This window comes from Pleurodeles waltl, chromosome 11, assembly GCF_031143425.1.
Source record: "Pleurodeles waltl isolate 20211129_DDA chromosome 11, aPleWal1.hap1.20221129, whole genome shotgun sequence".
NCBI classification, from domain to species: Eukaryota; Metazoa; Chordata; class Amphibia; order Caudata; family Salamandridae; genus Pleurodeles; species Pleurodeles waltl.
In genome coordinates this window covers 511,994,224-512,282,581 of record NC_090450.1, presented here as the reverse complement: position 1 = coordinate 512,282,581, position 288,358 = coordinate 511,994,224, and positions in this window count along the sequence as shown.

The following is a 288,358-nucleotide window of genomic DNA, read 5'->3' as shown; positions in this document are numbered from 1 at the left end:
GGTGCAGCAGACATCCATTGCAAGGAAGATGGAGCTATGGCGGAGAATTGTCGACAGGGTCAATGCAGTGGGACAGCATCCAAGAACACGGGATGACATCAGGAACAGGTGGAACGACCTACGGGGGAAGGTGTGTTCAGTGGTATCCAGACACCAGGTAGCAGTACAGAGGACTGGCGGTGGACCCCCACCTCCTCTCCCACAACTAACAACATGGGAGGAGCAAGTCTTGGCGATCATGCATCCTGAGGGCCTCGCAGGAGTAGCAGGAGGACTGGACTCTGGTAAGTCATATCTTTACTACTATATCCCCCAACCCTACTTGCATGCCATCACAAACTCCTACCCCTACCCTCACACCCATCACCCCAACACCCTACAGATACCCCACTATCACAACCCACACATCCCAATCCCAAGGCCTGCATGTCACACCAATGCATGGACAACCATCACCCAAGCATGTCCAGTACAGATACTCACCCAGGCCCCAAAATTAACAATCACTCAAGGCCAAATACCATAAGCCAACCACAGGAGTAGAGGGTAACTCACACATTGGACAAGTGGGCACACACAGATACAATAGCTATGCATTTACCCCCCAACAGGACCCCTACCCAACGTCACCGGACAGGAGGTGCCAGACATATCCAGTCCCCCCACAGAAGAGGCCCTCAGTGACGACAGCAGCTCTGCATGCCTTGATCAAGATGACCAGCCTGGCCCATCAGGGACCTCAACACATTCGATTACCCTGCCACTGTCACAAACAACCACAGAAACTCCTCCCTCAGGAAACACCACAGCACCCAGCGGGCCCATACCTCTGTCCCCAGGACACGTCAACATCAGTGTTTCCACCACTACAGGGGCCCCAGGCAAACCCACTAACCCAAGACAATCAGGGACCTGGGGTCAGTGGCAGTGGGCACACGGTTCAGGGGATAGAGGCACAGGATAACAGGGAAGCTGGGAGGATTGCTGTGCGACAGGGGGAGGACAGGCCAAGATAAACCACTCTCCACGAGGCACTCTCAAACATCATGGGAGCATACCATAATTCCCAGAAGACCACGGGCACAGTACTGCCCAAGTTTCAGGAGACCCAGCGGCTGCAGGAGGAACACTACCTGGGGATCAGGGAGGACTTGAAGTCCATTAACAACACCCTGGTCACCATTGCAGGGGTGCTGGCAGACATAGCCAACACCAAGAAGGACACAGTGGCACACCAATGGGCCCCTGACACTAGCCTGAACGATGAACAGCCCTCCACGTCCACCGGCGCTAGTGGACAGGAGGTCCCGCCACAGGACCAACAGGCCACCAGCACCCCACCCCCTGCAGAAGGAGAACCATTCCGCAAACGGTCCCTGCGATCCAGGCACAAGACAGAGAACATTGCCAAGACCCCCACCAGGAAATAAGACTCTCCTGATTGTCACCCTTCTGTCCTACTCTGTTACCCTGTCCACCTTCAACTGCCATTACTCCACTTCCTATGAAATAAGACTCTCCTGATTGTCACCCTTCTGTCCTACTCTGTTACCCTGTCCACCTTCAACTGCCATTACTCCACTTCCTATGCCCCCTTGGACAAAACACCTGTGATGCCATTAGACTGGACTCCACCATGGACATTCCTCCACCATCACCCCAGCCCATTGCACAGCCCCATCCACTTATTAGCACAGAAATAAACACCAAATCAATCTGGAGTCAGTCTGTACTTTCACAAATGTGTTATTGCAGCCTTTCAGAAAAATAGTAATGTCAATGTTCATTTTCACATACCAATGTTAGACAGTTGTTGGGCAGCAGTAAACATAGCAGAAGGCAGAAAGTGCTACGCAGATCTGTAAAATGGAAAGGTAAAGTGAACTGTCAGGGTCCATACACAGATGCAAAAAGGCAGAATCATGCAATGTCCTACAGTAGTCTGATATGAGAGGAGCAGTGCCAGTCTCTTACCTGTGTCTCACTGGAAGTATTGCATGATGATGTTGTTTCGGCTGTCTATATCTTCTTCTTCTGCCTCCTCTTCTTCACTGTCCACAGGCTCCACAGCTGCCACAAGACCAACATCAGGCCCATCTTCCTGCAGCAAAGGCACCTGGCATCACAAAGCCAGGTTGTGCAACATACAGCATGCCACGATGATCTGGCACACCTTCTTCAGTGAATAGCATAGGGAGCCACCTGTCAGATGGAGGCACTGGAACCTGGCCTTCAGGACGCCAAAAGTATGCTCAATTATCCTCCTACTCCGCCCATGTGCCTCATTGTAGCGTTCCTCTGCCCTTGTCCTGGGATTCCTCACTGGGGTCAGTAGCCATGACGGGTTGGGGTAACCAGAGTCACCTGCAAATATAGAGGGACAACTGTGAGACATACACCAACCTTTAGGGACTCTACCATAGCCAGACACTAATGTAATCTGTGTTGGGACCTTGGCCTCACCTATTAGCCACACACGGTGACTCTGGAGTTGCCCCATCACATACGGGATGCTGCTATTCCTCAAAATGTAAGCGTCATGCACTGAGCCAGGAAACTTGTCATTCACATGGGAGATGTACTAGTCGGCCTAACACACCATCTGCACATTCATAGAATGTTAGCTTTTGCGGTTTCTGTACACCTGTTCATTTCTGCAGGGGGACAAATGCCAGATGTGTATTATCAATGGCACCAATGATGTTGGGGATATGTCTCAGGGCATAGAAGTCACCTTTCACTGTGGGCAAATCCTCCACCTGGGGGAATACGATGTAGCTGCACATGTGTTTCAGCAGGGCTGACAACACTCTGGACAACACGTTAGAGAACATTGGCTGTGGCATCCCTGATGCCATGGCCACTGTTGTTTGAAAGGATCCACTGGCCAGGAAATGGAGTACTGACAGGACCTGCACTAGAGGGGGGATTCCTGTGGGATGGCAGATAGCTGACATCAGCTCTTGTTCCAACTGGGCCCACAATTCATGGATTGTGGCACAATCAAGTCTGTAGGTGATAATGATGTGTCTGTCTTCCATTGTCGACAGGTCCACCAGGGGTCTGTATATCGGAGGATGATGCCATCTCATCATCTGCCCCAGCGGATGTGGTCTGTGGAGGAGAAGGGTGAGCAGAGGGTCATACACCACATAGGTTGCACAAGGGTGTTTAGAACAAATGTGATGTAATCTGTGTTTAGCTCTGTATGTCCGTATTCCTGCACAAAACTGCTGTGACGCAGTTAGTTGGCCTGCCAAGTGGCCACCTGAAATGGCAGCTGCCTGACCTGTAAGGAGGGACAAGGGGAAATGAGGTAACTGGGCTGGCATTGTACACCGTCGCAGTAGGTGGACGAAGACCGAGGCGCAATTCAGCATTGGTTAGCATTGGGCTCCATGGGTTCCAGGTGCCAATGACGATGTACGCCGTGGTGATGGTACGTACCGCCGTGGACGTGACCGCCATTTTCTATCTGTTTACTCACTTGATACCTGACCTTCAACAGGAGAGGACCTAGACTGCAAGTGCTGCTGTAACCTGAGTCTGGAAGCGACAATGGCTACAGTGTCTAGGGAAAGGGCCACTGCCTTCACTACGGAGGAGTTGGACAAACTGGTGGATGGGGTCCTCCTCCAGTACACGCAACTCTACAGTCCACCAGACAAACAGGTGTGTACACTGTGAGCATGATGGATGGGACATGAATGTATGGAGTGGCGTCGATGGAACATACAGATGGGGGGTGGTCAGAGGCCAGCATGTGAGGATGGTCAGTGTATGTGTTTGTGGGCGAGGGTGGGTGGTTTACATTTCCTCTAAGTCAGCGCCCACCAGAAGAAGGGTATTTGGCATGCCCTCACCAAGGAAGTGCGGACCCTGGGGGACTACCATAGATGGAGCACCCACTGTTGCAAAATATGGGCGGACCTGCACCGATGGACCAAGAAGACGGCGGAGGCCCAGCTGGGGAAGTGGTGCCCATCACACCATGACCCCCCTGATGTACCGGATCCTGTCGGTGGCATATCCGGAGTTGGATGGACGCTTGAGGGTATCACAGCAGCCACAAGGGGGTGAGTACAGTCACATGCAGCTGACTCTGCACGCTTTATGAGGTTTCTTGGTGTGGGAAGAGGGCTGTGGGTTCCCCTAGGGCAGGGCAAGCGTGCGAGGGTAGATCCATTGTTAAGCAGGATCAGTGCCAGTCCAACCCCAAAAGTGGTAGTGGTCCTCTACACCTAGTCAGGCTCCTGTGGGTTCCAGGTGTGCATCAAATGGGTATAGGCACAGTCCACCATGGGTATGTGATTTTCCCCTGAACTGTTAGTGCATGGCCTAGTGCATAGGGCTGCTTCCTGTGTTGTGTCCGCCAACGGTGGTGTTGTTGCAAGCATTGACCATGTCTCTCCTCTGTCTTTACCCCCTTTTTGTTTTGTCACCCTGTCCTTGTGTGCATTAGCATCGTCTGGTGGAGGACCAGTGGCACCAGAGCAGGAGGGAGCTGCAACCCACATGGCCCTGAAGGGTGAATGTACGGAGCCTGAAAGCACCACTGGGACGGAGGGCGAGGGGAGCTCCACGACGGGGACAGGAGGAGACACCAGCGACTCCTCCTCTGATGGGAGCTCCCTTGCGGTGGCGGGCACCTTTGTGCCCACCGCAACAACAGGTGCAGCCACCACCCCCCCTACCAGCACCGCCCTCCCAGCAGCCCCTCATCGAGTTTCCCGTGCCCGCTCACCCAGGAGGGTGGGCATCTCGTTTGCCCCAGGCACCTCAGGCCCTGCCCCAGTCAGCCCTGCTGCCCTCAGTGAGGAGGCTATTGACCTCCTGAGATCCCTCACTGTTGGGCAATCAACCATTTTGAATACCATCCAGGGTGTCGAGAGGCATTTGCACCAAACAAATGCATACCTGGAGGGCATTCATTCTGGCGTGGCAGCCCAACAGAGAGCATTTCAAGCTCTGGCCTCAGCACTGATGGCAGCCATTGTCCCTGTGTCCAGCCTCCCCTCTCCAACTTCCACTACCCAGACCCAATTCCCTGTACCTCAGCCTATCCCAAGCACACCATCAGACCAGCATGCACACTCATCAACACACAAGAGTGGACATGGCAAACATGAGCACCACACAAGCAGCACACATCCCACAGGCACTCACACAAGCACCATACCCATGCAGACACACCAACATCCACTGCCTCCACTGTGTCCCCCTCCTCCACGTCCTCCTCCTCCCTCCCACTCTCGTCTCCACTCACACCTGCATGCACTAAATTCTCAGCTACTACCTCCATCACCAGCACGCCCATCACCACACACCGCTCACGTGCAATCACCACCCCCACTATCATTCGCATGTCCCCTGTGTCCTCTCCCAGTGTGTCTGTGAGCCCTCCTCCAAACTACACAAATGCTGGCACACACCCACTCAACAGCCATCCACCTCACAACAGCCTCCTGCCCATGCACCCTCACCCAAATTCAGCAGACGTACACCTCCTACAACCACTACCTCTTCCTCCACTCCAAAACACCCTCCATTTTCCCATCCCAGTGTGTCTAAAAACTTTACCTCGCTAACTTTGACCTCTTCCCTACACCTCCCCCCGTCCTTCCCCTAAAGCCAGGATGTCCAGATCCCAGCCCAGCACCTCAGCCATGAAATCCTCCAGCACTGTGGTCCCTGCAAGTCCTGTAACATCGCGGGCCACATCCATCAGGGCTGCCAGTGCGCCACCTAATGAGGCCAAGGATCACCCTATTCTGCCACCTGCCAAGGTGAAGAAGGGGACAACATGCTGTAATGACAAGCCGCACCAACCAAGCAGCAAGGCCTCCTCCAAGACAAAAGAAGACAGTGCCAAGGTCCCAGCAGCGACTTCCAAGGTGGGGAAGGGACACAAGGCTAAAGGGAAGTCAGCTCAGGGCACGGAGTCTCAGGGTGAGGGACTGGTAACACCCCTTCTGCAGGTCAGAACAGCAACCTGTACTACGGTGGACACCGCCGCAACCACTGCCACCTGCATGCCCACTTGCACTTGTCACTCTCTTTTTCCTCCTCCCTCCCCTGTGTGCTGAGTTCAGTACTCACTGTGGTCGTTGCCACCGTCTTTGCTGCTCCTGGTAGAACAGGAGGTAAACCAACATTGGTAGTACCTGTATCTCGGGCTCCTTGGCGTCCTGGTTCTTCCTTGAGTGTCGAGAGGTGAGTGGTTTCCATTCCAAGTACTGTTTCTTCCATGCTTTTGATGGCGTTGGTACCGCCCGGAAAAGGTGGCGTATTGGTGCCTTGTAATACAGTGGGTGGTACATTGTCTTCCGCTTGTCTGTTGGCAGTTACCACCGCAGTGTTTGTTTCTACTGCCGTGGCGGTCGGAGTGTTAAAGTGGCTCTCTGTGTTGCCGGTTTCCACCATGGTCGTGATTCCCTTTTTTTTACCCCCGGCCTGTTGACGGCATTACCGCCGCTTTAACACCAACCGCCAGGGTTGTAATGAGGGCATTAGTCTCAATTAGCTTCAGCCAGGCCTGACCTGGTTTAGCCCCCAGTCTTTTGACAAAGTCAAGAACTGCTGCCACACCTCTTGACATGGAGTTCTTTTTGCTTTTCTTAATGGGACACATGAACCCCTCTCATCGAACATAACTCCCAGGTAAGAAAAAGTTGAAACCCTAGTTATTTCAGTGCCATCACCATATTGCCTTCTCTGGGTTCTGTTCCTCTGACCCATTACTATTGTATGGGACTTGGAAAAATTGGTACTCAGGTCCAGGGAATTCATAATCTCTACAAAGGAGTTCAGCAGTCGTTGGAGCCCAACTGCTGTCCTAGCAAACAGAACTTTGTCATCTGCTTAGAGAAGCACAGGTATGAGCTGGGTGCCTGCCCGAGGGATATCATTAAAAGCGGAACATAAGGTTGGGCCCAAGATGTTAATATATAAGGTGAATAACAAAGGGGCAAATATACAATCCTGTCTCATGCCCCTATAGATATTAAACGAGAAGAGAGGCTCCCTGTATGATTATATCTTATATTGGCAGAAAGATCCTTGTGAAGTTCATGAAGAAAATTTACAATATTGCAATTCACTCCCATACTGATCAACAGTGGCTACAATTTTGATCTATTCACTCAATCAAGTGTGAATGTTAAGTCCATAAAGACCAGGTGTAGTATGTCTCTCTTAGCCACAGTGTATTTCCCTATTATCATTTGTAGGTTGAGGCATTCATCTATAGTACTTTTCCCAGGCCTAAACCCAAATTGTAAGATAGAGATAATGTTATGTTGCTCTAACCTATCAGTCAATATGGAGAGACTCTTGAATACCGAATCGATAAGGGACATGGGTCTGTAGCATCTTGGATCTGCATGCGCACCATTCCTGAACACTGGTACAATAACAGACCGAGACCAGGAGGATTGAAACCCTGTTTTACAGGTATCATCAAAAACAGGAGGAAGAATTGTTGCCCACAAAGATTAATTTGACTTCAGAAATCAGGTGGAACTCTATTCATGCCTGGCACTCTGGCCCTCATTATGAACTTGGCAGCAATCCCCGCCGACCACCGTGCTGACGGTGAACAAAAGAATACCAGTGGCGGTGAACTGTATACAGCCGTATAATGATGCCAAAAAGACAAACCTCCAAAAATCCTGTAACCTCTGCCTACCGCCAGGGCCAACAGCGCGGGAGAGGCAGTACACCTCACCCCACTACCTCCATGCAGACAAATCCCCCACCCACCAAATAATGATGCACAAATCAGCTCAGCGGACAGTGAATGTCGAACGACCATTGGCGGTAAGGACCACCATGGCCAGCAATGGGACCCACCAACAACAAATGCACACACCTGACACACATCTACAACACTTTAAAACACACACATACACACCCCACAATCCTTTGCAATGCCATTATTATGAGAGATATTGACACCACAACACTAATACATTAAACTACCCATCACACAAGTCACACGCACAAAAACACCACCAAAACTCATACATTGCATACCCACCATCACAAGCCACACACCTAACCACCCAACAGCACCCTCACCAACACACCTACAACACACCACCCACAACACACACCATGGCACCCCCTAAGCACCCCCGCTTCATTGACAGAGAGCTAAGGACTATGGTGGACAAAATACTCAGGGCCAAGCCACACCTACTCGGGGAACAAGTGCAGCAGACACCCTTGTCCAGGAAGATGAAGCTATGGCAGAGGATAGTCAACAAGGTCAATGCCGTGGGAAACCATCCACGCACAAAGGATGACATCAGGAAGAGATGGAACGACCTGCGCAGGAATGTGCGTTCCATGGCATCCAGGCACAAAAGCGCCGTACAGAAGACTGGTTGTGGCCCCCAGCTTCCTCCCCCTGGATACACCGACTGGGAGGAGAAGGTCCTGGCTATCTTGCACCCGGAGGGTGTCACAGGACTCACTGGAGGGCTGGACTCAGGTAAGTCAACTACAATACCTTAACAGTCACCACACTTGTAATGCATGTATCACTCCATCCCTCTCGCTACCACCATGCCCCCATCCCCTACCCAGCCCACAACACCCACACACTCTTATCCATGTCACCTGCATGCCCACAGCCCCCAATACAAATCACCTTCCAGCCCACTGTGCACAGTCACCAACCCATGCATGTAATCTCAGGAGCACTACAACACCCACAATGTACCACCACCCCCCTCAATAAATGCATCACAATGAACACAAAGGGACCCTGCATGCCACTACATGGGAATTCAACCACCAATTATTGCTGACCAGTGCTGCAATTTACAAGAAAGTGCAGGACACCCACATCTCTATTCTCTCACACAGCGCCACCAACACCCATGCCACCCAGGCGGAGATGTCAAGGAGTGCCAGTCCTCCACCTGAAGACAAAGGCCCCATTCAGGAGAGTGCAGAAGGATGTCTGGACACAGAGGAAATCCCTGGCCTATCCCACACCCCAAACAGTCACCCTCCAGAAGCCCCACCCAGGACACCATTGACACCCCTACCACTCAGCCACCACCATCAGCTCCGGCCCAACAACCCCACACCAGTGGCTCCAGGCCACGGACTGGCTGCCCACATGTATAGAGGCCCAAGTCTCCACCCACCACCAGGCAGGATGATGAAGGGCCCACTGCAAGTGGAATTGCCAGACCTGTGCAGGGGACACAGGAACAGGGGGCTAGGGCCAGTGGGAGGGTATCAGTGGCCGGGGGGGCAAGGAGGGATGCTGCTGCCCAGGAGGTCATTGCTGAGGTCCTGGGTGCATACCACTATTCCCAGGACAGGATGGGCCAGATCCTGGCCATGTTGAAGCAGAAGCAGAGGCTGCAGGTAGCACACCACCAGGAGGCCATGTAGCAATGGAAACAGCTCAGTGCTACCATTGCCTCCATTGCAGGGGTGCTACAGCACCAGACAAACATCCAGCCTGAGTCCTCCACCCACCTGCAGGCCCCTTACACTAGCCAGGACACTGCTCTACCACCTACATCTGCAGCAGCTACTGAACTGGTGGCACTGCCAGATGACTCACAGGACACCAGCACCCCTCATTCTGCAGCCCAGCTTCATCCTCTCAAACGTGCCCTCAGACCCAGACATCCCACTGAAACACCAGCCAGGACCAAGCCCACTGCCAGGAAGTGACTCTGCCCTGAACTGTTTCCCTTGTGTGTCACTGAGCTACCTTGTTGACATGCCACTGCCGTCTCACCATCTTCCAATGGCCCCATGGACTATACCCCTGTGCTACTAACAGCTGAGCAAATGTACCTGAGTATGTTGTTCACCATGTGCCCACTCCTCCCTTCCACTGTCCCATCACTCATGGATGTTTTGACTTTGAATAAATACACTTGAGCACTCAAAATATCTGTCCTTCATCAATATGATTTATCAATTGTGAATGTGAATGCATTAGCCAGTTACCATCATAATGCCGCTTTTATTGCAGGAGGGCTTCTAACAGACTGTAGTGTCTGAAATATGTCACACTGTACAATCCATAGCATTAATTCGCATCTGCCACTTCAGTCATGATTTTGCTGTATCACTGCTAAAGGACACCACAGCACTTACTACATGAGTCACCCTGAAACAATGCAGTGAAGCCATCAGCATCATAGGAAATGTACCAGATAGTCACAGGAAGTGTAGCTGGATTAGCTGGGTCCTGGAGTTGATGTCTTCCCCCTCTTCTTCACCATCATTCTTATCCCTCCTCTGAGGTGGCAGGGCTGGTTGGACAGCATCCTCCTTTTCCACAAGTTGGATAGCTTTCCTAACAGCCAAGTTGTGCAACACGCAGCAGGCCACCACTATCTTACACACCTTGTCAGGGACATAGCACAGGGATTCTCCAAAGAGAAGCAGGCAACAAAATCTTGCCTTCAGGAGTCCTATGGTCCACTCAATCACCTTCCTAGTTTGACCATGTGCCTCATTATAATGCCTTTCTGCATCTGTCCTGAGATTCCTCACAGGTGTCAAGAGCCATTGCATGTTCGGGTAGCCAGAATCCCCTGCAAAAGTGGGTGAAAGAGGGTTGAAACATACACAATCTACTTGCATACAGCCTGTCTGTCAGCTATGTAACTGATCCAGTGTCATACACACTCACCTATGAGCAAGCTCTGTCCCCCTGTAGTTGTCCCATCATGTGTGGCACACTGCTGTTTCTCGGGACAAAGGTATCATGGACTGATCCAGGGAACCTTGCATTGACATGTGAAATGTATGGATCAGAAGTACACACCAATGGCGGCGTGGCTTGGCACCATTTCAAGACTGCCGAACCTCCGTGAGCTCCGGTGCGGTCACGGGTGAAAATCTGCCTTTTTTCCTGTCAGATGGGACAAAAACTCCGAGGAGAATATTGCAGCCCCCATTTTTGTTTTCAAACAATTCTTTATTTTCTTCATAAACAAGCCTGCTTTTGCTTTAATATCCTTCGGCCCATATTTATACTTTTTGACGCAAAACTGCGCCAACGCAGTTTTGCGTCAAAAAAATGTGTGCCGGCTAACGCCATTCTGAAGCGCCATGCGGGCGCCGTATTTATTGAATGACGTTAGCCGGCGTTAGCCGCCGGCGCCGTCTGGTGTGCGTTAAAAAAAACGACGTACACCAGGCAGCGCTGGCGTAGGGGGATATGGGGCTTGGGCGTCAAGAAATGGGGCAAGTCAGGTTGAGGCAATTTTTTCACCTTAACCCGATTTGCGCCATTTTTTTTCACTCCCAACCCCCATAGAAATTACTCCTGTCTTAGCAAAGACAGGAGTCATGCCCCCTTGCCCAATGGCCATGCCCAGGGGACTTCTGTCCCCTGGGCATGGTCATTGGGCATAGTGGCATGTAGGGGGGCACAAATCAGGCCCCCCTATGCCACAAAAAAATAAAAATAAAAATACTTACCTGAACTTACCTTAATGTCCCTGGGATGGGTCCCTCCAGCCTTGGGTGTCCTCCTGGGGTGGGCAAGGGTGACAGGGGGTGTCCCTGGGGGCATGGGAGGGCACCTCTGGGCTCCTTCAGAGCCCACAGGTCCCTTAACGCCTGCCTTTTGCAGGCGCAAAAAAACGGCGCAAAATCGGCCGTACGTCATTTTTTTTGACCCGCCCACTCCCGGGCGTGATTTTTGGCCGGGAGTATAAATCCGACGCACATGCCTCGGAGTCGATTTTTTAGACGGGAAATCCTACCTTGCATATAATTAACGCAAAGTAGGTGTACACGCTAAAAAATGACGCTAACTCCATGGACTTTGGCGCTAGACGCGTCTAACACCAAAGTATAAATATGGAGTTAGTTTTGCGTCTAAATTGCGTCAAAAAAAACGACGCAATTCCGGCGCAAACGGAGTATAAATATGCCCCTTCATGTTTTCAACGAAAGTGTTTTTACTATCTGTTCCAGAATTTCTGGCTCCATGACTTTCATATTTTAATGCATCTACTTTTGCGCTGTTGGATTCAGCCTGAACTGCAATATCTACTATATGCGAAAAATATTATTTTCTCAACCTTCCCAACAAAAACATTTAATTATACACAGACATATTTTATTGAAGAACTAAGAGCCAGGCGCGGTCTTCTGTTCCCGCTACAACTGCCAAGGATTTTTCAGATAATTCTTTCTCAATTCTTGCAACAAATAGCAATATTTTGGAAAATGTGGCATCCTCTTCTCCCAAAGGGTCTCTAATGCACAATAATAAGTCAACCTCCAAACAAACTGTGGGCATGACTTCAGTGACTAAACGTGTTCAAAGGGATCCTCCACCACCCATCAAATCTCCTAGTGCTATTTCAATGGAGCTACTGTTAGATGAAATCCGTGCCTTAAGACCCTTTATGGAAGAAACTATTAACAAATTGCAGACTTTAACAGATCATTGTCTCTTATGGAAAATAGAGTTACTAAAGTGGGACAACAAGTCAGTGATGTTGAAGATACAGTTCAAAATTAGCAGTTGCTTAAATCTGAAGTACTTCATCCCAGGAAGCATGCTGAAGGCTTAAAAAATCAGAGTAGAAGAAATAATCTGCGTATCTACGGCCTACCAGAAGGTACGGAAGGTTCAGATGCTATGCTATAAAAAATTTCCAATCTTTCCTTCATAAACTTTTAGACCTTCCTTCAACATATTCACTGAATATACAATGGGCCCACAGATTAGGTCATCCATCTCACCAAGCATCTTCATCACGAAAGCCGAGAGGTGTTATTATATACTTTCTAGAATATGTCGAACTCCTTCAAATACTTAAAGCCGCTAAATCGAAAGGAAAGATTTTATGGTCGGGTTCACAGTTGTTCTTTTCACAAGACTATGCTAGACCTACAGCTGACAGACGAAAACTATTTTTGGACATGAGACCATTCCTTCGTACTTTAAATGCAAGATTTTGACTCTTTCGTCCATGCTCTTTTAAAGTAACATATGAAAATAAAACAACGGTATATGACGACCCCAAGGTTTTGCAGTGCTTCATCGACTCATGTGGAGGAGAAGACATGGACATTTCAAACCAACCTGCAACTTGAATTTCATTCAATCCTTTTTCACTTCTAGATAATGTCCTTCGTTTTCATGTTTTGTTATTCGTTATTATTAATATAAGTAATGTTTTATGTTCTTTTCTTCATGTATCTAATATTTCTTACTGATCTTTTGTCTCTTTTATCAGGTATTGGCTGTTGATATTATTGTGATTACGTCATTATCTCTGTAATTGGTCTGATTTTTCTCCTATTGACTTCGTCGAAGTTCCATTCATGCCATCTTCCCTCTATGGTGTCACCACCCTCAATTCCTTTTGTGGTATATTGGCATGTTTATTTTGTTCATTTATATCGTATGTTTTCTATTTTCTTGACATTACAACTTTTCTTGTTCTTTTTTCCTCCTTTCTTTTCTCTTTTCATTATTCCCTTATTTAAATTCCTTCTTTATAGCTCTTTGTATATATTGTGTCATCTTTTTCTATTTGTTTTTAATGATATCGCTTTCCCTAATTTTTCAATATTTTTTCAATTGTTGTATATTACAAATTTTTTTCATTTTATATTTAACTATTACTTTATTGCTACCTTGTTTCAATTTTCAATGTATTTGCCTTTATGTTTACAAGTTCTTTCTTTTTATTCCAAGGGGTCTATCAATCATAGATATACTGTTACTTTTGTAGAATTTCTTAACTTTAATAGAAATAATTTCTTATGTTTCTTCGAATAACTACATGGAACGTTAAAGGGTTAGGTTCACCGATTAAGAGACAAAGAGTTCTTACACATCTAGCCAAATTGAACACAGACATAGCATTGTTAAAAAAAATACAAGGTATTGAAACAGAAGTTAGTAAACTTAAACATAATTGGGTAGGTTATGCTTTTGCATCTCCTTGTACGGGTGAAAGTCATGGTGTTGTTGTTTTATGAAAAAAAAATGCATGTTAAATTAGTATCACAAGAAAACGACACAGAAGGTCTTTGGCTATTTTTAAAACTTTTTATCCATAACACACCAGTAACAAATTTGAATGTATATGCACCCACTCATTTAGATAAAACGTTTTGGCCAAATATTGCTAATAAGTTGATGTCCATTACAGATGATTACTTATTTTTTGGAGGTGACTGTAACCTTGTTTTTGATCCTTTTTGAAACCGTTCTTCTAAAACAAATTTTATTCCCACATCCATGCACAAACAATTTACTTCAGCCATTGTACAGAGAGCTCTACTTAGTAATCCCAAGTTATGAGAATACACTTTTTTTTCTCCGGTACACTTTTCCCAGAATTGATTATCTATTTACATCTAAATCATTATCCCAACATATCCTAGGTTCAGAGATTGGTACTATTCTAATTTCAGATCATGCCCCAGTTACATTAGACCTAGAATTGCCTTCTGTTACTCCTAAAACTAATTGTTGGTGATTTAATATCTCTCTGTTAACAGACACTACTTTTATTAAAAACTTCCAAGACTTTAGACATGAATATTTTTTATTGAGTGATACACCTGAATTCTCTTTTCAGACAATATGGGATGTTTTGAAAGCCACCTCACGGGAATTTATTTTGAAATATGTCTCTAACAAAAAGAAATCTAATGATAAAAAATCACTCAACATTATTAAATATATTAAATCCCTTGAACATATTTATTATACATCTAAAACAAAAGAATGTCTCAATGAATTAGTCAAAGCTAAATTACAATTAAATAAAGTCTCTACAGATAATGTGGCCTCATTTCTTCTGAAATCAAGTGCCAAATATTGTGGAGGACAGAACAAAGGGGGCAAGCTGCTAACTAACTACTAAAAATTAAAACCGATAGAACAAAAATGTAAATGATTCTATGTGATGATCAGACCCCAGCCACTAATGATAGAGATATCCTGCATACATTTTCTGCTCACTATAACAAACTTCATATAATAGAACATTCTCTGTTTAATATGGACATCATTACATACTTAAATTCTATTCAACAAGAGTTTACCTCAAATATTGATTTTTCTCCTTCAGATGCAGATATTTCTTTGAAGGACATTCAGGGAGCAATTAATTCTATTAAGAAAATAAAGCCCACGGACCAGATGGCTTTCCTGTGGAGTTCTACTTATCTTTCTCAAAATTGTTAATTCCCAAATTACCCAAACTCGTCACCTTTTTGCAACATCTAACAAAGTGTCTGGTATGTTTCAAGATGCTTTGATTTGCCTTATTCCAAAAGAAGGTAAAGATGTTAGATTGTGTAAAAAGTATCGACCAACATCCCTAGTTAACACTGATTACAAAATAGTTGCTAAAATTCTTGCAATTAGACTAGACTCTATCCTTCCCACATTAATCAGCAAGGAACAATCGGGTTTTATTAAAGGCAGATATCTTTAAGATAATACTAGACTTTTATTTGATATTTTAAATAAATCTAAAACTTATTCAAAATCATTAGCTGCTATATACGTAGATGCCGAAAAAGCGTTTGATCACAATCATTTGGATTATCTTTTTGCTACCCTTTCTTGGTTTGGTTTTGGCCAGAAATGTATCAAACTAGTGTCAATTTTACATAGTTCCACTAAACCGTCAGTTTTTGTGAATGGTTTAACGTCTTCATCCTTTTCTCTTCACAAAGGAGTCAGACAAGGATGTCCCTTGGCTCCTTTGCTTTTTATCATGGCACTTGAACCCTTTTTATCTTCTATTCACCAGAATAATAATGTACAAGGATTTAAATATAGAGACATGCATATCCAATGTTCAGTGTATGCTGATGATATCCTATTATATTTATCTCCCCCTGAATTATCCTTAAAACCCTTTTTAGATACAGTTTCAAATTTTGCAACAAATTCAGGTTATAAGCTTAACACTGATAAATGTGAGATAGATTATTTCACTTAATAAATGGTGCTTTAAACATGAATTTGCACTTTCAAACTTTCTTTGTAACCCCGTAAAAATAAAATACCTAGGCATCTGGTTTACAGATTCTTCGAAAGATACTGTTTCTATTAATTTTGACACTCTGATGTCTACTCTTAAAAATCTAACAAGATTAAGGCGGTCATTCCGACCCTGGCGGTCATGGACCGCCAGGGCCGGGGACCGCGGGAGCACCGCCAACAGGCTGGCGGTGCTCCCAAGGGCATTCTGACCGCGGCGGTACAGCCGCGGTCAGAAACGGAAAACCGGCGGTGTACCGCCGGTTTTCCGCTGCCCTGGGGAATCCTCCATGGCGGCGCAGCTTGCTGCGCCGCCATGGGGATTCCGACCCCCATACCGCCATCCTGTTCCTGGCGGCCAAGGCGGTATGGGGTGTCGTGGGGCCCCTGGGGGCCCCTGCAGTGCCCATGCCAATGGCATGGGCACTTCAGGGGCCCCTGTAACAGGGCCCCACTGAGAATTTCAGTGTCTGCATAGCAGACACTGAAATTCGCGACGGGTGCAACTGCACCCGTCGCACCCTTTCCACTCCGCCGGCTCCATTCGGAGCCGGCATCATCGTGGAAAGGGGTTTCCCGCTGGGCGGGCGGGCGGCCTTCTGGCGGTCGCCCGCCAGCCCAGCGGGAAACACAGAATAACCGCGGCGGTCTTCTGACCGCGCAGCGGTATTCTGGCTAGACCCGCCGGCACCGCGGTTACTGCGGCCGGCGGGAGTTAGAATGACCCCCTAAATCCTTTGTTTCTATTGTGGCGGGGTAGACTAGATTCTATTAAAATGATGCTTATTCCTGTAATCATTTTCTATCCCTCCAATATTCCCATTAATATTTCCTCTTCCATCTTTAAGAAAATCATTTCCATTCTAATCTCTTTTCTAGGGAATAATAGGAAACCTCAAATGTCTCTTAACAAGCTGCAACAATCTAAGCATGTTGGGGGAGTTAAGTTTCCAAATTTTCAGCTTTATCATACTGCTTTTTTTCTAAAACATGCAATCCATTTGTATCATGAAGATACCTTACACAAAAAACCTTTATGGGCTGAGTTGGAATTATCCTTTATTCATCCGTTTTCATTTACAGAATACATTTCTCTCACCCCGCGTCCAGTCAATATGTCATTACCTGTTCTTAAAACCGATTGTAAAATATTACATCCCATCTTTACTTCTAAATTTTCCAGTTTAGATCATTTTTTTAATTCTTCAATTTGGTACAATAATCTTAATAACATTAACAATAAATGTGTTTTTGAAAGTCATAGCATAAAAAGGGCTTAGTGTGGGTATCTCAATTATTAGATAATCACACATTACTTTCCTTTACGCAGGCCAAACAGTTATTTAATTTTCCTAATTCTTTTCAAAACAAATATCACCTCTTAACAACGGCTATTTTACATATAATTCTTTATTGTTTGTAACCTCCTAAGCTCCTATACCTTCCACTGTATTACAAATTTTACCAACATTTCCCTCAGCCTCAAGAATCTACTCTCATCTCAGCTATGTAGCTCAACCGAGGCAGAAAACATTAGTGGAATTACAATGGGAAAATGACTTGCAATGACTTACAAACCTCATTTCCTATTCCTTTATGGAATAAGATATGGACTAAAATTTGCAAAACATCTTGTGTGGCTAACATAATCAAACATTATTTTTTCTATATGATAGATTACTACTTACACCACATATTTTAAATAAAACACATCGTTCTATTATGTCAACATGTTGGACTTGCCAAATCTCTAATTCAACTCTAAAACATGTGTTATTTGAATGTCGACATACATATCAATTTTGGCTACAGGTATGGACTCAAATTAATCATATTTTTCATTCCTCCATACTCTTTTCTTTTACAAATGTTTTTTTTTTTTTTAGTAGCCTCTCTGATATTTGAATAAATTGTGAACTGAATGTGGATTTATTAGTTGCTATAGCTTTCCAGCAAATAACAAAAAAAAGTGGAAATATGCCCTTAACATTTCTTTTTAGGCATGGTGGTATGGTGCTTGCTATAATCATAGATTAGATACCAATTGTGTTACTCCATTGTCTTTAGCTATTAAAAGACATAATTGTTGGTTACCTATAACTAATATGCTAAACTGGTCTACATTAAGAACTAATTTGCATCAACCCATTTCTGAAGAAGTGTTAAAACCCCCTTGAATCTCTCTTATTACCCATCTCAATGCTAATTGTTGAAGTGGTTATGATTCTTAAGTTACTGTTTAAGGCTAATATAGTTTTATTTTACATGAGAAAAAAAGAAGTACACACCAATTGGACATTCATGGAGTGATAGTTTTTACGATTCTGGAACACCTGTTCATTTACTCTTAGGGGTATGAGAGCTATGTGGGTACCATCAATGGCACCTATCACATGGGGGATATTTGCAAAGGCATAGAATCCTGATTTGATCTGCCCTTTGGGGAAACTGGACATAACTTTGCCGGTGTTGAATGAATGTATTCAGGAAATTGGACAGGATGTGGCTGAACATTGGCTGAGATACCCCTGCAGCCATGCTCTTTGTTACTTGGAATGAGCCTGTGGCCATAAAATGGGACACAGATAGTACCTACACAGTTGAAGGTATGGCATGGTGATTCCTATTAGCTGGCTTCAGAACATGCTCCATTTCTGCGCAGAGTTCAAGGATTGTAGCTCAATTCAGGTGTTAAGTTATGATCATGTGACGTTCCTCCATGGTGGCCAGATCTACCTGGGGTCTGTAAACAGATGGGGCTCTCCCTCGCTGCATGGGTCTGTACCTATGGGGGAGGAAGGCACATTGAGTTGGGACATACGCTTGCATCTCATGGTGACAGAATTTATGTATTACATGTGACACAAATGTACCGCACACAGACACAAAGAAGGTGGTAATCCTGTCAGGCTAATGTGTGATGAGGTGTCTCAGTCATTATGGAGTCACAGTGTAGACACACTTCCCACCATGATTCAATACAATACATTACAATACAATATATTTTATTTTCATGTTTTGGAACTCCTAAGAGATCCACATGAATAGTGATACAAGACCATAATAGTTCAACATAGAATAATACACATTTCTAACAAGGGGCAAAACATATAAATACATCATACAATAGTGCATTATTTAAAACACAAAGGGGGTCATTCCTACCCTGGCGGTCCGAGACCGCCAGGGTAGGGGACCGCGGATGCACCGCCAACAGGCTGGCGGTGCATCCAGGCCCATTCTGACCGCGGCGGTAAAGCCGCGGTCAGAAAAGGGCAACCGGCGGTTTCCCGCCAGTTTTCCCCTGGCCTGCAGAATCCTCCATGGCGGCGCTGCAGGCAGCGCCGCCATGGGGATTCTGACCCCCTTCCCGCCAGCCTGGTTCTGGCGGTTTTGACCGCCAGAACCAGGCTGGCGGGAACGGGTGTCGTGGGGCCCCTGGGGGCCCCTGCAGTGCCCATGCCAATGGCATGGGCACTGCAGGGACCCCCTAACAGGGCCCCACTTAGAATTTCAGTGTCTGCTTAGCAGACACTGAAATTCGCGACGGGTGCTACTGCACCCGTCGCACCCCTTCCACTCCGCCGGCTCCATTCGGAGCCGGCTTCCTCGTGGAAGGGTGTTTCCCGCTGGGCTGGCGGGCGGCCTTTTGGCGGTCGCCCGCCAGCCCAGTGAGAAACCCAGAATGACCGCTGCAGTCTTTTGACCGCGGTACGGTCTTCTGGCGGTTCCCGCTTGGCGGGCGGCTCCCGCCGCCCACCAAGCTTAGAATCACCCCCAAAGATTCCAAATATCTGTAAAAATGACTGAAAACATTTAAAAATCCTGTAACAAAATCTTTCATGGGGGGGGTATAACATAAATCTAACACCTCTCTATGAGATCTAATATTAAGCCGCAAAAAGAGGGGTTTCAACCATAATTTCCTTAAAGCCGGACAGACAAACAGAACATGTGAAAGAGTTTGTACCCCACTTGACACAGATCACAAGGGTTATTAGAGTCGTCCCACCTAGAGGTAAGAACTCTCAGGGGCAATCTTGTAGTCTAAGCAGGATACTCAATCGCCTCACCCCATGCTTTAGATTCCAGGTCAGATAGGGTTGCACCATTTTCATAGTTACAGAGTTATTTAACTTCTCTAGACCTCTGCTTTGGCGGCACGCCTCCAGGTCCAACAAAAAACCTATGGACCATGTTGCTTCCTTCAGAGTTTTTCTTTGCAATATATAGGGAATTGAAGGACAGAGGTCCAAGTCTAGCTCTCAGAGCCGAATAGCTTTATTGTAATTTCTAAAAAAATCCAGTTTTTTCTCTCAGATTGTTAAAGATCTCCCTATAGGCCAGGTTTCTCAGTGTGAATTTCTCGCTATGCATGAGGTTATATGCCCTTCTTATCACTGCCACAAGGCCTTGCACAAAGATATTCTTAATGCCATATTCATGACATAATGCTGCCCCTGAGACTGCATGATTGCAGGAAACATGCGTCTCAGAATGCGGCCTTCTGTCTTGTCAAGAAAATCCCATTTGGTTATGTCAATACATTATATTGCGTATAAGAGAGTTGCTGGGATCTTGACCTGGTAGGCAGATAGTAAGTGTAAGAAGTGATGTTTACCACTTGCCTTATAAAAAGCCGACAAGCCTTGTGCAAGTGAAAGAACCTTATTGACATTATGGAAAATGTGGTCTTGATCTTTTGTTGAAGCCGAAAAGATCTTACCCAAAAACTGGTATGAAACTTGCTGTTCCAGCTTGTGTTGACCCAGAACCCAAGGATAAAATAATTTCCTTCTGTTTATCTTCTCGGGGAAGCGCACCACCTAAGACTTTGCTGTATTAATTCTCAGGTGGTGTTTCTCCGAATAGGTTTTTAAGGTGGCCAAGCAACGATTTAGGCCTTTTGGGGTAAGGTCATACACTACTATATCATGTGCGTACATTATTCACACGATTGGCCTGCCCCCCACCACAGGGGCATCGCCGAAGAGTTCCTAAGACTTGTGGCTAGGTCATGGATATAAATGGAAAAAAGCGATGGGGCCAGTAAACAGCCTTGTTTCAGGCCATCTTTGGTTAATACCTTTGCAGACAATCCGTGTTCTCCACCCATTAAGATTTTGCACCAGGTTGATGAGTGTAGGGCAATCACCAATAGCCGGAGCCCAGATGGGACCCCTAGATCTTGGAGTTTCTTCCACAGTGTTCCCCTATCAACTCTGTCAAATGCTGTGGAGTAATCGATAAATGCCGCATACAATACACCTCCCCTAGTCTGGACATGCTTATCAATTATAATTTGCATAAGCAAGATATTGTCTAAGGTATTATGGGCCTTTCTGAAACCTGCCTGTTCCACTGGTAGAATATCATTTTCCTCCACCCAATCAGTCAATTGCAGTAAAATGCTTTTTGCGAATATCTTTCCAGTTGCGTCTAATAGGGCGATTTGTCTGTAATTTGACGGGATTGATCTGTCTCCCTTTTTATGAAGAGGAAGAATTATACTGCCCTTCCATGATTCCAGGATGTTGCCTTGGGCATAACAGGAGCCAAAAACTGGTTGGAGTAGTTTTGCCCAGAGCAAGGGCTCCCTTTTAATTAGGGTCATTGGAACCTCATCGGGCCATAGCACCTGAAGAGCGCATTGATGTTATGATCCCTTCTGATTCTGCCACTGTTGGAGCCCCTGAATTTCCCATTTCTCCACCTCTGTTTGATGCTAACTCCTTTCTCCCCGGGCCAACGCCCTCGTTTTCAGTGTAAAGGTCTTGAATATATAACTTCCAATCTTCCTCTGCTATCGAGGGGGCGGCTAAGGATTTACAGTTTCCGCAACTCTATGAGATAATAGCCCAGAATTTTCTGGGGTTTCTCTTTATGCCAGCTTCCCTTAGTGCAATCCATTTATGGTCCTCTTCTTTTTTTCGGATTGCCAATTTCAGCCGCAATCTTCTCCTCTTAAGTTTTGTTATTTCCTATTTATTTCCTTAGACTTGTGTTCCAATTGTCACTGTACTAGCTTATTTATTACTCTGTTCAGGTTCAGAATAGGAAGCTGAATTTGGTTCGCTCTCGTTATATTACGCTCGGGCTGCTTACGCAAAGTAGTGTGCTTCATTAAGTTCGAAAAGTGTATTAAAGCGTCTTTCCCCACACCTCCAGATTTCCCACAATGCTCTCCAGTAATGGCTTAATCAATATCATTTTAACTGTCGTCCAAGACATTCTCCTGTTTTATCCATTGACTCTAAGGTTTGCACCTTTTATAGACCATGAGTCTGTGGACCCTAGCTTCAAGCTAAAAAAAAGCCTTAAGATTTTGTGGTCACTGTATAGGGTGTCTAGTACAGCCATGTCCTCAACTTTTTGAGCTAAGTTATACGAAGCGCAGATGTAGTCTATAATGGAGTTATTCTTTACCGACTTATGGGTGGGGGTTGCGGGTGAAACCATGCTGAAGCGCCCATTCAGAATAATACAACTGCAGGACCTTAGACATTTCAAAAAGGTTATTCCTCTTTTATCTGTCCTAATTCTGTGAGGGAACATGATAGAAGGGATATTCCGCGCTTTTCCTCTATCTGGATTACTAAAGGAATGTAGCGTAGCATTAGAAACTTTGCAGTTCAAGTCCCCCATTAAAATTAGATTAATGGGATTTCTTATAGCACGAATTTGTAGGAAGAGATGTTGTAAATTCGTATCCCATTCCTTTCCGGGAGGGATATATGCATTTACAATCGTTAGGGGTAGTTTCCCACCCTTCTCCCCCTGAACTTGTACTCGTACTATTTGGAAAAAATTTGTAGAGTTGAGGAGGCTGTCATATTCCCAATTACATCTGTCACTTAAGAGCATGGCAATGCCCCCTTTGTCACGCCCTTTTTTGGAAGGGAGTGCTTTTTTACTTAAAACCATTCAACCCGGACGTGTGAACTCATCTGAACACCAGGTCTCTTGGATACAAATCAAATCAATCATCATTGAGCACAAAACTTGTAATTTACACTGATCTTTCCCTAGACCTGCAGCATTCCAAGAGACCAAGGAAAGGCCAGTGCTAGTAACATGGCTGATTCAGCTTATCCCTAGGCTTAAGGCTATTCAACGCCCCCGCTAACCAATTCCAGTTTTCTTGATTGGTACTGTAGCCCTGAGGTTTAGGTCCTTCCAAGACATTCACTACCCTTCTACCTTGAAATAAAGAAACTTGCACACTTTCTCCTGAGGTAAGAGAAAATCCCCCCCCCATTCATGACTGGGTTTGTAGCATCTAATCCATAAATCGTAGACTGCCTACCACAGTACATTGTCTTCTCCCAGTCTGAGATGACATCTATACCCCTATGTTGAAGTTGGGCACAATTAACCAAGATTAATTTCACAATCGTTTTAGAAGAGAACCAAACCTTTGCCTTGCTCCTGCCCATACTGTGGTCAAGAAAGACCCTCACGATATCCGTACCCTCAAAAAAATTGAGCTCGTCTATTTCCAGAAAGCATGACAGTGGAATGACCGATTTAAGCATACATTTGAGTCAAATATAGTTAAGAACACCAGATAGTCCAGTAAATCCATCAGCCCATCAGGGGCATTATCCCCTCTGAGTTTTTCTTCCACAATCTGAGTGCTTAATCGGGGGGGGAGTCTCCTTGACCACAGGGTGGACAGGATCAGGCGGAAACATGATGATGGAGTCAGGTTTAGCACAAGGAGTCACTGGTTGGTCTATCTAAAAATGGACTTATGATGGTACACATACAGACGCCCCCTCAGACCTGTTCTGAGAGTTCTTAAATGGGGAGACCAGTTCCGCAGAGACTGTAAATTCCACCTGCTCTCCCTCCTCAAACTTAACCTTCCTTTCTTTTTTTAATACTTCTCCAGTTCCTTTTCTTTCCAGACTTTTTCCCTCTTATTTTAGAGATTTTAGATATTTTGCTTGCCTGATCCATATCGTTTTCATTTTGTTCCACCTGCTTTATAGATGGATGATCTTTGGGAAGAAAGATTGGAAATGGTACTGCTGTGGAAATTGGGGCATCTTCCTTTATCAGGACAACATGAGCCGGTGGGGTAGTATTGAGCAGTGAGTTTGTATTAGAGAACAGGTTGTCCAGAGACTATATTTCATTCTCTTCAAAGGCCTGAATTACTGTAGTGGTAGCTCCTATGGCCATGTGTGGTTTTCCTGCTTGAGTTCCTATATCAAAGCGAGAGAGCTTATCCCCTACGATCTTCAAGTCCTCAACACTTGGGGACTGCAGGCTAGTACCATTGGTATTTAGGGCTAAACTCTTGCACACTTCTTTTTTAGTTGTCATAGTCAACTCTGCAGGGGAATGGCTCATGTTTTGATTTGCTAGTAAGACTTTTAGAATGGAAACGAGGACGTCTTGAGTATGGTCTGCATTTTTTATAGTTGTCTTTAAGAGTTCCAGAATGGATGATAAAATTCTTTCAAGGCACTTGAGAGATTCAGAAAGAACTACGCGTTGCGCTGGTGGACACGCTAAGTTCGGGGTATCTGATGGAGATAAGTCAGAGAGAAAGTGATCCGAGTGGGTGCAACTGAATAACTTTAGCATGTGGGAATCAATATTAGAATGTGCTGCTAGGGGCGTCGTTGGTGTAGACGAAGGAGCTAGTCTGCTGCCGAGCACCTCATCCAGCTCTATATCGGGGAGGGTAAATTCTGTAACTTTGACTTGATTGGAGGCGGCAGCAAAACCAGCAGACCCTTCCGAAGCTGTAGTACCCTCACTCATTAAAGCATTCAAATCATTACTCTGAGCTATTCCTTGAAGAGATTTATTGTTAACACCAGATGTATTTCCTGCCTTAACTATTATTTTCTTGCAAGAATCCTTTGAAAGGAATGGGAGCATAAAGTTCTTTCTTTTTATACTTAATTGTTGAGCCCCCTTGTTTCTCAGGGGGTTTGATTTTTTTTTTTTGCAGGCTCGGCAAAGGAAACTCCTACTCCTTCTTGTACGTTTAAAAGTCATTTTATTTGTTCCTGTTCTTTTAATCACACTCTCGCTGTAGCTGGCCCCAAGCACAACACAGTCTCTTCTGTGGAAAGTATGGAAGGTAGTAGAAAGAATGCCTCCAAAACACGGCAGGATCACACCAGGGGCAGAAGCAAGAAGCAGCAGGGAGGAAAGGGGAAACGGCAGTGGGCGGGCGGAAGTGTAAGGACCAACACAACTTCCAGCCCTCCCAGCTTTTGATGCTACTGATCTGCTCTCCCCTGCCGCAATTTCAAGCTCAGGGCTTCAAGGCTGTCCATATGTATGTCTCCAAGGGCCATTTCAGTTTGAACGGGCATGGCATTTGTGTATGGGGCACCCACACTGATGTCTGTTTCTTTACTCTGTGTGTCCCATGCAGGTTAGCACCCATCAGAAGAGGGGACTGTTGCAAGCCATCACCAAGGAAGTGAGGACCCTGGGGGTCTACAACCGGTGGAGCACCCACTGCAGGAAGCGGTGGGAGGACCTGAGGCGCTGGGCCAGGAAGACCAGAGAGGCACAGCTGGGGAAGGCCTCCCAAAGATGGAGGGGTGCCCGTCAGACCCTGACCCCGCTAATGCCCCACATTATTGGTCTATCTGGATTTGGATGGGCGCTTGAACGCAGCACAGCAGCCACAAAGGGGTGAGTACCAACACTGTTGAGATGCCACTATGATGAGTATAGTTAGATGCTAAGGGGTGCATGCATAGTAGTGCCAGGCACATAGACAGGTGTGTCCCTGCAGTCCTACCCCCCTCCACATCTGTGTATAGTGTCCTAGGTAGTTTGAGCTGGGTCTGTAGGCCTGTGAGGGGTCCCCTGTTTGGGCCATTGTATTCAATGTAGCCTCGTGGACTTGCAGATGTGTTGGCTTGGCATCGTCTCTCATTGGTTCACTTTACAGAGTGTATCAGAGTAGTGGGTCAGGATGGGAATGTTGTGTACTGTGGGGTCATGCCTACCAGTCAGGGCACATTCATAACATGTGTTGTGTCTGCTGAGGGTTAGCTGGGTGGGAGTGTACGTGTCCCAACATGTTCATATTTCCTGGAATTTATATACTTCTTTCTTGTTTTATTCCCTGCAGTGCTCTTGTGTCCCTGTGTACATTAGCATCATAAGGCGAGGGAGCTGAGGCACCGGTGACTGGGGATGCTACAGCCCATGGACCCATGTGGCAGATTCCCAGACGTCAAGGAGACCAGTGGGTTGGAGGTGGAGGGGAGTACCACCGGGGAGGCAACTACCACTGGAGGTAGTGACTCCGATACCTCCTCCGATGGCAGCTCCCTGGTGGTGGTGGACCCTACTGGGCCCACCCATTCTTTGCCATCTTCCGCCACCCCTATACCATCACTGCCCTCTCAGTTGCTCCCCACCGAGTTGCCCGTGCCCGCTCACCCAGGAGGTTGTGCGTCTCCTTCGCCCCAGGCACCTCATCCCCTTCCCCAGTCAGCCCTGCTGCCCTCACCAAGGAGGCTATTGACCTCCTGAGCACCATCTCTGTAGGGCGGAAACCATTGTGAATGCCATCCAGGGGCTAGCATCCCAGATGCAGCAATGCATTGCATGCCTGGAAGGGATTCACGGTGCCATGTCTGGCCTACAAAGATCTTTTCAGGCTCTGGCCTCCTCTTTGACAGCAGCCAATGTCCCTGGTCTTTCTGTCCCCCTTTCCCCCGCCCACCACTCTACCCCTTCCAGCACCCACTCCCTTCACTCATCCCAAACACACATACTGACAGCCATGCACACAGATCAACACACAAGAAGCAGTCAGAGAAACACAAGCACTGCACTTCCCACCACAGGCAGGCACACACCCAACATACCAAAGCACACAGAACAACATCCACCTCCCCCCACTGTGTCAACCTCCCCTGCCTCCCTTTCTGTCACCTCACCATGCACTCCCACATGCACTGCACCCCCAGTCACTACTGCTGTCCCCATTCTGGCAGTCACCACAATAGCTAACATCCAGACACCACACCTGCACTCACCACGACTACATTCACAGACACTTGCAGCACACTCACCAGAACTGCAGACACCCACACAACATCCATATACATTGGCAGCATGTCTTCTCCCACTGTGTCCACCCCCAATCCCAAAACACTCAAACACTCACACTCATCCACACCACAAACATCCACCATACATAAGCAGACTAAACAGGCACCTGCATCCACGTCCAGGCACACCTACACCTCGTACCACCACTCCCTCAACCTCCACTCCCAGACCTGGCTCCAAATCCCCTCGAACTGCACCTAAGAAGCTTTTCCTCTCCTGTGTTGACCTGTTTAAACACACTGGCCCACCCTGTCTTGTCCCTAAACGTTCCCATGCCATAGCCCAGTCCACTCCTTCCTCTTCAAAGTCCTCAACAGTCCGCCCGTCCCATTTCTGTGAGGAAGAGGCCTCGTTTGCCCCAGGTCCCTCTGCCACCCCCTGGTCCAGGCCCACTCTCCCTCCTTCCAAAGGCAAGCCCAAACCCTCTCCACCTCCTAAACCTCACCCCAAGACCTCCCCCTCCAAAACTTGACTCACCACCCCCGCCACCCCCTGCACCTGATCCCTCAGGTACCTGGCTGCCCCATAGATGCTCCTTCTCAGTGGAGTTTCCTTTGCCATCATAGGAGTCAAGTGTAGCCTAGATTTACCCTTAAGACTTGTACATATGGACTGACCAATGGCCTTGTTTGTACATTTGTTTTTGATGCCGCCTTTGAAGTCAATTTTAGTGCCCAGCTGTCCTCTTGGAACAATATTGAGCCGTTGTGCAGCGATTCACTGTGAGGGTGTGGTGTGCACAGGAGTGTGCATTGGTGCAGGTATTTGTTGTCTTGTGTCTGTTAAGTACATCTTGTTATGGTATGTATGGCTTGGGATGGTGGGAGGGGTTGGGAGTGCGTTGTGGTAAGGGTGGGGTGGGTGGGTGTGTAACTGTGCCCTTTCCTCCCATATGTACTAGACTGCGGTACTTACCGTTGTCGTCTTCGTCATCAGTCACAGTCCTGGAGAATATGGCAAGGAGAAGCACTGGGATTATTTCCAACTCTCGCTCTGTGTTGGCATGTTCTTTGTGCCTCCGGTGAGTGTTTCCCTTTATATGGGTTGTTTCTGCCGCGCGGTTCGCACCCCGCAAGTGATGGCGGTGTGGTGTTTCATTATTTGGTGGGCGGGTAGGGCCTTTCCGCCGGGTTGAGGGTGGCCTCCCTCGTTCTCATCGGGACTACCAAAATGGCAGTGCGTGGATGGCCCACTGCCTGTTTCTCATGTGCTTCATTATTTGGCGGTCCGGACTGCCAGCCTGTTGGTGGTAGTTACTGCCACCGCCAACGGTGCGGTGTTTCCCCCCATGTTCATAATGACCACCGCTGTCCTTTGACATGACCATAATAGTCGCGGTCACTACCTCCTCAGAAACCAACAGGTCATGATTACCCTTCAAGAGTGCCTGTGTTGATGCATGAGGGGCCTCTGAGGGGTTCCCATAAATGCCCTGAACATGAGATACCCGTATATCCGCAGATATGGTACAGTTGATAGGGGAATTAACTATTGTGGAAGCGTAATCAGCCCAGCTCAATCAGATAAAATCAAATCACCAGCCTGCTCCTTTGTTAAGCAAAGTAGTTTAATACATGTACACAGAGACTGGACAGCATAAGATATGAAGCTCGAACAGTCTAAAAAAAGAAGTAATACACAAACTTTTATATCATTAAACCACAATCAAATTCCTTGGTTCTTGCCAACGACGTATAATAATTTTTACATAATTGCAAAAGTTGTTTATCCTTAATCCTTCATAACGCACCATATATGGATAGATAAATCATGGACAGGAACTTGCATAACATGGCCTATGTGTCTAATATCGTGTGATACATCTATTAACAGAAATAGGAACAATAAGTCCACATGACAGTACTTTCGATCAGGAAAATTGCTTCAGCTAGCATGCAATATCTCGTGATGGCTGTAGAAATAGCAAGCCTTGCAACATAATATGTTCTCAGCAGTTTCAAAGTATATCAAAACCATAGTCAATGATAGTTACAGAAGTTGTTCATCAAACAGGCCTAGTTGTCATTGGGTATCATAATGCCCACGAGGCCTAAAATGGAACCAGAAGAAATGTGATTCCACATTCCACCCTCTGATACTCAATGACAACCTGTGTTTCATGATGAATTGGTATCATTTCAATAGGGTTGTTTCCCCTGTCGCTATCCTCACATCTTCGCTGGCTAAAATTCTTGTTATTCCTGTGGCAGATATTTTTCATCAATATTGTCAGAAAGGAAGGACAGACCCTTATTAGCACACACAATGTTATTAATGCTACTAACACTACCACCAACGCTTCAATCAGCCATGATCCCCACCCACAGAACCATGCAGCAATGTCAGCCAGTATTCCTCCTACATCTGTTAAATCTGATACTTTCTTTGTCTCTTCTTCTACCTCCTTTATTTCTCCCACTGCCTTCCTTTAGTTGCCACTGTTGTCTGGAATGTATACGCAGGATTCTTGGTGGATCACGTAACATACACCACCATCTTTTGCCAGAATAATGTCTAGCGCAAGCCTGTTTTGCATTACAACAGCTTTCATATCTGTTAGTTCTTCGGTAATATTCCCTAGGGCTGCAGCTGTGGAACTCGCTAAGTTATCCACTAATCCAGCTAATTTGTGTATTTGATATTCTGAATACGCAACCCCTAATGGTGGCATCAATACTCCTTCTACAGCTATAGTCTATCCAAGATGCAGTTCTTTTTCTGTGCTTCTTCAGTGGGGCCTTTATTATTTGGGATGGATCAGCCACATGTAGATTGCGCGGTAACACAAATGCCAGGTAGAAGCTGCCTCGCCACCATGCCAGTAAAATTAAAGTAGGCCGATGTTCCACAGATAAAGAATATGCCCCCTGGTGCTGAGAGGCCTACTGACAAGTCTTTGGGGCCAACTAGAAGTCTGTCCAAATTGGAGTATTTGGAGCATATGCTAACCCCCACATTGATGCTAAAGCCGTAAGATGAATCTGTGCTCGGACATGTCACTGAAGTGAAAGTCGTGCATATTTCACTAAACAGATTTTTTGCTTTGGCACTGCCAGCACGGTATCAAATGCTTCAAGGTGCCTTTTTCTTCTCATGTATCTTAAGAGATGGTATTTTAACCTCTGCGGAATTTTCGCCTTGTACATATCCTTTGTCCCTCAATTCATTAAATACGGCCCGAAGTTCCTTTTTTCCTGGTCGAGGGACCAATCTATCTCACACTCTTCCATTTCCCTGTTCTTGTTTTTTACTTTCTCTCTTCCCATGCTTCTTTGCTACCTTCCTTCCCCTTTTAGTCCTGCTTTACACTTTCAAATTTGTCTCTTTCTCCAATATATTGCTCACCTTACTGCATGAAACATATTGGGGAAGCGGATGTGTGTATATTTTGCACTTCCCTGGGTCATAGTGGGTAGGTGAGTGCATGTATAACAATCTGAGACATTTGTAAGTTCTTTATATAATGTAACCATTTGTACAAATGCATTATCAGCACGAGCTACTTCTTTTTTTATCTCATTGTGTTTGTCCTCCACTTTCTACCTTTTCCAACAGCCCCATTTCTTGTTCTTTTGACCTGTTCACCAACCCCTGTTGACTTTCATTCATATAGTTTTTCTGATCTAGGAATGGTACATATATTTCTTTTGCATATATTATCAATATCATTATCACAGTCTGTCCTAATGGTCCTGTTTTTGGTCTTTTCTGTTCCCTCTGTGGTACCTCACAGAGTAGTGTCAGAGGTTACTAGGACTTGACACCAATCAAGGTACTTTATGGATGTATGTAGACAGGATCTACTTGCACCCTTTTCTCTTCCGAGGCATGCAGAACGAGCAGTCCAATGAAGAATCACTGCAGGACTCGCTTGCACCCCTCTCATCCTGTATGGGGTGCAGCAAGAGCAGTCCTGTCAGTGTTGTCTGTTGTTGCTGTTTGACCGAAGATTATACCTCTGCGGTGTTGGTGAAACCTTCATGGGTACCGCAGGTGGTTGTTGGCCTGGCAGCCTTCTTGGTGTGCGAGCTGTGGGCCCAGGAAGTCAGCCCCTCACACTTGACTGCTGTGGCTCTTGTTAGGAGGACTTGGTAGGGTTCCTTCCACCTTGGCTGCAGGCAGCAGGCATCTGGTGTGGGCCTTCACCCACACCCAATTTCCTGGCTGTAGTCCGTGATCTGGTGGTATTTCTTCCTCTGGCAGGGCCTGCAGCACCTGGCAGTGGAGATAACATAATGTTTCTGTTATTTTCTGGCAATATTGAAGCAACAGATCATCAGTAACTGCCAGTGGTGAGACTGACATGTGGCCTGGTGTGTGCATGTGGCACCCAAATACGACCTCATGGGGGCTCAACTTTGTGACCCTGTCAGGCGTGCTTCTCATAGCATGTAATGCCAGTGGCAACGCATCAATCCAAGATAGTTCAGGAGTGGCGCATATTTTCCCTATTTTGCTCTTGAGTATCCCATTTTTTTCTCAACAGCACCCAGTGCAGGTGGGTGGTATGACAATGCAACTTCTGAGTTATCCCTAAACCTTTGCAAAGGCCCTGAATGACATGAATCCTGGTCCATTGTCAGAACTTAAAAGAGTTGGCACCCCAAAGTGTGGTATCAGCTCTTTCAAGAGGCATTTAGCTACTGTCTGTGCATCACAATTCTTAGTGGGCTATGCCTCTGTCCACTTGCTGAACATGCAGACTATTACCAGGACATATCTGAATTTGCACGCGGGGCATTTCAATGAAGTCCATCTGAAGGCTTTCAAAGGGTCTGTGTGGAGGTGGGAAGTGGCCTGGAGCAGTTGGTGCACCCTTTCCAGTGTTGTACTGTGCACAGATGGTGCATTTCTTACATAAATGTTCTGCGTGTTGTCGAAATTTGGTGTTGAACCAACATTGGGAAAACAGTTGTATCATTCCATCACTCCCCACATGTTAGGGGCCATGAAAAGGCACGCCATGGAGGGAAGTAACATGGATGGCAAACATATCTTTCGACTTGGGGCAACCCAAACTTCTTCTTTATCTTCCCTAAAACCACCCTTCTGCCATTCTTCTAATCCTGACTCCCAAGCCTCTTGTTGAACGCTCTTTGGATCACAATATGTGCTTTCTCCCTTCACCAATGGAGTGCATGGGACCTGTACCATTTCGTAGTCACACCCACTTAGAGCTATCCTTTGTGCTTCCTTGTCAACCAACTCCTTCCCCCAGTTATGTGATCTTTGGCAGAGGTGTGAGCTGTACATTTCACAATTGCAATCCTTTTGGGCAGGAGTAGGGCTTGTAACAGTTCAGCAATCAAAGATGCATGTTGTATGTGTTGGCCAGCCGAGGTGAGGAATCCCCTCATTGCCCACAACTGGCCAAAGTCGCGTGTGACTCCAAAAGTTATTGGCTGTCTGTATAAATATTTGCTGACTTTCCTTCTGCCAACTTACATGCTCACGTGAGTGCACTTAGTTCTGCAGCCTGAGTACTTTTTACCATGGGTAATCTACCCCCTCCACTAATCTTCTGCCCGTCCCCACAGCATACGCGGCATGTAGCATCCCAGTGTGATCCCTGATGCATGATGCATCAACAAACAAATCACTTTCGGCATCTGAGGTCAGGTCGCACCTTTGTGTGTCTGTCAACCGCTATAACGCAGTCGTGGAAGGAACTATCTAAGACGGGGTTGTCATGATTCTTCTCTGTGGGCAGAAAGCACAGAAAGCAGGAGGGGGTTCAATGTGGTGCATCTTTTAATAATTTTGTGTGGTGCCAGTAGTGTCAGCTCATATCGGGAGAGGCGAGCATTTGTTAGGTGTTGGGTCTTGGTTGTTGTCAGTAATGTATCCACTGTGTGAGGGACACGCAGCACTAGTGTATGTGCCAGAACAATGTTCTCTGACTGTTCTACTGCTAGAGTGCCTGCCGCTACTGTCCTCAGACATGGTGGAAGACCCACAGCTACTGGGTATAAGGTGGCTGAATAATGTGCCACTGGGCAGTAGAAGGTGCCATGTTTTTGTGCCAGTACAGGTGGAAGTCTTTGGTGTATTCTGGGAGACCAAGCGCTGGAGCAGAGCATAGCTACCTCTTCAACTTTTCAAAAGCCTGTTCGCAATCCTCGGGCCATGGCACTTTGTCTGGTACATCCATGTGTGTAAGGTTCTGCAGTGGGCACGCAATGAGAGAGAAATTAGGGCCCATATTTATACTTTTTGACGCAAAACTGCGCCGACGCAGTATTGCTTCAAAAATATTACCGCCGGCTAACGCCATTTCTTTGCGCCGTGCAGGTGTCAAATTTATACTTTGATGCACGGTGGCGCAAACCACAGGTGTGAGTCATTTTATTTGACGCACACCACAGCGTCACGTTGTAAAGGAAAACTACGTTAACGCGGCGGAAATGACTGTGAGACGATTTACGACACCGCAAACCGGATATGCTGCGTTTTTTTACACAATAGCGTCAAAACTCACCGCAAACAGCCATTTGTGCAGAGGAGAGCCAACATGGATCCCAGATGCCTGTACAGACCCCAGGAAGATGACAACAGACCAGGAACCAGCCAGGAGGACCCACACAAGACCCACAACAGGGAGAAGAAGAAAAGAAAGTGTCGCTTCAGTGCAGAGGAGCAGGAAATTCTGGTGAAAGAGGTGACGGAACACCAGCACCAACTGTTTGTCACCTCAAAGTTGCCAATCAGTAGGAGAGAGGCAATATGGCAACAAATTGTTGACAAGATTAACAGTGTGGCAGAAGTACGCAGAACAGTCATCGAGTGCAAGAAAAGCTGACATGACTGCAAGCGCAGGACCAAGGAAAAGATGGCCAGGAACAGGAAACCAGCACTGCAGACTGGCGGTGGGAGTCCAGCACCACAGAAGGCCCTGCACCACATGGAGGAGATGGTGGCAGCCGTCATCCCTGAGGAGAATGTCACAGGGATTCAAGGACAAGACAGGGCAGACTACCAAGAGACAACGCACATGCAGGGTAAGTTGCATGGGGAATTAAAATACACTAATGTTAACTGCAACCGGGGGGGGGGATACCTACTACACAATGCATGTAAGTCATCATCTACATGGAGTGGCATGGGTAAAGGGGCACGGCATGGTGGCATGGAACGTTCTGAGAAAACCTGGGGCACACCATTACACAACACCAACAACCTTTCCATGGGGGTATGCTCCCATGCCATCGATGTTGCGAAGGTAAAGCCACGCCAGGAGGGAAGGGCACAACATAAAACTGACATCCCGTCACACGTCAGCCACTGTACTCCCTACATTAACTAGGGCCCAATTAACAACCTCTAGCCACACTGACAACTGGAATGTAACATTGACAACAGTTGCCACTACCACCTCTGCTGTGTGTGCTGATCAAGTTGCCAATGGCAGTAACGTCCCCATGGATCATACACACGCAAATTAGAGGGTTTAGTATGACAACGTTAACAATGCCCTGAAACAAGACAAATGTTCTAGTCCTGTCAAATGTGAATTCCCATAGTTGCCGCAAACATCGGCCAATGTCATCAACATTAGGAGGTACATAGCACTAATGTCACACCAATGCTGCATATGTCTGGGTCCATCCTGTGCCTGGGTCACAATGCAACATCCCAAATGTCATACTGCTCAGACAACAGCATTGAGGGGGAGGACACATGTAACTGGTCACTGAAATACACCTGCACAGTCAGAGGAGGAAATAGGACACTGCCACGACTATCAGGGCAATCCAATGTACCACACATTCCCCAACATCAGCAGTACACATTAGCAATGCTGACATATCGTGCCATAACAATGCTATACATAGTATACGCTACATTTCAACTACATATAGGTGGATGTGAAAGATCAGAGACTGGGGCAGGTCCAGATTGTTAAGTGTGCTGCTAGTGCCATCAGAGCACCCACAGCCAGTGAAAGGCCTCACCATGAGAATGGAAGTATGGGGAGGGTTGAGTAGGACAAGAAGGTGGCAATTCACAATTTGGCCAGAACCAACACTTAGAGGAGATGATGCTGACAAGTCCACAAACTGACCACAATACATGTGACATGCAGGTGGGGCATAGGCCTGGGAGAATGCTAATATGAAAGACTGGAGCAATGAACAGGAACCAAGATCACAATGTGAAAAGCATCACAAGGCAGGCATGTCACATCACAAATGCCACAACACAGACACACTAATTGTACCATATTTCACTGCAGAGGATGATGAATCTCCTGCGGATATGCCTGTCCAGGACTACCCTGATGACATGGATGACGAGCTGACAAACATCAGCCACCAGACCCTCCAAGATGTCCCTGGAACTCTCCAGACCCCACCTTCAGTCACAAGGAGGAGCACAGATACAGCAGCCATCGCAGAGGATCCACCCACCACCCCAATTGTACGACATGCCAGCTCTAATACAGCTGAGGACTCTGACGACACTGGCACCAGCTTTGAGAGAACTGTAGTCGGAGTACAGTGGGAGCAGGCCAAGGCGGTGCGGGTGGGGATGCAAAATACGGCAGCCAGCCTAGAGGGGGTGCGTTTGTGCATGATTTCAACTGAAGAACAGGCAGCAGCTATGCAAGGGCGAACAACTATCTTGCAGGAACTTGAAAAAAGGCTGAAGGAAATCAGCACAGCTGTAATACAGTTGACCCAACACCTACAACAGCAATCCTGTCAATGCGTGCACAAATGCAACATTGAACCCCTCAGGGCTGACCTGGCTGCCTACCATTGTGATGTGGCTGCTACTCTTAAGAACCAGCAGATCCTCCTTACAGCAGTACTGCCCTTAAGACCCCCACAGGTAGAAGCTACTGGGATGTCTGACACCATGTCTACACACACTGAGGAGTGTGTTGCCTCTTCACAACCACCACCACGAAGGGCAGATGAGGCAACACACACATCAGAAGATAAAGACCAGGAACAGATCACCTTCACACATAAAAGTACCTGGAAGCACTAGTCCCTGCCACATGGCCACCTATTACCAAGGTCCTGCGCTTTGTAACATGCCAGTCTTGCAACAACTGTACTCAAGCACTGTTCTGCAAACCACTGTCTATCTTGTCAGCCTGCCCAGTGATTGTCTCTCACTAACTCATTGGCATGTCCTGTCCCTCTGCACTGTCTGACACTTCACCCCAGCATGTCCAATGACATGTCCTTTTGCACTTGTGTAGGATCACAATGGAAGATGTCACAATAATGGACTCACAATCATGGACAATGTACATATAGCACTACAGCACTTTTCAATAAATAGCACTTACACAACCACTTTGTCTCTGTGTAATGTGACACATCAACCGTGCAGTAGATCACTGAATGTTGCCTCCCATCAAATATCATAGATTGTCAATACAACTGTCCTGAAATAATGTGGGCTGATAACTATGCACAGTGGCTTGGATTCGACCATACTCTGCCCTTCCTGGGGGTAATTTATGAGGAAAAGAGAAACTACACACCATAATGCTGTGTTGGACAGATTAATGCTTCCTCAAGGGATGTCAAAACCAGAAAATAGTGCCTTCAAAATGTTGTTTTAATGCAAAACTAACATATGTAACATTGTCCATAAATATAAGCGAACACTCACCAAACTGCATGAATGGAGGTGTATGAGTTTACATCCAAATAATTAATCATGCTGAACAGTGTAACAAAGGATCTATGTGAGTTATGTTCACTATACTACAAGAGAGCTTACTACCACTCACGTTATAAGGGTTTCCTTGGACATGAGACTGCAGTCAGACATAACACAGTGTCCCCAATCCTAAATCTGAAAGCACAGTATGTGACATTGAAAACATACATTACGAAAAAAAAACACTTTGGGATCCATAGTAACTTTGATTGGTGGTTGTAATGAATGGCCGAATCTTAGCTAAGTAGCTTTGGGGTAGCTGCCAATGTTACAGCTCAGTTGTGATTTGTTTGCAGCATAGGACACAAAATGTAATACAAAAGAAACACTGTACATGCATGCCAAGGCCCTGATCTACAAGCATGTGACACATACTGTAAAGGGTTACCTACATATTTATTAAACAGTAAAAACAGAAGTGAAAACCCGGGGAAAAGCCACAACTGTCCCTAACTAACCTAAGCTAAACTTACTTATCACATTTAACAAAATGTTCTAAACATCAACCCCCCCACCCCCCTTATGAGACGGGACACATGTAGGACAACATATACTAACCTAAACATATATTCCATACTAAACAAATATATATATATATATATATATATATATTTTTTTTTTTTTTTTTTTGTAAAAACACAAGAACCCCAGCATTGGCCCCCACCCACCCACACTTAAAAATAAACAGTAGAAATAATCAGGACCCCCACCTACTAACACTAACTAAACTAACAGCCTATACTAACCTAACACTAAGCCCCCTAAACCCACAAAGTATAAGAACCAGGAAAGATGAGGGAGGGGAGGGAATCATGTCTGTCTCATTATCTACAGGTTGGCCCTCCGGAGGGTCCTCTTGATCGAACGCATCCGCCGGTTGACCTGTCGCACCTCCTGCAGCAGTTGGCTCATCTTCCTAAGGACACAGTCCAATTTTCGCTGCATTTGTCCAAAAGCAGCAGGGTCAATGGCTGCAGCAGGGGTGGTCTGGGTGCCAGCAGAGGAAGTATGGGGCCGTGTAGTGTCCATGCCTGTGGGCTGCCCTGCAGGTGGTGCTGTGCTTGGGCCAGGAGCAGTTGCTGTGGATGGTCTTGCAACAGTCCCAGCTGCTGGTGGTGCCACCTGGGTGATAGTGTTGGTGGTGCTGGTGGTGATTTTGGTAAGCAAAGAAGGTCCGCCTTGTGGAAATGCCCTCCAGGCTCCGGAGGCTCATTCATGGTGATATCTGCGGGCCATTCTTTGGTACCCAGACTCGACTTGAAGTATGTGTTGGTACCTCATTGCCCGCCGTTGAAACTCCCTGACCTGGATGGTGCATATTTGCAGCTGTTAAGACAAATAGAAAATCTAACATTAGGTACTGCATTGTGTGAAATGGCACAAGAAGTAAATCAGACAATACATCTATTGTACTTGCAACAGCTTATATTATCATACAGATCATTGATTGTCCCTGAGGGAGTACATGGCAAGCCAGCCTACAAAGGTCCTATCACACGTAGCACATCCAAACCCTACAAGATGGGTAACAACAGCCATGATTTTGGCATCATTGTTCTGCCAGTTGTCAGCTAAAAATCATGCTGTACATCCACCACCACTGCCAGGGCTACAAATGTCATTGTACGGGATGGAAATCTAGGGCCACATGATCTGCGAGTTGTAAATGGACTTGCCAGTATAGTAAGCATGTGCTAAACATGAGTGTGTATACTAGGTTCAGACAAGTGAGTCACTGATTTACATGTCTGTGTACCAAAGTTGTATCATCAGTCCTAGGTACACTAGTCACAAACCTATGCCTGTGTCTGGGGGGGGGGGGGGGTGTGGACTAACAACTAATAATTTCTAACAACAAGGACACCCAAGAAGCTTAGGAAAGCTGGACATGAGTTTAGCTCAGCACACACACTACAGGGAAGGAGGATCTCCAAATAGGAGACAGCTAACCCTTGACCAATCCCATCGCCACTCATGTTTGGAAATGCAGACCTTTGTCCACATCATTTACTACCAGTAAGCCATGACTTACAACAAACACAGAGATGCAAGAACACCCCTGGCCATGAGTTGCATGCACATCTAGGCCATTGCACTCAAGTGCCACATACTCATAGCACTACATGTGGAGCTACATGCTGCTAGGAAGTTTAACCTACAGTTTAATAAGTACATTAGTGAATTGGGAAGCAGAAGTCTGTGGGTAAGCATTTGGCAGCCCCATTCTGGGAGATTTTGGGTCTGACTGGCTGACTAATTCACTAATTAGGTCCAGTGCGACTCTTTCTGATTCAAGTTTTATCCACATGACTCATCCCTATTCACATTGCTGTGCCTACAGGACTGACCTAGAATATATACCTAAATAAGACAATAGGATAAGGATTGGCCAACTCAAAGATGGCGATAAAATGATATTCCACTCATGGAACAAAACAAATGATTGGCCAGCAAATCACACCTTGCTATGTGTCCAACACACAGGAGTCCATCACACATCACCAGCAAACACAACACATAACAGACACATCAACACTTACTGGAGTTGTCTGGGTCCTCGAATCGAGCCACCTCGCCAACAGTGTAGGGTGCAGGTCCACCTGTAAGGCATGGAAGGGAGAAATGTGCTCAATGTCTGTGCACTGTACAACAATTCCAAAGACAAATACTATGTGTAAGATTACATCAGAAAGTAAAACCTCTCAGACATGATGATACTGCATCCTACATAGCACGGCTAACATGTACATACCATGGGCCTCTAGTGAGTGATACACACATATCTGCACACATGCAGTGGCCCTAACTATCATGTGTTGGCAAACATGCTCCTTCATTAGTGAGCAGACATAATAATGGAGTGTATTCGTCTCATCATGTGTATCCATGAGAGACATCCAAAGCCACTTTCCATGAGGACTGCATTACCAGTCAACCAGCCATTGTGACCATGACAAATTTATGACACACAGGTACAATGTAGAGAGGGGCAGGGACAGTTGTTAGCCCTCATGTTACAGTTTCTTTATTTGATGTGTCCCATCTATGATGAGTTGCACCAACCACAGAGATATGAATACATGTGCATACCTTTGGCCAGCCATCCCTAATCGAAATGTGGCACTACAAACTCCAAATACCGGTCTAAGATGTTAGCTGAGCGCAGCTAGAACTTGTTCCCTATGTGTCCAAATCCAGATCAGACATGTATCCGAAATGAAGGAGGGACACAATAATCCCTAAGATTTTGGGAATTTCCATGATCGGTTTCCTTACACACTCACCAGACACACATGAGACATATGTTTGGGACACATTGCTTTCATCAATTGACGTGAAGCCTGCACTCATTTTCAGCCTGATGTTGTGTTTAGAAAGTCAGTCTAGCTGTTGCGTCAACAAATGATGGTAATGATTTGGAAATTTCTATACCTCACAGGCAACTGTAGCCCATATCTATACCTAATTGGCTCCTGATTTGTGCTTCTGTTTGACACAAAAGAGGCACTGACTTACATAATGCAAATGTATTCAGTAAGTTTGCGGAGCTCTTGCTTCCTAACAGCTAGCAATTGTGGTCCTTAACAAAGTAGATATGTGACCCTGTATATTTCAGTAGCATTCCACACACTCAACAACATTGCCGGCAGATATTGTAAAAATCAGCTGATGTCACTACAGAGCATTTAAACGTGCACATTAACATGATTTGTACTCACCAACAGGGCCACCAATCACAATCCCCAGGTGGTCCAGCAGATCTTGCTCCCTGGAGACAAGGTCAGCCCAGCGGTGCTTCATCTGGTGGTCGTTTCTGGGTGTGTTGTAAATCTGTTGCAGATGATGCAACACCTTTGCCCACCGGAGCCTCCATGCCTCAGTGTGATACCCCTGTATCACACGCCCACCTGCCTCAATCATTAGGGGTAGGAAATGGCACACCAGCCATATGAATCATCCCAGCTCCTCCTCTCCCATCCTTCCAAGACAAGGCCTACCCAACATATTTGTAGCAAAAGAGAAATAAGGGAAAAAGGGGAAGAAAGGAGAATAGGGGGAAAGTAGAACAGGAAAAATAAAAAAATAAAACTAACACAGCCCAACTATACCCAAACTAACACTACCCACAACAGACCCCCAACAAAACAAAGACAATACTTTACAACACAAATGAGCACAATAAACACTCAGACAGGATACTACAACAAGATTTTAATCACAAAAAGACAATAAAAAGACCACACAGGAGACAAATTCACTAAAGATACAGAGACAAATTGAGACACAGCCACACAGTCAGGAAATATCACAGACTGCAAAGTGAAAGTGAAAGTACACCCACTGTACATATTCTGTAAACAGGATATCCTATTACATCACTTCCTGCCTAAAATGGTGGGTGTTTTTATCATCATGCGTCAAAATATTTGGATGCATACAGTCTGCGCGTCATTTTTTTTGACGCACGGAAGTAGATTTGAGCCCGCATCCATATGTTTGGAAATAGTTTTACACTTAACCAATTTTCTGAGGTACAGTGTGGAAGATACAGCTCTGGGGCAATGGTTATTTCAGGGCATTATGCGTCGTTTTTCGTCCATAAGCGCAAAATTTCAGGCATTAACTGGGTTTGGGTCATTTTACCATTTTAATGTAATATTACAGTTGTGACAATACTGAGATAGGCTGATTGCAACCACTTTGGTCATGAGGGTGTATGGGCACATGTGACACATCAGACAACTGCGGACCATGATCCGCTACCTCATGTACAGGATTTTCACTCTTGACTGACGCAATAGCTGGCCAAATGTGTGGCCTACATATATGTATTGCACAAAATGGGCATGTTTGGCATCAGGAGAGGATAGCAAGGTGACGCACATCAGTATAATACCTCAATGTCTATGGCTTATTGTGTGTGCATTGGCTACTAATATTGTTGTTGACCCACTGTGTGAGAATCACAAGATGCATTATAAAAAATATGCTTGTATGAATGTGGAGTCAATGTGTCCAACCCTCACATGCAAGTCAGTGTGGAAATGAGAGAGGACATGTGTTAGTCAGACATGTAGCAACATCTGCTGTGTGCACTTTCTAGTTTTTGGGTAACGTAAACACCACAAATGACAAAGCATGCACAGAATAGATAGCAGACGCTTGTTCATGTCAATGGTCCAAAAGTTGGCCATCACCTGTCCTGGGATTTTGGATACTGCTTCCTAGGCACTTGTTGGTGAACCCACCATGAGTCAGGCACATGTACAGACTAAGTGGGTACCGTGTTATTGACACGGAGAGCCAAAGGTGAACCACAAATGTAATATCACGCCACAGTTGTGGTCATATGACAGAGCCACAACTCTCCTGTGGCAGTGGCAGACCAGTAGACCAAGCAGCACGTGACCACATATTTCCAGTGATCAATTGCACAGAGGTGTCTGGTTCATATGTGTGGGCTAATGTCAATCCTGTATATTTTTAGGGGTCTATGTTGTCACAGTTACGTCCAGGTCTAGTCATGAGTCAGTGGCGGCTATTCCTGTATCTACTGAGTATCCTTCTGAGATCAATGGAAGTAAAGCCAATGAGGATTTGAGAACCCACATGGTGATGGTCCCACCCTGTCACTGCAGACGTGTTATAAGACTGTCAACAGGGCAACCTTGGTGTGCTGAGTGAGATCATATCTCAGGAGTTTTGTATCGGCACTTTTCATGTACATTATCTGACGTTGCTGGTTTTGCATTGAGACACCATACCCAATCCATGCATACAGCCATGGTACACTGTCACACTTTGTCGCTCATGCATACATGAGACCCAGACAAGGGATAGGCCATGATTTGGGTATTTGGAGACAAGTTCCCAATTATGGTACAATAAATAAGCAGATTATGCCAAATAACTTATTTGAGTATGTATTGAAGAACCACCTGACAAAATACCCCAGGAGGAATGTGAGGGTTGGGAAAGCAAGTATGATACATATGTAGCCACAAGGAACCTTTAGGGTAACGCACAGACAGGTGCCAGTCAGGCTGACAGGATGCAGGGTCAATCAGTATCCAGCAATTTCACAAGGTACATACTCAGTGGTCTGACTAAGACTGGTCGGAGGAAGAACAAGACAGTTGACATGGAAAACTGTGTTTGTCCTGTGTTTTGGAAAGTGACACATAAACCCAAGGGCTGTGTTACACAACTTATTTTTCCAGCAATGCATAACAGTCTAATCGACAAAATGGCAACTTCTAAGCTGTTCCAAGCATCTGCAAGGGCAGTGCATGTTCAAATGGCTGGTGTGCATGGAGGTGCTCACAGGTGTGTGCTGCGTCAGTTTCTCACAAGTCATGTAGGTGAGAGTTGAGTTCAAATGGCCAACAGTACCTTTCACATGGGAAGCAAACTACAGGTGAGAACAGGGCTTAGAGACTACAAGCCGGTGCATTATTTAACCTGATGTCCATGCAGACAGACGTACAATGACTATGGCATACCATACTAAAGGGTGAAGCACACTGGATTAATATTGTTAGTCTGTGTGTGTGTAGAGGAGGGAATATCTGGGTACACATATTACCATTCCAGGGACCTCTTAAGACGGGTGGGGTGAGACCGGGAACATGGGTGCATCAGGACTTAGGACATGGGCTGACATGTGCATGGAATGTCAAGCGCAATGCTTGTCCTAGGTGTGGCACTTGTGCTCTCTATATTCTGCTTATATGGAATTCTAGTCACACATGGTCTTTGCAAAGATAGGTGATGTAACAGTTACTGCTGTCAAGGGTGTGGCCATACATTAATGTTACTGTTGCAATTGCACATCCCCTGCCTCATCTATGATGCATTTTGTTCCATCATTGACTGATGGTGTCTTAGTTGTGTGTCATATGCTGCAAAGAATCATGTTGCCAACATGTATGTGTGAAATAGGTGTGGTCCTCTGCTATTGCCCTTCAAAGGTGAAATGTACAGGATATATGTCATTTACAGTGTGTGTGAATGTGACTGTTGAATAATACGCATCACAATTGCGTTGGAAATTTCTGTGTCCTGATCGGTATATGAGCAATGCTCCATGAGGCTACACTCTTATTCTGATAGTTAGAGATAAAGGTGAGCAAAAATGATTACCCAGAGCATGATATGGTGATTATTATAGGTGTTTATTTACATATGTTAATACAGTGGTAATGGTGAGTTGATTCAAAAGAAATTGTTGACAATATGTTGACGCCTACGCAATCCTGCAGCTGTGTTTGGTTGGTCCCCCTCATGCTGATGGCCAGCATCCTCCTCTTCCTCCTCTTCAGGCATTTATGTCTCTGGTTCTAATAGGGGAATGTTCCTTCGTACACAAATGTTGTGCAGGATGGCACATGTTAAAATGATCTTGCAGACCATTTCTGGTGAGTATAGGAGGCTGCCACCAATGATGTCGAGGCACCTGAATCTCGACTTCAGGATGCCAAAGGTCCTCTCGACTATGGTGCGTGTCCTCCTATGTGCGTCATTGTAGGCACGCTCTGCTGCAGTGCTTGGGTTGCCAAATGGTGTCATAATCCATGGCTGGATCCCATACCCCAGATCAGCTGAAAGAGAAAATGATTGAGATCATGTTGGTGCAGCTTGCCCCATTAATATCACCTTGCATGGCAGTAGTTGTCTTGTGTTGTCTGTGACTCTTTTGTGGTATTGTGTTGATTCCTAGGCTTCTAGGATGTACCATCAGCATTGGGTTGTTTCCTTGGCTGAACGAGTGTTTGGCTGCTGACCGGTTGTCAGCAGTATATTTTGGGAGTTGCAGTACAGTGTGTACTCCCTAGCATTGTGACTTGTGATACAGGGGTCCCTGTGTCTTAACTGGGGGTGAGATGATAGTTCCATACACAGATTCAATTTGACAGTGGTGGTAACACGTTTGCATCTATGTACCCTGGACATCCCATACCTTTAGACATATGCGAAGGATTAATTTTAACATCAGTGAGACGCTTATATTTTGCAAGGTGACAATTAGCCAAACTTCTCCATACGTTGTGATCATTGACGTCTTACATTTGACTTACACTAAATTCACATGTGTGACAAGTTCACTGCAGACCTATTTCTCTGCCCTTGGCAAGTTGACTCAGGTTGTAACGTCTACCTAGACTACTGCACATGGTCTAATTCAGCTGGCTAACTTGGTTGTGAGGATGTCGGTTTGAGTTTCAGAAGGTTCGTATGGCAGTACATCTGTTGTGTGTGTGTTAATTTGTCACAATGCGTATGTGTAGGAATGTGCACCTTCCATATAGTAGCATCAAAATGTGTTCTTTGCACAGTCCACTTGCCTCTTGGTAGTGGGCAATGTGAGAGCAGGAGTGATGTGAGATATTGGAATGGCCTCAATGATTATATGTGACCTTTATTGTAGTCATCATAATGTTATGTGGGTCACAGTGTTTGACCTGCAGAAAATTACATTCCACACCCCTTACACAGTACGTATTGGCTGGAAAGGTGTTTGTTTTGGTATTATTGATGTGTTATTGGAGTTTTATCTTCATAGATGTCATGCCAGTTGGCACCATGGAGGTCATTGCAAGATTGGCAGTATATGGCACTTTCCGCCGTGCAGAAGACCGCCAAAACACCGCCGCGGCTGTGGAATTCCGCTACAGCTATTACGACCCACAGCTCGGAATCTGCCAAAATCTAGACACCCACACAAGTCCGCCACACCAAAGGTCAGTGATAAACTGGCGATAACAAAACTGACACCATCACGCCAACAGGAATTCGCCCACACTATCACGACTCATGAATCCACGCGGCGGTCTTTCAACCGCTGTATTCCATTGGCGGTACACACCGCCGCGCTCAAAATACACACAAATTTACAAAACACAACCACATTGGACAAATCGAAATACACACACATGATACACATACACACAAAACTCCCACAAACCCAATACAATATAAAACACACACCCACATTACCCACAAACCTTTATGACCACAATTGCGACTGAAGGCCAGAGAGAGACACCACCATCTACAAACTAGCATCCACAGGCACTCAACACCATCACTCACACAACATCCATGCACAAAACATCGCACACCCCTAAACATCACCCCACACATCACAACACACACCACCCCACACATCACCCACACCACCCCATGGCACCGCAAAGACACCCTAGGTTTTCTGAGGAGGAGCTCAGGGTCATGTTCGAGGAAATCATCCGGGTAGAGCCACAGCTATTTGGAGCACAGGTGCAGCACACCACCATAGCTAGGAAGATGGAGCTATGGCACAGAATGGTGGACAGGGTCAATGCAGTGGGACAGCACCCAAGAACACGGGATGACATCAGGAAGAGGTGGAGCGACCTACGGGGGAAGGTATGTTCCGTGGTCTCAAGATACCAGATTGCAGTTCAGAGGACTGGCAGCAGATCCCCACCTCCTCCCCCAGAACTAACAACATGGGAGGAGCAGGTCTTGGCTATACTGCATCCTGAGGGCCTCGCAGGAGTAGCTGGAGGAATGGACTCTGGTAAGGCCAAGCTATCACTACTTCATCCCCCACCCTACCTGCATGCTATCACATACCCCCACCCTCGCCCTCACCCGATCACTCCAACTCCTCACATATGTCCCACTATCACAAACCACACATCCCAACACCAAGCCCTGCATGCAACAACAGAGCATGGACACCCATCACCAATGCATGGCCACAGCACATACCCACACACACCCCTAAACATTTGGCAAACAAGGTCCTACACAAGAATGCAAGCACTGGGGTACAGGGTCACCCACCCATTGCACACAATGGCACACACAGATGCAATAATCATGCCTTTACAACCCTGCAGGACCCCTACCCAACATCACCGGACAGGAGGTTCCAGACATGTCCACTCCACCCACTTGAAGAGGCCCACAGTGATGACAGGAGGGAAGGGCACAACATAAAACTGACATCCCGTCACACGTCAGCCACTGTACTCCCTACATTAACTAGGGCCCAATTAACAACCTCTAGCCACACTGACAACTGGAATGTAACATTGACAACAGTTGCCACTACCACCTCTGCTGTGTGTGCTGATCAAGTAGCCAATGGCAGTAACGTCCCCATGGATCATACACACGCAAATTAGAGGGTTTAGTATGACAACGTTAACAATGCCCTGAAACAAGACAAATGTTCTAGTCCTGTCAAATGTGAATTCCCATAGTTGCCGCAAACATCGGCCAATGTCATCAACATTAGGAGGTACATAGCACTAATGTCACACCAATGCTGCATATGTCTGGGTCCATCCTGTGCCTGGGTCACAATGCAACATCCCAAATGTCATACTGCTCAGACAACAGCATTGAGGGGGAGGACACATGTAACTGGTCACTGAAATACACCTGCACAGTCAGAGGAGGAAATAGGACACTGCCACGACTATCAGGGCAATCCAATGTACCACACATTCCCCAACATCAGCAGTACACATTAGCAATGCTGACATATCGTGCCATAACAATGCTATACATAGTATACGCTACATTTCAACTACATATAGGTGGATGTGAAAGATCAGAGACTGGGGCAGGTCCAGATTGTTAAGTGTGCTGCTAGTGCCATCAGAGCACCCACAGCCAGTGAAAGGCCTCACCATGAGAATGGAAGTATGGGGAGGGTTGAGTAGGACAAGAAGGTGGCAATTCACTATTTGGCCAGAACCAACACTTAGAGGAGATGATGCTGACAAGTCCACAAACTGACCACAATACATGTGACATGCAGGTGGGGCATAGGCCTGGGAGAATGCTAATATGAAAGACTGGAGCAATGAACAGGAACCAAGATCACAATGTGAAAAGCATCACAAGGCAGGCATGTCACATCACAAATGCCACAACACAGACACACTAATTGTACCATATTTCACTGCAGAGGATGATGGATCTCCTGCGGATATGCCTGTCCAGGACTACCCTGATGACATGGATGACGAGCTGACAAACATCAGCCACCAGACCCTCCAAGATGTCCCTGGAACTCTCCAGACCCCACCTTCAGTCACAAGGAGGAGCACAGATACAGCAGCCATCGCAGAGGATCCACCCACCACCCCAATTGTACGACATTCCAGCTCTAATACAGCTGAGGACTCTGACGACACTGGCACCAGCTTTGAGAGAACTGTAGTCGGAGTACAGTGGGAGCAGGCCAAGGCGGTGCGGGTGGGGATGCAAAATACGGCAGCCAGCCTAGAGGAGGTGCGTTCGTGCATGATGTCAACTGAAGAACAGGCAGCAGCTATGCAAGGGCGAACAACTATCTTGCAGGAACTTGAAAAAAGGCTGAAGGAAATCAGCACAGCTGTAATACAGTTGACCCAACACCTACAACAGCAATCCTGTCAATGCGTGCACAAATGCAACATTGAACCCCTCAGGGCTGACCTGGCTGCCTACCATTGTGATGTGGCTGCTACTCTTAAGAACCAGCAGATCCTCCTTACAGCAGTACTGCCCTTAAGACCCCCACAGGTAGAAGCTACTGGGATGTCTGACACCACGTCTACACACACTGAGGAGTGTGTTGCCTCTTCACAACCACCACCACGAAGGGCAGAGGAGGCAACACACACATCAGAAGATAAAGACCAGGAACAGATCACCTTCACACATAAAAGTACCTGGAAGCACTAGTCCCTTCCACATGGCCACCTATTACCAAGGTCCTGCGCTTTGTAACATGCCAGTCTTGCAACAACTGTACTCAAGCACTGTTCTGCAAACCACTGTCTATCTTGTCAGCCTGCCCAGTGATTGTCTCTCACTAACTCATTGGCATGTCCTGTCCCTCTGCACTGTCTGACACTTCACCCCAGCATGTCCAATGACATGTCCTTTTGCACTTGTGTAGGATCACAATGGAAGATGTCACAATAATGGACTCACAATCATGGACAATGTACATATAGCACTACAGCACTTTTCAATAAATAGCACTTATACAACCACTTTGTCTCTGTGTAATGTGACACATCAACCGTGCAGTAGATCACTGAATGTTGCCTCCCATCAAATATCATAGATTGTCAATACAACTGTCCTGAAATAATGTGGGCTGATAACTATGCACAGTGGCTTGGATTCGACCATACTCTGCCCTTCCTGGGGGTAATTTCTGAGGAAAAGAGAAACTACACACCATAATGCTGTGTTGGACAGATTAATGCTTCATCAAGGGATGTCAAAACCAGAAAATAGTGCCTTCAAAATGTTGTTTTAATGCAAAACTAACATATGTAACATTGCCCATAAATATAAGCGAACACTCACCAAACTGCATGAATGGAGGTGTATGAGTTTACATCCAAATAATTAATCATGCTGAACAGTGTAACAAAGGATCTATGTGAGTTATGTTCACTATACTACAAGAGAGCTTACTACCACTCACGTTATAAGGGTTTCCTTGGACATGAGACTGCAGTCAGACATAACACAGTGTCCCCAATCCTAAATCTGAAAGCACAGTATGTGACATTGAAAACATACATTACGAAAAAAAAACACTTTGGGATCCATAGTAACTTTGATTGGTGGTTGTAATGAATGGCCGAATCTTAGCTAAGTAGCTTTGGGGTAGCTGCCAATGTTACAGCTCAGTTGTGATTTGTTTGCAGCATAGGACACAAAATGTAATACAAAAGAAACACTGTACATGCATGCCAAGGCCCTGATCTACAAGCATGTGACACATACTGTAAAGGGTTACCTACATATTTATTAAACAGTAAAAACAGAAGTGAAAACCCGGGGAAAAGCCACAACTGTCCCTAACTAACCTAAGCTAAACTTACTTATCACATTTAACAAAATGTTCTAAACATCAACCCCCCCACCCCCCTTATGAGACGGGACACATGGAGGACAACATATACTAACCTAAACATATATTCCATACTAAACAAATATATATATATATATATTTTTTTTTTTGTAAAAACACAAGAACCCCAGCATTGCCCCCCACCCACCCACACTTAAAAATAAACAGTAGAAATAATCAGGACCCCCACCTACTAACACTAACTAAACTAACAGCCTATACTAACCTAACACTAAGCCCCCTAAACCCACAAAGTATAAGAACCAGGAAAGATGAGGGAGGGGAGGGAATCATGTCTGTCTCATTATCTACAGGTTGGCCCTCCGGAGGGTCCTCTTGATCGAACGCATCCGCCGGTTGACCTGTCGCACCTCCTGCAGCAGTTGGCTCATCTTCCTAAGGACACAGTCCAATTTTCGCTGCATTTGTCCAAAAGCAGCAGGGTCAATGGCTGCAGCAGGGGTGGTCTGGGTGCCAGCAGAGGAAGTATGGGGCTGTGTAGTGTGGGCTGCCCTGCAGGTGGTGCTGTGCTTGGGCCAGGAGCAGTTGCTGTGGATGGTCTTGCAACGGTCCCAGCTGCTGGTGGTGCCACCTGTGTGATAGTGTTGGTGGTGCTGGTGGTGATTTTGGTAAGCAAAGAAGGTCCGCCTTGTGGAAATGCCCTCCAGGCTCCGGAGGCTCATTCATGGTGATATCTGCGGGCCATTCTTTGGTACCCAGACTCGACTTGAAGTATGTGTTGGTACCTCATTGCCCGCCGTTGAAACTCCCTGACCTGGATGGTGCATATTTGCAGCTGTTAAGACAAATAGAAAATCTAACATTAGGTACTGCATTGTGTGAAATGGCACAAGAAGTAAATCAGACAATACATCTATTGTACTTGCAACAGCTTATATCATCATACAGATCATTGATTGTCCCTGAGGGAGTACATGGCAAGCCAGCCTACAAAGGTCCTATCACACGTAGCACATCCAAACCCTACAAGATGGGTAACAACAGCCATGATTTTGGCATCATTGTTCTGCCAGTTGTCAGCTAAAAATCATGCTGTACATCCACCACCACTGCCAGGGCTACAAATGTCATTGTACGGGATGGAAATATAGGGCCACATGATCTGCGAGTTGTGAATAGGCCTTGCCAGTATAGTAAGCATGTGCTAAACATGAGTGTGTATACTAGGTTCAGACAAGTGAGTCACTGATTGACATGTCTGTGTACCAAAGTTGTATCATCAGTCCTAGGTACACTAGTCACAAACCTATGCCTGTGTCTGGGGGGGGGGTGTGGACTAACAACTAATAATTTCTAACAACAAGGACACCCAAGAAGCTTAGGAAAGCTGGACATGAGTTTGGCTCAGCACACACACCACAGGGAAGGAGGATCTCCAAATAGGAGACAGCTAACCCTTGACCAATCCCATCGCCACTCATGTTTGGAAATGCAGACCTTTGTCCACATCATTTACTACCAGTAAGCCATGACTTACAACAAACACAGAGATGCAAGAACACCCCTGGCCATGAGTTGCATGCACATCTAGGCCATTGCACTCAAGTGCCACATACTCATAGCACTACATGTGGAGCTACATGCTGCTAGGAAGTTTAACCTACAGTTTAATAAGTACATTAGTGAATTGGGAAGCAGAAGTCTGTGGGTAAGCATTTGGCAGCCCCATTCTGGGAGATTTTGGGTCTGACTGGCTGACTAATTCACTAATTAGGTCCAGTGCGACTTTTTCTGATTCAAGTTTTATCCACATGACTCATCCCTATTCACATTGCTGTGCCTACAGGACTGACCTAGAATATATACCTAAATAAGACAATAGGATAAGGATTGGCCAACTCAAAGATGGCGATAAAATGATATTCCACTCATGGAACAAAACAAATGATTGGCCAGCAAATCACACCTTGCTATGTGTCCAACACACAGGAGTCCATCACACATCACCAGCAAACACAACACATAACAGACACATCAACACTTACTGGAGTTGTCTGGGTCCTCGAATCGAGCCACCTCGCCAACAGTGTAGGGTGCAGGTCCACCTGTAAGGCATGGAAGGGAGAAATGTGCTCAATGTCTGTGCACTGTACAACAATTCCAAAGACAAATACTATGTGTAAGATTACATCAGAAAGTAAAACCTCTCAGACATGATGATACTGCATCCTATATAGCACGGCTAACATGTACATACCATGGGTCTCCAGTGAGTGATACACACATATCTGCACACATGCAGTGGCCCTAACTATCATGTGTTGGCAAACATGCTCCTTCATTAGTGAGCAGACATAATAATGGAGTGTATTCGTCTCATCATGTGTATCCATGAGAGACATCCAAAGCCACTTTCCATGAGGACTGCATTACCAGTCAACCAGCCATTGTGACCATGACAAATTTATGACACACAGGTACAATGTAGAGAGGGGCAGGGACAGTTGTTAGCCCTCATGTTAAAGTTTCTTTATTTGATGTGTCCCATCTATGATGAGTTGCACCAACCACAGAGATATGAATACATGTGCATACCTTTGGCCAGCCATCCCTAATCGAAATGTGGCACTACAAACTCCAAATACCGGTCTAAGATGTTAGCTGAGCGCAGCTAGAACTTGTTCCCTATGTGTCCAAATCCAGATCAGACATGTATCCGAAATGAAGGAGGGACACAATAATCCCTAAGATTTTTGGAATTTCCATGATCGGTTTCCTTACACACTCACCAGACACACATGAGACATATGTTTGGGACACATTGCTATCATCAATTGACGTGAAGCCTGCACTCATTTTCAGCCTCATGTTGTGTTTAGAAAGTCAGTCTAGCTGTTGCGTCAACAAATGATGGTAATGATTTGGAAATTTCTATACCTCACAGGCAACTGTAGCCCATATCTATACCTAATTGGCTCCTGATTTGTGCTTCTGTTTGACACAAAAGAGGCACTGACTTACATAATGCAAATGTATTCAGTAAGTTTGCGGAGCTCTTGCTTCCTAACAGCTAGCAATTGTGGTCCTTAACAAAGTAGATATGTGACCCTGTATATTTCAGTAGCATTCCACACACTCAACAACATTGCCGGCAGATATTGTAAAAATCAGCTGATGTCACTACAGAGCATTTAAACGTGCACATTAACATGATTTGTACTCACCAACAGGGCCACCAATCACAATCCCCAGGTGGTCCAGCAGATCTTGCTCCCTGGAGACAAGGTCAGCCCAGCGGTGCTTCATCTGGTGGTCGTTTCTGGGTGTGTTGTAAATCTGTTGCAGATGATGCAACACCTTTGCCCACCGGAGCCTCCATGCCTCAGTGTGATACCCCTGTATCACACGCCCACCTGCCTCAATCATTAGGGGTAGGAAATGGCACACCAGCCATATGAATCATCCCAGCTCCTCCTCTCCCATCCTTCCAAGACAAGGCCTACCCAACATATTTGTAGCAAAAGAGAAATAAGGGAAAAAGGGGAAGAAAGGAGAATAGGGGGAAAGTAGAACAGGAAAAATAAAAAAAAACAACTAACACAGCCCAACTATACCCAAACTAACACTACCAACAACAGACCCCCAACAAAACAAAGACAATACTTTACAACACAAATGAGCACAAAAAACACTCAGACAGGATACTACAACAAGATTTTAATCACAAAAAGACAATAAAAAGACCACACAGGAGACAAATTCACTAAAGATACAGAGACAAATTGAGACACAGCCACACAGTCAGGAAATATCACAGACTGCAAAGTGAAAGTGAAAGTACACCCACTGTACATATTCTGTAAACAGGATATCCTATTACATCACTTACTGCCTAAAATGGTGGGCGTTTTTATCATCATGCGTCAAAATATTTGGATGCATACAGTCTGCGCGTCATTTTTTTCGACGCACAGGAGTAGATTTGAGCCCGCATCCATATGTTTGGAAATAGTTTTACACTTAACCAATTTTCTGAGGTACAGTGTGGAAGATACAGCTCTGGGGCAATGGTTATTTCAGGGCATTATGCGTCGTTTTTCGTCCATAAGCGCAAAATTTCAGGCATTAACTGGGTTTGGGTCATTTTACCATTTTAATGTAATATTACAGTTGTGACAATACTGAGATAGGCTGATTGCAACCACTTTGGTCATGAGGGTGTATGGGCACATGTGACACATCAGACAACTGCGGACCATGATCCGCTACCTCATGTACAGGATTTTCACTCTTGACTGACGCAATAGCTGGCCAAATGTGTGGCCTACATATATGTATTGCACAAAATGGGCATGTTTGGCATCAGGAGAGGATAGCAAGGTGACGCACATCAGTACAATACCTCAATGTCTATGGCTCAATGTGTGTGCATTGGCTACTAATATTGTTGTTGACCCACTGTGTGAGAATCACAAGATGCATTATAAAAAATATGCTTGTATGAATGTGGAGTCAATGTGTCCAACCCTCACATGCAAGTCAGTGTGGAAATGAGAGAGGACATGTGTTAGTCAGACATGTAGCAACATCTGCTGTGTGCACTTTCTAGTTTTTGGGTAACGTAAACACCACAAATGACAAAGCATGCACAGGATAGATAGCAGACGCTTGTTCATGTCAATGGTCCAAAAGTTGGCCATCACCTGTCCTGGGATTTTGGATACTGCTTCCTAGGCACTTGTTGGTGAACCCACCATGAGTCAGGCACATGTACAGACTAAGTGGGTACCGTGTTATTGACACGGAGAGCCAAAGGTGAACCACAAATGTAATATCACGCCACAGTTGTGGTCATATGACAGAGCCACAACTCTCCTGTGGCAGTGGCAGACCAGTAGACCAAGCAGCACGTGACCACATATTTCCAGTGATCAATTGCACAGAGGTGTCTGGTTCATATGTGTGGGCTAATGTCAATCCTGTATATTTTTAGGGGTCTATGTTGTCACAGTTACGTCCAGGTCTAGTCATGAGTCAGTGGCGGCTATTCCTGTATCTACTGAGTATCCTTCTGAGATCAATGGAAGTAAAGCCAATGAGGATTTGAGAACCCACATGGTGATGGTCCCACCCTGTCACTGCAGACGTGTTATAAGACTGTCAACAGGGCAACCTTGGTGTGCTGAGTGAGATCATATCTCAGGAGTTTTGTATCGGCACTTTTCATGTACATTATCTGACGTTGCTGGTTTTGCTGGAGGCACCATACCCAATCCATGCATACAGCCATGGTACACTGTCACACTTTGTCGCTCATGCATACATGAGACCCAGACAAGGGATAGGCCATGATTTGGGTATTTGGAGACAAGTTCCCAATTATGGTACAATAAATAAGCAGATTATGCCAAATAACTTATTTGAGTATGTATTGAAGAACCATCTGACAAAATACCCCAGGAGGAATGTGAGGGTTGGGAAAGCAAGTATGATACATATGTAGCCACAAGGAACCTTTAGGGTAACGCACAGACAGGTGCCAGTCAGGCTGACAGGATGCAGGGTCAATCAGGATCCAGCAATTTCACAAGGTACATACTCAGTGGTCTGACTAAGACTGGTCGGAGGAAGAACAAGACAGTTGACATGGAAAACTGTGTTTGTCCTGTGTTTTGGAAAGTGACACATAAACCCACGGGCTGTGTTACACAACTTATTTTTCCAGCAATGCATAACAGTCTAATCGAAAAAATGGCAACTTCTAAGCTGTTCCAAGCATCTGCAAGGGCAGTGCATGTTCAAATGGCTGGTGTGCATGGAGGTGCTCACAGGTGTGTGCTGCGTCAGTTTCTCACAAGTCATGTAGGTGAGAGTTGAGTTCAAATGGCCAACAGTACCTTTCACATGGGAAGCAAACTACAGGTGAGAAGAGGGCTTAGAGACTACAAGCCGGTGCATTATTTAACCTGATGTCCATGCAGAAAGACGTACAATGACTATGGCATACCATACTAAAGGGTGAAGCACACTGGATTAATATTGTTAGTCTGTGTGTGTGTAGAGGAGGGAATATCTGGGTACACATATTACCATTCCAGGGACCTCTTAAGACGGGTGGGGTGAGACCGGGAACATGGGTGCATCAGGACTTAGGACATGGGCTGACATGTGCATGGAATGTCATGTGCGCAATGCTTGTCCTAGGAGTGGCACTTGTGCTCTCTATATTCTGCTTATATGGAATTCTAGTCACACATGGTCTTTGCAAAGATAGGTGATGTAACAGTTACTGCTGTCAAGGGTGTGGCCATACATTAATGTTACTGTTGCAATTGCACATCCCCTGCCTCATCTATGATGCATTTTGTTCCATCATTGACTGATGGTGTCTTAGTTGTGTGTCATATGCTGCAAAGAATCATGTTGCCAACATGTATGTGTGAAATAGGTGTGGTCCTCTGCTATTGCCCTTCAAAGGTGAAATGTACAGGATATATGTCATTTACAGTGTGTGTGAATGTGACTGTTGAATAATACGCATCACAATTGCGTTGGAAATTTCTGTGTCCTGATCGGTATATGAGCAATGCTCCATGAGGCTACACTCTTATTCTGATAGTTAGAGATAAAGGTGAGCAAAAATGATTACCCAGAGCATGATATGGTGATTATTATAGGTGTTTATTTACATATGTTAATACAGTGGTAATGGTGAGTTGATTCAAAAGAAATTGTTGACAATATGTTGACGCCTACGCAATCCTGCAGCTGTGTTTGGTTGGTCCCCCTCATGCTGATGGCCAGCATCCTCCTCTTCCTCCTCTTCAGGCTTTTATGTCTCTGGTTCTAATAGGGGAATGTTCCTTCGTACACAAATGTTGTGCAGGATGGCACATGTTAAAATGATCTTGCAGACCATTTCTGGTGAGTATAGGAGGCTGCCACCAATGATGTCGAGGCACCTGAATCTCGACTTCAGGATGCTAAAGGTCCTCTCGACTATGGTGCGTGTCCTCCTATGTGCGTCATTGTAGGCACGCTCTGCTGCAGTGCTTGGGTTGCCAAATGGTGTCATAATCCATGGCTGGATCCCATACCCCAGATCAGCTGAAAGAGAAAATGATTGAGATCATGTTGGTGCAGCTTGCCCCATTAATATCACCTTGCATGGCAGTAGTTGTCTTGTGTTGTCTGTGACTCTTTTGTGGTATTGTGTTGATTCCTAGGCTTCTAGGATGTACCATCAGCATTGGGTTGTTTCCTTGGCTGAAGGAGTGTTTGGCTGCTGACCGGTTGTCAGCAGTATATTTTGGGAGTTGCAGTACAGTGTGTACTCCCTAGCATTGTGACTTGTGATACAGGGGTCCCTGTGTCTTTACTGGGGGTGAGATGATAGTTCCATACACAGATTAAATTTGACAGTGGTGGTAACATGTTTGCATCTATGTACCCTGGACATCCCATACCTTTAGACATATGCGAAGGATTAATTTTAACATCAGTGAGACGCTTATATTTTGCAAGGTGACAATTAGCCAAACTTCTCCATACGTTGTGATCATTGACGTCTTACATTTGACTTACACTAAATTCACATGTGTGACAAGTTCACTGCAGACCTATTTCTCTGCCCTTGGCAAGTTGACTCAGGTTGTAACGTCTACCTAGACTACTGCACATGGTCTAATTCAGCTGGCTAACTTGGTTGTGAGGATGTCGGTTTGAGTTTCAGAAGGTTCGTATTGCAGTACATCTGTTGTGTGTGTGTTAATTTGTCACAATGCGTATGTGTAGGAATGCGCACCTTCCATATAGTAGCATCAAAATGTGTTCTTTGCACAGTCCACTTGCCTCTTGGTAGTGGGCAATGTGAGAGCAGGAGTGATGTGAGATATTGGAATGGCCTCAATGATTGTATGTGACCTTTATTGTAGTCATCATAATGTTATGTGGGTCACAGTGTTTGACCTGCAGAAAATTACATTCCACACCCCTTACACAGTACGTATTGGCTGGAAAGGTGTTTGTTTTGGTATTATTGATGTGTTATTGGAGTTTTATCTTCATAGATGTCATGCCAGTTGGCACCATGGAGGTCATTGCAAGATTGGCAGTATATGGCACTTTCCGCCGTGCAGAAGACCGCCAAAACACCGCAGCGGCAGTGGAATTCCGCTACAGCTATTACGACCCACAGCTCGGAATCTGCCAAAATCTAGACACCCACACAAGTCCGCCACACCAAAGGTCAGTGATAAACTGGCGATAACAAAACTGACACCGTCACGCCAACAGGAATACGCCCACACTATCACGACTCATGAATCCACGCGGCGGTCTTTCAACCGCTGTATTCCATTGGCGGTACACACCGCCGCGCTCAAAATACACACAAATTTACAAAACACAACCACATTGGACAAATCGAAATACACACACATGATACACATACACACACCACTCCCACAAACCCAATACAATATAAAACACACACCCACATTACCCACAAACCTTTATGACCACAATTGCGACTGAAGGCCAGAGAGAGACACCATGTAAAGAAATGGCTCCCTGTTGCAGTTACCCCCCACTTTTTGCCTGATACTGATGCTGACTTGACTGAGAAGTGTGCTGGGACCCTGCTAACCAGGCCCCAGCACCAGTGTTCTTTCACCTAAAATGTACCATTGTTTCCACAATTGGCACAACCCTGGCACCTAGGTAAGTCCCTTGTAACTGGTATCCCTGGTACCAAGGGCCCTGATGCCAGGGAAGGTCTCTAAGGGCTGCAGCATGTCTTATGCCACCCTAGGGACCCCTCACTCAGCACAGACACACTGCTTGCCAGCTTGTGTGTGCTGATGGGGAGAAAATGACTAAGTCGACATGGCACTCCCCTCAGGGTGCCATGCCAACCTCCCACTGCCTGTGGCATAGGTAAGTCACCCCTCTAGTAGGCCTTACAGCCCTAAGGCAGGGTGCACTATACCACAGGTGAGGGCATATGTGCATGAGCACTATGCCCCTACAGTGTCTAAGCAAAACCTTAGACATTGTAAGTGCAGGGTAGCCCTAAAAGTATATGGGCTGGGAGTCTGTCAAAAACGGACTCCACAGCTCCATAATGGCTACACTGAATACTGGGAAGTTTAGTATCAAACTTCTCAGAATAATAAACCCACACTGATGCCAGTGTTGGATTTATTAAAAAATGCACACAGAGGGCATCTTAGAAATACCCCCTGTATTTTACCCAATTGTTCAGTGCAGGACTGACTGGTCTGTGCCAGCCTGCTGCTGAGAGACGAGTGTCTGACCTCATGCGGTGAGAGCCTTTGTGCTCTCTGAGGCAGAAACAAAGCCTGCTCTGGGTGGAGGTGCTTCACACCTCCCCCCTGCAGGAACTGTAACACCTAGCAGTGACCTTCAAAGGCTCAAGCTTCGTGTTACAATGCCCCAGGGCACTCCAGCTAGTGGAGATGCCCGCCTCCTGGACCCAGCCCCCACTTTTGGCGGCAAGTCCAGGAGAGATAATGAGAAAAACAAGGAGGAGTCACTGGCCAGTCAGGACAGCCCCTAAGGTGTCCTGAGCTGAGGTGACTCTGACTTTTAGAAATCCTCCATCTTGTAGAAGGAGGATTCCCCCAATAGGGATAGGAATGTGACCCCCTCCCCTTGGGAGGAGGCGCAAAGAGGGTGTACCCACCCTCAGGGCTAGTAGCCATTGGCTACTAACCCCCCAGACCTAAACACGCCCTTAAATTTAGTATTTAAGGGCTCTCCCTGAACCTAGAAATTAGATTCCTGCAACAACAAGAAGAAGGACTGCCTAGCTGAAAACCCCTGCAGAGGAAGACCAGAAGACAACAACTGCCTTGGCTCCAGAAACTCACCGGCCTGTCTCCTGCCTTCCAAAGAACTCTGCTCCAGCGACGCCTTCCAAAGGGACCAGCGACCTCTGACTCCTCTGAGGACTGCCCTGCTTCGACGACGACAAGAAACTCCCGAGGACAGCGGACCTGCTCCAAAAAGACTGCAACTTTGTCTCAAGAAGCAGCTTTAAAGAACCCTGCAACTCCCCGCAAGAAGCGTGAGACTTGCAACACTGCACCCGGCGACCCCGACTCGGCTGGTGGAGAACCAACACCTCAGGGAGGACCCCCGGACTACTCTCCGACTGTGAGTACCAAAACCTGTCCCCCCTGAGCCCCCACAGCGCCGCCTGCAGAGGGAATCCCGAGGCTTCCCCTGACCGCGACTCTCTGAAACCTAAGTCCCGACGCCTGGAAAAGACCCTGCACCCGCAGCCCCCAGGACCTGAAGGACCGGACTTTCACTGGAGAAGTGACCCCCAGGAGTCCCTCTCCCTTGCCCAAGTGGAGGTTTCCCCGAGGAAGCCCCCCCCTTGCCTGCCTGCAGCGCTGAAGAGATCCGTTGATCTCTCATAGACTAACATTGCAAACCCGACGCTTGTTTCTACACTGCACCCGGCCGCCCCCGCGCTGCTGAGGGTGAAATTTCTGTGTGGGCTTGTGTCCCCCCCGGTGCCCTACAAAACCCCCCTGGTCTGCCCTCCGAAGACGCGGGTACTTACCTGCAAGCAGACCGGAACCGGGGCACCCCCTTCTCTCCATTCTAGCCTATGCGTTTTGGGCACCACTTTGAACTCTGCACCTGACCGGCCCTGAGCTGCTGGTGTGGTGACTTTGGGGTTGCTCTGAACCCCCAACGGTGGGCTACCTTGGACCAAGAACTGAACCCTGTAAGTGTCTTACTTACCTGGTAAAACTAACAAAAACTTACCTCCCCCAGGAACTGTGAAAATTGCACTGTGTCCACTTTTAAAGTAACTATTTGTCAATAACTTGAAAAGTATACATGCAATTGAAATGATTCAAAGTTCCTAATGTACTTACCTGCAATACCTTTCAAACAAGATATTACATGTTAAATTTGAACCTGTGGTTCTTAAAATAAACTAAGAAAATATATTTTTCTATAACAAAACCTATTGGCTGGATTTGTCTCTGAGTGTGTGTACCTCATTTATTGTCTATGTGTATGTACAACAAATGCTTAACACTACTCCTTGGATAAGCCTACTGCTCGACCACACTACCACAAAATAGAGCATTAGTATTATCTATTTTTACCACTATTTTACCTCTAAGGGGAACCCTTGGACTCTGTGCATGCTATTCCTTACTTTGAAATAGCACATACAGAGCCAACTTCCTACACACCACCATCTACAAACTAGCATCCACAGGCACTCAACACCATTACTCACACAACATCCACGCACAAAACATCGCACACCCCTAAACATCACCCCACACATCACAACACACACCACCCCACACATCACCCACACCACCCCATGGCACCGCAAAGACACCCTAGGTTTTCTGAGGAGGAGCTCAGGGTCATGTTGGAGGAAATCATCCGGGTAGAGCCACAGCTATTTGGAGCACAGGTGCAGCACACTACCATAGCTAGGAAGATGGAGCTATGGCACAGAATGGTGGACAGGGTCAATGCAGTGGGACAGCACCCAAGAACACGGGATGACATCAGGAAGAGGTGGAGCGACCTACGGGGAAGGTATGTTCCGTGGTCTCAAGATACCAGATTGCAGTTCAGAGGACTGGCAGCAGATCCCCACCTCCTCCCCCAGAACTAACAACATGGGAGGAGCAGGTCTTGGCTATACTGCATCCTGAGGGCCTCGCAGGAGTAGCTGGAGGAATGGACTCTGGTAAGGCCAAGCTATCACTACTTCATCCCCCACCCTACCTGCATGCTATCACATACCCCCACCCTCGCCCTCACCCGATCACTCCAACTCCTCACATATGTCCCACTATCACAAACCACACATCCCAACACCAAGCCCTGCATGCAACAACAGAGCATGGACACCCATCACCAATGCATGGCCACAGCACATACCCACACACACCCCTAAACATTTGGCACACAAGGTCCTACACAAGAATGCAAGCACTGGGGTACAGGGTCACCCACCCATTGCACACAATGGCACACACAGATGCAATAATCATGCCTTTACAACCCTGCAGGACCCCTACCCAACATCACCGGACAGGAGGTTCCAGACATGTCCACTCCACCCACTTGAAGAGGCCCACAGTGATGACAGTAGCTCTGTCCAACTGGATGTAGATGACCAGCCCGGCCCATCTGAGACCTCGGGACAGTCGGTTCCCCTCACACTGGCACAAGCCACAACAGAGCCTACCCCCTCTGGAAACAACAGCACAGCACCCACCCAGCAGGCCCATACCTCTGTCCCCAGGACACGTCAAGCAGCAGTGTGTCCACCACTATAGGGAACCCAGGCTAACCCACCACCCCAACAACACTAGGGACCTGGGGGCAGTGGCAGTGGGCACACGGTTCAGGGGACAGAGGCCCAGGAACACAGGGGAACTGGGAGAGCTGCTGTGCGACAGGGGGAGGACATGCCCAGGGAACCCACTCTCCACAAGGCCCTCTCCAACATCATGGGAGCCTACCATCATTCCCAGGAGACGATGGCAACGGTACTGGCCAAGTTTCAGGAGACCCAGCGGCTGCAGGAGGAACAGTATTTGGGGTTCATTGAGGAACTCAAATCCATCAATACCACCCTGGGCACCATTGTAGGGGTGATGAAGGAACTCATCAACACCAGGAGGGACACCGTGGCACAATAAGGGGCCCATGACACTAGCCTGGACGATGAACTGCCCACCACCTCCGCCGGCGCTAGTGGACAGGAGGCACCGCCACAGGACCACAACACCAGCACCCCACCCCGTGCAGATGGAGAACCACCCTGCAAACGGTCCCTGAGATCCAGGACAAAGACAGAGAACAATGCCAAGACCCCCGTCAAGTAATGAGACCACCCTGATTGTCATCCTTCTGTCTCACTTTGTCACCCAGTCCATCCTTAAACTGCCCCAGCTCCACTTCCTATGCCCCTTTGGACAATGCACCTGTGAGACTAATAGACTGGACTCTGCCATGGACATTCCTCCACCATCACCCCTGACCATTTTACAACCCCCTCCACTATTTAGCACTTAAATAAACACCCTTAAATCACAAAACTATCTGGAGTCAGTCTGTGCTTTTGGAAATGTGTATTTGCAATAACTGTGGAAAACTGCTATATCCATTGTATTGTCAACATATCTATGTCACACAGCTCTAGTCCATGAGGAAACAAAGTGGGACCCACATCTGTGAAATTGAAAGGGAGAGTGACAACTCAGGGTCCATACACTGGGTGAAAGTGACAGACAGACGAGAGGTAGAGCAAGGGTATCAGATGTAGCAGGCAGTGAGGTCTTCTTACCTGTGTCTCACTGGAAGTATTGATGAATCAATGTGTTTCTGTTGTCGATATCCTCTTCTTCTGCTTCCTCGTCTTCACTGTCCACAGGCTCCACAGCTGCCACAATGACTCCATCTGGACCATCCTCCTGCAGAAAAGGCACCTGTCGTCGCAAGTTGTGAAGCATACAGCAGGTCACGATGATCTGGCACACCTTCTTTGGTGAGTAGAATAGGGAACCACCTGTCATATGGAGGCACCGGAACCTGGCCTTCAGGAGGCCGAAAGTCCTCTCTATAACCCTCCGAGTTCGCCCATGGGCCTCATTGTAGGGTTCCTCTGCCCTTGTCCTGGGATTCCTCACTGGGGTCAGTAGCCATGACAGGTTGGGGTAACCAGAGCCACCTGCAAATGTCAAGGGACAACTGTTAGACACACACTAAGTCTTAGGGATATCCCCATACACCTAGTCACACTGTATAGGGTCCATGTCCTCACCTAATAGCCACACACGGTGCCTCTGGAGTTACCCCATCACATAAGGGATGCTAGTATTCCTCAGAATGTAAGCGTCATGCACAGAGCCAAGAAACTTGGCATTCACATGGGAGATGTACTGGTCGGCCAAAAACACCATCTGCACATTCATCGAATGGTAACTCTTCCGGTTTCTGTACACCTGTTCACTCCTGCGGAGGGGGGACCAAGGCCACAATGGCACCAATGATGTTGGGGATATGTCCCAGGGCATCGAAGCCAACTTTCACTGAAGGCAAACCCTCCACCTGAGGGAAAACGATGTAGCTGCGCATGTGTTTCAGCAGGGCAGACAACACTCTGGAAAACACGTTTGAGAACATAGGCTGGGACATCCCTGATGCTATGGCCACTGTAGTTGAAAACACCCACTTTCCAGGAAATTGAGTACTGACAGGACCTGCACTAGAGGGGGGATTCCTGTGTGATGGCGGATAGCTGACATCAGGTCTGCCTCCAACTGGGCAACCAGTTCATGGATTGTGGCACGGTCCAGTCTGTATGTGACAATTACATGTCACTCCTCCATTGTCGACAGGCCCACCAGCGGTCTGTACACCGGAGGATGCCGCGATCTCCTCACCTGCCCCAGCGGACGTGCTCTATGGAGGAGAACAGTGAGCAGATATGTGTGACGCATTTAAAATTAATGCCATGTGGCCCCCTGAAATGGTGGCTGCCTGACCTGTAATGTGGGAAAAGGGGATATGAGGTAACTGCGCTGGCGTTGTACACAGTCGCGGTGGGCGTTCGAAGACCGCGGTAAAATCCTGCATTGGTTAACATTGGACCCTATTGGTCCCAGGAGCCAATGACGATGGATGCCAGTGGAGATAGTACGCACCGCCGCGGACGTGACTGCCATTTTCTCTCTGTTCACTCACTCACTAGGAGAGGACCTACACTGCAAGTGCTGCTGTGACCTCAGTCTGGAAGAGAGAATGGCTCATATGTCTGGGGAAAGGGCCCCTGCCTTCAGCACAGAGGAGTTGGAGAAACTAGTGGAAGGGGTCCTACCCCAGCACACGCTACTCTACGGTCCTCCAGACAAATAGGTAAGTACACTGTGAGCATGCACCATGGGCAATGCCTGTGTGGAGTGGTGTGGATGGAAGATAGGGGGGTGGAATGAGGCGTGCATCAAATGATGGTGAGTGCATGTGCGTCATGGCAAGGGTAGGGATGCGGGCCAATGACTGTGACGGTGCGGACGGTTATATCTTCTCCTTTTCCCCTTTACTATTCCTGTAGGTCAGCGCCCACCAGAAGAAGGACATTTGGCGTGCCATCGCCAAGGTAGTCCGGACCCTGGGGGTCCACCACAGACGGACAACCCACCCCCGCAAAAGATGGGAAGACAGTCGCCGCTGGAGCAAGAAACCACAGAGGCCCAGCTGGGGATGGCCTCCCAACATGGGAGGGGTGCCCGTCGCACCATGACCCCCCTGATGTTCCGGATCCTGGCGGTGGTGTATCCGGAGTTGGATGGGCGCTTGAGGGCATCACAGCAGCCACAAGGGGGTGAGTACACTCTCATTCAGCCGATTCTGCGTGCATTGGAGGTGTCTGGGTGGGGCAGGTGGGCTGTAGGTTCCTCTAGGCCAGGGCGAGTTTAGTAGGCAAGGTCCCTTCGTAAGGCAGGCCATGTGGCACCCCACCCCACTTGTGTTCAGAGTCAACTACACCTAGTCAGGCTCCTGTGACTTCCATGTGTGCAGCAATCAGGCATAGGCCTTGTACCCCATGTCCCTGAGATTAATTAGGGAACTCAAAGTGCACGGCGTAGTGCAGGGGGCTTCTGTGTCTGTAGTGTCCACCAACGGTAGCGGTATTGCATGCACTCAACATGTCTTTCTTCTGTCTTTCCCCCTTTTTGTGGTCTCCCTGTTCTTGTGTGCATTAGCATCATCAGGCGGAGGAGCAGCGGCACCGGAGCAGGAGGAAGCTGCATCCCACATGGCCCTGGAGGGCGACACAACGGAGTCTGAAGCCACCAGTGGGACGGAGGGCGAGGGGTGCAGGGGACAGGAGCTGAGACCAGCGATACGGACTCCTCCACTGATGGGAGCTCCCTTGCGGTGGCGGGCCCCTCTGTGCCCCCGCATATACAGGTACAGCCGCCACCACCCCTACCAGCACCGCCCTCCCAGCAGCCCCTCAGCGTGTGCCCCGTGGCCGCTCACCCAGGAGGGTGGGCATCTCCTTCGCCCCAGGCACCTCAGCCCCTGCCAGCCCTGCTGCCCTCAGTGAGGAGGCCATTGACCTCCTCAGATCCCTCACTGTTGGGCAGTCTACCATTTCAAATGCCATCCATGGTGTAGAGAGGCAGTTGCAACAGACCAATGCATACCTGGAGGGCATTCATTCTGGTCAGGCAGCCCAACAGAGAGCTTTTCAGACTCTGGCCTCAGCACTGATGGCAGCCATTGTCCCTGTGTCCAGCGTCCCCCCTCCAACTTCCTCCACCCAGACCCAAACACCTGTACCTCAGACTATCCCAAGCACACCCTCAGACCAGCATGCACACAATTCAACACACAAGGGAGGCTCTGGCAAACATAAGCACCACAGATCCCACAGGCACTCACACAAGCATCATACCCATGCAGACATACCAACATCCACTGCCTCCACTGTGTCCCCCTCCTCCTCGTCTCCCTCCTCCCTCCCTGTCTCGTCTCCACTCGCACCTGCATGCACTACATCTTTAGCCACTACGTCCATCACCAGCACACCCATCACCACACCCCGCTCACAAGCACTCACCACCCCCACTACCATTCACACATCCCCTGTGTCCTCTCCCAGTGTGTCTGTGAGCCCACCTCCTAAGGTACACAAACGCAGCCACACACCCACCCAACAGCCATCCACCTCACGACAGCCTCCAGCCCATGCACCTTCACCCAAAGGCAGCAAAGGTACACCTCCTAGAACCAATACCTCTTCCTCCACTCCCAAACCCCCTCCATCTACCCATCCCAGTGTGTGTTAGGGTTTGTACATAGCAAAGAGCATGTCCCCTCTCACTGCACTAGTGGGTTCTGTAATAGCTCCCTTTTAAACTTACTATTGAAAGCCTTTCTTGTTATCTCACCTTCCCCCCCCCTAGGCTTCTGTGTATGTTGTTTAATGTGCAGTTTTGTTTACACATTGGGCCTTGCTTTTACCAAGGCTTCTTTAAAACACTCCTCCCTAGGCCATGTGTTAATCCAACTCATTTGCATAATAACTGAAACTCTGCACACCTTTCAAGAACATGTGCAGCATGTGAGGACCACACCCAGCTCTTCAAACCACACCCAGCCCTGTCTATAAAAGGTATCCCCGAGCCTCACCCAGTGCTTGTGCTCGTCTACCTCCCGCTTACTTGAGAACAGATCCCTCGGCGCTGGCACTCCTGCTCTTTACAGACTTTCATTGACTTCAATGGGCGCAGCTTCTGGCTCTTCCTTCTTCTGGTTTCCGGTTCCTCCTTGCTTCAGCCTCTCTCCTATGAGTAACCTGCAAAAGAGAAAGAAGACAAGGTTAGACTGATCAGTATCTCTTGCCAACAACAAGTAAGTGCAAAACCTTTTATTACCTGAAAGAACTTTGACAACAATTTCTGGATTCGTGTATAGACAATTTGAAACGAAATACCTTCCACGAACATTGTGATTCAAACTCTTTGTTACAAGAATATTTTGCAGAACTTTGTGAAGCAAACATTGTTTTTTCTCATGGAACTTTTAAGAATCGAACAGTGGAAACCATTAACAGCAAGGCAAACAGTAAATCAAGGACTTGCACAAATTACATGCTGTATTTTGATGTAAAAGTACAGTATTTGTTTTATAAAAGATTCTGGAAATATGGGAAAAGTGAGTCTGCTATTGGGAATTTAGGCTTTAGTTATATTATGATGAATGTTTGATATTGGTAATTCTGATAACGGTATTTGTTTAATGTTTTAGAAGCTTTACAGTAATAGAAAACACATCCCAGAGCAGTAACACATTCCAAACCTGGAAACTAGAGACCAGGATCCAAGAGGTACTTTAGAAGAGAATTTCTAATAAATAAAGGGATAGTCAGGAACCCATTTAGGAATAGGTTGCACTTATCTGTTCTTTGTTTATGTTTCGTTAGGCATCAGTTTCTACAGAAGTCAGAAAGGGTCGCAGATTTGTGCAGCACTTCAACAGTGGAAACGCAAGAACGGTGTTGTCTCTTTTTTTATTTTATCCACTTCCCCCCTTCCCTTGAGCTTCTGTTCTTAGTGCACTGTTTTAAAAACTAGTGTGCTGGAACAAGCAGTTTCAGGGTGGGGTCGGATTGTCTTCAACCTCCATCAGAACTGAACAAGAACTCAGGTGAGCTGGGCTTTGACAGTGTGTCCCAAAAACTTTTCCTGTCCAACCTTGACCTCTTCCCCTCACCTCCCCCACCCCTTCAGTCCCCTAGGGCCTGCCTTTCCAGGTCCCAACCCAGCACCTCAGCCACCACATCAGCGGGAACAGTCGTGCCAACAGTAACCGTTTCCTGGAGTGCGCCAAGCAGCAGGGCAGCAAGTGTGCCAAGGAGCCAGAACACGGACAGTCCCTCCCCTCAGAAGCATAAAAAGTTGGCCACTGCCCGGCGGGAGAAAGGCAAAACATCTGCCACCAAATGCTCTCCCAGAAGTACAGTTGGGAGTGGGAAGACAGCTGCGCCACCATCCAAGGTGGGGAAGGGGCACAGAAAGAAAGGCAAGTCGTCGCAAACCTGCACGGCGGACAAGACCGCCACCAGCACCGCTGCCAAGGACACCGCCGCCACCAGCACCGCTGCCAAGGACACCGCCGCCACAAGCACCGCTTCACAGGACACCGCCGCCACCAGCACCGTTGCCAAGGACACCGACGCCACCAGCTCCGCTGCCAAGGACACCGCCGCCACAAGCACCGCTTCACAGGTCACCGCTGCCACCAGCACCGCTGCCAAGGGCACTGCCACCACCAGCACCGCTGTCAAGGAGACCGCCGCCGCAAGCACCGCTGCCATGGACACCGCCGCCACAAGCACCACAGGCTAATGAGCGGCAAAAGCTCCGACACTACTGAGGCCACCACGAGCAGGATGGAGCACTCTGGGCACAAAGCCCCCTCCAGAACCAGTGGAGGAATACATCCACTACCTCAGTCCTTGGCAGGATGAAGCACTCTGGGCACAAAGCCCCCTCCAGAACCAGTGGAGAAAGGTATCCACTACCTCAGTCCTTGGCAGGATGAAGCACTCTGGGCACAAAGCCCCCTCCAGAACCAGTGGAGACTGTTATCCACTTGAGAGACTGTGGCTTTGCACTCCCCAGGATACAGCAGTGGGCAACCCACCCACTTGAGAGACTTGTGAGACTGTGGCTTAGTACTCCCCAGGATACAGCAGTGGGCAAACCACCCACTGAAAAGACTTGTGAGACTGTGGCTTTGCACTGCCCAGTATAAAGCAGTGGGCAAACCACCCACTGGAGAGACTTGTGAGACTGTGGCTTTGCACTCCCCAGAATACAGCAGTGGGCAAACCACCCACTGGAGAGACTTGTGAGACTGTGGCTTTGCAATCCCCAGGATAAAGCAGTGGGCAAACCACCCACTGAAAAAACTTGTTAGACTGTGGCTTTGCACTCCACAGGATAAAGCAGTGGGCAACCCACGCACTTGAGAGACTTGTGAGATTGTGGCTTTGCACTCCCCAGGATAAAGCAGTGGGCAACCCACCCATTGGAGAGACTTGTGAGACTGTGGCTTTGCACTCCCCAGGATAGAGCAGTGGGCAAACCACCGACTGAAAAGACTTGTGAGACTGTGGCTTTGCACTCCCCAGGATAAAGCAGTGGGCAACCCACGCACTTCAGAGACTTGTGAGACTGTGGCTTTGCACTCCCCAGGATAAAGCAGTGGGCAACCCACCCATTGGAGAGACTTGTGAGACTGTGGCTTTGCACTCCCCAGGATAAAGTAGTGGGCAACCCACCCATTGGAGAGACTTGTTAGACTGTGGCTTTGCACACCCCAGGATAGAGCAGTGGGCAAATGACCCACTGAAAAGACTTGTGAGACTGTGGCTTTGCACTCCCCAGGATAGAGCAGTGGACAAACCACCCACTGAAAAGACTTGTGAGACTGTGGCTTTGCACACCCCTGGATACAGCAGTGGGCATGGAGCCCCCTCGTGGATCTGGTGTCGTGCACTCATCCGGCTGAGGTGCCCCCCCTTCCCTTCCCCCTGAGGTGCCTGTTGTATTTCTATCTGATGCCCCTGCAGTGTTCTCTCCATTTTGATCGGGTATTGAGTGTGGGCCTCGCCCATGCATTTTGGGCCCAGTGGTCCACGGTCTTTAATGGTGCAATACCTGGACTTGTATTCTTGGTGTATATATTTGTTTATATTGTATATATATTTTTGAATACGGGATTTTAATAGATGACAAACGTTCAAATCATTTCCTTTTGTCTTTGCATTCTTCCAGTGGGGTTGGGGGGTGCAACTGTAATGTATCATGATGTATTAGTGTGTGTGTTGTAGTGGGTGAGGGTGGGGATGGGGGTTTTGCGTGTGTGTGTCACTCTCTTTTTCCTCCCCCCTCCCCTGTATCGTAGGTGCAGTACTCACCGTGGTCTTTGCCGCGGCGTTCCTGCTCCTGGTAGAGGAGCAGGAAGACAAAGGCAGGGAGTATCTGGAGTTCCGGTTCCATGGCGTTCTGGTTCCTCGTGGGGTGTATAGAGGTGAGCTTTTTCCCTTCCAAGTCCTGTTTCTGCCGTGTTTTTCTTCGCGGTGAATCCGCCCGGAAAAGGTGGCGGATTGGCCTCTCATGATACTGTGGGCAGTACATTGTCTTCCACCTGTCTGTTGGCGGTTACCGCCGCGGTGTTTGTTTGTACCGCCGTGTCGGTCGGAGTGTTAAAGTGGCTGTCTATGTTGGTGGTTTCCGCCACGGTCGTGATTCAATTTTTTTTACCACTGGCCTGTTGGTGGTTTTACAGCCGCTTTAACACCAACCGCCAGGGTTGTAATGACCACCCATGTGTTTGTCATTGTGTTGTTTACATTTTTCCCTTGTGTCTGTGGAGTGGCATCAGTTTTTATTTGGAACTGTCATTTGTCCCTAGGTGTGTCTCCCATTGGGTGAGGATATCAAACATGCCTAGAGGTGTCACAACCTCAGTGTGTTCCTGTTCACATGTCGCTGTCGTGGTGTATGTGTTGTTTGTCCTAGAGGGTTGCTGTGCAGTGTGTATATAAGTAGGTTTCTGTACTTACCAACAAGTAGTCCATTGCCATATCGTCCATTCTGGAAGTGTTGATTGATGGTACAGTGACGGAAGATGAATGAATCATGTACACTCCCAGGATACTTTGCCACGATGTTGGTGATCAATCCCTGGTGATCCACAATGGCCTGCACATTGATAGAGTGTGTGTGCTTCCTGTTGCGGTATAGATGTTTAGTTGCAGCAGGTGGCACAAGGCGTACATGTGTGCAGTCAATGGCACCAAAGACTTGTGGAAATCCATTAATGAGGTAAAACCCCTATTTGGTCTCCTGCTGCTTCTGCTGTGTGTTTGGGAAGCAGATGTGGCAGTGTGTGAGTCAGATGATGGCATCCAGTACCTTGGGCAGGAAGACGGAGAATGATGGCTGTGAGATCCCAGCAACCAGGGTGCCAGTGGTTTGAAAGGAGCCACTTGCCAACATGTGTAGTACAGCTAGCAGCTTGGTTTCTGGTGGAATGGTGCAGGGTGTCTGCAAGGTGGGTGCCAACTGTGGCTCAATGTTGCGCAGCAGCTGCTGAATGGCTTGTCAGTTCAACCTGTACCTCTGGATGATGTCATGTTCCCTGAGGCCATGAAGGGTTGTCCTGGTGCGGAATATCCTCTCATGCCTTCTGAGTTGCCTTTGGGGTCCCTGCTGGTGTTGTGGTAGCTGCTGTTGTTGTTCCTGTACTCTGCGTCTGCGTGCACGCTGGATGAGAAGCACCTCCATGTCTTCCTTTTGCTGCTCTGCTGTTGCTTCTGTGTGGTTTCAATAGATTCAGGTGTGTTTGCCCCATTTTAATGCCTGCCCTGACCCAAGGTTTAATTTTTACGCAAATCGGGCTGTGCGTCATTTTCCGCCTCCGCCTCCTGGCTGTGCGTAATTTTTGCGCAGTTGCATAAATACGGCGTACAGGTGTGTGTGTCATTTTTTGGACGGGAACGCCAACCTTGCATATCATTAACGCAAGGCAGTTTCCCGCATTCAGAAAATGACGCACACAGCGGGATTTTGATGTCCGCGGGCTCGGGCGTCAAAGTTTAAATATGGGGCAAGGTTTGTGCCAAATGTGCGTCAGACTTTTTGACGCACATTCGGCGCAGACGGAGTATAAATATGCCCCTTGGTATCCAGTTTCTGCAGTAGCCAGCTACCCCAAGGAAAGCCCTTACATCCTTCTGTGTTTGTAGCCTAGGGTGTTGGGTTATGGTCGCTATCCTGTCTGGCACCAATTGCCTTGATCCCTGGGACAACTCGTGTCCAAGGTATCACACCTTGGGTTGACAGAACTGAAATTTCTTTGGGAAACATTGTGGCCCTTCCTTTCCAAATGACATAGTAAGGCTTCTGTATCTTGAACACAAGCTGTCCTTGAAGGTGAGGCTAATAATAAATCATCAATGTAATGTATCATGGTAGACCCTCCTAGCAAATGCAATGATGCCAAGTCTGATCGCAGGGGATTGGAGAATATTGAGGGGCTGTCACAGTACCCTTGAGTTAATCTTTCCCACATTAGTCTTCTTGATCCGAAACTGAACACAAAAAGATACTAGGAGTTTCAATGGAGAGGCACAGAAAAGAAGGCATTACTGAGGTCTAGGACAGTGAAATGGGTGGCTGTGCTTGGAATGTTGGATAGGATGGTGGCTGGGTTAGGGACCACTGGGAACAATGGTACAACCACTTTATTAAGTTCTCACAGATCCTGAGTAAATCTGTATACCGAGGTCCCATCAGGTCTTGGGGTGGCCTTCTTTACCTGGAGAATCAGAGTATTGCAGGGACTGTTTCGTCTTTCCCGCAATATTCCTTTCTGTAGGAGATCCTCTATTACTGGTGTAATGCCCTTCTAGTCTTTTTTTGCTATTTTATATTGGGCTACTTGTGGCAATGGCGCTCCAGGGCGCAGTGCTAAGTGCACTGAGGGGCAATCCAGTATTTTCCCCACATCGTTCGGTCCTTGTGCCCAAACCTCACTAGGAACTGAGGGCCACTGGTACGAAGCAAATGAATTGCGAGTAGGAAATAGCGACTCCTTGCGAATTGCTATTTCCGACTCGCTAAACAGGATGCAGGCAAAAATCACAATACCAATTTGCGATTCGGTGCAGAGTCGCACCACAATTTGCGATATTGCAATTTGCGAAATCGTTATTTGCAAAATCGCAATTTGCGAGGTCACAAATTGCAAAAAGGTGTGGTCCGGAGTCACAAATTGCGACTGGCTCGCAAATTGCACGCAGGTGATAATAAAATAGGTGAAAACCCACTTCCTGGTTGTGAGTGATGACATCAGAACCAGGAAGTACCCCCATGGAACATGGAGGAGCCTCCCCAGCACAGGCAGCAGAGGCACACCCACCTGAGAGGAGCAACTACAGCCCTGTCAGCTCAGGACAAGGAGACACCCACTGCTGGGAGGAAGAGGAAACTCAAGTTTTCTGAAAAGGAGCTGGAGGTCCTGACTGAGGAGTGCTGCCTGCACCATGATGTCCTGTTTGGCAACGCATCAATGAGTGTACCTGACACACAAAAGAAGAAGATCTGGCATAACATCCTGAGTAAGATCAATGCGATCGGAGTCAGCCATCGCACCATCGATGAGGTCCGCAAAAGGTGGTACGACATCAGGTCCAGGGCCAAGGAAAGGGTGGAAGAATGGATGAGGGAGATGCACGGAACTGGAGGAGGACCATCAACAGTACCACCTCCTACAGCCATTGAGAGCATGGTGGATACCACTCTGGAGCCAGAGGCTGTGGTAGGAATCGGAGACCTGGATAGTTCTGCACCGGGAACATCCAAAAGTAAGTACCAAAAACCACTTATTTACACCACTCAATGCGCCATGCACACAACCACAGTACACAAAAGCATGCATCCTCCAGATATGCTCCATTCCCATATTGCTACCTACAGAACAATGCATTATAGGCAATTTAGTACAGTAGTCCAACTTTTGAGAAATATTTATTGTGATACACCAAGCATATGTGAGGCACTGACAGTGTATCCCCTGTGTCCCACAGGTCTCCCACAAGTACCCACCAACAACCCTACTGTGCAGGGAGAAGACGCTGCCACCAACACAGCAGACGAGGCAGCCATTGTAACAGCAGGGGAGTGCATGACTACACCACTCGTCCACCATGCATGAGAGACCACCGATGACACAGATATTGATCTTGAGGCAGGCAACCGGACACCGGGGCCACAGATGAGTGGTAGTCGGCCACATAGGTCAGCTGGGTCTGGGCGGAGACGGCAACGTCCAACACAGTCAGCCAGTGAGGAGGATTTCACCAGTGAACAATTCCTAGGACTGGAGGCATCCTTACTGAGCAGTCACTGGCTGCAAAATAAACACATGCGGGTTATGAACAGGAACCTGCACAGACTGCAACAGACCCTCTCCCAGGGTTTTGCCAATGTGGGCAACCAATTCATTGCCATGAACAACAACATAGCTAACCTCACCAGCTCCATCAATGACTTGGTCAGGGAAATGGTGGTAGATAGGGCCCATGCAAGGCGCAGAGAGCACAACACTGCTGCACGTTTGGACGACTGAGTCAGTCAATTGGGCGCCTTGCAACCACTACTACCTACCTGTCAAGGTGCACCGTAAAGCTGCAGGTAGAACTTGGCCATTTTGCTGGCGATGTAGCAAGGGGACTAGGGCGGATCAGCCATGCAGTGGACCTAATAGAGACCTCCCAGGCAGCAAGGGGCATTGGCGATACCCCTCAGGATAGTGAGGACATCTCCAGCGTTAGCAGTGTTTCTGCCTCAGATGCATGCATCCTGAGGAGTAGCAGTGCCCGCCAAGGATCAGGGGACCAACCAGGATTGCGCCATGGTGATGGAGTCGCAGGAGTGTGTGAGCTACCTATTCTGTGTTGTGCCTGAGGCACATGATGTTAATGTATCAGATATTACATTTTGCTTTTTTCTTGCTGTTGAGATGTCAAAAGTTCATCATTACATTCCTGACATTAAAGGGATTATTTTTTGTACTACACAACATGGCTATGTGTGTCTTATATTTGTGAGTGTTGTCACGGTTGTCACGTACCTGCCAAAGTAGTGAGTTGCAATGTGGTCCCGTCTCTGTCTGCCCTCCAATGCAATGCTGCCATCCCCAGGCTGTCGGTGTGGTAGCTCTTGCTCCTCAACCTCCGAATCTGTGTCATCAAGGGTGAGATGTAGCCCACGTCTGTGGCAATGTTGTGGAGGATGGCACATGTTGCAACGATCTTGCATGCAGTTTTGGGGGCATACTGGAGTGCCCTTCCACTTTTGTGCAGGCATCGGAAACGTGACTTCAACAAGCCGAAGGTCCTCTGAATGACAGCTCTGGTCCGCCGATGTCCTATATTGTATTGCCTCTCATTCTGATTGCAAGGTGTTAGTTATGGGGTGAGTATCCATGGTCTCAGAGCATATCCACTGTCACCTGTGTGACAAAAGAGCCAAAATTGGCATGGCATCACATGGTTATGCAGTGACATGTATTTAAGACATCAGAGTATACTACACAGTACCTAATAAATATCCTTCACCTAACTCCCCACGTTCTAGGCGTCGGTATATCCCACTGTGCCTGAATATGTATGCATCATGTGTACTCCCAGGAAATTTAGCCACTATGTCAGTAATGACATTATGGGCATCACATACCACCTGGATGTTTAGTGAGTGGGTACATTTCCTATTGCGGAACAAATATTCCAGATTTGCTGGTGGGCAAATTGGTATATGGGTCCCGTCCACACACCCTATTACATGGGGGAAGTTGGCAATTATGTAGAAGTCCAACTTGGTGCTGTTAATTTCCGCCCCATTCCTGGGATGGTACATATATCTGGACATGTGTGCGAGTATGGCATCTAGGAACCGTCTGAAGAATCGTGAAAGGGCACTTTGGGACACCCCACCAGCAACAGCATTAACCCTCTGATAGCTACCCGAGGCCAAGAGGTGCAGTGAGCAGAGCACTTGCACATGTGTGGGGATGGAGCAGCTGCACATTGTCTGGCGTTCTAGCTGAGGTTTCAGCAGTTCAATGATCTCTAGGATAACTGCGCTGCTCAGTCTGTATTTATCATAAATCTCGTCCTCAGTTTGTTGAAATAGGGTCTGGCTGGTTCGGTATATCCTCTCCTGTCTCTGCGTCCTCTGGGCAGCCTGGACTCTCCTCCTGTATGCAATCACGTATAGTGCAGCCATTTTGGGAAACCCTGATGCCTTCTGGGTCTCCTTTTATACTTTGGTTCTGGTTACCACCTGTTTGCAATCAGTGCTAATCTGGGTGTGCAAAACAGGCTTTTTGAGACTAGTCGCAATTTGCGAATGCCTTGTGCATTCGGTTTGCGAGTCGAAATTTGCGACTTCTTAATAGCGAGTCGCAATTTCAAGTCACAATTTTTGTGAGTCGGTAATGGGTTGCATTGCTATTTGGAGGTCGTAAATAGCGCTGCGACCGATTTGCGAATCGCAAAACTTTCGTACATCTGCCCCTGAGCCTTGTAATTCTAGAGGTATGCCCTGAACCTGCATTTTTTCTTGATGGTCACATGTCATGAATGCTTGTAGCATTTTTCATTCTCCTTGCTTTCTAAAAATATCCCTGCAGGTGAGCAACTGATGGTACATTGTAATTTGCATAGGAGGTCTCTTCCCAGCAAATTGACTGGGCAATGTGTACCGAAGATAAACTGATGCTTGACAACAATAGCACCTACTTGTAATCTCAATGGTTGTGTTAAATATTCATTTACAGGTTGTCCTGTCATTGCTACAGCTGTTATCTGTGTTGCTGATAAAGGTGCGTCTGGTACATCAGATGCCTTCAGCATCGACCTTGTTGATCCTGTGTCCACTAAAAATGGACACAGGAGCAACAAGGTCGATGCTAAAGGCATCTGACGTACTGGACGCACCTTTACTCAACACTGTTCCATCCACGTATGGGCCCTCTTGATCCACGGATATTACCGGACCCATAAACTGTGTCTCTGGGGGGTGGATATTGGAACCCATTGTTCTCCCCATTCCATTGTCCACCTCCCGTCCGAGATGGTGAAAAGAGTTGGGGTGTTTGTGGCCTGTCTTGGCGTGGATTGGCGGTGGAGGTATTGAATACATTATCTGTGTAAGGTGGGGTAGTGCTCCGTGCTGTTGCCTCTGCTGACTCCTACCTCTATGTCCCCTTGCTAAGAGGGGGCATTCCGCTTTCCAGTGTCCCTGTTGATTACATTGGAAACATGCGGAGCCTGGACGAGGTTGGAAGGATGCTCGTTCACTTTGCCCCTGACCTTGCCCTCTACCCCCTCCCCCTCCCCTGGTTATTGCTACAAAACTGTTCTTGTGCCACCATTAACATGACCTTGGCTCTTTTAGTTTTTTCCTCATTTGCCTTTTGTAGGTGTGTTTGATAGTCCGCACAGTAACTGGCTGCAGCTAGTACTTTGTCGATTGGTTCCTGTTGCTAGCATACAAAGGATGTTTGTAAGTGTGTTTAGACAGGCTGTTGTAAGCCATATACAAAGGTAGTGACAAATGCTAGCATCGTCTCCCCTAGCGGGTTTTTCATCCTACTGCTTTGTTGGTATACCTGGAGGAGGCGGTCGTGATAACTGTTCACACTCTCATTCGTTTCTTGCTTTGTTTGAATTATTTTTGACCAATCTATCTTCTCCTCTGGCACTTTTCCCCTTACGTATTCCATCACTTTCTTTCTCGCTATTTCTACTTCATCTCCTGGTACACCTCCTGGTCCCCTTTTCGGTTCCTCTGTTGGCCACCCTACCAATTTTTTACAATCCTCCCACAGATCTCTGGGTATTATTATATTGAACAGTGTGTCTAAGTCTTTCCAAAGTAGCCATCCCCTGGCCACTATCCTGCTCAGTTCTGTGTACCACTGATAAGGCTTGCCCCGTAACTTGGGGAAATCTTTAGTGAATGAGAACAAGTCACTCCTATGCCAAGGTACGTGTACATAAGATGGTGTGGGGTCGTCTTCCTCTGTGGATAGCGTTGGTACTTCTCTTAAGGGTAACATTTTTACTGGGTCTGTGTCCTGTCCTTTTTGTAGGTCCTTAAGCGCCTGCGCTGTATCAATTCCTTTTATTAAGTCCTCACACTTTTTCAGTATCCATACTACATAGGACAACTTTTCAGTCAATTTAGCATTGTCCAAGGATGGTAACTCAATATCTGTAAAACTCAGCTGGGAGGAATCCCAGCAGTACTCCTGTGGTAAGGGGCCTGTGCTATTGGTATGCTCATTATACTTCTCATTTACTTTGGTAGCCTGGGCCAATAATTCTGCACATGCTAGGGTCAATATTTTTTCCCTTTACTCCCTAGTTTGGTCATTTTGTATGTCTGCAATTGTTGTCCTTTTATCAATAAGATCAGTTAATATTGCTCGACAATTTACAGTGTCTGCCTTTAGAAACCTTTTCTTCTGTGATGCAGGTGAACTGCGTGGTATATTTGTGGTGGAATTTTGTGGCGCCTTTGATATGCTGTCCCTTCTAGTCACTGGTGTTGTAGAAGCTTCTTGTAGGAAGTCTAACAGGAGGTTGATGTTGTATTGTGTATGGTGCGCATAAGTGCATATGTCCCATATGACCTGCTGGACATCCTCTGTCCCTGTGCTGATATCCCCAGAGGTATCTTGGAATCTTTGGTTCCACATCATTTTTAGCAGAGACGGCAGACTGCCTTTCTTTTGTTTGCATTCTTTGGATGAGTCTGTGCTAATCTTACTCAGTTTTTGTGCAGCATGAGCTGATTTCTGTTTTATTTCCTGCAGTTTCAAGTAGCCTGTCACAGATTCGAGCTTGGGCTTTTACACTTCCTCATTTACCAAGCATTGTGCAAAAACCCGGGCTGCCGGGCTGAGGAGGTTGTGTGCCTGGCGCTGAGTACACTATCTGTTCCTTTTTTATTGCTATGCCCTATTCTTCCCATCAGTATGTCTTCCATGAGTGTATCTTCCCTATCCTCTTCTTCCACCCCCTGTGCCTCACCATCCTGTGGTTGTGCACTTACCACAGGAAGGGATGGGAATGTCCCCACTACTTCAAGAGTTTTTTCTCTCCATTCCCCCTCTGCTGTCTCTCACAATAAAACCCTTTTCTCAATTCATCCAGTTCTTTATGCACTTTATCTTTCACATCGTTGGTTGCACGCATTTCTCTTGAAACAAAGTCCCAACTCCATAAGGCATCCCATTCTAAAGTGCATGTCTTTCGCCCTTTTAGAATCAGCAGCTGTCGTAAGTATGATAACTTATTAATGTCATATGTATCGGTCCTAGGAAACTGTAAGTCTGGTCTCTTGGCACTCAGTTTGTGCCATTTGCCAAGGAACAATAATGTGTGGAGGCCTTGTTTGATAGCTACGTGATTGGCAGGAGAGTCTTTAGGGTGAGTGGGTCTCTGTGTATCCAAATGGTCCTTACTGAAGGGGTTCCCCATGACTTATCTACAGCTGTCCCTAATAGCAGTACACAAACAATTCAGTTATATTTGACACAGGAGACGAAGGGACATCAGTAAGCTATCCTCGCCGCTCATTCCCAATGAAACATGGGAGTAAGAGAAGGGGTATCACTTACAATCAGATAATCAGCTGCTGCAGCATTTGTAATTAGTAAAGCTGCAAGCACATACCACTCATACCACAGTGCACTTTTCCGTGTTCACCATAAGCATACACAGGTTGAGAAATAGATAGGGCCACAGGTGCTATTTTTCCTACGTCCTGATGGCGAGCAGAAGAATGCCAGAGAGTTCAGAAGAGAAAGTCAAGAATCCCACACCCTTGCTTTCCTGCCCAAAGGCAGGGGGTAGCTGCATGAAATTGAAACCCACCTGAATCCAGGGGGGGGCAACACTCAAGTGAGGCATAGGTGGTGAACTCCACACGCTATTGCAATCATACCAACATAACACAAAAAGTGGGAGCTGGCCCTTGACTGTGATGGTGCCTCCTACCCCTTTGCTCACAGCAGAATATCCTAACCAGTAGTCAAATTGTTCATTTTGTTCTTTCCTACCTTGTGACCTCTACAGGAGTCGTAGTGATGATCCTAGATGCAACCTATCGGTCCTGGTATTATAGCAGCATCAATAAGTCAGTTGGTATTGTGTCAATATACCCCATTTTGAAATAATGTCAGTTTCGTCTATCAGGGACCAACCCACTTACAACGCAACATGTCCCAGTGCAACTCATTCACATCTGTCATACCATGTAAACACATACAATATGCCCAATAGGGCACACCACACTCTCCACGTATAACACAAAAAACCCACCTATCCATACAATACTCACAAATAACCTATGATCCATGTAGCGCACACAAATGAACACAGACCTGTATGAAATCAGAAATTATCACAATATAACATTGAATAAAAAGGAAACATGAAAGGAGCCAGGCACCTGCTTCCTGCTCCTCCAGAGTGGATAACCACTACTCAACCGAACCTGGGCTCTATCTGCCCCCTTTGGTGGGGTGGAGAACTACCACCCCCTCTGGCCAGAATAACCCTTCCCAGCCCCACCGGAAATGCCAATGCCTTGGGCCCCAACCGCTCCTGGTAAGAGGCACTGGCTTTACAGCTCTTCCCGCTGTGACCCTAGACAGCTCCTCCAGCTGTCTACAGCCCGTAGGCCCATCGACCAACATAAACCACAAAGGATATCCGTAGCAGGCACCAAATAATAATAAGAAAAGGACCTATGCACTAAGAACAAAAGGAGGAAGGGAATACCGTACTAAGACAGAAACTATAACATTAAGGGAGAATTCATAAATCCGGCGTATGGCGAAAGGCCAACAACGGAAAGTCTGGATTCGCCACTGTAAGGGAACCAGGAATCTGAGGGCTAGGGGCATCGGCATGCCAGAGTGAACAAAGGTGATGCATGCCAAAAAAGAAGAGCAGGCTAAGAGGAATAGCAATTAATAAACGCAGCAAAAGAATCCCCAATTCCATTGAAAATAATAACTTTACGGTGGTGCTCCACCACTTCCCCGTCTTTCGCAAGATAGAAAACCGAAACACAAGGGGCGATCAAGGAGGTGACAGACACTCACAACAGCCTCAGCTCCCAGTCTGGGAGGGGCTAACGCGCAGAGGTGCCTGTGCCTCCCGCCCCCCTACAGAGGCTGGAGCGGGGCTGGGGAAATTGTCAGTCCAAGCACTGCATTCTTCACCAAGAAGTGGAAGCAAAATCAGGCCAGCTCAATCAGATAAAATCAAATCACCAGCAAAGTAGTTTAGTATGTGTACACAGAGACTGAAAAGCATACGAGATGCAGCTCAAACAGTCTACAAAAGCAAGCAACACACAAACTTTTATATCATTAAATCACAATCAAATTCGTACATTTCATTGGTTCTTGCCATTGACATATAATCATTTTTACATAATTGCAAAAGTTGTTTATCCTTAATCCTTCATAACGCACCATATATGGATAGATAAATCATGGACAGGAACATGCATAATATGGCCTATGTGTTAATATCGCATGATACATCTATTAACAGAAATAGGAACAATAAGTGCAAATGATAGTACTTTCGATCAGGAAAATTGTTTCAGCTAGCATGCAATATCTCATGATGGCTGTAGAAATAGCAAGCCTTGCAACGTAATGCATTCTCAGCAGTTTCAAAGTATATCAAAACCATAGTCAGTGATAGTTACAGAAGTTGTTCAACAAACAGGCCTGGTTGTCATTGGGTATCATAAGGCCCACCAGGCCTAAAATGAAACCAGAAGAAATGCGATTCCACTTTCCGCCCTCTGATACTCAATGACAACCTATGTTTCATGATGAATTGGTGTCATTTCAATAGGGTTGTTTCCCCTGTCGCTATCCTCACATCTTTGCTGGCTATAATTCTTGTTATTCATGTGGCAGATATTTTTCATCAATATTGTCAGAAAGGAAGGACAGCCCCTTATTAGCACACACAACCAAAACCATAGTCAATGATAGTTACAGAAGTTGTTCAACAAACAGGCCTGGTTGTCATTGGGTATCATAAGGCCCACCAGGCCTAAAATGGAACCAGAAGAAATGCGATTCCACACTAATATTAATTTTAGTTTGATTGTTTGGTTGGATAGTAGTTTGAATTATTTTATGGTAAATGCTGATTCCTATTTCCGTTATTTATTTTATGGATATGTATATTATTTTTGTTTTTACATATTTTTATATGTGCATGTAAATTTAATGTAATAGTGTGTGTTTTATTTAGAATTTTAATGATTTTTCAGTGTTCTATATTTTGGTTTTTGTGATTTTTGTTGTTTCCTTCAGATTTTTAGAGCTTTAATGCTTTTTCTATTCAGGAACATATTACAGAAAAAAGTGCATATCCTTGGGTAAAGTTAAAACCAAACAGCTTAAGTTTAATGTCTTGCTCTAAGCTAGGACAGAGTTAATAGGATCTCTAGAAAATGAACAGTAAGAGAGGAACTGTCAGGGATCAGATTATTTCTACTGGGAGCATGTGTATGGGACGTTCATGATAAAAATCCTTGCTCAATTCCTTTCTAGAAGATTGAGATTTGTGACAGCACCAGAAAATATGTCTTACCTTGCTACACAGGAATACCCACAATGTCAGCATACATAGAGCAGAGTAGGCTTTCCTGTTGTAAACAGTCTGCTATAATTTCTAGAGAACTAGTTCCTGGAACCAGAGTGCTTGGAGAAAGTAATGTGCATCCAGAGGGAGTTTCTGGCCTGTGCAGCATTATCCAATTAAGTGAGACCACTGGAAACACTGAATGGTGCCATAACAGTGTGTGTTTGACCTGATGTGAGTCTCTTGGATGTACAGTGCACTTATTCCCTCAAACTTAAACATTTCTAATAAGTGAAATGTCACTGGAACAGAGGAAACATTTTGACCACTGATGGTCAATGCAAAGTCTTTCCAGTTGACTTGCGGGCTGGTGGAGTTTTTGCTCAGTTGATTCCAATATAATGAACCACCCTACAACCTTCCCAGGAGGGATAAACCACTCAAAAACATAGGAGAGCAGTCTGTATTAACCTGCAACTACTGTTGCTGCACTACCAACCACATATCTGAAATCCAAATATGTAAAAGCTTGTATTACCCAGGTATGTGAATTATCCACATCCGTATAAGCACATGTGAACACTGATGGGTTGAGCTTTTCTACTGAATGTTCCTGGTACACTGCTCCCTTATAGTGGCTATTTTTGATAGTCTATTTTCTTGGTGCTTGGTGATGAATTTTCTATCAGCTTCTTTCATTTGATTAAGGAATGGTTATTAATTTGTAATACCAAAATACACTTTCTATCAGTGTTTTTAACATTTCTGTTTCATATTTAACACATTTCTATAAGAAGATACGTATTCTTGTAGTAATTATGATTTACAAGGTTTTCTCCCTTCCACTATTTTTGCCTAATTATTCTTGTTGGAATGTTATCTTTAACATTGGTGGACATTGTGAGCTCTTTAATTGTTATTGTATTGATGTTTGGTTGCCTTGTTAAAAGTAAAATGCACACTCAGTACTGCCATTCTTTTCTGACCAATCTATCAAAGGACATCTATTGCCACACTATATGGATCCTGTTTTTTTTTTTTTAGAGCACTCCTGTTTGTGTGAAATTAGAGTCCAACCAAAGATCATATCAAAACAGTGGGTAAACCTCCCAGTAGCCTGGCAATATATCCCTTACATTTCAGTAGTGTTAATTTGGACTTATTATTACCACCTCACATACAGTATTGGTAGCAAGTTTATACAATACTTGCCAAGCGCTTAAACAAGCCAGTTTGAGAAGGATGTTAAAGAAAAAAAAACTATGTTATGCGATTCAATACAAATATATGAGACAATTATACGTAAATGTGAGCAGCCCGGGAACCATCACTATTTACTCATGAATCAAATCAGTAAAATAAATATAGTAAATCTGACTATTCCCCCCCACCATTCCCAGGTGGTAGATTAGACATGTATGTGGATAAAATGGGAACTTTTAGGTTTCCTTTTGAACACCTTTCTTTGGGAAAATACAACAGAAAGGTTAGCTGGGAAAATATTTGAATCCCACACTCAACAAGAAAGTAAGACTTAATCTGATTAAAATCCTGGCTGAACATTATTAGATGTCTGTAAATACCACACATTTAGTATGCACTTGTTAAGTAACACAATCAATTCACTTGAGATGTTAAGGGCACACCGATATACCCTATGAGATAAATGAGGAAAGAAGTGGGATTAGATTTGTTTGAAGGTGATGATTGTAAACCCTGGTACTCCCTACCAACAAAGACTGACTTCGACATCAGCATGTTTAAAATGAACAACAGGACATTTAGTTCCAGAACAGACATATTTAGAGGCTTACCTGCAAAATGATTTGTGTAGTACATTTGGTAGTACTACAATAGTTCTACTTACATAGTATAAGGTGCTGTTTACTAACCTATATGTCTCCACCTCTCCTATCTTTTTTGTGCAGAGATCTCCAAGCATGTATGCCTGCATTTTAGTAGTAAATGTGGAAGAGACAGGGAAAGTTGTTGGGCAACGGGGAATACTTACCATTAAATGAGAGGGGTTAACGGAGGGTTGAGGGGGGGTTTAGAGAGGAACAAATCCCTACCCATTAAAGAGTAAGCGAAAGGTAAATGTACTGCGGCTCAGACCTGGAGTACTTCTAGCAATGCACATGGCCTACCACTGACAACCATTACAACTATTTACAGTAAATTGTGAACTTTAAAAAACTGAAGTGAAACCGGAGTACTGGCTTGGATTTGGAGAAGTATTTTTACCATGTTGGTTGTAATTAACTCACGTGTAAAGAATAGAAATCAAGCACAGCATTTTTCAGTTGACAATGGCTGTGTATATCTTAATTTGGAAATCACAATTACTATTCTTGCTACCTATGACCCCAAATTTACTACTCAGAATATCAGACTTTATGATCACATAGCTGAACAAGACAGTGTGAACTTGTAGACAATGTGCTCACATTTTAGCTTTCAGAGCACTTTCCTTAATCTCTATGACAAAATTGTGAAGGAAAGGTTTCCTCACAAACATGGTCAATCAAATCCCAGCAAAGTTCTAGGATTTTTAATATAGTGAAAATCACCTGCGAACTCAACATAAATCTTAAAATGAGTATAGCATGGACAAAATTGATTTATATGGTGACTAAGATATGTTATCACCCTCTATTTGTTTGAATTCTTATGGCCCTAAATCATGGCATTTCAATGGGGACCATGACCCTGAGTCTTGTAATGACTGCCACTATATGTTGTCCATGTTTTTGACAGCCAATCAATGGGAGGGGTGCCCTTGGTACTCCCCACCCCCCACACGCTTGAGAGTCAGGGTGAGCGCACCTTGAACCCCTTATATTTTTATTTAGTTAATTTTCAGGATGCAGAAATAGCATCCCTGAGTCCTATAGTGGCTGACACAACATACATTAATGTGAATAGCCAGTCAGGATTTAGTAGTCTTTAATTGGGCCAATCACAGCACATCTGGACACCAACGATACAGACATACATATCTTTTTAACCCCTTCATGCCCAACCTGAGTCCCTCTTTAAATGCAAATTTATTGAAAATGGTTAAACGTATTTACAGCTAATCACAAAAAGCATGTTTTCATAGTAAAGTTCTAACTTTTTACCACATGTCTCTAAATCCATTCACCTATCATTTCTGTATTAGATAGTAACGTTTCCTGTGTGAAGTAGCATGGGGAACTGTATGTTTGGTATCCCCTCTTTCTTGGTCCCTGCTGGAAGAATCAGATCAAAACCTTTCATGAAGAGGCTGATGTGGATGAACTTTTGTTTTGGAAAGTTTATTGCAGATTTGTCCAATGGGTCCCAAAGTTCTTCTCTTCCTATGGAAACTCTCACCTACCCATAACTACACAGTGGCAACACATAATTTTTTTATAGAAAGAGAAATAGATGAGTAATCACCTGAATATGATCTGTAGTGCAGAACCTTCTTGTAAGTACTCAATTACTCTTTGCTATGAGGGTAAAAATCAGCTGTAAGTGAGGTAACAATTAAAAAGTGTTACAGAAACAAAAAAAAACAAAAGAAAAGTCATGGAAAAGCAAGATTAATCCCAGATAAAGCAGCATTGCGAAGAGGAACTTTATGAGGGAAGAGGAAAAGAACATCATAGTTGTCACAATTGTGACGGAGATAAGAAGGAAACATAAGGTTAAGAAAAAGAGTGGAGGATGATGAAAAGGCAAGGCCAGGAAAGGAGTTACAAAAAACGAGGTGCAAGAGTTCCATGATATGAAAGACTGATCAAAAACCTCTAAGAAGTTGGTAGTGATCAAAAGGCAATTAGAAGGATCCCGATTGCAAGTATCCTTTGAAAAAAAGCATTTTATGCCTTGAGTCTGCACTTGACCTGGAAGCCAAAGTTGAAGGATGCGGTTACCTCTTCGGGACTCACTATGATATAACAAAGATTGGATTACAGAAATTGCCACAAATCTTGATTTGTTCTATCGTGACCTTCTTTTGATCTGGTGATTTTGATTTTGGTTTTGAAATGGTGGTCTTATTCAACTCTGAAAGTCACTATATAGAGCAACTACAAGTCATGATATGAAGCCTAATCTCTGTGTAATAGAATGTCCTGTATTATGCATGTGATTTGGATTTAAAGATTTTTCACTGTTTAAGGAGCCCTTATCATGTAAAGGGCTACTATATTGATATAGGTGGAAAGACCCACATATGTTCACAAGTCAGAGATTAGCTAACCAATGAAAAACACATTGAATCAAATGTAGGCATTTAAAGTCACATTCAATTTAAGTTGGAAGTCTGGTCTTGCTTAATATCTTCCTGGAGCCATATACATGGAGAGTGGCACAGGTGATTTGGGTCAGTACATATCACAGATTTAAGTTCTTAAATAAGATGTCACTAAAATAGGTACTTTGAATAACTGTACGAAAACTCAATGGTGAGACTAACTTGTACTTGGGTTGTGAACTATAATGTTTTTAAATGTTTGTCGGGTACCTGTGAGTTATTCAATTGTCAAAGAGAACACAAGGGAGAAAGTTTTGAATTACTTTGGGTTACAATCCAAAGCAAATCATAGTTTGCATTGGATTGTAAATCCCACAACACTTTGTGTTGGGTTTGCATTAAAAAAGTAACACAAACCCTTATTTGCAAACACTTAATTCCTCTCGCCGTCTTTTTCCCCCTTCCCTCTCATCTTTATCTCTTTGTTTTCTCTAGCTGTTCACTCCTATCCACCTTCTTTTCTTCTTCTATGCCCCTTCTGTCTTGGAAACGGTACATTAATGCTTCCCTACCAAAAGGAAAAATATAATTATATATATACCTTATCACAGTAGTATACTGATTGCTATTACTAACTTGAAGAACCATATGCATTGTTACCAACTTTTTAAATTTATATGAAGCATGAATTAAAAAGTAAAGTAACCTAAGCCCAACGCAAAGTGTTTGTAAATCAGGGCCCCTAAGTCTGCATGAAGAGCCACTGGAAGTCACCATACGATGACTATAATTAGTAAGATAGAATATACTCTATTATGAAAGTGGTTTCGGTTTAAGGGTTTCACACTAGTATGTATGTAAGCCTTTATCAGGTAAAGGTCCACAATCTCAATATTGGTAGTAATCCACATATGTTCACAAGTAAGAGCCCAGGAAAACATGACAAATGCATGGATTAAATTGTATTCTTTTTAAGTTATATTTCGTTTAAGTGAGAACTGAGGCCTTACTTAGTATGCTCTTGTAGGTCTTTTCGCCAAGACACTTAGGGCCAAATGTATTAAACATTTTGTTTCACCCTATGCCACACAAGCGGGCACAGGGCAATGCAAAACCTAAAATGAGATTTACCAAGCCACACAAGGTCACCTTGCATGGCCCTGTACTGCTTGGTAAATCTAGAGTAACATGAGGCATTGCAGATCACTGCCTTGCATTACTATGCAGCAAGGAGGAATGACATGGGAGGAGTGTGGGTATTCCCAGGTATCCACCTATAGATTGTGACACATTCCCAGACTTACCAAAACTGGTAGACCTGGGAATGCATTGCATCTCAACCAGAAGCGCAACAAGAAGAAATATTTTTAGTTTCCTTGTTATTTCCTCTTTTTATGTATACTGTGTTCTGCAGCACACTTAGAAAAAGGAAAATGCCTCTGAGCATTGTTTTTGTGCTAGATGGTGTGTTTTCCTGCACAAGAGCAATCCTGTCTACAAACCTGGTACCCATGGTTTAATGGTGCCTTCTTTGGTGCTAGGCGGGACATTGTGTGCAGGCAGAGAGCAGGAATAAGCTGAATAATGGTAAATATGGCACATTCCTGCCCTCTGTCTCACTCAGCGCAGTACAGCACAGCACAGCAAGGCAGCTTTCTGCATTGTGCTGCAGGAAAGTTAGATAAATCTGCCCCTTAGTTTTGAGACTAACCTGTGCTTGGGCTATCTACTCCAGTATTATAGCACTGCAGCAGATGGTCGTTTCCCAACACATATTTACTGACAGAAACCTGTGTTTCCAGTGTTTGTCACATACCTTTCAATTACGTATCAATGAAAATCAATTGAGAAATATAACTCATATGATCAAATGTACTATTCGGAGTTATGTAGAACGGTGCAGTCACCAAGTACTCTGTGTTTTGAATTCAATTTCATGGCCCTATTGATGAAAATGGGCCCGAACTTTAATTCTATTTACTGCACGATTTGCCTCGATGGGTTTAGAATCAGGAGAAGGATTCTGAACCATTCGATAAGGCATGTCAAAATGAACTCCCTATCACAAATGTACTATCCAGCAAGTTTGACTTGACATAATAATCGGCAATATTTATTTGTTTTTAATTGCGTGCAACTATCACAAATATTCCCAGACTGCACTTTCATATGAAAACAAACAAAAATACAATTAAACTATTTGAACATTTCTGAAGAAGCAGTCACAAGGACCCTTTTGGAGTATTTTAGTTTTATGCTGGCACTTGCAAAATACTAGAGCAAAGGGACGTTGTCGAACAAATGTTCCAGAGTAAATCACAAAAATGTGTTCTATGTTTATCCTGATCCTTACAAGAGACCTGGTCAAAGGGAAGCCACGCAGCACAAGTAAAGAGGCAGACCTATCATTAGTGTTTCACCAAAATTGACTATTGCCTTCAATAAAGGCCTCCGAAAATGTAAGTGGTTCATGCTTGCCCTGTTCTGGAGCTCTTGTTGCTGGGTCAAATACCGTATCTGGGCACTGGGACGGGATCAAATTAATAAATGATGTGTAAGGTTTACCCAATTACTACTCTGTATGAGAGATCAAAGCTTACCCTCAGACCAGAGAAATACTCGCTACCAGTAGGTGTTTAGTGAATCGGGTGTAAACTCAGTGGCTGGGACTGACACGTGACTAACTGCGTCATTGTTGCTGCACCTCCCACTCAATGGACCACAAGGTAATTGATTACCCAGCTGTTCTCATTCAGCAACAGTTACAATGGACCCGAGATTTCTCAGACAGAATACAACCAACAGAAGCATACAGTTGATCATCAGTGTTCTTCAGTGTTTCCAATAGCCAATCTCATGAAACATGGATCTAATAAAAGTAAACAATAAAATCCTCTCCCACCCTTTTGACCTAAAGAGTGCTTTAGTGAAAGTATGAATGCTTCCAGTTCCTCTGTGGCCCATATCCTATACCAGAAAACAATAGGTCTTAAAATCAAACTAAAATTTATTTTAAAATTACCCACATCTAGGAGCTGTGGGAGACGGGAGCACTCAACAGGAGGTTTAATAAATTCCTAATAAACTTGTTTTGTGCCTTAATAAGTGAGTCTTCTCTCTCATGTCCCCACGGCTCCAACTCATACATGGCTGCACTATTGATTTTAGCATTGTAGATTTCCATTGCAGCTTCTAGTGGGCTAGTCTGAGTTTTCTTCCTCATCTCAATCACTGGAGCAGCCTCCTGCTGTAGTTTCAAAGTACTCTTGCTAATTTGTGATGACCATTTGAGTTTGTTTGCCAAACATACCCCCAGACAAACTCTTGAACTTGCGCCCATGGGATCCCCGTACCTTAATGTTCGACCTCCCCATTTTATAAGGGTTAAAAGTCATACATTTAGTTTCATTGCTATTTATTTCCCAACCCCTCTCATTACAGAACTTTAAAAAATGAACAACAATAGCTTTGCCGGCAAGGCAGAGTTTTTGACAACAAAAGTGTGTCATCTGCAAATAGGGTAGAAAAATTGCAAGAACCCAATTGAGGGGGTTCATTGCCAGGGAAATCGAGTACTTTTATTATGTCATTGATGTATAGGGAGAACAAAGTTGGCACCAAAACGCATCCCTGCTGCACACCTGTCTCAATCATAAAAGGGGCAGTTAATTAATCTGTAACACCAAATCTGATTTGGGCATAATTTGTAATATTCCAAGAATACTTGAAAGATTGACGGGAACCCACATCTGCTTCAGCACCTCCCATAATTTGTCCCTGGGGTTGGAGGAGAAAGAAGATTTCAGGTCGACAAAGACCACCGACAAGTTGCCCAGATCTAACATTACGGTTTTCTGCTAGATATAGCATAATCGCAGTGTGTAGTCTATTGTTGCCCAGGCAGGCAATCCTAAATCCTGCCTGGGAATCTGAGATTACGCTATTTACATGTGCACACTCTGCCATATCCCCCAGAATAAGGCAACAGAATTTTTTTCTGTGAGACATCAATTAGACTAATAGGTCGATAATTACTAGGATCAGTTATGCAGCCCTTATTAAAGATTGGGATAATCTAAGCTTCTTGCCAAGTTTTAGGTAGAGGACCACCTTCCAAAATTTATTGAAATAATGAGTTGAAGTAGATCCTTCATACAAGAGGTTCAAAGATCCTCCAGAACGCAATCAGGTTCCAGGGCTTTATGTGGATGACTTGCTGTAATTGCCTCAAGAATATCTAAGGGCAAATATCAATGGTTTGTCATGAATGGGCAAAAGTATTGACCCTGCTTGTGTAAACTGGGGTGCCTGGCTGCATATACTTTCTCAAAATGATCCAGCCATACCATTAGTTGGAGATGGAAATATATATGACATGAAGCATGATGGCTACCATTTGCCAATATACCCCAAAATGCTTTATTGTCTCATGCCCTGGCTGCTCCCACATCCCAAGGTCCCAGGAGGTTTTAGCCTGGGATATGGTATATGTATAATTCTTCATGGCACAGGAGATCTCAACTGTATTACCAGTTTTGATTGCCCTGCTAAGATTAGCCCTAGCCAATCTACAGTGACTATTAAACCATGCAGCATATAGGTGTGGTTTGCCTGCCTTGCAATATAGCAAACAGTACCTGAAGCTCTTGGAACAGCTGTTCATCGAAGCTAAATACTGATCCCGAAGCTAAGTCTAGAGGACCACTAAGGTAGAGCTAATCCAGAGTATCAGCCACCAACCCAAAGATATTTTCCATGACATGTCTCCTTGGACACTGATGCCCACTTTAAAGTTTTCCTGTTGTTTGAAAAGACCCAATTCACCTGGTATCCTAGAGGTAAGATGTGCATGTTCTGCATCCTCTAGTCTACTAATAGTTAGATTATGTGCATCTCTGTCACTATCCTGTTGCACTAAAACCATCATATCCACCACAGAGGACCACATGTTTAGATGAAAAAATATGCAGTCAATGCTGGGCTGGGTGGAGCGAGTAACTGGCAGACAAGATTCAGAGTATAACATGATTTCACCTTCTTCAAATAAGGTATCGATCAATCTTTTTAAAAGTGTTGTCACTTGCTACTACACAGGACTTTATTTTGGAGATGGATGCTCACCGGGACGACTTTGGCAACTTCCTTTTTCCCATAATAACTGGAGCCTACACAGCAATGCACTGTAACCAGAGGAGCGGTTATTTTGCACCGGTTCTCACCAACCCATCAACGTCCAATAATGAGTATGGCTCCTACCTTAATTTTAGGGATGTCAATGAGGAGGCCCAGCCTCCTCTGGGTGATGATGGTGCAAGATGGGCCTACCCTGAGCTTGTGCTTTGACCAGGCATGACCCTCAGGCATCCCACACAGCGGGGTTAGAAAATGCACAATATAGCGCCCAACTATGTCACTGGGCTTTTTCCTCCCACCCCTCCTCATGGTTGCAAGCAGGGACTATGTGGCTTGATATCCTCTGGCTGCCTCTGATGTCTACAGTCTGCCAAGCAGCAGGGTAAGAAACTGTGCTAAATAGCGCCCAACAATGTCACTGGGTTTTTTCTTCCCTCTCCTCTTCACAGCTGCAAACAGGGATTCTGGGACTTGATATCCCCTGGCCGCCTTTGATGTCTCCAGTGTCTCGCACAGCCAGTTTAGAAGCTGCACAAGCCTTTAGAATTTCGCAAACTAGAAGTCACTACATCCTGGGTCAGAGAGAAGGGGTGGCAGAAAAAGGTCAAGTAAGGGCATATGTCAATTAAGACTGTCATTAGATGTGTCTTTAATTTCCTAATACATGCAAATTGCATTTACATGCCTGTGTTTGCATGCTTTAGCACATCAAAGGAAGACCTATTGGTTTGCCAGTATTTGGTTACCACAACGGTATTAAAAATGTCACATACTTATCGAGGCCAGAAAAAGGAGGGAAAGCAGTTGTACTCATACATCAACTGTAAGGATTGTACTGGAGCAGAGGGTAATATACTTCTGATGGACATCAGATGCCTTTCAAAACTTTATACATACAGAGATGCAATACGTGGCAGATCTATCACTGACGAAGAAGTTTACAGTCTTGAAAATTACTGCAGATTATGAGCCAGGAAAATACCTCTTTGCAAGGTCCCATTGTGTCCGTCTTTACGTGTTACTTGTATCAGACAGCAGTGTGTAAATGTGTTTGTGTGTGTTCATGTGTGTTTGCTCGTGCCTTGATGTAAAACAGCATTAAGCATGCAAAACAAAGACACAAAATAAATAAAAAACTGGGTGCTTCAGTCAAAGCCTGTCTTGCCAAGACACCTGCACCGGTTTCAATAGTTTCTAAAGTTACTGTGGATGGGGATACAATCGCCGCCAAGCATAATACACAGAGCTCTAAGGCAATTCTGTACCTTCCCCTTGTCTGCTAAAGTTATTCTACAGAAAAATCTTATAGTGAATCTGCAATAAGCATTTCCGAAAGACAATAAAAAAAGGAATGGAAGTGTTAGCTCCACTTCCTCCTTCTATTTTACTCATTATACCCTGCCCTAGAGCCATCATAAAAAAAACACAATCAGACTGAAGACTGAGAAGTGTAAAAAATAATTAAAAAGGTAGCAGATGTTTTCCATCCATGCACTCAGGATTTGAAGCAACATCCCCATGTCCATCAGGACTGCCCGAGCACTGCTCCAGTTTAGGAAAGTATTGATGCCTCACTTCAGTGAACAGTACATGACAATGAAGCAAAAATCCAATAACCAGCTACTCATGGACGTCGTGCTTGTGCACGTGTAGAGGATAACACATGAGTGTGACATGAAATCTACAAATGAATTGAATAAATATTCCTGATTGTCAAATCATGGGTAATTTCCACGGGAAAATGAAATTCTTTTCAACTTGTGAGAATATGGGATAGGAGTAAATTCTCAAGTATTTTTTAGGAATCTGCGCTACGGTTTCATTTCTACCACAATTAAAATGGTGCAATAAAAATGCCAAAAATGCAAAAGAATGTGAACGTCTTAACACACAATTGATATATTTTTTTAAATGCTAGTTAGTCGATTAGTGAATAAAGGAAATATGCATGTCCTGAAGTTTTGCAATGTTTCCTATCAATATTGTTTGCACAACGGATACGGGGGCTGATTCAAAAAAGCCAACTGAGTAAATTTGACTTAGACATACAAATTCATGTGTTTTGAATTGCAAAAAAGGTGGCCATGCAATAGGATTCATCTTAATTCACTTATTTACGTTATTATGTGGAGTAAAACCTTTGAAACAAATTAGAGAATGGTTGTTGTAAAATGGTGTTTGTCTTCAAAGGCAGCGAATGCAGGGTCAGACTGGGACAGAAAATATGCCAGGGCAACACAGTAAAAGTGACCCCTATTAGTGAATTAAATAGGTAAAATGTGTGCGACGTTTGAAAACTGGGGCACTTACAAACTTGAAAAGGCATGCAATATGTGTTTTGTGAGGCATGGAGACTGCAATGATTTGAACTTGCTACATCCAATTTTCAGTGTTAATATAATAGAAATTAACAGTAAAAATCAGTCCAGATGACCATAAAACAGATCCTTAAACAGCGAAAAAAGGCCCACACACTGTCCTGTCAGATCAGCCCATCGGACACTGCCTGATTGTCCTTTAGGCCACTCCGACAAAGTTTGTGGGCAACCACAAAATCCCCTCTGTGTCCTTTCTGAACCTTGAAATGGTTGGAGATTTACTTCTGTCAAGGGCAAAAGCAAATCTTTTCATAATATGGTGTATCTACAAGATACAATGCATTTCTTTCCTCTCCCCTTGCACTGGCACACAAATTGCTGTCTAGCGCCATTGCAGGTACCCTTGCCCATAGTGCAAGGATGCCTGCATGTGGGGATGATTGTTTTTGTGCAGGAAGGGACACCTTCCTCTACAAAAGCAATCACAAGAGGTGTTTTCCTCTTTCTATGTGTCCACGGAATGCCCCTTTCAAGCACTCTTATGCGTGACAGGGGTCCATATTTACAAGGCCATGAAAAGTCACGCAAGGTGGCTTTGCCTGGCCTTGTAAAAATTGTAGGAGGCTAGTTCTCTACATAGTGTACAAAAATTATGTGCACTGTGCAGAAAGTCCAAGCAACCCCGCCTTGGCATCCAAAGGTATTAAGTAGACCACCTACTGCTCTTTTTTTTGTGGTAGCTTGTTCAAGCAGTTAGGCTAACCTTGAAGATGTGCTAAGCATTTGTTGAACCCCCTGCATCAATAAATGTGGACACACACTCAAAGGAATAACTCAAGGCAAATTTACAACCAGACTTCAGATTCTTATATCATTTTTAAGACCAAGATCATCAAAACCGGGTTAATACTTTTTAATTAATGATTTTTCAAAGTTTAGAAAAAATAGTCTTTTTGTGTGTAATTACGCACCATAGGGATCAAGAGGACAAACTTTAAAAATGCATATAAAATTAGGCAATGCTCTCACAAGTGTCATCTTCCGTTTTAGGTGGCGATCGTTGAGATGTCCTGTGGGCCAGCTGGAGAAATTTGAACGGTTCCTGGATCAAGCAGGAGCAGCTGCTGAAAGTCTTTGCGCCGGTGCAGAATGGAGAAGGGGACCACTGGTAAACACACTGCACCAATGGACTTCAAGATAATTTTGGTGGGTCCCCTTGGAGTGTAGAGGTCACAAGGGGTTAAGAACCCCTAGAGCACAGCTGGTTTTTCAATGCAGGGGCCAGGGAGGCTGGGTGTAGTGCAGATATTACAGCCAAGGATCGTGCATCCTAGGATCCTTGGAGCCAGGTGCAGGTCACTTTAAGGGTGGATTGCAGGTCAGCAGGGCCACCCTGAGGAGTGTTTCTTGGGTGTTCAGAAGTTAGTTGACAGGAGCTTGCTTCTGGTCCTGAGAGAGTTCAGAGTGGACGTTTCTTCTGGGTGTCTGACATTGGGGGTCCAGTACCCCAAGCTACGGCACTCCTCAGCCAGTGGAGGCCACAGTGCTTCCAAACTTGGCACAATGGCAGGGTTTGACCCCTGGATCTTTCAGGTGAAATTTGGTCAGGCTGCTATGACCAGTTCATTGGTCAATGGCTGGTCAGTGAACTAGACTTCACTGGTTTCTTGCCTGCAGGATGCAGGAAGTGATACCTTCACTCACAGTGGAGTGGTTCTTTGGTGATTTTCAGAAGGTTGGAGGTCTTCTGGGGTTTCCTAGAGTCCTTCCAATGTCCAGTCGACCCCTCAGGGGTAATTGTAGAGTCCTGGGTGCAACAGGCAGCGTTAGGGACCTTTTTCTTCTTACAGCAGGACTTCTGCTCTTGAGCCTTGGGTCTTCTTTGTCACTGGTCTTCTTGTGCCCATCAGGTCTGATCTGCAGGTCTAGGGATGTCCACCAAATACTGCATTTAGTAGGCATTAAGGGGAGTACCTGGGAGTGACCAATGGGACACTTACCTTAAGGATACCTACTATATGACCACTTCCTGTGGAAAGAGGTCACATCCTTAACGCTGATAATCCATTTTCCTGCAATCCAAGATGGAGGAAAATGAAATGGAGTGGTCATCTTGTCTGCCACAGCTGGGGTCGTGGTGCAGGCTGAGGGGGGGCACTCCTCTGACTATGTTTTCCCATTGATGTTCCCACTAAACGTGGGAAAAGAAACCTTGGGTGGACATCTGCTTCTAGCAGTAGATTCAGAGGTTAGATTTCAAAGGTGGTTGAGTCTTTGAAACTGACCGCTGGGCCTGGGGGTCTGCCTGGTGGAGGAGGTGTAACACCTCACCCCCACCCAGGAAAGGCTTTGTGTTCTGGCTCCTGAGAGCAGAGGCTCATGCAGCAGGAATCCATATTTGTGTCTGATGGTGGCAGACTGGTAAAAACCAGTCAGCAACCATGCCAGGGCCGGTAGGGTTTTGAAGGGGGCACCTATAAGGTGCCCTCTAGGTACATGATATAATAAATCCAATACTGGCATCAGTGTGGGTGTATTATTCTGAGTTGTTTGATACCAAACAACCCAGTATTCAGAGGCCATCATGTAGTTGGGGAACTCGTAATGGCCAGTTCCCAGCACATGTATTTTGCTATGGCTTCCCTATACCTTTACTATGACTTACGGTTTTGTAAAGACACTGTAGGGGCATATTTTCTCATGCTAAAATATGCCCTCACATGCATTGCAGTGCACCCTGCCTTGGGGCTGTAAGGCCTGCCAAGGGGTGACTTACCTATAGTGCATGCAGTGTTAGTGGACAGGGCAAATGCACCTGGTAAAGCAGTTGCAATGACAGTGTTCATGAGGATGGTGTGGGGCTTCTCAGAGTGGCACAATGGATGCTGCAGCTCTCAGGGGCCCTCTTCAGTACTCATGCCCTAGGTACCAGGGGTACCACTTACTAGGGACTTACAACGGGGATGAAGTGCCAATACATAGTACACTTTTGGGGAAAGAGATCCGGTCCTGGGAATCTGTTTAGCAGGGGCCAGGGAACTTACGGTTTGATAGTTTCCATGCAAAAAGTAGGGGAATAAGCATGTAAAAAGAGGCCCTTCCTCACACATATCAGCTGGCATACTGCGCCTCCAAGGTGTCCAAAAAAATGGCGCTCTGGTGGTGAAGTGTGCCTGAGTAACTGCTAAGTCAAAACTTTACGAACTTCCTTGTAAATCTAGCACAAAATGTCAAAGCTTAAAAGTGACAATACAGTAGTAAAAGAAGGTAGGTTCAGTAAAAGCGGAAGGGTGCAGTAGCCTGGCAAAGCAATCGCAATGCATACAGCACAGAAAATAAAAGAGCTAGAGAGATAAAATTTTGGAAACACTTCAAGGGAGGGGTGACAATATTAGCAAAAAGCAGAACCATCACCAGTTGCTCTTTACGCTAAAATGCTTCCAATTCCTTCAAGTTAATTTAACTAAATCGTAACGTGCTTACATAAATGCATGGGCCAACGTTGTGGTCTTGTGATAAACACAACCTACTGGTATTAATTTTTTAATACAGAATGCAGATTTAAAAACTCATTTCATTTAAGCTTTCCGTCCACTGAGCTATAGCACAATGCTATTAAATCTTCTTAACAACAACTCGTAGTTTACGGAGCAGAATGATTTTAATATTCATGTATGCATTGGTTTAATTTTCAGCCGGCAAATGCATTTTTATGGACCAGCAAACCATAACATAGAAAGAGGAGTTGAAAATAAGTGTGCTAACAAATTTCCTTATTAAAAAGCTAATGAAAATAATGCATCTGACAGAAAACATAAAAAAGAACACATCATAATGATAGGAATGAGTAATCTTTCTGAACAGCCGAACATTAAATTGCAACGTAAAATACAAAAGACGACACCAGTCACTGTCTCCCAGAAAAGGGCTAATCACTTCAATAATTCAAAATAAAAGCGCTCCTGCTATATATTTCTTGGCCTAATGTAGTTGTTTGTATAAGTTTACATCACCCTGAGGGTCAGATTGTATATGCGACTGTCTTGGTTAAAGGATTAGGTAAATCGTATAATTCTGTGTATCGTAATCACGTGAATTACATAAATTCAGAGAACTGCACGAGAAAATTAAGGGGCATATTTATACTTATTTTGCAACGAATTTGGGTCATTTTTTTGATGCAAATTCAGTGCAAAACTAACTCCATATTTATACTTTGGTGCTAGATCCGTCTAGCGCCAAAGTTATAGAGTTAAAGTCATTTTTTGGACGTGGAAACCTACCTTGCGTCAATGAGATGTAAGGTAGGTATTCCCGTGCAAAAAATGACTATGGCCTTAGCGCCATATTTATCCCCGTGCTAAAATCACGCACAGGGGAGGAAGGGTCAAATAATGGTGCAAAGCATGCTTTGCACCATTATTTAAGGCCTGGGTCAAGGCAGGCGTTAGGGGACCTGTGGGCCTATTTCCATGGTGGAACAACATGGACTAAGCCCATAGGTGCCCTCTCCATGCCCCAGGGACACCCCCACCCACACCAGAGGGAGAGAAGAGGATGGGGGGCCCCATCCCAGGTAAGTATAGGTGAGTACAGGTAAGTATTTTTTTTTTTTTTTTTAAAGTGCCATTGGAGGCCCTGAAATGGGCACCACTACATGGCACTGGGTGCAATGACCATGCCCAGGGGACTCTGGTCCCCCGTGCTGGCCATTGGGGTGGTGGGCATGACTCCTGTCTTTTCTAAGACAGGAGTCATGTGAAATGGATGGTTTTGCATCAGAAAATGACGCCAGGCTGGTTAGAGTATTTTTTTTTTACTTTAACCTGCCTAATGTCATTTTTGGTGGAAAACCCCCTTCTCCCATACCGCCACCCCCACCCGGCTAACGTCACTTTTTTACGCTAGCCTACCCTTTGCACCGGCTTGCACCATTCCATAAATATGGTGCTTGGCTGGCATTCAAGAATGGTGCAAGCGGTGCAAAATATTTTGATGCAAAACTGCATTAGTGCCCCTAAATCCACAATTTTTTTTTAGCCAATCAAAATGGACAAAAGATGCATTTTGCACTAATAAATAGCAAAAATACAACATAACATGAATAGTGACCAAAATGAGCACCTGGGGTAGGATTCCACCCCCTGTAGCAGCTGCTGCCATCTGCTGCCAGGCAGGGGATGGTGGACGGGGGGAAGTGCACAGAGTGAGGGGGCACTGGGTGGATGGGGTGCATGGGGGCACAACAAAGAAACTTACCTCCGTGTTCTGATGCTCGAGCCACCTCAGTTCCTCTTGTGTTCTTCCTCCCTCCCCACCCAATCTCGATGCCAGGATTGCCCTGAGCGGGAAGAAATGCCGCTCATGGAGGAAGTGGGAGCTTGTGCTTGGTCCCCATCTGCCTGCACAATACAGCCAGGTGGAGAGTTTTAAGTGGGCATGTCAGTTTGGCCAGCCTTGGATGACCGGTCAAACTGGCATGAACACTTAGAAGCGCACCACTACTCCTCCTTCACCTGCTGACATGTCTCTTCCTGCACATCAGCAATCACCCCCACAATGCAGGCATCCTTGCACCATGGCAGAAGGGTGCCTGCGTTGGTGCTAGGCAGCTGATTTAGCGCCAGTGCAGGGGTAAACACAGGGATGTGTCATATAGTTAAAAATATGGCGAATTCATGAGTTTTGGAAATGACACAGTTTGGGTAGCAATATTGCTTGCGGCACCGCACTACACCCTTTCCTAATAAATGAGGCCCTATGTGTTTTGTTCAGATTTTCAGTCACATGTGAAAAGCGGAATTAAATTGCAAAGTTAGTAATTCACTCAATAGAGCTCAGCGAAAATGTAAATAAATGTAATTTTAAAAATGTCCAAAAATAACAGGGTGCAGTCAGGTACAGCCATAAATACATGTTCCACCTCAAAAAAAACTGATTTCCGTGATCTGTTTTCAGTTTGTCCTCCTGCTTACATGAAGCATTCTACATAACTCAGTTGTGTCAGAGGTTTTCATGGGACCAAGAAGTAAATTTCATGCAAGTTCCCAAAAACCACATGCACCTGCTTCTAAGTTGAATAGAAGAATTGGCAAACTTAATAGGCCTCGTGTTGTAAAGTGAGTGCTGACCTATAAGGGTTGTCAATGCATTTTTGTATTACTGCTCCTTCACTCTTTAACTTTTACATTTACTTAATTAGAAGAAACATTATTTTCCTATGACTGCCATGTGTACGCATGCATAAGAATGTGTTGCATACCTTGTGACATATTAATAACTAAATTGACCTTTTTTACTGTTAGACCTGGCACCTTTAGGGTGGTCTTACCCCAGACTTTTTGCCTTTCCCTCCTGTTTTGTTGCCGTACCTTTTTGTTGGCCTTAGGACACTGAGCACTTTACCACTGCTAATCAGTGCTAGAGTGCATGTGTTTCCTTACAAACGTAGTAACATATGTATACTCACAATTGGCATGTTTAATTTGCCTGTAAGTCCTTTGAAGAGTGGTGGATCATACACCGAGGGCCTGTAAATTAAATACTACTAGTGGGCTTGCAGCACTGATTGTGCCACCCAGCTAAGTAGCCCTGCAAACTGGCTCAGGCCTGCCACTGCAGAACCCCCTTAAATTGTAAATCCTGATCTGAGAAGAGTGGCTGGTTCATGTTTAATACCATTGGAATGGTAATAATAAATCCTCTTTACTGGTAAGGTTAGAATTATTACTACTGTTCTAGAAATGCAATTTTTAGAAAGTGGCATGTCTCTGCCCTTCCTGCCCTGTGAGCCTGCAGCCTCCCTCCAATACACGTCTGCCTTGAGTGGGGTGATAGTTCCACTTGTGCATTCCCTTCAGACACCCACAACACAGGACACTCAGCCATATTTGCATATTGATGGGCCTTCCTGCAAAAGAGGTGGGGAGGATCTCACACTTACATTTCCAAGGGGTAAGGGCTGGGGTACACACAAGAGGGCTGATGACCTCCCACTGGCTGTCTGGAGCAGAGACTGACTTGAAAGGGGGACCAACACACTTCACGAGGGTTCTTTGTGGTCACCCCCTACATCAAGGACACTTTTTTGTAAAAGTAGCGGGCCCCTTTACCCACTCAAACAGTATACTGCTGGACCTCGAAAGACTATGCTGGAGCAAAGACTTCTGTATGCCAGGATTGCCACCCTGCCAGACCTGACTGTTCCCAGGAACTGCTGCTCTGACCTCCTGCTTTTTGCCCTGCTGCCTGCTGATCTCTGCACTTCTCACATCTCCCCAGAGCAACCCAAGAATGTCTCCAGGGCCCAACCAGCGTGCCCTACCTTCGCAAAACTGAAGAAGACGGTGACGTACTGCCCTGTCTGTGCCGGACTGCATCAAAAGCCTTCCCCGGCCACTCAACTGAGGAAAAGAGCGACCAGGAGAAAATCACTGTAATCCTATGAGGCAACGCACCTATGTGCCTGACTAGTCCATGCCAGACTTCATCAGTATTCTGCCCCAGCCGCTCGAGTGTGGAAGAGAGCGATCGGGGAAACGAGGTACTGCATTTTACCAAGACAAAGCACCTCCAACCACTAATCGTCCTGCAGGAACCCGGTGGCAGGGGTGATTCCCCCCTCCCCTGACCGTGCCAGTGGGGAGGAGTGCAACTGGAAAGGATGTCATTCCGACCTAGGCAAAGGGCCTTGATCCACCGCATGCCCTTCAGGACCACGGTGTCAGTGGTGACTTCCCCGACCGTGTCAGTGAAGAGGAGCGCGACTGAGGAGGCTTTCATTCCAACCCAGGCAAAGCGCCACCGCATGCCCTGCCAGACCCGGGCATCAGCGGTGACTTCCCCTCCCCCGATTGCAGCAGTGAAGAGGAGCGCGACTAAGGAGGTTCTACCAGAGTCCAAAGGCGAAGCGCCTCTATGCCTGCCAAGTTCGGGCCACAGTTGTGTTCCTCAAGCAGTAATACCCGGCGTCTTGAAAAAAGGAGAGAACAACCCAGGTAAAGACTCCTGTAATACTCCAGGTACAAGCACCTCAACAATTTCTCCTGCAGCCCTGTGCTGCTAAACTTGTTGCGGTGCTTGTTCTAGATCCGCGCTATTTTATTTAATCATTGCATCTCCAGGAGTGTGGCCAGAGTGACTTGTCCAAAATAGACCTGAAGGGATAGTATTAACCTGGTTACTGCTGCTCTCACCACAAGTCCTGCTGTATTGCCTTAGGATACTTCCATATTGATTCACTCAGGGCAGACATGAGGGATTGTTAGTAAATAGATTACGATTGCTTTTTCATATACTAAAGAATATAAAGATTCCAAATAGTTTCTAATATAACTGTGTGGGGTACTTTTTGTGGTGCATTCATTGGGTCATTGTGGGGGTAAATTGCACAAATATTTACACACACTGCTTTCTAACTTTAGTCTACCTGCTCTGCGCCAAGCTACCAGAGGGTGAATACCTGTTAACCTAAGCTGTGTTTCTGACTTGCCCTGACTAGAGTGAGTGGATTCTGCTTGGTTAAGGTATGTACCCTAGCCAATCAGGAGCCCCATCTCTAACATTTACTTATACATTCCAACAAGACAGATGGTGTTTTAGAACTGTAAAATAAAAATTAAAAATTAAATTTGTGGGTTTGATTCACAAAGGTAAACTTACACTTTTGTGTACTTTGCTCTTTTTTTGGTATTGACAAACTATGAGTTGATAGTAAGTTTACAACTGAGGAGACTCCACAGTCCAGATGGAAAACTCCACACATAAAAAGATAGGACAGGTCTATCTTTATATTTCCATATGAAAATCGTTTTTTGACTTGCCTATATCTTTGGTGCCATTTGATAGATCATCACAAAATTTTCCAAAAAAGTGAGCCTGTAATGCTTGTTGCACATGGAAAGTTTTCTGGTGATCTGTAAAGCAGGGGCCGAGAACAAGGGGGAGTAAAAAGAAGAGTGTGTTTCCCATGTTAGTTCCCGTAGGAGTTTTGAACATGACTGCAGCCCGAACCACTGGATGGAATCACACCAAATTAGACAGAAGGGTAGATTTTGTTCCCCAGATTGTGCTTTTGTTGTTTGGTGTAAAGCCATTGAGTAATTGTTGAGAAATTTATGGAGATTTAAATTTGTATATCTGGGGTCACGATTCCTCCTCAACGACTTCATGAAGAATGCCAAGATCGTGCAGGGAAACGTAGAGCTCTGAATGGCTGCCAACACTTCAACAATAAAGTGTTGGCAGCCATTTTGAGACTCAGCCGAATCTCAAAAATAGATGTTAAAAAAATGAAAAGGGGGAAGGGAACAAGTACCCTGACCCTCCAGCTATGGTCTAGGGGTCCTAGAGGGACCCGGCCAGAGCAAAAAAATATTTATTTGCAGGGAATTCAGGAAATTTGTGAATGAGTGGTGTTAGAAATGAGGTCTCTAGTTGCCTGAGGTGTTCACCCTTGTCTAAGTAGGGACCACAATCCTAGTCAGGGTAAGTCACATTCAATTCAAATTATCCTGTGCCCACCCTCGGTTAGGTTAGCACTGAGCAGTCAGGCTTAACTTAGAAGGCAATATGTAAAGTATTTGTGCAATAAAACATACAGTAACACAGTGTAAGCACCACAAAAATACACCACACAGGTTTAGAAAAATAAACAATATTTACTGATTAAATTAAGATCAAAATGACAAAGATTCAATAAGCACAAGTTGAGATATCACTTTTGCAAGTTTAAAAAGAGTCTTGAATCTTAGAATTCAACAGTTGTCTCTTGGTTTCACAAAGTACCTGGTTTGCGTAAAAAAACATGCATGGAGACCACAGAGGAGGAGAAGCCTGGAAAAATAGGGTGTGCATTACAATTCCTGGCGTGGCACAGATGATGCGTCATTTGTGTCCACCTTGCAAGGGGCTTTGCATCGATTTCTGGACACGCAGTCTTGGTTCCTCACTGTGATGTGGGAACTTTTTGATGCCAAGGGACGATGCGTGGAAATCCTGGGTGTGCGGGACAAAGTCACAGGCATTGTGTTGATCCGTTAGGCGATGCATCTAATTTTCTGTTGTATTCAAGTGCTGTGTCGATTCTTCATTCAGGAAGTCGGGCTGCATTGTTCCAGCTCGGCTGTGCGTCGAGCCAGAAGGGCTGTGCGTCGAATCTCTGGTCGCAATGCGGGCGCTGCATCAGTTTTCACTCAGAAAGTCAGGCTGTGTCATTTTGGTTCGACTGTGCATTGATTTTCTCATCACAGGGCATGCTGTGCATTGTTTCCGGCAGACTGTGTGTCGATTTTCAGCACTTTCAGCACACAAGAAGTTTCCCTGAAGAGATGGCCCTAGACTTCGGAAAACAGGAGGCAAGCTCAATCCAAGTCCTTGGAGAGCACTTTGCAGCAAAGTCAGAGACCAACAAGGCAGCAAGGCAACAGTAGGGCAGTAGTCCTTCACAGCAAAGCAGTCCACGGTGGTAGCAACAAACACTGCGGCGGTAACCACCAACAGACAGGCGGATGTCAATGTTCCACCCACAGAATTACAACCCGCCCATCCGCCAGCTTCTCAGGGGCGGTACCAACGCCATCAAAAGCATGGTGGAAACAGAACACAGAAGGGAAACCACTCACCTCTTGACACTCAACGAAGAACCAGGACACCATGGAGCCCGAGCTACAGGTCCTACCCATGCTGGTCTACCTCCTCATCTACCAGGAATACGAAAGGCGGTGGCGACGACCATGGTGAGTACTGCACCTAGTACACAGGGGAGGGAGAAGGAAAAAGAGAGTGACACACACATGCAACACGCAACACCCCCACCCTCACTCACAAAACCATACACACAAACACATGCAGCAACATTACATTTACATCCCGTGATCCCCTGGAAGAACAAAAGGCCAAAAGAAATAGAGTCAAATCAGTGATATATTATAAATAGGCAGATAAACGTAATGAATAGCAAAACAGTATTTACGAAAATATACAATATGTACAGAAGGCCGTACATTGTCCATTCAAAATGTCCGTGGGCCACTAGGCCAAAAATCATGGGCCAAGCCCACACTTGACTCCTGCCTCAATACGGAGAGAACACTGCAGGGGCATCAGGTCAAAAACACACAGGCACCTCAGGGGGATGGGGAAGGGGGGCACCTCAGCCGGAAGATGGTACTGCGCCACTGCTCCTCGAGGGGGCTCCATGCCCACAGCGATGTCCAGGGGAGTGCAAAGCCTCAGTCTCTCAAGTGGTTGGTTTGCCCACTACTTGGTCCTGGGGATTGCAAAGCCACAGTCTCTCAAGTGCTTGGTCCTAGGGAGTGTAAAGCCACAGTCTCTCAAGTGGGTGGTTTGCCCACTGCTTGGTCCTGGGGAGTGCAAAGCCACAGTCTCTCTAGTGGGTGGTTTGCCCTCTGCTTGGTCTTGGGGAGTACAAAGCCACAGTCTCTCTAGTGGATGGCTTCTCCACTGGTTCTGGAGGGGGCCTTGTGCCCAGTGTACTTCATCCTGCCAAGGAGGGGGTGAGTGGATGCATATCTCCACTGGCTCTGGAGGGGGCCTGGTGCCAAGCGTGCTTCATCCAGCCAAGGAGGGGGTGAGTGGATGCATAGCTCCAATGGTTCTGGAGGGGGTCTTGTGCCCAGTGTGCTTCATCCTGGGAAGGAAGGGGTGAGTGAATGCATATCTCCACTGGTTCTGGAGGGGAATTGTGCCCAGTGATGCAGCACTTGGGGTGTGGCAGTTCACATTCCCTCACCTGGGTGACTGAGGCACGATATTTGGAGGGACCAGGTTGCATGATAGTTCGTGGAGGCAGGGCTAGACTCCATCCAGAGGTGGCTAAGGCTGCAAACAGGTGGTAGTGCCGGTGCTGGTGGGGGTGTTGCTGGTGGTGGTGGAAGGCTCCAGCCCATCTCCTGCAGCCCTGGACGACTGCCCACTGGGGCTGCTGCTGCTGGTAGTGGTCCTGCTGTCAGCGGTGCAGGTGGCGGTGCTTGCGGCGGGCTGCTGCCGGTGTTGGCTGTGGTGCAGTGCCGGTGCTACCAGTGTTGAAGGGGGGGCTCCAGCCCTTCTCCTGCAGCCTCGACAGCTCCCCATTGGGGATGCTGCTGCTGACAGTAGTGGTGCTAGCGGCGGTGCAGGTTGCGGTGCAGGTGGCGGTGCTTGTGGCGGGGCTTCTGGCGGTGCTGGCCGTGGTGCAGGTGGCGAGGCTGGTGGTTGGGTTGGTGGGTACCAGGCCTTCACCTGAAGCCTCCAACGGCTGAAGTGCCTTGCCTGGTGTTTTCTTCCCCTCCCTCACCTTGGCAGATGATGTTGTGACCTTGGCTCTAGCAGTTGGAGGAGGCCTTTCTGGGTGGTTTGTGTTCTTTCCCTTGCAGCACCCTGTCCCCTTCTTCACCTTGGCAGGTGGCGGAATGGCTTTGTCCTTTGCAGGGGTTGGTGGCACTCTGGCTGGACTGACGTTTGCCCCCTTTGAGCCTCTGTGAGTTGCAGGTACCACAGCGGATGCCGACTTGGTGGCTGAGGTGCTGGCCTGGGTTCTGGACACCCTGGCCCGAGGGGAAGGACGGGGGGAGATGGTTAGGGAAGAGGTCAATGTTTGCCAGGAAAAGCTTTTTAGATACACTGGGGCGGGAAGAGGGAGAAGGTTTGGGAGTGGAGGAAGAGGGAGTGGTTGTAGGAGGTGTCTGTCTGCTGAGTTTGGGTGAAGGTGCATGGGCTGTATGCTGTTGTGAGGTGGATGGCTGTTGGGTGGGTGGGTGCTTGCGTTTGTGTACTTTGGGAGATGGGTCACAGACACACTGGGAGAGGACCCAGGGGACATGTCCATGGATGTGGGGGTGGTGACTGCCAGTGAGGGGTGAGTAGTGATGGGCATGCTGGTGATGGAGGTAGTGGATGAGGATGTAGTGCATGCAGGTGTGAGTGGAGATGCTACTGGGAGGGAGGTGGATGACGAGGAGGAGGGGGACACAGTGGAGGCAGTGGATGTTGGTGTGCCAGCATGGGGATGGTGTTTGTGTGAGTGCCTGTGGGATGATGTGTGGTGCTTTTGTTTGCCTGAACCACTTCTGGGTGTTGATTTGGGGGAATGCTGGTCTGAAGGTGTGCTTGGGATAGGCTGGGGTTGAAGGGATTGGGACTGGGTAGAGGAAGTTGGAGGGGGAGGCTAGAGATAGGTACAGGGGCTGCCATCAGTGTTGAGGCCAGAGTCTGAAATGCTCTCTGTTGGGCCGCCACGCCAGAGTGAATGCCCTCCAGGTATGCATTGGTTTATTGCAAATGTCTCTCACCACCCTGGATGGCATTCAGAATGGTTGACTGCCCAACGGTGAGGGATCTCAGGAGGTCAATAGCCTCCTTACCGAGGGCAGCAGGACTGACTGGGGCAGGGCCTGAGGTGCATGGGGCGAAGGAGATGCCCACCCTCCTGGGTGAGCTGGCACGGGAAACACGTTGAGGGGCTGCTGGGAGGGCAGTGCTGGTAGGGGGGTGGGGGCTGTACCTGTTGTTGGGGTGGGCACAGAGGTGTAGGCCACCGCCAGGGAGCTTCCATCGGAGGAGGAGTCGCTGTCTGTGGTCTCCCCTACTGTCCCCGTCATGGTGATCCCCTCACCCTCCGTCCCACTGGTGCCCTCACCTTCGGTGGATTCGGCCTCCAAGCTCATGTGGGATGCAGCTTCCCCTGTCACCGGTGCCTCTGCTCCTCTGCCAGAGGATGCTAATGCACTCAAGGACAGGGTGACAAAACAAAAAGGGGGGGAGAGACAGAGGATACACTTGGTCAATGCCAGCAAACCACTACCGCTGGCGTACACAACACACAGGGAGCAGCCCTATGCACTAGGCCATGCACTACCAGTTACTAAGATAGTCACCAGCCCATGGGGTATAATGCCTAACGCCATTAGCTGCACACCTGAAACCCACAGGACCCTGCCCAGTAGTAGATGCCCACTAACACTATTGGGGTTGGAGTGCTTCAGAGCCTGCCCAACAAGGGACCTACCCTGCCATCTTCACCCTGACCTAGGGGCACCCATAGACCACATCCCCCAACCAGGTACCTCTTAACGCACGCAAAGTCATGATTCAGAATCTGTACTGCTGTGATGCCTTCAAGCGCCCATCCAACTCCAGATAGGCCACCGCCAGGATGCAGAACATCAGGGGGGTCATGGTGCGATGGGCACCCCTTCCTCGTTGGGAGGCCAGCCCCAGCTGGGCCTCCGCTGTCTTCTTTGCCCAGCGGCGCAGGTCCTCCCACCTTTTACAGCAGTGGGCGCTCTGCCTGTCTAAGACCCCCAGAGTTCACACCTCCTTGGCGATGGCATGCCAAATACCATTTTTCTGGTGGGCGCTAACCTGCATGGAGAAGACAGCAGAAAAGTGAATTAGTCAACCGCCCGGACCGTCACACTCATGGCCCACCATATCCCTCACATCCCCTGACGCACAAACATTGACCACCTTACATGCAGCACTCTGGCTAGGATGCCTCTGCCCCCCTCTTACATGTGGTTTACAGACACAGCAATCCATACATCCATGGCCCAATCATCATGCTCACAGTGTACTTACCTGTTTGTCTGGAGGACCGTAGAGTAACGTGTACTGGAGTAGGACCCCATCCAACAGTTTCTCTAACTCCTCCGCAGTGAAGGCAGAGGCCCTTTCCCCAGACACATGAGCCAATGTCGCTTCCAGACACAGGTCACAGCAGCACTTGCAGTGTAGGTCCTCTCGTGTTGAAGGTCAGGTAACAAGTGAGTGAAAAGATAGAAAATGGTGGTGACGTCCATGGCGGTGCGTTCCGTCACCACCGGTGTACATCGCCATTGGCTCCTGGGACCCATACGGCCCAATGACAACCAATGCGAAGTTAGCGCGGTGGTCTTTGACAGCCTACGGCGATGGCGCACAACGCCAGCGGAATTACCTCATTTCCACTTGTCCCTCCTCAAAGGTCAGGCCGTCGCCTTTTCAGGGGGGCACATGGCATGGCACCTAACTGCGTCACAGCAGACATTGGCACAGCAACTGATTGTCGGATTCATATCTTGTTTCTGTAAAGTAAACAAATCATCATTAGTGCAATAGATGTGTGAATATGACCCTCTGCTCACCGTTTTCTTCCACCGCTGAGGCTGAATATGAGATGGCGGCATCCTCCGGTGTACAGACCCCTGGTGGACCTTGCGACAATGGAAGACAGACACATTATTATAACGTACAGACTTGATCGTGCCACAATCCTAGAACTGTGTGCCCAATTGGAGCCAGACCTGATGTCAGCTATCCGCAAGCCCACAGGTATCCCCCCTCTAGTGAAGGTCCTGTCAGTGCTCCATTTCCTGGCAAGTGGTTCCTTCCAAACAACAGTGGCCATGGAATCAGGGATGTCCTAGCCAATGTTCTCCAACGTGTTGACCAGAGTGTTGTCAGCCCTGCTTAAACACATGCGCAGCTACATCGTGTTCCCCAAGGTGGAGGATTTGGCCACAGTGAAAGCTGACTTTTATGCCCTGGGACATATCCCCAACATCATTGGTGCCATGGATGGTACACATGTGGCATTTTTTCAGGAATAGAAAAAGCTATCACTCTATGAATGTGCATATGGTGTGTTTGGCGGACCAGTACATTTCCCATGTGAATACCAAATATTCTGGCTCTGTGCATGACGCCTTTAGCTTGAGGAATAGCAGCATCCCACATGTGATGGGCCAACTCCAGAGGCACTGGGTGTGGCTAAGGTCCCCATACAGTATGAGCAGGTGTCTGGGTATGGGGTTGCCCCTAAGGGTTAGTGTGTGTCTAACAGTTGTCCCTCGATATTTACAGGTGACTCTGGTTACCCCAACCTCTCATGGCTACTGACCCCAGTGAGGAATGCCAGGACAAGGGCAGAGGAATGCTACAATGAGGTACATAGGCTAACAGGGAGGATTATTGAAAGGACCTTTGGCTTCCTGAAGGCCAAGTTCCGGTGCCTCCATCTGACAGGTGGATCCCTGTACTACTCACCCAAGAAGGTGTGCCAGATCATCGTTGCATGTTGCACAACCTGGCCTTGAGACGCCAGCTGGCTTTTCTGCAGGAGGATGTGCCTGGAGATGGTCTTGTGGCAGCATTGGAGCCTGTGGACAGTGAGGAAGAGGAGCCAGAGGAAGAAGATGTTGACAACAGAAGTAATATAATTCAGCAGTACTTCCAGTGACACACAGGTAAGAAACTGTAAGTTCACTTAACTTTTCAGTTTTCTGTTGGACATTGTGAATGGCAGCCTGTTTCCCTATGTCTATGGCCACTGACTGTACTTTGGCATCTCTATTTTCAGATCTCTGTGCCCAACTGTGGCTCCTGCTATGTGTACTGCTGCCCACCAAAGGTCACTCCAAAGTATATTTCACTGTACACTTGACTTGCAATGCTTTGCCAATGTTGAACTAATACATATTTGAATCATTTGACAGACTCCGGGTTAGTATTTGTTCCAAGGGTATTTATTTAAGTGCTCATAAGTAGAGGGGGATGTGCAATGGGCTGGGCTGATGGTGGAGGAAAGTCCATGGTAGAGTCCAATATCTCGGTATCACAGGTGCATTGCCCAATGGGGCATAGGAAGGGGAGTAATGTCAGTTCAAGGTGGACAGGGTGACAGAGTGGGACGGAAGGGTGACAATCAGGAGAGTCTTATTTCCCGGCGGGGGTCTTGGCAATGTTCTCCAGGCTTCTGCCTGGATCGCAGGGACCGTTTGCGGGGTGGTTCTCCTTCTGCAGGAGGTGGGGTGCTGGTAGCCTGTTGTTCCTGTGGTGGGGCCTCCTGTCTACTAGCGCCGGCAGAGGTGGAAGGCTGTTCATCCGTTTGGCTAGTGTCAGAGGCCCGTTGTTGTGCCACTGCCTCCCTCATGGTCTTGCCCATGTCAGCCAGCACCCCTGCAATGGTGGCCAGGATGGTGTAGATGTTTTTTAGGTCATCCCTGATCCCCAGGTACTGTCCCTCCTGCAGCCGCTGGGTCTCCTGCAACTTGGCCAGTATCTGGCCCATCGTCTCCTGGGAATGGTGGTATGCTCCCAGGATGTTGGAGAGTGCCTCCTGGAGAGTGGGTTCCCTGGGCCTGTCCTCCCCCTGTCGCACAGCACTCCTCCCAGCTTCCCTGTTGTCCTGTGCCTCTCTCCCCTGAACCGTGTGCCCACTGCCACTGACCCTAGGTCCCTGATCGTCCTGTGTTTGTGGGGTTGCCTGGGGTCCCTGTAGTGGTGGATACACTGCTGATTGACGTGTCCTGGGGACAGTGGCATGGGCCCGGTGGGTGGGTACAGTGCTGGTGTTTCCTGAGGGGGGAAGTTCTGTGGTGGGTTGGGACTGTGGCAGGGGAACCGACTGTCCAGAGGTCCCAGATGGGCCAGGTTGGTCATCCTGATCCAGGCGTGCAGAGCTGCTGTCGTCACTGTGGGCCTTTTCAGGGAGGGGGGACTGGATGTACCTGGCACCTCCTCTCCAGTGACGTTGAGTATGGGTTCTGTGGGGATGCAAATGCAGTGTTAGTGTATCTGCGTGTTCCAGCTTGTGCATGAGTGTGTTTCCCTGTATGATTGTGATTTCCCTGTCATTTTGGCCTTGTGTGAGTGGTGATTTTGTGAGCTGGGTGAGTCTCTCTACTGGGCATGCTGTGGTGATGGGTGTCCATGCAGGTCTGTGTTGGGGGTCCATGCATTGGTGTTACATGCAGGGCTTGGTATTGGGATGGGTGGGTTGTGATGGTGGGGTATGTGTGAGGTGGTGGAGTGATGGGGGTGAGGGTAGAGGTAGGAGTTTGTAATGCCATGCAGGTAGGGTGGGGGGATAAAGTAGTAAAGATTTGACTTACCAGAGACCAGCCCTCCCGCTACTCCTGCGAGGCCCTCAGGATGCATGACTTGCTCCTCCCACATTGTTAGTTGTGGAGGAGGAGGTGGGGGTCCACTGCCAGTCCTCTGTACGGCTACTCGTTGTCTTGCAACCACAGAACGCACCTTCTCCCATTGGTCATTCCACCTCTTCCTGATGTCATCCCTTGTTCTTGGATGCTGTCCCACGGCATTGACCCTGTCCACGATCCTCTGCCATAGCTCCATCTTCCTTGCAATGGACGTCTGCTGCACCTGTGATCCGAAAAGCTGTGGCTCAACTCTGATGATTTCCTCCACCATGCCCCTTAGCTCCTCCTCTGAAAACCTGGGGTGTCTTTGAGGTGCCATGGATGTTGTGTGAGTGATATGTGTGAGGATGTGTGGGTGATGTGTGGGGTGATGTGTTGGGGTGTATGCTGTGATGTGCATGGATGTTGTATGGGTGATGGTGTTCTGTGGCTCAGATTGAGTGGGTGCTCCTGGCTTGTGTCTCTCTGTTGGCAATCTTTTTTTTTCATTGAAAGGGTTGTGGGTAATCTGGGTGTGTGTTTTATAGTGGTGTGAGTGTGTGGGTGTGGTGTGTATATATTTGTCAGATGTGTTTAGTTTGAATTGTCCAATGTGGTGGTGTTATGTAAATGTGTGTGTATTTTGAGCGCGGCAGTGTGTACCGCCAATGGTTTACCACGGTTGAAAGACCGCCACGCTGATTTGTGGGTCGTGAAACTGTGGGCGTATTCCTGTTGGCGTAACGGTGTGGGTTCTGCTATCGCCAGTTTATAATTGATCTTTGGTGTGGCGGACTTGTGTGGGTGTCTGTATAGTGGCGGTTTTCTCAGTGTGGGTCATAATACCCGTAGTGGAATACCGCCGCGGTCACGGCATGTTGGCGGCCGTCAGCACGGCGGGCGGCAGCATTTACCGCCAGGGTTGTGATGAGGGCCTATGTTTACTTATAAACATGAAGGTTTAACCAAGAACAGAGATATGATTTAACCCTAATCCCTGGGGATGCTGACAGATAATGCAGGAGACACCTTGGGGATTCCTGACAGTCCTCCCCACCAAGGACGCTCTCAAAGGGTGGGGCTTGGAAGGGTGCAGGCAATGGAATTTTTTAGTAAGACGTGGAGTATGAACTGTGGATGCGGGTTCCCAGGAATTGTCCTCAGGCCGATAGCCTTTCCAAGCCAATAAATAGTGTAGAACACCACGGACGCGCCTGGAGTCAAGAATTCTGGCCACTTCAAATTCCCATTGCCCGTGTACTTTTACCGGGTGAGGTGGTGGGGCATTGTGGGTATCAGGGGAAAAGGGATGGAGTAACAACACATGAAACACGGGGTGTACCTTGAAATCATCTGGCACTGTCAGTTCTACTACCACAGGACTGATGATTTTGGCAATAGGAAAGGGGCCTAGAAATTGGGGGTTTAATTTTCTGGATCCTGCAAGATGGAGATTTTTTGATGAGAGCCACACCTGATCTCCTATCAACTGGTCTCCTTCTTTTGTCTGCTTGTTGTTTTTTACTTGAGCTTGGTAGAGTTTTAAATGTTGTTGTACTTGTTTTTTAATCTCCTGTAACTCTTTATGGTGTTTCGGTACTGATGGGACTCTTGTGGATGTTTGTGACCCAGTTATAGGTAGCATTCTTGGGTGCAGACCAAACAAACAGTAAAATGGGGATACTCCTGTAGCCATGTGAACACTGTTGTTATATACAAATTCAACAAGAGGTAAAGCCTTATCCCACTCAGTAGACCATGTGTCAATGTAACATGTCAGGTTTTGCTCCAGCAATTGGTTGGCACATTCCTTCTGCCCATCCGTTTGTGGATGATATGCAGAGGGCAAGCGGACGTCCATACCGACAGAGGAGCAGAAGCTACACCAGAACTCTGATATAAATTGGAGGTCACGATTGGAAACAATTGTGGTGGGCAACCCATGAAGCCGTACAATGTGTTGGACTAAGAAATCAGAGAGCTTAGAAGCCGTAGGAAGGCATTTTAATGGAACAATATGAGCCATTTTAGTTAGGTAATCTATAACCAACCATATGACAATGTGTCCATTGGAAGGTGGGAGATCAGAAACAAAATCCATACTTATGGTATGCCATGGGGCCACCGGAATTGGCATGGGAAGTAACAATCCTGTGGCTGGGGTATGTGGGGTTTTAGCCCGAACACAGGTGGAACACGTCTAGACGTAGCTTCTGACATCCTGCACAAGTGTGGGCCCCCAAAACCATCTTTGACAGAGATCTAACATCTTTTTCTCACCCGAGTGACTTGCGAGGAAAGAATCATGTCCCCAATGTAACACTGCATCCCGTAATTCTTTGGTAGGGACATTTAACTGATCAGCATGGTATAGTAAACCCTCTTTTTTCATACACATTAGTTGAACAGGGAACCTTGTGTTGGGCTACCCAAATTTTCTAAAGGACCTCTTGGGAAGTGCACACAGCCACGCTTTTTTCTGGGGGTATAATGCTTCTGACCTGTTCTAGCGCAACATCAAAGGAGAAACCCATTCTAGACAACATGTCTGCCTTTTGTTGTATAGTACCGGCCCTATAGGTGATTACGAAGTTAAACCCGTTAAAGAATAGAAGCCAACATAATTGACGAGGTGTCAGGGCCTTGGTCACTTGAAAGAACTGTAAATTACTGTGATCCGTGTAAATAGTTACGGTGTGTCTAGCTCCTAGTAGGTGGTGACACCATTCCTGGATGGCAAGCTTCCCGCTCTGCCACCGTGTAATTTTACTTTTCCGGTAGCAATTTCTTTGAAAAGTAAGCTACTGGGTGGAAATGCCCAGACTCAGGATCTCGTTGGGACAAGACACCACCCACTGCCATTTGCGAAGCATCTGCTTCCACGAAAAATGGCTGAGCCAGGTCGGGATGATGGAGAATGGGCGCTTCAGTGAATTTGTTTTTAAGATGTTGGAAGGCTTTCTCAGCTTCTGCATCCCAGAGGAACTTAACCCCCTTTCGTAGGAGACGAGTTATGGGAGATACCATGGTAGAAAAGTGGGGTATAAATCTCCAATAAATATTTGCGAAGCCCAAAAACTGTTGCACTTCCTTGATGGATCTTGGGGCTACCCAATCCAGGATGGCCTGTACCTTGGACCTATCTATGGAAATTCCATCAGGAGTGATCACACATCCCAGGAATTCTACAGTTGTAGCATGAAAAACACATTTTTCCAGCTTGGCAAAGAGATGATGCTCACAAAGCTGTGGCAAAACCACTCTTACATGGTCATATATGTTCCTCAGTGTAAGACAAATAGATCAGAATGTCATCTATGTATACCATTACACAGATATCCAGAAACTCCTGCAGCACTTCATTGATGAAAAATGTAAACGCTGCAGGAGAGTTACACAACCCGAAGGGCATCACTGAGTACTCAAAGAGTCGGAGTTTAGTTCGGAACGCCGTCTTCCACTCACCCCCTTTCATCACTTGGATCAAGTGGTAGGTGCCCCGGAGGTCGAGTTTAGTATAAAAGGTCGACTGACGTACCTGAGCTAAAAGTACAGGGATCAACGGAAGTGGATACCAATTTTCTATGGTCACTTTGTTCACTGCACAATAATCTATACAGGCGTGCAACTCACGATTCTTCTTTGGCACGAAGAACAAAGACAACGATACTGGTGATGTTGAATGATGAATTAAACCCTTAGCCAATAGATCATCCAGGTAGTCTCGCAGGTATCGATTCTCAGGCTCAGAAAGAGCATACACCCTGCTACAGGGTAGCGTTGCCCCTTATATCGAGACAGGGCCACTCACCTGAAAAGCAGGATGTCTGCAGGGGCGATGGTATGCCCCCCAACCTCCTGGAACACCTCTTGGCACTTCCTGGTGGACACAGAAACCCCAGCAGGTGTCCCAAAAGGAAAGAGGAAGTGAAAGAGAAAGAGACAAAACACTGCCACGTGTTGCCATTCCAGCCAGGCACCCTGTATCTTCGGGGGCAGGTCGTTGTTGACAGAGTGATAGTAGAGTTAGTGCACTCAACTTCCTTGAAACTGAATCTCTCTTTCTGATATGGGGACGGGAGCGGTAGAAGAACACTGGTATGCTCCAGCACTTTTCTTTGATAATAATAACAGTTGGCACAATTACTAACACTGCATTACCAAAAACTCAAACTGAGTACCATAACAATAAGTACTGCGACACTAGAGCTGGCTTCACAGAGATTCACTGTTGCACACTATAATTAGAACTGTGGTTGCACTTTTCATGCACAAGAAAGACAAACAAGGGCATTAATTATATCATGTATAACTTTCCTGCATGCAGAGGGTTAAACCAAAAGGAATAAAAACAATCAAAGAAATACAAATGTCCACTCTGGGTTTAAACAGTTAGGGTGGCTCAGTTTGGTTTGGTTTCACTGTGTGTGTGAAAAATTCTTCAAATGCAAATTCCTCAAACCTGAAAGACAGGCATGAATGACACAATTTAAACCCAAGAGTTATGCTATTAGAGAAAGAAAAGTCATATAAATGCTCTTTAAAATTGCACTGTCACTTTTTGTAGTACTTGAGCTAAAGCATATTTCCTGAAGCACATTTAGGCAAGTAACTACAATAATAATGTAGAATGTTCAGAAATGTATTTGTCTCTTCAAGCTAAGCACTGTGCCAAAATACGAGGTCTGAAATACACCAGCTGTTCTAGGAAAGGGCGGCGCTCAAAGAACAAACTCCCTGGAGAATACTAGTCACTTAGCTGCATTTTTTTCCGGAGTGCTGGAGGAATGCCTGGTGTCAGCTGGTACAGGAACAAAGAAAAGAATTGCCTCAAAAGTCCTGAATATGAGGATGACAGCAGGGGCTGGACTGCCAAATCAGATGCTGAGATCAGGAAGCAAAACAAAGCCAAGCAGGGAGGCATGCTTCACCCTGCTATTTATAGCCAATCAGGAAAGCAGTTGAGTTTCCACATGCGGATGAGTCACCACACCCAATCAGAAGCACATGTCTACACCACACCCAAGTAGAAGCACATGTCAACACCTGTTCACATTAGCAAACAAGCATTGTTAAAACAAGCATTGATAAAACCAATTGTGTTACACAGCACATTGGCCCTCATTACAACCCTGGCGGTCGGTGTTAAAGCGGCGGTAAGACCGCCAACAGGCCAGCAAAAAAAAAAATGGAATCACGACCATGGCAGAAACTGCCAACATAGACAGCCACTTTAACACTCCGACCGCCACGGCGGTACAAACAAACAGCTTGGCGGTAACCGCCAACAGACAGGCGTAAGACAATGTACCACCCACGCTATTATGACAGGCCAATCCGCCACCTTTTCTGGGGCAGATTCAACGACAAAAAACGGGTGGAAACAGGACTTGGAAGGGAAACACTCACCTCTACACAACCCACGAGGAACCAGGTCGCCACGGAGCAAGAACTCCAAATACTCCCTGCGATAGTATTCCTGCTCCTCTACCAGGAGCACGAAAGACGGCGGCGACGACCACTGTGAGTACTGCACCTACAACACAGGGGAGGGGGGAGGGAAAAGAGAGTGACACACACACGCAACACGCAACACCCCTACCCCCACCCTGACCCACAACAACACACACACTAATACATGCTGCAACATTACATTTCCACCCCCAACCCCACCTGGAAGAACGCAATGTCAAAAAGAAATGATTGTAACAACTGTAATCAATATAAATCCATTAGTCAAAACTTCAAATACAATATAAACAATTTTGTACACCAACTATGCAAGTCTGGGTAGTGCACCATTCATAGTCCGTGGACCACTGGGCCCAAAATGCATGGGCGTGGCCCACACTAGATACCAGACTCGAAACGGAGAGAACACTGCTGGGGCATCAGATCGAAATGAAACAGGCACCTCAGGGGGAAGGGAAGGGGGGCACCTCAGCCGGATGAGTGCACGACGCCAGCTCCACAAGGGGCCTCCATGCCCCTTGATGTGTCCTGGGGAGTGCAAAGCCACAGTCTCTCAAGTCTCTCCAGTGGGTGGTTTGCCCACTGCTTTATCCTGGGGAGTACAAAGCCACAGTCTCTCAAGTGGATAACAGTCTCCACTGGTTCTGGAGGGGACTTTGTGCCCAGAGTGCTTCATCCTGCCAAGGACTGAGGTAGTGGATGCCTTTCTCCACTTGTTATGGAGGGGGCTTTGTGCCCAGAGTCCTTCATCCTGTCAAGGACTGAGGTAGTGGATGCCTTTCGCCACTGGTTCTGGAGGGGGCTTTGTGCCCAGAGTGCTTCATCCTGCTAAGGACTGAGGTAGTTGATGTATCTCTCCACTGGTTCAGGAGGGGGCTTTGTGCCCAGAGTGCTTCATCCTACCAAGGACTGAGGTAGTGGATGTATCTCTCCACTGGTTCTGGAGGGGGCTTTGTGCCCAGAGTGCTTCATCCTGCCAAGGACTGAGGTAGTGGATGTGACACATGCAAGCCGCCCAGGCTCCTTAAACTGACAACCAGCCTTGTACGACTGACCACTGGGGATGGCAGCCACGTTTGCGGTGGTGCCACTGGCTCAGGATGTTGCGGGCCGCTGGCGGAGGTGTCAGTAGCAGCGGTGCTGGTGGCGGGCTCACTGACTGCGGTGCTGACGGCGGTGTTAGTAGCGGCGGTGCTGGTGGTGGGCTCACTGACTGCAGTGCTGGCGGCGGTGTCAGTAGTGGCAGTGCTGGTGGCGGGCTCACTGACTGCGGTGCTGGTGAAGGGCTCAGTGTCTGGGGTGCAGGTGGTGGTGGCGGTGCCGGTGGCGGTCTTGCCCGCCATGCAGGTTGGCGTCGAAGTGGACCTGCCTTTGATTTTCAGGCCCTTCCCCACCTTGGATGGTGGCGCAGCTGTCTTGCCACTTTCAATTTTTGTCTTGACTGAGCCTTGGTGGCAGGTGTTTTGGCCTTCTCCCTCTGCGATCTGGGCAACTTTTTCTGTTTTGGAGGTGGCGGAATGTCCTTGCCTTCGCTCCTTGGGACACTGGCAGCACTGTTGCTTGGCGCACTCCAAAATCCCGTTATTGCTGGCACCACTGTGCCTGGTGATGTGGTGGCTGAGGTGCTGGGTTGGGACCTGGAAAGGCGGGCCCTAGGGGACGGACGGCATGGGGAGGTGTATGGAAGAGGTCAACATTTGATAGGAAAACTTTTTTAGACACACTGGGATGGGTAGATGGAGGGGGTATGGGAGTGGAGGAAGAGGTAGTGGTTGTAGGAGGTGTTCATTTGGTGACTTTGGGTGAAGGAGCATGGGCTGTAGGCTTTTGTGAGGTGGATGGCTGTTGGGTGGGTGTGTGACTCCGTTTGTGTACTTTGGGAGGAGGGCTCAGAGACACACTGGTAGAGGACACAGGGGATGTGTGAATGGTAGTTGGGGTGGTTAGTGCACGTGAGCGGTGTGTGGTGATGGGCGTGCTGGTGATGGAGGTAGTGGCTGAGGATGTAGTATATGCAGGTGTGAGTGGAGACGAGACTGGGAGGGAGGAGGGAGATGTGTGCATGGGTATGATGCTTGTGTGAGTGCCTGTGGGATGTGTGGTGCTTATGTTTGCCTGAGCCACCCTTGTGTGTTGAGGTGTGTGCATGCTGGTCTGATGGTGTGCTTGGGATAGGCTGAGGTACAGGGGATTGGGTCTGGGTGGAGAAAGTTGGAGGGGGGAGGCTGGACACAGGGGCAATGGCTGCCATCAGTGCTGAGGCCAGAGCCTGAAATGCTCTCCATTGGACTGCCTGGCCAGAATGAATGCTCTCCAGGTATGCATTTGTTTGCTGCAACTGCCTCTCTACACCCTGGATATCATTCAGAATGGTAGACTGCCCAACAGTGAGGGACCTCAGGAGGTCAATGGCCTCCTCACTGAGGGCAGCAGGGCTGACTGGGGCAGTGCCTGAGGTGCCTGGGGCGAAGGAGATGACCACCCTCCTGGGTGAGCGGCCACGGGACACACGTGAGGGCGGTGCTGGTAGGGGGGGTGGCGGCTGTACCTGTAGATGTGGTGGGCACAGAGGGGCCCGCCACCGCAAGAGAGCTCCAATCAGAGGAGGAGTGAGTGGCACTGGTCTCTGCTCCTGTCCCTGCCATGGAGCTCCCCTCGCCCTCTGTCCCACTGGTGACTTCAGACTCCGTTGTCTCACCCTCCAGGGCAATGTGAGATGCAGCTCCCTCCTGCTCCAGTGGCACTGCTCCTCCGCCTGATGATGCTAATGCACACAAGAACAGGGAGACCACAAAAAGGGGGGGAAGAAAGAAGAAAGACTTGTTCAGTGCATGCAATACCGCTACCCTTGGCGGACACTACAGACACAGCAGCCCTCTGCACTATGCCATGCACTTACAGTTCCCTAATTAATCACAGAGACATGGCGTACAAGGCCTATGCCCGATTGCTGCACACATGGAAGTCACAGGAGCCTGACTAGGTGTAGATGGCTCTTACCACTGGTGGGGTTGGGGTGCCACATAGCCTGCCTCACAAAGGGTCCTTGCCTACAAAGCTCGCCCTGGCCTAGTGTAACCGACTTCCCACCTCCCCCAACGAGACACCTCGTAATGCGCTCAGAGTCAGCTGAATGAGAGTGTACTCACCCCCCTGTGGCTACTGTGATGTCCTCAAGCGCCCATCCAACTCCGGATACACCACCGCCAGGATCCAGAACATCAGGGGGGTCATAGTGCGACAGGCACCCCTCCCACGTTGGGAGGCCATCCCCAGCTGGGCCTCCACCGTCTTCTTGCTCCAGCGGCAAATGTCCTCCCATCTTTTCCAGCAGTGTGTGCTCCGTCTGTGGTGGACCCCCAGGGTCCGGATGTCCTTGGCGATGGCACGCCAAATATCATTCTTCTGGTGGACGCTGACCTAGAGGAATAGTACAGGGGAAAAGGAAAAACTTTAACTGTCTGGACCGTCACAGTCATTCCCACCCTTGCCCTGACGCACATGCACTCACCGTCCGCTCATGCAGGCCTCATTTCCCCCCACGTATCTTCCATCCACACCACTCCAAACAGGCATTGCCCATACAGCATGCTCACTGTGTACTCATCTGTTTGTCTGGAGGACCGTAGAGTAGCGTGTACTGGGGGAGGACCCATCCACTAACTTGTCCAACTCCTCTGAAGTGAAGGCAGGGGCCCTTTCCCCAGACACATGAGCCATCGTCGCTTCCAGACTGAGGTCAGAGCAGCACTTGCAGTGTAGGTCCTCTCCTGTCGAAGGTCAGGTATCAAGTAAGTGAACAGACAGAAAATTGCAGTCACGTCCGCGGCGGTGTGTACCGTCACCACCTGCGTACATCGTCATTGGCTCCTGGGACCCATAGGGCCCAATGTTAACCAATGCAGGATTACGCAGCGGTCTTCGACCGCCTACCGCGACGGTGCACAACATCAGCGCAGTTACCTCATATCCCCTTTTCCCACATTACAGGTCAGGCAGCCGTCATTTCAGGGGGCCACATGGCATTATTTTTTAATGCATCAAACATATCTAGGCCTTGTATACACACAGAGACAGGCACATAGTGGATTGACAAATGTGTACAATAAATTCTTTTTTACTACCTCAGTGTTGGCTGACTCTGTGCTCGCTGTTCTCGTCCATAGGGCACGTCCTCTGGAGCAGGTGAGGAGATGGCGGCATCCTCCGGTGTACAGACCGCTGGTGGACCTGTCGACAATGGAAGAGAGACATGTAATAGTCACCTACAGACTTGATCGTGCAACAATCCATGAACTGTGTGCCCAGTTGGAGCCAGACCTGATTTCAGCTATCCGCCATCCCACAGGAATCCCCCATCCAGTGCAGGTCCTGTCAGTACTCAATTTCCTGGCCAGTGGGTCCTTTCAAACAACAGTGGCTATTGCATCAGGGATGTCCCAGCCTATGTTCTCAAACGTGTTGTCCAGAGTGTTGTCTGCCCTGCTGAATCACATGCGCAGCTACATCGTTTTCCCTCAGGTTGAGGATTTGCCTACAGTCAAAGGTGACTTGTATGCCCTGGGACATATCCCCAACATCATAGGTGCCATTGATGGGACACATGTGGCCTTGGTACCCCCGCAGGAGTGAACAGGTGTACAGAAACAGGAAGAGCTATCATTCAATGAATGTGCGGATGGTGTGTTTGGCCGTCCAGTACATCTCCCATGTGAATGCCAAGTTTCCTTGCTCAGTGTATGACGCTTACATTTTGAGGAATATCAGCATCCCTTATGTGATGGGGCAACTCCAGAGGCACTGTGGGTGGCTAATAGGTGAGGACAAGGACCCTATACCCTGTGAATAGTTGTCTGTGTCTGGGGTTGTCTCTAAGGGTTAGTGTGTGCCTAACAGTTGTCCCTCAATATTTTCAGGTGACTCTGGACACCCCAACCTGTCATGGCTACTGACCCCAGTGAGAAATCCCAGGACAAGGGCAGAGGAATGCTACAATGAGGCACATGGGCGAACTAGGAGGGTTACAGAAAGAACCTTCAGCCTCCTAAAGGCCAGATTCCGGTGCCTCCATATCACAGGTGGTTCTCTGTACTACTCACCAAAGAAGGTGTGCCAGATTATCGTGGCCTGCTGTATGCTGCACAACTTGGCTTTGCGACGACAGGTGCCTTTTCTGCAGGAGGATGGTCCAGAAGGAGGTCTTGTGGCAGCTGTGGAGCCTGTGGACAGTGAAGAAGAGGAGGCAGACGAAGAGGATATCGACAACAGAAACACCGTGATCCAGCAATACTTCCAGTGAGACACAGGTAGGAAGACATCACTGCCTCCTACATCTCATACAATTGTTAGACCTATCAAATGTCTGTCACTTTCACCCAGTGTATGGACCCTGAGCTGTCACTTTGCCTTTCCATTTCAGAGATGTGGGTCCCACTGTGTGACCTCTGCTATGTTACCTCATGGGCTAGAGCTGTGTGACATAGGTATGTTGACAATACAATGGACATTACTATTTTCCTTAGTTATTGCAAATACACATTTGTGAAAGCACAGACTGACTCCAGATTGTTTTGTGATTCAAGGGTGTTTATTTAAGTGCAAATTAGTGGAGGGGGTTGTAAAATGGTCAGGGGTGATGGTGGAGTAATGTCCATGGCAGAGTCCAGTTATTTGTTCCACAGGTGCATTGCCCAAAGGGGCATAGGAAGTGGAGCTAGGGCAGTTTAATGATGGACAGGGTGACGAAGTGGGATAGAAGGATGACATTCAGGGTGGTCTCATTTCTTGGCGGGGGTCTTGTCATTGTTCTCTGTCTTTGTCCTGGATCTCAGGGACCGTTTGCGGGGTGGTTCTCTATCTGCAGGGGGAGGGGTGCTGGTGTCGTGGTCCTGTGGCGGTGCCTCCTGTCCACTAGCGCCGGTGGAGGTGATGGGCAGTTCATCATCAAGGCTAGTGTCAAGGGCCCCTTGTTGTGTCATAGTGTCCCTCCTGGTGTTCACAAGGTCCTTCAGCACCCCTACAATGGTGACCAGGGTGATGTTGATGGACTTGAGTTCCTCCCTGATCCCCAAATACTGTTCCTCCTGCAGCCGCTGGGTCTCCTGAAACTTGGCCAGTACCGTTGCCATCGTCTCCTGGGAATGATGGTACGCTCCCATGATTTTGGAGAGGGCCTTGTGGAGAGTGGGTTCCCTGGGCCTGTCCTCCCCCTGTCGCACAGCAGTCCTCCCAGTTCCCCTGTTTTCCTGTTCCTCTGTCCCGTGTGCCCACTGCCACTGCCCCCAGGACCCTGATGTTCTTGGATTAGTGGGTTTGCCTGGGTTCCCTGTAGTTGTGGACACACTGCTGCTTGACGTGTCCTGGGGACAGAGGTATGGGCCCGCTGGGTGGGTGCTGCGCTAGTGTTTCCTGAGGGGGGAGGCTCTGTGGTGGCATGTGCCAGTATGAGGGGAACCGACTGTCCCGAGGTCCCAGCTGGGCCGGGCTGGTCATCCAGATCCAGTTGGACAGAGCTGCTGCCATCACTGTGGGCCTCTTCTGTGGGGGGAGTGGACAGGTCTGTAACCTCCTGTCCAGTGATGTTGGGTAGGGATCCTGCAGGGGTGTAAAGGCATGATAATTGCATCTGTGTGTGCCATTGTGTGCAATGGGTGGGTGACCCTGTACCCCAGTGCTTACATTCTTGTCTAGGACGTTGTGTAATATTTGGTTTGGGGATCTGTGTGGGTATCTGTAGTGGACATGCTTTGGTGATGGGTGTCCATGCTTTGGTGTTGCATGCAGGGCTTGGTGATGGGATGGGTGGTTTGTGATAGTGGGACATATGTGAGGTGCTGGAGAGATGTGGTGAAGGTGAAGGTGGGGGTATGTGATAGCATGCAGGTAGGGTGGGGGATGTAATAGTTAAGATTTGACTTACCAGAGTCCATTCCTCCAGCTACTCCTGTGAGGCCCTCAGGATGCAGTATAGCCAAGACATGCTCCTCCCATGTTGTTAATTGTGGGGCAGGAGGTGGGGGTCCGGCGCCAGTCCTCCGAACTGCAATCTGGTGTCTTGAGACCACGGAATGTACATTCCCCGTAGGTTGTTCCACCTCTTCCTGATGTCATCCTGTGTTCTTGGATGCTGTCCCACTGTGTTGACCCTGTCCACAATTCTGCGCCATAGCTCCATCTTCCTAGCTATGGAGGTGTGCTGCACCTGTGATCCGAATAGCTGTGGCTCTACCCGGATGATTTCCTCCACCATGACCCTGAGCTCCTCCTCAGAGAACCTCGGGTGTCTTTGCGGTGCCATGGTGTGGTGTGGGTGATGTGTGAGGTGGTGTGTGTTGTGATGTGTGAGGGGATGTGTTTGTGTGTGTTGTGTGAGGTGCGTGGATGTTGTGTGAGTGATGGTGTTGTGTGCCTGTGGATGCTGGTTTGTTGATGGTGGTGTCTCTCTCTGTAATTCGTTCTCAATTTTTGTGGGTGATATGGGTGTGTGTTTTATAGTGTTGTGAGTGTGTGGGAGTGGTGTGTGTATGTGTATCAGGTGTGTGTATTTCAAATTGTCTAATGTGGTTGTGTTTTGTAAATGTGTGTGTATTTTGAGCGCAGAAGTGTGTACCGCCAATGGAATACCGCAGTTGAAAGACCGATGTGTGGATTCGTGGGTCGTGATAGTGTGGGCGTATTCCTGTTGGCGTGACGGTGGAGGTTAAGTTATCGCCAGTGTATCACTGACCTTTGGTATGGCGGACTTGTGTGGGTGTCTAGATTTTGGAGGATTCCGAGCTGTGGGTCATAATAGCTGTAGCGGAATTCCACCGCCGCAGCGGTGTGTTGGCGGTCTTCTGCATGGCGGCAAGTGCCACTTACCGTCAATGTTGTAATGAGGGCCATTATGTTTACTTAGAAACATAAAGGTTTAACCAAGAACAGAGATATGATTTAACCCTAATCCCTGGGATGCTGACAGATAACCCAGGAGGCACCTTGGGTATTCCTGACACCTGCAACTTGTCCAGTATCTGGCCTCTCGTCTCCTGGGAATGGTGGTACGCTCCCAGGATCCCTGCAAGTGCCTGCTGGAGAGGGGGTTCCCTGGGCCTGTCCTCCCCCTGTCACACAGCAGTCCTCCCAGCTTCCCTGTTGTCCTATGCCTCTGTCCCCCGAACAGTGTGCCCACTGCCACTGACCCCAGGTCCCTGATTGACCTGTGTTTGTGGGGTGTCCTGGGGTCCCTGTATTGGTGCACACACTGCTGATTGACGTGTCCTTGGGACAGAGGTATGGGCCCGCTGGGTGGGTGCCCGGCTGGTGTTTCCTGAGGAGGAAGGCTCTGTGGTGGTATGCAACTGTGCCTGGGTAACCGACTGTCCGGGGGTCCTTGATGGGCCAGGTTGATCATCCAGATCCAGACATCCAGAGCTGCTGTCATCACTGTCGGCCTCTTCTGTTGGGGGACTGGATGTTGCTGGCACCTCCTCTCCGGTGACGTTGGGTGGGGGACCTGTGGGGATGTAAATGCAGTGATATTTTTTCTGTATGTGACATCTTGTGCATGGGTGTTTTGCCCTCTAAGGTTGCGATTGAACTGTCAGCCTTGACTTGTGTGAGTAGTCATTTGGTGGGCTAGGTGATTGTCTCTAGTGTGCATGCTTAGTGATGTTTGTCCATGCAGGTCTGTGATGGGGAGCCATGCATTAGTGTTACGTGCAGGGCTTGATGTTGGGTTGAGTGGGGTGCATGTAAGATGGTGGAGTTATAGGGGTGAGGGTATGGGTGGGGGTTGTGATGGCATGCAGGTAGGGGGGTTTTAGTAGTAAAGATGTGTTAGCAGTCCTCTGTACTGCCATTTGTTGTCTTGCTACCATGGAACACACCTTCCCCCGTTGGTCGTTCCACCTCTTCCTAATGTCATCCCTTATTCTGGGGTGCTTTCCCACAGCATTGACCCTGTTCGCGATTCTCCGCCATAGCTCCATCTTCCTAGCGATGGATGTGTGCAGCACCTGTGATCCAAATAGCTGTGGCTCTACCCACATGATTTCCTCCACCATGACCCTTAGCTCTTCCGCTGAGAACCTGGGGTGTCTTTGTGGTGCCATGGGTGTAGTGTGAGTGGTGTGTTTGAGGGTGTGTGGGGTGATGTGTTGGGGTGTGTGCTGTTAGTTGCGTGGATGGTGTATGGGTGATGGTGTTACGTGGCTCTAGTTCTGTGGGTGCTCTTGGTCTATCTCTCGCAGTTGGCAATTTTTTTTTGTCATAAAAGGTTGTGGGTAGTGTGCGTGTGTTTTATAGTGGTGTGGGTGTGTGGGTGTGGTGTGTGTATATCTGTCAGGTGTGTGCAGTTTGAATTGTCCAATGTACTGTTGTTTTGTATGTGTGGATGTATTTTGAGCGTGGCAGTATGTACCACCAATGGTTTACCATGGTTGAAAGTCCGCTGCAGTGATTTGTGGGTTATAATGCTGTGGGCGTTGTTCTGTTGGTGTAACAGTGTGGGTTTTGGCACCACTAGTTTATCACGGACCTTTGGGTTGACAAACTTGTGTTTGTGGCTGTATAGTGACGGATTGCTATGTGTGTGTCATAATATAGGTAGCGGTAATCCGCAGGGCCGGTTGTATGTTGGCGGCAGTCAGCATGGTGGTAAGCGGGACTTACCGCCAATGTCATAATGAGGTCCTAAGCCTTCCAGAGAACAGAACATGCTGTCTAGCATAGGATTTGTTCTAGAAGCATACAGTTCTAGTACAAATACATATGTCAGGACAAACATAGAAGGACTTCACCCCCTGGATGTGCATTGTGCATTTCAGCACACATGCAAATCATTTTGGGCCAGATTTATACTGTTCACGCAAAACTGCGTTAGTGCAGTTTTGTTTGAAGAAGTATGGCGCTGGCTAGTGCCTTTCCAAGACGCCGGCCAGGCGCGATATCTATGGAATGGCGCTAGCCGGCGCTAATGCCCTGTTAGGACGCTAACAGGGTGGCGGAGGCGTAGGGGAAAGCGGGGCTTGTGTGCAGAATTATGGAGCTACACTGTTTAGAGGCAGAAAAATTGCCTCTAAGCAGTGTAGCACCATTTTCTGGTGCACAACCACCACAATGGCCATGCCCAGGGGACAAATGATACCTGGGCATTGCCATTGGGGCCAGTGCCGTGCAGGAGGCCCAAAATCAGGGCCAGAGCGGGGTTATCTAAAACAAAATATATTCTTACCAGGACTTACCTGTGATGGGTCCCCCATCCTGTGGTGTCCCTCTGGTGTGGGTGTCCCTGGGGCCAGGGAAAGGCACCTGTAGGCACTTTCCATGGTCTCTGACCATGGAAATATGGCTACAGGTCCCCTAACGCCTGCCCATATCCAGGTGTTAAGTAATCGCTCTAAGCAAGCTTAGCACCATAATTTTAGGCCCCCATCCCGATGTGCTGGATTTTATCACGGGATGAATATGGCGCAAAGGCCATATCATCCTTTTCTGGATGGGAACGCCTACCTTTCATCTCATTGACACAAGGTAGTTTTCACGTCCAGAAAACAATGTTAACTCCATAACTTTGGCACTAGAAGTGCCTACCGCCAAAGTATAAATATGGAGTGAGGTTTGCGCTGAATTAGCGTAAAAGAAAGACGCTAATTCAGCGCAAACAAAGTATAAATATGGGCCTTTGTTCTTTTATAAATATCAACATTTCTCCTTGTTGGTGTCTGCTTCAAGGACGCATCAGTATTGATCCAAAACCCTGTGTCTATCTTAGTAGGTTGGGATTTACATGAAAACCTATGGGTGTTTGTCTCTATCCACCCAATATTGCCGAAGTAAAGCCCCCTTGATGCATAGCAATGCAAGGAAGCAAAACCGGTCTTTTTTATTGAGAAAAAGACACCTTTCCATTTGAAAATGCTTTTTGAACTGCAAAGTAATATCATGTACTACTTTGCAAAGTAATATTTCAACAGAGTCAAAACAAAGCAGGCGGAGGGATCAGGAAGAGCCAAGGTATTGACCCTAGCAACATGGGGACCATAGAGCACCACCCTTCACAAGCATGGAAAACTCTGTCAATTTTGTCATGGAATGTGGCAGGCCTCAGAAGTATCAGCAGATCTGGCGTGGCCACGTCCTACTTAAACGCCAATGACATTATTTACATGCAAGAAACCTGGGAATGTGCTCCTTCTCTACTGCCAGGCTACTATGAAATCTTTCAGTCAGCCACGCGTCCCAGCCTCTTTGGTCGACCATCTGGTGGATTATCCATCTTCATTAAACGCTGTCCATTTGGTAACTACTGAGCTCATCATCAACAGTGAAATGGCCCAAGTAGTAACAATTAGCGATGTGAACATTGAGCAGCAAAACGTGGATCTCATATTAATCAACTGCTACATAAATGTCCCAAGGAAAACCCAAGCAGTAACAATCCTCGAACTCCTGAAAAACCTGGAAATGGTCATCTTCAGCCACCCTGGCCATGAAATAATTATGATGGGTGATTTCAACGTACATGGGCTTGATGTAAATACAGAGAACCTCCCTTTGGACAGAGGTCGTCAGCTATTTTAAAACTTCCTCACAGCGTTTGGTTTATCATCAGCCCGAAAGGAGCAAAGGGAGCCTCTTTCCTCCGTCATTTAAGGGTGGCTCTATCATTGAATACATCTACCTATCGGAAAAGCTCAACCAGAGTGTTAGCCACTTTGAAATCAGTGAGAGGGTGGAGAGTGACCACAATGCACAGAAATGTATAATTGAACTTTAAGCTCAAGCAGCTGGACAGCAGGTAGTGGTAGGGGTTTCAACGGGCACAGTGCAAGTACATCAGGTGAGAAGAATCAAATGGAGACCCGAAGATGCTTCTAAAATCACCCTATGGCTAAGAGCCCTACCCTGGGTATCAACTGCATCCCTAGAATGGTGGACAAAGTCTGTGGTGATCTACATGAGCTATTGCCGGGTAACTCTTGGCACGCACAACTTACCCACCCGGTCTGAAGAGGCAAAATAATACATACGGACAACAACTTGCTCAAAAAAAGACGGGGCACTCCACAGAGCCCTACGCAGAAAGAAGCAAAAGCCCACACCGTACACAGCAGTGCATGTACCAAACAGCAGAAGTTCCCTTAAGAAACCGATATGGGAGCACAAGGGGAAGGGATGGGGTATCTTATTCCAGCTCCTGAAAGACCCAAATCATGCCCGCTTCTGGGACTATGTAAACAAGCTAAGATATTACCACAAGTCAAGAGAGAACGGGGTATCAGAGTCTGCATGGGTCTCGCACGTAAAATCTTTATATACGAACACCGACCCAGCATCAATATTTGCCAGCAACAGCCAGGACAGTTTTCATTGCCCTCAGACCCCTCAAAGCAACAATCTCTCTCCTACGACTTCGACTACCTTTTCCATGAGCATGACAGAGAATTTCATAAAAAGGACTAGAAAGGACAGGGTGCCAGGACCAAATGGTCTACCTGCTACACTGTTTAAATGTGCCCCATGGGACTGGGCAGAGAAGCTGACAGACCTATTTAATAACGTGTACTACCTGACTACAGCTCAGGCGTCCTGGAGAGGTTCTATACTGTGTCCAATTTATAAAAAGGGGGACTGCTCTCTAGCAACAAACTATTGATTAATTGCCCTCCTGGACGTGGAGGCTAAAATGTATGCCTGACTGCTGTTGGATCAGCTGGAAACCTGGGTAGGAGAGCCCCAAAACCAGCCATTCTTTCAATCTGCCTCAACAGTGGATAACATTGTGGTACTTGCATACTTACTGCATCAGGCAGTCAACTTTGGTCATCAGCCGTTATTTTGCTATTTTGTTGACTACAGCGAGGCCTTCGACAGGGTTGACCGTGAAACCCTGTGGAAGAAGTTGTCACTATTGGGCATTCCTACACACCTCCTAAAAGCCATCATTTCACTCTATTACAGTACGTGGGTCCGGGTCCGCACCGGGCCCGTGTCACTATCACGGAAGATAGAAACAAATAGAGGCCTAAAATAGGGGTGTAGTTTGGCCCCACTACTGTTTAACTTGTACAATGCAGATTTGGAGAAATACTTGAAAGCTGGCAGTTTCGTCTTACTGAAGTTGGGCCCCACAAGACTGCAAATCATCCTGTAACACCGCGCTTAGACGCAGCGTCTCTTTCTGTCCTCACAGATGGAACGCGCTACCAACACTCGGAACGCCGTTCCCCGCATTTTTTGATTGCACATCCTGGGAAGCACATATTTCGCTCCCTGTCACGCTACACTTACCTGTAGCCCTTTTTTCTTGTTGGTGGTGAGTTTGTCTGGTCCCAGCATGCTCTGTTTTTCTTTTATACTACTTTCTTTTTCCTATTCTGGTCTATGGGCTCTTCCCAATTCAAGATGGTGTTCTTTCCTTTTCCTGTGATGTCACTTCCTTTTCCTCAGTATATAGGTCAGTCAGTCTTGTTAATCCTTGCGTTGAAAACGCTTCCTTCTGGTTGTGCTGTTCGCTCCTGTTCTTTGTTCCTGCTTTTTGTCTTGGGATATTTTGCCTGTTCTTTGCTCCTGCTTTTTTGCCTTGGGAGATTTTGCCTGTTTTTTGTTTCTGCTTTTTGCCTTGGGTGATTTGCCTATTTTTGCTCCTGTTGTCAAGTCCTGTTTTTTCTTGTTTTTCTTCAGGAGTACCTGTTAGAGGTTTTTCCCCAGTGTTGTTTTTTTTTCCCTCTGGGACTCCTTCTGTAGGGTATGGTCTGCTTTGGCGTAGCCTGTCAAGCAGCACCGTGGCTACTAGAAGGGGTCGCCCTTATTTGGGGGTATCCAGAACCTGTAGAAGATCTGGTGTATTCGGCAACCCAGTATCCAGAGGTGAGAAGTCCAGCGCAGTACGTATCACATCCAGTATGCGGATGATATTGTGATAATGGACTGTGCGAAACCTGGGCTACAGAGAGCGTTAAATGCCCTGGATATTTTCAACAAGACCAACCAGTTGCAGGTCAATCATGAAAAGACCAAAGTCCTAATATTCGGAAGGTACAAGAACAAAAAACTAACAACCTGGCAATTGGGAAGTCAGATCATCTGTACAGCCAGTAGATACAACTACCTGCGGGTGTGGTTCACAGAAAACAACATAGTAGGGGAATAGAAAAACACAATAAGACACAAGGCCGCGGTCATCGCATACAAGCTTCCCAAACTGAATAATCAACTCAGAAGCACCTCAGCTGCACCAATATTGAGAGTAACAAAGGCGACATTAATACCCACTCTGCAATATGGCTACCTGGCATTTCTGGAGTCCTTGGAATCCACTATAGAACAGGCCCACTGCAGGGCATATTTAAAAATTCTACAACAACCAAAGTATACACGTCGCACTAGACTCGGATTGGAAATGGGCCTAAAGTTACAACAGATAGACTGCCAAGCGGCAATCTTGAAATATTACATCAGTCTCAGGAAGGCCAACTCGCTTATGTTAAAACAACACTAGAGAATGAAATTCTCTGGCTATCCATGGCACAGGCAATTAAGTAAGGCGCAGAAGACTTTCAAAATGGGCGATTCCATCCAGCTATCGTACTCATTGATTTACTCTGCCTGTAAAACATTAATTAACAAAAGAGCAAAGGAACTCCTGAGAGTCTGATTTATCATTAACTAAATCACCCACAACTGTGCCTGCGCTAAATGATTCTTATCTGGTTGGAGCCCCTCAACCATACCTCCTAGCAGCAATAAATGCAGGCTTTCGGCACTAAGGGGGTCATTGACCGCCGGGGCCAGGGTCGGCGGGAGCACCGCCGACAGGCCGGCGGTGCCCCGCAGGGCATTCTGACCGCGGCGGTTCGGCCGCGGTCAGATGCGGAAAACCGGCGGTCTCCCGCCGGTTTTCCGCTGCCCTTGTGAATCCCCCATGGCGGCGGAGCGCGCTCCGCCGCCATGGGGATTCTGACACCCCCTACCGCCATCCTGTTCCTGGCGGGTCTCCCGCCAGGAACAGGATGGCGGTAGGGGGTGCCGCGGGGCCCCTGGGGGCCCCTGCAGTGCCCATGCCAATGGCATGGGCACTGCAGGGGCCCCCGTAAGAGGGCCCCACTTTGTATTTCAGTGTCTGCTTTGCAGACACTGAAATACGCGACGGGTGCCACTGCACCCGTCGCACCTTCCCACTCCGCCGGCTCAATTCTGAGCCGGCGTCCTCGTGGGAAGGTTGATTTGCCCTGGGCTGGCGGGCGGCCTTTTGGCGGTCGCCCGCCAGCCCAGGGCAAATCCCAAAATACCCTCAGCGGTCTTTCGACCGCGGAGCGGTATTTTGGTGGGGGAAGTCTGGCGGGCGGCCTCCGCCGCCCGCCAGACTCAGAATCACCCCCTAAATTCTTTACATGCGAACATTAGTCCTCTCAATTAAGGACTTCAATCCTTCTTGGTCTGTACACAGGCAAAAAAGTCTCTGTAGGCTCTGTTCTTACCCCGGAGAAGCCTGGCTACACCTGCTGTGCTGCTGTCCCAGTTTAGCAGCAGAAAGAAGACAACTAATAATACCACTGTCATTGGCTCAGGGAGCACGGTCCTGTATGGAGGTATATAACCTTTGCTTTTCACACTCAGCTCCTTAGGCGCTGGCAAGATGTGCAAAATATGTGACAGCACTCAGGAGGCTGCTAGCCCAGGCAGCCGAATAGATAGCAGAGAACACAAGGGCCATAACCGAGTGTAATTATTCCTTTGTTGCAAACAAGGCTTTTTAAAAAAGTTTAATTTGTTTTAAAATTAATTTGCATCACATGAGTTTCATTACTTGCATTTGTAATGGTTGAAATTAACTGGTCAATAAATTGACAAATACAATAACAACAGAGTCAAAGAAGCCACCAACAGAAGCAGGCCACTCTTCATGCCAACAACACACTGAATTAATTACACACCTGACCCACCTTTCCCACACTCCACCACAGATGAGTGCAATGCTATCAACCTCTTCTTCCAGGAAAAAATAAAGATAATCCAACCGCTCATAAATAACATAAAACCTTCTTCTGCTTAAACACCCAGCCCTACTTTTAGAAACCCACAATGGTCATCCTTGAAATCTATGTCTCTAACAAATCTCAAAAGCATACTTGTGCTCTGTGGTAAGATAATGTTAGACCCAAAGGAGGTTGTGCCTGACAGAGGCACAAACTTCATGTCAGCGTACATGAAGTCCATATGGGGTGAGGCTGGGGTAACCTACTGGTTTACCACCCCTTACCATCCTCAAACCAATGGGCTTCTTGAAAGGTTCAACAAGAACCTGAAAGACATGATCACTGGCCTGCCTGAGGCCATGAGGCGTAAGTGGGACGTCGTCTTGCCTTGCCTTCTCTTTGCTTATAGTGAGGTGCCCCAGAAAGGGGTGGTGTTCCGCCCCTTTGAAATTATCTATGGATACCCTGTCAGTGGACCACTAAGCATAGTCAAGGAGGGTGGGAAAAAACTCACAATAAACTTCCCAGGATATGGTCAGTTACATGCTGGTACTCCACAACCAGAGGCAGCATTTCTGGAAACAGGCCAAGTGCAAGCTTGAGGCCAGTCAAGAGGTGATGAAGGAATGGTATGACCAGAAGGCCACTGGTGGACATTTTTTTCCTTATGCAGGGTCATCCCCAGTCTTTTTGCATCCTGCCTCCTATTTTTCATGACCAGTCGCTGTTGGCTCTAGGACTCTGAGCACTTTATCACTGCTGTCTAGTCCTAAGGTGCAGGTGCTCTCCCATCTAAAGTTGGTATGATTGGCTTATACCTATTTTGGCATATTTAATTTACCTGTAAGTCCCTTGTACAGTGGTATCTCTATACCCAGGGCCTGTAAATTAAATACTACTAGTGGGCCTGCAGCGCTGCCTTCGCCACCCACTGAAGTAGACTTTCAAACCTGTCTCAGGCCTGCTAGCACAAGGCCTGTGTGCGCAGTTTCTGCCACAGGGACCTGGCATCTAAATTGTCTTGCCAGGCCCAGAACTCCCCTTTTTACTACATGTAAGTCATCCCTAAGGTAAGCCCCAGCTAGCCCTATGGGCAGGGTACCATGTATGGAGAAGGCAGGACATATGCCAGGTTGCGTGGCCTGTCCTGGTAGTGACAAACTTGGTGTCTCACTCCTTTGAGTGCTGCCTTCTCATAGGATTGCATTAGAAATGCCCTGCCTTATGTGTAAGGGGTATTGTCTGATTTGTGAGGGGTAGCATAGGCATGTTTGGTATGGTTGTAATGGTGATAAGGAATGCTGCTTACTGGTGTAGGTGTATTTTTTATTACTATTACAGAAATGCCACTTCTAGCAAGTGCGCATTTCTCAGTGCTTATGATTCTGGTGTTTTGCAGCTTGACTCCAATCCACAACTGGGCAGAATGACAGATGGGGCTTTGTGCATACTTTTCAGACAGCCTGTACACAGGGAGGGTGGAGATGTCACAGAGGTGCATCTGCATACTGAATTGTCTTCCTGGGCTGAGAGAAGGGAGAGGCAGTGCACACCTACATTTATAAAGACTGTGCCCTGGCCTCACACAATAGGGTCATTTACCCCAGTAGGAGGCTGGCCTGGCTTGTAGTGGGTACCAGAGGTACTTACACCTTGTGCCAGGTCCAGTTATCCCTTATTAGTGTAGAAGAGGTGTTTCTAGAAGCTTAGGCTGATAGAAGGTATCTATGGCAAAGCAGCTTAGGCTGAACTAGGAGACATGTAAAGCTCCTACTATACCACTGGTGTCATATGCACAATATCATAAGAAAACACAATACACAGAATTACTAAAAATAAAGGTACTTTATTTTTATGACAATAGGCCAAAAGTATATCAGTGAGTCCCCTCAGTATGAGGATAAGTTATATACACAAGATATATGTACACAAACCAAAATTAGGTAAGTAATAGCAAGAAAAATAATGCAAGCAGTGTAGAATTACAGTAGATTGCAATAGGAGCACATAGGTATAGGGGCAACACAAACCCTATACTCCAAAAGTGTAATGCGAACCACGAATGGACCCCAGACCTATGTGAGCTTGTAGAGGGTCACTGGGATTGTAAGAAAACAGTGAGGGTTAAAAAAATAGCCTACCCCAAGACCCTGAAAAGTAGGTGAAAGTGCACCTACTACCCCAAGAGAGCACAGACATCGTGATAGGGGGATTCTGCAGGAAGAACAAACACCAGCAATGCAACAACAGTGGATTTCCGGACCTGAGTACCTGTAAGACAAGGGGACCAAGTCCAATAGTCGCGACAGTGTCGAGAGTGGGCAGCAGCCCAGGAAATGCCAGCTGAGGGTGCAAGGAAGCTGCCACTGGGTGTAAGAAGCTTGGAGTTCTGCAAGAAAGAAGAGAGCTAGGGACTTCTCCTTTGGAAGACGGATGTCCCACGTCACGATGAAGCTTGCAGAAGTATTCTGACGCAGAAAGAATGCAAACAAGCCTTGCTAGTTGCAAGGGTTGCGGTAGAGGTTTTTGGGTGCTGCTGTGGCCCAGGAGGGACCAGGATGTCGCCACTTGGAGGAGGAGACAGAGGGGGCACCCAGCAACCCAGCGAGCCCTCACAGAAGCAGGCAGCTCTTAAAGAAGTACCTGAACAGGCACATGGAAGGAAAGTGAACCGGAGTCCACGCAAAGTCACAAAAGGGAGTCCCACGACGCCGGAGGACAACTCAGAAGGTTGTGCACTGCAAGAAGGAGTGTCAGGAACCCAGGCTTGGCTGTGCATGAAGGAAATCCTGGAAGAGTGCACAGGAGCCGGAGCAGCTGCAAATCATGCGTTACACAGCAATGCAGTCTAGCATGGGGAGGCAAGGACTTACCTCCACCAAACTTGGACTGAAGAGTCACTGGACTGTGGGAGTCACTTGGACAGAGTTGCTGAATTCCAGGGACCACGCTCGTGAGGATGAGAGGGGACCCAGAGGACCACTGTTGCAGTCTCTTGGTGCCTGCGTTAGCAGGGGAAAGATTCAGTCGACCCACAGAAGATTTCTTCGGAGCTTCTGGTGCAGGGTGAAGGCAGGCTACCCCCAGAGCATGCACCACCTGGAAACAGTCGAGAAAGCCAGCAGGATGAGGCGATACAAGGTTGCTAGTAGTCGTTTTGCTACTTTGTTGCGGTTTTGCAGGTGTCCTGAGCAGTCAGCGGTCGATCCTTTGGTAGAAGGTGAAGAGGGAGATGCAGAGGAACTCTGATGAGCTCTTGCATTCGTTATCTGGTGAATTCCCCAAAGCAGAGACCCTAAATAGCCAGAAAAGGAGGTTTGGCTACCTAGGAAGGACGATTGGCTACCAAGAGAGGTAAGAGCCTATCAGAAGGAGCCTCTGACGTCACCTGCTGGCACTGGCCACTCAGAGCAGTCCAGTGTGCCTCCAACACCTCTGTTTCCAAGATGGCAGAGGTCTGGGACACACTGGAGGAGCTCTGGGCACCTCCCCTGGGAGGTGCAGGTCAGGGGAGTGGTCACTCCCCTTTCCTTTGTCCAGTTTCGCACCAGAGCAGGGCTGGGGAATACCTGAACCGGTGTAGACTGGCTTATGCAGAGATGGGCACCATCTGTGCCCATCAAAGCATTTCCAGAGGCTGGGGGAGGCTACTCCTCCCCAGCCCTCACACCTATTTCCAAAGGGAGAGGGTGTTACACCCTCTCTCAGAGGAAGTTCTTTGTTCTGCCTTCCTGGGCCAGGGCTGCCTGGACCCCAGGAGGGCAGAAACCTGTCTGAGGGGTTGGCAGCAGCGGCAGCTGCAGTGGAGACCCCGGAAAGGCAGTTTGGCAGTACCCGGGACCTGTGCTAGAGACCCGGGGATCATGGAAATGTCCCCTCAATACCAGAATGGTATTGGGGTGACAATTCCATGATCTTAGACATGTTACATGGCCATATTCGGAGTTACCATTGTGACGCTATACATAGGTAGTGACCTATGTATAGTGCACGCGTGTAATGGAGTCCCCGCACTCACAAAGTTTGCCCTGAACAACGTGGGGGCATCTTGGCTAGTGCCAGGGTGCCCACACACTAAGTAACTTTGCACCCAACCTTCACCAGGTGAAGGTTAGACATATAGGTGACTTATAAGTTACTTAAGTGCAGTGGTAAATGGCTGTGAAATAATGTGGACGTTATTTCACGCAGGCTGCACTGGCAAGCCTGTGTAAGAATTGTCAGAGCTCCCTATGGGTGGCAAAAGAAATTCTGCAGCCTATAGGAATCTCCTGGAACCCCAATACCCTGGGTACCTCAGTACCATATACTAGGGGATTATATGGGTGTACCAGTATGCCAATGTGAATTGGTAAATTTAGTCACTAGCCTGTTAGTGACAAATTTGGAAAGCAGAGAGAGCATAACCACTGAGGTTCTGGTTAGCAGAGCCTCAGTGAGACTGTTAGGCATCACACAGGGAACACATTCAGGACACATTCTTATGAGCACTGGGGCCCTGCCTGGCAGGGTCCCAGTGACACATAGACTAAAACAACATATATACAATACAGTGAAATATGGGGGTAACATGCCAGGGAAGATGGCACTTTCCTACAATCCCCAACTGATGTTTGGAGCCTGTGTTAAAGGAGAGAGGGGGCACTCCCAGAGCCAGTTGTAACAGGTTGGAACCTCCTCGCCCCCACCATCGTAAAACACTGTAAGGACTGAGTATAGGTACAAGGAGTTTTCCCCTCAATTTGGAGAGTCCTGGAATCATTTTGGAACTGGACACAAAAGGCTGGAAGTACTCACCAGGAACCGCCATGGACTGCTGCTGCTCTGCTGACCTGTGACATGCTTGGTCACTGTAAGGGCTTGCCACCTGCTTGCATCCTCTGTGTGCTGGCCTGTTGCTGGGCCTCCTCACCTGTGGGCCTGCTCCTTAATTTCTGCTCCCCAGGGGCAGGGTGCTGTGGCCCCTGACCCCTTCAATATCGTGAAGCACAAGGAATGCTTCAATACTTTGCCAGACTAAGCACTTTGGAAAAAGCTTTATATTTTAGAGGTCTGGCGCTTGAAGAGGAAAAACACTGTCTCTTTTATTCTTCCAGCGCTTGAGAAGCGATTTATGTTGCGGAAAGAGATCACCGCCACGACCCAGGCTGTATTAAAACGCAGCGCCAGAGTCGCGCTGTTTTCTGTCCCCCCGGGGCACGATGAAAATTGACAAATTGAAGATTGGAGCGAGCGCACTCCTAACCCCCAGGGTGAAGCGCGATCCGTGGAGCGCCCCCGGGGCACAAGCAGGCACCTACTTTGGTGGCTGCTGCTCTTAATGGCCTGGGCAGGCTGCGACGTGTGTTCCAAGCCGGGCAGGGGAAGGAAGCCTCATCGGAGACTCCCCCGCCCCACCAGGTCCCTTTCTCCTCTTCCCCGAGGGACAGGGGAGAAGGAAGTCTCTCCCTGCTCCTGTCGAGCCCAGGAGAGCCGCATCAGGGCCACGGTCAGGGCGGAAGCCTCATCGGAGGTCCCTTTGTGTGGCCCCTTGTGGGCCAGTGCCTGGACCTTGGCCCACCCGTGAGCTCCAGTGAAGGCCCAGGGGGCCCTCAGTGATCGCGGGCCCCAGGAGGGACCCGTCTTTGAAATGGAGGGGGTGCATGGCACCCCCTCCTCTTTAAAACTAACTGCCTGACTTTGGACCCCCCTTCGTGAGGGCCGATGGAGGCCCAGGGGCCCCCAGTGATTGCAGGCCCCAGGAGGGGCCCATCCTCAAAACGGAGGGGGAGCGTGGCGCCCCCCTTCTTTACAAAAAGTAATTGCTGACCTTGGCCCCTCCTCGTGAGGGTTGGTGGAGGCCCGTAGGGGCCCCCAGCGATCACAAGCCCCAGGAGGGGCCTGTCAGTAGTACAGAGGGGGTGCATGCCACCCCTCTCCCTCAGTGTTCTAAGGAGGCCCCCACATTGCACAGAGAAGCACCAGGGGCCCATTCTTCGTTCTTTTGGCCCTGGAGGTGCCTTCATCTTAAACCAGGTATTACCAAAAGACAATATATAAATACACCATAAGTTCTTGTTAAAGACTTTCTTGACTTATATGTTGCCTACCTGTTTTTAGGATGTTTAATATGTGTATGCACATGTTCCTTTTATGGGCATAACATGCTAAAATGTTTTTCTGACTTGCCATACGTTTTATAATGTTCCTAATATGGGTGTTTATGGTATTCTTATGACAAGTGCTTTAGTGTAATAACGTGTTTCCTGACCACTGCTTATGTTGCAGAATACTGAGTAACCTGTGTGTTACATGTGATTACTGCTAGTTTGCAGAGTAACTAATGTCTAACGTTCTGACAACTGCTAAGGTAGTAGGATACTACTGATATGTGATGTTTGGTCTAATAATTGTGTTGTATACAATACAGTATATTTTCATATAACTTGGTGTTGTGTTTCCTTTGTGGTAGGGATAGTGTGTCACATGTGTTGTGTGTGTTGTGCAAACGCTTTGCACATTGCCCCTGGGATAGGCCTGACTGCTCGTGCCAAGCTACCAAGGGGGTGAGCAGGGGTTATCTTGCCCAGACTAGAGTGGGTGTGTTCTGCCTGGCTTAGGTGCATACCCTAGCCAACCAGAAAAGCCACCCTTGTAGAATTCTCACCTGGAGACAAAGTATGGGTGATGGAGCCAGTAGAGGCTAGAGCTCTCCAGGACCGCTGGACTGGCCCATTCGAAGTCAAGGAGTGAAAGGGGGAGGCCACTTACCTAGTGGACCTCAAAACCCCTAGAAACCCCCTAAGGATTCACAATCACAACCGACTGAAGCCTCATTTTGAGAGGTATGAGGTCAGCATGCTTCTTGTGACAGATGAGGGCATGGGAGAGGAGAGTGATCCTCTCCCTGATCTCCTGTCTGCCAAGAAAGGTGATGAGTCAGTGGATGGGGTTACTCTCGGTGACTCCCTGATTCTATATCAGAGAGGCGACTGGTACGAGTTGTTGAAGCAGTTCTCTTCCTTGTTCTCCCTCACGCCTGGGCTCACACACTTGTGTGTCCACGACATTGACACAGGAGACAGTCCACCTGTAAAGAATACAATTTACAGGGTGTCAGATAAAGTGAGGTCCAGGATCAAGAATGAAGTAGCCAAGATGCTGGCTCTTGGGGTGATAGAGAAGTCCAGCAGTCCCTTGTCTAGACCAGTGGTGTTTGTTCCCAAGGTTGCTGCTCCTGGTGCCAAGACAGAACTTAGGTAATGCGTGGACTACCGGGGTCACAAAGACAGATGTTTACCCTATTCCCCGCGCTGATGAGCTCGTAGACAGGCTAGGCACTGCGAAGTTTCTTAGTACCTTTGACCTCACATCAAGGTACTGGCAGATTGCCTTGATTAAAGGGGCTCAAAAGAGATCCACTTTTTCTACTCCTGAGGGCCATTACCAGTTCAGAGTAATGCCCTTTCAATTGAAAAATGCCCCAGCTACCTACCAACGGTTGGTTAACGGGGTCCTAGCTGGCAAGGATGCCTTCTGTGCCGCCTACCTAGACATTGCTGTCTATTGTTCCAGCTTGGAGGATCACCCAGTCCACCTTAGGGATGTGCTTCAGGCGCTGCAATAGGCAGGCCTGACCATCAAGACCAGCAAGTGCCAGATTGGGCAGGGTTCCGTGGTGTACTTGGGACACCTAGTAGGTGGTGGAAAGGTGCAGCATCTCCCGGCCATGATTGAAACCATCAAGGCCTGGCAAGCAGCTAGAACTCAAACAGAGGTGAGGGACTTCTTAGGCCTCACCAGATATTACCACAGATTTGTTAAGGGATATGGCACCATAGTAGCCCCCTTAACAGAACTGACATCCAAGAAACAACCTAAATTGGTGAATTGGACAGAAGCTTGTCAGAAAGCCTTTGACTCCCTGAAGGAAGCCATGTGCATGGCCCCCTTACTACTCCAGAGAATTCATCGTGCAGACAGATGCTTCGGAGCATGGCATAGGTGCGGTCCTAGCACAGCTGAATGAGGAGGGCCTAAATCAATAAGTTGTCTTTATTAACAGAAGACTACTACCACGGGAACAGAGGTGGAGTGCTATTGAGAGAGTAGCATTTGCTGTGGTCTGGGCACTGAAGAACCGGAGACCATACCTGTTTGGGACTCACTTCTGGGTTCAGACAGACCACAGGTCCCTCAGATGGCTCATGCAGATGAGGGGTGAAAATCCTAAATTCTTGAGGTGGTTTATTTCCCTACAGGGGATGGACTTTACGGAGGAGCATCACCTGGGAATTGACCACACCAACGCTGATGGTCTCTCCCGATACTTCTGCCTTAGCGATGAGAGCTCCTAGGAGTTTGTGTAGCTCTCCCCAATTTCAGCTGGAGGGGACACATGTTAGACCTGACAACCTTAGGGTGGTCACCCTCCACTTTTTGACACAGTTTTTGCTGGTTTTAGGACTCTGCACACTTCACCGCCGCTAACCAGTGCTAAAGTGCATATGCTCTCTCCCTTGAAACATAGTGACATTGGCTCATACCCAATTGGCTTATTTAATTTGCTTATAAGTCCCTAGTAAAAGTGCACTACATGTGCCCAAAGACTATGTAGATTAAATGCTACTAGTGGGCCTGCAGCACGGATTGTGCCACCCACATAAGTAGCCTCCTGATCATGTCTCCGGCCTGCCATTGCATTTAAAAGTGCTTGCCAAGCCTTAAACTCCCCTTTTTCCACATATAAGTCATCCTTAAGGTAGGCTCTAGATAACCCATAGGGCAGGGTGCTAAGTAGGGAAGAGGCAGGACATGCACCTGTGTAGTTTATATGTCCTGGTATATGTCCTCCTAAATTAGTTTTACACTGCTGTGAGGTCTGCTCCATTCATAGGCTAACATTAGGGCTACCCTCATATACCATTTGAGTGGTAGATTCTGATCTGAAAGGAGTAACAAGGGTATATTTAGTATGGCCAGAACGGTAATACAAAATCCTACTGACTGGTGAAGTTAGATTTAATATTACTATTTTAGAAATGCCACTTTTAGAAAGAGCATTTCTCTGCGCTTAGAAATCCAGGTCTGGCTGGGCTAGTTGACAGCTCCCTTGTGCATTTCACTCAGACAACCCCAAACACAGGATGCTCAGTCACACTGCACACATCTGCATACTGAATGGGTCTTCCTGGGCTGGGAGGGGGAGGGCCTGACACTTACATATCAAAGAATAGTGGCCTGCCATCACACAGTCGACTGCCAAACCCTCTACTGGCAGACAGGATGGAACTGAAAGGAGACCTCATGCACTTCTAAGCAACTCTTTGAAGTCTTACCCCCTTCAAAGGCACATTTGGGTATTCAAACAGGGCCTCTGACCCTACCAACTCAGACACTTCTTAACAAGATACCTACTGGGAAAGGAACTCTGAACCAGAACCTGCTAAGAGAAGCTGCCTGGCTGCCCAAGGGACTCACCTGACTGCTTTGCTGAAAAGGACTGCTGCCTTTCTTTTTCCCTGCTGCCCTGCTGCCCTCTGGCTCTGCTGAGCAGTGCTCTCCAAGGGCTTGAATTGAGCTTGCCTCCTGTTTTCTGAAGTCTCAGGGCCAAAAAGACTTCATCTCTGCAAATAACTTCTTGTGCGATGAAAATCGATGCACAGACTGCCGGAAACGATGCACAGCCTGCCTGCGGTCACTGAACACTGAACCAGAATGACGCAGCCCGGCTCCCCGAGTGGAGATCGATGCAGAGCCAGCTTTGTGACTAGAACTTCGACACACGGCCCACTGGATCAACGCATCGTCGACCCGGAAAGACGCAGCCCGACTTCCTGCAAGAAGAACGGACGCAGTGCCTGCAGTGCAAGAGAAAATTCCCTGCATCGCCCACTGGATAGGCGCAGCTCCTGTGACTTCATCCTACACGCCCAGGATTTCTCTGCATCATCCTCGGGGTGTCCAAATACTCTGCAACCCGAAGAGGATCCAAGTCTGTGCGCTGGAAATCAACGCAAAGCCCTTGCTGCATGGAAAAGCATTGATGCATCATCTGTGTGCGCCTGGAGAAACCTACACACACCTCCCCGTTTTCCAAGCGCTCCTCCTCTGCCATCCCATGCAGATAATTTAGAAGCAAACTAGTTGCTTTGCACTCGCAAGAGACCATTGTTATTTTTAAGAACTAAAGACTCTATGACTACAAAAGTGATATTTCAACTTGTACTTATCAAACCTTAATCGTTTTGACCTTATTCTACTCAGATAAATATTCTATATTTTTCTAAACCTGTGTGGTGTATTTTTGTGGTGTTTATACTGTGTTAGTGCATGATTTATTGCTCAGATACTTTACACATTTCCTTCTAAGTTAAGCCTGACTGCTCAGTGCCAAGCTACCAGAGGGTGGGCACGGGACAATTTGGATTGTGTGTGACTTACCCTGACTAGAGTGAGGGTCCTTGCTTCGACAGGGAGTAACCTGACTGCCAACCAAAGACTCCATTTCTAACAGATAATCTGTCTTCTTCTACCTGGTGTATCAGTCATAGTTTCAGGACACCTTGGTGCAACCAAGCTCTGTGTAAATACACCATTCATTGATTGATTTTACATTGAGTTTCAAGGGCAGGAGGAAATGACTCAGAAACTGGAAGCCAAGCATGAAGGATGGACTTTGGTAAAGGAAGTGACAGGGCTACACAGTAGGAGAAGAGGATCCCAATCCCTTCACTAGACTAATGCTATTTAGTTGAATAAACAGCACTGCGCGACAAGAAGCGCCGCTGTCTACAGCAGGAAAGGAAGGAAGCTTGGAAGTGCTAAAAGCGTGCACTCTCTCCTCCCTGTAACTATGGCCCTCATTCGGACCTTGGCGGGCGGCGGAGGCCGCCCGCCAAAGTCCCGCCGTCAGGTTACCGTTCCGCGGTCGAAAGACCGCGGCGGTAATTCTGACTTTCCCGCTGGGCTGGCGGGCGGCCGCCTTCAGGCCGCCCGCCAGCCCAGCGGGAAAGAGGCTTCCACGATGAAGCCGGCTCGGAATCGAGCCGGCGGAGTGGAAGCTGTGCGACGGGTGCAGTTGCACCCGTCGCGTATTTCACTGTCTGCACAGCAGACAGTGAAATACATTTAGGGGCCCTCTTACGGGGGCCCCTGCAGTGCCCATGCCAGTGGCATGGGCACTGCAGGGGCCCCCAGGGGCCCCGCGACCCCCCCTACCGCCATCCGGTTCCCGGCGGGAGAACCGCCGGGAACTGGATGGCGGTAGGGGGGGTCGGAATCCCCACGGCGGCGCAGCTAGCTGCGCCGCCTTGGAGGATTCCAATGGGCGGCGGTACACTGGCGGGAGCCCGCCAGTGTTGCCGGTCCGACCGCGGCTTTACCGCCGCGGTCGGAATGCCCATTGGAGCACCGCCGGCCTGTCGGCGGTGCTCCCGCGGTCCTCCAACCCGGCGGTCATGGACCGCCAGGGTTGGAATGACCACCTATATCTAAAGAGGGAAGGCCCGGGCTCTAGTGTTTAGGGAACTTTGCTTTGTGCATTTTACATATAATTGTATTTATGCTTCCAAGCTGTTGGTGGTGTGTGGTGTGTGGTGTGCATTGTCTTATTTTACAGTACAGGGTTTCACAGAGTACTGTTTTAAGAGTTTACCAGTTTTCATTTCCCTGTGATACCACAAACATGTTTCTCTGAATATATTGATTTTTGGGTTCTGTTGCTGTATTTATTGTCTAGGGATTTGCCCTGGGTATATTGATTTGATCTCCTCCCCACAGACATTGCCAACTGCTTTAAAGATCTGCTTTCTTGTGTACCAAATCACTTGTCTTTATGTTCTTACATTTAAGTAGTTTAAAAAGATGTCTAATCTCACTGACTGCCTATGGAAAAATTTGTTTTTTCTATTGCTGGTTCAATTTTTGTATTCAATGAAGTTGATTATGGTAAGTTTTCAAGTGGTGGGCTTTGTTTTAACTGGTTTAGTACAACCTTGCATTCTTCACAACATTGGTGATAAATGATTCTCATTTCTCTACTCAGTGGATCTAGTTTGAATGATTCTCCTTTCAAATATAATTTCTAGGCTGCTTTCCACACACAACCTTTGTATAGGGATGTCCCTGACAGCAGGGTAGTCCCAAACGTTGAGCAACCAGAATAAAAATACAAAGAGTTGTGAGGTTTTGAATTGGCTGACATTAGCCCAACTAAATGTATGATCAATAAAGGCAAAAGGCTGGGACTCACTAAAAGGGCCCCCTTGACCTTTCACACCAGAATCTGCGGTTCCGGCCCTCACACCTACCATCTACCAAAAGGCAGCACTTCAGGAAATCTAATCAGCAACTCCCTTCTAACAGAGCCTTCATTGAATTCCAGTGTTTTGATCTCCAATCTACAGCCACATGAATGTGAGTAATATCCTTTCACTGACTGGGAAAGATGTACTCTCTCTCCATCTTGTGTCTTATGAAACCCAAGGCATTCAAAATGGATCCCACCTGTTTTACTATCAATTTTGAGAAAACATACGCTCCTGCATTTGTAGATTCTACTTTCACGGTTTGCACCCAACCATTACTTTAAGATTCCAACTTCTACATTGTTCAACAATCCTTGTTGAAGTCTAGTGGTAGCATTGTAGTGGAAAGACTATTTCCCTGATTCTATTATCTTCTTGCCTCTGTTTAGTCTTGCATCCTCAAATTACATGCTGCCTCAAAAATATCCTTTTTATTCATAAAACCTTGTATGAAAAAAAAAAATTACTTAAAATTTCTGAATGTTGTATCTGTTTTTTTCTTAAATGGACGTCTTCTTCCTTACCCATCCTCTGCATGCCTTTTCTCTCTGGGCATTACCTTCTCTAATTCACTTCCAACCCCTTAGCCTCTAAGCCTTTTTACCCCAGATGCTGAGCTCTTTTTTGGCTATTTAGGGTAGTTTGCGCTTAGGACCCTTACATTTGTGTCCTTTTTTCCCAACATCCTGGTGATTCTAAAGGTACCCAGAGTTTGTGGGTTCCTCTGGAGGCAACCGAGAAATTAGCCAAAATACAGCTAAAATTTGGGCTTCTTGGGGGAAAAAATGGGAAAAAGTGCTGCAGAAGAAAACGTCTTCTTTCCCCTGCAAATGGGATCAACAAAGGGGTTAAAGTGTATCTTCCCAGCTTTTAGGAACAAGTGGACTTGAATCAGAAAACTAAATTTTTTAACACAGTGTTGGCATTTTACTGGGACATACCCCATTTTTACTATTTTTTCTGCTTTCAGCCTCCTTCCAGTTAGTGACAGAAATGGGTGTAAAACCAATGGTAGATTATGGACAGCTAAACATTTCTGAAAAGTAGACAATTCTGAATTCAGCAAGGGGTTATGTGTGTAGATCCTTCAAGATTTTTCTATAGAAAGTAACAGGTTGAAATAAAAAAAATATTGAAATTGAGTTTAAAAAACAGCCATTTCTGTCCATGTTTTCTTCTGTAACTTTTCTATCTTTGGAAGATGTTTTGAAGCAATATACTGTTACTTCTGCTGGATCCTTCTTGTTGCGAGTATATACAGGGCTTGTAGGTTCATCAAGAAACCAAAGTACCCAGAGCCAATAAATGAGCTCCACCTTGCAATGGGTTTTCATTGTATACTTAGTATACAGCAATTCATTTGGTAAAATATAAAGAGTAAAAAACAAGTATCAAGGAAACCTATGTATTTCTGAAATTGGCACTGGATATTGAGTTCAGAAGCAGTGGTTATTTGAAATCAGGGGTACCGATACTAGCATGTGAATTACAGGGCATTTCTAAAAATGACTTCTATCTTACACACTGTGTTACATTTGGAAGGCACACATGTAGAGAAAGACAATAAGCAATAACACTTGTTCTTTCTATTCTGTGTTCTTTCAAGACTCCTGGCCTAGTGCCCGCGACAGTAAACCTCCTTAAACTCAATGTGGACTCATTACATTTTTCCACTGAAAACTGACTCGATTTTGGCAAAGTGCCTAGTTGTGAATTTTGGTCTTTCGCTCAGCGGGCACCTAGGGAAATCTAGCAAACCTGAAATTTTTGTTAAACTTCTCACTTAAAGGAATCCAAAATGGAGCGACTTGTGGGGCTCACATGAGGGTCTGTCACCCAGAATCCTTTGCACACCTCAAAATATGTCTAAAAAAGCACATTCTCTTCATATTTCAGCTATGCTAAATTCTGGAACCCAAGGGGAGACAAAGACATCCTTCCACTAAGCATTCTCCCAAGCCTCCAGATAAAAATAGTGCCTTACGTGTGTGGGTAGGCCTATTGCCCATGACAGGAATGGATCACACAATGGTCAATGGTAGTCCTTATAAGAGGGCAACTGTTGACACTGGGATGATCTATTCCTGACGCAGGCACTAGGCACAGGCACACAAGTAGAGTAATGTTTTTATCAGGTCAAGTGGGGAAGCGCTGCTTGGTAGGAATTTTGTAGATCCCTGCATATTCCTGTAGTTTGTGTGACAGAAATACAAGGAAAAATAGAGTTTGTATTCAATGTTTCACCTTTGCAGGGAATTCTGGGTAAGAAACCTTTGGGGAATCCACATAAGCCACACCTCCGTGGACTCACCCGGGTGTCTAGTTTTCAGAAATGTCTGTGCTTGGCAGGTATCCCTATATGGCCACCCGAGTCCAGGACCAAAAATGCAGGTGCCTACCTTACAAAACCAGGTTGTTTTGTGATAGATAATTTAGATGTCTCCACAATACAATTTGGGCCCTTCCTTGTCGCATCCCTGTGTGAAGATGGCAATTACCCAAACAGTGCGGGTAGTGCAGTAGGACTGCAAGGTGAGTTTCTGCACTAATCCAATTTTGAAGCACTGGAGGATTTTTAAAACCCCTCCCTGGTGTCAGCCAATGGTTGTGGCCCGCACCAGGGAAGGTGTGTCGGCCATTGGCCGACACACGCTTCAATAAGGTTAATGGATTTCTGCAACTTTCCCACCACTTATTTTAAAGATCACAATCTTGCCTATTTTGAATGTTATCATACCCCTGCATCCTAACAACACCTAATATTGTCTAGCTCATCTATTAACCCCACTTAACATTGGCACTAACCCCCCACACTAATAATCACAACACCTACTACTAATTTATTCTACCACAAACGAACTGGGGTGAATGAATTGAGCAGTGTCTTTAGCACACAAGGCTAATCCCAAAAAACAACAGTAACAAGTATCACTGGACTTACTATTAACCTTGAGTTCTGGAGCAGTGTGCTGCCAGGTGTTAAATGATTCAATGCCTCTTGCGGGTAGTAACCACTCCATAAATGCAGTTACAATTCAATAAAATATTTTGAGCTGCTTTCAACTGGCTGATTGCTTTCATAAATCTGGGCCACAATTTTTTATCAGCAGGGTATAGTAAAGTCTATTAGGTGTGTTAAGGGTTTCTAGCAGTTTAAGAAGAGGGCGCCTAGTGCCAGTGGTCTTGAACAATTGCTGAATGATACTAAAGGTGGAACTAAAATTGTTTCCTTTTTCCAATGTCAAGTACAGTGTCTAAATGTGGCAGCCATGAATAGATGAACCATTTAAACTACACAAAAGGCAATTCAATGTGAAGATTAGTGTTGGAAGTAGTGGTGCTGGGGGTGCTCAATGCTGTAGTTCTGAAGATGAATGGGCAATAAAGCTGGCTTTACATTTTGTTTTTTGTCACATTTTCTGTGCATTCAAAGACAGGGGTCCAATGTCAGGCTATGCCGTCTGACAAATTGTTCCTTATGCTTTTAACATGGAGACTGGTGTTTACTTCTCTCTCTCTGCAGAGTGAGGCAGAGTGAGAGATTTTGTAAAGTGCGCTATTTGACAGTCTTGCTGGTGTGAAAGGAAAGGCTGAAATGTGTCATTTTTTCTAACAAACATCAAAATCTAAATACACATAAATAAACTGTCCAAATATTTCACAACATGTCAGCACTTGGAAAAGAACAAATCCAATTCTGAAGTGTGATGGGAACAGACATTTTAATTTTAATAGGATCAAAGTCATTCAAACAAATGACAAATATTCCCTGAAAGCTGGGCCCAGTTTTACTAAGCCTGTGCATCACCATTGCTTTGTGCAAGGTGATGCAGGGCAACACAAAGGCTTATTTGGGATTGAGAAAGCCACACCAGGTCTGATTTGTGAGGCCCTGTAAAGAAATGTAACACAATGCAGCTGCTTACATCAGATTCCATTGCATTTCTTAATAGTAGGCATTCAGTGGGTGGAGCATGGGTGCTCCCATGCATTCACTTCATGCAACTCCAGATTTATTAAGGTTTTTGAAGCTGGAATTGTGTGAAATTGGTATGTGTACCATAGTGAAGCATATCAAAGAAACATGTTTATTTCTCATCCTTATTTACTCTTTCTGTGTATGATGTAGGCATTCTGCATCACCCATAGAAAGAGAAATATGTCTCTTTGGATTTTTGTTGTGTAGGAATCTTTGCCTTTCTCTACCCAAACAATCCTGCTCATAACTGTGTTGGCACTAGGTAGGTAGCAACAAGTGCACCAGCATAGAGAGAGAGCTAAGGAGCACCATATCTTAGTAGAAATTGACCTATTCAGCTCTCTCCTGTTTACGTAATGCAGCGCAGCAACTCTGCTTGCTGCCCTATGTCTTGTGAACTTTTGCTAAATATTCCCCTAGATTTCCACATAGTGTGTGTAGTTTTATCAGTAAAACTATGTATGTACAAATTTAGTGGCCAGTCAAATGAAAAATGTGCTGTCTGTAAATGACAATGAGTTACAATACCATGCTTTAGTAATACATTTGCGACAGTGTGCTCCAAAATTCAACACCATCTACATACTGCACCCTTACTTACCGCTTTCTTTCTGAACCGCCGCAGACCTGGAATGTTCAATGTTCTTTTGAGTTCAGTGATGTAATTGGTTAGCATTGTGAAAAAGTTGCAAGTTTCTCTTTTTTTGAATCATAGTATGAAATGCATTTACTAAATATGCAATTTATTGTTGAAAAGTCATTGGAGTTTCAGTAAGTAAGTAAGTCATCCTGAAATATACATTAGGTACCCCCACTTTGTCAGCGCTCTATGCTATGTAGCTAGGTTGGCACTCCACACCTACCTATACATGCATACATTTCTCTGTCAATTAAATACACAAAGAGAATGGACTTAATTGCAATTATACAGCCTACTTAAAGAAAACTGACTAATTGCAACCAACAGTAACTTAAAACCCGGAATTCCCATTACTGCTAATAATGGGAATGTTTTCAAAATGTAAACACAATTTACCATTGTGAGGGGCTCCCTGATCGTCCCCTGTGAAATTGAGAAATGCTGTCAGAAATGTATGTGTGGCTTCCCATTTCAGCCAGTAATCGGACTTCCATAGTAATTCAGGCTACTGAGAGGCAGTAAGGCTGATGAGTAAATTCAAAAGGAAAAGGTTGAGATTAAATTACTCTTAACATGCCACTGTCTTAGTTGGACTCTCACTCCAAGTGAGACTGCTGGTTTAGGGATGACAGCACTTTTGTTTGTAGGTGACTAAGCCACTTCTACAACAAGTCGCAACTGTTGGCCCAACCCTCCCGGCTTACAAACAGTTCCTCGCCAAAACTCAGAAAGCAAAGGTGATTTCTGGTAGCCTTACGCATGGACTCTAGATAAGACCTCTCAGGAAAGTTGTGGTGAATGTAACATACCCTTTTCTCTCATTAGCAATAAGTCTCAGTCATGCATAGGCAATGAAGGAGATGATGGAGAGTTTTCTTAATATATTTATTTAAAAGACAGAAATCTACAATAAAATGTATGTGCTGCAATGAATGGGGTAATGAACAGTAAAATAAGCATAATTGTGAAGATGAGTGTTGTGAATATAAAAACCCTCATCATATTACAACAAAAATGAGATGTACATTTCCTAGCAAGGCAAACCTAACCTCTACCCTAGTGAGAGCTAGGTATGATAAACCTAATCTGCCAGTACCATGTCCATGAGAAGCACCCCCCAACCCTCGTTATCTTGGAATGAGCTTGTTAGCGTGTCTGACCTTAATAATTAAACTTACAAGGGGACGAGAATAGGTCAGTGAACCTTTTGACTACTCTTAAGATTTTCCCACCATATATCCCGTACATACAGATCCATAATCAATAATAATCAATAACATTAGCAATCAATAAGAGTCAGTAAATGTCACACACCATGACCTATGTAAAAGTTAGAATATTTATTTCCCTATATTAACAATGCTAAGGTAGTGTAGGTTAATCTCAAAATCAATTGATAAATCTACAGAAACAACACTGGCTGTCCAAAGCAGTAAAAGAAACGCAATCTAATCAAGGCTTGAGCTACTGCACATTCCAAAGTTACAGCGCAAATTAATAGCAAGAATAACTGCACAAACGATATTACATACATTTAGATTCAGCAAAGACAAAACATCAGCTGATTTTTTATATAGCGAACTATATCAGTGAAAACCCTAACAAACATCAGATTAGAATTAGCATGTTTGGGCTTCATGCAAAACAATTTAGTCAACACAAATTTGGAAAATCATCTAACTATGTCTCGATCAAAATAGTGTGGTTGGTACCTAGATTCAAAGGCAAATAGATATGGCAAACAATATCATAGTCAATATATCTATCCTCAGTTTGGCTCAGCAAGCTGTGATAGTCTTTGTCATCAGGACATCAGTCTGGTCAGCAAGGAATCAGGATTCAGCATCAAGGTTCAGAAAAGGCAAAGAGGCTCATTACCAACCCTGGTGATTCAGACCGCCATGCCGGCAGTGGTGGCAAAGATTGCCACCTGCATGGCAGTCTGAACTGCCATATAATGAGCAGAGGGAGGGCCGCCTGTGTTGGCCCTCCTCCACCACCAGGCTACTGCCGACATGCAGCCTTGCGATGGAGGAATCATTATCCAAAAGGGCAGCGCTGCCCTTCGGATAATGATCCCTTTTCCTCCAGCCTTTCCCTGGCGGGATCCCCTGCCAGAGAAAGGATGGCGGAAGGGGTGCTCCGGGGCCCACCCGGGGGCCCCTGCACTGCCCATGTACTCCATTTGCAGCAACAGTCAATGTTACGGCTCAGCAGGGAAAACATTATATGGCCAGCGGGGGGTAGACGCGCTGGCAGTCTTCTGACTGCCAGCGCTGATGCCGAGATCATACTAAGGCCCAAAGTCTTTAAGCAGTAAAGTTAAGCACATCTATTCTCATGTCGGAAAATGGAAAAATGGGGCCAAAGTGGCTCGTTGAGCAGTTCAAAAGAAATGGCGGTCTCTCCTCTCTGTGTAGTCCGACTAAGTTAGATTCCCTAAAACTACTTCCCAAGTCCCTATTGGTCAAGGGATTGCATGTTCACACTTTGTCCAATAAACTTCAAATCTACATTTCTACTAGTACATGGTTAACATGTTGATGATTGACTCCTTCCGTACTATTCCTATCATCCAGCTCGTCAGGTAACAATATTGTTGCAGCTTATACTCCAGTCAGTTTTTCTATTGTATTCTCCTGAGAAGGTCAGTCTTACACACATTACACACATTACATTAACAATGTTGCATTAGCAAGTACAGCATCTTCTAGCAAGCAATTTCTCATGAGAAATACTTTTAGCTATGAGCAAATGAACATTACAGTGGAAAATCACAATTTAATTCTCCAAGCAGACATTTTATTAAACGCTTAAGAAATACAGCTTGACATGAGGCTGTGCAGCTAGGCAAAGACCTCACTAAGTTAAGGCCTACAATTAATAAAGCTAATACATAATACATGACCCTTAATATGACATTTTACTACATTAATCAAACATAAGCTCAACATTTCATATTAATAAGCCATTAATAAGTACACTTTGTGAAGATTGGCAGCCCCTCAAGTGGGCACACTTTAAAATGTGTGCATTATTTTTCTCTAAGTTATTACAATTTCTACGTAAATCCAACACTCAAAATACTTGAATATTCATTGGTGAAATCAGCATTAACAATCCCTCCTCTGATGACTAAATGTGTCATCATACTAAACCTTTGCTCACACATTTTTGCACCTTCTGAAATTCTGTTATCTCTATCCCTTCAAATCCTTGTCACTCAAATTTCTCCAAAACAAATTTTCCCTTTTCTTTTCTTCCCTCCTCTGATCATTTTTCATTTTCTTCAATTTAATCATTTTACAAAATGTACATATTCCCCATACTCCAATTAAGCAAATCACAAAAATCAATATCCCTTGTATTATTTTCCATAGGATTCCTTTCCCAATGTTGCTGAGCCAATTTCCCACTGAAGCAAATCCTTTGCCAACTTTTTCCCAAACACCTGGTATCTTCAGTTCTTTCAAATCAGCACTTTCATTAGTCAGATTAGTAAGTAACCTTCAAATTCCTTTACTATTATCAGGAATAAACGAACAGCAATGCCTAGAATTAGGCATTTTACAAACTCCGCTATCCTTTGCTAAAAGAATGTCTAACACAAGGCGGTTCTGAAGAGTCATAGCTCTTTCAGCAGCTAATTCAGTATCTATCAGGATCATGGCTCCTGAAAAAATTGTCAGCATGTTATCCACAATAGTAGACAACTTTCGAATCTTTATTAAATTCAGAACAACTCCTATTCAAGGTATCATTGCTCCAAATATATCTCCCACTATACAAGCAGGAAACTCTCCCCTTGAGCTAATGTGATGTAGTTCAGTCATTTTTGGAATTTTTTTTAGGTCGTCAAGTTGAAAAATCTTTGGGAAAACTATCCCTAAATAACAAGTACCATACCATCCTCTTGGAAGACGGTAATACGCATTAGGACCACATGTGTAATATATCCCAGGAATCGCTAGATCCTGTCCATTCAACATAAATGTCCATTTACTCTGAAACAAAAACACATGTCTCCGTTCACTCATTCCCACAAACAAAGTGTCAGTGTGAGATTTAGGCCTATATATACAAAGCTTCCCTACGTGTTGCAAATCTAATGCTAATTTTCCTTGTGTTTTTATTCCACTATAAGCATAATCATTTCTAAAAGTCCTTTTCTCTAAACTCTTTTCTAACTTCTCTTTCAATGCCTTCCTCCTGTCATCTATCTGATCCTAGAAGCTCTTTTCTAAAGGTGTAAGCAAGTATGTCTGATTTTTTCTATGCGCAAAAGCTGCGCCAAAAGTTAATGTAGGCTCAAAGAAACCTCTCACTAATACTATGTCAATAAATAAATAAATAAATAACTTTATTTCAGCTAAAAAGCCATAAAAGTATCCAATAAAACAGCATACCATAATCATACAATAAAATTGTTAAGAAGTAGAAAAAAAGGGTGCCACATAATACATTGAAAAAACCTGACAATTTCTTCTAAAATAGATCATTAAAACACACATATGTAAGAACAATACGGGACAGATATCACATTTTAGAAACATAAGAACCTTGCTATCTTAATTCCACTTGATAATCTACTTCTATCTGGAGTAATTTTGGTCTAAAATAGATTATTAAAACACACAATTATGAGAGCAATACAGGACAGACATCAAGTTTTAGAAAACTAAAAACCTTTATATCTTAATTTTGCTTGATAGACTACTTCTGCCTGGAGTAATTTTGGTTTGCCAATCAGTCAGCAAGATTTTCTCTAGTTCTTATAGCCCATGCGCTTTGGAGATATCTTGCAACTGCAAAAACTACCTTGTCACTTGTATCGCTTGCCAAAATTCGTAAGGATGTGTTGTATTTCCTTATCCCCATTGATCTACATAGAGGAATAATCCACTTCTTCCTAGAAGCCAGATATCTGGGACAGAAGAAGATAAAGTGTGCAAGTGTCTCCGGTTGCTCACGACAAAAATGGCAAAAACTCAGGTTATAATCTTCCTTGCTCCACCTTGCAGTAAATGTCTTCAGTGGCAAAATCCCTAGCCTAAATTTGATAAAAAGGCTGTTAGTGTACGGAGGATTTATGTTGTCCATGTAGGCATCAAACTTGGGACTACACTTATGATCTAAAAACTGTAGTGTCCTACTGCCTTGGGCCTTTTTGGTCCAGATTTACACCAAGATAGTCTCCCAGTAGCACCACCTTATGCATACTTTTGCTTCCTTGGTTAGATTACAAGGATCTCTCCACACCTCCTCCATTTTGATGAATTGACTCATATCTCTGATTTATTTGAACCAAGGAATTTTTAATGCGCCACCATCCGCTAAAAGCTCAACTGCTGCTGCTTGGTAGTTGGACAAATATTCAGATGTCCAAAGACAAACCCAATACATAAGGGGTCTTAGGGCAATTTCATTGTGAATCTCATTTAGAGCTAAATCAAATCTGAGGGGTGTGAGAGGAGTACTCATTGGCAACTGCAAAAAGTTGCCCATAAAGCGATTTTCTACCGTTGTCAAACTTCTGGAATTACAGTACCCCCATAACTCAGCACCATAAATTGAAGCAGCCACTGCCTTGTATACTGTAGTGGCAGGTGAGATTTCCCTTTCCTAGATGTTGGCAATTTTTCTCCCTATCACTGCTGACCTCTGCTGGAGGACAGACAAACTCTTCCCAATCTGTGCCGACCACTGTTGGTCATCCCCTAGTCTAATCCCCAAATAGTCAAATTGGCAAACTCTCTCAACCAGTTGTCCAGCTATGGTCATTTTCCCCCTGATTGACTTGTGCGGGTTAAAGGCCATAAACTTGGTCTTAGTTGGTTTTATTTCAAGGCCCCTCTTGGCACAAAAATTAGAAAAAGCATCAAGTTCATTTTGGAGGCCCATTGGAGTTCTTGAAATCAATAGAGTATCGTCCGCAAACATTAAAATGGGGACAGGGACTCCTGCTAGCTTCGGGGCATCATGGTTACAATGCATCAGCTGGTCTACCACACAATTGATATAGAGGTTAAACAGTGTGGGAGCCAAAACACACCCCTGTCTGACCCCCCCTATCAACGGGTATGGCTTCTGTCAGATCTCCACCTTGAGACCAGCGTACCTGCGCATAAGTACCCTCGTGGAGATACTTTATCAATCTCAGCAATTCTTTATCAAGTTGGTAGGTCTCCAAAACATTCCACAATAAGTCCTGTGGGACCATATCAATGGCGGCTTTTAAATCAATAAAGGCCACATACAAGTGGCTCTTATTGAGTGTCAGGTATTTCCAACAAAGGAGATTAAACCTGAACGCCTGGTCTACTGTACTCACTCCTTTCTTGAATCCTGCCTGAAAATTGGAGAGGATCTGAAAGTCCTCCATCCATGTCTGCAGTCTAGTCAGGACCTGCTTACAGAATACTTTTTGGCTCACATCAATTAAACTTATTGGTCCGTAATTAGTTGGTAATTCCCTTGACCCCTTTTTAAAAACAGGAATTATGATTGCTCCTTGCCATGTAGGGGGAAGCCCACCACCCCTCAGAATCTCGTTACTAAGTGCATTTAGATATAAAGACCAAGTTCTGAGTCGAGACAAGTATAAGTCTCCTGGGATACCATCTAGCCCAGGAGCCTTTCCTTTGCATAATGTTTGAAGAGCCAAAGTAGTTTCTTTTAGGGAAAAAAAGACCAGATCAAAATTGGGTGAAATAGCTGCCCCAGAAGTTGGTGTATAAAAAATAGAAGACCCCTCTGGTGTTGGTGGAGGAACAGTAATGCAGCTAGTCTGAGCCGCTCTGTACAGATTTCCAAAATGTAACACCCAAATTTATGACTGGATTGCTGGATAGCTCTCCACGTTTTGGGAACGTCCTTTTTCTGCCACTAATTTCCAAAACAGTTTTGTATCCTTCTCATGGAGAGCATCTACCAGAGCATTCCAATATTTGGTTTCCCACTCTTTTTTGGCATTTTTCAATGTTTTTTTATATACAGTCCTGGTTGCTCTTATCTCTCGGCGACTCCCTACCTTCAGTGCTCCCAATAGTTGTGTTTTGGCCTGTCGGAAGGAGCTAGAAAACCATCTCAATGGTGTATCCCTAGTTTCTACCCGCCTCCTTACTACCTGAAAATATGGTCTTTACTGGCTGACCAAGGTACCATGCAAATTATTCAGGTCAACCAGTACAAAGTCAATGTACTTCAGGGGAAGAAGCGTTGATATAACTACTTTATATATTGATATCTGAAAGTTTACATCTTCTGCCACCATTTCCCATCTCACGTTTTTATGATCATTTGTCGCGATTAAAACGTTACCCTTCACCCATTTAGTTAGTGTGTTACAATTAAATGTGGAATTTAAGAAAGATGTACAGAGAGCTTGGTGGTCACTATCGTCTTGTGGAGAGACAGTCATATCAATAAGAGATTTCCAGAGTATATCGTCTACTAAAATATAGTCTAGGTGGCTCGAATGTGATCCTTTTCTGTATGTAGGCAACTTCGGATTCCCATTTACTATTCTTAGCCCCATTGTTTTTATTAGGTTCTAAAGTAGATCTGATGCTCCCACTGTTTTCTTTGTTGAGACCTGGACCGGGCCTGATCTATCCCAGGGGTCTGCAAACTGGATTCCTTCTTGCTGGTAATCATCCTTACAACTCAGTTGCATATTGTATTTTCCTGCAATGATTAAGCCCTGCCCCCCTGGTAAATGGTTCAAAAGATCTGTGAGCAAATTTAGCAGAGCAATCTGGGTGCTTTGTGGGCTGGGTCTAATGTATATATTTACAAATACTATGCGAATATGCCCCCTTGGACTGCTAAATTCAACCTCCACAGCTAATATATCCCTTGTGGGGGTAAATAGCTCCTTTGCCTTGGGGAACAGATCATGGTTTAGCCAAGTTCTCAAGCCCCCTGATGCCCTTCCAGATGGCGATGGAAGCGCAGCCTTCTGGAAGGTCCAGTAACCTGCTCTATAAATCATAGAAGGGGCTCATGTCTCCTGCAATAGAATAATATGATGTTGATCTATGAAGATGCACCACTCTGGATTGGTTGTTTTTGATAGCACACCTGCCACATTCCAGGACAAAAATTTAATTAGGGGATCATTACCGTCCCCAGTATTTTGCAATCTCTCTTTGGTCTTATTTATAAAGGATGCTACTCCGCAGTCCCTCTCTTCTACTTGGCCATTACAATGTATTCCTACCTCTGCTCCCACAATGCCCAGTGACAGATTGCTTAGAGCACAGGGTTCCAGAACCCTTTTAGTGAGTGCATAATCCCTCCCTACCTTCACTATGGGGGCTTTACGTCAATCCACAGTTTAAGTTGGGCTACTCCTACGGCCCCACCTTGAGGTACATGTACTGGAAAGCAGTAGATTGTTAGGGTTGCTTCTAAAGAACAAGTTGGCCATTAAGGGCGGATTGTTTGGGTAAGAGTCACTTGCGATAAGGTACCAGGTCTCAATCTTTGCTCGAGCGCTAGAAGACCCTTTACTAGGCTCTGGCTGTTCAATTTCAACCCTATGAGGTCAGTTTCTGGGATATCACTTGAGTATCTCTGGGCAGTAACTATATCATCCCGTATAACGGACCTACATTTCTTTATACCACTTATCCAGTGAATTACTTTATTTTTAAGTGAGTCCCCTTGTTCTTTTAATCCATAGTTAAACTTTGGAATGTTCATCATATATACATCATACTGACTGTGCTTAATCTGACTTGACAAAGTACTCCTTGGGGGGGTCTTTATTGCTATTATCTAAAAGCTTATTTCTGTACACCACATGGTTTGCCCCTCTTATCAAATTAGTATCACATATATTTAAATTAGCAACCTCAGGGGCTGCACAATCTTCCCGTTGGCAGTTTTGTGATGCCACTCCAGCCCTCTTTCCCGTATGTTTTCCTGCCGTAGATATTTCAGTTTGCTGGGTTTGCATAGATAGAGAATTAAACTCAGATTTAAGAGAGGATTTCCTTATATCCCCAATTACGGCAGTTATGCAGTCCAGCTTCTCGTGTATCATGTGACTGAAGGATGTGAGATACTCTCTTAGGCTCACTATCTCTGCTCTTATTTGTACTAGCTGTGCCTCAACAGGGCGTTCCCACTGAGTGACTAAGGTGGTCATTGCAACCACCAACAAAGACAGCCACTTTAACACTCCGACCGCCACGGCGGTACAAACAAACAGCGCGGCGGTCACCGCCAACAGACAGGCGGGAGACAATGTACCGCCCACACTATTATGACAGGCCAATCCGCCACCTTTTCCGGGGCGGATTCAGCGCGGATAAAAACAAGGTGGAAACAGGAATCCCGAAGGGAAAACGCTCACCTCTACACACCCCACGAGGAACTAGGACGCCATGGATCCGGAACTCCAAATTCTCACTGCAATAGTCTTCCTGCTCCTTTACCAGGAGCACGAATGCCGGCGGCGAAGACCACAGTGAGTACTGCACCTACGACACAGGGGAGGGGGGAGGGAAAAAACAGGGACATACACACACAACACCCCCACCCTCACCCACTACAACACACACACTAATGCAAATCAATGCATCACAATTACACCCGAAAGCCCCCAGAAGAATGCAAAGACAATAGAAAAGTGTAACCATTGTAATATATTAAAAGCAAGTAGGCAGAAAAATATATATACACCATGTACAAAATATATACCAAGCATAGTAGTCCAGGTAGTGCTCTAAGAAAGTCAGTGGAACACTGGGACCACACGGTATGGGCGAGGCCCACACAAGATCCCCGACCAAGACGGAGAGAACACTGCAGGGGCATCAGAGAGCAACTAAACAGGCACCTCAGGGGGAGAGAAAGGGGGGACACCTCAGCCGCTTGAGTGCACAATGCCAAATCCACGAGGGGGCCCCATGCCCACTGTTCAATCCTGGGGAGTGCAAAGCCACAGTCTCTCAAGTCTCTAGAGTGGGTGGGTGACCCACTGCCATATCCTGGGGAGTGCAAAGCCACAGTCTCTCAAGTCTCTACAGTGGGTGGTTTGCCCACTGCTATATCCTGTGGAGTGCAAAGCCACAGTCTCTCAAGTCTCTACAGTGGGTGGGATGCCCACTGCCATATCCTGGGGAGTGCAAAGCCACAGTCTCTCAAGTGGATGACAGTCTCCACTGGTTCTGGAGGGGGCATGGTGCCCAGAGTGCTTCATCCTGCTAAGGACAGAGGTACTGGATGACAGTCTCCACTGGTTCTGGAGGGGGCATGGTGCCCAGAGTGCTTCATCCTGCCAAGGACTGAGGTACTGGATGTGAATCTCCACTGGTTCTGGAGGGGGCATGGTGCCCAGAGTGCTTCATCCTGCTAAGGACAGAGGTAGTGGATGACAGTCTCCACTGGTTCTGGAGGGGGCATGGTGCCCAGAGTGCTTCATCCTGCCAAGGACTGAGGTAGTGGATGTGAATCTTCACTGGTTCTGGAGGGGGCATGGTGCCCAGTGTGCTTCATCCTGCCAAGGACTGAGGTAGTGGATGTGAATCTCCACTGGTTCTGGAGGGGGCATGGTGCCCAGAGTGCTTCATCCTGCCAAGGACTGAGGTAGTGGATGTGAATCTCCACTGGTTCTGGAGGTGGCATGGTGCCCAGAGTTCTTCATCCTGCTAAGGACAGAGGTACTGGATGACAGTCTCCACTTGTTCTGGAGGGGGCATGGTGCCCAGAGTGCTTCATCCTGCCAAGGACAGAGGTAGTGGATGACAGTCTCCACTGGTTCTGGAGGGGGAATGGTGCCCAGAGTGCTTCATCCTGCCAAGGACTGAGGTAGTGGATGTGACTCTCCACTGGTTCTGGAGTGGGCATTGTGCCCAGAGTGCTTCATCCTGCCAAGGACTGAGGTAGTGGATGTGAATCTCCACTGGTTCTGGAGGGGGCATGGTGCCCAGAGTGCATCATTCACCCCGTGACGGACTCAGTTGCGTCAGTGCCCTTGCCGCTTATGGGCCAGCGGTGCTTGAGACAGCAGTGCCCTCTTCAGCGGTGCTTGAGATGGCTGGTGCCCTCTTCAGCGGTGCTTGAGATGGCGGTGCCCTGTTCAGCGGTGCTTGAGATGGCGGTGCCCTGTGCAGCGGTGCTTGAAATGGCGGTGCCCTGTTCAGCGGTGCTTGAGACGGCGGTGCCCTGTGCAGCGGTGCTTGAGATGCCGGTGCCCTGTGCAGCGGTGCTTGAGACGGCGGTGCCCTGTGCAGCGGTGCTTGAGATGGCGGTGCCCTGTTCAGAGGTGCTTGAGGCAGCGGTCTCCATTGCAGGGACTCAGCTGCTGGCGGTCCTTCATGGCCCAGTGGGGCTTGTGCTGGCAGTCCTTCATGGCCCAGCGGGGCTTGTGCTGGCGGTCCGTCATGGCGCAGCAGGGCTTGTGCTGGCGGTGGCCTCCTGAGCAGGTGGGCTGGTGCTGGCGTGCCCCTCCTGAGCAGGTGGGCTGGTGCTGGCGGGCCCCTCCTGGGCAGCTGGGCTTGTGCTGGCAGTCCTGTCCTGGGCAGCTGTGCTTGTGCTGGCGGGCCCCTCCTGGGCAGCTGGGCTTGTGCTGGCGGTCCTGTCCTGGGCAGCTGGGCTTGTACTGGCAGGCCCCTCCTGGGCAGCTGGGCTTGTGCTGGCGGGCCTGTCCTGTGCAGCTGGGCTTGTGCTGGCGGTCCTGTCCTGGGCAGCTGGGCTTGTGCTGGAGGTGCCCTCCTGGGCAGCGGGGATGATGGCGGTCTTCTCCGCCATGCTGCTCTTCCCAGACTTACCGGGTTTCTTGTGGCCCTTCCCCACCTTGGAAGGTGTCACAGCTGACTCCACACTCCCACCGGGACCCCTGGGAGCAGCTTTGGTGGCTGGAGTCTTCCCCCTCTCCAGCCGGGCACTGGCCAACTTCTGATGCTTCACAGGTGGGGAACTATCTGTGCTGTTGCTCAGTGCCACACTGGCTGCCCTGGTGGCCAGTGCACTCCAGATTCCGGTGACTACAGTGACCACTGGTCCCGGAGATGTTGTGGCTGAGGTGCTAGTTCGGGACCTATGAGACGGACGGGGTGAGGGAGGTGTGGGAAAGAGGTCAAGGTTGGACAGGAAAAGTTTTTTGGACCCACTGGGACTGGTAGATGGAGTGGGTTTGGGAGTGGAGGAAGAGGTAGTGGTGTAGGAGGTGTGCGTTTGCTGACTTTGGGTGAAGGTGCATGGGGTGGTGGCTGTTGTGAGGTGGAATGGCTGTTGGGTGGGTGTGTGGCTGCGTTTGTGTACCTTGGGAGGTGGGCTCACAGACACACTGGGAGAGGACACATGGGATGTGTGAATGGTAGTGGGGGTGGTGACTGCACGTGAGCGGGGTGTAGTGGTGGGTGTGCTGGTGATGGGGTAGTGGCTGAAGATGTAGTGCATGCAGGTGGGAGTGGAGACGAGACTGGGAGGGAGGATGGAGATGAGGAGGAGGGGGACACAGTGGAGGCAGTGGATGTTTCTATGTCTGCATGTGTATGATGCTTGCGTGAGTGCTTGTGGGATGTGTGGTGCTTATGTTTGCCTGAGCTTCCCTTGTGTGTTGATGTGTGTGCATGCTGGTCTGTAGGTGTGCTTGGGATAGGCTGAGGTACAGGGGATTGGGTCGGGGTGGAGGAAGTTGGAGGGGGGAGGCTAGACACAGGGACAAGGGCTGCCATCAGTGCTGAGGCCAGAGTCTGAAAAGCTTGCTGAAGGGCCGCCTGACCAGAATGAATGCCTCCAGGAATGCATTTGTTTGTTGCAACTGCCTTTCTACACCCTGGATGGCATTCAAAATGGTAGACTGCCCAACAGTGAGGGACCTGAGGAGATCAATTGCCTCCTCACTGAAGGCAGCAGGGGTGACTGAGGCAGGGCCTGAGGTGCCTGGGGCGAAGGTGATGCCCACCCTCCCGGGTGAGCGGACATGGGGTGAAGGCTGAGGGGCTGCTGGGAGGGCGGTGCTGGAAGGGGGGGTGGCGGCTGTACCTGTTGATGGGGGTGGCACAGATGTTGCCACCACCACAAGGGAGCTCCCATCAGAGGACAAGTCTGTGTCACTGGTGTCAGCTCCTGTCCCCACCGTGGAGCTTCCCTCGCCCTCCGTCCCACTGGTGGAGTCTGATTCTGTAGTGTGGCCCTCCATGGCCATGTGGGATGCAGCCCCCTGGTGCTCCGGTGCCACTGCTCCTCCGCCTGATGATGCTAATGCACACAAGAACAGGGAGACCACAAAAAGGGGGGGGACGACAGAAGAAAGACATGTTGAGTGCATGCATTACCGCTACCGTTGGCGGACACGAAAGTCACAGAAGCCCCCTGCACTACACCGCACTCTTGGGCTCCACTGTTCAATTCCTGGGAAATGGCCTACAAGGCTATGGACGACCTCTGCACACATAGATGACACAGGGGCATGACTAGGTGTAGTTGTCACTCTACAGAGGTAGGGTGGGGTGCCACATGGCCTGCCTTATGGAGGGGCCTTGCCTACGGAACTCGCCCTGGCCTAGGGAAACCCACAGCCCACCTCCCCCACCCAGACACCTCCACTGCACGCAAAGTCAGCAGAATGAGAGTGTACTCACCCCCTTGTGGCTGCTGTGATGCCCTCAAGCGCCCATCCAACTCCGGGTAGGCCACCGCCAGGATCCTGAACATCAGGGGGGTCATGGTGCGACGGGCACCCCTCCCACGTTGGGAGGCCATCCCCAGCTGAGCCTCCGTCGTCTTCTTGCTCCATCGGCGAATGTCCTCCCATCTTTTCCGGCAGTGGGTGCTCCGTCTGTGGTAGACCCCCAGGGACCGGACGTCCTTGGCGATGGCACGCCAAATATCTTTTTTCTGGTGGGTGCTGACCTACAGGAAATGTACAGTGGAAAAAGAGAAGTTATTACCAACTGCACCGTCAAAGTGATTGGCCCCCATCCCTACCCTTGCCATGTGGCACATGCATTCACCGTCTTTCATGCATGCAGCACTCTTCCCCCTTCCTTCTTACATCCAGCCCTCTCCACACAGGCATAGCCCATACAACATGCTCCCTGTGTACTTACCTGTCTGTCTGGAGGACCGTAGAGTAGCGTGTACTGGGGGAGGACCCCATCCACCAGTTTCTCCAACTCCTCCGATGTGAAGGCAGGGGCCCTTTCCCCAGTCGCACAAGCCATTGTCTCTTCCAGAACGAGGTCACAGCAGCACTTGCAGTGTAGGTCCTCTCCTGTTGAAGATCAGGTATCGAGTGATTGAACAGATAGAAAATAGCGGTCACGTCCGCCGCGGTGCGTACCGTCAGCGCCGGCGTACATCGTCTTTTGCTCCTGGGACCCGTAGGGTCCAATGTTAACAAATGCAGCATTGCGCCACGGTCTACGACCGCCTACTGCGACGGTGTACAACGCCAGCTCAGTTACCTCACATCCCATTGTCCTACTTTAGAGGTCAGGCAGCCACCATTTCAGGGGCCCACATGGCTTCATTTTCAACTGCGTCACACATACCTAGGCCTAGACTCAACACACATACAGGCCACCTTTTGTGTATGAATGGTGTTCTGTGTAAACTGTGGGTACGTACCTCTGAGTTGTTTGACTCTGTGCTCACTGTTGTCCTTCATAGGCACCGTCCCCTGGGACATGTGAGGAGATGGCCGCATCCTCCGGTGTACCGACCGTTGGTAGACCTGTCGACAATGGAGGAGCGACATGTGATTATCACATACAGGCTTGACCGTGCCACAATCAAGGAACTTTGTACCCAGTTGGAGCCAGACCTGATGTCAGCAATCCGCCATCCCACAGGAATCCCCCCTCAAGTGCAGGTGCTGTCAGTGCTCCATTTCCTTGCAAGTGGCTCTTTTCAAACAACAGTGGCCATAGCATCAGGGATGTCCCAGACTATGTTTTCCAACGTATTGTCCAGAGTGTTGTCTGCCCTTCTGAAACACATGCGGAGCTACATCGTTTTTCCTCAGGTGGAGGATTTGCCTACAGTGAAAGGTGATTTCTATGGCCTGGGACACATCCACAACATCATAGGTGCCATTGATGGGACTCATGTGGCATTGGTACCCCCCCACAGGAGTGAACAGGTGTACAGAAACCAGAAGAGTTATCATTCGATGAATGTACAGATGGTATGTTTGGCAGACCAGTACATCTCCCATGTGAATGACATGTTCCCTGGCTCAGTGCATGACGCCTACATCCTGCGGAATAGCAGCATCCCTTATGTGATGGGTCAACTCCAGAGGCACCGTGTGTGGCCATTAGTTGAGCACCTGGAAGCAAGACAGTGGGAATGGTTGTTTGGGTCTGGGGATATCCCTCCAGGTTAGTGTGTGTCTAACAGTTGTCCCTCACCATTTGCAGGTGACTCTGGTTACCCCAACCTGTCATAGCTACTGACCCCAGTGAGGAATCCCAGGACAAGGGCAGAGGAACGCTGCAATGAGGCCATTGGGCGAACTAGGAGGGTGATCGAGCGGACCTTCGGCCTCCTGAAGGCCAGGTTCTGGTGCCTCCATATGACAGGTGGATCCCTATTCTACCCACCAAAGAAGGTGTGCCAGATCATCGTGGCCTGCTGTATGCTTCACAACTAGTCTTTGCGACGACAAGTGCCTTTTCTGCAGGAGGATGGTCCAGATGGCGGTGTTGTGGCAGCTGTGGAGCCTCTGGACAGTGAAGACGAGGAAGCAGAGGAAGCGACATGAACAACAGGGACTTAGTGATCCAGCAATATTTCCAGTGAGACACAGGTAAGAGTACAGACCTGCCTACTACATGTACTTTAACACTACTACCTCTCTACTGTCTGTCGTTTTCACCTAACGTATGGTCACTGAGTTGTCACTTTCCCTTATGATTTCACAGATGTGGGTCCCACTGTGTGAAATCTGCTTAGATTCCTCATGGACTGGAGCTGTGTGACTTAGGTATGTTGACATTACAATTGAAAGAGCATTTTGTCACTGTAATTGCTAATACACTATTTCGAAATCACAGACAGACTCCAGATTGTTTTGTGCCTTAAGGGTGTTTATTTAAGTGCTCAATCTTGGAGGGGGTAGTAAAATGGTGAAGGGTGATGGCGGAGGAATGTCCATGGCAGAGTCCAGTCTATTAGTCTCACAGGTGCATTGCCCATATGGGCATAGGAAGTGGAGCTGGGGCAGTTTAAGTATGGACAGGGTGACAAAGTGGGACAGTAGGATGACAATCAGGGTGGTCCCATTTCTTGGCGGGGGTCTTGGCATTGTGCTCTGTCTTGTTCCTGGATCTCAGGGACCATTTGCGGGGTGGTTCTCCCTCTGCAGGGGGTGGGGTGCTGGTGTGGTGGTTCTGTGGCAGTGCCTCCTGTCCACTAGTGCCAGCAGAGGTGGTGGGCAGTTCATCGTCCATGCTAGTGTCAGGGGCCCCTGGTAGTGCCACAGTGTCCCTCCTGGTGTTCATGAGGTCCTTCAGCACCCCTACAATGGTGCTCAGGGTGGAGCTGATGGTTCTGAGTTCCTCCCTGAAGCCCATGTAGTGTTCCTCCTGCAGGCGCTGGGTCTCCTGAAACTTGGCCAGTACCGTTGCCATCGTCTCCTGGGAGTGGTGGTAGGCTCCCATGATGGAGGAGAGGGCATCGTTGAGAGTGGGTTCCCTGCGCCTGTCCGCCCCCTGTCGCACAGCAGCCCTCCCATTTCCCCTGTGTTCCTGGGCCTCCGTCCCCTGGACCGTGTGCCCACTACCACTGCCCCCAGGTCCCTGTTGTTGTTGGGGTGGTGGGTTAGCCTGGGTTCCCTGTAGTGGAGGACACACAGCTGATTGATGTGTCCTGGGGACGGAGGTATGGGCCCGCTGGGTGGGTGCTGTGCTGGTGATTCCAGAGGGGGGAAGGTCTGTGGTGGCCTGTGACTGGGTGAGGGCAACCGACTGTCCCGAGGTCCCTGATGGGCCGGGCTGGTCATCTAGATCCAGTTGGACCGAGGTGCTGTCGTCACTGTGGGCCTCTTCTGTTGGTGGTGTGGACATGTGTGGACCCTCCTGTCCAGTGACGTTGGGTAGGGGTCCTGCAGGAGTATAAAAGGATGGTTATTACATCTGTGTGTGTCATGGTGTGCAATGGGTGGGTGACCGTGTTCCCCCGTGCTTGCATTCCTGTGTGGGACCTTGTGTGATGATGGTTTAGGGGGTTGTATGGGTATGTGCAGTGGGCATGCTTTAGTGATGGGTGTCCATGCTTTGTTGTTGCATGCAGGGCTTGGTGTTGGGATGGGTGGTCTGTGATGTTGGGACATATGTGAGGAGTTGGAGTGCTGGGGGTGAGGGTGGGGGTATGTGATGGCATGCAGGTATGGTGGGGATGTAATAGTTAAGATTTGTCTTTTGTCCATTCCTCCACTGATTCCTGCGAGGCCCTCAGAATGCAGAATTGCCAAGACCTGCTCCTCCCATGTTGTTAGTTGTGGGGGAGGAGGTGGGGGTCCGCCGCCAGTCCGCTGAACCGCCAGGTGGTGTCTTGAGACCACGGAATGCACCTTCCCCCGCAGGTCGTTCCACCTCTTCCTGATGTCCTCCCGATTTCTTGGGTGCTGTCCCACTGCTTTGACCCTGTCCACTATTCTTCACCATAGCTCCATCTTCCTTGCAATTGAGGTGTGCTGCACCTATGATCCGAATAGCTGTGGCTCTACCCAGATGATTTCCTCCACCATGATCCAGAGCTCCTCCTCCGAGAACCTGGGGTGTCTTTGCCGTGCCATGGGGTGGTGTAGGTGATGTGTGGGGTGGAGTGTGTGGTGATAAGTGTGCTGATATGTAGTGGGGTGTTGTGTGAGGTGCGTGGAAGTTCTGTGGGTGATGGTGTTGTGTGCCTGTGGATGCTGTTGATCTTGTTGGTGCTGTCTCTCTCTGGCCTTCTTTCGGAATTTTTGGTATTAGGGGTTTGTGGGTGATGTGGGTGTGTGTTTTATATTGTAATGGGTGTGTGGGAGTGGTGTGTGTATGTGTATCATGTGTGTGTATTTCGAATAGTCCAATGTGGCTGTGTTTTGCATGTGTGTGTGTATTTTGAGCGCGGCAGTGTGTACCGCCAATGGAATACTGCGGTTGAAAGACCACTGCGTGGATTCGTGTGTCGTGAAAGTGTTTTGTTTTCGCCAGTTTATCACTGACCTTTGGTGTGGCGGACTTGTGTGGGTGTCTGAATTTTGGCGGATTCCGTGCTGTGGGTCATAATAGCTGTGGCGGAATTCCGCGGCCGCAGCGGTGTGTTGGTGGTCTTCTGCACGGCGGTAAGTGGCTTTTACCGCCAATGTTGTAATGAGGGCCTAAGTGTGTTAATGCCTCCTCAGCTTCCCTTGGTACGCTCTTCTCTATACTGGAGGTTGCCAGGGAGACAAGGGGCAAAAAACGATTAGAACAATTTATGAGAGGAGACACGCTGTCCTGCTGATTGGACACGCTCAGTTTGGGGCTCTCTATAAAGTTAGCAGGAATTTCTGGTATAATAGACTCCAACTGAGCCCCGCTTGGTAGTTCTGGCAGCACCTCTCTTTTTGCAGGGGTAAAGAAAGACTTTATATCTTTAGTTGCAACGTCAATCCCTCTCTTAGAGGACTTGCAAGGTTTGGTGGCTAGCAAGCTCTCTACTTCCTCTATTAGATCGTAAATTTTAGTCAGTGTGCAGTTTTCAGCAGCATGTCGGGGTAGTTTCTTCGCCCCTCCCTGCCCAGTGGGATTACCGCTAGCTTTCCTTTTCCCCATCCTGGTTAAGTTAATAAGATTTCTCAAGGATAAATATAGCGGGAAAAAGAAAACCAAGAGAATGAGCCCTGCCCTGTCTCTTCCTGTCAATGATGGGCAAAGGACGGGCCCGCCCTTGGCCCGAGCTTCGCCCAGGCGCCGCCCACACGCATCCAGTGAAGCGGGAGCGCAAAGTTAAATTTATCCGGGCTTGGACCCGCCCCCAGCCACCACAAGCAAGATCCGGCACGTCCCGCGAAGCAGGAGCACAAGGTTCAGTTTATCCGGGCTTGGACCCGCCCCCAGCCGCCACAAGCAAGATCCGGCGCGTCCCGCGAAGCGGGAGCACAAGGTTCAGTTTATCGGGGCTTGGACCCGCCCCCAGCCGCCACAAGCAAGATCCGGCACGTCCCGCGAAGCGGGACCGCAAAGTTCAATTTATCGGGGCTTGGACCCGCCCCCAGCCGCCACAAGCAGGAACCGGCGCGTCCCCCGAAGCGGGAGCACAAGGTTCAGTTTATCGGGGCTTGGACCAGCCGCCACAAGCAAGATCCGGCGCGTCCCTCGAAGCGGGAGCACAAAGTTCAATTTATCGGGGCTTGGACCCGCCCCCAGCCGACACAAGCAAGATCCGGCAAATACTATGTCATTATCCTCAGCTACAATACTCAGATACCTAATCATAGGGACAAATGAAAACACTACATCATGGTTGGGTAGAAATACTGAATGTACTCCTGGTTACAGAATCTTGTTAGTAACAGACTACAGTCTATCCCATAAATAAGGCAAACTATGATAGGTAACTCCCTCTTCGACTTATGAAGGAATCTGCGTACCCACAAAGCAATTCATCGCATCCATCGTCTCAATATACTCACTCAAGAAGCGATAGAAGATATTAGAAGAAAGTTCCCCTTGGGCATTACCACATACATGCAGATACTTCTCATTTAACCTAAACTTCTCTATTGCCCTTAATGCAGTAGTTGTCTCTAAAGCTGAAGTATAGTTGGCTTCCCTCTTGTCAAGAACAGTCATACCCACAATCAATATCACAAACAATATCATACATTACACATCATTTGCCAAACCAACGCTCATGTGTTTACAGCACCTGTCTTCCTACCCTGCTGGCTAACATTACTCATGATCTGTTAAGAATAAGAAAGTAGACGAGAAAAGTTTTGAAAAATGCAACAAAAATCAAAAACAAACGTTTTACAGCTTTCCGTCTCACTCCCAGGATCCTTTGTCAAAAATTGGTAAACTTGTCAAAAATCTATTTAGCAGCTTGTCAAATCAGGTTTTCAAAAGTCAATCAGGTTATCAAAGACATATCCGGTAACTTTCAACAGTCTCTTTCTCTTAGCACTTTTCTCAGATTGTTTCAATAGTTCAGTTCATTACTTTCCTTAAAGTACCAAAATATTGGCATGGAATGTCTTGATCAAAACAAAAGGACAACATTTCTCTTTGCCATTCACTTTTTGTTGCATATGCCCATTCAGGACCTGAGTATCTTTGACTTGCTATTCTCTTCCTTTTCAACTTTTGATCTCCATTTAATTCTCCTTCACTGAGATCTTCTCTCCTTGTCGTATCTACTTCTTCCTCGATTGTTGTCTCAACAACTGCTTCTTTTCTCTCAGCTTGTGACTCCGGCCACTTATCTCCTTTCAGTGGACCCTTGGTCAATGGTCTTTTCAGTGTTGAACTTGTTACTTCTTCTTGCTCTGCAGGATTTTCTCTTGACGGACCTGCAACTGGTTCAGGAGGAGTTAGATCACATTGGCTTTTATCCGCCTCAACTCCTTCCCCCTCGAGGTCTGGCAATTGCTCTGTTTGTCTCTCAAATTCATCTGCTTCTGGGAAAGTCCTCCTCTGACTAGGCTCTCCTGCTGCCTCAATTGAGATAGGCACACTGTCACTTTCCTGAAGGTCTTCTCCTTCATCTCTCACAGGTGTGACTTAACCGTCCTCAATGGGCTCAAATCCGGTTTCAGTTCCTTTTTCTCCTCTTTCTGGTCCTGAGGCTTGTCTTGTCGTTGTTGGTACTCTTAGCAACTCCTCTTCATTGGCCAAAGGACATGCCACTTTCTTCATGTGGCTTGCGTGGATCCAGCGAACTCGGCGTACTTCACAGCTGTGGTAGTAACCAGAACTACCTGGAACGGACCCTTCCAGCGAGGCTCCAAACATGTCTTCCTCATGTGTTTCCGGACCACAACCCAGTCAGCAGCTCTCAGGTTGTGCCAGGGGTCATGAATCGGTGGCAGTGTGGTGGCCTCTACCTGCTGAGAGAAAGAGCAAACCACATCAACCAGACCTTTGCAGGAGTCCAACCCCATATCATCTGTAAAGCTCACAAGCGCATTCACAGGTATCTCTGGCAACCTCATTGCTCAGCCCATGAGGATGTCATGCAGCTACAATCCTGTCTTCCTGTCGGGTGTATTTCTCATTATCATCAGTACTAACGGCAACACGTCAGGCCATTTCAGATTTGTGGACGCACACATCTTTGCAACTCTTGACTTCAAGGTACCTTTCATCTGTTCCACTAGTCCTGCTGCTTCAGGGCAATAACTAAAAAGCAACTTCTGCTCAACATTCAATGCTGCACACAGTAATTTAATTACTTCATTGTTGAAGTGAGTTCCCCAATCTAACTCTAAAGAGATCGGAAACCCAAAACGTGGTATCATTTCCCTAAGCAGTAGTTTCGCTACTGTGAGGATGTCATTTATTTGTGTAGGGTATGCTTCAATCCAGTGACTAAAGATGCATACAATCACCAACACATATCTCAAACCTCCACACACAGGCATTTCAATAAAATACAGTTGCATTCTGCTGAATGGACCTCCTGCTCTTCCACTGCGGCTCAAGTTCACCACTGGCCCTTTCCCTACGTTCAATTGTTAGCAAATGACGCAACAATGACAAACTGCTTCAGCAACTTGTCTAAACCTTGGCTTGAACCAGTTGTGCTTGAACAAATGAATCATGGCCATCCCTCCCAACATGTGCTTGACCATGATAATACCTAGCCATTTGAGGCAACAGACTGTTTAGCAGAACCAACTGACCCTCTTCTGAAACCCACAGTTCATCCTGTCTCTGTACACATTTCATTTTGCTCCATGAACGTTTTTCCTCCCTGTCAACATTATTCTGCAACATTTTCAATTCTTCCAATGTATCTATTACTTTTAATGCAAAACATGGATATGTTTCATCTTCTACAGGTAACAATTCCCACTTATCTTTGAATGATATACAGTTCAATGCGCAAGACCTTGCAACTTGATCCGCATATCCATTTCCCATTGACACAAAATTTTGCGATTTCAGATGTGCACTGCATTTTGCCACAGCAATCTTTTCAGGAATTTGGATAGCATGTAGCGATTCTTTAATTCTCTCACCATTTCTCACTGGTGAACCAGAAGAGGTAATGAAACCTCTCTGTGATCAGAACTTTGTCAAAGTCATGGACTATTCCAAATCCGTACTGGCTATTCATGTAGATGGTAACTTTAAGTTGAGCAGAAACATGGCACACTTAGTAAAGTCTACCAGTTTCACTACTTGTGCAGAATACACTCTTCAAAGCTAAGATGCTTCCAGGATACCAGAAATAATGCACGCAGCATATCCTGCGCTCAGTATTCCTGTATTGTCTCTCCGACAAGAACCATCGACAAAGATAATTTTGTCATTTTCCTCCAATCGGGTGTCTCTAATATCAGGTCTCGGTTTTGTGCACAGATCAGTTACTTCAAGACACTCATGCTCAATGTCTTCCAACTTTTCAATTTCAACATTTTCATTTTGAAGTAAGGTTGGCAGGTTTAGCACTATACATCTTTTCAAAGACACATTTGGTGATCCCAAAATACTCATCTCATAACAGGTCAATCAGGCGCCTGTCAGGTATTGGGTTTTCATCTTTCTAAGTTGGATTTCAGTGGAGTGAGGGACCGTGATAGTTAAAAGGGTGTCCCATCACAATGCCTTCACACTGTGTGAAGCTCTGCCTAAGCGCTGCAGCTGCACGCAGTCAGCCTGGTAAAGCTGCCGCAACTGGGTCCAAAGTAGCTGAAAAATATACTACTGAGCGGTGTACACCTCCATGGACCTACGTCAAGACAGACAAAGAACATGCATCAGGCTCATGACAAAACAATGTGAAAGAATAGGGGGGCATTACAACATTGGCGGTAAAAGCCGCTTACCGCTGTGCAGAAGACCGCCAACACACCGCTGCGGCTGCAGAATTCCGCCACAGCCATTATGACCCACAGCTCTGAATCCGCCAAAAGCTAGACACCCACACAAGTCCGCCACACCAAAGGTCAGTGATAAACTGGTGATAACAAAACATCCACCGTCACACCAACAGGAATACGCCCACACTATCACGACCCACAAATCCACGCAGCGGTCTTTCAACCGCGGTATTACATTGGCGGTACACACCGCCGTGCTCAAATTACACATACATTTACAAAACATATCCACATTGGACAAATCGAAATACATACACCTGATACACATACACACACCACTCCCACAACCCCAATACTATATAAAACACACACCCACAAACCCCTACGACAACAATTGCTACAGAAGGCCAGAGAGAGACACCACTAGAAACAACACTAGCATCCACAGGCACTCAACACCATCACTCACACAACATCCACGCACCTCACACAACACACCTCTAAATATCACCACACACATCACAACACACCCCACCCCACACATCACCCACACCACCCCATGGCACCGCAAAGACACCCCAGGTTTTCTGAGGAGGAGCTCAGGGTCATGGTGGATGAAATCATCCGGGTAGAGCCACAGCTATTCGGATCACAGGTGCAGCACACCACCATAGCTAGGAAGATGGAGCTATGGTGAAGAATCGTGGACAGGGTCAACGCAGTGGGACAGCACCCCAGAAATTGGGATGACATCAGGAAGAGGTGGAACGACCTACGGGGGAAGGTGCGTTCCGTGGTCTCAAGACACCAGATTGCAGTTCAGAGGACTGGCGGCGGACCCCCACCTCCTCCCCCAGACTTACAACATGGGAGGAGCAGGTCTTGGCTATACTGCATCCTGAGGGCCTCGCAGAAGTAGCTGGAGGAATGGACTCTGGTAAGACAAACCTTAAACTACCATATCCCCCACCCTACTTGCATGCTATCACCTACCCCCACCCGCGCCCTCACCCCCATCACTCCAACTCCTCACACATGTCCCACTATCACAAATCACACATCCCAAACCCAAGCCCTGCATGCAACACCAAAGCATGGACACCCATCACCAAAGCATGGCTATTGCACATACCCATACACCCCCCTAAACCATTATCACAGAAGGTCCCACACAAGAATGGAAGCACTGGGGTACAGGGTCACCCACTCATTGCACACCATGGCACATATAGATGCAATAATCATGCCTTTACACCCCTGCAGGACCCCTACCCAATGTCACTGGACAGGAGGGTCCAGACATGTCCACTCCACCCACAGAAGAGGCCCACAGTGATGACAGCAGCTCTGTCCAACTGGATCTAGATGACCAGCCCGGCCCATCTGGGACCTCAGGACAGTCGGTTCCCCTCACACTGGCACAGGCCACTACAGAGCTACCCCTCTCTGGAAACAGCAGCACAGCACCCACCCAGCGGGCCCATCCCTCTATCCCCAGGACACGTCAATCAGCAGTGTGTCCACCACTACAGGGAACCCAGGCTAACCCACCACCCCAACAACACCAGGGACCTGGGACCAGGGACCAGTGGTAGTGGGCACACGGTTCAGAGGACAGAGGCCCAGGAAAACAGGGGAACTGGGAGGGCTGCTGTGCAACAGGGGGAGGACAGGCCCAGGGAACCCACTCTCCACGAGGCCCTCTCCAACATCATGGGAGCCTACCACCATTCCCAGCAGACGATAGCAACTGTACTGGCCAAGCTTCAGGAGACCCAGCGGCTGCAGGAGGAACAGTATTTGGGGTTCAGGGAGGAACTCAAATCCATCAATTACACCCTGGGCACCATTGTAGGGGTGCTGAAGGAACTCGTCAACACCACGAGGGACACTGTGGCACAACAAGGATCCCCTGACACTAGCCTGGACGATGAACTGCCCACCACCTCTGCCGGCGCTAGTGGACAGGAGGCACCGCCACAGGACCACAACACCAGCACCCCACCCCCTGCAGATGGAGAACCACCCCGCAAGTGGTCCCTGAGATCCAGGACAAAGACTGAGAAAAATGCCAATACCCCCACCAAGAAATGAGACCACCCTGATTGTCATCCTACTGTCCCACTTTGTCACCCTGTCCATACTTAAACTGCCCTAACTCCACTTCCCATGCCCCTTTGGACAATGCACCTGTGAGACTAATAGACTGGACTCTGCCATGGACATTCCTCCACCATCACCCCTGACCATTTTACAACCCCCTCCACTATTTGGCACTTAAATAAACACCCTTAAATCACTAAACAATCTGGAGTCAGTCTCTGCTTTCGGAAATGTGTATTTGCAATAACTGTTGAAAAATGCTATATCCAGTGTAATGTCAACATACCTATGTCACACAGCTATAGTCCATGCGGAAACAAAGCAGAGGTCACACAGTGGGACCCACATCTGTGAAATCGAAAGAAAAAGTGACAACTCAGTGTCAATAAACTGGGTGAAAATTGACAGACAGATGAGAGGTAGAAGAATTAAATCAGATGTAGCAGGCTGTCTCACTGTGTCTCACTGGAAGTATTGTCGGATCACTGTGTTCCTGTTGTCTATGTCCTCTTCTTCTGCTTCCTCGTCTTCACTGTCCACAGGCTCCACAGCTGCCACAACACCTCCATGTGGACCATCCTCCTGCAGAAAAGGCACCTGTCGTCGCAAAGTAAAGTTGTGAAGCATACAGCAGGCCACGATGATCTGGCTCACCTTCTTTGGTGAGTAGAATAGGGAACCACCTGTCATATGGAGGCACCGGAACCTGGCCTTCAGGAGGCCGACGGTCCTCTCTATAATCCTCCTAGTTCGCCCATGGGCCTCATTGTAGTGTTCTTCTGCCCTTGTCCTGGGTTGTACACCGTCGCAGTAGGAGGTCGAAGACCGCAGCGCAATCCTGCATTGGTTACCATTGGACCCTATGGGTCCCAGGAGCCAATGACGATGTATGCCGGCGGTGACGGTACGCAATGCTGTGGACGTCACCGCCATTTTCTGTCTGTTCAATCACTTGATACCTGATCTTCGACAGGAGAGGACCTACACTGCAAGTGCTGCTGTCACCTCAGTCTGGAAGAGACAATGGCTTGTGTGTCTTGGGAAAGGCTCCTGCCTTCAGCACGGAGGAGTTGGAGAAACTAGTGGATGGGGTCCTCCCCCTGTACACACTACTCTACGGTCCTCCAGACAAACAGGTGAGTACACTGTGACCATGCTGTATAGGCAATGCCTGTTTGTAGTGGTGTTGATGAAAGATAGGCGGGGAGAATGAGGCGTGCATGATACGACGGTGAGTGCATGTGCGTCATGGCAAGGGTAGGGATGCGGGCAAAAGACTGTGGTGGTGCGGACGGTTATATCTTCTCCTTTTCCCCTGTACTATTCCTGTAGGTCAGCGCCCACCAGAAGAAGGATATTTGGCGTGCCATCACCAAGGAAGTCCGGACCCTGGGAGTCCACCACAGACGGAGCACCCACTGCCGGAAAAGATGGGAGGACATTCGCCGCTGGAGCAAGAAGACGGCGGAAGCCCAGCTGGGGATGGCCTCCCAACATGGGAGGGGTGCCCGTCGCACCATGACCCCCCTGATGTTCCGGACCCTGGCAGTGGCGTATCCGGAGTTGGATGGGCGCTTGAGGTCATCACAGCAGCCACAAGGGGGTGAGTACACTCTCATTCGTCTGATTCAGCGTGCAGTGGAGGTGTCTGGTTGGGGGAGGTGGGCTGTGGGTTCCCCTAGGCCAGGGCAAGTTTAGTAGGCAAGGTCCCTTCTTAAGGCAGGCCCTGAAGCACCCCACCCCACCTGTGTTCAGAGCCAACTTCACCTAGTCAAGCTCCTGTGACTTCCATGTGTGCAGCAATCGGGCATAGGCCTTGTAACCCATGTCCCTGTGATTAATTAGGGAACTCTAAGTGCACGGCGTAGTGCAGGGGGCTTCTGTGTCTGTAGTGTCCGCCAACGGTAGCGGTATTGCATGCACTCAACATATCTTTCTTCTGTCTCCCCCCCTTTTTGTGGTCTCCCTGTTCTTGTGTACATTAGAATCATCAAGCGGAGGAGCAGTGCCACTGGAGCAGGAGGGAGCTGCATCCCACATGGCCCTGGAGGGCGACACAACGGAGTCAGAAGCCACCAGTGGGACAGAGGGCGAGGGGAGCTCCACGGCAGGGACAGGAGCTGAGACCAGCGAGACGTACTCCTCCTCTGATGGGAGCTCCCTTCCGGTGGCGGGCCCCTCTGTGCCCCCTGCATCAACAGGTACAGCCGCCACCCCCCCTACCAGCACCGCCCTCCCAGCAGCCCCTCAGCGTGTGCCCCGTGGACGCTCACCCAGGAGGGTGGGCATCTCCTTCGCCCCAGGCACCTCAGCCCCTGCCCCAGTCAGCTCTGCTGCCCTCAGTGAGGAGGCCATTGACCTCCTCAGGTCCCTCACTGTTGGGCAGTCTACCATTTTGAATGCCATCCAGGGTGTAGAGAGGCAGTTGCAACAGACCAATGCATACCTGTAGGGCATTCCTTCTGGTCAGGCAGCCCAACAGCAAGCTTTTCAGACTCTGGCCTCAGCACTGATGGCAGCCATTGTCCCTATCTCTAGCCTCCCCACTCCAACTTCCTTCACCCAGACCCAAACCCCTGTACCTCAGCCTATCACAAGCACACCATCAGCCCCTCATGCACACACGTCAACACACAAGGGAAGCTCAGGCAAACATAAGCACCACACATCCCACTGGCACTCACGCAAGCATCATACACATGCAGACATAGCAACATCCACTGCCTCCACTGTGTCCCCCTCCTCCTTGTCTCCATCCTCCCTCCCAGTCTCGTCTCCACTCCCACCTGCATGCACTACATCTTCAGCCACTACCCCCATCACCAGCACACCCACCACCACACCCCGCTCACATGCAGTCACCACCCCCACTACCATTCACACATCCCATGTGTCCTCTCCCAGTGTGTCTGTGAGCCCACCTCCCAAGGTACACAAATCCAACCACACACCCATCCAACAGCCATCCACCTCACGACAGCCTCCAGCCCATGCACCTTCACCCAAAGTCAGCAAACGTACACCTCCTACAACCATTACCTCTTCCTCCACTCCCAAACCCCCTCCATCTACCCATCCCAGTGTGTCCAAAAAACTTTTCCTGTCCAACCTTGACCTCTTCCCCTCACCTCCCCCACCCCTTCAGTCTCCTAGGGCCCGCCTTTCCAGGTCCCAACCCAGCACCTCAGCCACAACATCTGCGAAACAGTGGTGCCAGTAGTACCCGGCTTCTGGAGTGCGCCAGGCAGCAGGGCAGCCAGTGTGCCAAGGAGCCAGACCACGGACAGTCCCCCACCTCAAAAGCACAAAAAGTTGGCCAGTGCCCGGCGGGAGAGAGACAAAACATCTACCATCAAAGCATCTCCCAGGGGTACAGTTGGGAGTGTGAAGACAGCTGCGCCCCCATCCAAGGTGGGGAAGGGGCACAGAAAAACAAGCAAGTCTGCGAAAACCTGCACGGCGGACAAGACCGCCACCAGCAACGCTGAACAGGACACCGCCGCCACAAGCACTGCTGCCAAGGAAACCGCCGCCACAAGCACCGCTGAACAGGACACCGCCGCCACAAGCACCGCTGAACAGGACACTACCACCACAAGCACCGCTGAACAGGACACCGCTACCACAAACACCGCTGAACAGGACACCAGGACACTGCCGCCACCAGCACCGCAGGCAAATGAGCACAAAAGCTTCTGACGCTACTGAGGCCCCCACAAGCAGGATTAAATCACTCTGGGCACAAGGCCCCCTCCAGAACCAGTGGAGATGTACATCCACTACCTCTGTCCTTGGCAGGATGAAGCACTCTGGGCACAAAGCCCCCTCCAGAAACAGTCGAGTAAGGCATCCACTACCTCTGTCCTTGGCAGGATGAAGCACTCTGGGCACAAAGCTCCCTCCAGAACCAGTGGAGTAAGGCATCCACTACCTCTGTCCTTGGCAGGATGAAGCACTCTGGGCACGAGGCCCCCTCCAGAACCAGTGGAGACTGTTATCCACTTGTGAGACTGTGGCTTTGCACTCCCCAGGATGCAGCAGTGGGCAAACCACCTACTGGAGAGACTTGAGAGACTGTGGCTTTGCACTCCCCAGGATAAAGCAGGGGGCAACCCACCCACTGTAGAGACTTGAGAGACTGTGGCTTTGCACTCCCCAGGGTACAGCAGTGAGCATGGAGCCCCCTCGTGGATCTGGTGTTGTGCACTCATCCGGCTGAGGTGCCCCCCCTTTCCGTCCCCCTGAGGTGCCTGTTGTATTTCTATTTGATGCCCCAGCAGTTTTGATCAGGTATTGAGTGTGGGCCCCGCCCATGCATTTTGGGCCCAGTGGTCCACGGACTATGATGGTGGAATACCTTGGACTTGCATTCTTGGTGTATATATTTGTTGATAGTGTAAATATATATATATATATATATATATATATATATATATATATATATATATGTATTTTTGATTACTGTATTTGAATAGATTACAAACTTTCGACTCATTTCCTTTTGTCCTTGCATTCTTCCAGGGGGGGCTGGGGGTTGTTCATGTAATGTATCAACATGTACTTGTGTGTGTGTTGTAGTGCGTGAGGGTGGGGGTGGGAGTGTTGCATGTGTGTGTCACTCTTTTTTCCCTCCCCCCCTCCTCTGTGTCATAGGTGCAGTACTCACTGTGGTCTTCGCCGCCGTCTTTGTTGTTCCTGGTAGAGGAGCAGGAAGATAAAGGCTGGGAGTATCCGGAGCTCGGGTTCCATGGTCCTGGTTCCTCATGGGGTGTGTAGAGGTGAGCGTTTTTCACTTCCAAGTCCTGTTTCCGTCGTGCTTTTGTTCGCAGTGAATCTGCCCCGGAAAAGGTGGCGGATTGGACTGTTGTAATACAGTGGGCGGAACCTTGTCTTCCGCCTGTTTGTTGGCGGTTACCGCCGTGGTGTTTATTTGTACCGCTGTGGCGGTCTGAGTGTTAAAGTGGCTGTCTATGTTGGCAGTTTCCGCCACGGTCATGATTAATTTTTTTTTACCGCTGGCCTGTTGCCGGTTTTACAGCAGCTTCAACACCGACCGCCAGGGCTGTAATGACCACCTTTGTATAATCAGGCATACCGAAGGCCGGAGCTTTGCACAGACTCTCTCTCAATTCAGAAAGTGCTTTTCTGATCTAATACTGTGGGATTGGTGACCTCCTTTATCGGTCAACTTCTGCAAGGGCTTGGAAATGATTGAAACATTTGGAATACATTGGCGGCAGTAGCCTACCATCCCTAAAAACATTCTGACATCTCTCGGTGTTTGGGGGATTCATCTGTAATACAGTTGTGACTCTTTCTCTGGATATTTTCCTTGATCCTTTCTCAATCTGGTGACCCAAATATTTCACTTCTTTCTGACAGTACTGCAATTTCAGTGGAGACACTTTATGACCAATCTTTCCCAAATGGTTCAGAAAGGCAATCGTGTCACACTTGCACTAGTCCTTTGTTTTGGACACAATCAGCAAGTCATCAATGTACTGTACCAAGGTCGATTGTAAAGGCAATTCCAATGACTCCAAATTCATTTTTAAGATCTGATTGAATATGGAAGGTGACTCTGAAAACCCTTGAGGAATTTGACATCAACTGTAAGCCCGGTCCAAAAATTTGAAACAAAAGAGAAATTGGCTGTCCTCATGAAGAGGCACAGACAAGAAGGCGTGTGACAAGTCTATGACAGTGAACCACTCAGCATCACATGGAATCTGAAACGTTATCACAGCTTGATTGGGTACCACGGGGCAACATTTGATCACAATGTCATGTAATTCACTCAAATCCTGGACAATTTGAACTTTCCCACAGGGCTTCTTCAATCCCATTATCGGTGAATTACAAGGGCTGCTCAACGCTTCATTCAAAACCCCTTATTTCACAAATTTCTGCAATGATTTGGGCAACCTCTATAAGGATATCCTGTGGCACTGGGGCATCTGAGGAAAAATTGCATTCGGCTTCACAGGAACTTTAACTGGCTCAGCTCCCTTTATCAGACCTATCTCTTTCCCTTTCAAGTCCCACACTTTCTCCTTAACCGTTCCCTGTAAATCAGAAGGAAGCTCCTTCATTGTGAACACTGGAAAGAACTTAATCAGAAGGTACTCCTCATTTATTGTTTCACACTCAGTCTCTGGAGCTGGGTTACCCTCATCATCACTATTCTTCTGAATCTCAATTTCATCATTTGAGCATCACCTACAACTTCTCTTTCAGCTTACTCTGCTTCAATTCATTCTCATCACTACAGTACTTAGCATATTGCAACACCTCATTAACCGGCTTTGCTTGCCAGCAAATCAAAGGACTAGTAATCATCTGGCTAATTTCAGGTCTCAATCCTTCTACAAATCTGAACACAAAATGAATCATGTCTTTCAGCTCAATTGTCTCTGTACCACTGTAATGCTTGAACGCCTGCAACAATCTCTCATAATACGAATGTATGGACTCCTTTGTTTCCTGGGGTGTCCTGTCTATTCTCTGCCGGTCAATGTTTTTGGATGAAATTCTCATCTTCAAAAATTCAATCACTTTAAAGTAATATTTCATTACTTCAGGAGACGGTGCAACTGTGACCTGATCTCTCTCTGTTTTTTTTGTCGGCAAATCTATACTCCTCTTACACTCCTTCCACAGATTAGCTGGAACTACTATTTCTAATAAAGTGTTCAAGTCTTCCCACAGGCGCATCACAAGTTTCACAAACCTGTCTGCCTGCTGTTACCACTCTACTGGCTTCTCTCGCAACCTGGGATAGTCATTAGTAAAAGACAGAATGTCACTGCTGCTCCAAGGGACATGAACAAAATTCCCTCCGGGAATCTCCCTCATTGGTAACATTTTGTAGGAAAGTACCATCTTGCCTGGCATGTTACCCCCATTTTTCACTGTATATATGTTGTTTTAGTTGTATGTGTCACTGGGACCCTGCCAGCCAGGGCCCCAGTGCTCATAAGTGTGCCTGAATGTGTTACCTGTGTTATGACTAACTGTCTCACTGAGGCTCTGCTATCCAGAACCTCAGTGGTTATGCTCTCTCATTTCTTTCCAAATTGTCACTAACAGGCTAGTGACCAATTTCACCAATTCACATTGGCATACTGGAACACCCTTACAATTCCCTAGTATATGGTACTGAGCTACCCAGGGTATTGGGGTTCCAGGAGATCCCTATGGGCTGCAGCATTTCTTTTGCCACCCATAGGGAGCTCTGACAATTCTTACACAGGCCTGCCACTGCAGCCTGAGTGAAATAATGCACACATTATTTCACAGCCATTTTCACTGCACTTAAGTAACATATAAGTCACCTATATGTCTAACCTTTACCTGGTAAAAGTTAGGTGCAAAGTTACTTAGTGTGTGGGCACCCTGGCACTAGCCAAGGTGCACCCACATCGTTCAGGGCAAATTCCCCGGACTTTGTGAGTGCGGGGACACCATTACACGCGTGCACTACACATAGGTCAATACCTATGTGTAGCTTCACAATGGTAACTCCGAATATGGCCATGTAACATGTCTAAGATCATGGAATTGCCCCCTGTATGCCATCCTGGCATTGTTGGCACAATCCCATGATCCCACGGGTCTGTAGCACAGACCCTGGTACTGCCAAACTGCCTTTTCAGGGGTTTCACTGCAGCTGCTGCTGCTGCCAACCCCTCAGACAGGTTTCTGCCCTCCTGGGGTCCAGCCAGGCTTGGCCCAGGATGGCAGAACAAAGGACTTCCTCAGAGAGAGGGTGTTACACCCTCTCCCTTTGGAAAAAGGTGTTCAGGCAGGGGAGGAGTAGCCTCTCCCAGCCTCTGGAAATGCTTTCATGGGCACAAAGGTGCCCATTTCTGCATAAGCCAGTCTACACCGGTTCAGGGACCCCTCAGCCCTGCTCTGGCGCGAAACTGGACAAAGGAAAGGGGAGTGACCACTCCCCTGACCTGCACCTCCCCTGGGAGGTGCCCAGAGCTCCTCCAGTGTGCTCCAGACCTCTGCCATCTTGGAAACAGAGGTGCTGCTGGCACACTGGACTGCTCTGAGTGGCCAGGGCCAGCAGGTGACGTCAGAGACTCCTTCTGATAGGCTCCTTCAGGTGTTGCTAGCTTATCCTATCTCCTAAGTAGCCAAACCCTCTTTTATGGCTATTTAGGGTCTCTGCTTTGGGGAATTCCTTAGATAACGAATGCAAGAGCTCATCAGAGTTCCTCTGCATCTCTCTCTTCACCTTCTGCCAAGGAATCGACTGCTGACCGCGCTGGAAGCCTGTAAAACTGCAACAAAGTAGCAAAGACGCCTACTGCGACCTTGTAACGCTGATCCGGCCGCCTTCTCGACTGTTTTCCTGGTGGTGCATGCTGTGGGGGTAGTCTGCCTCCTCTCTGCACTAGAAGCTCCAAAGAAATCTCCAGTGGGTCGACGGAATCGTCCCCCTGCAACCGCAGGCACCAAAGAACTGCATCACCGGTCCCCTGGGTCTCCTCTCAGCACGACGAGCGAGGTCCCTTGAATCCAGAAACTCTGTCCAAGTGACTCTCACAGTCCAGTGACTCTTCAGTCCAAGTTTGGTGGAGGTAAGTCCTTGTCTCCCCACGCCAGACTGCATTTCTTGGAACCGCGACTTTTGCAGCTACTCTGGCCTCCGTGCACTTCCGGCAGAAATCCTTTGTGCACAGTCCAGCCTGGGTCCACGGCACTCTAACCTGCATTGCACGACCTCCCTAGTTGCCCTCCGGCGGCGTGGGACTCCTTTGTGCAACTTCGGGTGAGCACCGTTTCACTCCTCTTTGTAGTGCCTGTTCCGGCACTTCTGCAGGTGCTACCTGCTTTTGAGAGGGCTCCTTGTCTTGCTTGACGCCCCCTCTGTCCGCAGACACGATTGGCAACATCCTGATCCCTCCTGGGCCACAGCAGCATCCAAAAACCCTAACCGCACGATTTGGAGCTAGCAAGGCTTGTTGGCAGACTTTCTTCAGGAAATCACTTCTGCACGACTCTCCACGGCGTGTGGGATCCATCCTCCAAAGGGGAAGTCTCTAGCCCTTGTCGTTGCAGCAGAATCCTCAGCTTCTACTGTCCAGTAGTAGCTTCTTTGCACCCACAGCTGGCATTTCCTGGGCATCTGCCCATCTCCGACTTGCTTGTGACTTTTGGACTTGGTCCTCTTGTTCCACAGGTACCCTTGACTGGGTATCCATCGTTGTTGCATTGCTGGTTTGTGTCTTTCCTGCAGAATTCCCCTATCACGACTTCTATGCCCTTTGGGGAACTTTAGTGCACTTTGCACTCACTTTTCAGGGTCTTGGGGTGGGCTATTTTTCTAACCCTTACTATTTTCTAATAGTCCCAGCGACCCTCTACAAGGTCACCTAGGTTTGGGGTCCATTCGTGGTTCGCATTCCACTTTTGGAGTATATGGTTTGTGTTGCCCCTATCCCTATGTGTCCCCATTGCATCCTACTGTAACTATACATTGTTTGCACTGTTTTCTAAGACTATACTGCATATTTTTGGTATTGTGTACATATATCTTGTGTATATTTGCTATCCTCATACTGAGGGTACTCACTGAGATACCTTTGGCATATTGTCATAAAAATAAAGTACCTATATTTTTAGTATATCTGTGTATTGTGTTTTCTTATGATATTGTGCATATGACACTAGTGGTACTGTAGGAGCTTTACTCGTCTCCTAGTTCAGCCTTAGCTGCTCTGCTAAGCTACCATTATCTATCAGCCTATGCTGCTAGACACCCTATACACTAATAAGGGATAACTGGGCCTGGTGCAAGGTGTAAGTACCCCTTGGTACTCACTACAAGCCAGTCCAGCCTCCTACATTGGTTGTGCAGCGGTGGGATAAGTGCTTTGTAACTACTTACCACTTTTGTCATTGTACTTTTCATAGGAGAAAAATATACAAAACAAGTTCAGTGTATGTACACCTAACCAAAAAGTTTAGCATTTCTTTTCTCACCTCTTTTCTAAAGTGCTGAAAAGTACCTCTAAACTTTCTAAAAGTTCTTAAAAAGTTAAAAAACTTTTTTTTTTCTGTCTTTCCAAAAGTTCTGAAAAACTTTTTCTTCACTTTTTCTATCAGTTAAACTCTTCTAAAATGTCTGGCGCTTATGACCACCTTAGCTGGAAAGGAGCAAGGAGTCTCTGCATAGAAAGAGGTTTAAGTGTAGGGAAGAATCCCTCTAGAGAACTGTTAGTGAATATGCGTATTGAACAGGATAAGGCCAGAGCTGGCACAACTGTTGAAAAGTTAGCTGATGGTTCCCACTCTGATTCTGGGGCACCCCTAGCAAAAGAAGTGGGAGGGAAACTTCCAAGCCTGCCCCCTAGCAGGCCACCTAGCATAGTTGGTACTGATGTTGAGTCACATCATACAGATAGTGTGGTCTTACATCACAGTAAGAGTATTCCTTCTCATCATAGTAGAAGTGCTGTTTCTGTTAGCCAAGCTGTTAGGGTGCCTTCTGTTAGGGCCAGGTCTCCTTCTGTCCATTCTCAGCATACTTCTGTTTCTAGACATGTCCCTCCCACCCACCCTGATGACAGAGTGTTAGAAAGGGAGCTCAATAGATTGAGAGTGGAGGAATCCAGGTTGAAGTTCAAGAAGCAACAGCTGGATTTAGATAGGCAGTCCTTAGAAATTGAGAGAGAAAGACAGAAAATTGGGTTGGAAACCCATGGTGGCAGCAGCAATATTCCCCATAGTCATCCTGCAAGAGAGCATGATTCTAGGAATCTGCATAAGATAGTTCCCCCTTATAAGGAGGGGGATGGCATTAACAAGTGGTTTGCTGCACTTGAGAGGGCCTGTGTTGTGCAGGATGTCCCTCAAAGGCAGTGGGCTGCTATCCTATGGCTATCATTTAGTGGAAAGGGTAGGGATAGGCTCCTTACTGTGAAAGAAAGTGATGCCAATAATTTTACAGTTCTTAAGAATGCACTCCTGGATGGTTATGGCTTAACCACTGAACAGTACAGGCTGAAGTTCAGAGAGACCAAAAAGGAGTCTTCACAAGACTGGGTAGACTTTGTTGACCATTCAGTGAAGGCCTTGGAGGGGTGGTTACATGGCAGTAAAGTTACTGATTATGAAAGCCTGTATAACTTGATCCTGAGAGAGCATATTCTTAATAATTGTGTGTCTGATTTGTTGCACCAGTACCTGGTAGACTCTGATCTGACCTCTCCCCAAGAATTGGGAAAGAAGGCAGACAAATGGGTCCGAACAAGGGTGAACAGAAAAGTTCATACAGGGGGTGACAAAGATGGCAATAAGAAGAAGGATGGTAAGTCTTCTGAAAAGGGTGGGGACAAATCTAAAAATGAGTCTTCATCAGGCCCACAAAAACACTCTGGTGGGGGGGTGGATCCAAATCCTCTTCTAATCAAAACAAAGAAAAGAAACCATGGTGCTATTTATGTAAAATAAAAGGCCATTGGACAACAGATCCCAGTTGTCCAAAGAAAAGCACCTAGCCTCTTACCACTACAACCCCTACTGCTACACCTAGTGTCCCTACTAATAGCAGTGGTGGTGGGAGCAAACCTACTAATAGCCAATCCAAGGGAGTAGCTGGGCTCACTATTGGTAACTTAGTTGGGGTTGGTCTAATTAGGGAGACCACAGAGGCTGTGTTAGTCTCTGAGGGGGCTATTGATTTAGCCACCTTGGTTGCTTGTCCCCTTAACATGGATAAGTACAAGCAACTACCCCTAATAAATGGTGTTGAGGTTCAGGCCTACAGTGACACTGGTGCCAGTGTTACAATGGTAATAGAGGAACTGGTCCACCCTGAACAACACCTACTTGGTCACCAGTACCAAGTAACCGATGCTCATAACAACACCCTTAGTCACCCCATGGCTGTTGTGAATCTCAACTGGGAGGGGGGATACTGGCCCAAAGAAAGTTGTGGTTGCCTCAGATTTACCTGTAGACTGTCTATTAGGGAATGATTTAGAGACATCAGCTCGGGCAGAAGTGGAGTTGGAGGCTCATGCAGCAATGCTGGGCATCCCAGGGCATATTTTTGCTTTGACCAGGGCTCAGGCCAAAAAGCAAAAAGGACAGGATGACTTGGATCCTGGAAGAATGGACCAAGTGCTCCCTAAAGCTAGGGGTAGCAAAGGTAAATCACTACCTACTATCCCTCCTTCTACAGTGGATTCTACTTCTGAGGAAGAAGAATTCCCACCCTGTGCAGAACCTACACCAGAGGAGCTGGAAGCAGACACTGCTGAGCTTTTGGGTGAAGGGGGGCCTGCCAGGGAGGAGCTGAGTGTGGCACAGCAGACCTGTCCCACACTAGAGGGTCTAAGGCAGCAAGCTGTCAAACAGGCTAATGGGGATGTCAGTGACTCTCACAGAGTTTACTGGGAGGACAACCTCTTGTACACTGAGGCAAGGGATCCTAAACCTGGAGCTGCCAGGAGATTAGTGATTCCTCAGGAGTACAGAAAGTTCCTCCTAACTCTTGCTCACAACATTCCCCTAGCTGGACATTTTGGGCAAATGAAAACTTGGGACAGGCTTGTTCCCTTGTTTCATTGGCCTAGAATGTCTGAGGACACAAAAGAGTTTTGTAAGTCCTTTGAAACCTGTCAAGCCAGTGGCAAAACAGGTGGCACTCCAAAGGCACCCCTTATTCCACTGCCTGTGGTTGGGGTTCCCTTTGAAAGGGTAGGAGTTGACATAGTTGGCCCCCTTGACCCTCCTACTGCTTCAGGCAATAGGTTTATCTTGGTGGTAGTGGACCATGCCACCAGATATCCTGAAGCAATTCCTCTAAGGACCACTACAGCACCTGCAGTGGCAAAGGCCCTCCTGGGAATCTTTTCCAGGGTGGGCTTCCCAAAAGAGGTGGTATCAGACAGGGGAAGCAATTTCATGTCTGCTTACTTGAAGGCCATGTGGAAGGAGTGTGGTGTAACATACAAGTTCACTACACCCTATCATCCACAAACAAATGGACTGGTAGAGAGATTTAACAAAACTCTCAAAGGCATGATTATGGGACTCCCTGAAAAACTCCGCAAAAAATATCCTTTTACCACGCCTCCTTTTTGCTTACAGGGAGGTACCCCAGAAAGGAGTGGGCTTCAGCCCCTTTGAACTTCTTTTTGGTCACCCTGTGAGAGGTCCTCTAACACTTGTTAAGGAGGGTTGGGAACAACCTTTAAAAGCTCCAAAGCAAGACATACTGGACTATGTACTTGGCCTCAGATCAAGGATGGCTGAGTACATGAAAAAGGCCAGTAAAAACCTTCAGGCCAGCCAAGAGCTCCAAAAGCAATGGCATGACCAGAAGGCTGTTTTGGTTCAGTACCAACCAGGGCAGAAAGTGTGGGTCTTGGAGCCTGTGGCCCCAAAAGCACTCCAAGACAAATGGAGTGGACCCCACACAATTGTTGAGAAAAAGGGTGAAGTCACATACTTAGTTGACTTAGGCACTGCCAGGGGTCCCCTTAGGGTGCTCCATGTCAATCGCATAAAACCCTACTATGACAGGGCTGATCTCACCCTGCTCATGGCAACTGATGAGGGACAGGAAAAGAGAGTGACCCTCTCCCTGATCTCTTCTCTTCCACAGAACAAGATGCTCTAGTGGAAGGTGTTGTACTGGCAGATTGTCTTACTGCTGAGCAGAAAGACCACTGCATAAATCTCCTGGGTCAGTTTTCTGAACTCTTCTCTACTGTGCCAGGTACCACTTCTTGGTGTGAGCACACTATAGATACTGGAGACAGCTTGCCTGTCAAAAGTAAGATCTATAGGCAGCCTGACTATGTCAGAGACTGCATAAAGCAAGAGGTACAGAAAATGTTAGAACTGGGAGTGGTTGAGCACTCTGAAAGCCCATGGGCCTCTCCTGTGGTACTTGTACCAAAACCTCATTCCAAAGATGGAAAGAAGGAAATGCGGTTTTGTGTTGACTACAGAGGTCTCAACCAAGTAACCAAAACTGATGCTCACCCTATACCCAGGGCAGATGAGCTCATAGATAAACTGCCATCTGCCAAGTATCTAAGCACTTTTGACTTGACTGCAGGGTATTGGCAGATCAAATTATCAGAAGATGCAAAAGCAAAAACTGCATTTTCATCCATTGGGGGCCATTACCAATTCACAGTAATGCCTTTTGGATTGAAAAATGCACCTGCCACTTTTCAAAGGTTGGTGAATACAGTCCTGCAAGGGCTGGAAGCCTTTAGTGCAGCATATCTGGACGATATAGCTGTCTTTAGCTCCAGTTGGGATGATCACCTGGTCCACCTATGGAAAGTTTTAGAGGCCCTGCAAAAGCCAGGCCTCACTATCAAGTGCCAGATAGGGCAGGGGATGGTGGTTTATCTGGGACACCTGGTTGGTGGAGAACAGATTGCACCACTCCAGGGGAAAATCCAAACTATTTTAGTTTGGGTTCCCCCTACTACTCAGACTCAAGTGAGAGCCTTTTTAGGCCTCACTGGGTACTATAGGAGGTTCATAAAGAACTATGGCTCCATTGCAGCCCCTCTTAATGACCTCACTTGAAAGAAAATGCCTAAAAAGGTATTATGGACAGCAAACTGTCAGAAAGCTTTTGAGGAGCTGAAGCAGGCCATGTGCTCTGCACCTGTCCTAAAAAACCCTTGTTATTCTAAAAAAATCTATTTCCAAACTGATCCATCTAAATTAGGAGTAGGGGCAGTCCTATCACAACTTAATTCTGAGGGCCAGGATCAACCTGTTGCTTTTATTAGTAGGAGGTTGACCCCTAGAGAAAAGCGTTGGTCTGCCATTGAGAGGGAGGCCTTTGCTGTGGTCTGGGCACTGAAGAAGTTGAGGCCATACCTGTTTGGCACTCACTTCATTGTTCAGACAGACCACAAACCTCTACTTTGGCTAAAACAAATGAAAGGTGAAAATCCTAAATTGTTGAGGTGGTCCATATCCCTACAGGGAATGGACTATACAGTGGAACATAGACCTGGGAGTACCCACTCCAATGCAGATGGACTCTCCAGATATTTCCACTTAGACAATGAAGATCCATCAGGTAATGACTAGTCTTATTGTCCTTAGTTTGGGGGGGGGGGTTGTGTAGGAAAGTACCATCTTGCCTGGCATGTTACCCCCATTTTTCACTGTATATATGTTGTTTTAGTTGTATGTTTTACTGGGACCCTGCCAGCCAGGGCCACAGTGCTCATAAGTGTGCCTGAATGTGTTACCTGTGTTATGACTAACTGTCTCACTGAGGCTCTGCTATCCAGAACCTCAGTGGTTATGCTCTCTCATTTCTTTCCAAATTGTCACTAACAAGCTAGTGACCAATTTCACCAATTCACATTGGCATACTGGAACACCCTTATAACTCCCTAGTATATGGTACTGAGGTAACCAGGGTATTGGGGTTCCAGGAGATCCCTATGGGCTGCAGCATTTCTTTTGCCACCCATAGGGAGCTCTGACAATTCTTACACAGGCCTGCCACTGCAGCCTGAGTGAAATAATGCACACATTATTTCACAGCCATTTTCACTGCACTTAAGTAACTTATAAGTCAACTATATGTCTAACCTTTACCTGGTAAAGGTTAGGTGCAAAGTTACTTAGTGTGTGGGCAACCTGGCACTAGCCAAGGTGCACCCACATCGTTCAGGGCAAATTCCCGGACTTTGTGAGTGCGGGGACACCATTACACGCGTGCACTACACATAGGTCAATACCTATGTGTAGCTTCACAATGGTAACTCCGAATATGGCCATGTAACATGTCTAAGATCATGGAATTGCCCCCTCTATGCCATCCTGGCATTGTTGGCACAATCCCATGATCCCACGGGTCTGTAGCACAGACCCTGGTACTGCCAAACTGCCTTTTCAGGGGTTTCACTGCAGCTGCTGCCAACCCCTCAGACAGGTTTCTGCCCTCCTGGGGTCCAGCCAGGCTTGGCCCAGGATGGCAGAACAAAGGACTTCCTCAGAGAGAGGGTGTTACACCCTCTCCCTTTGGAAAAAGGTGTTCAGGCAGGGGAGGAGTAGCCTCCCCCAGCCTCTGGAAATGCTTTCATGGGCACAAAGGTGCCCATTTCTGCATAAGCCAGTCTACACTGGTTCAGGGACCCCTCATCCCTGCTCTGGCGCGAAACTGGACAAAGGAAAGGGGAGTGACCACTCCCCTGACCTGCACCTCCCCTGGGAGGTGCCCAGAGCTACTCCAGTGTGCTCCAGACCTCTGCCATCTTGGAAACAGAGGTGCTGCTGGCACACTGGACTGCTCTGAGTGGCCAGGGCCAGCAGGTGACGTCAGAGACTCCTTCTGATAGGCTCCTTCAGGTGTTGCTAGCCTATCCTCTCTCCTAAGTAGCCAAACCCTCTTTTATGGCTATTTAGGGTCTCTGCTTTGGGGAATTCCTTAGATAATGAATGCAAGAGCTCATCAGAGTTCCTCTGCATCTCTCTCTTTACCTTCTGCCAAGGAATCGACTGCTGACCGCGCTGGAAGCCTGCAAAACTGCAACAAAGTAGCAAAGACGACTACTGCGACCTTGTAACGCTGATCCGGCCGCCTTCTCGACTGTTTTCCTGGTGGTGCATGCTGTGGGGATAGTCTGCCTCCTCTCTGCACTAGAAGCTCCGAAGAAATCTCCCGTGGGTCGACGGAATCATCCCCCTGCAACCGCAGGCACCAAAGAACTGCATCACCGGTCCCCTGGGTCTCCTCTCAGCACGACGAGCTAGGATCCTTGAATCCAGCAACTCTGTCCAGGTGACTCCCACAGTCCAGTGACTCTTCAGTCCAAGTTTGGTGGAGGTAAGTCCTTGCCTCCCACGCCAGACTGCATTGCTGGGAACCGCGACTTTTGCAGCTACTCCGGCCTCCGTGCACTTCCGGCAGAAATCCTTTGTGCACAGTCCGTTTCACTCCTCTTCATAGTGCCTGTTCCAGCACTTCTGCGGGTGCTGCCTTCTTCTGAGAGGGCTCCTTGTCTTGCTAAACGCCCCCTCTGTCCCCAGACGCAATTGGCAACATCCTGGTCCCTCCTGGGCCACAGCAGCATCCAAAAACCCTAACCGCACGATTTGCAGCTATCAAGGCTTGTTGGCAGTCTTTCTTCAGGAAAACACTTCTGCACGACTCTCCACGGCGTGGGGGATCCATCCTCCAAAGGGGAAGTCTCTAGCCCTTGTCGTTCCTGCAGAATCCTCAGCTTCTACTGTCCAGTAGTAGCTTCTTTGCACCCACAGCTGGCATTTCCTGGGCATCTGCCCATCTCCGACTTGCTTGTGACTTTTGGACTTGGTCCCCTTGTTCCACAGGTACCCTCGACTGGAAATCCATCATTGTTGCATTGCTGGTTTGTGTCTTTCCTGCAGAATTCCCCTATCACGACTTCTATGTCCTTTGGGGAACTTTAGTGCACTTTGCACTCACTTTTCAGGGTCTTGGGGTGGGCTATTTTTCTAACCCTTACTATTTTCTAATAGTCCCAGCGACCCTCTACAAGGTCACATAGGTTTGGGGTCCATTCGTGGTTCGCATTCCACTTTTGGAGTATATGGTTTGTGTTGCCCCTATCCCTATGTGTCCCCATTGCATCCTATTGTAACTATACATTGTTTGCACTGTTTTCTAAGACTATACTGCATATTTTTGGTATTGTGTACATATATCTTGTGTATATTTGCTATCCTCATACTGAGGGTACTCACTGAGATACTTTTGGCATATTGTCATAAAAATTAAATACCTTTATTTTGTGTATATCTGTGTATTGTGTTTTCTTATGATATTGTGCATATGACACTAGTCGTACTGTAGGAGCTTCACTCGTCTCCTAGTTCAGCCTAAGCTGCTCTGCTAAGCTACCATTATCTATCAGCCTATGCTGCTAGACACCCTATACACTAATAAGGGATAACTGGGCCTGGTGCAAGGTGTAAGTACCCCTTGGTACTCACTACAAGCCAGTCCAGCCTCCTACACATTTTCACTGGATCCTTGCCCTGCTGCTCCGCAGAATCCCTTTTTATCTTATCTCTTTTCTTTACCTATCTGCCTTCCCATTTGTATAATGTCCCCCATGTCTGGGCACTTTGAAGCAACTCTGTAAGGTGTGTCTTCATGCCGGCAGATCTCATGTGTTCAAAATCCTTTGCATCAAAATCTATCCTGTAACTCCTTTTCAAAAGTTTTGTTTTCTCTATTTCTATGCCGTACTTCTCTGCCAGGTCTACTAGCTTTTGATGCACATTGCTCACTTCCTTCGCAATCTTTGAGCATAGATATCTCAACTCTGCTTCTGTGTAGGATTCAATCTGTTTACACCCATAGCTCCCTCAATGAGCTCATCTGCTTCCATTCCTAATCTTGTATAGTTCAATTACTCCTCTCCCCTGGGAGCACTCTGCGGGGGTATTCAGCTTGTCTAACCATTCAGTCAATTGCCGGGCTATTAAACCTTGCAACAAAATGTTATTAGCTTGTGTCTGTGGCACCTGTTATACAACTGTATTTGGGGTCTGCGGTGTCAGTAATTTCAAGCTTTGACTAACATTCGACCCTATCACAGTATCTGGAGGACTCTGAATGGGCTAAGGTCTAATAATGATCTTGACCTGCCAAATGTCTGTCCCACAGGAGAGACTACTCAGACATTCCTATTAAGTCCTTCTCTCATTGAATATTGACTCAGGACTCCCTGTCCATCTGCACTGGTTTTCTCTTGTGCAAACAGAGTCACAATCGGACCAATAGTAACAGGTACAGATACTGCATCTGGGCTTGGTCGGACATTCAGGTTCTGTGGGAGAATAACTCCTGCGTTCTGGTTCATCAGTATGGACATATCTGTCTGGGTCCCTGTTATCTGAGTATTTTTTGTCTTTACCTGTGGCTGCACTTGCAGCAGTAAAAGCGGAGTCGGCTCTGTCCGAACCAACATCGGTCTTGTGAAAACCTGTCCTGACGGCACTATTAAGTATGTAGCACTTTCCACAATGGGCACATCAGGGTAAGTTCTCTGGACATTTGGCTGTGGCATCTGATTTTGGACCACTGGAGTAGTAGGAGGTGCATTAAGACTGCTCTGCATTGGGCTCTGTTTCGGGCTAGGATTAACCTGCACTGGACTCATTGTCCCAATAACCTGTGTCGGGCTGAAGGATCAGCACTGGTGTTCGGACCACACTCATGTGCTGCATATGGTGGTGGACAGTTCCTCAATAACTGTAAAATAAACTCATCATTGTCTGATTCTTCCTCAAGCATCATTGATCTTCTAGACTCTTTTGGTCTCCCCTCCCCACTCTTGAAATGGCTCCTGTGTTTTTTCTGGTAGCTTTCCTTCCATCTTTCTTGCTGTCCTGTGTAATCGCAGGAAACAACTTAATACCCTGCAAAGTCTCTGTTCTCCAAAATTTCTGATTGTGCTATCACCTATCCTCCACTAGTGTCTTTTCTGCCTTTCTCATTCGCCTCTCAAATTTTTATTGCTGTTACTGTCTGGCTACTAACTCCCAAATCGCTAATGCCACAAACTGTGCTGGTCTCGGAGGTGGCTTCAGATCATACAACACCCTCCTCAGATGCTCTAAGCTCCTCAAATTAAATGTTCCGTTTGCAGGAAACGCTAGGCTCCCAACCTTCTCTGTCACTTTGCACCATTGCTTTAGCCAAAGACATGGCACAACACCCTTTTCTTCTATTACAATGTAAGCTGGTGTACCTTCTGGCAGTGCAATATCCCCTATATTTGTTGTAATGTACGTATCTCTCCTTAAAGCTCTTTAAAGCTTTGAAAAATTTCATTTTTTGCGACCTTTATGTTCTTTAAAATCAAATCAGGAAGTGACTTTTAATCCCAGAATTCTCTTCACCCACCTTCTCAACCGATTGCACTTCACGGATGGCTGCTAATCCGTGCGCGACCCTTCTTGATAACCAACCTATCCCAGTGCAGCTCCAATTACGTCACACTCACACGTACTGCGGCTGACAAAGTTTTGCAGCGTGTACTCCCAAATTCAGACTAAAGTAATGGAAAATGATTGCGAGCGCTAAACAAAATTAAAACCCAATTTGTCCATGTATTTCCGGTAGGGTAACACAATCGCTTTAGAAACTACAGATTTTTCACGGATGGTGTTTCACTCTAGCAGCTACTCCTTCTTTCTCAGTTTCCCTGATTCGCAAGTGAAATTCAACCCACAAATTTCACTCTCAACTGATCAGCAGGACTGTCCTGGTGCACATAGGACTCACTAGACCTCAGTCAAAAAATTATTTCACTAACTTTGACTCACACTTTGACTTGTTGAACACGCCCAATTGATCTATTAAACCAGACAAATTACAACAAAAACCAAGTATCTCATACACTTTTTCAATATACTCCGGAGTCTTAGACCATACAGGGTCCGTACATCAACAACCATGTGGGCACTTTTTGAGCACAAAGCACCATACACATGTGAAGTTCGACGACTTCCCTACTCTCACACTTTGGAGTACGCACACTCCTTCTAAAACTTCATTTGGATTACGCAAACTTCCCATACCCTCACAAACATCACAAATGTACCTGCGTTTTGCATAAGCTGTGCAAGCACAAAACCTACTTCATTCACACTATCACTTGAACTCCAGGAACATCCTCAAACAGTCATTGGCAAGTTCCACAATTCTGGGATAGTCATTTTAGGTACTTAGGGGCACATTTTCTCTCCAATTTGTATCATTGAAACAATAAATCCAAATCTCAGGGATGATGAGCTCTTGATAGGCAAAACCATGGATCGGGCCTCTATGATGAACTCTTAAAGGGACAAACCATCAAGCTGCTACCATCTCTGTTTGCGCGCCTGAGCTTAATAAGTAAACTTACAAGGGGACGCGAATAAGTCAATTAACCTTTTTACTAATCTTAAAATGTTCCGACCATATATGCTGAATATGCAGATCAATAATCAATAGCAACCAATAACATTAGCAATCAATAAGAGTCGGTAAATGTCACAGACCATGACTTTGGTGTCATGAATAACCACACCTTTATGTAAAAGTTAGAATATTTATTTCCCTATATTAACAATGCTAAGGTGTTGATAAACATACAGAAACTACACTGGATGTCCGAAGCGGCGAAAGAAATGCAATCTAATCAAGGCTTGAGCTACTACACATTCCAAAGTTACAGTGCAAATTAATAGCAAGAATAACTGCGGAAACAATATTTCATACATTTAGATGAATCAAAGAAAAGACATCAGCTGATTTTTCATATAGCAAACTCCATCAGTGAGAACCTAACTAACATCAGATTAGAATTAGCATGCTTGGGCTTCATACAAAATGATTTAGTCAACACAAATTTGGAAAAACATCTAACTATGGTTCTATCAAAATAGCGCAGTTGGTACCTAGAAACAAAGGCAAATAGACATTGCAAACAATACAATAGTCAATATACCTGTCCTCAGTTTAGATCAGCAAGTTGTGACAGTCTTTTTCATCAGGACATTAGTCTGGTCAGCAAGGCATTAGGATTCAGCATCAAGGTTCAGAAAAGGCAAAGTTTTTAAGCAGTAAAGTTAAGAACATCTATTCTCAATGCGGAAAATGGGGCCAAAGTTTCTCGTTGGGCAGTTCGAACAAAATGACGGTCCCTCCTCTCTGTGCAGTCTGGCTAAGTTAGATTTCCTAAAACTACTTCTAAAGTCCCTATTGGTCAAGGGATCGCATGTTCACACTTTGTCCAATAAAACTAAAACTTAAAATCTACATTTCTACTAGTACATGGTTCACATGTTGATTATTGGCTCCTTCCGTACTGTTACCATCATCCGGCTCGTCAGGTAACAATTTTGTTGCAGCTTATACTCCAGTCAGAGTTTCCATTGTATTCTCCTGAGAAACTCAGTCATGCACACATTACATTAACAATGTTGTAGTAGCAAGTACAGCATCTTCTAGCAAGCAGTTTCTCATGAGAAAGACTTTTGGCTACGAGCACATGGACAGTACAATGGAAAATCACAATTGAATTCTCTAATCAGACATTTTATTAAAGGTTTAGGAAGTAAAGGCTTAGGAAGTACAGCTTGACATGAGGCCGTGCAGCTAGGCCAAGACTTCGCTAAGTTAAGGGCTACAATTAATAAAGCTCATACATAATACAGAATCCTTAATATGACATATTACTACATTAATCAAACAAAAGCTTAACATTTCGTATTAATAAGGCATTAATAAGTACACTTTGTGAACATTGACGGCCACTCACAAGAGCACACTTTCTAATCTGTGCACTATTTTTCTCTAAGTTATTACAATTTCTATGCAAATCCAACACTCAAAATACATGAATATTCATTAGTGAAATCAGTGTAAACAAGCTCTCTAGGTCAGACTCCATGTTGACACAAAGGCTGAGTTCTGAAGCAAGGTGACATGCAGTGTAGATGGCATCTGGAAGGAACCCCTTTAATGACCTTGTCCGTGTGAGATGTATTTATACAGATCATGGAGGATCCCTGACGCAGGTATGTTCCGAAACAACTGATAAGGAGGCAGACTTTGTGACAGAAATTACATAAATAATCCCAAGTGTACGTTATGGTCCTATCACATGTAATTGAGAAAGGGACATGATAACAATTTCTACACACATCACTGATAATGACGCCTTCTCAGAGTGGCACTGATAATGCAAATCAAAAGATCTTTATAAAATATAAACAATGGCAGCCAACTTAAGAAATAACAAAATAAATTAAATAAAAAAGAGCAAGCTAAGTAGGTTAAAATTCACCTGGTGACGGGGGCACAGAACTTCAAGCCAAAACGATAAGCTAAACTACTGAGTTCCAATAGGAAGTAAAATGGATTCACCACACCACCTTCCAATCTTTCATTGTTCATGCCGCCAGAGGTGGCCTTTGCTCAAAAGGTGCCTGAGGCAAAGGAAACTTGGTGCTCCCTTCTACTCATCCTCTTTCAGTAACTGTGCTTCAGGGAACTCCTGCCCCCTTCTGGAGGTTAGCACCAGGGCTTTGGCCCAGGTCTCATGAGCTAAAGGTCGGCCCAATCTTGTTGGACACCAAGTAAAAACATTTGATTGGTAAGCGGCCATGCATGGTAGAGCTTTGTCACACCCCAATGCCAGCTGATGAGTTGCAGAGTATGCACTGGCTATTTCAATCACTTATCAAAACATTCCTGAGAGAAACCCCTTGCATCAAGGGGACAGGGTTTAACAAACCAAATACCAAAAAATTCTACCCTAGGTAGATCTGAAACTCACCGGAACTTGCTTGTCCCTCACCCTGTTGCATCTCACAACAAAATGTCAACATACAACACAACCAATTACCATAGATGTTAGGAAAAATATATACAGTGCTAATATTCTCTAAACAAAAATCTCATACTTAAAAGTACATATACATAGAAACACATATATAGAAAAACATCACATAAATCTAACCCAAGGGGAAATTCTTCAAGACTATGGGGGTCATTCTGACCCTGGCGGTCCATGACCGCCATGGCGGAGGGCGGCGGAAGCACCACCAACAGGCTGGCGGTGCTTCCTGGGCGATTCTGACCGCGGCGGTAAAGCTGCGGTCAGAAAAGGGGAGTCGGCGGTTTCCCACCGGTTTCCCGCTGGCCCAGGGTATCCGCCATGGTGGCGCTGCTTGCAGCACCGCCATGGGGATTCCGACCGCCTTCCCGCCAGCCTGTTTCTGGTGGTGTCCACCGCCAGAACCAGGATGGCGGGAACGGGTGCCGTGGGGCCCCTGGGGGCCCCTGCACTGCCCATGCCACTGGCATGGGCAGTGCAGGGGCCCCCTAGCAGGGCCCCACAAAGATTTCCACTGTCTGCTTAGCAGACAGTGAAAATCGCGACGGGTGCCACTGCACCCGTCGCACCCCTGCAACTCCGCCGGCTCCATTCCGAGCAGGCTTCATTGTTGAAGGGGCTTTCCCGCTGGGCGGCCGGCGGTCTTCTGGCGGTCGCCCGCCGGCCCCGCGGGAAAGCCAGAATGGCCGCCGCGGTCTTTTGACCGCAGAGCGGTCTTTCGACGGGAACCGCTTGGCGGGCGGTGACCGCCGACCGCCGCGGTCAGAATGACCGCCTATATACTTTAGGCCTCATTATGTGTTTGGAGGTCCCACCGCAGTGCCGCCAAACTCACAAAGCAGACACCACCGCCATGGCGGTGATATCCCTCCTGAATGTATTACAATGTTCCCACCAGGCTGAGCGGCTGGAACATTGTAATATGTGTTCTTCCTGGTAAGTCCAGTGGTAACAGTGCTACAAAATAAGACTCGGCTCCCTTAAGGGGACCAACTAGCACCCTCGTCATGCGCACTGTCTTTAAAGCAGACAGTGCGCATTCCAATGGTACTGGGCAGGGGCCCCTGCACTGCCCATAACATGGGCATGGGCAGTGCAGGGGGGCCCCCTGTGTCCCCAGGACTAGCTTTCCTCCATCCTTTTCATGGCAGGGTCCAGCTGTCAGAAAGTGGGGTTGTAATCAGCCAAGCTGCATGAGTTCAGCGCCTCCCTGGCTGGTTACAACGTTGACCGCCGTCACCACTTCAGGAATGATGTTCCTGGCGGGGATGACGGTCTTCAGGTGGGTCCACCTGCCAAATTTGTAATTTGGCATTTGGACCACCTGGATTGCGGTGGTCCGACAGCCACCGCAGGCTGGTGGTCTTAGGACCACCAGCCTCATAATGAGGCTGTTAGTCTTTTCAATAAATACAACTCTGCCTGTGTACCTGGTTATCCATGTGCTCATTAAAGAACAGATACAAATTGCCAGTGCACTGTAGATCGTGCTCTACAATTTGATAACACATTTCAGTGGCAACAATTCATAAAAAAACTTCTTCAGAACTTATTAGTGAATGAATACCACAAGAAGTTGTGGGGAAGTGTTAGGGTTTATTTGAGGTCTTGTTAATTACATACCTATGGAATATTGTTGTCTTGAACAATAGGAGAGATTTAAAAAAAGAAAAACAGTACCTTGTCATATAGAAAAGGATGATGTGCTCTTACCTGCATATTTATATTATGAATGTATTTTATATGTCATATGTGTTATGTTGTTTGCACTTATTGTTTGTTTAATTTCTTTATTGGGGCGGAATTAATTACATATAAGTCCTGAAGAAGGTGTTTATGCACCACTAAGTCAGGAGAATTGTATTTGTATACTCCTGTAAAATGCATTTCCAAATATGTTATGTGAATAAACTTTATTTTCCAAAAATGTGTATATAAATGCTTATACCATTGCTCCGATAATACTATTGCACATCCATTAACAAATGAAAAATATAATTAACATATTTTTGTGGTCGACTGCTCTGCAAGATAGTTCAAAACATGCTGAATTGTTTTGATAGATACACACATACACTGCGCAATTACATACTGTGTTATGTTACTGTATGCAGCTTTATGTTATTTGTCATTTGAATAGTGGACAACTGCTAATAAGGTGGCTACTGGCGTTCTAACTGCCCAGAGTTATTACATGCAGGCCTTGGTGTTTGGAGAGGTTTGTGCTTGTAGTATGGTCCGTGCAGGAGTGGCCCTATCAGGTACCGGGCATTTTATGGAAGGCTTGAAGGGTGGGATGTGTGTTTGGTAGTAGGAGCTGCTACTGTCCCCACCAGCAGGCAGCAGTAGGTCGCCATTCTCTCTCTCCAACACTTTGGGTTGTGTGTCATGTGTGCCCAGGCCATGGTCATTGGCACTGGAAGGTCCAGCCTCAGACTGGTGGGTGGCAACCTTGGTCCTGAAGGCTGGGCTTTCTTGGGTCAGTCAGTCTTGAAAGTCCTGCATACAGCAGGCCTGCTTTTGGGGGCATGGGCTTGTATGCAGGTTGCTGTCCCAGGGCTTCTTAGGTTTTCATTTGGAGTAGGGGTGCCTGCCGTGAACACTTATGCCAGTGCCTTAGCCGAAGCCTGTTCACAAGACAGTGGCCCGTGCCTGCCCACTTATGATGATTCTGGATGCACTTTAAAAGCATTTGTTTTTGCAAAGTGCTTTAAAGCACTGCTGGCAGAGTGATAACTGTCATCTTGCTTCTGCAGTGTTGAAGTTTATGAGAAGCACTGGCCTCTGACCTGGTCTAGGATGACCTGCTGCTCGGAGCCCAAGGGCATGGCTTTTACGGAAGCATGAGTGACTTGCAGAATGAATGTGGATTCATCCCTAAGGCTGAATAAATTGCATTGCACTCCAGCTGGCCCTACCAATGCCTAAATCAGCCATGGAACCCCTGGAACATAGTTCTCCAGCGAGCACAATATCTCTCCTGAGTGCTACGTGGCCAGCAGGGGCTAGTGCACTTGTGGCTGCCTTGTGTGTGCAAAGACGCCTGCCTTGTAGGAAACACATGCAAAGAGGAAATAAGATGGAAAAATAAAGATATTTCTCCCTGTTACACCTGCCTCAGTTAGTTGCACCATTTAGACGCTAACCCAGGTTTAGGTGCAGGTTTACTAATCTTTCAAACAATGCAATGCAGCAAGGCAAGACGCTGCACTGCATTGTGTGAAGAAGAGAGAGCTGAACTGATCCATATTTACAAAGATATTGAACTTTTCATCCCTCTCTCTGCGCTGGTGCACTTGTGGTTGCTTAGAGCCATCACAGGCACCTTTGTATGATGAGGCAAGGGTGGCTGCTTTTTAGGCAGAATTTGTTTGTTCATGACGGGACACCTTCCTGCACAAGAAACAATCCTTAGAGGCTATTTCCTCTCTGTCTGTATGCTGTAGAATGCAGCACATATGCAAAGAAGAAATTACAAGGAAAAATAAATATACTTACTCATTACAACAGCCTTGCATAGGTGCATCATTATGACACAAGCCCTATTGTTATGTCCCTTCATGTCATGCTCTAATGAATAGTGAAAGGAGATTGCCCGTCACATGCTTCAATCATTGGTAGGATGTGAGGGGTCTAGAGGTATAAAAATCTGTATGCGTGTTTTAGGAATGTCAACGAGATGGTTTGTGTTCAACAAAGAATGGAATATATGTGTATACTTCCCAACATCCTCTTACCAAAATAAAATAGTTTCTCTTTTTTATCTTTAAAGAAACTTCAACTTGCAGAATAATATGTTAAATTTGATGACATCAAACAAGACTGCAAAGGTTCTGATTTTATCACAGGAAGATGGCACTGACCAGATCAGAGGAAACTGCATAATGGCTGTGATTTGAAATGGCATGATGATAGATAAATACTATGGGACAGAAGTACACAAATGTAATTTTCCCTAGAAATGGTTATTTTAGAAATGCAAAATGCTTTGTACAGAGATACCGATTTCCTAATAGCCATTCCTACACAGTGTGGCTATTAGGAAATCGGTATTGGAAATCCCATTGCATTTTAGTCAATAGGCTGGTTTAGCATTTCCTACATAGCGATTTTTTATTGAGAAATTGCTATGTAATAAATGAAAAATCAGGGATGGTAAAAGGCCCCCCTTGGTGCACCCCAAAAATAGAGCTGTACCTGGAGAGCACACATATACCTAAGGGACAGGTGTGTGATCTTTTACAATTTTAAAAAACACTTTAGGTTTTTTTTTTAATTGCATCTTGTTACCAGCAACTTCATGTCAGAGGTAATTGCATCTCCTTAATGCCTAAGTCACATTTAGGAAATGCTTTGTACATCAGAATAGGAATCGCAAATAGGGAAATCTTATTTGCGATTTCCTATTCTGGGAATCACAAATTGTGATTTCTACAGGGCTTAAGGGCCTTTCCACATAAATAAAGGCCGTTTTGCATTTCTTAATAGCCCGAAATACCGATTCAGACCCTTAAGATATGCAAAGAGATTTGTGCATCTGCACCTATGATTTAAACAAATGATACTGAGCTCTGTGGCTTGCATTAACCTCTCTCTTCAGTTTCTGCTCAGTGATATAAGTAACATGGTAACTGGTATGTGGGGTATGCATTTGATGCCACAAGGTGTTTTTTCTGAAAGTTGTGTTGAGAATTTTCATGGGTTATATCCAATTTTCCTAAGGCCACCCATATTCTGAGAGGACATAGGGACTATTCAAATAGTGGGAATGTCCTGAGTAGATACATAACATTAGATACCTGATATTACTGGCAAGCACACATAGCTAGATTGCACATAACTTGAGAAAGTATGAAAACAAACACTTTCAGATCCCTTTTATCTCCTGGTAACTTGTGAAATTAAATACTAAATGTATATTGGTTTCCCTTAATGAGCTGCTGCGACTTGAGGCAGGGTGTGAGTGTCCAGAAGGGTGCTGTGTAACCCCCAAATGCTTCCAGCCAGAATCCAACTCAGGCAAAAGGAAAAAACTCATGAATACATAATCTGGCTGCACACTGCAGAAAAAAATAAAGGCCATCTATCGTCCCTTGAACACTGTTGTGTATATTTATTGGAAATGGCCCTCTCTACAGGGTCATCCAAACCCTTTGCCTTCCTCCTCCTAGTTTCTGCTGGATTTTTTCTTGCTGGCCTTAGGACTGTGTGCACTTTACCACTGAACCAGTGGTAAAGTGCTTGTGCTCTCTCCCTAAATCATGATTTGATTGACATATACATGATTGGCATATTTATTTAATTTACATGTAAGTCCCTAGTAGAGTGGAATACCATATACCCACTGCCTGTAAATTGATTGCTACCAGTGGGCCTGCAGAAAGTATTGTGCTACCCACTTAAGTAGCACTTTTGAACATTTCACAGGCCTGCCATTGCAGCCTGAAGGCAGTGTCCCACTGCTGTGTTGACTTGGAATTTGAAAACCCCTTGCTAAGCCTTAAACTCCCCTTTTATTACATATGTCACCCCTAAGGGAGGCTCTACGTAGCCCATAGGGCATGGTTCTGTGTAATCAAATGGCAGTACATGTGCTCTTTAGTTTTACATGTCCTGGTAGTGAAAACACCCCAAATTTGTCTTTCACTACTTTGAAGCCTACTGCTCCCATAGGATAACATTGAATATTCCTTATTATATTTAATAAGTTGTAAATCCTGACCCATAGGTGGTAGATGTGTCACATTTTGTATCTATGAAATTGTAATGATAAGCCCTCTTTAATGGTAAAGTCAGATGCACCATTACAAGATTAAAAATGGCACTTTCAGAAAGTTGGGATTTTCCTGTTGTTAGCCCCCTGTGCCTGCAGCCTTCCATAGGTCACATGACTCGGAGTAATTGACAGTTGAGACTTTGTGATTCACCCAAGACAGTCACACAATAGGTGGATTAGCAGAGCCTGAGTGAGTCATTAACTGACTTGAGGGGGAGGGCGGAGCTAAGCACAGTCCCACTTGTGCCTCAATAGGCTTGGCTCTGCCTCCAAACAATAGGCTTAAAGACCCAGTATTGTTAATGCAGCCATCTAGGAGCCAGGGCAGGGGAGGCAGAAAACTCCTTGAACTTCAAAGAGCCCTTCTGGAAACTTCTCCCTACTTCTAGGAGCAGGACACCATGGTATAATAAAGGGCTGTCTGAACCAATCTTCAGTTCACTACTGGACCTGTGAAAAGACTCTCAAAGGACTGCCTCCTGCTGTGACCTGCTGTTGACTGTACCAGATGCCTGCTGTACCTGGAAGGAGTGCTTTGCTGCCTAGAGCCTGCCTTGAACCTTCAGAGGCCAGCCCTGCATCTTCACTTGCACCTGTCTTCAAATGTGACTACAAGGGCTAGTTTAACAGGCCTCCTGTTCAGAGCAACAGGGACATAACAGGCTCCCACCATCTTGAATCTGCTCCTGGACCCAGCTTAGTAAGTCCTGAACCTCCAAGAGGTTTTCATCCACTCCTGGAACCTTGGTTATGGTGTAAATATTACCCAGGTGGCCGTTTTCCAAAACCAAGGATCTGCTATTTTGAACCTTAAACTTTAAAACTTCATAACTCCGGTTCTACTAATTGGATTGGTTTTGCTATCAAATAATTTATTTACATTTACTCTATGTTTCTAATTTAGTTTAGGACTTTTATTGTGTTGTGTTTTCCATGTGTTGTAGTTTGTGTACTACATACATACTTAACACATTGCATCTAAGTTTAGCCTGACTGCTTTTTGTGCCAAGCTACCCAGGGTTAACCACACATTAAATTAGTGACTTTTTGTGGTTGACCCTGCAAGTGACTGTGACTGTTGCTTGACCAGGGCTCACACGCCAGTCAACCAACAACCACATTTTTCATTATAGTACACAACATGGCATAACATACACTGATGGGCCTCCAGGTAGACAGTAAGGAGGGACCCCTGAGTTTTCCAGATCTCACAGGTATTCATTGGCCTTGGGTTGAACGCTCCACCTTCTGATGGATTGGAGACCCATGAAGGGATTGGGCCCTCGTGCACTGCTGGGGTTGTCAGGCCCTATGTTGCACTCCTGAGTGCACTAGCTGGAAGAGGTCAACATTCTCACTTGTCAGCACATAGTACCATTCAGGACAATCCTCTGGTGCAACCTTTAACCCGGCTTCAACACAATAATAACTGAACTGGAAAACAAGGCAGTAAGGCCCAGATGTACAAAAATGCAATTTTACATTTCTTAAATATAAATTTCATAGAAATCACTGCTTTGTACAAAGATACTTATTTCCTAACAGCGATTCCTACAAAGTAGGAGTCACTGTTAGGAAATTGGTATTAAGAAATCCTATTGCATTTGAGTCAATGGGCCGGTTTTGCATTTCCTAAATGCAATTTCTTAATAAGAAATCTCTATTAAGGAAATGCAAAACCAGGAATGGTAATGGGAAAAAGCCCCCCCCATAGGTGCACCCCAAAAATAGGGGTGCACCTGTAGAGCGCACATATGCCTAAGGGGCATATGTGTGCTCTATTGGAATTAGAAAACAGCATCTTGGAGTGCTTTCTTTAAACTGCGCCAGGCTACCACCAAAGTCGGTGGTAATTGCATCTCCAAAATGCCCAAATCGTACATGGTACATCAGAATAGGAAATGCAAATAGGAAATCCCTATTTGCATTTCCTATTCTGGGAATCACAAATTGCAATTTCTACAGGGTAGAAATCACAATTTGTGATGCCTTAAAGGTCTATGCACAAAGGAAAAGCCCAATTTGCATTTCTTAACAGCCCAAAATACTGATTCGGATTAAACAATGCAAATAGGCTTCGTTCATCTGGCCCTAAATCCATGCATTGAACGGAACTCACAATGAATAGGTATCTAGAGTATCAACGGAGTTATGTTTCTTTGTCATGTCTTTATAGCACCTATTCCATCACAGTGTAAGCATTGTTTTTTCACCTCATGTAAACTGCAAAGAAGTAATAAAGTTGAATTTGATATTTACACTGCACAAATATATTGTGAAAATGGTTATTATGCTAGTGCTGTTGAAAACTCCATCAAGGGCAAGTGTGTTGGGTTAGTATTGAGCTGTGTCAGCTCAAAAACTTCATGGCCTGACGATGCTATTTTTGCTGAGATTTCATCTGGTTTATTCAGACCTGTCTTAAAGTCACCCAATACAATGTGTTTTGCATGATATAAAGTGCAGCTAGTATCAGAATCACAAATAAGGGCCATATGTATGAAAACTGGGGTCTGCGAATTGCAAAATGCGATTATTAAGAAATCGCTATTTCCGAGTCGCAATTGGCTATGTAACAAAATTGCGATTCGGAATTAGCGATTTCTTAAAAATCGCTATTTGTGCTTTGCGAGGCCCATTTACTGAATCGCAATTTGCATTCTCGCAATTTGCGTTTTTTTTGCGATTCGGTAAAAAATCGCAAAATGCGAGAAAGTTCGAGAATGCACACCTGGAGGAGCCTGATGAAATCACCAGCAGGAACTTAGTCATCCCAGGCAGTTTCAGGTGCCACACCCAAACCAGCATCCTGAGTGAGAGCAGCCCAGCCACATTGAGCAGCACTCTGAAGGAGCAGCAACACCTGAGCCAGAATGGAGCCCCAAGGTACATCACAGGAGAAGCAGGAGAGGAAGCGCAAACTCAAGTTCAGTGAACAGGAGCTGGAGGTACTGACAGAAGAGGTTGTGATGAGCCATGACCGGCTGTTTGGTAAATCATCACTCCAGGTTCCTGAGAGCGTGAAAAGAAGGCTATGGCTTGACATCCAGGGTAAAATCTGCGCCATTGGAGTGGCACAGCGCTCCATTGAGGAGATTAAGAAAAGGTGGTACGACCTGCGGTCCCGGGCAAAGGAGAGGGTGGCAAGGAGACTTGCAGAGGCCAGGGGCACAGGTGGCGGACCACCAACCGAACCACCTGCCACACCACTGGAGGACCTGGTGGAATCCACACACCTCCCTGAAGCGGTGACAGGGGCCACAGATATCGACATCTCCGCTCAACCGAGTACCAGCCAAGGTAAGTGCAATGTTGTTGTGTGAACTCAATATGTGCATGCATAAAAGCCCCTTAGGAATTAGCATGTAATGTGAAGTAGTGTGTGAAGTAGTCCAGTCCACATCTGAGAAGCAGCACAACAATGCATTATGGGAGTTGCGGTCGACAAACTAGGACAGACAGTAGCATGACAATGTAAGGAAGCATAGTGACACCCAAGGTAACACAACACACACAACACCATGTAGAGCAGTACCTGTACCTTTATTGCCATTTTCGGACAGATAATGTAACATACAGAACTGACATGCTGCATATTGTTGTTGCAGGTGGGCCTGGCCAAGCAACCACACACAGCCCTTGTGTAGGGGAGACGGACACCCAGCAGCCCTCTGACACCAACACCAGTGGGTCCCTCAACATCTCCACTGTGCGCCGCAGGCCCAGGCCACTACCACTGCCAGACCTCAGTGGCGACTCGGATGTGCAGCAGGAGGGGCCAACACACCATCTGCACCAGACAGGCGCAGCCAGATACCGGAGGACAGGGGTCATGCAGCACAATGCAGGAGTGCCACAGTGTCCCAGCAGCAACCGCATGAGGCAGGTGAGGGTCCATCCTTGTTCGGGGGACTTGAGGCTGCTATGTTGCAGCAACAGCACCTGCAAAACAGGAGAATATTGAGTTTGGACCGGAACCTGAGAGTCCACAATAGACATATGATGGGCCTGCATTGGCAACTTGACACACTGAACAGCAACATCACCCAGCTGCGTGAGGGACAGGTGCAGGCCTCTGAGGACACTGGGGAGCTTACTAGTGCAGTGCGTGACCTCTGTGAGGAGCTGCGCCACGAAAGGGTGAGCCGACGCAGACATGAACACCGCTTCAGGACAATGTTTGCAAACTACTGCAGGTCCTCAAACAGGATGGCAAACTCCACAGCACTCATCGCCCGTCGCGCTGTGGCGGCCCAAGTGGAGGCTGCACACACCAGCAGGGATGTGGTCCAGGGCCTTGTACAAATCACTAATGTGATTGAACTAGTCATGGGACAGAGATCTGCCACTCCCAGTGAGGTAGCCTTGGGGGACACTGAGGACAGTTCGAGCCTTAGTAGTGTGGCAGTACCTGCATCAGACACCAGACGGCGCAGTGCCAGGCGCATCACTGCCACTGAGGGTGACATTCAGGGTGCCAGTGAGTCAACTGGGCACCCGAGTGGTGGGCGTGGGAGGAGGAAGTGACTCTTGCCGCATTGACACTGGTGTTCCCACTATGATGTAATAGTGCGGGACTCAGTTCATTTGTTTATGTTAGTTTTTGCCATCACCTGTTTACTTCATTTTTCACCATTCATTACGTGATGTAAGGTAATACATTTCTATCACTACAGGTACAGTTGTCAGTGGAGTTTTGTCATTCATACTCACGTCTGAAATGGTTGTGTGTGATGTCAGCACGCCTTTGCCTTCCCTCTGCTGCACTGGTCCTGTCTGCTGGCTGTAGAGGTGGTATGGGATCGTCATCCTCATCTGATTCAGTGTCACTGATTTCTATAGGTATGCCCCTGGTTGTAGCTATATTGTGCAAGATTGCACAAGTAGCCACTATTCTACATGTGGTTTCTGGACTGTACTGTAGTGCCCCTCCACTCTTGTGGAGGCAACGGAAGCGACTCTTCAGGAGGCCAAATGTGCACTCCACCACGTTGCGGGTTGCCCTGTGTGCTGCATTGTATCTCCGTTCTGCTGGTGTTGTGGGATTGAGGAAGGGCGTCATCATGTAGGTGCGCACTGCGTAGGCACTGTCTCCGGGAAGGGACAGAAGGTGTGATGAGTAACTCAGCCATCTGACATGGGTTTGTTATCTATGCACCAGTGTAAAAAGTGACAGTACCTAGTAGATATCCTGCACCAAACTCCCCAGCTAGCAGTCTTGTGTGAATGCAGCTGTGACGAAAGATGTATGAATCATGAGTGCTCCCTGGGTACCTGGCCACGAGATCAGTTATGATATAGGAGGCATTGCATATCACCTATATATTCATGGAATGTTGGTGTTTACAGTTGCGGTACACATACTCTGTGGCTGATGGTGGACATATTGCCACATGTGTGCCGTCTATGGCACCTAGGACATGGGGGAACTGTGGTATCTAATAAAACTCAATTTTTGTCTGCTGTATTTCCTGTGGGGTGTGGGGGAATCTGATGTACTGTTGGAGTTTGCTTAGCATGGTGTTGATAAATGCATTGAAAAATCTGGAGAGGGTGCTCTGTGACCCCCTCCCAGACGCTGCTATGACCCCTTGATAGCTCCCTGAGGCGAGTAGGTGTAAGGAGCATTATACCTGCACATGGGTGGGGATACTATGGGCCTGATTCTAACTTTGGAGGACGGTGTTAAACCGGCCCAAAAGTGGCGGATATACCACCTACCGTATTACGAGTTCCATAGGATATAATGGACTCGTAATACGGTAGGTGGTATATCCGTCACTTTTGGGACGGTTTAACACCGTCCTCCAAAGTTAGAATCAGGCCCTATGTGTCCTTAGTGTTCTGCGCTGCAGTAGAGGTTGTAGCTCAGCTATCAGATCAAGTATCATGGCTGAGTTCAACCTATACCTCTCAAATATTTCCTCCTCTGTCAGGTCAAAAAGTGTAATGCGCACTCTGAAAATGCGCTCCTGTCTCCTCCTCCCTCTCCTCAAACCTGTCAGGATCCTCATCCTCCTTGCCATGACGTAGAGTGCAGCCATTGTGGAACAGAGTCTGAGGCATTCTGGGCCTCTTTATATAGGTTGCACCTAGTTACCACCTGCTTTCACTTAGTGGTATTTTGCATGTGCAAAATGCCATTCTGCGAAAAATCGCTATTTGCGATTTTTTGATGCATCTATTTGCGATTTGGATTTTGCGATTCTCATTTTGCACCTCGCAATTTCCTACTGGAAATACCGAATCGCAATTTGCGACTCACAAAACCAGGTCGCACTGCAAAAATTCGGATATTTTGCGATTTCTTATTTTTGGTCTGCGAATGCCTTTCCTGCATCGCAGACCACGTTTTTGCACTCGCAAATGGGCGAATTTACCGATTCGCACCGTTTGCGAGTGCAAAAATATTTCATACATCTGGCCCTAAATCTTGTAAAAGAGTTGGAGAGAAGTAGGTTAGTAGGAAGGAGATTGATTTATGGGGGGTGAGATGGTATTTGATTGGGAAAGACTCATCTTCAGGAGCAGAGTAGTTATGTAGAGGAATGATATGATTCCTTATGCAAAACTATGACTCAATTGACCCTTTAATTGAGATTTTTTTAGGATAATCTTAGATTCTGTTCACCTTGCTTTGTGCATGACAGAGGATGCGTCACTTCTTTAATTATATTTTCTGTATAGATCAACATGCATTTTTGGTTTGTTATTCCTAATGAGGTGGCTGTTTTGATTTTATCTAGTGGTGATTGTCTAATGAGGAAAGGTTATTTGTATATCTACAGGAGTAATAACCTTCATATGAATATTAATTATTTTGGTCTGTTGAAGCCTTGGGCTATGTCTGAACCAAGGGGCATATTTATACCCCATTTGCGCCTAATTTGTGTCATTTTTTTATGCAAATTCAGAGCAAAACTAACTCCATATTTATGTTTTGACCTTAGACCCACCTAATGTCAAAATATTGGAGTTTGCACGATTTTTTAGGTTTGTGAACCTGCCTTCCGTCAATGAAATGCAAGGTAGGTGTTCCCTTCTAAAAAATGGTGCTAACCCCATAGTCCATATTTATCCCTCCTTGCTAAAATGACGCACGGTGGGAGGAGACGCTAAATAATGGTGCAAAGCTTGCTTTGCACCATTATTTAATGCCTGGGGCAGACCAGGCTTTAAGGGACATATGGACCCATTTCCATGGATAAACACCATGGAATTGGTCCACAGGTGCACTTTTCAAGCCCCAGGAACACCCCCACCCACACCAGAGGGACACCGGAGGATGGGGGACCCCATCCCAGGTAAGTAGGGTAAGTATCAGTAAGTAATTTAGTTTTTTAATTAAAGTGGCTTCAGGGGCCCAACTTGTGTCCCCCTGCCTGACACAGGGTGCAATGACCATGACCAGGAGACACTGGTCCCCTGTGCTGGCCATTGGGAGGTGGGCATGACTCCTGTCTTTTCTAAGACAAGAGACACGTGGTATGGATAGTTTGGCATCAGAAAATGGCGCTAGGTTGGTTAGAGTCATCTTTTTTTACTCTAACCACCCTAACGTCATTTTTTGGTTCCAAACCCCCTTATCCCATACCACCAGCCCCTCCCAGATAACGTTTTTTATTTTTTTTACGATAGCCCACCTTTTTATCGGCTTGCGCAATTACATAAATATGGCTCCCGGCTGGTGCTCAGGAATGGCGCAAGCCGGTGCTAAACATTTTGGTGCAAAACTGCGTTGGTGCAGTTTTGCACCTAATATTATAACTATGCCCCCCAAGTGTCCACTGGGATGATTGTACTGGTGTTCAGGAAAGCATACTTTTGGAAAAATTTCCCATGATCTCATGATGACTGGAAGGTTGGCATGATGGGGTGAACCTGTACCATGAATGAATGCTGGTTAACATGGGTCTGTTGGCTGCCTAGTGAATTAATTCCAGTCCTGAAGGTTTATGATTTTGGGGCAAGGATTTCAGAAGCTTGCTTCAGTTAAATATAAGGGAGATAAATAGTGGGCCTGGTCTTATTATTTTGCTGCAGGTGGTTGCCCTGCATGAGATGGCCTTTTTTAGTGATATCTTGCTTTTTTCAAAGCTGGGACAGAATGTTGACTTGCATGCTCGGCCTGTTGTCAGAGACAGGTGGTGGACATGATTTCCTTTAGGTTGCAACACGTCAAAGGGTGGGGTGTCAGGTGGTTTACTTTAGAGAGATACTTGACAGGAGGGTCAAAGGCCTGGTCCTTGTCATTGCCACAACAGCTAGTCGACCAGCATTAATGACTTATTTAGCGATTTAGTTTTTTTTTTTCCTCTGCCAAGATAGGATGTCAATTTTACTAAAGTTTAGTAAAGATGTTTGATGTGTTTAGGGGTCAAAACTCTCTTCATCCAGGAGCTTGATGTGGGATTCCGAACCGATTCTGAAATTAGATGCTGCATAGTGTTTTTCTGTGCAACCTTGCCCTAGCTAATTGGAGAAAACAAAGGCCCAGATTAAAAGGGCCTAGCGCTATTTATCGCCACAGTAGAGTAATTGTATGCTAATGTGGCGATATTATGACAAAAACTCTGCACCATATTTACAAAGTGGTGCAATGCATGCATTGCACCACTTTGTAACCCCTTATGCCACATTATGCCTGCACCAGGCATAATATATGCAAGGTGGGCTTTTACCAAGTTAGGGGGGGCAAAACAATGGCACAATGAAATCTAAAAGATTTCTTCGCGCCATTTTTAGTAGCTTTTTGAATGCCTGAACAGAGTAGATGTTAAAAGAAGGCACACAATTGTTTTCAATGGGCCTCAATGTGCTTTGCAGGATTAACGTAAACATTTTTGGTGCTAATCCTACAAAGCACCAAACCTGCGTCAAAAATGATGACGCTAGTTCCCTAAGTACTGCCATAGTGTGCCTATGTTAAATACGTCATACACTTGGTGGTGTTAGGGGGAGCTAAGGGGTGCAAGAAAAGTGGTGCTGCATTGAGGCACCACTTTTCTTAAATTCGGCCCAAAGTCTTTTCATTTTACTACTGGGATAGGGGCTGGGTGGCATTATCATTTGGAAGAACAGATCAGGTGCACGGGCAGCAGGGAGTGCTTTATGTGAGACTGAGTATCTGTTGTTGTCATACCCAGAGGGGGAAGTATTATGTAAATCCAGCTGTGTGCCTGCTGTTATTTCACTTTTAAGGAATAACTCAATATGCCTATATAGTAAACAGTCTATGGAGTCAGCCTGAGGCAGTGAAGGCAGATCCCAAGGGAAGATAGCAAACACCTCAGTGAGGGCCACTAAGAAGTGTTGAAAGCTCAACCCAAAGGAAGTTAACGGACAGCAAGATGGAGAATCTGTGGGATCAACCTCAAAGTGGATTGTGGCCAACCCAAAGGGAGTTAGCTGATACAGCAGAAGTAGTTCTCTGGGGTCCACCTAAAAATAGTAGAGGTGCAAAATACAGGTGTGTGTGATCCCTTCCCTAGGATGAAAATTAGTTTAAGAAAGAAAAAATAGTGTTTGGGACAGAAAGGTGAGACAGTGGAATTGGAGATGAGGGAAAGGGGCAAAACGTGGGGGCCTGTGGCGCTAGGTTAATTTCAAGAACTAACTAACTTGACCACTCCACTCTGTATCTGTATGTCTGTGCAGGACTCTCTTGGAGGATGTGTTAAGTACATGTGGAGACTGTGAAATAGCTGCAGAGAACGAAAGGTCTGATGGGAAATCCAGAATGTGCAGAAGGGAGCCAAGGACAAGAAATCCAAGTCCTGATAGTGTAGAAGAATGGAAGAGGTAGAAAAAAACAAATTGAGGCTCCTATGTCCTCATGAGAAGCCTCAAATGCATTTAAATTGCATGCACCCCCACATCACAAGTCTTGTACTGTACTTGATGGATTATTTCCAAAGTTGTCACCTGCACTTTATGTACCCTGTGCATGTTAGGCAAACACAAACGGAAAACACACTTCAGTGTACTTTGAAAACCCAAGCCTTTCGATCATTGCTGCCAACTGTTGTCATATGAATGCCTCATACTTTGGGTCAGGCACCTGGGAAGCTGCAGGCGCTGAGAAACATATCTTTTTCATGCTCTATCTCAAACTATCACACTAGATCTCTAGAAGTGATGCTAAAAATGTAGCTCAGTGCTGCTACATTGTTGGTACCACAAGACAAAAAATTAGTAACATCCTCATTGTCGTTCCACTGTCTCTTCTGAGTGACCTATTTGGTCTAATAACCGTAGGCTATGGGGTCACATGATGACCACACAGCACCACTTAATGGTCCCCACACTCCTAGTGGAATGGGATAAGGGCAAAGATTCACAACTGCTGCAACCAGCATTGTATGTATTGACACCAGCTTCAAAGTGTGAAGATCATACGTCCTTCGAAGGAGAGAAATGGTGACATGAGGCTTAAAGAAAAAAAAAGTCAAAGGAAACAGGTGAGGGGAGATATGGACATGGTAGACATAGGAATTGTGGACAGTAGAGTCATATGAGATCAGGGCCTTTCTGGGGCTACAGAGCATTTTTGTTTTATGACAGGATGAGAGCCAGTTTTCCTACATGGGGGAGGGTCAATTGTTGTTGCTGGGAAATTGTATGCTGTGTTCCTGCTTTCACAGCTTTTAAATAAAAAATTCAAAAAAATGGTTTCCTTCAACTTTAACCCCTTCGCTGCCAGGCCTTTTCCCCCTCCTGTGCCAGGCCTTTTTTTGCCTATTTGGGGCAGTTCGCGCTTAGGCCCTCATAACATTTTGTCCACATAAGCTAACCAAGCCAAATTTGCGTCCTTTTTTTCCAACATCCTAGGGATTCTAGAGGTATCCAGACTTTGTGGGTTCCCCTGAAGGAGGCCAAGAAATTGGCCAAAATACAGTGAAAATTTCGTTTTTTTCAAAAATATTGGAAAAAGTGGCTGCAGAAGAAGGCTTGTGGATTTCCCCCTGAAAATGGCATCAACGAAGGGTTTGCAGTGCTAAACTCAGCAGCTTCCCAGCTTTCAGGAACAGGCAGACTTGAATCAGAAGACCCAATTTTTCAACACAATTTTGGCATTTTACTGGGGCATACCCCATTTTTGCAATTTTTTGTGCATTTAGCCTCCTTCCAGTCAGTGACAGGAATGGGCATGAAACCAATTCTGGATCCCAGAAACCTAAACATTTCTGAAAAGAAGACAAAATTCTGAATTCAGCAAGGGGTCATTTGTGTAGATCCTACAAGGGTTTCCTACAGAAAATAACAGCTGAAAAAGAAAAATATTGAAATTGAGGTGAAAAAAACATCGATTTTTCTCTACATTTTACTCTGTAACTTTTCCCTGCAATGTCAGATTATCGAAAGCAATATACCGTTACGTCTGCTGGACTCCTCTGGTTGCGGGGATATATAGGGCTTGTAGGTTCATCAAGAACCCGAGGAACCCAGAGCCAATAAATGAGCTGCACCCTGCAGTGCGTTTTCATTCTATACCGGGTATACAGCAATTCATTTGCTGAAATATAAAGAGTAAAAAATTGCTATCAAGAAAACCTTTGCATTTCCAAAAAAGGCACAAGATAAGGTGTTGAGGAGCAGTGGTTATTTGCACATCTCTGAATTCCGGGGTGACCATACTAGCATGTGAATTACAGGGAATTTCTCAAACAGATGTCTTTTTTACACACTCTCCTATATTTGGAAGGATACAATGTAGAGAAAGACAAGGGGCAATAGCACTTGTTTTGCTAATCTATGTTCCCCCAAGTCTCCCGATAAAAATGATACCTCACTTGTGAGGGTAGGCCTAGCGCCCGCGACAGGAAACGCCCCAAAACTCAACGTGGACACATCCCATTTTTTTTAAAGAAAACAGAGGTGTTTTTTGTGAAGTGCCTACCTGTAGATTTTGGCCTCTAGCTCAGCTGGCACCTAGGGAAACCTACCAAACCTGTGCATCTCTGAAAACTAGAGACCTAGGGGAATCCAAGGAGGGGTGACTTGCGGGGCTCGGACCAGGTTCTGTTACCCAGAATCCTTTGCAAACCTCAACATTTGGCTAAAAAAACACATGTTCCTCACATTTCTGTGGCAGAAAGTTCTGGAATCTGAGAGGAGCCACAAATTTCCTCCCACCCAGTGTTCCCCCAAGTCTCCCGATAAAAATGATACCTCACTTGTGTGGGTAGGCCTAGCGCCCGCGACAGGAAACACCCCAAAGCGCAACGTGGACACATCCAAAATTTTGGAAGAAAACAGAGGTGTTTTTTGCGAAGTGCCTACCTGTAGATTTTGGCCTCTAGCTCAGCCGGCACCTAGGGAAACCTACCAAACCTGTGCATTTCTGAAAACTAGAGACCTAGGGGAATGCAAGGAGGGGTGACTTGCGGGGCTCGGACCAGGTTCTGTTACCCAGAATCCTTTGCAAACCTCAAAATTTGGCTAAAAAAAAAACATGTTCCTCACATTTCTGTGGCAGAAAGTTCTGGAATCGGAGAGGAGCCACAAATTTCCTTCCACCCAGTGTTCCCCCAAGTCTCCCGATAAAAATGATACCTCACTTGTGTGGGTAGGCCTAGCGCCCGCGACTGGAAACACCCCAAAGCGCAACGTGGACACATCCAAAATTTTGGAAGAAAACAGAGGTGTTTTTTGCGAAGTGCCTACCTGTAGATTTTGGCCTCTAGCTCAGCCGGCACCTAGGGAAACCTACCAAACCTGTGCATTTCTGAAAACTAGAGACCTAGGGGAATCCAAGGAGGGGTGACTTGCGGGGCTCGGACCAGGTTCTGTTACCCAGAATCCTTTGCAAACCTCAAAATTTGGCTAAAAAAACACATGTTCCTCACATTTCTGTGGCAGAAAGTTCTGGAATCTGAGAGGAGCCACAAATTTCCTTCCACCCAGCGTTCCCCCAAGTCTCCCGATAAAAATGATACCTCACTTGTGTGGGTAGGCCTAGCCCCCGCGAAAGGAAATGCCCCAAAACGCAACGTGGATACATCCCATTTTTTGAAAGAAAACAGTGCCTACCTTGGATTTTGGCCTCTAGCTCAGCCGGCACCTAGGGAAACCTACCAACCCTGTGCATTTCTGAAAACTAAAGACCTTGGGGAATCCAAGATGGGGTGTCTTGTGGGGCTCGGACCAGGTTCTGTTAGCCAGAATCCTTTGCAAACCTCAAACTTTGGCTAAAAAACACATTTTCCTCACATTTCTGTGGCAGAAAGTTCTGGAATCTGAGAGGAGCCACAAATTTCCTTCCACCCAGCATTCCCCCAAGTCTCCCGATAAAAATGATACCTCACTTGTGTGGGTGGGCCAGGTGCCTGCAACAGAATAAGGCCCAAAACTTGAAGAGATAGAAGGGATAGCACAGCGAGTTTATAAGGGCATATTCTTTTATACATCTTTAGACGGACTCTGCTTTGGGGACCCACATAAGTGAGGTGTCATTTTACTTGGGAGACTGAGGGGAAAACTGGGGAGTAGGAATTTTCTGCTGGAGCGGTGTTCCTACTAAGAAAAGTCAGGAAAATATGCTTTTTTATGCAAATTTTGAGGTTTACAGGGGAGTCTGGGTAAGAAAATGTTGGGGTAGCCACTCAAGCCACACCTCCCTGGACTCCTTGGGGTGTCTAGTTTTTAAAAAATTCTGGGTTTTGTAGGTTTCCCTAGATGAAGGCCGCACCCAGGACCAAAAACATAGGTGGGCCTCCCCCCCAAAACAGGTATTTTTGTAATATATCATATTGATGTGTGCACATACGTCCGTGATGTGCCAAACACTAAGGGGCATATTTATACTCTGTTTGCGCCGGAATTGCATCGTTTTTTTTTACGCAATTCCGACGCAAAACGAACTCCATATTTATACTTTGGCGTTAGACGCGTCTAGCGCCAAAGTCCATGGAGTTTGCGTCATTTTTTAGCGTGGACACCTACTTTGCGTTAATGATATGCAAGGTAGGCGTTCCCGTCTAAAAAAGTGACTCCGAGGCATGTGCGCCGTATTTACACTCCCGGGCAAAATTCACGCCCGGGAGTGGGCGGGTCCAAAAAAATGACGTACGGCCGCTTTTGCGCCGTTTTTTAGCGCCTGGACAAAGCAGGCGTTAAGGGACCTGTGTGCTCGGAAGGAGCCCAGAGGTGCCCTCCCATGTCCCCAGGGACACCCCCTGTCACCCTTGCCCACCCCAGGAGGACACCCAAGGCTGGAGGGACCCATCCCTGGGACATTAATGTAAGTTCCGGTAAGTATTTAAAAAAAAAAAAATTGTGGCATAGGGGGGCCTGATTTGTGCCCCCCTACATGCCACTATGCCCAATGACCATGCCCAGGGGACGGAAGTCCCCTGGGCATGGCCATTGGGCAAGGGGGCATGACTCCTGTCTTTGCTAAGACAGGAGTCATTTCTATGGGGGTTGGGAGTCGATAAAAATGGCGCAAATCGGGTTGAGGCGAAAAATTTGCCTCAGCCTGACTTGCCCCATTTTTTGGCGCCCAAGCTCCATATCCCCCTACGCCGGCGCTGCCTGGTGTATGTCGTTTTTTTTCACGCACACCAGGCAGCGCCGGCGGCTAACGCCGGCTAACGTCATTGATTAAATACGGCGCCCGCATGGCGCTTCAGAATGGCGTTAGCCGGTGCTAATTTTTTTGACGCAAAACTGCGTTAGCGCAGTTTTGCGTCAAAAGGTATAAATATGGCCCTAAAATTGTGAAAAGAAACACACTTAGGTTATGTGAAGAAGACCCCTCACCCACCAACCAAGTTGTTGGCATGCTTCATCATCGGGGTCCCACCCGAGGCACCTAGCGTGTCCCAGGTGTGCTGCGACGCTTGATTACAGCGGAGCAGGTTTTGTCATTTTTACCACACATACTGGTTGGATTTGGCACGAGGGTGAGTGATGGTTCAGTGGATCAAATTTTATTAACAAGAGATTTCACAAAAATGAAATGCACTGCTAATAACTGAAAGGCAAAAAACTGAACCAATGACTCACAGCTCGTGAGCTGTAAAGCCGCGACAAGGCACCAACCGCTTTACAGTCCATTCACACACCTTTCATACATGACACGCACAAGACCATTCACACCGCCAGCCATGGGCCCAGCACATTACAACAGTCACATCGACAGACCGCGCCACTCAAGGGCCCATCACTTACATACACCCACATGCCTGATACAAGAATCACACCAGCTGATGGGAGTGTGGACTGGCGTTTGGCTGGCACCGCCAGCCAAGCGCCACCCCACGCACACCGCCAGCCAAGCGCCACCCCAAGCACACCGCCAGCCAAGCGCCACCCCACGCACACCGCCAGCCAAGCGCCACCCCAAGCACACCACCAGCCAAGCGCCACCCCAAGCACACCGCCAGCCAAGCGCCACCCCAAGCACACCGCCAGCCAAGCGCCACCCCACGCACACTGCCAGCCAAGCGCCACCCCAAGCACACCATCATCACTTTTTTTGTTTATAAACAACAAAGAAACCACTAATTATAAAATAAGCACAAAACTACAAACACAAAAGCTCTAACTAAATACATGACAGAGATGCCAACCGTGAAACATATGAACATATAAAACAGACAGCTTACGCTCAAGGTATTTCCCAGAATTTTTTTGGGGTATGGTAACTTCTGTAACAGCCGGGCACACACAGCCCAGGCTTTGAAGGGCATTCGGGGCAGTACATCCGGCTCTCCCTCCGGATTAATCTCCGGGCACATACTCTACATTTCTTTGTGGGCATGTCTTTTTTGGGAGTGGGAGGAATGTGATTTGGAAAGTGCCGATCTTTCAATCTAGCCACATCCTCCACCACTTCTACTCTAGGAACTCTTGCCGGTTCAACCACAATAAGGCTTTCTATCACCGACTCCTGAAATTTAACAAATGTCATCCTTGACTCACGTGAACAATCCTTGTATACAATAAAGGCATTAAAAGTTGCCAAATGAAATAAATGTAGGGCCAACTTTTTATACCACACATAAGACTTACGAAGAGCAGTGTAAGGTTCCAACCTCTGATCTACTCTATCAACACCACCCATGTGCCTATTGTAGTCCAAAATGCACGCAGGTTTGCGCACTTCCGCAACATGACCCCAAACAGCCACAGGGGAAGTACTCTCATCATGGATGGTCGATAGCATGTACACATCCCTCCTGTCTGAAAATTTCAGAGCTAGCAGCTCATTATTCCGCAAGGCACTGCACTGTCCCCTCTCAAGTTTTTTACAGACAAGCTCCCTTGGATAGCCTTTCCGGTTAGAACGGATTGTGCCACAAGCAACAGTGTCCACCCTAAACAACTCCTTGAACAACTGCACTCCAGTGTAGAAATTATCTACGTACAAATGGTGACCTTTGTTAAACAGCCGTCTAGCAAGTTCCCACACTATTTTTTCGCTAACTCCAAAAGTGGCCGGACAACCAGGAGGGTCAATACTGGAATCCCTACCAGTGTAGACCCGGAAATTATACACATATCCTGTACTGGTTTCTGACAGCAGATACAATTTAATCCCATACCGTGCCCTCTTACTAGGAATGTACTGCTTAAAAACTAAACGCCCCTTGAAAAGGACCAAAGACTCGTCCACACTTATCTCTTTGCCTGGAACATAGACCTCTGAAAACCGATCCACAAAATGATCAAGGACAGGCCTAATCTTAAAAAGGCGGTCACAATCAGGGTGATCTCGTGGCAAGGCTAAAGCATTGTCTACAAAATGCAGCATACAATGAAGAAGCAAATACCGATTACGTGTCATAGTTGCAGGAAATATAGCAGTTGCCATCAAGGGACTAGTAGACCAATAAGAAGCCAGTGACGGCTTCCTAATCAACCCCATCAAAAAAGACAAACCTAAAAACCTTTTCATCTCTTCCAGATATGTGGGAACCCAATGAGTAGCTCTAGACTGAGGCTTAAGTCTGGCAGCGTTGTCCCGCAAATATTGCTCTGCATACACATTTGTCTGCTCCACAATCTCTTCCAAAAATACATCGTCCATAAACAAGTGAAAGAAATGGACAGGCAGAAAGTTTTCTGTATTAACTCTACACCCTGGGAAGACCAGTAAATGCAGGTAACTGTGGCTGCTCCATGTTTGGGGCAATCCAGGTGTCAGGTCTTCCAATGGGAAACCCTTCAGCCCCAGGCTGCTGCACTCTTGGCACATCAATGTCCTCCTCTAACACAGGCCCTTCATCTGCACTGAGAGTAGCTTCCTCATCAGAAGAATACTCTCGGACAGAAAACTCACTTCCAGAATCTCCTGCTTCCTCCTCTGCCTCAGATGCAGAGTCAGTGTCGTAATCATGGTCTGAAGACGACTCAAAGAGCATGCAAACAACCTGCTGAGCGGTCACTTTGTGGATAGCCATGATCCTAACAACAAATGGATTGCCAACAACAACTAGCACTAAAATAAGTAATAAACAAAGTGTAGCTTTATCACAAAGAGTTATGTACTACAAAAAACGATACCACTCAGTTGCCTGAAATAGCTACTCACCAAGCAACTACTCTGCACAGACACAGCAATCACCAATGATATCCCACTAAAAAGAAAAAAGAAAAAAGCAAATTAGACATATGACAACACAAACATCACTGTGCTCAAATCTAAGGACAATGTCAAACACACAATACTGCCTTTAGTACACCACCTACAAACATGTCATTCATGCATGTCAACAATACTCCTTTGGAGTAAATTGCTTTCACTTACCTAAAACATGCAACTATGCAAACCACAGGACAACTACTGCCAAAACCGCAAAGATCCACAGCAAAGGAAGCAAAAGCGTTGAACTAGAAGAAAAAGAAGAAATAAATTGTTATAATCACAAATACAAATACTTTGCCAGTTGACAAACACCCCACCACCAAGAACTTAGAAGTTGTCCCTGGTACCTAAGTGGATCCTGCCCCCCTCGGGGGTAGATGGGCGTAAAAAAATTGGCCAATCTGCCCCCAAGGGGGGCAGAAATGGGCAACACCTCTGTGCCCCCTTTTAGGGGGCGACCCTTCCCAAAGGGGGCACCCCCAGCACAACACAAAACAAAACAAAAAAATCCCTGCCGTATTGGTGGTTTCTGCCCTCCTTGGGGGCAGATGGACCTACAAAATTAGGGGCAGAGATGGCCAATACGAATTTTCCCCACCTTAGGGGGGCGACCGTTGCCCAAGGGGTGCCCCCAAACACACACCACACACACACACACCACAAAATCCCTGACGCCTAGTGTGCTTCCACCCCCCCGGGGCCAGATCGTCCAAAAAATGGCTGGTCTGCCATCGGGGGGGCCGAAACAGAAAAAAAAATAGCTCCCCCCCCCTGGCGACAGATCAGCCCAAAAATTGGCAATCTGCCCCCCGGGGGGGGGGCGAAATACTAAAAAAATAGCCCCCCAGTGGGGCGCCCCTTGCCCAAGGGGTCGCCCCCAAAATACACAACAAAAATAAAATCCCTGGTGTCTAGTGGTTCTCGCCCCCCCCCCCGGGGGCAGATCCGCCGAAAAATTGGCGGATCTGCCCCCAGGGGGGGGGCAAAATCATAAAAAGAATTGCCCCCAGTGGGGGGCGACCCTGGCCCAAGGGGTCGCCCCCAAAATACACATAAAAAACAATATCCCTGGTGTCTAGTGGTTTTCGCACCCCCCGGGGGCAGATCCGCCGAAAAATCGGCGGATCTGCCCCCAGGGGGGGGCGAAATGCTAAAAATAATTGCCCCGGGGGGGGGCGACCCTTGCCCAAGGGTTCGCCCCCAAAATAAACAAAAAAGAAAATCCCTGGTGACTAGTGGAGCAGCAATCTTGTGAAAACAGGCACAGGGGGAAAGGAAAAACCCTTTCCTTTCCCCCGTGTCTGTTTTCACCACCCCCGCCCCCCAAAAACGGAGAGGACTCACCTTATGCGTCCTTCTCCTAAGACGCACTGGAAGCAAATGGCTTCCAGCGCGCCCGGCAACACTGGATGACGTCAGCGTCATCGGATTGCCGTTGGGGGGGCGGGGTGGAAGGGGAAGGTCTTCCCCTTCCATCCCCGCCTGAGGGGGTGGGGGGTACACGGGGGGCGTGCTAGCGCTCCCCCAAGTTCCCCTGTGCCTAGGACGAGATGATCTCATCCAAGGCACAGGGGAACTGTAGCCTTGGACGAGATCATCTCGTCCAAGGCACAGAACCGGTTAAACTATTGGTTATTTACAAATACTGAAAGGAGAAAAGCAATTGGACAATTACCAGCAAAGGACACGCCCCCCTTGCAGGGAAACCAGACCATGCCCTGTCAAAAAACATAAATACCCGGTAGCCCATGAACGGCCATGGGTGAGACAAAGAAAGAGAAGGTTAAACTAGAGAAACAGGTGACATGGTTGGAATGCGGAGACTGTGCGGTGGGGAGTACATGGGATACACAGACAGAGGGAAAATGGCAAAGGTGAGACTGGAGGTTGATAGAAGATGGGCAAAAGGAAAGACAACATAGGAGAGATCGGAGAATGAGGGGTAAAAGAAGCGAGATGGGAAACATAGGGGCTAGGAGGAACGGGAACATCATTGGAACTAAGATAGATAGATGGAGCAGGAGATAGTCGAAAAAGAGTAGACCAGGAGACAGGATGGGGAGAGCAAGACCAAGCAAGATGGAGAGATGGTGGGGCATGGAGGACTCAACAGATTGGAGTACAAGGAAGACATGGAACGGGAAAAGTGGTGTTGATGTGAACAATACGATTACAGACAGGAGTAAAGGGGACATCAAAACAAGGTATACAGATGACAGTGAGAAGGACTGAGGGCAGTGAAGACAAGAATGGGACATATACTGATGATTAGCATGTGAAAAGAGGAGACAAGGGGAGAATGGAACACAAGGGGACTGGGGCATGGGGTAGATAAAGAAGCACCTCAGACAGTGGCAATTGTAGAACAGAGGAGATATGGGAAGAATTGGGTGTTAGAGGCAGGCTTAGATAACAAGTGTTTTGGAACAATAACAGTTTCAGTTTGAAAACAGCATGCTTAACAGAACATTCCACCTAACAAAGGTTCCTTCCCAAAAGACGAACACCAACACTTCATACAGATTTGTTCCTGGAATATTACTGGTATTTCTCACCATCTGAAAAACTCAAAGCACAATAAACTGTTTTGTAAATACGTTCTATGTGATATGGCTACGACAAGTTTAAGTATATCCAACTTTACTACCTTTGAGAAAAAGGACAAAAAGGAAAGATTTGGTCACCCTTCCGGAGGGTTACTTCACTGAAGACCTCCTCAGAGTATTTTCAGAACTGAGTACTTCCAGAGAAGGACTAGATGCAGCCTTTTTAATTCCACCACCTATATTTTCCAACAAAGTGAGAAGCAGTTCGTGGAAATTTAAATTTCGTAGAACTTTTTCAATGGAATCTGGCCTTCATTGTCTTAATGGCCAATTTCCTAAATGTCTTTCTATATGACCTACGTTAACTGCCATAAGTAACAAAAGGATAGTCCGGAATGTTAAATTAGCAGTCAAGCTTGCAACATTAGGCTATAACCCCATGTAAAAAGATATTCTAGAAGCTTTGTTACCTTAATGGGAAGGACAGGTCATGGAAAGAAATATGGGACAATATAACAAAAATGTTTCTATCTCATCAGTACCCAAAATATCCGAACTAGCACTCAACTTGGAGGAGAACAAATCCATAAACCTCCAATGGAAATATTAACTATAAAGAGGCAGTTCAGGAGATCCATGCAAAATGTATCAACTCTCCAGCAAAGTAATGAATGATCCAACGGAATAAAGCACATGAAGGCAGCATACAGGAAAAATGTAAGGATGATAAAAATAGAGGAGGCTAATAGGAAATGGGCTATATTACAAAATAATTGAGCAAAAAGATGCAAACACGTTTTGGCATCTAGTAGGGACTAGTTCATTATCATAGAGGCCAGCAACGACTATGACATACCATCTGACAAATGGGAAGTGTACATAAAATCTCACTTTTCAAGATGGGACAGAAGAACTTTTGAAGCACATCAGTAAGTCAATAAAAAGATGACAACATGAGAAGAATCAGTGTCTTCACTAATGACAAAAAGCAAAAATTCTCAAGCCAGGGCCCTATTTGGGTTCCCAATTACCATAAGGAAACAGCATACAAAGTTGTGGAACAGTATACCTCATCAGGAGAAGTACAAGAATCATGGCAAAGGTCATTATTACAATCACTTCATAAAAAGGGAAGGCAAAAAACAAAATCTGTCATGAAAGCATTAGAAACATTTTCTTTAAGATATGGAGGGCGTGCATTTAGACCCACTACAATAACCTTTAGGTCAAAACGTGTCCCACTTCTGACTCATTTGTGACTGTGCCTCTGCAAAACCCACCACATTGAAAGGCTTGATTTATCAAGAACTGACACAGAACAATATGACTACCTCAGCCTTTTCTTCTGATCAAATCAATTCCACTATCAAAGAACACAATTCACCCTCGCTTAAGTATCTCTTGAAGGTCAAGAAATCACTCGTAAGAGAATATAAGGGAAGAGCTTCAGGAGTCCTTTTGTTTAAGATATCTATATAAAGTATGATGCAGAACATAGAGAGCGACTTTTGAAATCAGTCAGTCAGTTCAAACTTAATGCTCTGCTGCATTTCTGCAGCATAAAAAGATGCAGTACAATAAAAATAGGCAGACAAGCATCAGAAGTAAACACCTTAGAGACTCTTTCTAGATTTAAATGCTTGCCAAATAAAATGTGCTACTAAATAATACACCAAGGGAGACTGTAGCTGCTGGAGATATAGCAGTGCAGGTTAACACTGTCTGAAGTTAAGGTGCTTAATCAGTGGACACAGAAACATTTTCCTTGGTGTGGAATAAAAAGGGTGAAGGAAGTACAGTTGGCTCGGTATCCCACCAATATTGGGATATAGTTAAAACACAATCTGATGAAAATAAAGTGGTGCTGATGATTCTGAATGTCACACAAGTAGCTTTGGACCCCTGCCTTAGGGAATAGCAGCTGGTACATGCATACTTTTGATTATGCTGATTGGTCACTTTTCTAGCAGACCTCATTACCCCCATTTAATTCTGTTTTAGCGTCTGTTTTGAGCAAATGCTTCACATACGTGGGTGTAAAAACAGCTCCTTTAGCGCAATTTCCTCAAGAGTCACTAACGTATGCAAGCCAAGGAATGTCCAAAGCCCAAGTCAGGTTTAAGCAATCATTAATAACCAATTGAGTTATTGAGACAGGCTCCCTTGCCCAAATGGCAAGCCATAACAGAAGAGGGGCTAGTTTAATTTTACCCTCAATATAAGGGCATAACTAGCTCCTCGTGGCAGAGAAATGTATAACACCCATGTGGGACTGCTAACACGCTCCTGAGGAAGGTGTTTTCTACTCTCTGGACCCTCCTTGTGTCCACCATACTCTAAATGCCTGCCCTGTATGTAGCAATAGACATTGATTTGGATTTGTAAACAGTCAAGGCCTCTTTCACAGTTTTCGTGCCCAGTTTTTTGCATATGTTCTGCAACCCTCTCAAGGTGTTTTCCATCAATGCCACTCTATTTGCCACCATAGGCTTCCATGAGGATTTACGATCAAAAAGGACTCCCAGGTAAGAGAAGGTCACTGTCTCCTCAACTCTAACAATGTTAATATGAAAGTGTGGAGTTTTCTTAGGATGCTTCCCACACCTCATAATAAACATTTTGTTAGCGATAACCTGGAGGTCGAGCGCCTTCATAAAATGAATATATTCATCAATGAGGCCATGTAGAATTTGCCCTGTCCTTGCAATTAGGACCAAGTCATCCGCATACATTAGGATCGGGATGGGATGGATTTCCCACATCACCAACCTTTGCAATCGCATTAAAGACATTAGTTAATAGGGGACTCCACAATTTCTGACAGTCCAGGTAGAGGTCCACAGGGACCCTATCTGGACCCGGTGCCTTCCCTCTACAGCACCCCCTAAGGGCAGTCATGACATCCTCAAGATCAAATGTGTAGACACACCCAGATTGGACATCTTGCCCCCACTCTCCACCACCCCCTACAATCATAAGTGTATACTCACCAAAATGTTAAACCCATTGCACGCCCCAAACACATGCCCCTCAGAGGTGAAATCAAATTGTTCTTTAAAAATAGGAAGAATTTAACACCCTCCAGAATGCTGCACTACCTTTGGTTTGGCTTGCCACTTTGAGATCTTCCCAAGCCTTTTCCCATATCTCTGTAACCCACTCTGCCCTCATGAACTGATATTCAGTCCTAGCCTTCTTTATCAGATCTCTGTCCCTCAGCTTGGCCCATATAGTGGGGTGCAGGCTAGCAAGGGCTTTAGTGCATGCTGAGTTTAACCAGCCCCCAGAGAGCAGCTTCTTTGAGTCTGATGCTCTAATGAGGGCTGTACTTATTGAATCTGTGATGTCCCCAAAGGCCTCCTTGATCTCACTTGGACCAGCTTCCGTGTCTAAGCAAAGGGAAAAATCCTGTTGTTTGTCCTGAAGAAGGCAGGGCAAGATGTTGACCTTATCCACCTTTGATCATTTATTTGCAAAGCCATTCTTTGCCCAGGATGGGACAGTACCATGTTCTAGGCTGGGGCCTCTTCACTCCCTCCGCCTTTAAGGTGCAGCTCAGCAGGGTATGATTGTTAAAGCCAGTAAAACTGACCTGCAATCCCCCCAAAAGCGCTCCTATCAGCTCTGGGCTGAAAATATATAATAAATCATGGAAGGGCAATTTCTACTTTGAAAAGTCGGCAGCAAACTGCCTCGTCCCTTTCTTCAATCAACATTTTGAAGTTATGTTTTACAGTAAAGTGGTTGAGGGTATTACTATACTCATCATGTCTCAAATTCACAAATATCTATTCACTACTTTCAGTGAGGCCACAGTTCAATTTAGAAAAAATTGGGCAATGTGTACATTAAAATCACACACCCATAAAATTTACACTGGATTCTGAAGAGACTGCTTAACCGGTAAATCACAATCTCTAGAGCATCTATTACAAGGGTGCGGACCCATCAAAGACATTATTATAGTAATTGATTAAAAGGAGATACCAATCTCGGTCAAAGTAAAAAAGAATGGACTAAAAAAGGAGACTAACTGAAGTGCATATTCCACGACAAGACCTTTACCCCATCAGATAGGGAAGGGTTTGTTGTTAAGTGAACAAGTTGTGGCTGCCCCATAGCTTTAAGGGGCGGATCACCGGGTGACCTGATAGTCAGTCAGTCACAACTATCCAGCCCTTCCAGTGGCTGGAACCTGTTAATAAGGAGAAGCCCTGAAAGATAACCATGGTGCCCCTTTAAGTTGGACATGTCAGGGTCCCCAATACCCATCTCTCAAGAAGGGGAGTAAAAACAGGGAAGATTATAAAAATGACCCAGAGGGACAACAGCAATGGATGATGGCCGGAGGAAAGAATTAAGTCCCAAATGCAGTATCCTGGTCACCATCCCTGGGGATTTGAAATTTACTACGATTTGATGCCCAGTAATGGACTTAGGGGACATGCACACCTAATCCACCCTCCTGGCTGATAAAATATGGGCTAGCACATCATACTCCTGGCCAAAGGAGGTAGTTAGCTAATGCGCTACTTTAGTAATCAGCTGCTCTGTGGTTTCAAACTGGGCAGGCTTAAGCCAAAATATGTTTGCCAGAACAAGTACATGCGGGCACGAGGCTGGGGGGAGCTGTAACCTTGACAGATCATTACCCATCTGCAAAGCTGTAACTAATGCAGCACCCTTGTCCTTGCTAATTGGATAAGCAGTTCTCTCCCCCAATGTTTCCTGCTCCTGCAGGCTACCTTTAGTTGCATTTTGGGCCACGCCAGGGGAATAGGAGTGCATTTTCCTGTTGTTAGCGGTCATTATACTAGTGGCCTTAGTAACCCCCTTCTGTGGTGGCACGCTTGCCCCCAGAGATACCACAGCCCGGTTCTCCTCCCTGCTATTAGTATGTGCTAGTTGGTTAGAATTTGCACAAGTAACCCTGGCTTCATGCACTAGGTTGTACCTCCCCCATCCCCTGAAGAGTCTGGCATGGACCTCGCACTAAGCTGCATCACTAAAGCAGACAATTTAGCCTCGATGCCATTCAGGCGATCCTGCAGGGGTTTCAAAAGCAATTTCATCATAAATTTGACCCTAGCACAGAGTTCATTGCTATTATATTGTGCCACTGTGGGGGTTACTTTCCCCTGAGTCTGCATTGTAGTGGCAAGCCTTTTCTGCACAGCCCCCTTTTTTTTTCTTTTTTACTGGAGGCTCATTTAATGATGGCATAACAAGTTGCCACGAGCTGAACCCAGATGGTAATGCGGCGGGGTCGGATACGTTATGAGTCAAGGAGCATTCCCCCTGGACCCTGCACACTACATTGTTGCCTTGGGGTGGAATAACTGGGCCCACCTCCCAGGAAGGGAGAATTTCAGTTAATTCAATCTCTTTTTACGGCAACCCAGCGGCTCGCGTCACTAAAGAGTCTAAGGTGGAGATAGTATCCCCCGCCAAAGTACCTGCTGTGTACTTTCTTTTCCCCAGCGGTGGGCTGTGAACCCACAACACATGGCCAAGAGGGGGGGCACTGCCCCGCCTCTATAAGCTGCTGACAGGAGCAGGTGGGCCATCTCTTGCCCCTGGCTTTGCCCGGGCATGCTCCAGGGCACCTCTGCACCACGGGGCCTTGTAGCATTTTAAGCGCTGAGTCTGACCTGGTCCCTCCTCCTCCTCATCTGCAGCAGCAAGAACCACGGCGTTACACTGGGGGATGAAGCCCCAGGGGTCGTCAGCATGTGTGTAGGCAGCTTTGAAAACACCTGTGTCGCAGGTGCCTTGTAGCATTTTAAGCACTGAGTCCGACCTTGTCCCTCATCCTCCTCACCTGCAGTGGCAAGAACAGTGGTACTCTGGGGGCTGAAGTTCCACCCCAGAGGTCACCAGTACGTCTGTAGGCAGCAGTGAAAAACCCTCTTAGCAGGGGCCTTTTAGCGGTTTAAACACTGGGGCCTGGCCCCTTCTCCTCCTCATCTGCAGCGGCAAAAACAACAACGGTATCCTGGAGAATGAAGTTCTACCCCAGGTATCACCAGCATGACCGTAGGTTGCAATGATTCTGTCTATTGTATATTCAATTTAAAGAATTTAAAGGCTCCTGGAAGTCCACATCTAGTTCCCCTGACTTCAGACTCTGTAACTATTGGAATGAAACATTAGAACATATTATCTGCAACTGTCCAGGGCTGAGCAACCATCGAAAAAAAATAGAAGACTCAAAGTAGATGATAATGTAACCAATGGCCATGCTAAGGCAAAGGACTACATTTGATGCACTGAAGAGGGATAGGGTATTATTTTATTAATCTTTTTCAAATTATTCATAATATTGTCTATTAATGTACTGGGTATTCCATCATATTAAGTTTTAGTGCGTGGTTTTAAGTTTTTACTTTAATGGATATTTCGGTTATTTAAAAAAAATATACAATAAGCATTACTACTAATAGGTAGAGGCAGGCAGAGGGAAAAGAGAAAAAAGGGGGGAAAGAGGAATGAAGGAAAATATTTTTAAAAAATATACAATAAGCATTACTACTAATAGGTAGAGGCAGGCAGAGGGAAAAGAGAAAAAAGGGGGGATAAGAGGAATGAAGGAAAATATTACTTTGTATATGTTGCATATAACTTCCTTGACTGTAAGATCTTATTCTATGTTTGAAATTTACTTTTGACTTAATTATATCTCAACTTCGTACTATCTGTACATAAACCATTTCCTTCATTTATGATGATACATATGATTCTGTGTCTGACTAATTTGATTTGATACCGCCTGTGAACCTCTTAACATTTTTTACATCTTACTTTCATTATTGCGTTTCTATCTGTGTACTCATTATTCCTGTTTAAAGTAGTTTGCTACGCTCTGAACCTTATGCACTTTGCAAAACATCAAAAAGAAATAAATATAATAAAACCGGGGAATAGCGGAGATGTGAAGCAGAAAGAATGTTTTTGCAGCACGATAGAAATTCCAGCAGGGACAAGGAATGTTATGCTGCTGTCAAGCATTAGTTCCAGCACTAAACAATGCAGCTGCCACATGTGTATTCGCCCTTATTGCAGTATTTTCACCTTTCCGTTCCTTCTTTCAGGTGTGCTTCTCCCCTATGGCTTTAATCGTATTAGTGACGTATTGCTTTATGCCCTACAGAATTGAGGCTGCAGACTGAACCGTATATTGTGGTTTTCCACAAAACAATAAAACACATTGCCTCCTCCTACACTCTGAAGCTCATAGTCTTCTTTAAGGGTTTAGATACTGTCATGATGTAGCGTGTGTTTCAGCACACTGCAGGACAGAGTGTTTTAAGGGATGTCCACAGTGGGCAATTGCCCAGTGTCCCCACCTTACAAGTTACAATGGGCCCCATGGGAAAGTTAACTTTTCCTCTATTTGGCTTCTGATTTTATTTTGTTATCTAACCTTGTTTGCCTGCCTTTACTTCGAACCACTCTGTTTCTACCCAGTGTCATCTTAAGGATTTTGAGGCATCAGACAAGACATAGTTCATGAACGTTTAACATAAAATTGAGAATTGCTGACATCATATCGGCTTGAACTAGCAGAAAATATGTAATACAATTCAATTGTTTTTCCAAATGGGCCACCAAAGTGTGGCTGGCCCAGGTCCCACGACATCCTTAAGATGACACTGCTGCAGAGGAAAAGCAGGAATCCATGACTTGTGTAGTCCAGCTATTTATGTCTTTTTTTGCATTATTTGCGCTTTTTGTAAAGTGTAGGATAAGATATTTAGGCCATCTGGTAACGTGAATTTTCTACCACAGATGTTCCCTTACGTTAGCCAGCACTTAGGGGCATATTTATACTCTGTTTGCACCGAATGTGCATCAAAACGTTTGATGCACATTCAGCGCAAACCTTGCCCCATATTTATACTATGACGCCCGACCCCATGTATGTCAAAATCCCTCTGTGTGCGTCATTTTCTGGATGTGGGTAACCGCCTTGCATTAATGACATTGAAGGTAGGCATTCCCATCCAAAAAATGACTTTAAGGCCTTGCGCCTTATTTATACTCCAGCATCATTTTGACGCAGAGGAGGGGGCGGGCCTTAAAAAATGGCACACAGCCTGATGTGCGCTGTTTTTTTAACGTCTGGGTGAAGGCAGGCATTAAGGTAAATGTGGCCCTCTTCCAATGGTATCTGACCATGGAAGCAGTCCAGAGGTGCCCTTCCCTGCCCCTGGGACACCCCCTGCCACCCTTGCCCACCCCTGGTGGACACCCATGGATGGGGGGACCCACCCAAGGTAGGTACAGTTAAGTTGGGGTAAGTTTCATTTTTTAATTTTTTTAAAGTGGCATAGGTGGGCCTAACTTGGCCCCCCACATGCCACTGTGCCCAATGGCCATGCCCAGGGGACAGAAGTCCTCTGGGCATGGCCATTGGACAAGGAGACATGACTCATTTCATCATTGGGGGTTGTGCATCAAAAAATGGCACAAGTCCGGTTTGAGCCATGATTTTTTACTCAAACCTGACTTGTAATTTTTTTTTACTCTGACCAGGCCGCAGCGGCAGCTAACATCAATCCTTAAATAAGACGCCCGCCTGGCGTGTAGGAAAGGCGCTGGTTTGCATCAAAAAGTATAAATATGGGCCTTACTTTTTCCATGCAACATCCACACTAACATAGCGCTTGTGCCAATTGTATTTTATAAGTTTGTGCCAATTTTGTGTAAAAAAAAACGACGCAAATGTGGCTCTAAAAAAATATAAATATGGGCAATAGGCCCATATTTCTACTCTGCTTGTGCTGCATTTGGTCATTTTTTTATTAAAAAATGGCACAAACGTACAAAATATAATTATATTTTGTAAGTTTGCGCCATTTTTGCGTCAAAAAAATGGAGCAAATGCAGCGCAAACATAGTGTAAATGTGGACCTTGGAGAGGTATCAGAACATTTAGGCATATACATTAAAATGCAAAGAAACCAACTCATGCAAACTCACTAAAGTTATTTTAATGTGCATACGTTTATGTGTCCCCCCACGAACATGGACTATAGTGTGCAAATACTGCATTCAACAATATATGTCTCCAGATCCCTAAATTTGCATGCGGATTCGTTGTGAATTCCATAAATAAGCAAATTCACACATGAACAGTCGTAAATCAATTCATGCAAAAATGTGTGATCCTAGTTTTGAATTGTGTGAATTAACACCCAGTGATCTTTAGTCGGTAATGAGCCCCATAACCGCTCCTGAAGTTACTGAGCTTAATTTTGCAAGACATTGCATTTAAATATGAAGTTCCCAAAGGTGAGCTACATTTTGCAGGAAAGCTGGTGTTTTCTGTTGAGTACAATTATATAATCCATGCAGGAATAGTCTATGTACACGTTTTGCATTAATGAGGTCTAAAGAATACAAATCATGAAAATAATGCATTGGTATTCTTCCAGCAGACCAGAATGACATTGTTGTTAAAGATCAATATTTCCGTCCAATCAGACTTGTCTTTTCACGAACAGTGTCAGCATTATTTAACCTTCATACATTCTGAGATGCTCATGCATGAACTCAAGGTCATCAGGATGCGTTCTCACAAACCTATTAATTTTGGTTTTTAAAAAAAGAAATTGTTTGACAAATTCCAAAAAGTAAATTACATTCAGACAAAATAAGATAAATTGAACTTGTTACTATCGTAGATGACTTTAAAAGGTTTATTTGATTAATCTGCCAGGTGTCTAAATAAATCCATGCTAAATAGCATGCAGTGAATAGATCAGCACGTGTTATGCCCATTATAGTTTTAAAAGGTCTGCAATTCGAATCAAAAATAAAAGTGCATGCTGCTCACTTTATGTAGCAAGAATAATAGGTGTCTTGGAGACTTAAAGAAATACAGAGCGCAATCCGGATACATGTATTAATTTATTTTGCCGTTGGCAAGATCGAAACATTTTGGCTTAAAGACTTTGACATGGTTTCAAAAAGCAACCATGCAAAGTTGTGCATGATAAATCAAGCACTAACAAAGCTAACAGACCTGGCTATTTTAAGAGTGCAAGTGGTTCTGATTGGGTGGCGAACTGGTGCCTTGCGAGGGGGAGTGAGTGAACTGGAGAATGAGTAAATGTTAGGATGGATGGGTGAGCGCATTGATAGATGTTTGAGTGCAGTGATAATGAATGACTGTAGCCGGCCTGTACTCCATTGGGGTCAGCCTGAACTTGTGACTTTGTCCCAGTCCACCAAGGCCAGATAACCACCATTGGCACTTTGTGCTTCTTTGTGCTATCTTCAACTAAATCTTTAAAATTGTATATTTCTGGATCTACTCATTTAATTTTGTTGTTTTGGTCTTGTTTTACTCAGATAGATATTTTCTATTTTTTTAGCCAATTGTTTAGTGCTTTTTGTGGTGTTTTAACTGTTTTACTGTAATTAAGTGTTGCACAAATACTTTACACATTGCCTTCTAAATTAAGCTGCCTACTCTGTGCCAAGCTACTAGAGGGTGAGCACAGGTTAATTTAGTTTGTGGATTTGACTCACCCATACCAGGATTGTGGACCCTATCTGGACAGGGGATATACTTTGCCAACTAGAGACCCAATTTCTAACATTGGTGACAGTGGTGGGAAAATACTTGTATTTATGCAGTGCCTTACAGTAAGTTGGTGAACATTACTACTTACATCTCAGAACATTACATGTTTTTCTATTTTTCTCTCAATTGGTCATTTTTCCAGCTTTTATTCCTGCTTGATCTTCTTGCATTGCGACTCTTGTTGTTGCATCAGTGGTGCCTTAGCAGAATGGAGCCAATCCTGGATCTCGATGTCGAGGCAGAATTCACTAGGAGGAGTGAGCTGAAAGTATTCTGCAAACAGAGGGGGCTGAAGGTGTCTAAAAGACCCACAAGACAGGACCTTCAGGAAGTTCTGTATGCTTTTGAGGACTCCTTTGGAATGCTGTAGAAACCAAAGTTCTGGAAACTGCTAGATCCCGAACCAGAGGCCCAATGGGTGCTGTGGCCCTGAGAAGGATGACGCAGAGGAGATAAATTACTGTGCAGAGCCTCCTAGGGAGTAAGGGGAGTCCACAGAGAGGAGGTCCCCTGCTGGTCCCCCTGTAGAAAAGTGTCACCCCCCAGATCCTGTTGCCTGAGGAGCTCAAAGAAATAAAGGCGGAGAGAGATCTGGGGCTGCAGCTGGCCCAACTGGCTACAGAAGAGAAAAAGGCTGAAGCGGACAAAGCCCTGACAGAGGAGAGGGTGGCGGAGGCTAAAAGTGCCTTCACCAGTAAACACCTGCCATGGAGGCGGCTGAGAGAATCATGGAAGAAAGGAGGATCTTCCTGGCTCATAAACTGAGTCTCAAGGAACTGGCTTGAATGCTAAACAGCTGGCAGAGTCCAGCAGAAGTGGTGGCAGCGAAAGTACCATGTCCAGTGCTGAGGGAAAGGTCCACCCACCCAGAAATTTTGTACCTGCCTTCAGGAAGGGGGAGGACATAAACAGGTGGTTTGAGATGTATGAGGTCACTCTAGTAGCATACAGGATCCCTGATGAGGATTGGGAGGCTGTCCTATGTGGAATATACATGGTGATGCAAGGGATGACCTAATGGACCATGATGGGAAAGACAGGCTGATGTATCCCATCATGAAGGAAACCTTTGTCAATAGATATGGCTTCACCCCGGAAGAGTGCAGGTTGAGATTCAGGGGCAATAGGAAACTGTCTCACCAGTCTTGGGAGAGATTTTGTGGGTCATGTTTGCAGAGCACTGGATATTTCGGGTAAGGGTAGTACGCTGAACACATTTGAGGGGCTGTACAATTTGGTTGCTAAAGAGCACATGTCTAGTCACTGTTTTCCAGATTTACACCAACACCTGGTGGAATGTAAGTTCTCTGGCCTCAGGGAGCTTGCAAGGGAGGGAGACCTCCAGGAGAGTACAAGAGTGTCTGGAATAGCATTGGGGAGTGACCCTAAGGGGGTTGGCTCAGGTCTCCCCCATTTAGTGGGGGAAGGGGTCTATCTTCTTTCTAAGGGTAGGAAAAGCAGTGGGAGATGGGAAGAGGCCCAAGGTGCCCTATTGCTAGCCCCAGGGCTTGGATTACTTGCAGAGTGAGCACAAGCAGGGACACCTGGTCTTTACCAGGAGCCCATCCTCTAAGGGGAAGCCCACAGTGTCAAGGGAACGTGGGAGGGGGCTGCCACAAGCACCTCATCTATTCTGGTTTCTGGCAGTACCACACCACAGCGGAGGGTGTAGAAGCCCAGATGGAGGGGCAAGAGGTGATAACCATCCACAGTGGGAGGACCAGTGGGTCAAAGGATGCCAGCTGTCACAAGCTCTCCAACAGTTTTGGCCACTGGGGGTACCACTTCTAAGTGGAGGGTACACGACCCCAGCAGTAGGTGCAAAGTGAGGGAGACCCCACCCTTGTCTCTTGGTCAGCCTCAGGGTAAAGACCCTGGGCTGGAGGGCCAGTGTTAGGAGACTACTACTGAAGTGGTGGGAAGGGGGTGGAGAGAGGATATGAGGCATCTGGGGCTACTGCCTCCCCACTCTGAGAAATCAGGGATCCAAATGATTTCAGAGAGGCATAGAACCGGCAAGTGACCTGCTGTAGTGCGCCATTGTCCAAGTTCTATTGCCTTAAGAAGGGAAGTCCATCAAGGGGTTGATTAGTGTACTCTGGCTTTAGACTTGAGGGTGGTAGTTTTGGAAATGGACCTTCCGGCAGGGTCATCCCCAGACTTTTTGCCTTTTCCCTCCACTTTCTGCTGAATTTGTTTGTGTCGGCCGTAGGACTTTACTACTGCTAAACAGTGCTAAAGTGCATGGGCTCCCTCCCCTAAACATGATATAATTGGTTTACACCTGTTAGGCATATTTCATTTACTTGTAAGTCCACAGTAAACTGTACTATATGTGTTCAGGGCCTTTAAATTAAATGCTACTAGTGGGCCTGCAGCACCGATTGTGCCACCCACTACAGTAGCGTTTGAAGCATGTCTCATGCCTGCCACTGCAGTGTATGTGTGGGCAGTTTAAACTGCCATTTCAAGCTGGCAAGTGTACTCATTTGCAAGGCTCACCCTTCATTTTTAATTCATGTACGTTACCCCTAAGGTAGGCCCTTGCTAGCCTCAAGGGCAGGGTGTAGTATATTTAAAAGGTTGGACATGTACTTCTACGTTTAACATGTGCAGATAGTGAAAAACTCTTCAATCCATATTCACTATTGCAACACCTATGTCTCCAATAGGATAGAACTGGGATTACCTTAAGACATCTTTTAAGGATAACTTCTAATTGGGAGAACATAGAATTTGGTGTTTGGTGTCCCTGGACTCACAATTTCAAATCACAATGTATGGTGAAGTCAGTTTTTAAACTGTAAGTCTAAAAATGGCACTTTTAGAAAGTTGGCTTTTTCTTACTTTACCCATTCTGTGCCACTGTCTGCCTCTGAGTTCGTGTTGGTTGGGTGACAGCTGGGTTCTGTGCATTTTCTCGAGGCAGCCATACACAATGGCATATTAGGTGTGATGTGAGGGTCTTAATGGGCCTTAATGGCCCATATCAAAACATGAAACATGTGGGAATACATAATATTGCTAACAAGCTTCTGGATCACAGAGTTGTCATTCCATAAAGATGACAATTATGACCAATGTAAGAGTGTTTCAGACAACAGTTTTGAGCAAGCCATTTATTGTCAGTGGGACATCACTATGGTGCTACTGTTGAGGATGGATTCATAAATCGAGGAAACGGCCCGCAATGTTGCCGGTATAAACAAGAGTAAGGTGTTTGTGGGCACTGGTGGACTTGAATGAGAACCTATCCTGTGCAAACACACTTGAACGGGAATCCAAATTTTGTCTTTAAATGGCAATAAAATCCTATTACAAAAGTTTATTTGGGGCCTTACAACATATGACCTGATTCACAAATAATTTTCTGTGAACACGGGTAACATACTCATGAATGTCTAACCTTCTCATTGAAGCAAAGATTTGTGAAGTGGTCCTACTGACATGAACTAAGGTGACATCACCAGAGCAACATAATTGTGTTTATGTGTTAGAACCTTTTGTGGTTATACTATGACACAGTAATTTAAAATATATATATATATATATATATATATATATATATATATATCTTTATATGAAGCTCACATCAAAATCAGTGGTCATTTACCTTCCTGTCAGAGATTTATCATGACAAATTTGGAAATAAAAACAAATTTGAAACAAGCTCTTGCTAGATACTATAGCCCATATTTATACTTTTTGAAGCAAACCTACGTTAGCGCAGGTTTGCGTCAAAAAGTATAGCGCTGGCTAGCACCACTCCATGATGCCAACCTGGCACCATTTATTTGGAATAGTGCTAAGGCCTTGTTAGCGTCCTTGGTAAGGATGCTAACAGGGCCGGGGAGGCGTAAGGGAAATCGGGGCTTGTGCACCAAATCATAGCGCTACACTGTTTAGAGGCAAAAATATAGCCTCTAAGCAGTGCAGCACCATTTTCTGGCACACAAGCCCCATGGACATGGCTCCTGTCTTAGTAAAGGCAGGAGCCATGCCACCCACCGAAATGGCCATGCCCAGGAGACAGATGTCCCCTGGGCATGGCCATTGGGGCCAGTGCCGTGTAGGGGGCCCATGTCAAGGCCCCCGAGCGGTGTTGGAAAAAAAAAAAACTCACCCAGACTTACCTGGGATGGGTCCCCCATCCTTAGGTGACCCCCTGGTGTTGGTGTGGGTGGGTAGGGGTGTCCCAGGGGCTAGGAAAGGGCACCTGTGGGCAATTTCCATGGTGTCCAACCATGGAAATCTACCTACAGGTCCCCTCACGCCTGCCCATACCCAGTCATTAAATAATGGTGCTAAGAAAGCTTAGAGCCATTATTTAAGGCCCCCATCCCTGTGCTGGATTTTAGAACAGGGGATAAATATGGCACCAAGGGCATTTCCTTTTCTGGACGGGAACGTCTACCTTGCATGTCATTGACGCAAGGTGAGTTTTCCACTCCAGAAAATGACGTAAACTCCATAACTTTGGCGTTAGACGTGTCTAGTGCCAAAGTATAAATATGGAGTTAGGTTTGCGCTGAATTAGCTTAAAAAGAAATGAAGCTAATTCAGCACAAACCAAGTATAAATATGGGCCTATATCTTTGGCACCATTTGACAAATCTTTCTTAAATTTTCCTAAAAAAAGTATGCTGGTGATTCGTGTTGTGCACGGCAAGTTTTGGGGTGAATCCTTAAGCTGGGGCAGAGAAGAAGGGGGATCAAAAAAGTTGCGTTTCCCATGTTAGTTCCTATAGGACCTTTTGACACGACTATAACCTGAATTGCTGGATGAAATTACACCACATTTGACAGAAAGCTAGCTTTCGGTACACAGATTTGGCTTTTGCTTATTTGCTGTAAATCCGTTCAGGAGTTGTGGAGATATTAAAGGAAACCCAAATTGGTATATATCTGGTCGCGATGATTTTTCAAATAATGATGAGCTCGTGCAGAGAAATGCACAGCTCTGATTAGCTGCCACCACTTCAACCAGGAAGTGTTGGAAGCCATTTTGAGCCTTTGGGACTCGGCATTAGTCGAGACCTACAAAAAAGTATAAAAAAATGACAAGGGGCTAAGGTAGTGACACCCTGACCCCTTAACTCTGGTGGTGGTGTCCTAGAAGGAATCCACCCTGCCCCCCCCACCCGGGCTAAAAAGCATTTTGTTTTGCCATGATTCTCAGCAGATCTGAGGATCTGTCAACATTTTTTAATTTTTTTTTATGAAGTGCGTGCTTCCTCTGGATGGGCCAAGTCCCCGAGGCATTATTTATTCTAGTATGGGAGGGCCTTCTGTACTCCTGCAGCCCCAGGGACTGCCACGCCCTGGGCACAAGAATAATTTAACACAGAGGGGCCACCCGGCTCCACCCGCAGACCCAGGGACCACCATCTGCTTGGTGCTTTTAACTAATATGGTGTGGGAAGCCACAAAGCCTCCCTCCCACAGCCCCGAGGATCACCTCTTCTCTGGGGCATTTAAGACATTGGGTACAGGGGGGTCGTATGGTGCCCCCCAGCAGACTTGGGGACCACCACCTTCCCGGGGCAATAGTAAAAAAATTTAAAGGGGGTCCATTTCAGACCCCCAAGCCCCAGGGACCACCACCTCCCTGGGGGTATTTCCACATTGGAGGGGATTCGTGTGGCACCCCTGTTGGAGTTTTTTGCTTATGCACGGTCATCCCCAATCTTTTTGCCTTCTGCCTCCTTTTTTTCTGACCCGTAGCTGTTGGCTTTTGAACTCTGAGCACTTTACCACCGCTAACCAGTGCTAAAGTGCATATGCTCTCTGTGTAAATGTGTATGTAATTGGCTTATCCATGATTGGCATATTTGATTTACTAGTAAGTCCCTAGTAAAGTGCACTAGAGGTGCCAGGGCCTGTAAATCAAATGCTACTAGTGGGCCTGTAGCACTGGTTGTGCCACCCACATGAGTAGCTCTGTAATCATGTCTCAGACCTGCCACTGCAGTGTCTGTGTGTGCAGTTTTAACTGTAAATTTTGCTAAATTCGTTTTTCACTGTTGCAATGCAAGTCCCTCTCATAGGTTTACATGGGGGTTACCTTTAAATCTGATTAAAGTGTTGATTCCCTTTGGGAGCGGATGGACATGCGGAGTTTCGGGCCTCTGAGCTCACAATTTAAAACTACATCTTTTAGTAAAGTTGATTTTAAGATTGTGGCGGTCATTCTGACTACCGCCGCCCGCCATGCGGTTACCGCCATTTGGCCGCTCCGCGGTCAAAAGACCGCGGAGGCCATTCTGGCTTTCCCGCTGGGCTGGCGGGCGCCCGCCAAAGGTGCGCCCGCCAGCCCAGCGGGAAAGGCCCTGCAACATAGAAGCCGGCTCCGAATGGAGCCGGCGGTGTTGCAGGGCTGTGACGGGTGCAGTTGCAGTTGCTAAGCAGACAGTGAAAATCATGCTGGGGACCTGTTAGGGGGCCCCTGCACTGCCCATGCCAGTGGCATGGGCAGTGCAGGGGCCCCCAGGGGCCCCACGACACCCGTTCCCGCCATCCTGGTCCTGGCGGTAAAAACCGCCAGAAACAGGGTGGCAGGAAGGGGGTCGGAATCTCCATGGCGGCGCTGCTTGCAGCACCACCATGGAATTCAGCCCAGACAGGGGAAATCCGGCGGGAAACCCATGGATCCCCTTTTCTGACCGCGGCTTTACCGCTGTGGTCAGAATGGGCAATGGAGCACCGCCAGCCTGTTGGCGGTGCTTCCGTTGCCCGCGGCCCTGGCGGTTTAGGACCGCCAGGGTCAGAATGAGGCCCTGTGTGTTTGAAAATTGCACTTTTAGAAAGTAAGCATTTTCTTGCTTATACCATTTCTGTGACTCTGCCTGTTTGTGAATTCCCTGTCTGGGTCAGTTTGACAGTTGGGCTGGTTGCACCTCACACTAGACAGTGACACAAAAGGAGCTGGGGTGTATCCTGCATATCTTGATGAGCCATCTGTGCGAGGAGGGAAGGGAGGAGTCGTCACTTACACCTGAAAGGACTGTGCCTGTTCTCACACAATGCAGTCTCCGATCCCCTGGTGAGTGTCTGGGGCCTGGCCTGGGCAAGGCAGGATTTCACATTCACAAGAGACTTTACTTTGAAGTAGGCCTACTTCAAAGGAGAAATTGGGTATAAGAAGGGCACCCAAAACCACAGACTTTAGAACACTTCTGGAAACAAGAGAAACCTCTGCCTGGAGAAGTGCTGAGGAGCTGAGAAGAAGTGCTGCCCTGCCTGTGACTGTGCTTTGTGGAGCTTTCCTGCAGTTGCTGCTTCTGCGAGAGTAAGAGGGCAAAGACTGGACTTTGTGTGCATTCCATCTTGTGAAGAAATCTCCATGGGCATGATTTAGAGCTTGCCTCCTGTTGTTTGAAGTCTCAGGGACAGCAAAGACTTCTCTCTGCCAACACCTGGAGTCTCTAGAGACTCCTGCTCTGACAAGTGGTGCCCTATCTAGTCCCTGGGCCCTTGAAAGGAAAGCTTGTGGAAATCCAAGGAAATCGACTTCGGACGACTTCGGACCTGCGCCGCTGCTGAATCCGATGACGCCGCCTGCAACCGACTCCATGATCTTCGCTGGAACGTGATGACCTTCGCAGGCCTGACGCTGCTGCCCCACTGAAGTCCGCGACTCCGTGGAAGTCGCCGAACCATGTCGTGACCGATGCCGCTCGAAGAGTACAGATTCAACGTTTTGCACAGATGCCGCGATCCCCGACTTCGCGCATCGACTTGTTTTCACTCTTCATCAAAGGTACTGTACTCGGGGTCTACGCGACTCCGTGTCCGGCGCCGCTGGTGTCGGCTTTTTGGGACCAACTCCGTCACGATGCTGTGTTAACACCTTATCGAAGCATTTTGTGTTTCTAAGCGCTTTTTTTTTAGTTTAATCTTTAAAAATTCATAACTTGACTTGTGTACGTCGGATTTTTGTCATTTTTCTCTTGTTTTGTTAGAGAAATATTCCCTATTGTTCTAAACTGGTGTTGTGCCATTTTGTAGTGTTTTCATTAAGTTACTGTGTGTGTTGGTACAAATACTTTACAACTAGCACTCTGAATTTAAGCTTACTGCTCTGCCAGGCTACCAAGGGGGTAAGCAGGAGTTAGCTGAGGGTGAACCTCGATCACTGCATCGAATAAAGATACAGGGTTAATAATTGATCAGATACAAGATGTGTAAGTATGTTATGGCCTAATGATGAATTTAGAAAATTACGATGTTTCCTCAATGGAGGCACTAGACCAACTGGGTAGTTTGATAAATGATCACACTTACAGTCATTTCAAATCTAAATCCAAATTGTGTCCAATGCTAAATCCAGGAAACAAATTTGACGTATTTTATGATGCAGTCATGACTGATTTGGAAACATTAAAGTATGTTAAACATCAAAATAAAGAAAATGTAAGTTTGAACGAAAGAAAGCCATTAAATCAATTTATGGCCAATGACAGGATCATTCTAAAACCAGCAGATAAAGGGGGTAATGCAGTAATTCAAAATTGTGAAGACGATATGAAGGAAGCATTAAGACAATTAAATGATGCTCAGAATTATCAGAAAATACAGAAGAACCCCATAATGAGATATTGCATGTAGTAAACACCAAATTGAAATATTGGCATCAAGAACTGTTGATTAATGAGGAAGAGTACAAGTTCTTACAACAACAACATCCTATTATGCCTACAATTTATTTCCTTCCAAAAATTCATAAAACACTGCAGAATCCCCCAGGGAGATCTATTGTCTTGGCATGTGGTTCAATATTTGAAAATATTGCAAGCTATGTAGATTTTTATCTTGCTCCAATGGTAACATCACTCAGTTCTTACATCACATATACTAGAGATTTTTTAAGAATCACATCAGATATAATATTGCATTCTAATTATTATCTTGTGACCATAGATGTAGTTTCTTTATATATGTCTATTCAACATGATATAGGCCTTCAGGTTCTAGCATATTTCTTATGACAAAGAAACATAAAAGAAACTAAACATTCAATGATGCTTCTTGAAATGGTCGAATTATGCCTATTTAATAATGTGTTTTTTGTTCAATCATCAAATATATAAACAGTTAAGTGGAACAGCCATGGGAATTTCCCTATCTCCAAGCTATGCAAATCTAACCATGGGATGGTGGGAAAGAGAAATAGCTCGGCAAGATACATATCAGGAAGATTTGAACAAAGTCTTTCTTTGGCTTTGTTATATAGATGATTTATTCATAATATAATGACACAGAAGATTAATTCAGTACGTATTTCTGTAAGTTGAACCAAAATGATTGTGGGCTACAGTTCACTTATGATATCAATGCAACAGAAATTCATTTTCTGGACATTAAAGTTTATGTGGAAAACAATCAGCCAAATACAACCATGTACAGGAAAGAAACTGCTACAAACAGTATTTTATATGGAACTAGTTTCCATTCCAAATCATTACTTAACCCCTTAGCTGCTGAGCCCTTTTTTGGCTATTTGGGGTAGTTTGCGCTTAGGCCTTCATAACTTTTTGTCCACATAATCTATCCACGCCAAAATTGCGTCCTTTTTTTCCAACATCCTAGGGATTCTAACGGTACCCAGAGTTTGTGGTTTGCCCTGGAGGAGACCAAGAAATTAGCCAAAATACAGTGAAAATTTCATTTTTTCCAAATAAAAAATAGGAAAAAAGCGCTGCCGAAGAAGGCTTGTGGTTTTTTCCCTGAAAATGGCATCAAAAAAGGGCTAAAATCGCCATCCTCCCACCTTTTAGGAACGGGCAGACTTGAATCAGAAAACCACTTTTTTCAACACAAATTTGGCATTTTACTGGGACATACCCCATGTTTACTATTTTTGGTGCTTTCAGCCTCCTTCCAGTTAGTGACAGGAATGGGTGTGAAACCAATGCTGGATCCCGGAAAGCTAAACATTTCTGAAAACTAGACAAAATTCTGAATTCAGCAAGGGGTCATTTGTGTAGATCCGACAAGGTTTTCCTACAGAAAATAACAGCAGAAATAAAAAAATATTGAAATTGAGCTGAAAATAACATTTTTCTTTTTGTTTTACTCTGTAACTTTTTCCTGCGATGTCAGATTTTTGAAAGCAATATACCGTTATGTCTACTGGACTCTTCTGGTTGCGGGGATATATAGGGCTTGTAGGTTCATCAAGAACCCTAGGTACCCAGAGCCAAAAAATGAGCTGCACCCTGCAGTTGGTTTTCATTCTATACTGGGTATACAGCAATTCATTTGCTGAAATATGAAGAGTGGAAAATAGGTATCAAGAAAACCTTTGCATTTCCAAAATGGGCTCAAGATAGGGTTTTGAGGAGCAGTGGTTCTTTGCACATCTCTGAATTCCGGGGTGCCCATACTAGCATGTGAATTGCAGGGCATTTCTCCAATAGACGTCTTTTTTACACACTCTCTTATATTTGGAAGATAAAAATGCAGAGAAAGATAAGGGGCAATAACACTTGTTTTGCTATTCTATGTTCCCCCAAGTCTCCCGATAAAAATGATACCTCACTTGCGTGGGTAGGCCTAGCGCCCGCGTCAGGAAATGCCCCAAAACACAACGTGGACACATCACATTTTTTGACAGAAAACACAGCTGTTTGTTGCAAAGTGCTTTGCCTGTAGATTTTGGCCTCTAGCTCGCCCGGCACCTAGGGAAACCTACCAAACCTGTGCATTTTTGAAACCTAGAGACCTGGGGGAATCCAAGATGGGGTGACTTGTGGGGCTCTGACCAGGTTCTGTTACCCAGAATCCTTTGCAAACCTCAAAAAGTGGAGAAAAAAAAACACGTTTTCCTCACATTTCGCTGACAGAAAGTTCTGGAATCTGAGAGGAGCCACAAATTTCCTTCCACCCAGCGTTCCCCCAAGTCTCCAGATAAAAATTATACCTCACTTGTGTGGGTAGGCCTAGCGCCCGTGACAGGAAATGCCCCAAAACACAACGTGGACACATCCCATTTTTTGATAGAAAACACAGCTGTTTTTTGCAAAGTGCCTACCTGTAGACTTTGGCCTCTAGCTCAGCCGGCACCTAGGGAAACCTACCAAACCTGTGCATTTTTTAAAACTAGAGACCTAGGGCAATCCAAGATGGGGTGACTTGTGGGGCTCTGACCAGGTTCTATTACCCAGAATCCTTTGCGAACCTCAAAAAGTGGCTAAAAAAACACGTTTTCCTCATATTTCGGTGACAGAAAGTTCTGGAATCTGGGAGGAGCCACAAATTTCCTTCCACCCAGCGTTCCCCCAAGTCTCCCGATAAAAATGATACCTCACTTGTGTGGGTAGGCCTAGCGCCCGCGACAGGAAATGCCCCAAAACACAACGTGGACACATCCCATTTTTTTACAGAAAACACAGCTGTTTTTTGCAAAGTGCCTACCTGCAGATTTTGGCCTCTAGCTCAGCCGTCACCTAGGGAAACCTACCAAACCTGTGCATTTTTTAAAACTAGAGACGTAGGGGAATCCAAGATGGGGTGACTTGTGGGGCTCTGACCAGGTTCTGTTACCCAGAATCCTTTGCAAACCTCAAAAAGTGGCTAAAAAAACACGTTTTCCTCACATTTCGGTGACAGAAAGTTCTGGAATCTGAGAGGAGCCACACATTTCCTTCCACCCAGCGTTCCCCCAAGTCTCCTGATAAAAATGATACCTCACTTGTGTGGGTAGGCCTAGCGCCCGCAACAGAAATGCCCCAAAACACAACGTGGACACATGCCATTTTTTGACAGAAAACACAGCTGTTTTTTGCAAAGTGCCTACCTGTAGATTTTGGCCTCTAGCTCATCCGTCACCTAGGGAAACATACCAAACCTGTGCATTTGTGAAAACTAGAGACCTAGGGGAATCCCAGATGGGGTGACTTGTGGGGCTCTGACCAGGTTCTGTTTCCCAGAATCCTTTGCAAACCTCAAAAAGTGGCTAAAAAAACACATTTTCCTCACATTTGGGTGACAGAAAGTTCTGGAATCAGAGAGGAGCCACAAATTTCCTTCCACCCAGCATTCCCCCAAGTCTCCCGATAAAAATGATACCTCACTTGTGTGGGTAGGCCTAGCGCCCGCGACAGGAAATGCCCCAAAACACAACGTGGACACATCCCATTTTTTGACAGAAAACACAGCTGTTTTTTTGCAAAGTGCCTACCTGTAGATTTTGGCCTCTAGCTCAGCCGGCACCTAGGGAAACCTACCAAACCTGTGCAATTTTGAAAACTAGAGACCTAGGGGAATCCAAGATGGGGTGACTTGTGCGGCTCTGACCAGGTTCTGTTACCCAGAATCCTTTGCAAACCTCAAAAAGTGGCTAAAAAAACTAGTTTCCTCACATTTCGGTGACAGAAAGTTCTGGAATCTGAGTGGAGCCACAAATTTCCTTCCACCCAGCGTTCCCCCAAGTCTCCCGATAAAAATGATACCTCACTTGTGTGGGTAGGCCTAGCGCCCGCGACAGGAAATGCCCCAAAACACAACGTGGACACATCCCATTTTTGGACAGAAAACACAGCTGTTTTTGCAAAGTGCCTACCTATAGATTTTGGCCTCTAGCTCAGCCGGCACCTAGGGAAACCTACCAAATCTGTGCATTTTTTAAAACTAGAGACCTAGGGGAATCCAAGATGGGGTGACTTGTGGGGCTCTGACCAGGTTCTGTTACCCAGAATCCTTTGCAAACCTCAAAAAGTGGCTAAAAAAACACGGTTTCCTCACATTTTGGTGACAGAAAGTTCTGGAATCTGAGAGGAGCCACAAATTTCCTTCCACCCAGCGTTCCCCCAAGTCTCCTGATAAAAATGATACCTCACTTCTTTGGGTAGGCCTAGCGCCCGCAACAGGAATGGATCACACAAGGGTCAATGGTAGTCCTTGCATGAGGGCTACTGTTAACCCTGGAGTGATTCATTCCTGAAGCAGGCACTAGGCGCAGGCACACAAGCGGGGTTGTGTTTTTATCAGGACAAGTGGGGAAACACTGGATGGTAGGAATTTTGAGGATCCCTGCAGATCCCTGGACTTCTGCTCATTGGAATGCAAGGAAAATGTGTTTTGTAAGCACATTTTGTGATTTCTAGGGGATTCTGGGTGAAGGAAAACTGGTGAGAGCCACGCAAGTCCTGTACCCTTGGACTCCCCTGGTACTAGTTTGTTAAAGTTAACCCACCACTCACACTGGTTGGTTTTAGCACCTCCAGAAATTATGGTTTCAAAGCATGATTACTTATCAAAGTATCTGAATATTGAAACCAAGCCTTCTGAAGGTGGGCCATAAAGCTGCGTCCAGGCACCAACCTCTTTATGGTCCATTCACACGCCATTCACGCACAACAAACAACCCTTTCATATCTCCAGCCACAGGCCCAATCCAACCAATCACTGCACTCACATTAACTTACCGCTGCCAGACAAGGGCCCATCACATTCACACGCCACAGAACGGAATAAGTTTGACTACATTTTACCACCTGTCAAGTAACTGCCTCCTTCTTCCTTAACATTACCAAATGCATGCGTAACGAACCTTTACTAATGACTCCTGTGACAGCCACCTGAGGCTCAGGAAGACATGTTTTTCATGCGCCTTTAACGCACTCTCTGTGCTAAATCCAACTCCTTCCAGTTTGTGGATGCAAGTTGGGGGTGTCCGAGTATGCCGCACAAAGCGATTCCTCGAACTGAGTGAGCATATCTACCTTTGAAACTAAGGGAGACATGCTGGGGATTTCTCATGATGTTACCTAAAGAGAAGGTCATAGGCTAACTGCCTCCTTCTTCCTTAACATTACCAAATGCATGCGTAACAAACCTTTACTAATGACTCCTGTGACAGCCACCTGAGGCTCAGGAAGACATGTTTTTCATGCGCCTTTAACGCACTCTCTGTGCTAAATCCAACTTGTAGGAAGTTGGCTCTGTATGTGCTATTTCAAAGTAAGGAATAGCATGCACAGAGTCCAAGGGTTCCCCTTAGAGGTAAGATAGTGGGAAAAAGAGATAATACTAATGCTCTATTTTGTGGTAGTGTGGTCGAGCAGTAGGCTTATCCAAGGAGTAGTGTTAAGCATTTGTTGTACATACACATAGACAATAAATGAGGTACACACACTCAGAGACAAATCCAGCCAATAGGTTTTTGTATAGAAACATATCTTTTCTTAGTTTATTTTAAGAACCACAGGTTCAAATTCTACATGTAATATCTCATTCGAAAGGTATTGCAGGTAAGTACTTTAGGAACTTCAAATCATCAAAATTGCATGTATACTTTTCAAGTTATTCACAAATAGCTGTTTTAAAAGCGGACACAGTGCAATTTTCACAGTTCCTAGGGGAGGTAAGTATTTGTTAGGTTAACCAGGTAAGTAAGACACTTACAGGGCTCAGTTCTTGGTCCAAGGTAGCCCACCGTTGGGGGTTCAGAGCAACCCCAAAGTCACCACACCAGCAGCTCAGGGCCGGTCAGGTGCAGAGTTCAAAGTGGTGCCCAAAACACATAGGCTAGAATGGAGAGAAGGGGGTGCCCCGGTTCCGGTCTGCTTGCAGGTAAGTACCCGCGTCTTCGGAGGGCAGACCAGAGGGGTTTTGTAGGGCACCGGGGGGGACACAAGCCCACACAGAAATTTCACCCTCAGCGGCGCGGGGGCGGCCGGGTGCAGTGTAGAAACAGGCGTCGGGTTCGCAATGTTAGTCTATGAGAGATCTCGGGATCTCTTCAGCGCTGCAGGCAGGCACGGGGGGTTCCTCGGGGAAACCTCCACTTGGACAAGGGAGAGGGACTCCTGGGGGTCACTTCTCCAGTGAAAGTCCGGTCCTTCAGGTCCTGGGGGCTGCGGGTGCAGGGTCTCTCCCAGGCGTCGGGACTTTGGATTCAAAGAGTCGCGGTCAGGGGAAGCCTCGGGATTCCCTCTGCAGGCGGCGCTGTGGGGGCTCAGGGGGGACAGGTTTTGGTACTCACAGTATCAGAGTAGTCCTGGGGTCCCTCCTGAGGTGTCGGATCTCCACCAGCCGAGTCGGGGTCGCCGGGTGCAGTGTTGCAAGTCTCACGCTTCTTGCGGGGAGCTTGCAGGGTTCTTTCAAGGCTGCTGGAAACAAAGTTGCAGCCTTTCTTGGAGCAGGTCCGCTGTCCTCGGGAGTTTCTTGTCTTTTCGAAGCAGGGGCAGTCCTCAGAGGATGTCGAGGTCGCTGGTCCCTTTGGAAGGCGTCGCTGGAGCAGGATCTATGGAAGGCAGGAGACAGGCCGGTGAGTTTCTGGAGCCAAGGCAGTTGTCGTCTTCTGGTCTTCCGCTGCAGGGGTTTTCAGCTGGGCAGTCCTTCTTCTTGTAGTTGCAGGAATCAAATTTTCTAGGGTTCAGGGTAGCCCTTAAATACTAAATTTAAGGGCGTGTTTAGGTCTGGGGGGTTAGTAGCCAATGGCTACTAGCCCTGAGGGTGGGTACACCCTCTTTGTGCCTCCTCCCAAGGGGAGGGGGTCACAATCCTAACCCTATTGGGGGAATCCTCCATCTGCAAGATGGAGGATTTCTAAAAGTTAGAGTCACTTCAGCTCAGGACACCTTAGGGGCTGTCCTGACTGGCCAGTGACTCCTCCTTGTTTTTCTCATTATTTTCTCCGGCCTTGCCGCCAAAAGTGGGGCCTGGCCGGAGGGGGCGGGCAACTCCACTAGCTGGAGTGTCCTGCTGGGTTGGCACAAAGGAGGTGAGCCTTTGAGGCTCACCGCCAGGTGTGACAATTCCTGCCTGGGGGAGGTGTTAGCATCTCCACCCAGTGCAGGCTTTGTTACTGGCCTCAGAGTGACAAAGGCACTCTCCCCATGGGGCCAGCAACATGTCTCGGTTTGTGGCAGGCTGCTAAAACTAGTCAGCCTACACAGATAGTCGGTTAAGTTTCAGGGGGTACCTCTAAGGTGCCCTCTGGGGTGTATTTGACAATAAAATGTACACTGGCATCAGTGTGCATTTATTGTGCTGAGAAGTTTGATACCAAACTTCCCAGTTTTCAGTGTAGCCATTATGGTGCTGTGGAGTTCGTGTTTGACAGACTCCCAGACCATATACTCTTATGGCTACCCTGCACTTACAATGTCTAAGGTTTTGTTTAGACACTGTAGGGGTACCATGCTCATGCACTGGTACCCTCACCTATGGTATAGTGCACCCTGCCTTAGGGCTGTAAGGCCTGCTAGAGGGGTGTCTTACCTATACTGCATAGGCAGTGAGAGGCTGGCATGGCACCCTGAGGGGAGTGCCATGTCGACTTACTCGTTTTGTCCTCACTAGCACACACAAGCTGGCAAGCAGGGTGTCTGGGCTGAGTGAGAGGTCTCCAGGGTGGCATAAGACATGCTGCAGCCCTTAGAGACCTTCCTTGGCATCAGGGCCCTTGGTACTAGAAGTACCAGTTACAAGGGACTTATCTGGATGCCAGGGTCTGCCAATTGTGGATACAAAAGTACAGGTTAGGGAAAGAACACTGGTGCTGGGGCCTGGTTAGCAGGCCTCAGCACACTTTCAATTGTAAACATAGCATCAGCAAAGGCAAAAAGTCAGGGGGCAACCATGCCAAGGAGGCATTTCCTTACACAACCCCCCCCCAAACGAAAGAGGATGAGACTAACCTTTCCCAAGAGAGTCTTCATTTTCTAAGTGGAAGAACCTGGAAAGGCCATCTGCATTGGCATGGGCAGTCCCAGGTCTGTGTTCCACTATAAAGTCCATTCCCTGTAGGGAGATGGACCACCTCAACAGTTTAGGATTTTCACCTTTCATTTGCATCAGCCATTTGAGAGGTCTGTGGTCAGTTTGAACTAGGAAGTGAGTCCCAAAGAGGTATGGTCTCAGCTTCTTCAGGGACCAAACCACAGCAAAGGCCTCCCTCTCAATGGCACTCCAACGCTGCTCCCTGGGGAGTAACCTCCTGCTAATGAAAGCAACAGGCTGGTCAAGGCCATCATCATTTGTTTGGGACAAAACTGCCCCTATCCCATGTTCAGAGGCATCAGTCTGCACAATGAACTGCTTAGAATAATCTGGAGCTTTGAGAACTGGTGCTGAGCACATTGCTTGTTTCAGGGTGTCAAAGGCCTGTTGGCATTCCACAGTCCAGTTCACTTTCTTGGGCATTTTCTTGGAGGTGAGTTCAGTGAGGGCTGTCACAATGGATCCATATCCCTTCACAAACCTCCTGTAATACCCAGTCAAGCCAAGGAATGCCCTGACTTGAGTCTGGGTTTTTGGAGCTACCCAGTCCAGAATAGTCTGGATCTTGGGTTGGAGTGGCTGAACTTGGCCTCCACCTACAAGGTGTCCCAAGTAAACCACAGTTCCCTGCCCTATCTGGCATTTGGATGCCTTGATAGAGAGGCCTGCAGATTGCAGAGCCTTCAAAACCTTCCTCAGGTGGACCAGGTGATCCTGCCAGGTGGAGCTAAAGACAGCAATATCATCAAGATAAGCTGTGCTAAAGGACTCCAAGCCAGCAAGGACTTGATTCACCAACCTTTGGAAGGTGGCAGGGGCATTCTTTAAACCAAAGGGCATAACAGTAAACTGATAATGCCCATCAGGTGTGGAGAATGCTGTTTTCTCTTTTGCTCCAGGTGCCATTTTTATTTGCCAGTACCCTGCTGTCAAGTCAAAGGTACTTAGGAATTTGGCAGCACCTAATTTGTCTATGAGCTCATCAGCTCTTGGAATTGGATGAGCATCTGTCTTGGTGACAGAATTGAGCCCTCTGTAGTCCACACAAAACCTCATCTCTTTCTTTCCATCTTTGGTGTGAGGTTTGGGGACTAAGACCACTGGGCTAGCCCAGGGGCTGTCAGAGCGCTCAATCACTCCCAATTCCAGCATCTTGTGGACTTCCACCTTGATGCTTTCCTTAACATGGTCAGACTGTCTAAAGATTTTGTTCTTGACAGGCATGCTGTCTCCTGTGTCCACATCATGGGTACACAGGTGTGTCTGACCAGGGGTTAAGGAGAAGAGTTCAGGAAACTGTTGTAGGACTCTCCTACAATCAGCTTGCTGTTGGCCAGAGAGGGTGTCTGAGTAGATCACTCCATCTACTGTGCCATCTTTTGGGTCTGATGACAGAAGATCAGGGAGAGGTTCACTCTCTGCCTCCTGATCCTCATCTGTTACCATCAACAGATTCACATCAGCCCTGTCATGGAAGAGCTTAAGGCGGTTCACATGGATCACCCTCTTGGGGCTCCTGCTTGTGCCCAGGTCCACCAGGTAGGTGACCTGACTCTTCCTTTCTAGTACTGGGTAAGGGCCACTCCATTTGTCCTGGAGTGCCCTGGGAGCCACAGGCTCCAGAACCCAGACTTTCTGCCCTGGTTGGAACTCAACCAGTGCAGCCTTTTGGTCATACCAAAACTTCTGGAGTTGTTGGCTAGCCTCAAGGTTTTTGGTTGCCTTTTCCATGTACTCTGCCATTCTAGAGCGAAGGCCAAGTACATAGTCCACTATGTCTTGCTTAGGCTCATGGAGAGGTCTCTCCCAGCCTCCTTTAACAAGAGCAAGTGGTCCTCTTACAGGATGACCAAACAGAAGTTCAAAGGGTGAGAATCCTACTCCCTTCTGTGGCACCTCTCTGTAAGCGAAAAGCAGACATGGCAAGAGGACATCCCATCTCCTTTTGAGTTTTTCTGGGAGCCCCATGATCATGCCTTTTAATGTCTTGTTGAATCTCTCAACCAAGCCATTAGTTTGTGGATGGTATGGTGTAGTGAATTTATAAGTCACTCCACACTCATTCCACATGTGCTTTAGGTATGCTGACATGAAGTTGGTACCTCTGTCAGACACCACCTCCTTAGGGAAACCCACTCTGGTAAAGATACCAATGAGGGCCTTGGCTACTGCAGGGGCAGTAGTCGACCTAAGGGGAATAGCTTCAGGATACCTGGTAGCATGATCCACTACTACCAGGATATACATATTTCCTGAGGCTGTGGGAGGTTCTAGTGGACCAACTATGTCCACACCCACTCTTTCAAAGGGAACCCCCACCACTGGAAGTGGAATGAGGGGGGCCTTTGGATGCCCACCTGTCTTACCACTGGCTTGACAGGTGGGGCAGGAGAGGCAAAACTCCTTAACCATGTTGGACATATTGGGCCAGTAGAAGTGGTTGACTAACCTCTCCCACGTCTTGGTTTGTCCCAAATGTCCAGCAAGGGCAATGTCATGGGCCAATGTTAGGATGAACTTCCTGAACAGCTGAGGCACTACCACTCTCCTAGTGGCACCAGGTTTGGGGTCTCTGGCCTCAGTGTACAGGAGTCCATCTTCCCAATAGACCCTATGCGTTCCATTTTTCTTGCCTTTGGACTCTTCAGCAGCTTGCTAACTAAGGCATTCAAGAGAGGGACAGGTTTCTTGTCCCTTACACAGCTCCTCCCTTGAGGGTCCCCCTGGGCCTAAGAGCTCAACCTGATAGGGTTCAAGCTCCAAAGGCTCAGTTCCCTCAGAGGGCAGAACTTCTTCCTGAGAAGAGAGGTTCCCTTTCTTTTGCTGTGCTGCAGTTGGTTTCCCAACTGACTTTCCTGTTCTCTTGGTAGGCTGGGCCATTCTTCCAGACTCCAGCTTTACTTGTTCACCCTGTGCCTTGCATTGTGCTCTTGTTTTCACACACACCAGTTCAGGGATACCCAGCATTGCTGCATGGGTTTTTAGTTCTACCTCAGCCCATGCTGAGGACTCCAGGTCATTTCCAAGCAGACAGTCCACTGGGATATTTGAGGAGACCACCACCTGTTTCAGGCCATTGACCCCTCCCCATTCTAAAGTAACCATTGCCATGGGATGTACTTTTCTCTGATTGTCAGCGTTGGTGACTGTGTAAGTTTTTCCAGTCAGGTATTGGCCAGGGGAAACCAGTTTCTCTGTCACCATGGTGACACTGGCACCTGTATCCCTCAGGCCCTCTATTCTAGTCCCATTAATTAAGAGTTGCTGTCTGTATTTTTGCATGTTAGGCGGCCAGACAGCTAGTGTGGCTAAATCCACCCCACCCTCAGAAACTAGAGTAGCTTCAGTGTGGACCCTGATTTGATCTGGGCACACTGTTGATCCCACTTGGAGACTAGCCATACCAGTGTTACCTGGATGGGAGTTTGGAGTGGAACCTTTCTTGGGACAGGCCTTGTCTCCAGTTTGGTGTCCATGCTGTTTACAGCTATGACACCAGGCCTTTTTGGGATCAAAGTTTTTACCCTTGTACCCATTGTTTTGTGAAGAGGCTCTGGGCCCACCCTCCTGTGCAGGTTTTTGGGGGCCTGTAGAAGACTCTTTACTATTTTTAGTTTTGGTTGTCTCATCACCCTTCCCCTGGGGAGTCTTTGTGACCCCTTTCTTTTGGTCACCCCCTGTTGAAGTCTTGGACACCCTTGTCTTGACCCAATGGTCCGCCTTCTTTCCCAATTCTTGGGGAGAAATTGGTCCTAGGTCTACCAGATGCTGATGCAGTTTATCATTGAAACAATTACTCAATAGGTGTTCTTTCACAAATAAATTGTACAGCCCATCATAATTACTTACACCACTGCCTTGAATCCAACCATCTAGTGTTTTCACTGAGTAGTCAACAAAGTCAACCCAGGTCTGGCTCGAGGATTTTTGAGCCCCCCTGAACCTAATCCTGTACTCCTCAGTGGAGAATCCAAAGCCCTCAATCAGGGTACCCTTCATGAGGTCATAAGATTCTGCATCTTTTCCAGAGAGTGTGAGGAGTCTATCCCTACACTTTCCAGTGAACATTTCCCAAAGGAGAGCACCCCAGTGAGATCTGTTCACTTTTCTGGTTACACAAGCCCTCTCAAAAGCTGTGAACCATTTGGTGATGTCATCACCATCTTCATATTTTGTCACAATCCCTTTGGGGATTTTTAACATGTCAGGAGAATCTCTGACCCTATTTATATTGCTGCCACCATTGATGGGTCCTAGGCCCATCTCTTGTCTTTCCCTTTCTATGGCTAGGAGCTGTCTCTCTAAAGCCAATCTTTTGGCTATCCTGGCTAACAGGAGGTCATCTTCACTGAGAGCATCCTCAGTGATTTCAGAAATGTGGGACCCTCCTGTGAGGGACTCACTATTTCTGACTAACACAGTTGGAGACAGGACTTGAGGGGTCCTGTTCTCCCTATTTAGGACTGGAGGAGGGACATTGGCCTCCAAGTCACTAATTTCTTCCTCTGTGATGTCATCATCAGAGGGGTTGGCTTTTTCAAACTCTGCCAACATCTCCTGGAGCTGAATTTTGGTAGGTCTGGAGCCAATGGTTATTTTCTTTATATTACAGAGAGACCTTAGCTCCCTCATCTTAAGATGGAGGTAAGGTGTGGTGTTGAGTTCCACCACCTGCATCTCTGTATCAGACATTATTCTGCTAAGAGTTGGAATACTTTTTTAAGAATCTAAAACTGTTTCTAGAATCTAATTCAAACTTTTAGCAAACTTTTAAACTCTAAAAAGACAATGCTAAACAGGGACTTAACACACAAGGCCCTAGCAGGACTTTTAAGAATTTAGAAAACTTTCAAATTGCAAAAATGAATTTCTAATGACAATTTTGGAATTTGTCGTGTGATCAGGTATTGGCTGAGTAGTCCAGCAAATGCAAAGTCTTGTACCCCACCGCTGATCCACCAATGTAGGAAGTTGGCTCTGTATGTGCTATTTCAAAGTAAGGAATAGCATGCACAGAGTCCAAGGGTTCCCCTTAGAGGTAAGATAGTGGCAAAAAGAGATAATACTAATGCTCTATTTTGTGGTAGTGTGGTCGAGCAGTAGGCTTATCCAAGGAGTAGTGTTAAGCATTTGTTGTACATACACATAGACAATAAATGAGGTACACACACTCAGAGACAAATCCAGCCAATAGGTTTTTGTATAGAAAAATATCTTTTCTTAGTTTATTTTAAGAACCACAGGTTCAAATTCTACATGTAATATCTCATTCGAAAGGTATTGCAGGTAAGTACTTTAGGAACTTCAAATCATCAAAATTGCATGTATACTTTTCAAGTTATTCACAAATAGCTGTTTTAAAAGCGGACACAGTGCAATTTTCACAGTTCCTAGGGGAGGTAAGTATTTGTTAGGTTAACCAGGTAAGTAAGACACTTACAGGGCTCAGTTCTTGGTCCAAGGTAGCCCACCGTTGGGGGTTCAGAGCAACCCCAAAGTCACCACACCAGCAGCTCAGGGCCGGTCAGGTGCAGAGTTCAAAGTGGTGCCCAAAACACATAGGCTAGAATGGAGAGAAGGGGGTGCCCCGGTTCCGGTCTGCTTGCAGGTAAGTACCCGCGTCTTCGGAGGGCAGACCAGAGGGGTTTTGTAGGGCACCGGGGGGGACACAAGCCCACACAGAAATTTCACCCTCAGCGGCGCGGGGGCGGCCGGGTGCAGTGTAGAAACAGGCGTCGGGTTCGCAATGTTAGTCTATGAGAGATCTCGGGATCTCTTCAGCGCTGCAGGCAGGCACGGGGGGGTTCCTCGGGGAAACCTCCACTTGGACAAGGGAGAGGGACTCCTGGGGGTCACTTCTCCAGTGAAAGTCCGGTCCTTCAGGTCCTGGGGGCTGCGGGTGCAGGGTCTCTCCCAGGCGTCGGGACTTTGGATTCAAAGAGTCGCGGTCAGGGGAAGCCTCGGGATTCCCTCTGCAGGCGGCGCTGTGGGGGCTCAGGGGGGACAGGTTTTGGTACTCACAGTATCAGAGTAGTCCTGGGGTCCCTCCTGAGGTGTCGGATCTCCACCAGCCGAGTCGGGGTCGCCGGGTGCAGTGTTGCAAGTCTCACGCTTCTTGCGGGGAGCTTGCAGGGTTCTTTCAAGGCTGCTGGAAACAAAGTTGCAGCCTTTCTTGGAGCAGGTCCGCTGTCCTCGGGAGTTTCTTGTCTTTTCGAAGCAGGGGCAGTCCTCAGAGGATGTCGAGGTCGCTGGTCCCTTTGGAAGGCGTCGCTGGAGCAGGATCTTTGGAAGGCAGGAGACAGGCCGGTGAGTTTCTGGAGCCAAGGCAGTTGTCGTCTTCTGGTCTTCCGCTGCAGGGGTTTTCAGCTGGGCAGTCCTTCTTCTTGTAGTTGCAGGAATCTAATTTTCTAGGGTTCAGGGTAGCCCTTAAATACTAAATTTAAGGGCGTGTTTAGGTCTGGGGGGTTAGTAGCCAATGGCTACTAGCCCTGAGGGTGGGTACACCCTCTTTGTGCCTCCTCCCAAGGGGAGGGGGTCACAATCCTAACCCTATTGGGGGAATCCTCCATCTGCAAGATGGAGGATTTCTAAAAGTTAGAGTCACTTCAGCTCAGGACACCTTAGGGGCTGTCCTGACTGGCCAGTGACTCCTCCTTGTTTTTCTCATTATTTTCTCCGGCCTTGCCGCCAAAAGTGGGGCCTGGCCGGAGGGGGCGGGCAACTCCACTAGCTGGAGTGTCCTGCTGGGTTGGCACAAAGGAGGTGAGCCTTTGAGGCTCACCGCCAGGTGTGACAATTCCTGCCTGGGGGAGGTGTTAGCATCTCCACCCAGTGCAGGCTTTGTTACTGGCCTCAGAGTGACAAAGGCACTCTCCCCATGGGGCCAGCAACATGTCTCGGTTTGTGGCAGGCTGCTAAAACTAGTCAGCCTACACAGATAGTCGGTTAAGTTTCAGGGGGCACCTCTAAGGTGCCCTCTGGGGTGTATTTGACAATAAAATGTACACTGGCATCAGTGTGCATTTATTGTGCTGAGAAGTTTGATACCAAACTTCCCAGTTTTCAGTGTAGCCATTATGGTGCTGTGGAGTTCGTGTTTGACAGACTCCCAGACCATATACTCTTATGGCTACCCTGCACTTACAATGTCTAAGGTTTTGTTTAGACACTGTAGGGGTACCATGCTCATGCACTGGTACCCTCACCTATGGTATAGTGCACCCTGCCTTAGGGCTGTAAGGCCTGCTAGAGGGGTGTCTTACCTATACTGCATAGGCAGTGAGAGGCTGGCATGGCACCCTGAGGGGAGTGCCATGTCGACTTACTCGTTTTGTCCTCACTAGCACACACAAGCTGGCAAGCAGGGTGTCTGGGCTGAGTGAGAGGTCTCCAGGGTGGCATAAGACATGCTGCAGCCCTTAGAGACCTTCCTTGGCATCAGGGCCCTTGGTACTAGAAGTACCAGTTACAAGGGACTTATCTGGATGCCAGGGTCTGCCAATTGTGGATACAAAAGTACAGGTTAGGGAAAGAACACTGGTGCTGGGGCCTGGTTAGCAGGCCTCAGCACACTTTCAATTGTAAACATAGCATCAGCAAAGGCAAAAAGTCAGGGGGCAACCATGCCAAGGAGGCATTTCCTTACACAACTCCTTCCAGTTTGTGGATGCAAGTTAGGGGTGTCCGAGTATGCCGTACAAAGCGATTCCTCGAACTGAGTGAACATATCTAGCTTTGAAACTAAGGGAGACATGCTGGGGATTTCTCATGATGTTCCCTAAAGAGAAGGTCATAGGCTATGAAAAAGGGTAGTGTTTGGTACATAGGGGAGTCCATGAGAAGGTAGCATATGTCCCAGCCAACATTATATGCAGTGATGTGACTATAATGCACTTATACAGCAAACTGAACATCTACTAAGTTCTGATGGAGGATGAGCATGAAAAGCAGGTCAAACACTGACCTATACAAGTCATTCTCCTTCAGTGCTGGGATGGCACCAATGGGTTTGAATCCATAGGTGTAGATGATGTACATCTGTACTACCTTTACTATCTGCCTTCTACCTGTGCAATAACCCTGTGAAGGCACTCCTACCATAAGCTTTCCTTACCCATTCATGTCTCTGTTCTCATCAGAGTCCTGGCTAATCCTGTATAATTGCCAAGTGAACCTATACTAGTTTGTGGAAGCAAGTTGGGGGTTTCCATCCAAGTATGCCGTACAAAGTGATTCCTCGAACTGAGAGAGCATATCTACAGTTGAAAGCAAGGTGGACATGCTGGTGAAGAAAGGGTACTCCGTGGCAATGTGGCATATGTTCTGTCCACTAGTATATGCAGTAGGGGGAATATAATGCATGTTACTTGAACAGAACACCGACCACGCTCTGACGGTGGAGTTAGCTGTCAAGCAGTCCAAAAGGAAGTCCATGATGAAGTAAAATTCTGTGGCTCTTTGCCTAACGAAGCAGTGGCCCATGGACGTTCGGTATCCATGCACTGCCACTGAAAGGATTACCCAACGGCAGCTCAACCTCAGTCGATTTCCCAGAACTTTGCTTTAGTATGATACAACGTAAAGCAAGTAGGGATACAGAGGCCTGGTTGTGATGGACACTGGGGACAGTAATACCGACTCTCCTGCCGCTTTCCATGCTTCGAGCACACTTTACAGCGACGACATGGACGATCCTTTTTGGGTGTTTTAGGAATGCGATCAGCAAAGTGTCGCTCCTGCAGCCTTGCCACATCCTCCAGAACATATGAGGTGGAGGCTGCTGCTTCTTCTGTAACAGCAGTGAGGCTTTCAATTACAGACAACTGGAAGTCAAGGAAAGTCATGAGTCTTCCTGTGGTTGACTGACGGTAAACAACATACGCATTATATGTTGCCATCTGAATCAGGTGGGTAAACAGTTTCTTGTACCAAGTGCGAGTTTTACGACACGCATTGTATGGTTGAAGAACCTGGTCGTTCTTGTCCACTCCGCCCATGTACTTATTGTAATCAAGTATACAGAAGGGCTTGTGGACTTCGGCGATCTGACCCCAAACCGTGATGGGAGAAGTGCTCTCATCATGAATTGTAGTGAGCACGTACACATCACGCCTATCTAGGAACTTGACTGCGAGCAGTTGGTTAGAACGCAATGCAGTACTCTGGGATTTCTGGAGCTTCTTGCAAACAAGCTCCTGCGGGAATCCTTTGTGGTTACAACGAACTGTACCGCAGGCCACAGTGCCAGCTTTGTAGAGCTCACTGAACAGCTCTACTCCTGTATAGAAATTGTCCACATAAAGGTTATAACCTTTGTGAAGAAGTGGCTGGACAAGTTCCCATACAATCTTACCTGTGACCCCTAACGTGGGAGGGCAACCTACAGGGTTTAGGGTAGAATCCTTCCCTGTATACACTCTCAAGCTGTACACATAGCCAGAAGAGCTCTCACACAGCATGTACAGCTTTATGCCATAGCGAGCTCTTTTGCTCGCAATGTACTGTCTGAAAAGGAGCCGTCCATTGTACAGGATCAAGGACTCATCAACTGCTATATTCTTTCCAGGAGTATAGATCTCTGAAAACCTGGCAGACAAATGTTCCACGACAGGCTGAATTTTTAACAACCTGTCATGATCTGGATGGTCCTGGGGCAATGCAGCAGAATTGTCATTGAAATGCAGCATGCGCTGCAGTAGCAAAAAACGATCTCTGCTCATGTATGGTGCGAAGATGGGAGTTACCCAAACCGTGCGAGTCGTCCAGTAGGACTGCAAGGTGGGTTTCTGCACTAACCCCATTTTGAGCGTAAGGCCCAAAAATATCTTCAACTCCACCAGCGAAGTGGGAGTCCACTGGCGTGCCCTAGAACGGGGCCCTAGAGTGCCTCCGCGCTCCCTCAGAAATTGGCCTGCACGCAAATTTGTTTGCTGCACAACTTTCTGAAGGAAGTCAACATCCAAAAATAGATAGATGTAGTCGACTGGCAAAAAGTTAGCTGTATCGACTTTACATCCAGCGTCACCAGTAAAAGGTGGAATTTGGGGCTGAACCAAACAGTGGGGCTGCCAAGAGAGCACTCTCTCTGTGCTTGCAGCAGCAAGCACGTGCTCTCTGGGTTCGGCTAACCCAATGTGGTCCCGCTGCCCAGAATGTGCTTGCGAAGGGACAGCACGGATGTCGTCATTGTCTCCTTCAGACTCACTGGAAGAGGTGTCGTCAGATGGGACTCCGCCGACTGAAAAATCACTCCCAGAATCTGCCCCATTGTCCTCTCCCTCAGATGCTGTCTCAGTGTCTGCTGTCTCAGTCTCTGAGCCTACATCAGAACTGTCCTCCATAACCCGAGTTAGGGCTTGATCAGCAGTCATCCAATGAGACGCCATCTCTGCAACTGGCTAAACTGTCCCTCTAAATTACTAGCCTACGTAGAAGGCAGATAGTCACAAAATTGCTTGTGGGTATGTTTGTTGTGTACAATAGGAAATGTCGTCACCTTACTTTCGCTTCTTCTCCAATTCTGCAGATTCTATGAAAACACTGCAAAAAACTAAAAAAGAATGTATAACTTCACCTTACCACACACCCTGTGCAGCAGTCATTTTTGGTGCTCTGCCTCCCATTACCTCCTCTTCTAATTCCCTCAGTACTACCCAGCAAAAGTGCCACTCATATCTCCATAGTCCCCCTGGCATAACATTTGTTTTAAAGTGCAGGTAACGCTTGCCTTTACTAATCCACTCAGCTAAATACATATAAATGTATCTCAGGACAATAAACCATCTGTGCTACTTTATGGCAACTGCCACTACAGAAAAGACATGCATGCATGCATATATATATATATATTGTGTGAACAAGAATCTCGCCGCACTCCACGAGGTTCAAATTGGCATCTTTTATTGCAAGCAACAGCCACGTACGCGTTTCGACTCTCAAGGAGTCTTGATCACAGTAAATTTGTCCCTCTTTTCTTTCATTTTTTATACTTGCAATAAAACATGTCAATTTGAACCTCGTGGAGTGCGGTGAGATTCTTGTTCACAAAATATTTTCGAGGTTGCTCTCCTCCATCATTGAGCACCGGCAGTGGAGTGCGCTGCGCAACAATCTTTTAACCAATTTGTGTTGCATATATATATATAATAATACATATATATATGTTTAGAAACAAAGTGGTTGAAGGGTTGCTGGGCGGCGCACTCCACTGCCGGTGCCCAGTGACAGAGAAGACCATTCTCGAAATTATGTAATGCCGAAAAATTTCAACGCACTCCACGAGGTACAAATAAATGTGTATTTTATTGCAGTCAATAACCACCAACGTGTTTCGACTCACCAAGGAGTCTTGATCACGATCCTCGTGGAGTGCGGTGAAATTGTTCACCATTATAAAACAACACACAAAAGAAAAACAAGCATTTACAATGCAATGGGTCTCTCGCATCTGCTCGAGTTAGAGCTATTAGCGTTATAAACTCCTAACCCAACTTTTCTAGCCACATAAATTGATAATTGAAAGTTAAACACTTTCACATAAGAGAGCCGATTCACAGCGCCACGGCCACCATGAGCATCAGGTTAAGAGATACACAAAAGGAAAAGAAGTTCGCTCGCAGTTAAACGTAACAGCAAAAGTGCAATTAGCCATGTACCAGGGTCGATGGCCAAGGCGGTAACAAAACCTCCCCAAGGAGGGACAAAGGTAAACCATTTACCAATGTAATCAAAGGATTTTTGAAGGGCAAGCCCACGAACGAGTGGTAGTGATGGGCGTTGTTAGAAGCCCAGATCCACACCAAGTCAGAAAAGCAGCGCACGGGCGCTGCAATGCTCGACCTGAAAAAATAAAAAAAATAATATATATATATATATATATATATATATATATATATATATATATATATACATATATATATATATACATATATACAGAGATATATATATATATATATATATATATATATATATATATATATATATATATATATATAAAAGAGAGAGAGAGAGAGAAAACAAGACACTCATTTCACCTAACTTTTATTTTCATACATGTGTGCTTGCCCTTGGCAAAGCACACATTTATAAAAAAAAACAAGGCCCCATAGATGGTCACCCTAAGGGCTGACCACCAACAATTTGTTTTTTTTTCTTTCTGTTTTTACTATTTTTACCCTGGGGGGGTGATCGGCCCCCCCAGGGAAAACTACACGGTTTTATTTTTGCCCCAGGGGTCGGCCCGTGTTCTGAGGGCCGACCTCGCCATTTTGTTTTCCCTTTTATTTGTTATTTATTTTTATTTTTTTATGTGGGGGGCGCGATCGCCCCCCAAAACAGTTTTGATGAATAAATACTGCCCCCAGGGAAAACTATACTTTTTTTTTTACCCCAGGGGTCGGCCCGTGTTCTGAGGGCCGACCCCGCCATTTTGTTTTTACATTTTTCTTTATTTTCTTTTTTTTTTAAATGTGGGGGGCGCGATCACCCCCAAAACAGTTTACATGAATAAATAATGCCCCCAGGGGGGGTCGGCCCTTTTACAAGGGGGCCGACCCCCCCCAAAGAAGATCCCTGGTGCCTAGGGGCGTTTCCTGGCCATGGATCGCAGCCGCGCTGCGATCCACGGCCAGGAAACGGTGTCAGGGAGGCATCGATGGAAAGGGGAGAGCCTCCCCTGGAAAGGGGAGAGCCTCCCCTTTCCATCGATGCCTCCCTGGCATCTGGGGAGGCCGTTTTGGCCTTTTTTTCCCCACTAGAGAACAAGAGAACGCTTACCTGCTTCTCTTCTTCTCCGGTGGGGAAAAACAGTGACGTCAGCGCGCCGGACGTCACAAAGGGGCGGGAGGGGGGCGGGATGGAGACGCGGAAGATCTTCCGCGTCTCCTACGGGTAAAAAAATATAAATTAAAATCCTCCGGTGCATTGCTGGATTTTTAACCCCCTCCCTGGTGTCGGCCACTGGTCGTGACCCGCACCAGGGAGGGAGTGTGGGCATCGGCCAGTGGCCGACGCCCGCACCTAAAAGGTTAAAAGTATCCCATTTTGGAGAATTTCTAAGAACGAGAAGAAATTGCTCTGATGATAAAGAAACTAAGAAACAATTTCAAAATGTAAAACAACAATTTCTTCAAAGAAAATATTGGAAATCAAATATTGAATTAGGGATACAAAAAGCACAAAGTAAGAATCGTCAACAACTGCTGATTGATGAACCAAAAACAGTTGTAGAAATGGAGAGCAAAGCCCCTCGTTTAATATTAATTTACAGTAAGGAAAGAAAAAAGATTGAAAGTATTTTTAAAAAAAACACTGGAAAATTGTAAAAAGTGACCAAGATATAGCACCTATAATTGGAGACAAACCACAGGTTACATACAGAAGATCACGTTCAATTAAAGACATGTTGGTGAAAACTCATTTTTCAATACAACCAAAGAAAAACTGGATACATGAATATTCAATGGGCTTTTATAACTGTAACAATTGCAAAGCTTATTCAATTGCTTATAATGTCAAAAGCTTTAAGAACTATAAGGGAAAATAAGTTATAATTTCACAAAGAATAACATGCACTAGCCAGTTTGTTGTTTATTTTATTGAATGTGAATGTGGATTACAATATATGAGCAGTACAATTTGCCCATTAAAGAAAAGGATTTCAGAACATATAAGGGCAATACAACATAAAGATCATAGCTATGCAATAGCGAGACATCATAATGGAAATCATGTATTGGATTGGAAAAGTTTAAAGTTTTTTTGTTTAGCTCAGGTCAATAGAAATGAAAGTGGTGGAGATAGAACTCTTAAATTATGACAACTAGAGAGTAAATGCATTATCGAATTACGAACGAAAGTTGCGTTTGGGTTAAATATGGACAAGGAACTTCATGTACATATACAGGAGATATACTAGTCAAATTGAATCGTATACATAAAGGACTGGAGCTCTTTGGGTGTTTATATGCAATAATAACGCTTAATTAAGATTCTTCTGTTTTCCTCATTTTGCTCTTTCTCCATTCTTGTTTCCAATCTTTCTCCTCATTCTTTTATTTTTTCTTGATTTCTTGTTGGATTTATTTTTATGATTGCATAAAAATGGAGAGAAAACGAGGAAAGTAAAAGTTAAGAAAATTGTAAAAATATGTGGAAATAAATTGATGTAATAATATAGTCACATATAATATGTAAATCAATTGAGAATTGGAAAATTGTTTATTAGATAAACATGGCACTTAGCCAATAGGATCTGAAAGTGTTTCAATATTATATGTTGATTATGTAATGGTATATTAATATTGATTTAGTTATAATTGCAGAAATTTTGCAATATAAGTGAATAACAATTTGATTTTCAAAATATATTTCAGGAGTTAATTTTCAAAATGCATCATAGGTGTTGGAATTATCCTTAGTTAACATAAATTGCCACTAATTGTTTATCTTTATTTTTAATGATTATTTTTAGTATTTGTACAAAGTAACTACAAGGTCCAGAATACCACATAATGGGCATTATAGACTTACACTATTTAAAGTGAAAGGGAAAAAGGACTCACTAGATGTGAGCAAGACTTGTTAGAAGTGGAAATGCGTTGGTGGTTGCTGGAACAATAAAATAGAGAAATAGAGTGTTCAAAAACCTCCTGGAGTGCGTTCAATATTTTCAATATTTATGTAAACCAAGGATGGTCTCCTGTTTATTGAAAAAATATAATTATTGCTCATTTTATATATATATAAAACTAACAATAATCCTGATCCTCCTAGAGCAGCCTTAGTTTTTTTTATTTTGGTAATGACAATCAGAGGCAGGACATGCATTACTTCAAAGTAAAAGTAAAATGAGCCATTGGGCTTGATGTACTTTCATTGCATCAGTGCTTGGCGCCATATTGCAGTCCCCCAAGCACTGATTTGTTTGCTAGAGGTATTGTTGGAAAGAGGGAAATCTGCTCTTTCACCTCATTCATATGATATCGCTGCCCAGTGGAGTTCTGTTAGGGGATAACCACAGGAGAGCGATCCCCAAGCAGGGATCCACCCACCAGGTACCAGGGATAAGGGAGAGCAACCCCTTAAGCAAAGGCTTGTGCTCTCCCACACCCAAACAGTTTTGCTTTTTTACCCCCGTGGGGGATGAATGGGGATTATTACCCCCAATCTGCCCTGAGAGGGCTGAAAGCCCAATAGACACCAGGGCAAATAACATAGGGGTGGGGACTGCTCACCGTGGGGATTGTCATGCCCCACTCGTAATTGTACAGACAGTCTTTTTGCACTCCCTGGGGCTGGAGGGGGTGATTACACCCATTCTGCCACCCCGGGTGGGCAGAAAGTCCACTAGATACTGAGAAAGTAAACTAAAAAAACATTGTAGTGGGGTCTGCCCACCATCTACATGGCCATGCCCCCATCCCAAAATTGCCCAGACAATACCTCTGCTGCCCCTCGGTGTGTGCCAGATGAGGGTGATTACCCCAATCTGCCTCACCGAGGGAACAGCAAGCCCACACACCCGAGACTCCATGTATGCAGTTTTTTGGGGGGGGAGCGGTTCCCCTGATCTCACCACTCACTTTGGGGCCTGTAGACTTTCTTGCACCTGGGGGGTGGATAGGGGCATTCACCTCCAATGCCCCTCCAGGGATGTCAGAAAGTTAAATAAACATCAGTGATTTCAAAAGGGCACTAAAACAAACAAAAAGTGGGGGTGACCTATCCTGGCATCGGGCCATACCACTGCCCCAGAAGGGACAATAGTGTCTTTCTGCCCCAATAGGGACAGATAGGAGGTTTATCCCAACTGGGGAGGTTACCCCAAATCTGCCTGTAGGGGATAGAAACCCCACTAGACAACAGTGATTTTATTTCTGGAATAAAACAAAGGAACACCTGCATTGGACTCTGGCATTGGCCACATCCCCACCTCAAAAGGCATAAACCAGTCTTTCTTCCCAGTCCAGGGACAGACAATGGGTTTGCTCCTACTTTGCCCATGGGGGTCTGAAAGCCCACTAGACAACAGGGATTCCAAAATGGTTCTAAGACAAACAAAGGAACACGGTTGCCTACTCTGGCATCAAGCCATACTCCTACCCAAGTGGAGGCAATAGTGTCTTTTTGCCACTGAGGGCGCACATTGGAGGCTTGTCCCAATGGATGAGTATTGAACCTTGCCCTTTTTTCAGGGTTATCCCTAGTCGTTTTGCCTTCCTCCCCCAAAAGTCCTGGCTTGCCAGGCTTAGGCTTAGCCTCAGGGTGCAGACCCTGGGTAGGGGACCAGTTGCAGGGTAGCACCCGAACTAGTGGAAGAATTGAGCAGGATGGCTGCCACAAGAACTGAGACAGTTCTGGAGTCTGGAGGTACCACTCCTATGAGGAGGGTTTGAAACCCCAAAAGAGAGGGTTAGGGGAGGAGGGACTTGCCACTGACCCCTGTCCAGCCTAAGGGTGCAGGCAGTCAGCTAGGGGATGAGTGGCAGGGTAGAACCCCTAAACTGGTGGGAAGCGGAGTCGAGAGAGGATGCCATGCACCTGGGGCTAGCACCCCCCACTCTGAGAGATTTCCCTGGAAGGACTGGGGCCTGGCTTTGGCCACCGACAGCTAGGGAAAGTCGATGGGCTAGCTTAGGTTGTCTGGGGAGTATAGACAGAGAGATCCAACTGGGTGCAGAGCAGAGCTCACCTGGTGTGTGTGGCAAGCGCAACCACTCTGGGCTGCAGCGCACACCGGAGCTGACCAGACCAGACCAGAAGGAGGCAGCCATGCTGAGATTTGTTGCCACCGGATGACGAGGAGAGGAGGCCCCCTGGGAAGATCCAGGTAAACCCTTGTCTCTTTTGATGTCGTTCTTTGTGCACACTGGTACACAAACAAGGACTGAAATGGGAGCTTTTGCTGCCTACAGCCTTGGCCTGAATTCAGGCCAAGGCCGTAGGAAGTGAAAGCTGAATTTGTTTGGCCTCTTGTGCACCAACCTGCGCCATGTGCAGGGCACACGGGGCAGGCTGGTTCACAACAGGCCTGGCTGCTTTAGCTGCCTCGGTCCTGGCCTGAATTCAGGCCAGGGCCATAGGCAGCAAAAGAAAGCTGCCTTTTCAGGCCTCTTGTGCACTGGACTGCCCCATGAGCACTGCACACGGGACAGGCAGGGCACAAGAAGCCTGAAACAGAAGCTTTCGCTACCTATGGCCCTCCTGAATGAGCCTTCTCAGATGTGCTAAGCAGGTTCAGGCCGTGCTGACCAGGCCCGGCCCTGCTTCGAGCTTCCGAGATGTGCTCATTCAGGAGGACTCTGCGGGATACAGAACTCTGGCTTCTCGGAATTCCACAGAGTTTTTTTCAATTCAGCGAAATTCCGGGCCTGGGTCCATGTTCTATCACCCCAAGCAGGGAAGCTCATCTAGGTATTGATTGGTCTACCCTGGCTTTAGGCTAGAGGATAGTTGTGTTGGACCTGGCCTTTTTTGCAGGGTTATTCCCAAGCTTTTTGCTTTTGTCCTCCTGTTTTTCTGTTCCTCTGTTTGTTGGATTTATGTCAACACCAGAGCAGTACGCGCTCTATTGGCGACAAAAATGCAAAAACCCAGCACTCTCAAAACAGCTTAATTTATGCATTGTGCTGATTTGTTATGGTTTAATCTTTTACATTGCAGAGTTCAATCCTGAAAACTTATTTTTAATATGCTTACAAATACTGTTCCTTTGCAATGTATTGCTGCAGGTTTTCAGAGTGTGTTGGGGTGTGGCCCCTTTCCAGGGCCTTCCATTGCGTGCTACCATTTCCTGGTATTTTACATGGTGACACTCGAATTGGCAAGACGCATGATTCTCTCCTCGAGTTTATTTCATGTTGTTTATTGTATGCCACTATTCTAAGATATTTATTATGTAATATTCGACTTGACAAGTTATGTGATTTGTTTCCTGAATCCATATTGTGTTATTCATGGTGCACAATCCTTTTATGGTGTTTACTATATATATATATATATATATATCTGCAAAACAGGATTTATATGACTGGTTTAAAATTTAGTCAGAATGTTTTTTCTGATTTCCATGTAAAGGAAAGTACTTGAATAAGAAAGTTTTCATTTAATTCATCTTGATTCCCTTACAGGTATCCAGCCATCTTGAAACTTAGTCATTTTGAACTTAACTCTTAGATTGTTCATGTTTTCAGAGTGACTAGGCTTAGAATCATAGTCTAGTATTGATTTCAGGAGATTTAATTTTCATATTGTGTGTTCTAACATTTTTCTTACTTCAGGTCTCCTTCCCAGCTGTTCCCTTCCTAATCCCCTCTTCCTCTCTTGAACTCTCTCAGTCTCTGTGATTTATCTATCAGAGTCTTGGGGCTGTTCAGTGGTGGACATGTTGGGAACGTGCACAGACCCCGAGGATCTGGTGACTCTGACAATTTAGGACTCTGGGCACTTTACAACTGCTGATCAGTGCTAAAGTGCATGTACTTGGTATGATTGGCTCATACCTGTTTCGCACATTTAATTTACTTGTAGGTCCCAGGTACAGTGGTATCCTCTATAGCCAGGGCCTGTACATTAAATGTGACACACCAAAGTAACCTTTCAAACCTGTCTCAGGCCTGCCACTGCAGGGCCTGCATGCTCAGTTTACTGCCACAATGGTTGGGCATTCAATGTTACTTGCTGTGTGAAAACTGGGCTGATTGCATAAGCTCCCTCATTTTTTGCCCTTATTTTTTGCCCTCATTTGTAGCTGATACTGGTGTTTTCTGACTGCTAACCAGTCCCTGGGCCAGCGCTTTGTTTAACATAATATATGTAAATTAGGCTTAATTATAATTGGTTCTGACAACCTACCTATAATTCCCTGGTGCATGGTAGGGCATGAAGGTTTAGGGGCCCCATATTAGTAAGTGCACCCATAGGTGTACTGCTTTGGTGTTCAGTGTAATTGTAAAGGCAGGTCTGCCTTGCTGGCTGTTCAAATTAACCCTGATTTTGATTTTTTAATTAAAAGTACTTCCAAAGTTTCAAACTACCTTATTTTAACATATACGTCACCCCTAAGGTCTGCCCTAGGTGCCCCAATGGTTGGGTGCAGTGTAATATATAAGCAGGGACTTAATAAAATATGTTTTATAAGCCATGATGAGTGAAAAACAGACACATTCGTTTTTACCCATTGTAGTCAATCGGCTCCTTAGTCTCACATTGGGAGACTTTATTTTAAAATAATAAAGTCTTAATTCCTATAGAGGTGAGCTAAATATATCAAGTTTGGAACCAAATGAAATGGTATAATAAATCCAACAACTTGCCAAGCTTGAACTTGTAATAACTTGAACAAAGAACGAATTTTAGAACTCTTTCTGAAAGTTATCAAATTCAGCCCTGTAGAGCCTTTTCCTGATTGGTCAGCCTCTGGCAGCCTGAGCCAAGTTTCCTTAATGAGAAGTGAGGTGGCCTGGGCTGAGACAAAGTAAGCATCTAGTGGGAGGAGAGCTGCAGCCACAGATGGCCGAGCAGGATGGGGAAAGAGTAGGCAAACTGGTCTTCAAAGGAGGAAAAGCCACTTGGGACAGAAACTGGACCTCAATTCTTGACCCTAGACAGATGGGCGCCCCAATGGTTAGAATAGGAGGGGGCTGAAAGAGGTGTTTTAGGGAGACTTAGCCACACCAGCGGGTGCACTCAGTCAGATCTAACCTCCAAGGAGGAATTTTCTCCATGTTGGATTTTTGGAGAATGTTGCTTTTTTGGAATTGATTTGCCATACCTCACAGGAAGTGGTCACCCCAGAAGGTGGTGACCTGCATCCCATTGGACAGGAGCACCCCCCTGCTTCCCAACCCAGGTGCAAGGATACATAAAGCAGAGATGCCTCATAATTCAGATTCCTGCTGCAAGAAGATACTGGAGAAAAAAGACTGCCCTGTCGAACCCCTGGTCTGCAGCTGAAGAACTGCACTCAGAAGGACTGCACCAGCTGCACACTTTGGGCTTCACCAAGAGAAGAACTTTGCCTTGCTTCTGCAATGCAAGGAGTTGATTCTCTGTAAGCTACAGGTACAAAGGAGCTGATCAGAGTCCCCTGCTTCACGTCCTGCAAGAAGAGCCCAGCTGACCACTGTTCAGGGACCATTTGAGGATTCCGACCAAGTGCATTCTGGGAACTATAGTCCCAACTTCCAAGGAACAACTCAGATCTTCTAGAAACTTGGATTAACTTTGTGGACACTTCAAGGACCCAAAAAGGTTTTAAGAAGTTTGGAGCAACTGTTGTAAAAAGCAATATAATTGGAAGAGGTGCATTGCAATATAAGTTGAAGAGGAGTTGTAGTCCCAGACCACAAGAGGCAAACCAGAGCCACTGAACCCTTGGCTGGTACTGTGGACACCTTTCCTGAATCAAGAAACACTTCTGAAAGTGAGTGTAACAGTGTTACATAATGGGTGGTTTGAACTCTGGACTTTGTCCCTGTATAGTGAGACCTTTTTTAACCCTTTAAGCACTATTTGCTTCTAATCGCTAGTTTTACTTTTAATCTTTACGAAAATTATATCTCGGGTTCCAAAAATTTGATTATTCTTGTTTTGTTGTCAGAAAAATTGGATTATTCTTGTTTTATTGTCATTTTAAAGATAACAATATTTCCTATTTTTATAAATTGATGCTGGATTTTTATTGTCTATTGTGTTTTACTTATTTACTGTTTTGTTGATATTTAAATGCTTTAGCCACCTGTCTCCTAAATTAAGCCTAATTCCAGCTGTGCCAAGCTAGCAAGAGTTGAGCAAGGCATAATTTATGGAGACATTGACTGGACCTAGTGGGGGTTTGTGGCCTATTGCTAAGTGTAATTACCTACTTACCCTTACCAATAATCCACTTTCTAGCAATTGCCAAGCATGGAACTCCCCTTTTACTACATATAGGTCACCCACACCTTAGGTAGCCCTATGGGCAGGGTGCTGTGTAGGTTAAAGGTAAGAAGGGCCTTCGTTGTGTGGCATGTGCTGGAACAGACAAACAGCCTGTTTGGTTTCTCACTGCTGTGAGGCCTACTCCTCTCACAGGAGCTAGCATTGGGAATTCTCTTAAAGGTACTCAAGTGGTAATTTCTGACCTGTGAGGAGTAGCATGGACATGTTTGACATGTTTGGAATGGTAGTGAGAAATCCTGCTTATCAGATCAGGTGGATTTTTTATTACTATTGTAGAAGGGCCACTTTAAGGAAATTGACATTTCAATGTGCCTATGACTCCTGTGCTTTGCAATGTTACTCTAATCCACGTCAAGGGGAGAGTGACAGCTGAGCTTTGTGCATATTTTCCAAACAGCCATAACAAGGGAGGGTTGGGTTGTAACAGGATTACATCTGCATACTGAATGATCTTCCTTGCTGGAAGAGAGGGAGGTGGGGCACACTTACATTTATATAGGCTGTGTCCTGCCCTCACACAAAGGGCTTGTTTACACCATACTAATGTCTGGAGACAGGGCTGGGGTTGAAAGGAGGTATTGTGCACTTCTAAGGTTGTTTTGAAGTTACCTGCACATCAAAGACATTTTTAGAGTAAGTACAGGTGCTGTGACCCAAAATTTTATACACTGCGTGGGACTCGTAACCAGACACTGCTGTCTCTACTTGCTACACATAGCCTGAGACTGTCGTGCTGCCAGGAAGGACCACCATTTTGACTTCTTGCTTGTTGTGCTGCCCTGCTGGCTGCCCACCTGCCCTGTGCACCCCCAGTTGTTCTACAGGGGCAGGTTGGTGGCTTTCCCCACCCCTGTTCGGTTTGGGGAGCCTAGGGTCCTCAAGGGCCCAGTCTCTGCAGTTTGTGGCCACTTTAGAACATGCCATCACTCCTTCATGGCACCCAGTGCGTGGTGAGCACTTTGCCCAGGAGGAAGTTGTATGCGCTGAATGGTCCTCTATCGCTGGACTGACTGTAGGTCACTCTTTAAGGAGAGGCTGGGGAACACTGTCCCCTATCTCCTTAAGTGTTTGGTGAGAACTTTATGCTTTGTTTCTCCAGTGCTTTTTCCCGCAAAGCCTCTTTTTAGTAAGGTCCCCCCAGCTGAGGGGCCCCTGACGGACAACGTCTAGGGGTGAGGTACTGATCAGGGACACCCCCTCTCAGACTGGGAACTCTGATGGCTGGCACAAGGGCAGAGACTGCACAATGGGAATTGCCCTCCAATAGACCCCATGAGGCAGACATCAGTTCCCTAACCAAAGGGAGCGTTGTGGCCCTGGGGAAGGGGAGTTTTAAGTTGCTGTGGTTATACCACACATTTGCGGCATCCAGCCTTGGTGAGTGGAGGTCTCCCTGCATAATTCTGCCATGGATGTGCCCATTCACCCTGTGTTTTCACATACCTTGGGGACATCTGACCTGCATTCTTGGGGTGAAACCTCTAAAAGCACCCTGGGATGACACAAGGCTGCATTTAAAAACAAGGTGCACCAGACATTATTGTGTACTGTGTAGTGGGAGAGCAGGTGTTCCTGTACCCTACATTGGAAATCCAAGTTACAGTGATCAGTATAGGGAAAGGTGCGGAAGACATTGTGACGCGAAGGGTTAATTAGCTTGAACAGTGTAGATGAGCGTGATGCCTGCCGAAGCCAGAGCAACGTGTAAGAAATTCACGATGTTCGCTTTCAAGCTTGTTTTCTTTTGACATTCCGTAGATAAACCTATTCGCAGCTGCATGTGTGAGAAACAGGCTGTGAAGGAGATTCAGTCTCAACCTTGAGAACGAGACCACAGTAAAAGATGGAATTAAAACAATGGCCAGGGAATGGCAAGGCAGCCAAGAGACATGTACTGATAACATAGCTAGAAAATACTGGAAGGGGATAGAATCCAAGCTTCAGGTTACTTAAACACTGAAAGGCGGGTGAGGGAACTGAAGCTCGCAGATGGAGTTGTGAAAGCTGCCATGGCCCAGCGCTGCCTCCCTGTTTTGCTGACCGGAATGCTTGAGGGGGAGAGAGGTCCAAGCAGGCGGTATAGGGCTTCCCAGCATTTCGTGGACTAAGTTCAGTTCCACACAGGGATGAAAGGCCTTTGTTTCTCTGCTCTCTTATTATGACTGATTATTTATGCTTGCACTGTGTTTATAACCTGAAGTATTCAGCTCGTTTATATTTTGCTTTCTAAACCTCGTAGTGTGAACCTGCTGCAGTAACTGAAACATGCATTTTGGTGTGCAGTAAATCAAAGCTTATCTGAAGTATTCAGCTTGTTTATATTTTGCTTCCTGAACATCGTAGTGTAAGCCTGCTGCAGTAATTGAAACATGCATTTTGGTGTGCAGTAAATCAAAGCTTATCTGAAGTATTCAACTCATTTATATTCTGCTTCCTGAACATCGTAGTGTGATGCATTTTGGTATACAGTTAATCAAAACTTATATCTGTCAATGAACTCTTTGCTTATATATATATGCATAGATGCTCTTTGTAGTGTACTTATATATAAATAGATGCTTTTCATTGCTATTCTTATTCTACTATTGTTAATGTGCTAAATGCCTACATTTACCTGAAATTCTAGTAAAGCTAAATTGTATTTATAATTGGCGTATGGTCCTTCATTGAGCGTCCTTATTGACTTATACCGAACAGGTGTCAAGCAGTCACCTAGATAAGACGTTTTGGTACCAGAAGTGGGGCATAAGTCAATAATGCCTCTTTGGGGACGTAAGAAAAGTGAGGCAGAGAACGGAAGGCAGCATGGGGCAGAAGCCAGATCCATTCCCGGGTGGTTAGCAACTGACCCGTTCTCTGGTGTGGCAGGACTCCTGAACCGGTGGGCAGCGCCGGTGTTATGGGAGGCATTAGATGAGAAAGTGACTCCTCTCTTAGTGGAAGATGCGGTTGAGAGCCTGAAACTAAGAGGGGCGAAGCTGGAGCTGAAAGCAGCAGGGCAATTGGGATGGCTTTTCCTGTCTGCGCTCCGTACGGTATACAGGAAAACATTAACACAAGATGCAGAGATAACAAAACTGCGGGATGAGGTTGCAGCCTTGCAGGAAAGGCAGTTACTTATGAAAGAGACCATAGAAAGTGCAGTGACTCTGGGTGATCAAGTGGAGGCAAGGTGCACCGCATTAGCAGTACGAGTAGCAAAACAGAAGAGTAGGCAGAAGCCTAAAATGCCCTCAACTGTACAAGTGAGGGCACTGGTACGCAAACAGAAGAGTAGGCAGAAGCCTAAAATACCCTCAACTGTGCAAGTGAGGGCATTGGTACGCAAAGAAAATTGGGATCCACATACTTGGGAGGATGAGTTGGAAGTACGTGTAACAGAACTAGGTGGAGTTGAAAGTGGAGAAGGACGTGTAGGTGAAATTGAAGGTGAAAAGGGAGTGAATGGTGGGCAAATACAGAATTCTCGTTTGGCAAAGAGATTATACACAGAGTGAGTTGTTGGAGAGAACCCATATGTTTAGGCAGATGCCTACAGAGCCTTTGTTTAAATGGTTGGTGAGATTGTGGGACACTGGAGTAAAAGATGCATTACAGAATCCTTTTACGTTAGGTCCCATCACAGAAGGAGACCCGTTTGAGCTGGAAATGATAGTACAGGATGATGTAGATGATGCCACAAGATTGGGCCTTAGTGGAAATAGAACGCATAACTGATGATCGACCGGTCACCTTAAAAGCATGGGTCCCCTTACTAGGTTGGACAAGAGAAGGAGGGGTTGGCAATAAAGTAGGCAGAGCGCAGGAGTTTGCCATTGTGAAGTGGAAATGGTATCTGCAGCAGAGGGCAAAACTGGGACCAGCAGGAGTGTCGAAGTTACAAGAAGATAAGCTCGGGGCAGTGGACTTGCAGGCAATTGCCCCTGTGCCAGAGCTTCTGAAATGGAATCCTCACCATTTAAGACAGCCCGCCTTTTGAACGACTGACCGAAGTAGAACAGCAAAATGCATGGTTCACAGATGGTACCGCCCGGTACTATCAAGGAAAAAGACAATGGCAAACAGTTGCATTCCAGCCTGCTACAGAAACGATGTTGCTGCGAGAAGGGGAGAATGAATCAAGCCAGCTTGCAGAACTGCAGGGGGTAGCAGCAGTGATCTAACAAGCCCCCATCAGAGAGAAAACATTTGTGTACACTGACAGTCGGGCCACTTACCAAGGACTTGTAAGCTGGGCCCTGACTTGGCGCAAGGATGGATGGAAAATCAAAGGCACCCCCATTTGGGGAGGCAAGCAGCTATGGGAAGAGATGTGGGAGAAAGGGCAAAAATGTCAAATCTATGTGGGACCTGTGGATGCCCATTGCCCATCGGATACCTCACTTGCATCTCTATTCAACAACACCGCAGATCAAATGGCCAAAACGTGAACGGTGGTCATCAAGGAGGAAGCTGAAGCTGCTTTAGCAAACAGGGCCCATGGAACATCCGGACATTTATGAGAGAATAGCACTTATGCATGGGTACAGCAACGACAAAGTCCAGTTACTAAAGAACAAGTGCAAAAAGCAGTAAATGAAGGCCCCATGTGAAACAGATTAGACAAATGCCCCTACAAAAGAAGCCTAGCGGCCATATCAGAAGAGGAACTGCAGCTGCTATAGTGTGGCAATTGGACTATATCGGACCGCTACCAAAAGAAGGAGGAAAAAGCTACGTATTGACCATGGTGAACACCTACTCTGGCCTTATGTTGGGTATGCCCTGTAAGTCTGCAGATCAAAAGTCCACTTTGCGAGGGCTAAACTACCTGGTAAAACATTATGGGGCACCTGATGAGATCCAAACAGATAGGGGCACACACTTTTCAGGGAGAACAGTGCAGGGCTGGGTGCAGGAACAGGGAATTCGGTGGATTGTGCACCATAGTTATTATCCACAAGCTGCAGGTATGATTCGGAGATATAACGGATTGGTGAAAGAACAGCTAAAAAAGTTATCAGCACATGACAGACTTGCACAATTGATTTGTGAACAAGCGTACACCCCACACATTGAAGAAAGATCTGCCCTCCCGATAATACCCAGAGGGGTGAGGGAGGATTTGGAAGCACAGGAAGAAAAGTATGGGTGAACTATCCAGGGAAAAATCCAGAGGCAGGAGAGATATTGAGTCAAGGGGTGGGGAGTACGTATATTGTACTTTTAAAGAATTCTAATGTACCTGTATTTGTACCTGCAGTGAGACTTACCCCACGGTCGTAAATTATGACATCTGCGTCGATGACGTGGTTCCTGTTTGCGGTCAGACCGAATGTAGCAGAGAATGTCATTACAGACCTTCATGTCACTTGTGCACCTCAAGCCGCTAACGTAACTGATGACCAGGGAAATGTTTCACTTTGCAACGTGGAGGTACCTGGAGGCAAGCGGATGGCTGCCAAAGCTGTGACCTGGAAGGTAACTGGACAGCAAATCCGACATGCCAACGGAGTGAACAAGGTGCAGGGGACGCCAGCAACAGTACAGGCTTTGAGTTATATGCTAAACATGATATGTAAATATTGTTATACCATTGTACCTTTTACACCAGTACAGACATATCCGTGTAGATCTTATGATTGTTCTAACAAACGAGATATTTTACCAGGACATATGGTGGTTGTTACAATGACTAATAGAACCAAAGGAGTTCGATACTCCAAACCGCCCACCTTTATGTTTTATGTAGCCGAAAGACGCATGGTCAGCAATTTAGGCAACGTTTCCATAGTTCGATATAGAATAGGATGTAAGCAAGCTTTGCATGCAAGCATAATTAACCATATTGTGTTACAGATAACTATTGCCAAGGGGAATGTTTCTAAGTATGATCCATTATGCACACCATGGACACTACAGTTATGGCCCTTGCCGAAGTTACGCATCAGAAGAGATCTAGGATCCATGATAGCCGGGGCCACCGGAATTGGGGTAGGGGCCCTGAACGCTTTTGATATTGAAGCCATCAGGAATAAGCTATCTTCTACAGGATATAGTACAGGGGAGGCTATAAAAGTAATTTCACAATGGGGGCCCACACACTCACAAGAATTATGGAAGGTTCTGCGTGGGTTGTATCGTGATTGGCAATGGCATAATTTCACTTATGAACAATTTGGAAAAAGCTTTCAAAGCACACAAACAGTGTCCAAAGGAATTCAGTGCATACTATGGCAAAGCATTGTTAATCAACAGTATGTAGACTTCAAAGCGGAATGGGGACAGCTTCAAGGTGAATATTGGAGACAACAATTGCATTTGCCTGTGGAAATATGGGTAAAGCCCATACAATTTCATTGTGAGGGAGAGATGTGTTATGCTCATTTTGATATAGCTAGCAGTGATCTTCCTCCTGAAATATGGTGCCCCTTTATATTGCTCCCTGTAGTAATAGGTGAAGAATGGTGGATACCTCACACTGACAAAAAAATGGATTGATCAAACAAATCACACCGTAGATCCCACTAGATGTGCAGATTGGTCTAAGGGGTGGGTATGTACACACACTGGACGGGTGCTATATCCATGCCTTCACCCAATACCAGGAGAATGTGAATGGTTACCTAATCCTATTAATGGCACAGACTTATATCAGATAGGAACAGAGAGTATATGTTACGTTACTAATCATCCCTTACTTATTAACGGATTTGTACAAACCACCGGAGAGCAGGTAATGTGTATGTGCAATATTACCAGCATTATTGACATAAGTACTCACATCCTATACCGACCGACTAAGTTCACCACAACCACATTACAGATGCAAATGAAAGCACAGTTAGAATGGAACATCCCGCTTGTTGTGAAGCTACCTAGACTAGAGGCAATCCGGTGCTACGCACAAATCACATTTGCTAAATTCAACATGGTGGCTAAATATACCAAGGATACCGCCATACAGATGACCATAGACGCGAAACAGCTTATGCACACTGCTTCACGCATCCAGCAAGTAACTGAGCACCACTGGTATGACATCTTCTTCGGTTGGGCACCAGGAGCTACGAAGACGCTAAATATAGTGTTACATCCGCTAATCTGGTTATTGATTGTCTGTGTCACGCTAATGATTATACTATGTAGACTATATGTACGCACAAACCAGCTTTATACTAAAATGCAGGCGCTTAGTATAATGCGAACAAGCATTCGTAGCAATCTAGCTAGCGAAGTGTTACAATAAATAATTCTGGTTTTGCAAGCATCGCGCTCATCTAAGGGGTGGAGTGATCAGTATAGGGAAAGGTGCGGAAGACATTGTGACGCGAAGGGTTAATTAGCTTGAACAGTGTAGATGAGTGTGATGCCTGCCGAAGCCAGAGCAACATGGAAGAAATTCACGATGTTCGTTTTCAAGCTTGTTTTCTTTTGACATTGCGTAGATAAACTTATTCGCAGCTGCATGTGTGAGAAACAGGCTATGAAGGAGATTCAGTCTCAACCTTGAGAACGAGACCACAGTAAAAGATGGAATGAAAACAATGGCCAGGGAATGGCACGGCAGCCAAGAGACATGTACTGATAACATAGCTAGAAAATACTGGAAGGGGATAGAATCCAAGCTTCAGGTTACTTAAACACTGAAAGGCGGGTGAGGGAACTGAAGCTCGCAGATGGAGTTGTGAAAGCTGCCATGGCCCAGCGCTGCCTCCCTGTTTTGCTGACCGTGATGCTTGAGGGGGAGAGAGGTCCAAGCAGGCGGTAGAGGGCTTCCCAGCGTTTCGTGGACTAAGTTAAGTTCCACACAGGGATGAAAGGCCTTTGTTTCTTTGCTCTATTATTATAACTGATTATTTATGCTTGCACTGTGTTAATAACCTGAAGTATTCAGCTCGTTTATATTTTGCTTTCTAAACCTCGTAGTGTGAACCTGCTGCAGTAACTGAAACATGCATTTTGGTGTGCAGTAAATCAAAGCTTATCTGAAGTATTCAGCTCGTTTATATTTTGCTTCCTGAACATCGTAGTGAAAGCCTGCTGCAGTAATTGAAACATGCATTTTGGTGTGCAGTAAATCAAAGCTTATCTGAAGTATTCAACTCATTTATATTCTGCTTCCTGAACTTCGTAGTGTGATGCATTTTGGTATACAGTTAATCAAAACTTATATCTGTCAATGAACTCTTTGCTTATATATATATGCATAGATGCTCTTTGTAGTGTACTTATATATAAATAGATGCTTTTCATTGCTATTCTTATTCGACTATTGTTAATGTGCTAAATGCCTACATTTACCTGAAATTCTAATAAAGCTAAATTGTATTTATAATTGGCGTGTGGTCCTTCATTGAGCGTCCTTATTGACTTATACCGAACAGGTGTCAACCAGTCACCTGGATAAGACATACAGCATAATACCTAATAGTAGCACAGAAGCACTGTGCCCTATAGCTTTATGGTAAGATTGTAAATAATAATTGGTAGATAGCAATGTTTTAGTAACTCTTATATGTTCTGCATTTAACTACTGTATTTGGGGCCCTGGTGTGATGATGTATGTCGTTTGTAAACCGACAGGATAATGAATACTCTTTTAGGGACTGCAGAGTATGCACAGTAATGTTGTTTTATGATGATTGCAACATATACGTTTTTTTCTTACTACCCTCATGGTAATGGTTGACCATTTCCAGTTGGAAAAGTAATCTCTGTTTTATGATGTTTTGATCTATGGTTTATGTGTAATACATTTCATAGTTTTATATAACATTTTGTGGAGTCTTTTTTGTGGTGTATTTATTGTGTTACTGGTGTGAGTGTGCAGCGCAAACGCTTTACACATTTTCTCTGGGATAAGACTGACTGCTCTGGCCAAGCTACCTAGGGCATGAGCAGGGGTTATCAACTCCTATACTCTGACTAGAGTTGTGGGTTCTACCTGGCTTAGGTCCACACCCTAGTCAACCAGAAACTCCATTTCTAACAGTGAGGTTGCCCTATATATGGCCCTAGAGGGGTAGAAAGCCCTCTAGACAAAAGTAATGCTCCCACCCCAGAAGGATCAACCGAGTATTTTAACCTCACCAGAGGGCAGAAAGGGAGTTTGCTTGGATGGGCTGCCATATTGGGAAAACTACCAATCACAGACATTTTGGAAACAGACATGGACATCGAGATGAGTCCAGTGTGGTATGCTTTGCTTGGATCACATAACATTTTCTTAAATACAATATTCTATATACCTCAAACTCTGCCTCAAATCATACATTTTCCTTGTATTCCTGTGACGTAAACTTCTGGAATACATAGGGATACACAAAATTCCTACTGACCTTCATTCTCACACTTCTTCCCATAAAAACACTATCCAATTTGATTGGTTGGGCCTGGCATCCACAAGATGAAAAGCCCAGAACCATAATGTAGAGACATCAACACTTCCTGTCAAAAAACATAACCTGAGATGGCAATGGGGGTAGTTTCAATAACTCTGCCCCGGCCTGGCTGCAAACTAGGGAAACTCACAAAACCCACTCAATTCTGAAAACTAGAAACCTGATGTAGTCCAGAGTGGTCAGTCCTATGATGTTTTCCAAAACTCTTTGCAATTCCAACCTTTGCATAACAACACACACTTTCCTTAGATTTTAGTGACATAATCTTCAGGAATCCAGAAAATTCCTAACACTTTGGACCTGATTACGACCTTGGCAGAGGGGATTACTCCCAAATGTGACAGATATCCTGACCACCATATTACAAGTTCCGTTATATCCTATGGAACTTGTAACACAGGAGACAGGATAGCCGTCATATTTGGGACAGAGGTATCCCCTCCGCCAAGGTCGTAATCAGGCCCTCAGTCTTTCCCTGCATGTCCTGATAAAAAAAGCCACCCCACTTGTGTGGCTGAGACTAGTGACGACAACAGGAACAGATCAAACCAGTATCAGTGGAAGTCCCACAGTGGAATTTCCATTGATTTGTTTTGATATGTTCCTATTGTAAGCACTGTGCACAGCCACACAAATAGGCACTACTTTTAACAGACAAATGGGTAATAATGGTGGGTAGGAATTTGGTAGATTCCTCTTAATACTGGAAGATTTCATCAGAGAAATGTGAAGAAAATGCATTAATTTAGACAAAGTTTGAGGTTTGCAGGGCATTGTGGAGAACAAGATCTCTTGGGATTCATGCAGGGCACAACACTGTAGAATCCTCTGGGTATCCAGTTTTCATAAATGTCAGTGGTTGGCAGGTTTCCATGAGTTGCGGCCCATCACGTCCCCCAAATACTGCAGTTATCCATATCACTGATCTCTCCACGTAGCTCTTTAAGACCTTTTGTGTGGCGGTCTCTTGGCCCACCTACACAAATGGGTTACCATGTTTATCAGGAGACATGTAGGAATGCTGTGTGGTATGAAAATCTTTGGATCACAAAAGATTGCGGAAAATGTGTTTTAGGTGTAAGTAAAAGTAAGTAAACCTGGCAAAAGCCATGCAATTGACACCACTCTGTAATTTACTAGATGTGTAGTTTTTGAAAATGTACTTTGCTTGGTTTCCCTAAGTGCCAGCTAAGCTAGGGCCCAAAATCCACAGCTACTGACATTGCGAAAAAGGGCCAGTTTTCAGTGGGAAAAGTTTTATGTGTCCATGTTGCTTTTTGGGACCTTTCCTGATCTGGACTCTATGCCAACACCATTTTTATCAGGAGACTTGGGGAAGGCTGGGTGGTATGGAATGTGTGGCTCCCCACAGTTTCCAGTTTTCCACTGCATGTCTTTAGTTAGTGTTTGCGCTTTTTAGAGACTTATGGGTAAGAAAACCTGGTGAGAACCACGGAAATCATCCTACCGTGGATTTCTTTAGGTGTCTAGTTTTAAAAAATGTGCACGTTTTCTAGGTTTTTCTAGGTGCTCATTGAGCAAGTGACTAAGGGCCATATTTATACTTTTTGACGCACAACTGCGCCAACGCAGTTGTGCGTCAAAACTTTTACTGCTGGCTAACGCCATTCCAACGCGCCATGCGGGCGCCCTATTTATGGAATGACGTTAGCCGGTGTATGGAAAAATGGGGGTTGTGCGTCAAAAAATGGTGCAAGTCAGGTCTGAGGCAAAAATCAGGCCTCACACCGGACTTGCGCCATTTTTTTTTTTTTACGCCCAACCTCCATTGACATGACTCCTGTCATAGCAAAGACAGGAGTCATGCCCCCTTGCCCAATGGCCATGCCCAAGGGACTTATGTCCCCTGGGCATGGTCATTGGGCATAGTGGCATGTAGGGGGGCCCAAATCAGGCCCCCCATGCCACTGATGTTTTTTTTGATTTTTTTTTAAATACTTACCAGAACTTACCTTTCCTTCCCTGGGATGGGTCACTCCATCCTTGGGTGTCCTCCTGGGGTGGCCAAGGGTGGCAGGGGGTGTCCCTGGGGGCAGGGGAGGGCACCTCTGGGCTCCTTCTGAGCCCACAGGTCCCTTAACGCCTGCCCTTTGTCGTCCAAGGAGGAGATGGGATGTCCTGTTGCCATGCCTCCTTTTTGCTTATAGGGAGGTACCACAAAAAAGGAGTGGGCTTCAGCCCCTTTAAACTCCTCTTTGCACTGTTTTTGGCTCTGGGTTCATCAAATTCTTGGTTAACCAACAAGTCTTATATTTCCCACATCCAGAGGGTCTAGCAGATGTAAAGGTATATTGCTTTTGTAAATTGCCCATTGTGAAAAATATTTACAAATGAAAATGTCACAAAGGCCATTTGTTCCTACTCATTCTTCAACATTTCTTTATTTCTACAGTTAATTTCTTTGGGACAACCTTGAAGGATACACACATACCACCCCTTGCTAAATTCAGAATTGTGTCTACTTTTCAGAAATCATTAGCTTATAGCTTTCCTGGATCACGCATGGGTTTTACACCAGTGTCCATCACAGACTGGAAATATGTTGAAAGCACAAAGATTAGGAAACATGGACAACCTCTTTGAAAAATGGCAACACTGTGTAAACTAAACAGGTGCTTCAATTCAGCTCTACAGGCTCCTGAAAGTTGGGATGATAGGGACTGTAGCACAGAAAACCTTTTGTTGATGCCATTTTTAGGAAAAAAACTGATACTTTTTTGCAGAGCACCTTTTTCCTATTTTTCCAAAAAAAGCATAAAATGTAGCTACATTTTCCCTATTTTCTTAGTCCCACTTAAGGGAATCTCCATACCATCGGTACCATTAGAATCCCCGGAATGATGGGAAAAAGGATGAAAATATGGCTTGGATAACGTATGTGGAAAAATGTTATGGGGCCTCTGTGTGAAGTAACCTAAATAGCCAAAATGTTCTCAGTAATGGGTCAGAAAAGCCTAAGCAGTTATAGCAAAACGATTACTTCATAGCATACCTTGATTAGTACGCTCAGTTCCATGTGGTGTGGTGCCAGACCGCATCACATATGTCAATATCCATCGACTACTGCATATCATGGATTTGGTTGATAACCAGCCCGGACCCTCATACATGGTTTCTCTTGATATAGAAAAGGCCTTCAATACCTTACTGTGGCAATAACTGTTTGAAGTGCTTTAACCATCATGGGCTTGAGAATAGTCTACAGAAGTAGATTCACTTATTATACTCTGAATCCCTGGCTAGAGTATGCACCGGTAAGGTATTCTCAGAAAAATGGCAAATACACAGGGACACCTGACAAGGATGCCCCCTTTCCCCTATCTTGTCTTTTTTGCCACTCGAACCCTTGGTGTACTTGCTATGAGCCAAGGGCCCAGCATGGGGAATTGAAATAGGAGTCAGTATGGTATCTAGATGAAGCAATACTGTTTCCGAGAGACCCCGAACAAGCTTTACCCCAACTTAAACTCTTACTGAGCAAATGTGGGGAAGTGTTGTGTCTCAATGTTAACTAGGAGTCCTGTCTGTTCCCAATTAAGGCCTTGAACCCAGCAAGCTGCCTGTCGCATCTTGGAGATTCCCTGAAGTGGGAGCCCACCACTTTCAAATATCTAGGAGTCCATATTTACCACATGGATCTTGACTAGAGGGGGGCAGTCTAAAATACATGTTGTGCTATAACTTGCCAGGCTCTTCCATTTTGACTTTACCCTCTTGGACAAGAAGCTGTAATACAAAATTATTGTCCTCCCTCATCTCCTATTTTTATGGCTCTAACCCTCAGCTTGCTGAAATCCTTTTTCCACAAACAGAGATCCCTATTCTCGGACTTGATATGGGGGACTCAGTGCAGACACCTAGCAATAGACAAAGTTTGCACCCCTTAGACAGGGACAGAATGGAGATGTGGCTGTCAAATTGCCATGTGGTGAAAATAGACCCCAAAGGGCTGGACTTCGAGCACAAACTAGGTGACGAGAGCTTTCTGAAGGTGCTGTACACTAGACGTAGACCTAAGCACTCCTATCCTCTGGCATTCCGAGATATTAAAGTCTGTTTACATACCTACTCCATGAAACTGGAAATGGACATTCAGTTCACCCCAGATCTCCCGCTAAGGAGACACCAAATCTAGTGACTGTGGCTGAAAATCATACCACATCAGCATGGCACCAGGCTGAGAACATCATGATGGACAACTGTGACAGTAAGCTTTTACCATTCAAAAATTTAGTTGAAGATTATGGCTTACGTAAGGACCAGTTCCTGGCATACAAAGCTCTGCAAATAGTGATCATGGAAAGAGCACAACAGAGACATTGAAGTCAGAGGCTTGGACCACATTACTGACACACAAAATACAATGCAAGACAATGACCTGTATTTACTGAACCCTTGCCCCCACATTTATGTGACCATAAGTGCCCTGAAGAACAACCGAGAACAAACATTTTGAGAAGACATTTCTAAAAAAGAATGAGGTGTATACTGGCATATACCACAAAAGTAAATAGGAATTCCTGCTTTAAATATAAAACTCAATTATCTACACTGCACATATTTATCTCTGGCATTCCTCACCAGTAGATATTTGGGGCTTCTATCAGAATGCCCCAGAGGTCAGACCACACTGACAGACTCTTTCTATATTGTATGGTATTGCCCCTACTACTCAGCCTGGTGACAGAACTGACAGGACGACTGTTACCTACCACTATGGAGGGATGTCTAGTGGGGCGGTTTGTCAGACCAAGGAAAGCCAAACAGACATCCAAATTTATTGACCTGACTTTGCTCCTTGGGAAATAAAACATGGTGATCCACTAGAAGGTGCCTGTGCCTCCCCCAATTTCATGTTAGCTTTGTTATCTGATTAAATGAAGCACTGCACAAAATACCATTCTGATGCATATACACAGGCAGGCCGGACAGAGACATGCAATACTGAGTGAGATACATTGTTATTAATGCTACAAGCTAAATAAGATGAGATGCCCAACTTGAAGATCAGCTGATTACTCCTAAACTATCTCATGGTAAGGAGAGGGTCCCAGACCACACACTACATAATGATGGCTGGGTGCCACTCGATCCCCTGATTCTGTAATAAATCACCTTTTGAGACAGGTCGATCTGAGTAGGCAAGGAGAGAGTAGTGAGGTATTGTGACCCGTGATAATAGGTTTCCCTTACAGCCTATTATACAGAAAATATAAACTGGCTATTGTACGGGGATTACGGAATACTATGTATTATATTATGATATGACAGAAGGATGTCTCTAGTTGTACACTGCTGGAAAAGACTGGTAAACTTTGGGTGTATAATTGATGAACTACGGTTCAAATGTTACCATGTCGATGTCATTCTGTATTAGAGCTCACAATGTGTGCATAGATAACCAATGTACATATGGAAAAAATGACCAATTTCCTTATAATACTTAGAAATGTAACTGCAAACCATGGCTCCCATGGCAAAAACCAATGAAGAGCTTATTAAAATGAAAACTGCATACTATTTTGACGTGCAGCACTGTTCTATGCAATTCCTTCACTGGAACAGAAATGTAAAAGCTATCTTCATCCTTTTGCACAAGTACACACATTTGTACAGCCGCAAAAGCGAACACAACTAAGGTGGTCATTACAACCATGGCGGTCGGTGTTAAAGCGGCGGTAAAACCGCCAACAGGCCGGCGGTAAAAAAAATGGAATCACGACTGTGGCGGAAACCGCCAACATAGACAGCCACTTTAACACTCCGACCGCCACGGCGGTATAAACAAACACCGCGGTGGTAACCGCCAACAGACAGGCGGAAGACAATGTACCGCCCACAGTATTACAACAGTCCAATCCGTCACCTTTTCCGGGGTGGATTCACCGCGAACAAAAACACGGCGGAAACAGGAATTGGAAGGGAAAACGCT